At 44.5% G+C, this 248,373-nt stretch overlaps 2 protein-coding genes across 5 annotated transcripts in view; one reads left to right on the top strand and one right to left on the bottom strand.

The window, feature by feature from the left end:
* Positions 1-19,317: 19,317 nt before the first annotated feature.
* Positions 19,318-190,530, bottom strand: CDK19 (cyclin dependent kinase 19). 4 transcript variants are annotated; one of them, XM_058658650.1, is made up of 14 exons: positions 190,219-190,353; positions 150,127-150,188; positions 129,716-129,791; positions 67,500-67,610; positions 64,413-64,553; positions 44,602-44,659; positions 37,966-38,097; positions 34,197-34,340; positions 34,009-34,078; positions 27,435-27,507; positions 26,713-26,810; positions 25,612-25,690; positions 24,707-24,970; positions 19,318-19,593 (listed from the first exon to the last, which is right to left on the bottom strand). In XM_058658650.1, the coding sequence occupies exons 3-14, from the start codon at positions 129,737-129,739 to the stop codon at positions 19,462-19,464; spliced, it is 1,326 nt and encodes a 441-aa protein (XP_058514633.1). In that variant the 5' UTR covers positions 129,740-129,791; positions 150,127-150,188; positions 190,219-190,353; the 3' UTR covers positions 19,318-19,461. The 4 variants fall into 4 exon arrangements, with proteins under 4 accessions (XP_058514633.1, XP_004580380.1, XP_058514680.1 ...); XM_004580323.2 differs by lacking the exon at positions 150,127-150,188 and having other exon boundaries at positions 190,219-190,530; XM_058658697.1 differs by lacking the exons at positions 150,127-150,188; positions 190,219-190,353 and adding an exon at positions 131,396-131,591.
* Positions 190,531-235,857: 45,327 nt separating this feature from the next.
* The window catches only part of AMD1 (adenosylmethionine decarboxylase 1), a 17,573-nt gene continuing 5,057 nt past the window's right edge, over positions 235,858-248,373 (top strand). Inside the window, exon 1 of the mRNA XM_004580320.3 lies at positions 235,858-236,312. Coding sequence (XP_004580377.1) covers positions 236,203-236,312 — 110 coding nt within the window. The 5' untranslated portion in view covers positions 235,858-236,202. The remainder of the gene's footprint in view (positions 236,313-248,373) is intronic.

Below are 248,373 nucleotides of genomic sequence, written 5' to 3'. Positions count from 1 at the left end.
CTTCAGGCTCCCTGGTTTTTGACAAGAAGTTGATCGCTAGTCTTGTGGTAGACAACAAGTTGGTTTCTCTCCTGTTAGTTTCAAGATGTTCTCTTGGCTGTGGCCCCTGTGATTCAACAATGACTTACTGATCTTGAAAACTTCTACTTAAAACTTGCTTCTACTTGAAACTTACTAAGCTTTATTTTTTCAAGATTTTTTTTTGAATTGGAAAGTTAGATTTACAGAGAAAAGGAGAGACAAAGAGAAGGATCTTTCATTCATTGGTTCACTCCCCAAGTGAATATAATGGCCGGAGCTGAGCCAATCCAAAGCCAGGAGCCAGGAGCTTCTTCTAGGTTTTCCATTCAGGTGCAGGGTCACAAGGCTTTGGGCCATCCTCTACTGCCTTTCCAGGCCTCTATCAGGGAGCTGGATGAGAAGTGGGGCCGCCAGGATTAGAACCGGCACCCATATAGGACCCTAGTGTGTGCAAGGTGAGGACTTCAGCCACTAGGTTACTGCGCCGGGCCCAACAAATTTTTGAAGAGCAGTCACGCTGTACATCCCATCTGCTACATTGGTAAGTCAAACCCCTCTAGATGTTATTTTATATGCCCATTTGATAGCCACTTTTAATTGGTGTTTCTAGATTTTCAAAGTGAAGTCTTGGGATTACTATCTCCTATCCAGTACAATGTTAATAGGAGATCACGGCTGTGGACTGAGCTCCTGCAGTAGGCCCCAGCAGAACAAACCAAGTAGAGGCCTTTACACTCAAGTTCCATTTCATCAAATGAAACTGAGTTGTGTGGGTGACCTGACAATCCAGAGAGAGGCTCCATTAATAGCCAACTGGCCAGTTTTAGATGTTACTGGGGATCAGTTGCTCTGGGGTTCTTGTCTTCGTGCAAGGAAGAAGGCAGCTCTGAGACAGAGCACGGGAAGCCTGCTAGGAGCACATCTGACAGAGAGCACATGCCTCTCTGGGAAGAACTGAGAGCCCTGTCTGCACTCTGACTGCGGCTTGGATGGGTGTTGGCTGTGGGCTCTCTTTCTCCCGCCCCTGCACAGTGTCTGGGAGATCGCTGGGACATTAGAACAGCCCAGCAGATGAGCTTCCCCTAGGCCGCCCTGCCTGGAAGAAAGGGCAGCGACCCAGGTGATCCAACCACGGCAAGACTTCGGATGGGTAAGTGCTCTTTTGCTTCCAAGTCCTGTCACACAGAGAAGCCCCTGCTCTGTCTGCCCCCTGCACACCCACAGGCTCATGTCCGGCTAGCTGTCCCAGCTCAGTGGACATGATGGGGAAGGCCCTCGCTTCCACTCTAACCAAGGACTGGGATTTGGAAATGACCATTTGCTTCCTGTGCTCGGTTTCTGCTTCCTCTAGCCATGCGCTGTCCTTGAATATGCCCTGGCCAACCTCGCAGAGTTTTCTCAACTTTCTACCTCCCAAAAATCATTTTGCACAAATACACCCTGCTTAGTTGTTTGTCCAATGTGTCCCCTCATTTGAAATGGAATCTGGTTTTGAGCTTGAAGAAATCCTGGAGCAATCCTGGGCCCAGTGCAATGGCTCAGTGGCTAAATCCTCACCTTGTGATTGCCGGGGTCCCAGATGGGTGCTGATTCATGTCCCAGATGCTCCGTTTCCCATCCAGCTCCCTGTTTGTGAGCTGGCAAAGAAGTACAGGATGGGCCAAGTTCTTGGGACCCTGCCCCCATTTGAGAGACCCAGAAGAAGCTCCTGGTTTCAGATCAGTTTCAGATCGGTTTCAGATTGACTCAGCTCTGGCTGTTTCTGCTACTTGGGGAGTGAATCAGAGAACGGAACATCTTTCTCTCTCTATCTCTCCTTTTTGTGAATCTGCCTTTCCAAAAAAGATAAAATAAATCTTTAAAAAAGAAAAAATACATATGGAGCAATATTATAGTCAGAGGGCTCCTGACTCGGGACCTGTGAGGACGCTGGGGACAGCGACAAGGACGTGGGAAGTGATGGTTATTTCCAATGCCTGGAAATCGCACAATGAACAGAGGTGAGGCTGCTGCTCTCCGCACCAGCTCCTTTGTCCAAGATTAGCCAGAATGACTTCAACTGCTTATGAGAATTCTCATTGTCTTATGCTGGCCAGAGGTTTTGGCCAGTAATATAAATAACCCCCATTAACAAACGTGGGAGGGCAAGCCAATCATTACCTAATAAAGCAGTTCATTTTAAACATGGGTGTGGGTCCAAGAGAACAAAGCAACAATCACAGAGAACCTTGGAGATAAACCTCAGATGGGAACCCCTGATGTGACTCAGCCTGGGACAGAGGAGGCGACGTGAGGTAGACCAGGTCTGGGCAACTTCACATTCCCTGTCACCGGAAGTGATAGAAGATCATAGGAAGTGATAGAAAGCTACGTCTAAGCTATCCAACCCACCCTGTTGCAGGATATTACCCCTGTCACAGGAAAAGATGGACTGAGCTTGGAGAAGACGTCAAGGAGTGTGAGTAGTGAGCAACAGAGCCAACTGGGAAGCAGAATAGGTGGAAGCTGGCTACTACACCAAGCAGCACAGGGAGGCAGAGGGCAAAAGATGTGTAGGCTACAAGCTAAAAGATGTTCCTGTCACTGGAGTATCTTCACAATGAGGGTGAATTGCTCTTCCCAAGATCCCACAGGTTTTCTCCTTCAGGTAGGCAATTTGCATTTCTGGGCAGAACTGTGCAGTCTGTATCACCCCTAACTTTAAGACTTACCCACTATGCTGGGGGAGGGCCTGGTGGCGTGGCCTAGCGGCTAAAGTCCTCGCCTTGAACGCCCCGGGATCCCATATGGGCGCCGGTTCTAATCCCAGCAGCTCTACTTCCCATCCAGCTCCCTGTTTGTGGCCTGGGAAAGCAGTGGAGGACGGCCCAAAGCTTTGGGACCCTGCACCCGCGTGGGAGACCCGGAAGAGGTTCCAGGTTCCTGGCATTGGATCGGCGCGTACCGGCCCGTTGCGGCTCACCTGGGGAGTGAAACATCGGATGGAAGATCTTCCTCTCTGTCTCTCCTCCTCTCTGTATATCCGGCTTTCCAATAAAAAGGAATAAATCTTTAAAAAAAAAAAAACTTCACGTGGCAAAGTGTCCAAAATGGTAGCCACTTCGCCACAGAGCCCTTGAAATATGATTGGTATGACTGAGGGTCAGAACTGAATGTCAGTACTGCACCTGGTGTTTGGGCTGACTTGGACACTGCTCGGCATCCATCTAGGTTCCACAACTGTCACTCCCAGTGGAAGTAGTGACAGAGTGAGAGAGAACCCTGTGGTGTGCCTGATAAAAAGTGTGTGGTCCACAGGCATGCTTCAGACTGCGTGGGCCTTTGCAACAAATTCTTCCAAAAGGTTGCTCGGTGGGGACTGAGTCAGGGAGGCGGAGCTTAGGCAGGATTTGGGGGCTGTGGGTGGGGAGGGCCTGGAGGAGAGGAACGCGTCCACCTACACACACAGCAGTAAGACTCAACACCAAGTGACTGCCAAGTGGAAAGCCACCTTGGTGCAGCCACTGGGCACATCATGCAGAGCCTGTGGGGAGGGCTGGGACTGCTGTGAGCTGGCACTCCGCCTCATTCATTGGGCAGTTACTTGTGAGTTCCACCCTTACAGGCTTTTGATGATTGCTCTCCTAGCCTGTCCCTGCAGCTGAGGGATACATGCAGGATTTTCCAACTTAGAGACATTGAAAATGGTAATGTTAGAGTTATTCATCTCAATGTAGAGTGCAGATCCCAGGAATGATGGGAGGACCCGTTCAGTGCTTTTAGCAATAGACATTTCTGTCTCCATTTCAAATGCATTTGTAAATTGCTATTACTGTTTTCCATAATACAGTTTTTTTAGGTATAGGGATTCCCCCATCCCCTTCTTCTTCCTTCCCCTCCATTCTTTCTCCCTCACCCCTAACCACCACCATTTTGCTCCATATTGTTACAATAGCATAGTCCTTTAGTAACAGTTACAAGTTTAACATTCTGCCTTTAAGTGTGTCACGGCAGGGCTAACCCAATGCCTCAACAGGCTTCACCTCCTAGTGCAGCATCCCCTATGGGTGCTGGTTCATGTCCCAGATGCTCCACTTCCAATCCAGCTGCCTGCTTATGGCCCGGGAAAGCAAGAAGAATGACCTAAGTTCTTGGGACCCTATACCTGTGTAGGAGACTAGGAGGAAGCTTCTGGTTCCTGGCTTCAGATCAGTTCAGACCATTGCAACTATTCGGGAAATGAATCATCAGATGGAAGATCCATCTCTCTTTCTTTCTGTAAATTTGCCTTTCCAATGAAAATCTTCAAAATAATTTAAAAAATAAGCATATCATGGCATTGTAGGTATAAGCAATGGTAGAAAATCTAGTATTAAATTTTCCAGGTATATTTAACAGTTTCATTGGGAGTAGAGGTGCATCTGCAATGTATCTTCACTTGCTGCTGTGCTAGTCTCCATTATATAGTTAATCTATGAGAATATATGTATATGCTTGTCTACCTATATAGCTATTTATTTTGTATTTTCCATGAAGGTTGCCTTATATCAGAGAGAACATATGGTATTTGTCTTTTTGGGACTGGCTAACTTCACTGAGCATAGTGGTCTCCAGTTTGGGACCATTTTGTGGCAAAGAGTATAATTTCATTCATTCTTTTTCATAAATATGTAGTTTTCCATGGAGTAGACATACCACGGGCTTTTTTTTTTTTTTTATCTATTTCTCTTTTGATGGGCATCTGGGTTGTTTCCACGTCTTCACTATTACGAATTGTGCTGTGTGTGATTAATATAGAGAAGCAGGTCACTTTCTTGTATGTAAATTTCACCTCATTTGGATGTATTTCCAGGAGTGGGATAGCTGGGTTAAACAGTAGATGAATTTTCAATGGCGGGCCTGGCGGCGTGGCCTAGCGGCTAAAGTCCTCGCCTTGAAAGCCCCGGGATCCCATATGGGCGCCGGTTCTAATCCCAGCAGCTCCACTTCCCATCCAGCTCCCTGCTTGTGGCCTGAGAAAGCAGTTGAGCACGGCCCAATGCATTGGGACACTGCACCCGCATGGGAAACCCGGAAGAGGTTCCAGGTTCCCGGCTTCGGATCGGAGCGCACCGGCCCGTTGCAGCTCACTTGGGGAGTGAATCATTGGATGGAAGATCTTCCTCTCTGTCTCTCCTCCTCTCTGTATATCTGGCTGTAATAAAATGAATAAATTTTTAAAAAATTTTTTTCAATGGCCTTAGAACTCTCCATACTGACTTCCATAGTGGCTGCACTAGTCCACACACTCCCACAAAGCACAGTAGGGTACCTTTTCCCCCACATCCACAACAGTAGGTATTGTTGTAGATTTCTGAATGTAGGCCAATCTCATTGGAGTTAGGTAGAATTTCAGTGTGGTTTTTATTTCCCTAGTAACTGGGGCGCTTGAGCAGTTTTTCATAGGTCTACTAGCCATTTGAATTTGTTGTTTTGAAATGTCTACTCATTGTGGCCTAGAAGGGAAATAGTGGGCACCTCCTTCAGGGCTACCACTCTCATTGGACAGCACGAACACCGGGACAGGGGCAGGGGTGGCTGTACAGAAAGGCACCTGCCAGTAGATGTGTGGGCTGGATAGTAGGTTGGTTGGGTTGAGCTGGGCTTCAATGCCCATCGACACATGCGAGAGCTAAACAGGATGTGGGACAGACTTGACAAGCCTGCAGTGCGTACTGGCAAGCATGGGAACCAGGGTAGGGGGCAGAACTGGTGGGGGTTATGGGGAGTCGCCCCAACCAGGCTGCAGCTCCAACTGGTTTGTGTGAGGACCGAGTATGAAGTGGGCAGGATCGAACTGGACTATAACACCCATTGGTTCACGAGGAAGACAGGGCTGGAAACAGAACGAACCCAGCAATCCCAACGACCAGCATGAGCATAAGCTGATTGGTGTGACGGATGGTGTCGGACTCTGTACTAGCAAACTTGCACAAGAATCAGGCCTGGGATCATCTCAGATGAAGTTTCTTTGGAGATCCCTCCAATTGAACTGCTGATCTTAGAACCCCAACCATGAAGAGACTGTCATCCAGTGGATTCTGAATAGGATTCATTGCGATTGGAACTGAGAGATTGGCAGCAATTCAGAACTGAGGAACTATCAAAACTGCATGAGCAGGACCCTCAGAGCGCGCCTCCCGTTGGGGATTTGGGATGGGTGGGAGGTTGGGTGGGGCTTTTCCCTTTGCTTTTCTCCCTGACCCCAGATACAGGGTAAAATGATATTGGTGTGGAAACAATGGTATTACCCACTTTCACCCTGTACCCTTGACACTTTGTTCCCTAATCAACTAAGTAAGATTATTAAAAAATAAGTAAAAAAAAAAAAAAAAGAAATGTCTACTCATATCCTTTGCCCATTCTTAATAGGGTTGTTTGTTTTGTGGCCGTTGAGTTTCTGAAGCTCTTTGAAATCCTGGATATTAGTCTCCTTTCTGATGTGTAGCGTACAAAGATTTTTCTCCCATTCTGTTGGTTGCCTCTTCACTTTGTTGATCATTTCCTTGCCATAGAGAAGCTTCTTAGTTTGATTTCCAAACCACACTCTGAATGTCATGCCCATAGCTTTAGGAAGACTCCAATAGCAGCTCCCCTGTCCCTCCACACCCAACAGCTGGATGTTAAACTCCTAATATAAGAAAATTCAGGGGCCAGTGTTGTATCTTATCAGGTTAAGCCTCCACCTGTGATTGGCTTCCCATATGGGTGCTGGTTTGAGTCCTAACTTCTCCACTTCTGATCCAGCTCCCTGAGAAAGCACCTGGGAAGGCAGTAGAGGATGTCCCACATCCTTGGGCTCCTGCACCCACATGAGAGAACCTGTCTTTGGACCAGCCCAGCCTCCCCATGCATGACTTCCCAGGGCTGGTGGGATCTCTTGCTGGGTGCTGTTCTTTAGGACGGAGCCCTTTGTACCTACTCCTGAGTCCCTGGCATGTCAGCTGTCCCGTGCAGAACCCTCACACAGCTGCTGTGGTGCTCAGCTCAGCTCCAGAGTCCAGAAGAAGACAGGCAGATGTCACTGCCTTGGCTGTCTTTGAGCTTATTTGAGTTTTTATTTATTTGTTTATTTCATTTATCTCAAAAGAAGACACACAGAGAGAGAAACAGGCAGGGGCAGATAGACAAACCTCTTACATCCTCTAAATGTCTAAAACAGCTGGGGCTGGACAGGGCCAAAGCCAGCAGCCTAGAACTCAGCCTGGGTCTCCATGTGGGCAGCAGAGGCCCGACGTCCTGAACCTGCCATCTCCTGGGGGTGGGTGTCAGCAGGAGCTGGAGCTGGAAGCGAAGCTGGGACTTCAACCCAAGTACTCAGGTATGGTGTACAGGAGCCCCAAGTAGCATCTTTTACAAAATATTTCTTTTGGTCCTTGCATGATGGCTCAGTGGCTAAATCTTCTTACAAACATCAGGATCCCCTTTGGGTGCCAGTTCGTGTCCTGGCTGCTTCACTTCCCCTCCAGCTCCCTTCTGTGGCCTGGGAAAGCAGTCAAGGACGGCCCATAGCCTTGGGACCCTGCACCTGTGTGGAAGACTTGGAAGAAGCTCTTGGCTTCAGATCCATTCAGCTCTGTGAAGCCAGTTGAGAAGTGAACCAACCCCTTGAGAAGTGAACCAGCAGATGGAAGATATTTCTCTCTCTAAATCTCCTTCCCTCTATAAATCTGCCTTTCTAGTAAAAAATAAATCTTTAAAAAAATATTTTATTTTTATCACAAAGGTAGCGATACAGAGAGAGAGAGATCTTTAATCTACTATTTCATTCCCCAAATGACTACAATGACCAGAGCTGAGTCGAAGCCAGGAACCAAGAGCTTCTTCTGGGTCTCCCATGTGGGTACAGGAGTCTAGGGATTTGAGCCATATTTCCTAGCTTCCCCAGGTTATTGACAGGGAGCTGGATCAGAAGTGGAGCACCTGGGACTCAAACCATGGAATGCAGGTGTGGCAGGTGGAGCATTAGCCTACTATGCCACAGTACCAGCCCTGTCTGTATGTCCTTAAGCTTGAAATAAATCTTCCTAGAGAACTTGCCAGAAGATTGTCCTCTCAGGCTTTGTTGGCCAGCATTACATTGCACACCAATGCTTCAGTTGGTCACTTGGCAAAGGGAATAAGACCAGGTTATGTGGTTTGGTCCAACCACTGTTCATTCTTGGGAGCTGAGATGGCATTTCCACTCTGGGACAAAACATGGTACCCCCCCTCCCCGCCCAACGGCCCCATGCAGAGGGAACAAAGCAAGAGATTGTTACGAAGAACAAACAACATTGCCCATCACAAGCAGAAATTTCCAAATTGCATACACAGAGCATTCTTTGGCGATGCAGGAAAAAGGAGTTTTCAATCAAATAAACTTGCTTAAACAAGGTGCACTGAGTCAGCTTGCTGGAAATTCACAATGTCATCAGCATGTTCAAGGTTCTGATGAGTCCTGCATTTTAATTGGGTTTAACCCCAAATTTTCCAGATGTATGTGACTGTGTAAAGTTTTTTTTTCTTTTAAGGAGATTTATTCATTTGAAAGGCAGAGAAATAGAGAGAGACACATCAACAGAAAGAGCAAGGAGAGAGTCTTCCATCTGCATTCCAAATGGTTGCAATAGCTGGAGCTAGGCCAAGCTGAAGCCAGAAGCCCATTGAGGCCTTCCACATGTTTTGCAGGAGCCCAAGTCCTTGGGCCATATTCCACTGCTTTTCAAGTGCATCAGTAGGAGGCTGGCTCAAAGTGGAGCAGGCAGGATTCAAATCAATGCCCGTTTGGGATGCTAATGTCTCAGGCAGCAGTTTAATCCACTGTGCCACAATGCTAGCTATGGTTTGTGAAAATCTATGAACAAGTCAATAAGAATCTGTGAGATACAGGGTTGGATATTACAGATTTGCTTGGCTTCCCCCATTAAGTTAAGTCAGAGTTAAGTATTCAAGCTATGTTACAGTTACATGTAAAAGGAGAATTTTACTGTGGACTGTTTTGCTTTTTTTTTTTTCTTTTTTGTTGTTTATTTTTATTTGAAAGGCAGGGTTACAGAGAGAAGGAGAGACAGAAAGAGAGAAATCTTCCATCCATTGGTTCACTCCCCAAATGGCGACAATGGCCAGAGCTAGGTCAATCTGAAATCAGGAACCAGGAGCCTCCTCCAAGTCGCCCATGTGGTTGAAGGGACCCAAGCACTTGGGTCACCCTCTGCTTCCTCAGGCTATAAGCAGTGAGCTAGATCTGGTGCCCAAATGAGATGCCAGTGCCACAGGTAGAGACTTGGGTTGCTATACCACGGTGTGGACCCCAAGTTTTTCAAACAGTATCAAAATGGTGCCAAGTTCATGTGACCCTATCTCAGAATTAGAAAGGGTGTGGTAGCTGAGGCAGGGTGGAGATTAGCTTTGGCTGAAAATAGAACAAGTGCAAAGATCTCCATAGTCTAGACGCATTGTTTTTAGTTCCCTATCCTTAAAGCAAACAAAAGTTCATTCTGTTGGCTTGATGGGTTCCAAATAAGACGTGAAGCCTTTCCAATGATTTGTTTTGCCAAAGAACACAAGGACAACAATAATGCAGAGAAACTACCCAAGGCTTGGTAGGGTGTAAACCACTCCCGGGGCAACTGCATGGCTTATGGCGCTCAAGGTGGCCTTGCTTCACGCAGAAACGAGTAGAAAACATTTCAGCCTGGGAAGTTATTCTGCTTGCCCATTCTAAATCTCGTACAGCACACTTAGCCAAAAGGTGACTAGAAGCACACATAGGCTCCCAGCTCTACCAAGGGCACTTCCAAGTTGATGTTCAGATCAAAGCCTGCATGTTAACACAACCGCCAAAGAATATGAGTGATTTTACAAGAGAAATCAGCATTAAGGCTACATGAGATATGTATGGAATTTCTTCTCTTCCCCCCCTTTTTAAAAAGACTTATTTATTATTGCAAAGGCAGATACAGGGAGGAGAGACAGAAAGATCTTCCTTCCACTGGTTCACTCCCCAAGTGGCCATAACAGCCAGAGCTCAGCTAATCCGAAACCAGAAACCAGAAGCCAGGAGCTTCTTTTGGGTCTCCCACAGGCGTGCCGGGTCCCAAAGCTTTGGGCCGTCCTCTACTGCTTTCCCATGCCACAAGCAGGGAGCTGGATGGGAAGTGGAGCAGTCGGGATATGAACTGGTGCCCATATGGGATAATGGCACATGCAAAGCAAAAGGACTTTAGCCACTAGAATACCACGCTGGGCCTTTCTTTCTCATTCACGCTCTTGTTATTTATTTGTTTAAAAATCAGAGTAAAAGAGAAAGAGAAACACTTTCCATCCTCTGGGTCACTTCCCAAATGGTCATAGCAGGCAGGGCTTGGCAGGGCAAAAGCCAGGACCAGGACCTCCAACCAGTCTTCCACATGAATGGCAGGAGCCCATGTGCTTGGGCCATCTTCCACTGCTTTTTCAGGCATATCGGCAGGGAGATGGAGTGGAAGCAGAGCAGCTGGGACTCAAAGCAGCATACTCCAATATGGAGCGCCTGCATTGCCAGTGTAACCTGCTGCCCTGTAGCACTAGCTACTGTACTCTGAGTTTCTTTTGTCTATAGTTCTTGCTAGAAACAAAGAATATGTCACAAATTTACAAGAACTTTTTGTATTCTTGTAGGAACCTCCACTTAACCTATAGTTCTCTTTTAGTTTGTCTTCTTCACTTGAAAGTTCCCATTGGAGCTGATACTGTGGTTTTAGCTGCATAACCCATTGCCAGCAGCTCCAGTATCCCACATGATATCCCACTTGATATCCCACTTCCAGTCCGGCTCCCAGTCATGCATCTGGGAAAACAGCAAAGGATGTCCCAGGTGCTTGGGCCCTGTACCCACACAGGGGACCCAGAAGAAACTCCTGGCTCCTGGCTTCGGGCTGGCCCAGTTCTGGCCATTATGGAAATTTGGGGAGTAAGCCAGCAAATGGAAGATCTCTCTCTTTTTCATATTAAAATTTTTTAAAATTTTATTTATTTATTTGAAAGTCAAAGTTACACACACATACACACACACAAGAATGGTAACTTAACTCTATTTCATTTCAAGAATGATCATAAATTAGATGTGAAGCTAAAATCCTGTGGTCTTGGCATAGGACAAACAACAATTTTAAGTGGAACAGGAGGAGGAGTCCAGAAGTAGATGCAGACGTGTGAAGCCAACGGGTTTTTCAACAACACCATGAGGAGAGCAAATGTGTTTTTATCAAATGATACTTGGGTAACTGCACACTTAGAAAACAAGCTCTCCTTGACATGTCCTTTATAAGGTATTCAAAAATTATGTCAAGAGGGATTAAGGATGTAAATAAAAATTTTAAAGCATTAAATCTTAAGGAAAACAAAGATGAATATTTTCATACCATAGGATAGTGAAGGGTCTTGTAAGACATGTATACGTTGCTTAGAAAGGATAAATTGTGCCCCATCAAAATTAGAATAGAATAGTCTCCTGGTTTCCTATTGGCTCAGCTCTGGCCACTGCCACCATTTAGGGAGTAAACCAGCTGATGAAAGACCTCTCTTTCTGTCTCTCCTTCTCTCTATGTAAAATTGAATTAAAAAAAAGAAATGGATCTTGAATATTCTGATTATTGAGACCATTCAAACAATAAAAAATACTTGTAATGCATACAACTGAAAAAGGACTTAGCATTAAGAACGTAAAGAATGATTGCAAATCAGCCAAAAATATTTTTAAGTGGAAAAAAGCCTTGAACATCCTGTAGAGATGTAGACAGAAATTATGGGAGTAGGAATTGTGGCACAGTGGGTTAAACCACCACTTGGGATGCATGTACCCAAGCACACAGTGCATAGGATCGAGTCTCACCTCCATTTCTGACTCAGCTTCTTAGTAGGCACAGATGGTGACCTAAGTATCTTGGTTCCTGCTACCCACAGGGGAAAACCACGTGAAGCGCCTAGCTCCCAGTTTGAGCCTGGCTCTACCCCAAGTGTTGCAGCATTTGGGAATGTTCCAGTATACGAAAGATCTCTCTCTCTCTTTTCCTGTACCCCACTCTCAGTCACCGTGCTTTTCAAACAAATAGGACTTCTATAAAAAGGTACCATGGGTCAGGCACTGTGGTACAGTGAGTAAAGCTACTGCCAGTGACATCAGCATCCCAAATGGGTTCCACTTTCGATCCAGCTCCCTGGGGGTCGGGGGAGAAAAGCAGTGGAAGATGGCCCAAGTGTTGGAGACCCTGCCATCCATGTGGGAGACCAGGATAAACTCCCTGGGCTTCAGGGTCAACCCAGGTCATTCTGACCATCTGGGAAGTGAATCAGTAGCTAGATCTGTCTTTGTCCCTCTGATCCTTTCAAATAAATACATGAATCTTTAAAAAAGAGAGAGAAATACGTACCATAAGCACGTTGGAAGGTTCTGGCAGTTTTTTTTTTAATTCTATGACCCACCTCTAAGCATAATCAAAAGAAATAAGAACAAATGCCAACAAAATTTATGCAGAAATGTTCACAGCAGCGTCCTTCACAACAGCCAGCAATAGATGAATGAGTCATCATATTGAGGCATATTCACATTTCACATTACGGAGTCTAACTCCACAGTAAGAAACACCTCATTGATACGGCCAGCTGGGGTGACTGCTACACTGTTTTACAAAATCCAGACATAAGAGGAAATAAACAGTATGACCCACTTATATGACATTTTAAAAAGGCAACACCGATGTGAGAAAACAGAAACAGAAGAGTGGCTTCTAAGGGCATGGAGGGACTTAGCAAAAAAGAGAATGAGGATATTCAGGGTGATGGAAATGCTGTTTCTTGACCTAAATTGTAGTTACATGAATGGAGGCCATGTGTCAGAACCCTTTCAACCTGACACTTTGGATCAGTGTGTTCGCTGCTTACAATTTATGTCAGCAAAAAGGAAAATTTTAATCAAGTATAACCACACATAGCACCTGGACTAGAGTTCCATCTAATCTTGCACAATCATGTGTATTAGCTTGGAGCACCTGGATCTTGTAAAAGGGGTTCTGCCGGGACCAACAAATGCATAGAAGACATCTAAGGCAGAGGATGAGGCCAGGCAGTTTTGAGTCCAAATGCTGGGAGCTGGTCATCCCTGTCTCCAGCTGGCCTTTCCGATGTGCTTTCTGTGAATTGCACCTGTTCAGTCCACCCTCCCCACTGAAAGCCTCAGAACATGAAAATCTGGAACTGCTGAGACCTCTTCAGATTCATTTCCACCCTCTTTATTACATACATATATATATGTGTAACCATATATATATGTATATAAGATTTTTTTTTAACAAGTTCTATTTATTTGAAAGCAGAGTTAGACACAGAGAGAGAAGGGAAGATCTATTTTTTCACTTCCCAAATGTCCTCAACAGCCAGGGAGTTGGCCAGGCCAAAGCCAGCAGCCATAAGCCTCTTCCGGGTCTCCCACCTGGGTGCAGGGGCCCAAGCGCTTGAGCCATCTTCTGCTGCTTTCCTAGGCCCAGTAGCAGGGAGAGGGATCTGGATTGGAAGTGGAACCGCTGGGACTCGAATCGGAGCCCATGTGGAATGCCAGTGTCACAGGCTGCAAGCTTCCCAGCAGCGACCCAGCCTTTCCCCCTGTTCCATCTCCAGCATTCACACATGCAAACATAGTTCTCAAGTTCTTGTGTTCACAGACATGCCACTTTCACGCACATTGTTCTGGCTGGATTCCTTCCCCACCTCCTGCTCACCCTGTCACACCACCAGCTGTGACCCTCAGGCAGTCCCCCTCCCGCAGGCCCTCTCATGGTCTATTCCCCATGCATAGGTTTGCTGCCCCTGTTCAATTCCTGTGCACATCAACCACACTGGCAGTATAATTGCCCAGTGTGGTGCGTGATGCACAGAGGTTACCTACCAAATACGTGAGACAAAGAATGGCACTCCAGGCCTGTAGGTGGGGCAGGGTGTGGGTAAGATCACAGGTAACAGTCACCCCTCCCAGGACCACCAGCCGTTTTTCTGAGGATAAAGGATAGCCTGAAGATATGAGTAGCGCATGCCCAACTTCAAGTGTGAAGCTTGTCTTTGGGGACTAATCTTTCAGGGGCCTTTGAACTTAAACTAGAAAGGCAAGAGGGAGGGGCCAGCACCTTGGTGTAGTCGGCCGTGTACCTCTGCCTAAGGTGCCAGTATCCCATACGGGTTCTAGATCATGTCCCAGCTGTTCCACTTCCTATCCAGTTCCCTGCTTATGGCCTGAGAGAGCAGCAGAGGATGGCTCAAGGTCTTGAACCACTATACCCACGTGGGAGACCCAGAAGAGGCTCTTGGATCCTACTCCTGACTCAGTTCTGGCTGTTGCAGCCATCTGTGGATTGAAGCAGCAGATGAAAGACCTCTCTGCTTCTCTGTTACTCTGCCTTTCAAGTAATAGTAAATAAATCTTTTTTTGTTTTAAAGGGGGGGGGGTGGGGAGAATCCAGAATTCAGTTAAAATTAACCTTGGTAAAAGGAAAAAAAAGTTGGAGAAGACAAGCAAACTGAAATAAATTGTGTCTTAGTGGTTCAAAGACAATTGTTCTGTGTGGAGGATGGAGTCAAGAGAACAGGCAAGCGTTTTGTTAGCCACAAAGGTGAGGTGAGCCTATTACTCAGGTTTGCTTCCATAACAGAGTACCACACACAAGTGCCTTTAGCTTCACACATTTGTTTTTTTCAGAGTTCTGCAGACTGGTTGTATCAGACAGGATCTGGTCAGACCAGTGCCTGCCTGGTGGGGCTTCCTCCCTGCTTGTCCACAGACACCTGCTTTGTTACAGTATCCTGGAGGGGAGGAGGAACAGGCAGCAAGCTCCCTGGTGTGTCTTGTTAAGGGCAGCCATCCTGTGACATCACGCTGCAACCTCACTACCCTTCCTTACTTCCATGAAGGCCCCCACTGAGGATGCAGTTACCTTGGGGGTGAGGACTGATCATAGGAACGCATGCATGTCCAGCTAATGGCCACTTCTGCGTGTGAGAAAACTCAGCAGGGCTGTTCGATGGCATCTGAGCAGTCATGAAGGAATGTGCTGAAGAGACACGTTGATGTCTGAGGTCAATACTAGATTTCCATTTCCCCGTACTGTGCTCTCGTTCAGATACACACACACACACACACACACACACACAATTTTCCTTTCAGGTGTTGTGTTGCTTCTCCTGCTTACCAGGGCAAATAATGATACATAAGGATTTAAAGTGCCTGCCTGTAGGTGTCCAGAAAAAAGATGGCATGGCATTGTAGCATAATGTGTTAAGCTGCTGTCAGAGTCCTCAGTATCCCATATGAGCACTGGTTCTAGTCCCAGCTGCTCCACTTCTGATCCGGCTCCCTGTAATACACCTGGGAAAGCAGCAGAGGATGGATGGTTTAAGTGCTTGGGTCCCTGCATCCACATAGGAGACCTGGAAGAAGCTCCTGGCTCCTCAGTCCCAGCTTCCTGCTGATGCAGAGCCCAGCTTCCTGCTGATGGCAGCAAGTGATAATTCAGTTCTAAGGTTTTCTGCCACAAACATGGGAGACCCCGAAAGTGTTTCCTGGCTTCTGGCTTTGGCCTCACCCAGTCCTGGCCACTGCAGGTGTTTGGGGAGTGAACCTGTAGATGGAAGATCTCTGCCTCTCAAAGAAACAAAACAAAACAAAACAAAACAAAACAAAAAAAGAAATCCACAGACAAACAAAGTCAATTAAATTTTATTTCAACCAAGAATATAAAATAAATGCAATGTAATTTATTTTTAGTTTTAACAGTCATTTTAAGAAGAGAGGACAACTCAAAAGGTGGGAGCCACTCAGCTCCACAGTGGCAGCTCGCCCTGAGCCCCACGGGGTGGACCTCATGGGGCTGCAGTCGGCTCCATGCCGAGCGGGGAAAGTTACCATCCACTCCATTACCATATAAAGGGGCAGGCGTGCAGAAAATGACTGAAAAAAGAGCCAAGGACAGATACACTTCACAAACAGGAATTATAGGAAATACAAACTAGGCCGTTTAGAAAGGATACACTACATAACATATATAAAAAGTACTTTAAATTGTTGTTAAAAAGGACATCTTCAGTCCATTTTGTGTAATACTTTTAGTGTCTACACAGACAAATCTTTAAAAAAATTAAATAGTATTAATTTACTAAATATTTAGGAGATAACAGTGCATTAAGGATTTTTTTTTTCATATAATACATATAGCACTCCTTCACAGGGATAGCATAGAAGAGTAAGTTATGGCCTTAGATACGACACATTGCTCTTTAAGTCCTAAAACAATGAGATTTGAGTCTCTGTGTGTGTGATTTGTGACTATTCCTCAGTATTAGGGGAAACTAAACTGCTAGGCTTCATATAAAAGATGAGCTGTAGTTGAACCTTTCCAACCTCAGTCTAACTGCCATTTCGCCGCCTTTCTCCATTTCCTGGGAAGACACCATTGGAGCATTTAGGATCTGCAATTTACACAGAATTCTTCCTTAATTGTGTAGCTTCTGCTAACACAAATGTATGCCAACTGTCTGTGTTAGTTTCAGAGGCCTGGAGAAGAAAGAGTAAGTGCTTCACCAGGAAGGAGGCAGTGAAGCCATAGCAGATCCCGTCCCTTTCCGTCCTTAACTGCAAATCATGTCTGCTAACAGCAAAAAAGTAGTGCAGGTCAACCATTCTAAGTACTAAAGTCCCCAACCCACAGGTATAAAAATAGACACATTCTTGCTTGCTGCCTGTCACTGTGTGAGCTACTTCATGGCAAGGACTGTTTCTACCTTGTAGAGTAAGCCCAGTGCCAAGCTACCTTATCTTGGGCTCATCTGTCCTATAACCCTCGACTGCTTTGCCCTAAGATGTGCCCCACCAGCAAGCTGCCCCTCTACCAGATTTGGTAGCTTGCGAAGCAGAGCATTCCCTTGGGTCTGTAGCTTTCCCTGGCTCTGTTGTGCCCACGGGCTAAGTGGTGGACCCCTACAGCCCCAGGAGGCTTCATAGGCTCCGCCACGTTTTCAAAGACGGAACCAAAGAAAAGGTAAATTTCCTCCTCCTCAAACAAACAAACAAAACAAGCATTGCAGTTTTGTCTCCCATTACGGAGTGGGAAAAAGTACGAAACGAGACTACTTCAAAGGCCTGTGAGCACCAGTGGGCACTGTCAACCCTGAGGGGAGAAGAGGAGGGCCGGCCCAGCGTGGTGATGAGACCCTCACTCGCATGCAGAATGGGGGTTCTGCCTCTGTCAGCAAGAGGTCCATGACCCGTGAGGGAAGCACAGCATGGACTAGAACAATCTACAGACTCGGGGCTGCCTTCTATCTTTCCTACAGCCAGAAGCTATGCACCCCTCCCAGTCATGGCTGCCACGAATGTCTGAAGTAGTATGTCACGATGGACACTACTTTAACCCTGCTGACTGCAGAACAGAACTTGGGAGAGCTACTACCCAAGTGGGCTTAGGATTAAACAAAGGGGCCCTCATATTCTACTTTCATGTTGTCATTGGTCATTCAGGACAGCTAGCTGCCATGGGACTGGACCAGAAGTGTGTCCTCACTCAGGGTGGGCTTGCAGTGGGGGTACAGTGAGCACCCCACGAGCAGCAGCTCAGATCAAGATGTCCTTAGGCAGTGACATCATGTGGTGAGCTGTTCATCTCTTATTTTGGAAAGTGGAAGGGGTTAGAAAGAGCCTGAAGATGACTGGGAATTCCTTCTGTCTTGATGAGTGCCTTTATACAGTCTCTATGATGATAACCAATATTATGCTGAGATCAGTAAGGTTCCGGCTGGCTACAGTATCACAGCAATAGTGCAAAATGTATCCTGGCTTCTGCCTAAAATCCTAACTTTACTTGTGTGTGGACCCAGAGTATCGTAACCAGGTAGATAAGTTCACAAAGAATAGTTTAAAAAAATGCATATCATTTGCATATACCACCATCAGCTATTTCTTCTAGCTCAGAGAGGACACGTACAACAAGGCGGGTGCTGCCAGGGGCACTGAGAACACCCATGTCTTGCCCCTTACATTACAGCGGGAGCTCTAAGTCTTCCTAATTCTCCTAAGACACAACTCATAGATCATGGAAATGCAGTCACCTTATCTAGCATAGTTGTATAGGATAGCTTTATACTATCTGCCCGTAGTTTTTAGGCACAATGATTAAGTTTTCTCCTAGGGGCAAAAGAAAGCATTCAGTGCAATGGAAAGTTTCTCGATAGAATTCAGTTGCAGAAACAACAGCAAAATTATGCATACATGATACATATTTTAAACATGAATAAAACCTAAAAGTTTAACATGCTTTAAAAATAGTCACTCTATGTCTAAATGCAAGTACAAATGGAGAATGTTGCTCTTCATCTGAAAAGCAGATTCACTTGTAGGCTTCTAATCAAGTCCCCCTGATTCCATAAGGAAGTTTCTCAGACCCGGGGGTGCGGAGACCCACGGTTCTTCAGAGAAGCCGGCTTCACGTTCAATGCACATGGAGAGACTTCCTCCAGGAGGAGGGATGTGTCCTTCATGCAACGTGACTCCTCGCAGAAATCCTAGCGCAGGCCGCCTCCTCTTCGGCTTCCAGTGTGGATTGCCAGGGGCCTGGATTTCACCGACGCTCTCAAAAACCTTTTTAAAGTAGACTTGGCTACGTGAAGGTTAAAAATGATAATTCTTCATCACTGAGTATTATCCAAAATAAAGGAGATTCTGGGAACTTAGTTCCAGATGAATGATTATATAAAAAAGTTACCACATCCTTCAACTCCTCCTAGCACAAAGCATAGTCGGGCAAAGATCCGCGCTGGGTTTGGTTGCTCATCCTTCTGTGTCGCACTGCTTGTCTCTTTAGCAGACCTTCCCTGAAACTAGATAAATAAGAACACCACAGAACAGTGCTTTGGGACAGTAACAGCTTCTTTAAGACTTCCATGAGCAAAACACTGAAGTCTGAAAACAACGTGGCACATTCACAGGGACGTTTTTCACCTGTGTTGCTCAGCCAGTTCATGAAGTACAAAACTATACACCGCTGGACGCTTGTTCCTGAAACATTAAAATCCTATTAAAAGGACTATGAAAAGACAACTCATAGTGATTGCTAGAGCAGGAGAAAGGTGCACCAGGAAATCCTTCAAAAACAGTGTCCACGGGTACACAAGTGCTGGGATCCCATCAGCTGCTTCATCAAAGAAGTCACAACGGGTCACATGCGGGAGAGGGGTGTCGGGGGTGTCGGGGGTGGGGAGCGTCATGGTGGGACAGGGGAGCTGCAAAATGCTCAGAGTTCAATGTTTTCTTCCCGAGGGTGAGAGTATCAGATGACGAAAGGGTTTACATCAGGGGGCTCCTTTTCAACGCAGACATTGTATTGCTGTGGCCTGTGCTCAGGCTGGGCCGGGCCAGGGGTGGCTTCAGTACCGGTGGGCCTGATGAGAGGAGTGATACTGCGTGCTCTGCTGAGACGAGGAGGAGTAACCCAGGGTGCTCTGCGCCTGGGAGGATCCCTGAACGTTGCTTTGGTAATTCAGGCGGGAACTGGAGTGCTGGGAGAAGGAAACAAGGACAGGGAATCAGTGGTAGAAGGAGAGGATGGGTCACGATGTAACACAGGACGGACACGGAAGCTGTCTTCGCTCACACTGCTGCTCAAGTACACAGTGGCTGAGAGCTGACTTCACTCGCTAACACCTTGTGCTTCTTTAAAGCACAGCGTGTAACCGCACACTCTGGGCAGGTACCAAGTCAACCGGCAGAGTGGGGAGGGAGCACATGCCGCCCCACTCTTCAGCACTGGCTGATCCTGGGGTGCAGTTTAACAGCAGTGACAGGCGTAGCATATAGAACTCAGCGGGATTCGTGATGGATACCAGCATGCTGCTATTGTTCTCCATGTTATGATTAAAAAACCGCTTATCTCAGAGCAAAACATTTTCAGGGGCAGAAGTTCAGGGCATCTGCAGCCCCATCGACAAGATGAGGCAGGTAATTGAGTCCCTGCCCCCCACGGAGAAGACCTGGATTGAGTTCCAGGTTCCTGGTTACAGCCTGGGCTAGGCCTGGACGTGAAGGGCACCTGGGGAGAGAACTAGCAAATCAAAGCCTCTCTGTCTCTGCCTTCCAAATAAATGAAGAAATAACGTAAATAAGACACAAGTAAGGCTGAGGTATCACGAGGGTTTGAGAAAGGAGAAAACTACAATTTCCTACCCGCTCAGCAGGCAAGGGCTGCTGAGCCTTGCAATGCGTGGTCCCAGACAGCGACGCAGTAAGACAGTCGAGGGTGAGCACAGCTCAGCTGCGTGCCTTTCTAAGCTGTGTAACTGGCTCTGTGAGAGGCCTTCAAAATTATGAACCTAACTACATGTTCTATTTTGAAGTTCATTACGAATAGAAAATATCTTCCTACTCACAAATCTCTAGTGGCAATGTCATTAGCTAATGTCCTTAGCAGCTCAAAAGCCTTTATCATGACTCCAAAGCACTTCGGATTTTTTTTTTTTTGGTAATGTATTTTATTTTATTTTATTTTATTTTAAAGATTTATTCATTTTATTACAGCCAGATATACACAGAGGAGGAGAGACAGAGAGGAAAATCTTCCGTCTGATGAGTCACTCCCCAAGTGAGCCGCAACGGGCCAGTGCGCGCCTATCTGAAGCCAGGAACCTGGAACCTCTTCCAGGTCTCCCACGCGGGTGCAGGGTCCCAATGCATTGGGCCGTCCTCAACTGCTTTCCCAGGCCACAAGCAGGGAGCTAGATGGAAAGTGGAGCTGCCGGGATTAGAACCGGCGCCCATATGGGATCCCGGGGCTTTCAAGGCGAGGACTTTAGCCGCTAGGCCACGCTGCCGGGCCCTTGGTAATGTATTTTAAAAGGATTACAGAGAGAGGGAAGGAGAGACAGAAAGAGAGAGAGCACTTCCTCTGCTGGTTCACTCCCTAGATGGTCACAATGGCCAGAGCTGGGCCTAGGCGCCAAGAACTTCATCCAGGTATCTCATGTGGGTGGTAGGAGACCAAGCACTTGGGCCATCTGCTGCTGCTTTTCTCTAGCAGTTAGCAGGGTGCTGGATTGGAAGTGGAGCATCCTGGAAACAAACCAGCGCCCATAAGGGATAGAATATTTTCCATAAGCTGGCTCTCTACCCAAACAGCCAAAACAAAGAGTTTGGCCAGGCCAAAGTCAGGAGCTTCTTTCTGGTGTTCCACATGGGCCAGCTTCCGCTGGTTTTTCCAAGCCATTAACACAGAGCTGAGTCAGAAGTGGACCAGCTGGGTCTTGAAATGGCAGTCATACACGATGACATACAGAGACTAAGCCTGCTATGCTACAATGGTGGTCCCATAAGTTTTCTTTTCTTTTTTTTTTTTTTTTTTAGATTTATTTATTTTTTATTGCAAAGTCAGATATACAGAGAGGAGGAGAAACAGAGAGGAAGATCTTCCGTCCGGTGATTCACTCCTGAAGTGATCTCAATGGCAAGTGCTGAGCTGATCCGAAGCCAGGAGCCAGGAACTTTCTCCAGGTCTCCCATGCAGGTGGCAGGGTCCCAAGGCTTTGAGCCATCCTCAACTGCTTTCCCAGGCCACAAGTAGGAAGCTGGATGGGAAGTAGAGCTGCCAGGATTAGAACCGACACCCATATGGGATCCCGGTGCATTCAAGGAGAGGACTTTAGCCACTAAACCACTGCACTGGGTACAGGTTTTCATTTTTAAGAATGTTCCTGGGGGATGGTACAATGGCTTTATTGACTAATCCTCTGCCTGCAAGCACCAGCATCCCCTGTGAGTGCCAGTTCTAGTCCTGGTTGCTCTAATTCCCATCCAGTTCCCTGCTTGTGGCTTGGGAAAGCAGTAGAGGATGGCCCAAGGCTTTGGGACTCTATACCCTCATGGGAGAATCAAAGAAGCTCCTGGCTTCTGGTTTTGGATTAGTTTAGCTCTAGCCACTGTGGTCATCCAGGGAGTGAACCAGCAGATGGAAGGTCTTTTCCTTTGTCTCTCCTTCTTTCTATAAATTCCCCTTTCAAATAAAAATAAATCTTTTTAAAAGTGTGTTCAGAGCCCAGCGCAGTAGCCTAGTAGCTAAAGTCTTCGCCTTGCACACACTGGGATCCGATTTGGATGCCAGTTCTAGTCCCAGCAGCCCCGCTTCCCATCTAGCTCCCTGCTTGCGGCCTGGGAAAGCAGTTGAGGACGGCCCAAAGCCTTGGGACCCTGCACCTGCTTGGGAGACCTGGAAGAGGCTCCTGGCTCCTGGTTTCGGATCAGTGCAGCTCTGGCTATTGCAGCCGCCTGGGGAGTAAATCACCAAACAGAAGATCTTCCTCTCTGTCTCTCTTCCTCTCTGTATATCTGACTTTCCAATAAAAATAAAATAAATCTTAAAAAAAAAGAGTATTCATGGGGCCTGGCATGGTAGCCTAGTGGCTAAGTCCTTGCCTTGCATGTGCCAGAATCCCATATGGGTGCCTGTTCGTGTCCTTACTGTTCTACTCCCCATCCAGCTCCCTGCTTGTGGCCTGGGAGAGTAGTCGAGGATGGCCCAAAGCTTTGGGACCCTGCGCCCATGTGGGAGACCCAGAAGAAGCTCCTGGCCTCAAATCAGCTTAGCTCTTGTCATCGTGACCACTTAGGGAATGAACCAGTGGATGGATGATCTTTTTTTCTGTCTCTTTCTCTCTGTAATCTTTCCAATAAAAAATAAATAAATCTTTTTAAAGAAAGGTGTGTTCATGAAGACATCAAAATTAAATATAAAAATGTGTTATTTCTGAGAAGTTCCAGGACTGGCATATGTAAGGAGAAAGGGAAGCAAATGCCAAGCCTAGTGCCTAACAGGGTAGACCTGCTATGAGCGCTCCCGCATTAGCAGAGGAGACTCAGCGCGACAGCTCTGGGTACTGAAGAAAGAACAAACACGTTATGTAAGAGTTGCAAATTACAGGCTGTGGGCTCCCTGGCTCCGCCTCATGCTAGTCTCTCCAACTGCACAGCTCAGACAGCTATTCATTTCATAGGTACATGATGTAAGGCTTGTTTTTTTCTTAGCAAGATAGAACAATGTAGACACAGAAGAGCATTTTGAACGGTTTTTGAACCTGATAAATCCAGGGAGGAAATACAGTCAACTGTCTCTCCTTGATTGTAATCAGATGACAAAGGCGCTTTCCTTTGACCACAGCCTTAACCAGGCTCCTCCGAGTCCTCTGCTTGACCCTTGATATCTTAGTGCCTAGGCCTGCCTTCAGTGACAGTTTTATCAAGTCAATTCAGTCAAAATAATTTTACCTCTGATGCTGCTGCTTCGTAATTTTCCACCCACTAACCCCACCCTGCCCCTGGCTATCCATTTCCAGTGGGCCCTGCTGGTCTTGTGGTTGAGTCCAGGGGGAGGTTCTGTTGCCGTGGTCTCTGTACCCATCACCATGCCTCCCCTACTTCCTGACCCACCCGCCCACACAGTGCTCTGTGTACCACCTTCAACACAGAACATGGGTTTTTGCATAAACTGGTTTCTTTAACGCAGGGTAACGTAGTACAGTTAGAGTTACAAATATGAACCAGTGTGCAGCATGATCAACTTAAAGATAACCTACTGAGTTTGTGGGGGAAGGGGGAAGGAACTAAATTTATAACAAAACTCAAGTGCATTCATGACTGCTACCCAAATAGCAAGCAGATTATAGTGAGGCCTTGATGAGCTCAATCAGATCCAAATGGGAGTGTTACATCTTCTCTGCTTGTGGGAAATCTTGGAAAAGAAAACATTTCCAGCCAAATGATTTTGTGAAAACTCATTAGTTTGCTGAAATGTTCAAGATGTAGAGCCAGTTTAGGCGGCTACTGATCATGTTTTCCTGGTTAATGGCTGTCTCTACTCCAGTTCCTTATCAGTGAGTTTATGGCTCCCATACCAGTGGCTGTGTTTTCTATTATCTCTATCCTCCAAGCTCCTCTTTTGTGAGTTCCCTAGGGGACCGTGATTGTGAACAGTTTTTTTTTTTTTTTTTTTTTAAATCTTTCAAGTTTTCCTTTTCCTTTTGGGCTTTTTCTTGACTTGTTGCTACCCTGAAAATGTCTGTTGGTCTGCATTATTTCCTAAAGTTACCACGGAGTATATTTTTATCACTCCAAAGAAACTTTTTTTGGTAGGGTTTATAGAGGCATTTTAGACTTCAGACTTAATCCCTTTCTCTTCTGTATCTCTGTGACTACTTAACTGGTTATTTTCTTTTGGTGGGAACCAATCTTTCTGAAGAATGCTAGAAACTCAGCCAGCTTTGTCTAGAGTTAGCGGCCACCCACCTCTCCTGCTAACGCTCATCTAGGTGTCCTGGTCTGAGCCAAGGCTGACTCACAGCTGTAAGGGTAAACGGACCAGGCTTCCTTTAAGGAAAGGGGTGTCTGCCTCCTACCTGCACTACTCCTTGATGGAGGTGCTCAGGGTGAAGGAGGCAGGAGACAAGCTTTCTTGCAATGACATGAAATCTGACTTTTAGAAAAATTTCACCTTATAGTGTCTGAGAAACAGGGTCATGCAGTTTAAACAGTCAAATGCTAACAGCTGAAAACTGCTCAACTCTAAAAGGATCTATTTTAAATCAAGGTCTTGATGTACAAGACATAAGGGTGTTCGTGAAGACAAATTACCTGATAATCGGCAGGCAGGCCGGGCCCGCCTGAGCTCGTCCCAGAGGGCCCCAGTCTGGGCTTCTTGCTCGGAGGCACCTGGCTCAGAGTGGAGTCCTGGCTGTGCTGCAGCCCGGTCCCGGCCCCGCCGACCCCGGCCACGGCGCCAGCCCCTCCTGCGGTCCCGTTGGTCTGGGTGCTGTTCTGCTGGGCTGGGGGTGCCTGTGGGGCGGCAGCTGCCTGCTGTGGAGGGGCCGTGGGCTGCTGCTGCTGCTGCTGCTGATTCTTCAAAGGAAGCAAAGCAAGCCTGGCATGAAACCAGATGAATGCATGCCCTACCTCACCTGATGAGTACATGTGACTGCAGACTGGCCAGGGTGCAGCTACAGATGGGAGCAGCTGGCGAGTCCAGCCTGCCCGAAGGCTCCAAACCAACTAGACTGTGCTGTAAGCCACCATATCAGCTGCAGACAGCTCACTGGAGGCCGTAAGACACACAGAAACACTTGTGCACTCAACTGGACCAGCTGCACCAAGTGTATTCGATTGTGATTTTGTGTAAGTAGAGCAGTGTGGAGTGGTGGTGAACACATCTAGTCAAAGTGAGAATGTGGCGACGTTGCAGATGCCAGCCCGCACCATGTCGGATTAACGAAAGTGAATGAACAAGCAAGAATCAGGAATCCGGGGCTACAGCAGGCTGTGGACAAGCCAGCAGGCTTCTTTATCTGCCAGCTTGCTATTTCAGCCTTCAAGGTCCATGTACAATCCTCATACCAACAACCTCCTACAGAAAGCACGCTAAATCCATTCTTAATGCAATAAAAGGCAGTGAAATATCTAGAAACAATTCAATTACACCTCCCTGAATTATCATCGTTCTGCCCCCAAGGCTCTGAAGCAAAAGCATGCCACACGATTCATACCTTGTCACCTTTTTCTTCTGGCTCATCTTCATTGAGGAATTCCCGTTTGGGGTATGGGATCTGGCAGCCAGCAAACACACTAAAAACCATGAAAAAAAAAAAAAAAAGAATCATGACATGCCACAGCCTAAACTACACAATCTCCTTATCTCATTCACCTAAAATTCCATTTTTAATTCCTTAATTTATTCCCTACTTGATGTGCCTGGCATTTGCTTAATCCCTAGGCCTCCGTTCCACTTAACTGAAACAAGAAAAGTTCAGTTGTATGAAGGTTGACCCTTGCCGCCACTTTCAATTTCCGATCTTTCTTGCTCTTAGCTGGCATGTGTATAGCACAGAAGCTCCCCCACATTAACTTCATTCCGCACCAAAAGTTCAAGTCCTGAATTTATATTCGCTTCAATAAGAAAAAAAAAAAATTAACTGCACCTCTATTAACGAGCACAAAATATACACCTGGGAGTAATAAGGGGTGCGGCATAGAGGAGTTAGGCAGCACACAAGGCACAATATGGGCTATAAACCTGAAAGCGCTTGGTCTCCTGCTCAGCTCTCCTTGGGTGATTTTTCAAAAGTAAAACAGGGGCCCGGTGGCGTGGCCTAGCAGCTAAAGTCCTCGCCTTGAACGCACCCGGGATCCCATATGGGCGCCGGTTCTAATCCCGGCAGCTCCACTTCCCATCCAGCTCCCTGCCTGTGGCCTGGGAAAGCAGTCAAGGACGGCCCAAAGCTTTGGGACCCTGCACCCGCGTGGGAGACCCGGAAGAGTTTCCTGGTTCCCGGCATCGGATCGGTGCGCACCGGCCCGTTGCAGCTCACTTGGGGAGTGAAACATCGGATGGAAGATCTTCCTCTCTGTCTCTCCTCTCTGTATATCCGGCTTTCCAATAATAATAAAATCTTTAAAAAAAAAAAAAAAGTAAAACAGGTTAGTGGTCCTCCCTGAAGTAACCATTTTCACTGACACCTCTCTATGACTTCGCCCCGATTCACAAGTACAATCTTCCTTGTCATCAGTTTTTTTCTGGGTTCAAAGGAATGGCAGAAGGAACAGGGTTCCGTGCCAGAGCCGGGGCCAGGGAGGGGTGGGCTACATACTCCAATGTTGGCAACGGGTCCTCCTGAAAATAGGGATCCTGCAGCGCCTGCTCGGACGTGATCCTCTTGGTTGGGTCCATGGTGAGCAATTTCTGGAGCTACAGAACAGAGAACACATGAAAAGCTTATTTTACGGGCAACCAGCTGACTTCACGCAAGGGCTTGACAAGATGGAGCTGATGTGGTGATCCGAAACCCAAATGGTACTTTTCATGACATGCATTGTCCACTGTTGCATGCTACGAAAAACACTGCTCGCACCAACACAAGCCCAGGCTTTGAAACTGCTTCCCCACCCCCAGATTTTTGAAGTACCCCAATATTAACGTCTGACAGGGTTAACACCTAACACATTTTGTGTAGCCTACTGCATAATTAGTACACACATACAGAAACTTCAAAAAGTTGATGGAAATGGAATAAAAGGCAGGTTAATTTGGGTGCCAAAAAAAAAAAAACCAACCTGAAACTCATGCACAGTTTCCTCATAATAAGCATTTTCTATGAACTTTGAATTTATTTGAAATTGGCAGAAAGGATCAGCACTAAAGCTCTTTTCAGATTTTTTTTTCCACTGTAATAAGTCATTGGGGGAAAAAAGCCACAAGAACTAAGGTCACAAGTTCAAATGTGATATCGCAACAGGAACATGATTTTGCCCCAGCATCTCAAGCACACGAGGCGTGGCAGGGCAAGGGGCAGCGCACGAGGGGGGCACCCACCAACAGGAAGACTTTGCTGTCTGGCTTGACCTTGTGTTTCTCCATGTACTTGATGAGGCTGCTGTTGGCGTACCTGTAAGAACACAGACAAGCCCACGTCACTGCCAACCCCTAAATATGATTTATATTTGTTCATGGAAAGCCTTGAGATTAGCTTTCTGATAAGGTTATATGTTTAAGCCTTTGTTTGGTCCTGATTACAAAGGAAAACATTACCAAATACTGGCAAATGTGCATAGCAACAGGAATCAGAGGGGCTCATATTGTTATCATTTCTTTGGAAAATAATTTGCGTTAAAAAAAACAACTCAAAGGGATGCTTTTGTGCATGTCTATCAGGATAAGAATGTTCTCAGCAGCAATTTTCTAACAGTAGTAAACTGTAAACAGATCTATCAGCTGAGAAACCAGTAAACCACAGTGAATTCTCAACACTGAATGCTAGGGTTAAAAAGGAACGCAAGTGGGGCCAGTGCTGTGGCACAGCAAGCTAGCTGTCGCACATGATGTCAGTATCCCTTATGGGCGCCGAGGAGTGTCTCAGATGCTCTACTGCTGGTCCTGCTCCCTGTTAATGGCCTAAAAAAAAAAAAAAAAAAACAGTGGAAGATGGCCCAAGTTCTTGGACCCCTGCCAACCACTTGGTAGACACAGATAATCTCCTGGCTTCAGTATAGCCCAGCCCTGGTTGTTGTGGCTACGTAGAAATGAACCAGTGGATGGAAAATCTTCATGTCTCTCTCCCCTCCTCTCTCTATAACTGTGACTTTTAAATAAGCACATCTCAAATATAAAAAAGATGAATACAGGAGGCTAAGGGGGAAGAAACGCAAGTTGTGGAAGGAAACACTTAGCATGATACCACTCACACTAAGTGCCAAAACACAGAATAGTCATATTTACAGATATGCATATGTGAAATAAAACTGCAATGGAAAAGGTGGGAGGATAAACACAAATCAGGAAACTCAGAGCCTGTCCTCTGGGAGGAAGGGTACACAAACCACTTAGTAATCTTAGTAAATATAAACATACTATTTGTTGAGGTGAAAGGTAAGGTTATGGGAACCTATTTATTATTCCAAGTATACTACATGTCATACTTCCATCATATGTATTCCTTCCTGTTAATTTGAAAGGTCTAAAACCAATAATATTTTTATAGTAACAAAAAAAATTACAGAATGTAGGTGCTTGGCATGGTAGCATAGCAAGCTAATCCTCTCGATGTAGTGTTGGCACTCCACATGAGCACCAGTTTGAGTCCTGACTGCTCAACTTTCAATCTAGCTCCCTGCTAGTGGCTTGGGAAAGCAGCGGAGGATGGCCCATGGAAGGCCCTGGGCCCTTCACCCATTTGAGAAATCCAGAAGAAGCTTCTGACCTCCAGCTCTGAACTAGCCTAGCTCTGACCACTGCAGCCAGTTGGAGAGTGAGCCAATCAATGAATATCTCTGTCTTCCTCTACCCTCTAACTCAAGTAAAATAAATAAATCTTGTTTTTTTGAAGATTTATCTATTTTTATTACAAAGTCAGATATACAGAGAGGAGGAGAGACAGAGAGGAAGATCCTCCGTCCAATGATTCACTCCCCAAGTGAGCCGCAACGGCCAGTGCTGCGCCGATCCGAAGCCAGGAGCCAGGAACCTCTTCTGGGGCTCCCATGCGGGTGCAGGGTCCCAAAGCCTTGGTTCATCCTCGACTGCTTTCCCAGGCCACAAGCAGGGAGCTGGATGGGAAGTGGACCCTGGCGCGTTCAAGGTGAGGACTGTAGCCGCTAGGCCATGCTGCCGGGCCCTAAATAAATCTTTAAAAAATTATAGCATGGGCCCGGCGGCGTGGCCTAGCGGCTAAAGTCCTCGCCTTGAAAGCCCCGGGATCCCATATGGGCGCCGGTTCTAATCCCGGCAGCTCCACTTCCCATCCAGCTCCCTGCTTGTGGCCTGGGAAAGCAGTCGAGGACGGCCCAATGCATTGGGACACTGCACCCGCGTGGGAGACCTGGAAGAGGTTCCAGGTTCCCGGCATCGGATCGGTGCGCATCGGCCCGTTGCGGCTCACTTGGGGAGTGAATCATCGGACGGAAGATCTTCCTCTCTGTCTCTCCTCCTCTCTGTATATCTGGCTGTAATAAAATGAATAAATCTTTAAAAAAAAAAAAGAAAGAAAAATTATAGCATATAGAAAAACATAAAGAAAATGAGTATACTCACTCATCCATTCAGTGATAATCACTGTGAAAGTTTTGAGAATGTCCCTTGGCTGGTATTTTTTCTACACAGTCATATATATGACACAAACAGTTGGATTCTGTGTGTTTTTAAAACTGCAATCCTATCATTATGGGCATAACTCTTTTCTCCTAGTACTGTTTTATCAACATTTTCCCTGAACGGTGTATGTACCTCCTGCTGTGGATACAGTTTGTTCTCTAACCCTGAAACGTATGTCTCTGCAGGGAAATCTGGAGATAGACAGTACTGAATATATATACAGGCAGATATACAGTACTGAACCGCAGGAGGCAATCACAGACTTACTCTGGATCCTGACCTGGTCACCTGCCGGTCACGTCACTTTAGACAAGTTAGTTAACCTCTATGATAGCCTTTAGTTCCTTATTTGAAAGCAGAAATTATGACTACCCTATGGATTAACTTAACACTATCTTGGCACACAGTCACTTGTTTCTATAGGACAAATTCCCAGGATGACCAGGTCAGGGGACACATTTCAACTCCTTTATAGAATCTCACTACACAAAGAAGGCATTCATGGCTAGCTAAATCACCTCACCAGGAATGCAGAACTTCAGGCTACACCTTCAGACCCTGACTCAGAACTTACATTTTCATAAACAACTATATTTATTTTAGAGTTTATTTAAACAGTATAGAGAGAGCACCCCCTGACACAAACACACACAAACACACAATTTTCCACCTGATGGTTCACTCCCTAGATGCTCATAAACACCCAGAAATGGAGAAGTCTGAAGGTAGGAATGGGGAGAAAGAACCTAGGTATTTGGGCCATCACCGCCGCCTGCCAGGACACAGCAGCAGCAAGCTAGAACAGGACACAGGCAGGACTTGAACCTAGGCACTCTGATATGTGATGCCAAGTGCAAGGCTGCAGCAAATCCCAGCCCCAGAATCCACATCTTTAACAAGGAGTCAGGGACATACATAAGCACACTCAAGTCTGAGAAGAAAGCTCTCATGTTCACTAGTGGCATACAAACACGAATGTCCATACAATCATTCTCTTGCCAGCTAACCAAAAAATCTGTCCCATTTGTGTGTGTTTCGGTATGTATTTTAAATCAACCAACATCATAGCATTTTTTTCTGGGCAAGGTAGCCACTGAGTTTGATAAAGTTTATATACAAATGAAGTCTTTCCACATGCCTTTGGTCTTATTTTGTTTAAATTTATGTATTTGAAAGGCAGAGACTAATACAGAGAGAGAGAGAGAGAGAGAAGAGAGAGATTTTCTATCTCCTGGTTCACTTCCCAAATGCTCAAATACCCAGGCTAGGTGAGGCCAAAGGCAGGAGCCAGGAACGCTAGGTCTTCCATGCCGATGACAGGAATTCCAGTACCTAGGCATCATTCACTACTTCCCAAGCACATTAGCTGAGAGCCAGAATGCTTGGCATTTTAGGAGTTATCCTCTTCCAGGTTTGCTACAATGCAGGAGCTGAACAGTTCTCAAAATAATCCACTCTCTTTCTATATTTTGTAAACATTTTCTCAGTCCGTATTTACTTGAACATTCAATTTATAAAGTCCACTTAATGATGCTTTTTAATTCTATTTTCACATTGCAAATTAGCTAATTAGAGGTGATTCTTGAGAAAGGCTACAGAAATTTCTATTATTCTTCCCAATTGTTTTTTGTTTCTTTTTTTTTGAGGTTTATTTACTTATTTGAAAGGCAGAGTTATAGAAAGAGAAGGAGAGGGAGGGATAAGAGGACAAAGTGAGAGACAGACAGACAGACAGACTTACTTGGGACTGGTGTTATCCCATACCAAGTAAAGCTATTGCCCGTAACCCCAGTATGCTGTAGGGTGCCAGTTCAAGCCCCAGCTACTCCACTTCCTATCCAGCTTCCAGCTAATGAACATGGGAAAACCAGCAGAGAATGACCCAAGTGCTTGGGCCCCAGTGAAGCTCCGGCTTCAGCCAGGCCCAATCACGGCTGTTGTATACATTTGTAGAACGAAATCAACAGACAGGAGATCTCTCTCCCTCTCTCAAATAAAAATAAATCTTGAGAGAGGGAAGACAGAGAGAGAGAGAGAGGAGAAAGAAAGACAAATAACTTCCACCCATGGTTCACTCCCAAAATGGCTGCAATTGAAACCAAGAGCCAAGAACTTCAACTGGGTCTCCAATGTAGGTGCAGGGGCCTACTATTTGGGCCATCTTCTGTTGCTTTACCCGAGTGTATTAGCAGGGAGCTGGATCAGAAGCAGAACAGCCACAACATGAACTGGCAACCATATAAGACGCCAGTATTCGAGGCAGTGCGGCTTGATCTACTGCACCACAACCCCGCCCCCTTCACTGTCCCAAGCAGAGGGACAGAGATGGATAGGGAAAGGTATTTTGAAGAGCATGTTTTTGTTTGTTTTGGCTTTTCTTTAATCAAAACAAGTTTGATTAAAAACAATTTCCCTTTTTGTCATTTGAAAAACACCTGTTGGAATACTTTTCTTCACATACTGTACTTGACTAGTCTTAGGTACTATGGTAGATTTAGCTAACTTTCAGTGAACCCTCCGTGGTCTATGTCTTAGCAACTTGCTTCTGTGTGGGTAGACCTGTGTTTGCTTAAGAAGGATGGCCTTTTACCTTTGGACTTTTCTTACTACCTTCCTAACTAAATTACATTTTATTTTGGTTACTGCAAACACCATTGTTTTGCACGTAAAAGCTCTCATTCAGTCTCTAAATATTAAGTTAAATATCAAGTGTCTTCATTCACTTTTTTTTATATTATTAGAATGTCTTCTGTTCACTGAACCATTTTCCTTCAGTATCTATTTGATAAGTAATTAATGAGCATCACACATCAAGGTGGAGTAAGGGGTGTATACACCTCAAATCCAGAAGGTTGAGGGGAGACAAAAGCTAGAGAGTGAATAGAAAGGAAAGGGAAGGCTGGTCCTACTGCAGGAGCAGCTGATGTAAAAATGCAGAGGGCAAAGAAAGCTCAGGGCTTCCGAAGTCCCTGAGTGCCTGGCACAGTGGTTAGGCCACCAGCTGGAAAGCCTGGCTTCAGTCTCCATGCAGCTTCCAATCCGGTTTCTGTTAATGAGCACCCTGGGAGGCAGTAGGAGATGCATAGAGTACATGGGTCCCTGCCACCTACATGGGAGACCTGGACTGAGATCAGCCTGGCCCAGCCCTGTGACAGGGCTATTGCAGGCATTTGGAAAGTGAATCCAGTAGATGGAAGATCAATCAGTGCTGTTTTCAAAGGTGGACAGGGGCAAAGTTCCCTACCAGGGACAGTGACAGTGAGGGGACAGCAGGGGATTGTTGCCAGTCTTGACTTCACGATACCAGTCTGTGTGTTCACATGATCCATCCTGTCCTGACACTTCCCTGGCAAGTCTGTGCAGGAGATGTCCCTCTGCATTGCCCTGCGCCTTTGCGGCTACCACCTTCCCTCTTATCTCTCTCCCAAGTCACGTGCTCCACCTTCTGGTTTCCCAGGTCACCAGTTTATCTTTTACTCAAAGACACACCAAAGATATGGCCTTAAACTGAGGTCAGGATAAAAGCAAAATAGACACTGGAATGACCCTCAAATTCTCAAAACTTGTTAACTACTACAACCTGAACCTGGCAATTATATTAACCACCTGGAATCTTGAAATCACAGGCATAACTAACACTACTAAAATCTAAGTTTCTGGTTTAAATGACATCTATATCTTCTTTTTAAAATTTTATTTGTTTGAGATCCCACTTGTTAATGGTTCTTTCCACAGATGTCCATGACAGTCAAGGCTTGGCAAGGCCAAAGGTCTGTCCAGGTCTTCCGTGTGGGTGGCAGGGATCCAGCTACTTGAGCCACCGCCCATTGTCTCTGCAGAAAGCTGCAGTCAGGAGCCAGGGACAGCCACTGGACAGATACTTGGATGTGAGTGATAACCAGTGTCCTTCAAATGTCCACCTCTACATTTCATCTGTAAAAAGACTGAAATGTTCCCGGGGAAATCACTACCTATAACTCATTCCTGCCATGGTTTGTTTGTGTCCCTTCCAAAAACCAATGCGAAACTTAACCACCAGTGTAACCATATTAAGAGACAATCAAGTCACAGGGGCTCTGCCCTCCAGCCTGCATACAGGGTCCACCCCTTTGCCTTTCTGCCTGTTCCGTGTGAGAACGAGGTGACAACTTGGAAGCAGACAGCAGCCCTCACCACACACTGAATCTGCTGGTGCGTTGATCTGGGGTTTCCCAGTCTCTGGAACTGCGAGAATGTTCAGTTACCCTAGCAAAATTTCTACAGTAGCACATAGAGATTCAGACAATATGGAATTACTTACGTTGTTCTTCTAAAGTCCTTTTGAAGTGTAGGGTATTCTGGCATCTTCCTAATATCTTCCCAGTCTTTATCTTCCCAAAAAGATATTGAATATTGTTATAGAAAACTAGTTGTTTTAGTTTTTAAATGCACTTAAAATGTTTTCAAAATAGGACCCGAAACGGGATTTTGAAAAGGAAAGTAAGTTACCTGCTGGAAACCCCATGACACTGAATATCCGATCCAGCTGATCATGATGAAAGGGATTGCTTGTTTTTATATCTTCCTGGCGACAGTGAAAAATGGGTTCTGAAGTCAACAATTCCGCAAATATGCAGCCTATTGCCCAGATGTCTATAAAGGAAGAAAAACAAATTTTTATACACATTTCTGCTATACTTCCAATCCAGCTCCCTGCTAATGGCCTTGGAAAGCAGCAGAGAATGCTTCGAGCCTTTGGGTCCCTGCACCCACATGGGAGACTGGGAAGAAGCTCCTGGTTCCCAGCTTTGATCAGCTCACCATTATCCATTGTGGCCACCTGGGAAGTGAACTGGCAGATGGAATATTTCTCCCCCTCTAACTCACCCTTTCAACCAAATAAATACATCTTTAAGAAAAGAAAGAAACACTCATTTCCAACATGGCCCAGATCTGGAAGAGGGTTAGGATGAGTGAATATGTTATCATCTTCTATATGACTACAATGATTCTATTTCAAGTTCAAAGATCATTGATTTAGGGATTAATGCTTTTCTCTGTCTTGTCTTCTAGCTCCTATTTAGAGCGGATAATTGAGGCTTGATTAAAATTTAAAATTGGTGAGTATGCTTTTAAAGTCTAACAGGGTAACTCTCATTTGGTGAGCAGGTTAGTTGCAAACTGGGTAAAATTCAATTGCAGTGCTCCTTCCCCAGAGGAAATGAGATATGGTTGGCTTTTAAACCCATGCCCAATCAGCATTACTTCCAAAAAATTTCATCCATCTTCATTTAGCAACAGAAAAATTGATCCGAAAATATTCATTAAAGTCTTCACACAATAGAAACACAGAGTATACGTTAGAAAAGGGCCTTGAAAAGTCACACAGACTTTGGGGACAGTCATGCCACTTAGCATAAAGGTTGGGCCAAATATGCCTTTTCTTCATGGAAACAGCTGTACTAGTGGCCAGTGACAGTCCATGGCACACAGATTTCTTTTTTCTTAATTTTAATTTAACTTTTCACAAGTCATTGTTTGAGAAACACAGAGAGACAACAAACGGACATATTGAATCTTCTGTTTCATTCCTCAAATGCCCACAACAGCTGGGACTAGTCTTGGCTAAAGCTGGGAACCAGGAGCACAGCCCAGGTCCCCATGTGGGTGCAGGAGCATGCGGGAACCCAATTACTTGAGCCGTCACTGTCGCCTCTCAGGATCTGATTAACAGGAATGCTGGAGTCAGAAGCCAGAGGTAGGAATGGAACCCAGGTCCCTTGAGAGGGGAGGCAGCCATCTGAACTTAGGCACTAGATGCCCACTCCCCAGCACATGGATTCCACTATGATGCAGCTTCCCCTCCTTGTCCTCAAGCCCTGAGTCCCCCACTTCTTAACCTGTTCGCTCCCCATCAGCGTTCCAACATACCCTAGCTTGTACTCTCTAAGCCTCTGCTGCTTTCTTACACCACCTCACAGATGACGGGTCACAGTTCCGAGTCAGGACGCCCAAGTAAACAGAAGAAGCCAAATGACAATTCTAAAAGTCTCAATAACACCCCACTCCACCATAAGTTTCACTTGTTGGGGTGTCCACATGGGCAGGCTGATGAGAGTTCCTCTCTTAGGCACCTCCTTTCTGCACCCTTCAATGGGAGCTGTCCCTGGTCACAGTGCTCCATTGCTAGGGGTTCAACTGCCTGAATGAAGCTCTGATGTCAGTGGCACATTCCTCAACCGCCCAACACATACTGGGCTTTCACACAGTCTTGAGACCACCAGTGCTTTTTTGCCCATCTAACAATGCCATTCAGCAGCATTAATGAAATATTTACAACAATGCAGCACTGTGCTGGAATCTCAGAACCTGGGAAAAATACAAGTTCCAGAGAAATCAGACCTCCTCATGCCTGAGGGCTTTATTCTATTTTTTGTTTCCTTTTTCAATCCAAAAAAGACTGTTCATCTTTCCAAATGTGATATCATTGTGGGTCTATAGATGCAATCTGATTTTTCCTAAGTTTATTTAAGAGAGAAAGAAAGAAAGAGATCCAGGGCCCGGTGCCGTGGCCTAGCAGCTAAAGTCCTCGCCTTGAATACGCCAGCATCCCATATGGGTGCAGGTTCTAGTCCCAGCTGCTCCACTTCCCATCCAGCTCCCTGCTTGTGGACTGGGAAAGCAGTGGAGGACGGCCCAGAGCCTTGGGACCCTGCACCCGTGTGGAAGACCCGGAGGAGGTTCCTGGCTCCTGGCTTCAGAGCAGCAAAGCACTGGCCGTTGCAGCTCACTTGGGGAGTAAATCATTGGACGGAAGATCTTCCTCTCTGTCTCTCCTCCTTTCTGTATATCTGACTTTCCAATAAAAATAAATAAAATCTTTTTTAAAAAGACAAAGAAAGAGATCCAGATACATCTTCCAACAGTTAGTTCACTTTCTAAATGCCTGAAATAGCCTTGGATGAATCAGGTCGAAGCCAGGAGCACTTGGGTCATCATCTGATGTGGTCTCCCAGGATCCAGTAGTAGGAAGCTGGTTGAGAAACAGAGTAGTTGGAACTGAAACCAACACTCTGCTTCCCAAAGAGCAGCTTCACCCACTGTGCCACAATACCAGCTCTGTACTTGTCTCTTTTTAGTTTTAATTTTACACTGTTGGTGTTTTTGCTAAGTATAACCAACAAAGATGGCTAAAGGTAGTAAAAATTATTATTTGCTGAGAAACAGTAAATAAAATATTCAACACAACAAAAATGAAAGAAATATGTTTGGGAAACTCATGCACCTTAGAGAACTAGCCCCTATTCTGCTGAGTAGCACACACTCGTCCCACACTTTTTTTGTTTCCTTTAGAGAAGCCCGAGGCTGGCACAGTGTCTCACATGGACTCCCTTGCCTGTAGCAGAACCGCAGACCTGTTCTGCAGCCGACTTTCCATCCTGCAGAGAAGGTGTATACCACAGGCTGACTCAGTCCCCTCACCGGAGAGAAAGTGGGGTGCTGAGCACAGCTGAGTTACCCAGACTCTGCCTGCTTCCTACCCTGACCGAGAGACTGCTCTTCTGACAACTGTGATGGTGTGAAAGATCAGTCCCATGGCTCCTTTGTTTCTTGCTTGGGTAAGGATATGACTAACCTTTTCCCAAATGGAAAAGCATGTTCTCCAATACCATACTACTCTCTCTCTCTTATTTATTTATGTGTTTGTTTGTATTGGAAAGGCAGATATACAAAGAGGAGGAGAGACAGAGAGGAAGATCTTCCATCTGCTGATTCACTCCCCAAGTTGCCGCAACAATCAGAGCTTAATCGGTCCGAAGCCGGGAACCAGGAACTTCCCCCAGGTCTCCCACGCGGGTGCAGGGCCCCAAGGCCTTGGGCCGTCCTTGACTGCTTTCCCAGGCCAAAAGCAGGGAGCTGGATGGGAAGTGGAGCAGCCAGAACATGAACCAGTGCTCATATGGGATCCCAGCACACGTAAGGTGAAGATCTTAACCACTAGGCTACTGTGCTGGGCCCAACACTACTCTTATTTTTCTGCTTTTTTTTTTAATGAGAGAAAACTCTAAATCTCTCCAATTTTTCTAATCAATATGTAGGTAAACAAAAGAAAGAGATTTGAATGTTATTTCTTCCACAGCAATTTAACAGGATCAAATGCCTCTATTTTCTGCAAGGAAAAATATTTTTTTTTCTTTCCAAGGAGCTTCATTATTGTACCACATGCTATTTATGACCCTTCAATGCCAAGAGAGTACATCATTTTAGATGAACTTACCAATGGCTTTTGTGTAATGCCTTGCACCAAGCAAAAGTTCTGGAGCGCGATACCAAAATGTCACAACCACGGGGTCCAAATCTGCTAGTGGCTTCAGTGGAGAATTGAATAATCTTGCAAAACCCATATCAGCTGAAAAGCATAACACATGAATATGAAACTCAGTTTGACACGCAACTGGTCCCATGCAAAGTGGACAATGGTCACTGACCTTATAACACAGTCCCTTTTCTGCTTTCTAACCAGAGCTCCACACCAGGCACTGGATCTAAATTACCTCATTCACCTTTAGTATCCCTAATCTGTGGTAGTTACTATTGTTGTGCCCATTTTATTTTGAACTTTTAAATGGTTTTCCTCATATATTTTTATTTATAGGAAAGGCAGACACATACACACATACAGGGAAAGAGAGAAAGACAAAGATGCATCTTATCTGCTTCCCAATGCCTGCAGCAGCCAGGTCTGAGCTGGGCTGAAGCCATGGGCCAGGATGCTGATCCAGGGACCCAAGTACTCGGTGTTTTATCTGCTGCCTTCTAAGGTACGCATTAGCAGGGTGTTAGAATCAGCAAACAGGGTTCTTGTGCCCAGACACTCTAACATGGGATGAGAACGTTGTCTTAACTGCTGTAGTGAATGTATATCCCTGGTTTTCCTGCTGTGCTGATGAAGAAATTGAGGCTTAAAGAAATCCTGACTTGGGCCCGGCGCCGTGGCCTAGTGGCTAAAGTCCTCTCCTTGAATGCCCCGGGATCCCATATGGGCGCCGGTTCTAATCCCAGCAGCTCCACTTCCCGTCCAGCTCCCTGCTTGTGGCCTGGGAAAGCAGTCGAGGACGGCCCAATGCATTGGGACCCCACACCCGTGTGGGAGACCCGGAAGAAGTTCCTGGTTCCCGGCTTCTGATCGGCACAGCACCAGCCGTTGCAGCTCACTTGGGGAGTGAATCATCGGACGGAAGATCTTCATCTCTGTCTCTCCTCCTCTCTGTATATCTGACTTTGTAATAAAGTAAAATAAATCTTAAAAAAAAAAAAAAAAGGAAATCCTGACTTATCTAAGATCAAAGAGGTAGTAAGGAGAGAATGAGAATTAGAACCCAGTTCTGACTTCAGATTTCTTGGGTCTTAGACACTTAGGATTACATTTTTAAATGTTTATAAAATCTAACCTGGTCCAAAAGTCTTTCTCCATTAATTATGACTTCTGTATGCCTATCCAGCTGAAGCTTAACTCCATCTTACAGTTCCTACAAATGATGAAGTGTTTGTATACATCTCTTCCCTGCTCTATGTTCAGTGACATGAGATCAGTGACATCACTGACCTTGGCTAAGATGGGAGCGCTAACATCATGGAATGAGGCCTTTTCCCTCCCAAAGACAGGCATTTATTGAATGAATAATAACCAGATACATGTTTATAAGAACACAAGACTGCATAAGAGATAATTTGTTATAATCCAGCACTGAACCAAGGTCTAAACCAACACTAACCTATTTAAATGTTAAGGCTACACAAAAACAGTAAAAAGAATATCTATCACTATAATATGGTCTTAGACACTAATTTTCTTGATATTTTACAAACTACCTTGTATTTATAAAACACGTTACAGTTTACAAATGCTATTCACATAAATCATGTATCACTGCATTTGATCCTCATCTGATAAGCTGCTGCTCTGGTTTCCTGCATCCCACACAGCAGTGTTGGTTCGAGTCCTGCCTACCCTGCCTCTCCTCCAGTTCCCTGCTGAAGAGCCTGAAAAGTAGCAGAGGATGGCTCAAGTTCCCGTGGGAGAGCCAGATGCAAGTCCTGGCTCCTGGTGGCAGTTTGGCCTTAACACAATTGTGGTGATGATTTGGGGAATGAACAAGAGTATGGAAAAACACACAAATTCTGGTATCTGTGTGTATATATCACTCTACCTTTAAAATAAATAAATCTTAAAAAAAATGTAAGTATTTTGCTCCCTCTTTTGAAATGAAGAGTCTTAACCCAAAATAACCAAATAAACACAAAAGCGGTTAATGATGACTTGTGTTCATAGGGACAGTAAGTACAGATGCCAGTACCCAAACCAAAATCGGGTTACAATTTAGGAGCTACATTCTTCTTTTTAAAGAGTTTTAAATTTTTTATTGGAAATGTAGAGTTACAGAGAGAAAGAGAGGAGAGACAGAGAAATATCTTCCATCTGCTGTTTCACTTCCCAGATGGCTGTAATCGCCAGGGCTGAGCTTCCAAAGCTGGCAGCCAGGAACTTCTTCCAAGTCTCCCACATAGGTGTGGGGACCCAAGGATCTGAGCCAGCCTCTGCTGCTTTCCACTGGCAGAGACCTACATCAGAAGTGAAGCAGCTGGGGCTCAAACTGGCACCCAAATGGGAAGCCAGCATTGCAGGTAAGCTACATTCTTAATCATTGACCTGACATCCAACAAATTAAACATATGATAATTACAAGTCATAAAGTCATAAGAATGATAAACCTCTATAACTTGAAATATATAAAATACATAGTAGGTACTGATTGTATAAAGGGGCCCCAAAGTAATAAAATGCAAAAGCACTCCTAAGTTACAACCACAGAGTTATCACTTAATCTGAAACTAATATGTTATCATTTACATAAAGTAAAATTTTTGGTTTATAATGGTTTTGTTTCTTTATACAGTTTAAGTAATTGTACAAGACTTTCTGAAAATGCTTTGGAGTATCTCAGTCTGAAAAAATCAAGGCTACCCAAAGATGCCTGTGTGCTGATGCCTACTTTTTTAAACTAAACCTTCCCATGACAAAGAAAATTATTCAAAATCACCCTACAAATAGCATATCTATCTACTGTTCTATAATATTACATGATATTTAAAACACTATTTTGTACATTTATTAGGTGTTGATTGCAAAGTACGCATAAGATGAAAATGACTGGGCGTGATGAATATAAGTGAAGAGTCAGATACTGACTGTGGAAGGCAACATACAATGGGGTGTCGCTCTGGCCACTGCAAATCACTTTGCAGGAAAGGCTAATGCCAGTAGCTCTCCCCTATTCCTTACCTCTTTAGTTTTAGCTAACTTTCTTTTAAAAAAAATTTATTACAAAGTCAGATATACACAGAGAGACAGAGAGGAAGATCTTCCGTCCGATGATTCCCTCCCCAAGTGAGCTGCAACGGGCCGGTGCTGTGCCGATCCAAAGCTGGGAACCAGGAACTTCTTCCGGGTCTCCCACATGGGTGCAGGATCCCAAAGCTTTGGGCCATCCTTGACTGCTTTCCCAGGCCACAAGCAGGGAGCTGGATGGGAAGTGGAGCTGTCGGGACCAGAACTGGCGCCCACATGGGATCCCGGGGCATTCAAGGCGAGGACTTTAGCCACTAGGCCACGGTGCCGGGCCCTTTTTAAAAATTTTTTACTGGAAAGGCAGATATACAGAGAGAAGGAGAGACAGAAAGCAAGATCTTCTGTCCACTGATTCACTCCTCAGGTGGCCACAGCGGCCAGAGCTGAGTCAATCCAAAGCCAGGAGCCAGGAGCTTCTTCCCAGTCTCCCATGTGGGTGCAGGGTTTTAAAGCTTTGGGCCATCCTTGGCTGCTTTTTCAGGTCATAAGCAGGTAGTTGGATGGGAAGTGGGGTGGCCAGGACATGAACTGTTGCCCCTATGGGATCCTGCAACATGCAAGGTGAGGACTTTGCCACTAGGCTATCGTGCTGAGCCCTAATTCTCATCTTTTCACCATCAGATGGAGTAAAGGCCAGAAAGAAACAATGAATATTCTTTAAAAACAATTTCTGTGTATTGCATAACTTCAAAGAGCCTCAAATAATTATTTTTTTTAACTTCGTTGTATGACACACTTTCATAGGCTCTGGAATTCCCCCAACTCAAATAATTATTAACATAGAGAAAAGGTAACTAGCCTAAGTATTCTGACCACTTTGCTTTCATAACATTAGATATGGGTGAAACTGGTGGAAAGTGGGGGAATCCTGGTATGGGTGCTAACAATGGCAGAAACAAGTGACAGAAAGACAACCACACCACCAGGATGCACACACAAGATGTACAGAGCAGACAAAAGGAACAAAGGGGAAGCTGTGTGACAGTGCCGCAGGCTGCTTGTGGTGTGCCCAGGCCCTTGTGGGGAGCACCTGCATGTCCGGTGTGACCTGGGATGATGTCTGCTATACAGTTATAAAAGTGAAATAATCTGAAAGTTCAAGCCTGGAGATTGAAGGGTAAATCGTTCTGAACAAATTAAGCATTTTACGGAAGGCTTGGGAAGGGAAAGGCTCATGGTTTCCCATTCAGCTAGGTTTTTCTTCCAAATCCAAACAAAACTGTATTAAACTGGCAAGCACAGACATTACTAACTTTCAAAAAGCCGTGCAACACCAAAAACAAAATCTAAAAGAATGTAACCAACTAGACTGTTCTCTAGACCTTAACTGTTTACCATTACTTACTTCCACAATCTTGGTTTGATCCCTAATCTGGGGTAGAATTACCATTCTAAAACTCCTAACAGGGATGTAACTAACTGGCCCAGGAGGCATACAGATTCCTCTGTGGTGAGAGTTAGGGGAGGACATTAGACGTGGGTGGCTGGGACAGAGGTAACACAGTGAATTAGCCTGGGGACAAGTGCGTAGAGGCTGCCGGCAGGACACACACACACTTCAGCTTGGGTGACAGAATGGCACCTGAGGTCCAGATTTCAGACTCATTCTTTAAGAGAATACAAGATTTTGAGGCTACAACTTATCCATCCTCTACACTAACTGCAGAAGGAGGCCCAGCCCAGCGCTTAGGCTTTCCTGAAGCAATGGTTATGGCAGTAAGAGGCAAAAGTGAACAAAACACAAGCTGCCTAAGTGGAGGGTGGAAAGTCAAAATTACATGACACCATATAGAAAAGGGAGCAGACTGCCTCGGGGCCAGAACAAATGGTTTGTTGCAGTTAAGATGACCAGTTCCTAATACAGGCCCCTAGGTCAGAGGTCACAGGTCACCAGTGGTCTTTTAGGGAAGAGTTTTAATAATAGAGTGATGGAATTTGAGGCCAGATTACAGAACAAATTTGGCTAAGTGGAACCGAAGGGTGAATATCTTGTGTTTCAGAGGTAGAGAAATAAGAAAAGGAAAAGCAGAGCAAATGCTAAGGACAGATGGGTGTGTAGGGGTTATTTTAAAACTGCAGAAGGCTGTCAACATTTAAAGATGCAAGGGAAAACAGCGATCCTGTAACACACTGAGCTGAAGTGTGACGGGAGTGGGAACCGGCTCTAGCAGATTGGATATAGGACAGGAAGGAGGATCCTTCTTCCCCAGAGGCTGTTGCACAGGTCCAGCTATGTTGATGAAACAGGAGGGCAGGAGTCTGAGGACTCAGAATGCAAGCACCACCTCTGAAAGGCTGAGCAAAGTACAGCTGCTTCACAACTCTGCTTATCTGAGATATCTCCCTTTTGAGGGTAGTTGTGTAGACCACCTCTCCCTCCACAGTCCACTGTCTCTCAACGGAGTGGCCATCCTTTACCCTCCTTCCCACCTGTGCCTGCCAAAAACTGGGGACTCAGTTCATGTTTAAAAGAAAGAGAGAATTAAAACAGCAAAAGAAATAGCAAGGAGTGGCGGAAAGGGCCGGGGAGGGAAGAGAGGAGCGCAGTTACTCAGACTTCATTAACATCAATAAATCTGTGAGTGATTCTGAATCTCCGCCAACTCTGAGCGCAAGTTTTAAGAAAGGGAAGTTAGTTCAGAGCAGCTGCCTCAGGAGCTGGGTTAGCGGAACGAATCAGAGAAAACAGAAAACCAAGCAGATGCAAAAGGGCAGCGTGGATTCATGGAAGGCTGGCTTAGCAGAATGTTGCAGCACCTCCAGCAAGGTCTATTTCAAAATGCAGAGAAAGCAGGCCGTGAAGCAAGATGCATGGAAACCCCTTCTAAAAAGCACTGACCATGCATTAAATATAATTTTTGGTTAAAAAAAAAACCAGAATACAGCATTCTTAGTTCCTTTTTGTTCCAGATATGTTCCAAGTATAAAGGTTGCTGCATTCTTAGCGAGCCTTCGAGGTTCCAAAGGAAATGTGAGGACACAGACGAGACTCCTGCCAGCACAAGTAAGAGGCTGCAGACACGCACATTTATCTAGGGTGGATCTGTGAGTGCTTGGCACAGGAACTGCACAGTGGAAGATGGAGGGGGCGGGGACCGGCAAGGATATGTATGTAGCAGGTAGGGGTGGGAGTGTGTTCAGGAAGAGAAAAAAATATGGCAAGACAGAAATCAGAGTTAAGATCTGGGGATTATGCTCAGGGTGATGGTGCAAGACAGTGCTAGCAATCCAAACTCATGTGTGAAAATGGCTGTTTGTGGGGTTTTTTTTTCCTGACTTTGCTGATCTGTTAATTCCCAGGGCTGCTGCCAGCTCTTCCAAGATCTTAACCATGGAAAAAATCCTATGCATTTTATAGCCTAGCTATCTACAGTTTCGACGTCTCTTCCAAAACTACTATGAGGAAGTAGTTACATACGAGTTAGGCATGAAATACTAAAAAAGCAACCCACGTTTGCCGTCACTTTAGTTTCTTAGTTAATTATTTCAGGAATAATTACCTACCTATTTTGACTCTCCCCCTCTCAGGACCTTCTCCCATTACTAGGATATTTGCTGGTTTCTAGAAATAAAAATAGAGCACTCAAATTACTGTGTTTTATTCTTTTGATAGGCTCTAAAAAGGAGCAACTTCTTATACAAAATGACCATTTTTATATTTTCATCAAAACTATAACCAAATATGAAGCATTCCTACAAAAAGCATGAAACATTAAGTTAATGCTAATTTTATAAAAAACATCCTTGCTATTAAAGCATACCTTACTTTCAAAATATCATAACAAATAACTGCAAAGTAATTAAAGCTATCATTTCTATTTATCAAGTAGAAAACAAACTTAATAAGAATTTTAAAATCTTCACAAATAATTAACTGCCAACTGGCCACAGCAGAGTTTATGTGGTTGAAAAAATTTTATATGAAATTTCAACCTACAACTTCATTTAAGTAAATCAGATGGAACAGTCCTTGCTAAAAACCTTTAAACTGCTGAAGGAAAACACAATTAATATTCAACAGACTCTATGAAAATGTATAGTAAGCTATGGCACATGCAAAGGTGAAGAATTCTGAATCCAACTTTAAAATGTAGGAAAATCAAAACCAAGACTAATGCGGAGACACACAAAGAAAAAATGTGGCTGCAAAGGGATCCTCATCTACAAAGACAGAGCAACAGAAACCGGGGAGACAGGCTTGCAGGGGGGACAGTAAGCTTCCTTTGCAAATTCTTTGGAGAGAAACTTTAAATTTTTAACTTACTAGATTCAATTAACCAGTGACTATTTTTAGTGTGTTTTAGGGCCTATTGGGAGGCCACATCTAGCATCAAGAGAAAAAAATGAAAGCATATGAAACCAAGTCCCTAGCCTCCAGGTGCTCACCTATTATCAGTAAAAACAATAACCAGAGGCTTTGTACCAAGTTAGAGATCCCTTCCAATGTCCTGATCTTTTTTTATTTTATTTTTATAAAGATTTATTTATTTTTTATTAGAAAGGCAAATATACAGAGAGAAGGAGAGACAGAGAGGTAGATCTTCTGTCCACTGATTCACTCCCCAAGTGGCCACAGCAGCCGGAGTTGAGCCATCCAAAGCTAGGAGCCAGGAGCCAGGAGCCAGGAGCTTCTTCCAGGTCCCCCATGCGGGTGCAGGGTTCCAAGGCTTTGGGCTGTTCTCTACTGCTTTTCCAGGCCACAATAAGGGAGTTGGATGGGAAATAGGGCTGCTGGGACATGAACTGGTGCCGATATGGGATCCCAGCATGTGCAAAGTGAGAAATTTGGCTGCAAGGTTACCACACTGGGCCCTGTCCTAATCTTTTCAAAGGTGCAATGAAAACAGTTCGATGAACTACTAAGAAAGTAGTTCAAAGGATGAAGTGACTAAGCAGAGATTTGCTAAGGGAAATGTTCACTGGGACTGGGGGGGTCAGGAGAGCATCCATTAGCCCAATCCTGAAACATGGACAAGGAAGTAGCAGTTCAGAGTGGAAAGGGCTAGAACAGGTAAGCTTGGGGACAGCCAAAAATGTGGCTTGACAGAAATGAGAGGACTCGTGGCTGGCATGGGAGAATGATCCCAAACTCTGGCTCCTTCAGCCCCAGGAAAGTGACATGGCCCCAAGACTGCAGACGGTGAGAGGACAGGAAAGGGAGGTGGAACTGTGTGTGAGGGAAGGAGGGCCCTGCAGCTGACACAGAGAGGGCGGTAGGGAGTTGGGAAACCATTTAGAGGAGAAAAATGTACAGGAGTCTGTGTCTGGCTGAGGTCAAAAGACAAAGAGTGACTCAAATTTCACCAAGGTTTGGAGTACATGTGACCAGAAGAATGAGGAATCATTCCTCGGAAACAGAAGAGGTAGGGAAGAGGTACCGGTTCCGTAAGAGGAGCAAGACAGGACGGGAAATGACATCCTGAGTTTGAGGAATGTGAGGTACCTATGTCACACTAGCCAGGGAAGCGGGAATAGAAGTTCTGGACTTGAAAACTGCTTTCACAAGAGTATGATGACTGAAAACAGGAGATAGGATTAGTTCACCACAGCAAAAAAATCAGAAAAACAGCATCACAGAAAAAGTGAACTTTCAAAATTCAAATCTGACGAGAACTTATCAAAGAGCTATTATGTATAAAATGTCATACTGCACACTGTCAGGAAATGAAGAAAAACAAAACATGAAGACTCTGACTTCAGGGAGCTTGAATCTAACAAGAAGAGATGAATAGCCTTTTAGAACACAGGCAGACTGTGAACAGTACCAAAGTGGGGGAGAGAGGGAGGAACGGATGCGAGGAATGACTGGTTCCCGTAAGTAAACATTGACAGTCTTAAATAAGAATGACCAGGATTTTGATGAATAGAAATAAACAAAAAAGGAATGTGCAGGCTCCTGGAACACAAAGCACATTCACACAGAAACACACATCTGGCATGATGAGAGCCTGTAAGTATCTTGATATAACTACAGCATAAAATGTTCAATGCACACAAAACCAGAAAACTATGTCAGGAATAAAATGTGACAGTAAAGAAACCAGAATTCATTTTATAGGCACATTCATTCTACAGGCAAAGCCAGACAGGACAGTGAGGTCATCACAGCTATGTTTTGGAAGAACATCAGATAGCAATGTGAGGTTTAGACTAGAATGGATGGAGGAACCCCAAAGTGGAAGCAGAGAGACCAGAAGAAACTGGGCTACCAATGGTCGAGAGAAAAGCCAGGGCACACTAACCTATGGCATGAATCATGGAAGAACCTCACAGCATTTATCAAAGTCCTATAATTGGCACCACTTCCATGCACCACACTCTCCTCCTTTATTCCTGCTACAACTACTGAGGGACATATGCACAAATCAGCTGTAGTTTAGATACCAGAGACACAGAAGTGAGAAAAAAAAAAACAGGAAAAACCTTATCTTCAAGGAGCTCACATTCTGATGGGAAGAGAAAGACAAGAAATACATTAGTATGCAGTGTCCCGCATGCTAATAAGTCTATGAAAAAACAAGGAAACTATAGAATACTGCAGCTGATATTATGAGGGACCCTGCCCTCCCAGAACTACCATAGGCTGCAAAGAAACATGAAACATTGCTGCCTTCACAAGGCACAGCGACAGAAACCTTCAATCCTGCTCCAAATGGATGCATCCCCATGGCTAGAGAGTGAAGATAAGGCCACAGGTGCCTGGAAACAGATGTCCAACTTGGTTACCGCAGGTCAAGGAAGCTAAGCCGGACACCCTACAAACAACATCCTTCCACTTGCAGCAGAAGCAAATTTTTTTATGAAGCAAAAACCTCTAAATTTGGGCCTGAGGAATTGAACAAACACACACACATACATACACACACATTTTCCAGCTAAAAGTCAGCATTTTTGTATTGAGTTCAAGAATAAAATCTATTCATATGTTGTTGGCAAGAAAATGTAAGAATATAAAGAAAGAAAGCAAAAGAATATTTGAGAATAAATCAGGCAAACCACTAAAAGAAAGCTGGGTTAAGTACAGTAACATTGGACTGAAAAGTTTATAGACCAAAGGCATCACTGGGACCAGAGGTGATCACTATGTAATGAGGCAAGACTTAACTCAGGGAGAGGCAATATTCCTAAACTTGTCACACACACACACACACACACACACTCCTTTAATATAACTTCAGAAAGCAAAGAGACCAATGACTGCATGATTTCCCTAATTACAGACATACCAAGCAAACAAAAGAAGAAAACATAGACTACTCAAAAGGCAAGACTAACAAGGGCAATCTAGTGGGCATATACACAAGTTTTCACCCAATAATTAGAAGATATAAAAAGATATATAAAAATGTACTTTTTAAGATTTACTGAATTTTATTGGAAACTCAGATTTACAGAGCGAAAGTGACAGAAAGATCTTCCATCAGCGAGTTCACACCCCAAGTAGCTACAATGGCTAGCCAAGAGCCAGAAGCCTCTTCTGGGTTTCCCACATTTGTACAGGGTCCCAAGGCTTTGGGCCATCCTCTACTGCCTTCCCAGGCCAGAAGCAGGGAGCTGGATGGAAGCGGAGCAGCCAAGGCATGAACTGGCATACATATGGAATGCTGGCTGTCCCACAAACTACTAACAATAGTAAAAGGGTCTAGATAATTGAATAATATTTTAAAAATCATTGTACTTCTATATCTGAGTAAAAACCCTAGGAAATAAAAAATTTTAAAGGCAACACTTCTACAGCAACAAAAACCATATAGTACTTATAACTAAATATATCAAAGGATGTGCATGATTTGTAATAACATGAAACCTTATCTTAATGATTAAGAAGTCCCAAGTAAATTAGGATCGCATATTTATAAAGAAGACTCAATGAAGTAAAGATACTGCATGTTTCTTGGCAGCCTATGGTAGTTCTGGGAGGGCAGGGTCCCTCATAATATCAGCTGCAGTATTCTATAGTTTCTCCATAAATTCAACATAATCTTGATCAAAATTTCATCACAGTTATACATGCATGTGTGTGTGTGTTTGTGTATGTGCGCTTGAGTTCCTGCCACCTACATAGGAGACCGACATGGAGTGTCTGGGCAGCACTGGGTATTGTGGATATCTCTGGAGTAAAGTAATAGGAGACTGTTCCTCTCTTTCTCTTCTCAGTCTGTAAGAAAGAAAGAAAGAAAGAAAGAAAGAAAGAAAGAAAGAAAGAAAGAAAGAAAGAAAGAAAGAAAGAAAGAAAGAAAGAAAGAAAGAAAGAAAGAAAGAAAGAAAGAAAGAAAGAAAGAAAGAAAGAAAGAAAGAAAGAAAGAAAGAAAGAAAGAAAGAAGGAAGGAAGGAAGGAAGGAAGGAAGGAACAAAGAAAGAAAGAAACAAAGAAAAGGAAGGAAGGAAAGAAAGAAAAAGAAAGAAAGGAAGGAAGGACGGTAGGTTTTTTTAAAGAATTACTCTAAGTTAATATGAAAAACAATCAAGTAGCAAAAATGTCCAACTGACATTTAACTAAAACAGAGAAGTATTTACTCAAGATACATACAAAAAGTTGTTCAACCTCACAGTGAACTGCTACGTTATACCTACTAGAATGGTTAAATACTAGAAATTGCCGTTTCCTTGGTTTTAAGAACTTGGCACAATGGTTAGGGTGCTGACTGGAAAGCCTGTATCCCATAGTGGAGTGCCTGGGTTCAAATCCTGGCTCTGTTTCCAATTGCAGCTTCCTGCTAAGGAGTATCTTGGGAGGAAGCAGGTGATGGCTCAAGTAAGTTTTGTCCCTAGTCACTCACACGGAAGACCTGGACTGAGCTCAGGGATCCTAACTATGACTTGGCCCAGCCCTGGTCATTACAGGCAACTGGGGAGTAAACCAGTGGATGGGAAGATCTCTCAAATGAAAAAAAATTTTTTTCTTTCTTTCCTAAGTAAAGAACTGTTGAATGGGGAAACTTTGATACATTGCTGGTGGGAGAACACCAGACAACTTGTTTAGAAAAAAATTTGGCACCATTAAAACACTGAACAATTTGTCCAACAATGCTGTTCAGCAGATTAAGTTAACACTTCCAACACCAGTATCTCATATGAGAGTGCCAGCTCAAGCCTGAGCTGCTCCACTTCAGATTCGGCATTCTGCTAACGTGACTGGGACAGGAGGAAGATGTCCCAAGTACTCGAGGCCCCGTCATCCACGAGGAAGACCAGGATGGGTTCCTGGCTCCTGGCTGCAGCCTTGCCTAGCCCTGGCTGCTGGAAAGTGAACCTGCAGATAGAAGATCACACATTCTCTCTTTGACTACATCTTTCAAATAAGGAAATAAATCTTTAAAAAGAAAAACTGGACAAAGGCATGCCCTTTGATTCAGTAATGCTATTTTTACATATACTGAAGAGAATGTAGTACACTCATAATTTCTTTCAAAAATTGTTAGAGTCATACAATGATTTTTAAAACAGCAGGGGAAAAATTACTGAATAACAGGTATGTGTAAAAGCAAACAATACATAAAAATACATGTTCAAATCTTAGAAGCATTATGTTGAGTAAAAAAACCAGGTTTTAGGAGACTGCACACAACAGAATGTGACTTTTGTGAAGCTGCAAGCCAACCAGAGCTAAAGAGAGTATTGTTGAGACATTCATAGAAATGTGATAAATCTATTTTCACACAGAAGAGAATACATATTCAAAGCCCCAAGTCCTTGCTACCTCTGGAGAGGACCGGAGGAAGGTATTGGGATGTGTGAGGGGGAAAGAGGAGGAGACAGAAATAGAAACAGGCTTTCCTGAGCTTCCAGGTATGGAGCTAAGCATAGGTTCCTAACAGCTCACAGCACTGTGATGCTCCGGAAATGTACCAAAAATGTCTCCAATGTTCTTTAGCATTTTTCACATATTAAAAAGAAAGTAAAAATAAAACAAGAAGTAGGGAAGGCCTTATTCTGGACTCTTCCACAAACCTGCTTGAGAAGCTTGCATGTAGCAAGTGATCTAATGGTAGTGCAGGGGGAGCACACTGGGCAGTCAATGAGGGTGGCACAGCCCGGCCAGAGACAACAGCAAACTGCAAGGCCTGATGCAAGTGTGCCTGGTGAGTGCTCAGCGATGACTAACTGTCTGAAAGAAGCCCAAGAGGCCTGCTGGCCATTCTGAGCGAGTGTGTTTGAAGCACCAGTCTGGTTTATCGCCTATGCTTGTTCAGAGGGCAAGATCAAGGTAATTGCAGCACTAGAGAGAAACCTTTGCAGCCAGCTAACAAAAATGTGCAAAAGCTTAGATACAGGTCTAGAGCCTTCACTGTGAGAGTCGAGTTACTGAATTTAAGAAATTCAGAAAGATGGGCCCGGCGCCGTGGCTTAGCAGCTAAAGTCCTCGCCTTGAACGCACCCGGGATCCCATATGGGAGCCGGTTCTAATCCTGGCAGCTCCACTTCCCATCCAGCTCCCTGCTTGTGGCCTGGGAAAGCAGTTGAGGATGGCCCAAGGCTTTGGGACCCTGCACCCATGTGGGAGCCCCGGAAAAAGGTTCCTGGTTCCCGGCATCGGATCGGCACAGCACCCCAAGTGAATCATCGGATGGAAGATCTTCCTCTCTGTCTCTCCTCCTCTCTGTATATCTGACTTTGCAATAAAATAAATTAATCTTAAACAAAAAAAGAAATTCAGAAAGATGCTTCTAGATCACTTAGTTTACGCTTGTTAGAGTCCTACTACATTGAAACAGAAAGTATAGCAGGATGATGGGCTTAGGCTAGTACAGTAAGACATTAATGGAGATGCCTCAGACATAACGCACCTGAAACTGCAGAGGAATGGACTTAGAGTGGAAGGGGCCTGGGAGTTTTTCTGTATGCTCTCTGAAAGAGGCCCCGGGAGCCCAGGCAGCAGCCACAGAGCACGGCTCCTGCAGCCAAGCTCAGACCTAGACTCCCAGATGCGGGCTGCTTTCAAAGGTGCAGCTCTTCACAGGGGTTACCTGTCCCTTTTAGAACAAGTCAGTACATGTTAAGGATATAGATAAGTGAATTTAAACATAACAGAATAAATGACATCATCAACACTAAAACGTGTAATTTTTCAATGTGATGTATTTTCACACAATTTATTTGAAAGGCAGAATTACAGAGAGGGAGTACAAGCAGAGAGAGCGAAAAAGAAAAATGTTCCATGAGCTGGTTCTCTCCCCTAGATGGCTGCAAACAAGAGGGTTGGGTCAGACCAAAGCCAGAAGCCAGAAACCCCATCTGGGCCTTTCATGTGGGTGCATGGGCCCAAGGACTATTTTCCATATACGCAAGAAGCTGGACTGGAAGTGGAGCATCAGGGAAATGAATTGGTGCTGATATGCGATGCCAGTGCTGCAGGCAATGCCTTAACCCATTGCACCATAGCACCAGCCCCTATTTTTTCTTTCTTCTTCTTTTTTTTTTTTTTTAAAGATTTATTCATTTTATTACAGCCAGATACACACAGAGGAGGAGAGACAGAGAGGAAGATCTTCCGTCCGATGATTCACTCCCCAAGTGAGCCACAACGGGCCGGTGCGCACCGATCCGAAGCCGGGAACCAGGAACCTCTTCCGGGTCTCCCACGTGGGTGCAGGGTCCCAATGCATTGGGCCATCCTCGACTGCTTTCCCAGGCCATAAGCAGGGAGCTGGATGGGAAGTGGAGCTGCCGGGATTAGAACCGGTGCCCATATGGGATCCCGGGGCTTTCAAGGCGAGGACTTTAGCCGCTAGGCCACGCCGCCGGGCCCTCTTTCTTCTTTTTTTAATATTTTATTTTTTTATTGGAAAGTCAGATATATACAGAGGAGGAGAGACAGAGAGAAAGATCTCCTGCCCACTGATTCACTCCCCAAGTGGCTGTAATGGCTGAAGCTAAGACAATCCAAAGCCAGGAGCCTGAAGTTTTTTCCAGGTCTCCCACGTGGGTGCAGGGTCCCAAGGCTTTGGGCATCCATAACCGTTTTCTTAGGCCACAAGCAGGGAGCTGGATGTGAAGTGGGGCTGCTGGGACATGGGATCCTGGTGCATGCAAGGTGAGGACTTAGCTACTAGGCTACCATGTTGGGGGTGGGGCTATTTTTTCTTAAAAGGAAATTTTCAAAGATCTATATGGCTAAGGGCAAGTCTCTAACTGCATCCAACCCTCGAGGTTCCACACTGAACTGTGTTTCCAGGTTTTATGCCCAATTTCCTGAAGACTGCCTCAACAGTGTTAATTTCAGGACAAGTGTATGCTTGACAGAGAAAGGGAAACTGTAGTCGGCCAGCACATGCACACCCACGTCCACACATAAACCCAAATGGAGGAAGAAAGGATCCCAAAATTGTTCTGACCTAGTTACATCCCAATTAACACACACTACGCTTTACTAAAACTCCTCTTCCTACTGCGAACACAAAATGCCAGCTGTGAACGAAAGTGATACTGCTGGGTTTGCACACTTTGGTTACCATAGAAACAACACAAATGGCAGGAGTTGGATGCCTCACACTGAAGTTACCAGCAATAAAATCAGATATACAAATCAATGCCACAGGGTTCACTTAAGTTCAATTGCATTTTAAAGGCCAAGTTGGGGAAATAATGTGATTGATAGGATTATTCTGAAGCTCTTTAGGAAGTATCTCTATCTTAGTGGAATTTAGTTAATTCTTGAATTTATACTCATGATGCTTTAATATACTCCGGACTTGCTTCTTCCTTTTACAGAACCCGTTTTTTTCCTTCCACAGGGTTAAATTTATTTTGGCTAAGTGGCACATCACAAAAAGGACAGCCTGAAGGACACAATGACTCCGCCACATTTGCTTTGCACACCCCGCCCTATGATGTTTAGAAGAAAAATATGGAACTCACAATCTGCCTCTTATCAGCACCTACAAAGACAGAAAACCCAAACACAACTGTCTACAATTCTGAATAATAGGAACAGAGACAATCAGAATGTCACTCAAACAGCTTCTGAAGGAGTGAACAGCGTTCCAACGTTCATGGCTGCAACCATCTTTTCCCTAAACACTGGGGTAGAAAACTCACTCATACTCGATACGAAAGTAGATGAGAACATCCTCAGTTCTTATTCCTTTCTTTACGGTGTTCTTCTCAGCTCACCCCAAACAAGTACGATGCTGTGTGTTTTAACAAATGGAGCAAAAGCAACCTAAGAGTAAGAACCATGCCCCTCACTCCCTTTTTTAACTTATTAAGCAAACACAAAGGCCACTTGCTAACAGCATTAGCTTGTCGTAACTGTCTGTCTCTTACACCCACCCCATGGATCAGAGTGGAGGATTTAAACGTCTGAAGAGTCTGACCGTGATGACTTCATCCTCCTGGAGGACAGAGGTGGTTCTGTCATCACTTCACCTCTCTGCTGAAGTCTGGACACATAGTAGGTGTTGGATAAGCATCTGGTGAATGAGTGAACAAATCAACAGATGAACTAAGTAGCCAATGATTAGTGCTTGCAATGTATCCAGAAGTAATGGGGTATGGCAGAGCGGGATCATCTTTTGACAAACAAGCTCCCAATTTTAAAAGAAACTTGGGCCACATGAGGTCTTAATAGGTTAATCCTCCGCCTGCAAGTAACAGCACCCTATATGGGCACCGGTTCAGGTCTGGGCTGTTCCACTGCCTATCTAGTTCTCTGTGGCCTGGGAACGAAGTAGAGGAAGGACCAGGGCAGGGCGCCTTGGGTCCCTGCACCCGCGTGGGAGACCCAGAAGAAGCTCCTGGCTCCCAGCTTCTCTCTAGTTGTTGTGTACATTTGGAGAGTAAATCAGTGGATGGAAGACTCTCTCCTTATCACTGTAAAAATCTTTCTTTCAAATAAAAATAAGTGAATCTTTAAATAAAAAAGTGAAGCTGCAGGAAGTAGAGTAAGCATTTATCCTGAACTATGCCAAAGCTTACTTCTGAATACAGGTTAGTAAAATTCTGATTTTCGTTTACTACAGGGCATCAAAAGTCATCCATAAATCAATGATTCCCAAATCTAAGCCCTTTAAAGGTCTCTAACCTTTCTTGTATCTTAGAGATGTGTGAATTATAGGTTGGTCATGTCAACAACCACCACCAACTCAACTTATCCAAATTGAATTTTCACCTTTTCCTGCCAAAACTGCTTTTCTTTTTTTTCCTGGTATTTCCTCTTTGGTCAACAAAAACTGAAGTTTAAACTCCACTCCCTTCTTTAGATCTCAAATAATCAGTTCTCAGCTGAGTACCTTCAGTTGTAAGTGTTCACCTATCTCCCTTCCTCCCTATTCGGACTGCCTCTACCCTGGTTCCAGCGTTCATCATTCTAAACCAGCTAACTCCAACAAGATGATAAGGCTGCTAGCTAGCCTTGCATCCTCAGATCAACTCTCCACAATCTTGTCATCATGTCCAACTCAGGAAATTGGCCTCCCCAGCAAGCCACCCTTCCTGGCAGGATGATTAAGACCCACTGTCACCTGGTCCCTGTCTCCCTTTGATGCCTCTTTCACCACATCTTGCTGCATCCCAGGAGTCTTGGGGCTTCTTACTGTAGGCCCTTCTTTAGACTGTCTCCTCTGCCTGAATACTTTACCCACCCACCCCCTTTCAGGATTCAGCTGCACAAGAGGCCCCAGACCAACCGGATGGTTGCTTGTTTTTTGTGCTCTCAGTACCTCAAGCTTAGCTGGGCTTAGACTGTACCCTATTTCTGAACTTTCATTTTATGGTTTTTCCACTTACTGAGTCTTCACCACCATGTGTTCATTGAGAGAAAGAATTGTGCTTTATTAATCCTGTATTCTTTTCAAGACTATTCAGTTGGTACATAAGAATTCAAAATGTTTGTAAAACAAATTTCTGTCTGTAAATCAGTATTTCTCACCATACAACATCCAATTATAAACAAAAACCTAGTTAAAAACAAGAGTTAGGTTCCTTAATCTCTTTAGTGTCAAACTTCAGATAAGTTATGGGTTAAACAGACCTTTGTCTTCAGAGACCCCAACTACTGTTAAAATTATTTCTCAGTGAAAATGACTTCCTAGATGGAACTGATATATTTGCAGCTAGATACATGCTATCTGGTAAATCAGCAGCAGCTTATAATATTGAATGCTATGATTAATTTCGTATCACCTTAAGCCAGTCTAGCAATGTCTGTAATACAACACCTATGTTAATCAAACTTCGGTATTCAGAGTAAACAATGCCAGCTGACCTAGCACTGCCAACAGCTAACAATGCCCTTCTTTGTGTTTCAGAATTGGTTACAAGCCTGTACAGCAGAGATAAGGCTTTCCTTTCTCTAACAAGAACCAATAAAAAGCAACCATTATTAAAAAAAAAGAAAAAGAAAGAAAGAAGGAAAAAAAAAAAGCTCAACACAAGACAAACAGAAGCATCTGGAAGGTTATTTACCTAACTTAACTTAAGGTCACTAACAGTATAATCGAGATATATTCCACACTGACATGGCCTCCTCAGCTTGTCAGAGAATACAATCCATCCTCAGAAGAGCAGCCCTGGTGGGAAGCTGGTTTCTATTTACACTTGTGACATTTGTACTTAAAACAAATAAGCCGGTTTTGTTATGGGAAATTGGGGGAGTCAGAGAAAGACATGAACAAACTGAGCCCTCTTATTTTGTTGAGGACTATCCAGAGTGTCAACAAGTTCACTGTCCACAGACAGTGGCAGAGCCAGGTTAGAACCAAAGGCTCTCTGAGGTGTGCTCCGGGCCAGGGCTGTGACAGCAAAAGCACCTGAGAGAACCGACAGTAGTAAATGGACGCATGGCCTTCACTCCTCAGGAGACTTCTCCCCACCTGTGTGCTTAGTTGAGAAGATGATCCACAGAACAGCCACCAGAACCATTAGTCTTTGAGTGCAAGATCTTGTTCTCAATAAAGGATCCACACTGTTATCCAAACAGGATGCCTTGTGCTAGATCACCCAACAAATAATGATCAAAATCTATTACTCTGTAATTAAAATGGACACAACTTGGGGTGGGTATTTGGTCTGGTGGTTAATATACCAGTTAATACAATATCCCGCATCAGAGTGCTTGGGTTCCCACTCCCAGGTCTGGGTCCTGACTCTAGCTTCCTGCAAATGCAAACCCTGGCAGGCAGCTGTGGTAACTCAAGTAACTGGGCTCCCACAACTCACATAGGCGACAAAGACTGAGTTCCCAGCTCCCGGCTTCAACTCTCCTCCTCTGGCCACTGCAAGCATTTGGGCAGTGAAATATCTGACAGAAGCTCTTTTGTTTGTTTGCTTGAGATGAAATCCTAGGGCCAGCATGGTGGCACAGAAGATTCTTCTTCCCCTGACCGTACGAGCACCAGTATCCTATGCAGGTGCCAGTTCATGTCCTGGCTGCCCAACTTCTGATCCAGCTTTCTGTTTATAGCCTGGAAAAGCAGCAGAGGATGGCTCAGGTCATTGGCCCCTTCACCCACATGGAGACCAGGAGCTCTTGGCTCCCAGCTCCAGATCAGTTTACTTCTGGCTATTGTGGTCATTTGGGGAATGAACCAATGGATGGAAGGTCTCTTTCTCTGTCTCTCCTACTCTGTAAAAATCTGCTTTTCAAATAAAAATAAATAAATATTGGGGGCGGGGGGAGAGAGTGGGATCTCTGGGAGGTGATCAGACCAGGAGGGGTGCCCGGATGTTGATTATAAATGGGACTCCAGCTCTTTCTCGCCCTCTCTTTGCCCTCCACTTTGTCACGAGAAGATGCAGCATGAAGGCCTTACCAGATGTGGCTGTTCATTCTTGGACTTCCCAGGCTCCAGAATTGTGGGCCAAATAAACTTGTATTGTTTATAAATTACCCAATCTGTGGTGTTCTGTTTACAGCACCAGAAAAAGAGAAAAAATTGACAGCGACCTTAAAGGTATTATGACAAACTGCCTTCTAAGTCATGTGTTATTTTTATTAAATAATCAGAGATGACCAAAAGGACCCTGTGTCTGAACTAAACCTCAGAGGCCCCCTGTGGCACTGTGAGTCATACTACGTGCCCTGTAAAGCTGGCCCTCTCAGCAGTGTGATTCTTGGTGTGTATTCTCCGCCTGTGAAACAGATGGCAGAGCACTGTGCTCTAACTCAAACTGACACATGCACAGGACTTCATGGAAAGCTCCAGTTACTGAGCCATGGGTGCAGATGATGAAGAACTGCCATGATACAAAGCAAACAAAAGGAAAAAACAAATAAAACCACCTCACAGCCTGTGGTCTTTTTGATACGTAAGGTGTGGGTGTCACTGCACAGAGCACTGGAAGAAGCAGCCGGCAGGATGTTCGCCAGGCCTTCAGTGGAGGAGTACCTGTGTGCACAGGGATGGCATTACTGGTACTAAAGGCCAGGCTCTGCCTGCAGACCTGAACGCTGAGACACAGGCCACCAAGAACCCGCCCTGAGAGACTGCTTGGAAACCAAAAGTTACCACCAGGATCTGTCAGATTTCACAGCACCAGGTTTGCGGCTGTGCTCCTAAACCGCTGGAAATTTGTTTTAGAAGCAGTTGCTGGTGAGGATGCTCACATCCCACATCCTGGTGCCTGGGTTCAATTACTGGCGCTCTCTCCTGACTAGAGCTTCTTGCCAGAAAGCCAACTGGGATAGCTCATATTTGGGTCCCTGACCCAGGTGGGAAACACAGATTGAGTTCAGGGTTCTCAGCTTTAGCCTAACCCAGCCCTGGATTGCTATAAGCATTTAGAAATCTCTGTCTCTGTACCTTTCAAGTAACTGAAAATAGTGGCCTGCATTGTGGTGTAGTGAGTAAAGCTGTCGCCTGACATGCTGGCATACCACATGGACGTTGGGTCATGTCCTGGCATGTTCCACTTCCAATCCTGCTCTCTGCTAAGCGCCTAGGAAAATTTCCACAGCAAGATGACCAGAGTGTTTGAGTCCTTGTTGCCCCATGGGAGACCTGCATGAAGCTCTTGGCTATTGGCTTTGTCCTGACCCAGCTCCGGCCATTGTGGCCTTATGGGGAATAAACCAGGAGATGGAAGATATCTCCCTTTCTGTAACTCTTCCTTTCAAACAAATAAATGAAATTATTAAAAAGGGAAAATAGTTAAGAATATCTGAAAACCTTATTCAAAGAAGAATTTGAAAAATAACTGAGTTATTTTTAGAATAAAAAAGAAAAAAGTAAGAGAAGCATGAAGTACTTGTTAGTTTTGTTTCATTTGGTCAAATTTCTAAATGTCCATATTTAAAACATGAAGGGCCCAGTGGCGTGGCCTAGTGGATAAAGTCCTCGCCTTGAATGCGCCGGGATCCCATTTGGGCGCTAGTTCTAATCCCAGCAGCTCCACTTCCCATCCAGATCCCTGCTTGTGGCCTGGGAAAGCAGTCGAGGATGGCCCAGAGCCTTGGGACCCTGCACCCGTGTGGGAGACCTGGAGGAGGTTCCTGGCTCCTGGCTTCGGATCGGCACAGCACCAGCCATTGCAGTCACTTGGGGAGTGAATCACCGGACGGAAGATCTTCCTCTCTGTCTATCCTCCTTTCTGTATATCTGACTTTGTAATGAAAATAAAAATCAATCTCTAAAAAATAAATAAATAAAACATGAAGACCTGGCAATATTTAAATATAAAAAAGGATGAAACATAGCTCACTCGTTTGTTAAAACCAAAAGACACCTTCATGTATCTGTACTAGCTCTCTCCACCCTATAGAGCAGCAAAACTCGAAAAAAGGTGATCGATCAGCCACAGGAATTGTGCGCAAGAGAAACAACTTTGGACTTTTGATACCAAGAAAAGACTACACAAAGCTTCTACAAAAAGGGAAATGAGGAGGAATTCAGAGGCCTTGGAGCTGCAACTAGGGAAGTTAATCACAGTATAAATGATCTGTCACTATCCCATTTCACAGATGAGTAAACTGAGACTTGGACCTCAAGACTACCTATCTCAGGAAAAGTTATTAAAGTACAGAATGTCAAAGCTATCTAAAAACTAAGAACTAAGCAAGGCTAAAACTCTCCTCTCTTTCTCTCTCTTTTTGTTTTTTTGAGCTTTACATAAACTAAACCACTGTTTTTCAGTAAGACTACTTCTTATAATAGCATGTTTTGTAACTACAGTTTAAATAATCAGATTTCCCATTCCTCCAGAAAATATTTCAGGATTAGCCCATCACAATGGCTCAGTTGGCTAATCTTCCACCTCTGAGCACTAGAATGCCATATGAGCACTGGTTAGTGTCCTGACTGCTCCACTTCTCATCCAGCTCCCTGGCTGTGGCCTGGGAAAGTAGTCAAAGATGACCCATAGCCTCGGGACCCTGCACCCCTGTTGATCGGATCAGCTCTAGTCGTTGAAGCCATTTGGGCAGTGAACCAGCAGATGGAAGACCTTTTGCTCTCTCCCTCTCTTTATAAATCTGCCATTTCAATAAAAGTTGAGCTTCTATCACAGATATAGTAGCAATATAAAGAGACTAAGCAGCTATAAATCCATCTAATGTTACTATCATCCAGCCAGCATTTCTCTGTCTTTGCTAAAGAATAATGTGAAACTGCCAGATGCTCTGTTGAAACTAACTTCAAGTGCCTTAGAAGCACGAACAATAAGGTCAACGCTACACTACAAATACCAGGGAGGCATGAACCTTGTTCTCAAGAAGCTCATCATTTTAAAAGAGATATAAACTCTCTCTTGGCAATCCTCCAGTCTACCAGAACAGTAATCCCATAAAAATGAGTCATCCTGTATTTCATCTCCTTACTCTTGGCTATATCCTGTCGTAAAATTAAAAAACATCTTTTCTCTCATGGTGTTTACAAGTTTCAAATATTTATAGACTTATGTCTCTACTTCACTGTCTCTTAGCCAAGTTCTCCTTCCCCTTTCCTTTTAAAGCAATTCTTCAACTTCAGCCATCTTTTGGGAGTCTTTATTTAAATTCTCTATTTCTGTACTGAATTCTAGGATCCAGATGACATAATCAAAACACTATTCTAGATACAAAATCAGTCATCATGAAAACACTAATCTGGGCCTGGCGGCGTGGCCTAGTGGATAAAAGTCCTCGGTTGAACGCACCAAGATCCCATATGGTCGTCGGTTCTAATCTCAGCAGCACCATTTCCCATCTAGCTCCCTGCTTGTGGCCTGGGAAAGCAGTCAAGGACAGCCCAAAGCCTTGGGACCCTGCACCCATATGAGAGACCCAGAAGAGCTCCTGGATCCTGGCATCGGATCGGTGCAGCACCAGCCGTTACGGCTCACTTGGGGAGTGAATCATCGGACGGAAGATCTTCCTCTCTGTCTCTCCTCCTCTCTGTATATCTGACTTTGTAATAAAAATAAATAAATCTTAAAAAAAAAAAAAAAACAGAAAAACACTAATCTTTTAGATGACATAATGCTGTGTGTGAAGTCCCAAATACTGGCTTTATTTATTTATTTATTTATTATTTCTTCACTTACATTATTACTCTACAAACTTACATTCACTCTAGCACTTTTTTTTTTAAGATTTCTATTTATTTTTATTGGAAAGGCAGATTTACAGAGAGAAGGAGAAACAGAAAAAGATTTTCTGCCTGTTGGTTCACTCCCCAGCAGGGCCCAATGGCTGGAGCTGAGCTGATCTGAAGCCAGGAAACAGGAGTCAGGAACTTCATCCAGGTCTCCCACACAGGTGCTACATCCCGAGTCCTCGAGCCATCCTCTATTGCCTTCCCAGGCCACAAGCAAACAGCTCAATAGGAAGTGGAGCAGGCAGGACATGAACCAGTGCCCATATGGGATGCCGGAGCTTGCAGGTGGAGGATTAGCCATTGAGCCAATGTGCCAGCCCCCACTCCAACACTTTGAATTGTGTGAACTTGCCAGGTTTCTCCCATCAACTGAAAACAATGCTCTAGACTAACAACATAGGGGCAGATTTCTTTATTTTATTTTATTTTTTAAGATTTTAAAATTTATTTCAATGGCATAGTTACAGAGAGAAAACAAGAAAGAGCTTCCATCCACTGATTCCCTCCCCAAAAGGTGAAGCACTTGGAGCATTAGCAGGGAGGTGGCCTGTAGTGGGACTTACCAGACTGGAACGGGCACTCTTAATATAGGATGCACGCATTAACTCAACCAGCTGCACTGGAACACTGGCCCCAGGGCAGATTTCTTAGAGCAATAGGAATTTAAGTTTTAAAAAAACAAAGTATGCACTGACTAAAACAGCAATTCTAAAACTTACAAAGATTTAGGGTTTTTTTTTTTTAATTTTTGATGATGTCTACATAGTTGATTAGGGTGGAAAGGGTTAGCTTTAAATGTCTGCAGCCTCTTTTCAAGACCATATGCAGGTTACACGTGCCTTAAATTTCTCTATGTATTACAGATTACATCGGTGCAGTGAGTAGACAGTCTAAATCTGCCACCCCTGAAGATGCTTTGGAAAAGCCATGACAATATGGTTCCGACACCAGAAATCATGTCACAGACTAAATGCCCAGCAGTTCAAACATTCATATCTTTAATGAGAGTTGCCTAGCTGAGACTAGACTACATATTTGGTGAATATGTGAGTAAAACAGAGCAAGTGCTGTACTAGGTTAGAGCCACATTCAAAGCACATTTTCAACACTGTGTTCATGTGATGGGCACAATAATGATCATCAGAGGTGGCTTCTTTAACAGAGAAAAACTGATGGAGAATTGTCTCAAAGGCCCTGAGTGGGGGCTGAGTCACAGCCAGCAGCTTAATGCAAACCAGAGGGGGAAAGATCACAGATGCGAGGGACTAGTACCAGCCTGCAAGAAACCGGTGTTGAAGATCTGAACTGGGAATAGGGTGCTGGTGATGGAAATGGATGAAAGGAAGGATAGCTCAAAGGTGACACTGGGAAGAACCTCACAAGTTCTGGATGTCAAGTGCAAATAAGGTTCTGCAAAGAGGTCAGAGAGTGTCTAGGCTGGCCGGGGGAAGGTGGTACCATGACCAAGATGAAGAATATTAACACAGAGGGCAGCAAACTGCGTCCTGGCCAAATTGAATCTCATCGCTGCACATCCGGGGGCCAATGTCACAAGTAAGACACAGTAAACCGTGAAATGCAGAAAAATGAATTCAATTTTGTAAAACAAGAGCTCAAGTTAATTCATTTTCAATCAAAGAGTCTGACTGATGAGTCAGAAATGATCCTAAGTATAACTCACATGGGTTACATAAAGGTATATAGAAAATCAGAATCTAAACACTTATTTGTAGCAGAGGTCTGTAATAATCCTGGGGAGTCCAGAACCATCTGACAACATAGTGACTCATGGTCCAACAGGAAGTGGACAGGTCCAAGTGGAAAAGAAACTCATTGGTAAAAAAAAAAAAAAAAAAAAAAAAAAAAACAGAAAGAGGAATGCTCTTGTTAAACACATTTCTTAAAATAACAAATACATCTTTGTGGTCACTACTATTACATGGCCCAGTTTAATTATAACGCCACAAGAAGTGGGCCTGAACAATAAGGTACCACGGGACACTAACTGGCTCTCTCTAGGCATTTATTCTCTTCTATAGTAAACATGTCGCCTCAGTTATTGAAACTAGAATCTCGTTAGGCATGGTCCTTCATATCCCTAGAACTCTCAAAAGCCTCAAAATAAAGCAGCAAAGGGGGCAAATTAAAACTACCAGCGATAAACTCATGAGTATTGTAACTACTCAGAACTTATTTACCTACTTAAACAATAACAACAGAAATCTCAGCAACATCAACGTAAAATGGCAATATGAAGACAAATACCTAGCACTGAATATTAATAAATGTTTGTTATATGGATAGTAAATAAAAAAGCAAAATCAAACATTTAAATTGTGGCTAAATTTCCTATAAAGAATACACTATCAGATTTATTTATTCATTTATAGATTAATGTCGATAATAACATTCATACAAAATCATTATTTCATTATCATAAGAGGAAAAAAAACCAAGAACTAAGTCTTTACTTACTGATTAATGTGTTTACTAATGATGAGCCACAGAATAAAGAAAAAAATGGATGAGTATTCCATCAACATGACACACTGATCACTTATTTTAAAACCATTTTACAGCCAAACACAAAAGTAACAGAATAACTAACGTACACAACATGTTAGTAACAGTAATCTTTCAGTTGTAGATTTAAGGATGATTTTATTTCCCTCTTTTTTACTTATATGTACTTCAATACTTTTTTCTATAATTAATTTTTGTTGTAACTGTAACAAGAGGAAAAGGTATTTTTTTTTTCAAGAGAAGGGAAAAACATATTGATGAATTTATAACAAACATACTTACCAGATCTCTGTGAAGCACCCAATTTGCATGGAGGTAATGAATACCATCAAGAATCTGGTAAAGTAATGATTTAACCATAGATCTTGGCAACTGCATTGGCTTTTTATTTGCTTTTGATGCACGATGAAACTTAATAATATGCTAAAAATTAAAAAAATAAATGTTTACTAGAGTAAATAATTTTTGCTAATAACTAGGCCAATAAAACACAAACAAGGCCTACACTTTTATATTTACTCATTGTATATACCTATCTGTTTTTGGATAGGCAGAAAGACGGGGGGCTCCCACCTGCTGGTTCAACCCCCCAGCGCCAGCAATGGCTGGGACCAAGTTGGACACATTCTATGTCTCTCATACAGAGGGCAGGAACTGATTTACTTGAGCCACGCTGCTGCCCTACAAGGACTGTACTGTTCAGACGCTGGAATCAGTGGGGTCAGGAACCTGGGTGTGGAACCCAGGTACTACAATATGGGACAAGGGGATCTTAACTGCTATGCTAAAGGCTGGCTCAAAAAGGCTCCGTATGTTTAAGTCACTTATTAAAGGGCAGAATGACACAGAAGAAGAAAACTTTTAAAATGAGGTCTTTCAAAATCAATCTGTTTTGGGGGGGTCAATGTAACCATGTGATTCTGGGGTTAGAATGATTAAATGTAGTGAAACAATTACGATTTTTACCCAGGAGAACCAAAAGGTAAAAAGAAATGGTTGATACTTAAAATAATTGCCTAGGAATAGTATTAGTCTTTACTCAAAGAATGAAAGGTTTTTGCAAATAAAATTTGTGTATCTTCACATTCTATATATATTTAACAACAACACTTAGTGCTTTTTAGTAACATCACAGTGTGCATAATTGAATTTCTGGATTAATTCTCCTTTGTTTTGGTTCAAAATCAACTAGGATATATTCTAGGAGTTAATGCCAAATGTGAAAATGACTAGAACGAGGAAAGAGAGATAAATGGAGAACTTAATTCCATTGAAATATATACAATAGGATCATATTTAAACTCTTATGTACATGTTATACTGTGGTTATTAAAGAAAACAAAACACTGTAATGAAAAGAAAGAAATCCTATGAGCTTCTTGCTAATTCTCCACTTCCTCCTCCTTCCCCCACCACACTCCAACTTACCTGCTTCAAACATGTCATTTAAAACACTCCTCAGGGGTGGGCATCTGGCCACATGGTTGAGATGCCCGTGCCCTGTTACAGAGTGCCTGGGTTCAATTCCTGGCTTCTACTCCTGAGTCTAGCTTCCTCGTGCTGGAAAGTGGCAGCACTGACGGCTCAGGTCACTGGGTTCTAGCCACCCACATGGGAGACCTACACTGAATTCCCAGCTCCTGGCTTTGGTCTCTGCTAAAATCCAGCTGTTACAGACATTTGGGGAGAGAGCCAACAGATAGGAACACTCCCTCTGTTTCTGTCTCAGTTAAATAAAAAATGTTTAAAACAAAAAGTAAAGCTGTATTCAAGCATCATTTTTTTTGTTTTTTTTTTAAGATTTATTTTATTATTTTTATTACAAAGTCAGACATACTGAGAGGAGGAGAGACAGAGAGGAAGTGGAGCTGCTGGGATTAGAACCAGCGGCCATATGGGATTAAGGCGAGGACCTTAGCCACCAGGCCACACTGCCGAGCCCAAGCATGATTTATTATCAGCAAACCAAATTGTTACCAGTACTCCAACGACTTTATAAGTGACCAAATACTGTATAAAATTATTAAGTTATTTAAATATCTTCCTTAGACTGTTTAATGATATTACCTTGATTTCACAAACAAGAAAATTAGAATTTAAACCATGGTAATGATTTGCAATACAAATACAGTTGGGAGACTCACTCCCAAAAGACCTTTCAACAGCCACATTTTTTAAAACAGAAAAAAAGGTAACCGCCGCAGTAGTGCGGTTCTAGAGGACCGGAGGAGTCCTGTGCCCAGCTATCACTGATGTGCAAGGTGAAGCACATCATTACACAAGCCTTGGTAGAAACACAGGACAGGAGTCTGGACGAAACACAACTTCTGTCAGTATCCATGAAAAGAATCGAAAGGTTCTCGTCAGTATTTGCTGTAACAGCATAAACTCTCACGGTTCCTTCAACACCTACAAGCCTGCCAAAGTTTTTCCTAGATGGACTTACAATTTACACAGAAAATAGATCATACCTTTTGAATCAAAATGTAATTATCCACAATTTTAACTTTCTATCAATTTTAAAGATTTTTGTTTTTAGTACTTCCTCAAACAAAATGTTTCAATGCCACGATTCCTAATACTAAAAGCTAGGCATTCTAAATTTTTGCTTCTTTTGTGTACCAATAAAACATCCTTAGGATTTGCAAAACCATGTATTTACTTCTCTTCACGGGAGCCAGCTGTAGATGGTAAAATGATCTATTCATAAATACAGACCTGGATAAATACGGATCTCTGTCTCACAAGGAAGGCCATGTTCATTATACATGTTAATAAGCTTCCAATATTAGTCCCATAAAATTATAATCTCTCCTTCCATTACAGTTTTTTGAGGGGCTGGAGCTGTGGTCTTTAGGTTAAGCTTCGTGCTGGCATCCCTATGGGCATCAGGTCAAATTCTGGCTGTTCCACTTCCAAACTGGCTCCCTGCTAACGTGCCTGGGAAAGCAAGTCTTTGGGTCCCTGCACCCATGTGGGAGCCTACAAGAATCTCCAGGCTTCTGACTTTGAACCAAACAGCTCTAGCTGTTGTGGTTATTTGGGGAGTGAACCAGCAAATGAAAGATATTTCTCTCTCCCTTTCTCTGCCTCTTCCTTTCAAATAAAAATAAATAAATCTTTAAAAAGTGTTTTTGAAAAAAAAAGTATTTTTGACATGACATTTCTGAATATTACAAATACCATCATCTCAGTAGTTCGGCAGTTTATTGCTCAAATCCCTTACAATCAAAATTCATTGTGTATTGTCTGCCCTCTGAACTATGGTCAGCAGAGCTTTCTTTTCCACTCACTGGCAATAAGGAACAGACATGTATAAGCCCATACCCATGCAAGATGCTTCTAGGAACACAGTGAGTGTGGACTTACCCACAAGTCATGCTCTGCATAGTCAAAGAGCAGCCACACCTTCCTGTCGCTGTGTGAGAGGAACACCTTCTGCAGCGCGATCACGTTGGGGTGCTTCAGTTCCCGCAGAAGCTGAATGCAGGAGGACAAGGGTACTGATGAACTGCTTACAATGTCAAATGAGAAATACCATTCAATATACCACTCCTCACAGATCAACGTTAAGGTGCCTGTCTTTCTGATTGTTTTCCCTGTGTGTATGCTTTTATTTTGTAATATGCTTACTTTTTGAATGGACAAATGCTTCAATTTTTTTTCGTCCTATGTCCACAGTGGGGAGAGGGAGAGGAGGACCACTCCTGGCTATCAAAATATTCCATCAGCACTCAGGAATAAGGGACAGTCACTGGATGACACCTTAGACCCCCAATGTGGGGAAGGGTATTTCTAAGAGTGTCACTTGAGTAGTTTTGACAGTTCTGAGATGTTGCTGGCTTCAATGCACGAGGGTTGAGAACATCTTCCCAACGTCTATTGACTGACCAAGTTTACCTTAATGCATCCACAGGACCAGGAATATGTACATATATTTGCAGGATATTTAGATCCATGCAAATATAGTATATACTAATTATATCAAAGTAACTGGCATAACTATCACCCCAGATATGAATCACTTCTTTGTGCTGGAACATTCAAAACTGCTATCAATTTAACTGTTGTCGATTACAGTTATCCTGCTGTGCTAGAAAACATATCTATCACAATCAGCTGTACTCCTGTACCCATTATCTTCTCTCCATTCTTCCTTCTCCCACACACTCTGGGCTCTGAGAGCCACTAATCTCTACTCTTTGAGATCAACTTCTTAGCTTCCACGTTGAGAACACAGTTTTATCTTTCTCTTTTAATTTACTTAATCTAATGTAAATTCTATAGTTCCACTCATGCAGCTATAAATGGCAGAATTTTGTTCATCTTTATAGTTGAATAATATTCCGGTATGGGTATATTTTTGTGTGTGCTTTAAATATGGAACCAGAGGGTGGGCATTGTTGTACAGTGGGTTAAGTTAGAGCGTGACACACCTACATTTCATATCAGAGTGCTGGTTAAAGTCCCAGCTACTCTGCTTCCAATCCAGTTTTCAGCTACTCCAGCATCGGTGCCTGGGTGTAGGAGGACACTGTGACCCTAGAAGGTTAGCGAGCACAGGATTACAGTTGAGTGGATAATATTTGCATGAGAACAACAGAATGGCTACCTTTTGTATACCTGATTGGATATCATTTGTATAAGAACAGTTCAGTGGAAAGTATGTGTATGAGAACACTTGGTAGAACATACAAGACAAAAGGAGTTCCAAACAAAAGTATAGCAACAGTTGATGGGTTTGTTGATAAGCTCAATACTTCCTCCCTTATCCCATATGACCCTCAGTGTATAAAGTCTGATGCCACTAACAAACTTTTGACCATCAGTCAGAGTCCACGCTGCGGGACAGTGACACCTGGGAGTGGTTGTATACTTGCCACCCGTATGGGAGACCTGGTTGGAGTCCTGGGTCAGCTTTCACGGTGGTGAGCATTTGGGGAATAAACCAGCTCATGGAAGCTCTTCCTCTGTCTTTCAAACATAATGGACATAAATAAATTTTCTTTTAATTGGGGGACGATATTTAACAATCCTTGCACTTATCCAAATGGTTTTTTTTTAATCAGAATACTCAGCAAAAGGAGTGACCCTCACAGCTACTGATAAATGTCAGAGCTAAGAGGCCGTGTAAATACAAGACAGAATGGGGCCTTCCCAAAGAACAAGCTTGTTGGGCTAGACTCAAACAAGGAAGAGGAAAGACAGACCAGATCAGCAAGGGAAAACTTAGTAACTGGCACAGAACCCATAGTTCCTTGATAAAAATACTTAGCAACAATGATACTAACTGCTCAAGGTCAAAGTTTTATAAATATGTCTGCCTAACGCATCCTTAACCACGGTTCAGATTAACTAGGGAGAGGGAAGCATACTGACAAGCAATGTGATACTTTCAATTCTGTGTGTCTCTGAAATGTAAATAACCGTAGAAGATACAAAAAGTAATAAAAGAGTACTTCCATTGAAAAGTGTCTACCTGCGAGATGTTTATACACAAACGTATCCCTCTCCTTTAATCCATGTAACACCAAAGGATGTGCACAGACCCTGAGGTTCAGTGTGAAAAAGGTAACTTGATCCAAGTCCAACAGAAAGAGAGAGGTTTGGGGGCTTAAATAAGTCCACCTGATTCTAAAGTTCATTGCTCTTCACTATAGCTGAAGATCTTGCCTTTAATTCCCACAACACAGTCAGGAAGACAGATACATAACAGAGAAAGTACATAAATGGAGTACCCATTTTAAGGAGAGTCAGTGAATGTAGCAACAATCATCTGAACTTCAGCTCTGAATTTTCAGACTACTTGCCAGCTGCCATATTTCTGAACTGTTTTCTGCCATTGCACCAGCCCCTCTTAACTGTTTTCTTTTTCTTAGAGTTTTTATCTTATTCTTAATATTGTTTACATAGCTGAGAGAGATGCATGCCCAAGCAAATCTCTGATTAGGGTTGGGAGGGCTGAGGTATGGAGGAAGGTGGACTGGACAAATGTTTCCTTTTTTTTTCCTCCTGTTTCCCCAGTGGGGCAGGAAGTGGAAGCCACTCCTTGATGACAAAAAAAAAAGATATTCATCCGCAGAGATGGGGGCAGTCATTCAATGATGCCTTAGAGACTCCAATGTGGGAAAGAGTGTTTCAAGGGTGTTGCCTGAATGGTTTTGATAGTTCTGAGATGTCACTGGGTGGTTGAGAGAATCTTTCCAAGGTGGCTGACCGAGTTTACCTTAGTGCAACCACAGGCCCAGTGACATGTTGCAAAACTTGGCCAGGAGAGTGTCCAACCTGTTTTGCTTTTCATCCTCCCACAAGGCACTTGACGTCTTCTGCTGGCCTAGATGAGCTGGCTGTCATGCTCCCCGTGTGTATCTAGGCACGCTCTCCATTTGCATGGGCATCAGCAACGGAGCAGGCCCAGTCCTGGCACATGTCTTCTAAGGTTGGAACACATATTTGTGATTTTCCCCATTGCCAGGGGTTGAATCCAGGCATCTAGTTTTGGAGTCTCCTAGGGAACCTCACCTGGGGTGACCTCAGACTTGATTCCTGGTGGCTGATTTCCCAGTTTCTCAGTTTTCTTGTTGTGTCTCTGAATCTCAGCTCCCCTCTGTCACTGACACCTTGACAGCCTTGCTGAAAGTCCTCTACCACCTGTAAGTTGGACATGAGTCTTGGATATGACTCCTGGGTCAGGCGCCCTGCCCATACACCCTGGAACACAGCTAGGAAGTAAGAGCTTCGATGGGCTGGGCTCCACTTGTCCACCTGCCACTTCCTAAAGCCAGCATCAGGGTCCTACCCCATTTCCCATGAAAAGGAACTGGAAGGAAATGATCAGAGAAGACACATGGTTCTCCTGGATGAGGTGTGTGGAGGTGACCTGTGATCACTATGGATCCTAAGAAATGTCAGCTAATGACACAACCAGGGAAAGCTGCACTTTGAAGGGATGCACATCTACATCCAGAGTTGGCTGTTTTCACAGCTCAGTCTCTCTGAGCCAGCTGCACTGTTTTCAATGACCTCACTGCCACAGGCAACCTCCAAGCACCTGGTCCTTGCTCAGAGGCTTCTCCCCAGACACCAGGACTTGTCACTCTCTATTGGACTCCTTGGTATTATTGACCACAGAGAGTTTGCCTTTATTGAGGCTCTACCAAAAATATGTTCACTTTGCAGCCTGATAGAGTTGGGAGAGTGAAATTCCACTTTGGCATCTAAACCAGACCACTGGGGCACCAGTCACTAGCAGAGAGCCCCAAGATTTGGGCCTCATTTGTCTGGGGGCAGGGAAGTAATATTTAATCAATACCTTTAAAAAAATAATCAGGGCCCGGCACGGTAGCCTAGCGGATAAAGTCCTCACCTTGCACATGCCCGGGATCCTATATGGGTGCTGGTTTGTATCCCGGTGGTCCCACCTCGCTTCCCATCCAGCTCCCTGCTTGTGGCCTGGGAAAGCAGTAGAGGATGGCCCAAAGCCTTGGGACCCTGCATATAATTGGGAGACCCGAAGGAGGCTCCTGGCTTCAGATCAGCGTAGCTCTGGTTGTTGCGGCCGCTTGGGAAGTGAATCATCAGATGGAAGAGCTCCCTTTGCCTCTCCTCCTCTCTGTATATCTAACTTCACAATAAGAATAAAAACAAACCTTAAAAAAATCTACTTGCTATTGCTATGAATTGTTGATCCTTCTACAGAAATTACATTTAAAATCCCATATAAAAACATTATTCCCAATAGGTCAACATATTTACATGACTAAAATGCCAGAAGAACATCCAGGAATACATGTTGAGATGCTTCTCTATGACTCCTGCTTCTTGGAGGTGACAGCTGTTAATAGCTGCTTATTAATTGTTCCAAGGTTTCTTTATGTGTAAATAAAAACAATTAACATATTTTGTCTTCCCTTATTTACATAAAATACAGTGTAACAGACTGTACTGCAACTTACTTTTTTTCCATTTTTTCTTGAAAACCTGACAACCAGCACAGCATATCTACACAGTGTAACATACACAGAAATGTTTCTCATCCTTTTTATAGCTACATGGTATTTCTCCATCACCCTTTCGGCTGTGGCAAACCATACATAACATAAAACATAACACCCACTGGACCTTTATGCCTCTAAACATACTGTCACCACCAAGCACACTATAGCTCGGGATTGCTTACAATTCTAGAGGGCAAAGTTTTCTAGTAATTCATGTAGGAAAAAGATTTGCCCTGATAGGCAAAAATGTACTGTCAAAGGTACATCCTTTCAGTTATTTTACTCTGATCCTATGGGAGCTCTTTCTCAACACTATACATCATACATACATTTTTTTAATTGTTTAATTGAAAAGGCAGATCTGCAGAGAGAAGGAGAGACAGAAAGATCTTTTATCCCCAAATGGCTGCAACAGCTGGAGCTAAGCTAGTCTGAAGCCAAGAGCTAGGAGCGTCTACCAGGTCTCGCACATGGTACGGGGTCCCAAAGACTTGGCCCATCCTCTGTTGCTCTCCCAGGCCATAAACAAGGAGCCGGATTGGAAGTGGAACAGCCAGGACACAAACTGGTGCCCATATGGGATGCTGGTGCTTACAGGGATGATTTGAGCCATTGAGCCAACCTCACATTCTACATATTTAAGGGAGCCAGGGATCTCCCAATCACAAGTTTGCTTTCCAGATACTTGCAACAGCTGAGACAAACTGAAATCAGGAGGCCAGAACTCAATCCAGGCCTCCGACAAGAACAGCGAGAACCCAACTACTTGTGCCATCATTGCTGCCTCTTGGGAGTTACATGGTGACTTTTCACTTCAACTCACTTATTAATTTCAGCATTCCTGACTTATAAATGTATCTGATCAAAGGATTCTCCTGAGTGGACTATACTGCTGGCTCAGTTCATCCAATTAATAAGTTAAAGCACATACATAAAATGGCTCATTTTATATCTGCATGATAGCCACAATTTTACTGTTGAAAGCTATCCTTAATACTCACTGTATTAAGGTAATATTTATAATATTTCTGTACAAATATCTTACTTCTGGGGTGGCTGTTTGGCACAGAAGTTCAAATGTCACTTGAATGTGCTGGTGTTTTGCATAGCAGGTAAAGCCCTGGCCTGCAATGTTGGCATCCTATATAGGGTGCCTGTTCAGGTCCTGGCTGTTCCACTTCTGAGCCAGCTCCCTGCTGACACACCTGAGAAAACAGCAGAGCATGGTCAATGTACTTGAATCTCTGCATCCTTGTGAGAGACTCTGATAAACTTTCTGCCTCCTGACTATATTGCGACCATTTAGGGAATGTATTAATAGCATAAGGAAGATTTCTCTGTCCAAGTCTGCTTTTCTCTGTAACTCCTTCAAATAAACATCGTAAAAAAATTAAAAATAAAGATAACAACAGATATCACTTGGGATGCCAGCATCCCATGTCAGAGTGCTTGGGTTGAAGCCTCAGCTCTGGGTCCACTTCAGCTTCCAGCTACTGTGCACCCTGAGCAGCAGCAAGCAATGGCTCAAGTAGTTGGGGCCCTGTCACCCATGCACGAAACCTGGACTGTGCTGCCAGCTCCTGGCTTCCCTCCGTCTAATCCTAGGTTGCTAGTAAATGCTAGGACCTAAGTGAGTATCACACGGGACTGCGTTCGCTACCACTTCTATGGAAATATAAGCAAGGTGAACTGTGCTGTCTCAGTGTACTAAACAGAACAAGTACACAGTAACAATAACCAACCTAAGTGTTCAACAAGAACAGAAGAGAGCTTCCAGTTGGGAGCACAGAGATGCCTGGAGGAGGCAGGGAAGCTCCACAGACCTTTCTCCAAAGCCTGGCCTGAGGCATCTTCTAACGGAACAGCCTTCACAGTAAGCCAGCAAACAGGAGCTGAGCTCTGTAGGGGCTCAAGCAAATTAACTGAATCCAAGGAAGTGGTTGTGAAAATCCCAATTTATAGTTGGTTGCTCAGAAGCATGGGGGGGGGACACCCTGGGGCTGGTAACTGACACAGAAAGGCAGGGCAAGCAGGGGTGGATGCTGCGGTGCTGTGAGTTAAGTTGCCATTGTACAGCTGCATCCCTCACTGGAGTGCCTTAGGGACAGCAATGCTGGCTCAGTATTTGGGGCCCTGTCACCCATGTCAGGGATTTCAGCGGAGTTCCAGGCATTCAGAGTGAACCCAACGGACAGAAGATATATCTCTCTCTGCCTTTCAAATAAAAACAAACACTTTTTTAAAAATTTAAAGGGTAAGGTAGGGCGGCTGAGTGGGATTTGCTAGAATGGCCTGGGTTCACCAAAAACCACGTAATTAGAAAAAAAAAAAGGATAAGAGATGGGGAGATGAGGCACCTACATAGCCTAGGTGATCACGTGGTCACCCAGGGTACGGAGCAATCAGTTGCTAAAGGGACCAAACGCTACCTGTGGAATGCAGAGATGTGACTGTTTCACTGGACGCATATCAAGGAAACACAAGCTAATAAGAGTGAAAAACGAGTAAGATCCTTTGGTGAACATTATCTGCCATAGCTACAAGCAAAGCTACAAGTGAATATCGGGGTCAGGTCTTGGTTTGTGCTTGGGTATCTGCCTGAGTGCAGCCCACCAGCCCTGAAGTTGCCCCCACCCACTGGACAGACGGAAACAGAAAGTCCCTCCAGCACCTATGGTCCTCAGTCAGGTGGACAAGACAGAACAAGGGAAAACCAAGAAACTACTGAGCCCTGCGAGTCTACATGAAGGAACTCCTTCTCCTTGCAGATGAGGATCACCAAGCAAGCAAACCTTGCCAAAGAGCAAAGAGTCACTATTCAGGAGCAGTACAGCACAGAGCGGCAGGGCATATTTGGACTGATGTAGGACCCAACAGCTCACTGTGCAATGACAAATGGCTACAGGTAATGCAGACACACAGGAGGTTACTCCCGAGGGAAAGGCTAGACTGGCAGGCTGGATAAAAGCCACTGTCAGATCTGTTTACTCTGAGACTGTCCGACTCCAGCTGTAAATGCTAAGTGCAATGCTATAGATGAAAGGGCTGACTCGCTTGATATGCAAATCGTGTAGAAAGGGATTCATGATGATCAGGCTATCACTCTGTTGAACATGCTTGTTACCTGGTCATGCCAGATGTTGTGGGTGAGGAGTTTCCTTCACATGGGCAACTCATGTAACCCCAAAGCTGTAAATAAGCAGCAGCTGCCTCCTCAATTTTACTTTTTTTTTTTAAGGATTTATTTATTTTATTACAAAGTCAGATATACAGAGAGGAGAAGAGACAGAGAGGAAGATCTTCCGTCCGATGATTCACTCCCCAAGTGAGCCGCAATGGCCGGTGCTGCGCCGATCTGAAGCCAGGATCCAGGAACCTCTTCCAGGTCTCCCACATGGGTGCAGGGTCCCAATGCATTGGGCCATCCTCGACTGCTTTCCCAGGCTACAAGCAAGGAGCTGGATGGGAAGTGGAGCTGCCGAGATTAGAACCGGCGCCCATATGGGATACCGGCGTGTTCAAGGCGAGGACTTTAGCCTCTAGGCCACGGTGCTGGGCCCAATTTTACTTTTTTTTTAAAGATTTATTTATTTTTATTACAAAGTCAGATATACAGAGAGGAGGACAGATAGAGAAGAAGAGTTTCCGTCTGATGATTCACTCCTCAAGTGATCACAATGGAAGGTGCTAAACCAATCCAAAGCCAGAAGCCTCTTCCAGGTCGTACACACAGGTGCAGGGTCCCAAGGCTCTGGGCTGTCCTAGACTACTTTCCCAGGCCACAAGCAGGGAGCTGGATGGGAAGTGTGGAGCTGCCAGTATTAGAACCGGCTCCCATATGGGATCCTGGCGAGTGCAAGGCAAGGACTTTAACCACTACACTATCGCACCGAGCCCTCCCTGGTGTTTTAAATATGGCTAACTTGCTCTAACTTAATGAGTACATATGACTTCCCTAAAGGTAAACTTCAGAGGCTAGCACTACAGTATAGTGGGTTGAGCCATTGTCTGTGAAGTGGGCATCACGTAAGAGGGCCTCTTTCAAGTCCCTGCTGGTCCACTTTGGTTTTAGTACCCTGCCAATACGCCTGGGAAAAGAGAAGATGACCCAAGTGCTTAGACCCCCACCTCCAAGTGGGAGACCCAGATGAAGCTCCTGGGTCCTGGCTTTGACATGGGCCCCTGACCCATGTGGCCATTTGGGCAGTGAAGATCTCTGTCCCTCTTCCTCTCTACCTCTGCCTTTCAAATAAATAAGTAAATCGTTTTTTTTTTTTTTTTCAAGTGAACTCTATAAAACTTACAACACTGTTGATTACAGAGGCTGGCATTTGCTCACTCAGACTACCTGACTCCTGGTTTACACAATTCACTAAATTCCTTTCTGCTTACAGTTCTAACCACTGTCTTCCTATCTCCATTGGCATCCACACTAGACAAGAGCATTCAGGTCTTCTGACCAATTACACTCTCTAAATTGAGTGGACCAAAGAGAAGCTCTGCTGGATGGATCCCAATATGAAAAGGCTCCAAAGAAGTGTTACCCCCAAGGCAGAGATGACAACGAGAAATCAGATCCAAAATTGCCTGGGGGGCAATAGTCAGGCTGATTAATCAAGATAAAGCCTCCAAAAAGGGCCTGGGTCTCCTATCTCCACCCACTGCTTGTGACACAAAGCCTTTTATACAGCGAGGGCCAAAAGGTCCGGGACAGAAGTCAGGCATTCTTGCAACTAGTAGAGAAAAATTAAAGGTTGCTAGGATTGTGAAAGTTGGAATGTTTAACAGGCTTTGTGTAAAGAAGTTGTGACTCTTCCAGAAGGCATGCGGACTCAGCCTTCAAGCAATTTTAAACTGACTTGCTAACTACGATCTGTAAGACTGCCCAAGCCCACAGATCACATAGACCAAGCTGCAGCACTGGCCTGGAGACTGTCAGACGTCCCTGTGTGGCAGCTAGACTGCAGCTGGGGAAACGGCCTGTGAACCCCCACCGGAGACTACTGAAGCCGTGATGGAGAATTTAAACGGCGCACAGAAGACTTCAAGAAGTTCATGGAAAATGGAATTAAGTGTGTTCACTGGAGTGCAAAAACATTTTGAAATCCAGGGACAGTTTGTTTTTAAATTTTATTTGGCAGGCAAGCAGGCAGGCAGCCAGAGACAGAAACAGAGAATCTTCTGTCCACTGGTTCACTTCCCAAGTGCCCCTAACAACCAGGGCTGGGCTAGGCAGAAGCCGGACGCCGGGAACTCAATCTGTGTTTCCGATGTGGATGGCAGGAATCTAAGTACCACCAGTCATCATCTGATGACATGCAGGGTGCACACTAGGAGCCTGACAGCAGTGCAGCAGGGCTAAAACCAGGCTCTCAGACATGAGATGGAGGCGTCCCAAACGGTGGCTTAACTGTTGCCACCAAAGCCCACTCCTTGGTTGGCATTTTGTGCTTCAGAGGGTGTGAGGGGAACGTGTGTAGTCTCAGCCCAGCTCTGTACTTCTACAGCTTCTCCATATCCACCGTTTGCGTGGACTCAGGTGAACACATGAAGTAGCTGCTTGTCCAAATGTAGAAGGGGAATTCTTTTGATGGAAGTGATATGCTGTCCTTTAGGGCAAATTCCCCCTAAAATTATGCCCCACAGGGGTCCAGATTTCTCCACTGCCCTTTTGCCTGACCATTGTGGTCACTGTCCATGAGTCAGTAAAAAAAAAAAAAAAATCCAGGGCCCTGGCTATTGTAGCTACTTGGAGTGTGAACCAGCAGAGAGAGTAGTGTATGTGTATTGGCTTTTCAAATAACAAGAAATACAATTTTTAAAAAATGTCAATGACTGGCCCGGCATGGTAGCCTTGTGGCTAAAGCCCTTGCCTTGCACGTGCTGGGATCCCATATGGATGCCAGTTCACGCCCCTGCTGCTCCACTTCCCATCCAGCTCCCTGCTTGTGGCCTGGGAAAGTAGTTAAGGACAACCCAAAGCTCTGGGATCCTGTCCTGTGTGGGAGATCCAGAAGAAGCTCCTGGTTCCTGGCTTCAGATCAGTGCAGCTCCAGCTGTCGTGGCCACTTGGGGGGAGTGAATCAATGGGCAGAAGATCTTTCTATCTGTCTCTCTTCCTCTCTCTCTTTTTTTAAGATTTATTTATTTTTATTGGAAAGGCAGATATACAGAGAATAGGAGAGACAGAGAGGAAGATCTTCCGTCCGATGATTCACTCCCCAAGTGACTGCAGTTGCCAATGCAGCACTGATCCAAAGCCAGGAGCCGGGAATTTCCTCCAGGTCTCCCACGCAGGTGCAGGGTCCCAAGGCTTTGGGCTGTCCTCAACTGCTTTCCCAGGCCACAAGCAGGGAGCTGGATGGGAAGTGGAGCTGCCAGGACTAGAACCAGCACCCATATGGGATCCCACCACATTCAAGGTGAGGACTTCAGCCACTAGGCCACGGCGCCAGGCCCTATATTTGACTTTCTAATAAAAATAAATTAATTAAAACAAAAAGGCAGCAATGAAGACTGATCTGTTTTTCAGCAAAAGAGAAAGAGGCAGAGACCACAGATGGGTAGGTATGAGATGGGTTCTCTAATGAGAAAGCCCTGAGCATGGCCGGCTGGCATCAACCCAGACCAATTGCGACAAACAGGTCTAGACAGACCCTGCCTGGGGAGCGGGCTTTGCCGACCAGTGGGCAAGGTAAATACTCAGTCTGATGACACCCAGAACAGGAGTTGTTGCACAGATGTGGAGAGTCAACCACCAATTCTTCAGACCAGGAACAGGCAATACAGCTCTTAAATGTCCACTAACTGGCAGAGAGATCCTCCTAAGAGCAGACTGATGGCGGAGAGGGATGGCTCTCTACAACCAGCAGAGCTGAGGAGGACATAGGCATGCAAGGCTGGCTCTCACATCCTCCTGAACAAATGCAGGAGGGCAATGATGACTATTTTTTCAGTTGCAGGTCTAGGGCTGTAACTGCCACATGCTGTAAGGAAGGGGCATATTTGCAAGAACTGCAAATATGTATTTAAACCCATGCCACTACTCCCAACAGTTGGAAGGGGGTGGTTTGTGTCTGCACCCATCTGGGGAGATTAACAGAGAATGCAGCTCTGTAACCTGATGGTAAAAACACTCCCAGCTCAATCACAGCAGAAGCTGAGGGGGGTGAAGACTACTCCTGCTTTTCAAGCCTGACAAGATACACAACAGAAGCCTGTGAACCTGAGTGGACTAACCCCAGCAGGCAGTCACACAACACGCTGGATTGCAACATAATTGTAAGTGGCTACCTGCTACTCCAAATCACACAGTGGGACCTTTCCAGCTGTGTATTATTTTGCCATGAAAAAAAAAATTCATGTCCAAAAATTGATGGTGTTGCAAGAGATGTGTTTGGGTTGTCATCCACGGTCCCTTGTTCCCAACTCCCTGCCACAGGCAGGTCACACAAGTTCAGATACGCGAGGTCCTAAGACCCTCTTCACTTCAGAGGGGACACACCCATATCCAGCAAGAAAGAATACAGCTAACAGACAGGTCTTGCTGGCTGTCCCTTAGAGGGACAGTTTAGTGCATGGAGCTTCCTGCAGGGTTGACATACCCTGCTCGTGATAGCCCTTCTAATAAACTGACCAATGTAAAACAAGAAGGACGACAGGGGAATTCAGCTCTGTAGCTTCCAATCCATATAGTAAAAGTTTTTTAAGTACATGGGGAGAAATTTGCACTAAAAGTTTATGATGTAGAATATACTGTAAAATGTAAAATGGTACCTGAACCATATCAAAACAACTAACAGTAAATTTTCTGTGTAGGATTATATGATTTTTAGTTCTTGCTTTTATTTCACTATTTTACAAGTTTTCTACAATGCACATTTACTCATTATTTAAACACACACACACGCCCTAAAACACAGTTTTCTCCAGAAATCTACTTGCCAAAACAGGATGCCTCCATGCTACCTCAGCTTCTTCCTATGTGACTGAGAAGGGTCACAAAGGCAAGGGAGAGTTATGCTTTTACTATCCCCAACTATTGCAAAATCAGATTATACCACTGGACTTAAAACTCCTGATCTTGTAAATATTTGCTCAACAAGATATCATACACTACAAATATGCTGCAATCATAGTTACACAGCGGGTAAGCAGACCACGAATCTCCTGTGATCCACACATATGATCATGTCTTCTGTACCAGATACTTAGAGTCTAGAAACATGATCCCAGTGGAACCCAAGAATGTTCAGTGGGAGCCAGAGTATGGGGTGCAGCGGGTTAGGCCACCACTTGCAATGTTGTCATGCTGTATCAGGCTAAGTACTGACAGCTCTGCTTCAGATCCAGATCCGTGCTAATGGGCCGAGAAGGCACCAGAGGATGTCTCAGGTCTTACCTGGACTCCTGCCACTCAAATGGGAGACGAGGGCAGAGTTCCTGGCTCCTGGCTTCCAACCACTCTCGTCCTGGTTGTTGTGGCCATTTGGGGAGTGAACAGGCAAATAGATCTTTTCTCTGTGTCTCCCTCTAGCTTTCTGTCATTCTGCTTTGCAAATTTTGTATATTTATGTATTATGATTATTCAATGTCATGCCAGTATTTTACCTGACAGCATTCAAGGCATCTAGGACACTTGTTACTGTCCTAAACATAGTGATTTGAAGTTAGAAACCAAAACATTTCCTTTAAAGCACTACTTGGGATTCTGGCTCAATTTGGGGAATCTTATGCCAGACTAAAAATCTCAGAATCTATTTGTATTTTTATGCACACACCACCTTCCTTTTCGTTCTCCAGGTCTCTGATGGCCCCAGGGATCCCACATTTCCTTTTCATGACTGTTCTGAATGGAAAGATCCTCTTCAATAACTTCAGTAAGTCATTTATCTCAAAGTAAACCCAATCTTCTATTCATGTTCGATCGCTTTAAAGTGACAGTATGCTGCATTTGACTGTTCATGTTTCCCCTTGGTAAGAACAGTGTCGATGACTTTATTTTTAGAAAGCACTGTGTCTACCATTTTTCAAAATTTTCTCTGCCTTACCAAAGAAGCAGTATATTTAAAGGCAAATTAGGGGATAGGTCAAATTCCAAAACTTCCCTATGTTTTGGCTCAAATTGAAATTTAAGAATTGGCATCTTGAAATATGACATTTTCTCGGGGATGACTTTTGGAAGCTGGTACAGAAGATGCATTGTAACCTTCCAGCAGGTGGCACTCAAACTCTGAAAAGGGGGTCTATAAAGACAGTAACCCAGCCCTTGTTCAAAGTGCCCTTACATTTATTTATTTTCCTTTTCTGCTTTTTTTTTTTTTTTTTTTTTTGGAAAGGCAGGTATACAGAGAGGAAGATCTTCCGTCCAATGATTCACTCCCCAAGTGGCTGCAATGGCCGGTGCTATGCCAAGTCGAAGCCAGAAACCAGGAACTTCTTTCCGGGCTTCCCACGTGGGTGCAGGGTCCCAATGCTCTGGGCCATCCTCGACTGCTTTCCCAGGCCACAAGCAGGGAGCTGGATGGGAAGTGGAGCAGCCGGGATTAAAACCGGCGCCCATATGGGATCCCGGTGCGTTCAAGGCGAGTGCTGGGCCCTACAGCTTTATTTTCCTTTAGTGAAACTGTTTAGTTTAAGGTCACAGTTGCTGCTGCTGCTGCTGCTGTAAGTGAAAACAGCAAACCAGTCAGAGATACTGGCAGTCAGAGATACCTGTTAGTGAGAAACAGTCAGAGATACCTGTTAGTAAGAAACAGGCTGCATAATGTAGCACTGTGCTCCAAAGTGCTGGAAACACTCCTTTAGTAGATACTAAACGATATTTGTATATAAAAATTACTTCTCTCTCAATTTTACAGTAAACAATTTCTCTGCGTTTAAGCTTTACATATACTTAAACTGGTAGCAATATCTGGAACCAAGTGAGGCCTGTGGCGTGGGCACGTGCAGCAGCGGTGAAGCCATCAGAGACAACTGCACCCCACACCTGATCGCCTGGATTCCAGCCATAGCTCCGTTTCTGATCCAGCTCCCCGCTAATGTGCTCCTTGTGGGGCAGCAGATGATGCTTCTAGAAGGAGCCCTGCCACCCACGTGGGAGGCCTGGACTCAGTTTCAGGTGCTTGGCTTCTGGCTGTTACAGGCATCATCTGGGAAGTAAACTAGAAAATGAAAGCTCTCCCTCTTTGTCTTTCAAATTAATTGATTATCTTTTCAAAAAAGAAATTTGCATGTTCTTAACTATAACAGCATATATATTTTTAAATAACATTTAGTATTTCATGTAATATTTCATATATGAAAACTGAAAGTGTTTCTTGTCAATCATGGCACTCTGAATATAGGTTTTGTTTGTTTATTTAGTTCAGGCAAAGGGTTTTTATTGGGGAGACAGACCACTTGGCAGGAGATAGCCAGAGATCACTTCCACATGGCCGGGTAACCAAGCTAGGGAAACAGCCATCCAGTGAATATATTAAGTTTAAAGATGACAAAATGAAACAGATGTAAACCAAAACAAGAAATTTACAAAGTAAAATTTAATTACTTGGGATTCTCAAGGGTGTTCTAGCTCATTTTCTGATCCACTGAGGGGTAATTAAAAAAATCTTTTCTTGCAACCCTTTGCTGAAAACCTTTCTACCATCACAATTAAATGTATCTGACTACCATCACAAACTAAATGTGTCTGACTCCGGGCATTCATCTAGCGCCTTGGGGTTTCAGTAAATAAACTAACATGTTTATCTCATCTTGCATATCCTTTTCTCTCCTTGAAGTAGAAACATGGGAAAAAACTAACTCAAGATTCCTGATTAGATCCCAGATTTTAAAAGAGGGGGAAGGAGTGCTGTTTTATTCTCAAAATATTAGGTCCTTAGTCCTCCAATCCTCCACACTGCAGCTTTTCTTCCCCTCCAACTCATGCACCTGTACTTTCATTTCTGCCTCAATGAAGAATCTCAACTCTTAATCTGTGCCCTAACTTCACTCCTAAACTGACACAAATTTTCAACTAGGTGTATACATATCCACATCAAATTCCCACTGTTCCTCAAAAGCCTCAACTGCAAAATGCCACCTGACCAGCTGTACCTTCCTTGATTTTGTCCACAACACCAGTCTTTCCTAATCATCAAGGTAGAATCAAAAACATCAGTGTTCTGTCACCAGGTGCCACATACTCTGCCTCTTAAATATTACAAACTGCCACTATGATAATTAAACGTGCTTATCTTGCTGTCTTTAAAGAACCTCATCATCTTCCTTGCTGGATTAGGGCCCACATGCCTCACAGAAACGATTCATTTATCACTTCTAAGAAGCCTTGCTGGAGCCGGTGCTATGGCATAGCACAGAGAGCCCCTGTCTGCAACACCAGCATCTCATATGGGCGCTAGTTCAAATTCCAGGTGTAAGATCTCAGAGTGCAGGGACCATAATGCTCGTGTCTGTTGCCATTTTCTTGTCACAGCCACACACATGAGGTGTTCAACATTGTGATTCAATCAATGATGAGCATTTCCATCTCTTTTCATGTAATATACGTGCTGACGTCAAAATGCCTCTCCCACTCCAAAGTCTCAAATGTCTTCAAAACTGCAAGCTCTAAATAGAACATTCAAAACTATCCACTCCAAAAGTCAAAACTTTCCCCTGTCAAAAAAACATATATATGAAAAACTCTTCCCCCCCAAAGAACATATATATATATATATATGAATGAGTTTGTGAGACCCAAGATAAAAGGATAAAAGATAAAACCACACTATAAAGATTTTAGCAACAACAACAAAAAGGCATTATGAATAAGATCCGAACTGGAAACCAGTGGGCTTTGCTCTGCCAACGCTAAATGGATGGCCTTCCCCTTCAAGGCACTCTCTGGGCAATTAACATAAATGGCTCCCAGGTTTTCCACCACATCTCCCACAAAACCTTGCGTTTGTACCTGGAAATGGAGCAAATTCAAGATAGAAAATACCCATCACCCATCAGACAGTTCAGGATGGGCAATGCACTCTAGCGGGTAAAGCTACCACTGGCGACACCGGCATCCTGCACAGGTGCCAATTCAAGTCCAGGTGGACCCGCTTCTCCAGCTTCCCACCAACACGCCTGGGAGAGCAGTGGAAGACGGCCTGCGTGCTTTAGGTTCCTGCCATCCACATGGGAGACCCAGATGAAGCTGCTGGTTTCACCCTGACCCAACCCTGGCTGCTGCAGCAACTCAGGAAGTAAACCAATATATGGAAGATCTCGTTCTCTCTCTCTCTGTAACTATTTCAAAAAAATAAATAAATAAATAAAAATTTTTAAAAATAAGTATAAATCTAAATTCATTAGTAAACATTGGAGCACCCAATATATATGACACACACAAGAGCCTGAGGGCATTTATGGCTTAATGAGAATTGATGAGGAAACAGGCATTGAAAATAGTACATGTGAAAATTTCAAAGTACAGTCACGATACACAGTGTGCACACAATAAAGCCAATATAATCTACAAAGTCCGAGGTGTTCCTAATCAAGTATCCTTGCTAGAAAAAAGAAAACAGGGCCCGGCACAATGGCCTAGTGGCTAACATCCTCACTTTGAAAGTGCTGGGATTCCATATGGGCGCCATTCTAATACTGGTGGCCCTACTTCCCATCCAGCTCTCTGACGTGACCTGGGAAGGCAGTTGAGGACAGCCCAAAAGCCTTGGGACCCTGCACCCACATGGGAGATCCAGAAGAAGCTGCTGGCTCCTGGCTTCGGAACTGCTCAGCTACGACCATTGCGGCCACCAGAGGAGTGAACCATCAGACGGAGAATCTTCCTCTCTGTCTCTCCTCTTCTCTGTATATCTGCCTTTCCAAAAAATTAAATAACATAAATAATAAAAAAAGAAAACAATTATAGAGTATCAACCAGCAAAACCAGGCACTAGCAGGTGTTCTCATCATTTTCTCAATACACAGATACAAAGTCCTTCACAATTCACCTTCTGGGATCAAATAACAAATGAAATGTTTACTTCACTGAAAATGCGAGGGCAGATTTAACATCACCATATGATACAGTATATCTATTTTTTTTTCAATACAAATAAAACTAGCTAACACTTAGCACAATGCAGAAACCCAGCAAGTTTTGGTTAATGAATAAATGAAAGTACAGTGCAGTAACCGATTTTTCAAACATGTGTATCAGATGATTTTTATTCCATGGTAAGAAAATACTTTTTTTTTTAAGATTTATTTATTTTTATTACAAAGTCAGATGTACAGAGAGGCGGAGAGACAGAGGAAGATCTTCCGTCCGATGATTCACTCTCCTAGTGACTGCAACGGCCGGTGCTGAGCCGATCCAAAGCCGGGAACCAGGAACTTTTTTTTTTTTTTTAAATCTATTTTCTATTTTATTGTATTATTGTTGACAATCTTTACATAGTTAATTACAGTTAAAGGAAAAAGAAGAAAAAAAAGAAAAAAAAAGGTTCAGGGGGATACAGGGGGATAGGGAAGTGGGTAATACTATTATGTCCATATTGTTTCCATCATGTATCTGAGGTAAAGGGGGATATTGAGGGAGAAGCCCCACCTGGTTTCCCGCCCACCCCAAGTCCCGGATGTGGGGTATGCTCTGAGATACTTGCTCAAGTGGTTTTAATAGTTCTCCAGTTATGAATCGCTGCCAGTTTCGCTCGATGAGGTCGTCCACTGATTGATATGGTCCATCATAAAGTCTCCGTTTGCCCCATATTTCGCTGCCAACATATAGCTGAGATGAATGATTGGCCTGTTCTGTCTTCTGTCTTTTCTTGGTTAGAGTTCTGAGTCCAGCAGTTCGATTGCGGAGATCTCCAAAGATACTTTGAGGTATTCCCAGATTAGATTCTTGTATGTTCTAGCAAGCACAGGGCCCGGCACAGTCCATCACCCCGATCTGCTGGTGGTTTCAATTGCTGGGTTGGTTCTGTTTTCGGTCCCGAGTTGCACTGGAACCAATGGGTGTTGCAGTCCAGTATGGTTCGGCCCTTACATCAACCAGTGGGAGCTGCAGCCTAGTCGGGGCGACCCACAATAACCCCCACTAGGCCCGCCCCCTACCCTGGTTTGCCAGTATGTGTAGCAGAGGACCAGTCTGTCCCCAATCCCATTTGGCTCTTGTACTTGTCAATGGGTATTAAAGCTTAGTTCTATCTAACCAACTCAACCATCCAGCCCTCACGGGTGTTGTTGAGTGCCTCTCTATCTAGCCATCCCAGCCCCCGTCCTAGTTTTCATGCCCTCCCACGGGAATAGTGGCCCAAGAAGGGGGAACCCACTTTTTCCCTCCCAGGTCTCTCTGTCCCGGTTTATGCACTCTTTAGGTGGTCCTGTGATTTGACTCGACAGAATTAGTCCCCAGTGCCAGCTTCTGCCAGCTGATGCTGCGGCCCTGATCTAGTCCACATGCAGCGCATAGGTGTTGCAGCCTTGCTTAGTCGGGTCTGTCTCTATCCCAGCCCACGCTCTCCAGTGGGAGTAGCTGTCTGGCGAGGGGACCAGCCCCTTAATCCCCCTGCCAGCTCTACCCCTTCCTTCCTGGATCTCACGTGTGCTGGTTGGGTGCTGCAGTCAAATCCAGTACAGGCAACTATGCCCTGGCATTCCATAATGTGTACTGGTTTTGTCGCAACCAAACCTGGCTCATCCCACACTCTGTTCTGGTGATCAGATTTGCCAATGGATGACATGAACTGATTCAGCCTGGTCTGCTCCTGACCCATGCCAAATGTATGCCAGTGGGGAACTTTCCATGGCCTATTCTGGGCTGTTTCCTATCATGCTTCTTGCGCTTACCTGCAGGGACTGTGTCCTGCCAGGGGAACCAGGAACTTCTTCCGGGTCTCCCACGTGGGTGCAGGATCCCAGTGCTCTGGGCCATCCTCCACTGCTTTCCCAGGCCACAAGCAGGGAGCTGGATGGGAAGTGGAGCTGCCGGGATTAGAACCGGCGCCCATATGGGATCCCGGCGCATTCAAGGCGAGGACTTTAGCTGCTAGGCCATGTCGCCAGGCCCAAGAACATACTTGTTTAAAACCGTTATTATCTTACATCAAGGAAAAAGTTTCAAACAAAATCAAATGAAGATTTCTCAAGAAAATTAATCTTCAGTCTACAAAAAAAAAAGTGAGGCTGCCAAGGTGGTATAGCAAGCTAATCTTCCACCTGTGGCACTGACATCCCATGGGCACTGGTTTGAGTCTGGCTGCTCCACCTCCCAATCAGCTCCTGACCGATGGCCTGGGAAGACAGCAGAGGATGACCCAAGGCCTGAGCTTAGCATCCATGCGGGAGACCTTGAGGAGGTTCCTGGTTCCCAGCTACAGACTTGTGCGACCTTGAAAGTTGTGGCCATTTGGGCAGTGAATTAGTGGATGAACGACCTCATTGTCTCTCCCTTTCTCTCCCTGTAATTCTGACTTTCAAGCAAAATAAATAAGTCTTAACAATAAAATACTCGAAGTTGGTATTTGATTAAATAAGGTTATAATTTTATTCTACATGGTTATATACATTTTGATTTTTTAATGTTTATTTTTATTGCAAAGGCAGATTTTAAGAAAGAAGACAGAAAGATCTTCCATCTACTGGCTTGCTCCCCAAGTGGACCCAGTGGCGGAGCTGAGCCTTTCCCGATCCAGAGTCAGGAGTTCCTCTGGGTCTCCCATGTGGATGCAGGGTCCCAAGCCTTTGAACTGTCCTCTACTGCTTTCCCAGGCCACAAGAAGACAAGTGGAACAGCCAGGACACAAATTGTCATCTATATGGGATCTGTGTAAGGCAAGGATTTAACAACTGGGTCATCACACAGAGCCCATGTTACTGTATTCTAGCCAAATTTTATTTCAGTTTAATCTCAAACTAGCTGATTTTACACCTAACCTATATCTTTGTTTATACCTCCTAAACACAGAGATTGCAGTTTTTACTTTTATTAAACAGACACGAAGGTGAAATTCATCTTTCTTCTCTGCACAAATTATTTCTAATGGTTTTGATTAATAAGATTAACTGTTAATGGCTAAATTACCAGTATCAAAGAGTTAACATATTTCAGGTCAGTACATTTCTAGAGAAGATAAACACAGTTTAATCACAATTCAAAGTAACCACTTATTACTACTGAAGACCTTGCAGGAACTTTAACAGTAGTACTAAGGAAAGTATCAATTGACCCATATACAATCCAGCTAATGTCTCCTGTATTGTTTCCATTAAACAGAAATCCACTTCCTGCCCACTCTGCTAGGAGACCTTTATATGAATTGTGAGGAAGCGCAGAGAGAGTGAATACCAAAATGAAAGCAAAGATTTCTTGCATCTGAAGCACTTGCCAGATTTAATCAATAAACTCTAAAAATAATATTTCTGCTACTGCTACTTTAATGTGAATGAAAACCTAGAAATAACTAAATCATAATAAAAATAATTCATTACACTATAGCTTCCAATAATTACGTATTTAGCAGTGTAAACATATAAAAAGAATATTAAAGTAAACCTTCTTTGGGTATTTTTTTAGAAAGATTATTCATTGTAATTGGAAAGGCAGATCTGTACAGAAAAGGAAAAACAGAGAAGTCTTCAATCCACAGTTCACTCCCCAAGTGGATGCTGAGGCTGGGGCCTCGTCAATCAGAAACCAGGAGCCAGGAGCTTCTTCCTGGTCTTCCACGTGGGTGTAGGGTCCCAAGGCTTTGGGCCATCCTCCACTTCTTTCCCAGGCTACAACTACAAGAAGGGAGCTAGATGGGAGGTGTAACAGCCAGGACAGGAACCAGTGCCCATATGGGATCCCTGCACTTTCAAGGCAGAGGATTAGCCAGTTGAGGCAAAGTGCCAGCCCCTTGGTGATCTGTTCAAACCCTGATATTTAATGTCTACCCAGAGCTATTTGAAAAAATACATACACATAGAACTCTCTCTCTCTAGAGTCTCATCTTTGAAATGCTCTTCACCAGTGTAAGTTACTGTCACAACCTTCAGTACATTTCAAATAAGCCCACACCCAATACGACAAAAGCTCTTTTTAAATAAAATACACAGTTAACATGGATAAATTTGAATACAGAGCTATCATGTACAGAAAATAAATCTCAAAGATCAATGACAAAATTGGAAACATCTAATCATAAGACAGCAAAAAGTAATTTACTTGATTATAATGCTTATAAACGAAGAAAGGACAATACTTGATAGTATAGTGGGAAGAGAATATGAACAAATATTGCATGAGAATACATATAAAACAGCCAAAAACAATGTGATGATGACTACTTCATTAAGAACACAAATTAAAATACTGGAGAGTTTTTCATTGTTTTATACAGAGAAAAACTTTAAAACTCAAAGGTATCTAAATGGCAACAGTGAGAAACTGCTGGGCTTCACACAATGGCTTATTTAGCTAATTCTCCACCTCCAAGCACCAGCATCCCTAACGGCGCTGGCTCGTGCTTCACTTCTCATCCAGCTCCATGCTTGCCACCTGAGAAAGTAGTGAAGGGTGGCTCAAAGCCTTGGGACGCTGCTCCTGTGTAGGAGAACCCAGAAGAAGCTTCTGGTTAATGGTTTTAGATAGGCACAGGTCCAGCCATTGCAGACACTTAAGAGAGTGAACCAGCAGATGGAATATCTTTCTCTGTGTCCTTTTTGCTGTAACTCTGTCTTTCCAATAACAATAAATAAACCTTCTAGTTAAGAAAATTAAGGCCCAGTCCCATAATGGAATATTATATAGCCATTAAAAAGAATGTTGTAAGAATAGAGGGCCTGGCTTGATAGCCTAGTGACTAAAGTCCTCGCCTTGCATGCACCAGGATCCCTTATGTGCTCCAGTTCTAATCCCGGCAGCCCTGCTTCCCATCCAGTTCCCTGCCTGTGGCCTGGAAAAGCAGTCAAGGATGGCCCAAAGCCTTGGGATCCTGCACCCATGTGGGAGACCTGGAAACGGGGCCAGCTTCCTGGCTTCAGATCAGCTCAGCTCTGGCTGATGTGGTGGCTTGGGGAGCGAATCAACAGACGGAAGATCTTCCAGTCTCTTCTCCTCTCTGTACATCTGACTTTGTGATAAAAAAAAAAAAAAGAATAGGATACACCTGTACTATTAATATGGAAAGATCACTAAGAAAGAATAGAAAGTGATAAGGATGGGTCATAATGCATCACCGGTATTTTTTAAAGATACATATACTGTGGTACATACATAAAAAAGCTCCCCTGAGGAGAGGGAGAGTTGGGGTGAGGGAGAGAAGGCAGTACTGACATGGACACAGCAGTAAAGACAGAAAGAACAGAGATGAAGAGCGGGTAGGGCAGAATCAACAGAAGTTGCACCCAAAAAGAAATGATCAAGAGATCAAGCAAAACAATGAAGATTTAAGGTGGGGGAAACTTCTTTGGCAGCAGACACAAGTGTGAGGTGTTTGCAGAGTGCAGAGAAGCTGGGCCTCATTGTCTGGCTCTGAAGCACAAGTGCACTTTACATGCTTGGGAGCCATCAACCCCCCTGCCCCCTGCAGCAATTTGACATTGGAGGGCAGTTACTGGAGGTCTCTGGGGAAACATGGACATTGAGGCATCTGAAAAAGAACAGGGAAACAGGACCACGTCGATTTGAAGCACGTGCTCCAGGACATAGCAGCTGCCTCCACTCAGGAGGCGATGCTGCTAGGAAAATCGGGAGAAGCTTCCTTCCTCCCCCAAGGAAGGAGAGAGACCAAACATCTGCTGGATTTGCCCCCTTGCTCCGTCAGTCTGCCTTTCCAAATGCAGTATTTTAAAAAGTGAAGGAACTGTTAAGTTCCCCACAGAGAGCCAACACACCTGTCCTGCTCCTTGTTACTTGTGGCGCTAAGACCAAGGCCAGCATGTGTGGGCACTTGATGTGTTTTAAGAAGCAAAGGCCAACTACACCAGAAACTGAGCTGCCCTTGAAAGCTGATGGTAAAGAGAAGTAAACTGGCTTCTCTTCTGTATTGCCTTGTTTTGCTTTATTGTAACAATAGCAACTCAACATTCATAAATACGTAATCAGAAAAATCCATGGAGAAAAGAGAAAGCAAACACCTGCTCAGATCTCACACAGGACTCTTCCCAGAGCTAGTCACTAATTTTGGCACAAATGAATATCCGACTGAACAATTGGAATTTCTTGAAAATGACTAAGGGGAAAAAACAAGCAACACAGGATTACAACACAAAACCGGACGACCTCCTCATGTGCAAGTGAGTACAGTCAGCACTGCTAAACCACTGCCATCTTTTCCCCCAGCTTCCTCCTTTTCCTCAATCCCAAAGTCACAAATCTAAAACTATGACGAAAAGCCACTGTGGATGTCAGAAGCAGGGAAAGGTAGGGCAGCGAGGTGGGAGCAGAGCTAAGCAGCAACGTCAGTAGTTAAGGACCCTTCAAGAAAGGTTTTTCTAAATTAGTCTGCAGCGTAATTTCGGTTGTCAACATCCACATCATTAGAGAAAACAAACAAACTGGCCAGTTACACAGTGGATAAGGTGTTGCTTGGGATGCCCGAACCCCCCGGGAAAGTGTTTGTGTTTGAGTTCCAGCACCTCTGCTTCCAATCCAGCTTCCTGCTAATGCTCCCTCTAGACAGCAGGTGATAGTTCATGTGCTCAGGAACCTGCTATGCACTCAGAAGACTCAGGTGGAGGTTCCTGTTGTGAGTATGTTGGATGTGAAGCAAAGATCACACACTCTGTGTTTCCCACTAGTCCACACTCTGCCTTTCAAAGTAGACGAAAAAATAAACATAAAAAAAATTTTTTTTAAAGAAACAAACTCCCATGCTCCACAACACCTTGTTCCAAAATCCAGACAATCTTACTAATACGAGAAGTTATGTAAACGGTATGGCCAGGCCCAACAGGACTGTCTCAGCAGTATCTCTTATCCTAAAAATATTTCTCAAAGTATCAATGCTGAAACTTCTTGGCCTGCTTCTCCTGCACTTCCCTGGCCTGGCTCTGCCTGCCCCCTGGCCGCCACAGGCACCAGCTCTCCTCGTGACCAGTGCTGCAGCACTGCCAAAAAGGCCTCCCTACCTTCACCTCCGGTCCTTTGTGGGGCCTTTTTCTGATGACCCCTTTCCAAATCTCCCTGCCCACTGCACCTGTGCTCTCAAATCACAACCTTTGTGGGACATGCTGTGGGCACTGACTTCTACCACACACTTGGAACAGCCAAAGGTTTCAGCAGTAGGCTTGCTTCCCTGGTTGGCTGCATTTCAGAACTAGAGCCTCTTTACTTTCTAAAGAAGTATGTATGAATGTATATATTCATTTATTTATTTGAAAGGCAAAGTTACATACACAAAGAGAGAGATTCAGAGAGCAAGCAAGCAAAAGAGCTAGACCAAGCTGAAGCTAGAAGCCAGGAGTTTCATCTCTGTCTCCCACATGGGTGCAGGGCCCAGGCACTTGGGCCATCTTCTGCTGCTTTCCCAGGTAAACTAGCAGGGAGCTGGATGGGAAGTAGAGCAGCTGGGACTTGAACAGGAGCCCATATGGGAAGCAACTTAACCCACAATTCCACAATGACAGCCCCTGAGACCTTTTGTCATCAATCAACTTAGCCTCCAGAGCTTAGAAAGCAACACATAACATGAACTCTAAGCAATGGGAAATACAGAAGACTGTTGCCAAAAAATCTTAGAAATGCTAAACTTGGGCCTGGTGTGATAGCATAATGGTTAAGGTCCTCGCCTTAAATGCACCGGGATCCCATATGGGTGCCGGTTCTAATCCCGGAAGCTCCACTTCCCATCCAGCTCCCTGCTTGTGGCCTGGGAAAGCAGCAGAGGATGGCCCAGAGCCTTGGGACTCTGCACCTGCATGGTAGACCCGGAAAGAAGTTCCTGGCTCCTGGCTTTGGATCGGCATAGCACCGGCCATTGCAGCCACTTGGGGAGTGAATCATCGGATGGAAGATCTTCCTCTCTGTCTCTCCTCCTCTCTGTACACCTGCCTTTCAAATAAAATAAATAAATCTTTTTTAAAAATGCTAAACTCAGAACCATCTCACAAAGCAATTACTGCAGCTAAATGTCCACACTCTGTGAGCTACTGAACTACAGAACTACAGAAACACAAATCAGAACCAATTCCCAACTGCTGCTTCTTGTTCCTTTCTTTGCTTTTGCCCCCAAAGAAGCAGTATTTTGTTTCTTTAAAGGCAGCATTACAATTCTAAGCTCAGTTCAGTCTCTTCAAATACTTATACAAAAGCTACCTTATAAGGCATGGTAGCAGAAATCCCACAGGACTTCACGTTTTATCATTTCTGCCCACAAATGCATCATTTCTGTCCACAAAATGAAGGATGTAGGCTAAAACACAATTCAGTGTATCCCTTGTTCTCCCGGATGTAAACAGAATTAAAGCTGCTTATTAAAGGTATTCATATGGCAATTTTTTCAGTAAGAGTACTTTATTCCCATCAGTCTGAATTTTGCAGATTTCCTTGTATAACTCTAACAGAGAGATGAAATTGCTATTAGACAAGATAAATCTTTTATATACTTAACTATGAGTAATTTTTTTTTGTTTAACTGATATCTTATATTAATGACGTAGGCACAAAGGAAATCTTAAACACTTTTAACTTTAAAAAATGATACATGTTCAAACGAAAGACCAGAATCAGAAACACAGACAAGCACAAAGACAAAAGTATAAATCATCCATAACCCAACAAAATACAATCCGCTAATATTTTGATAAGTATATCCTAAACTTCTGATGCATACACTTGTATACAGAGGACAATAGCAATCATTATGATCACACACACACAAAATCTGTTCTTCATCATGCTTTCAGCACCATGTAAAACAACTGCTAAGCAACACTGACACATTATTTCATTTAATCTTCAAAACAACCCAATGAAGTACCTACCATTTACTAAAAATATACTCCCCACGTCCTTATCAATTTTACAACAATTATGCCAAAGAATCACACGGCATGGGCTCCGGCAGCTCAGGCACCTACCCATCAGGTCTCACAAAGTGGGCTTCTCCACATAGGTGAGCCACTCTTCAATGGGACCCAGGGGCCTTTCTCACCGGCCTGCTATTTCTGATGGTTTTCTTCATGCATTTCAGGAAGCTATCTTGGCTCTCTAAGTGCTGAATACACTCAATGCACATTAATTCTTTGGCAACAGTTGTGCCCTTGACTTGTTTACAACAATGCCAACAGCATGCTGGGCAACACTGCAGACAGACTCTTCCAGTTTTCCATGGTAACATTTGTGGGGTACTCCTTTTTGAACAGCACTTACTCCTTTGATGTCTGTAATATCACCTTTATTGTACAGTCACATGCCTTTGGCCAAAGGAACATTCTCATGTTTTCTAAAAGGCCTGGAGAAAATATAGCACGTGCCTCTTCTCTTTCCCATGTTTCTTATTTGGACAAAGTACTGGATGATGGTAGCCCTGGCCAAAGGGACTATCTTAACGTTTTTAAGTTACATATACATTTAAATTTGAAAGAAAAAGAGAGGAATTCCTTCTCCACCTCACCCTTTGGTTTACTCCCAGAATTCCCACAATAGCCAGGGCTGGGTCAGACTGAAGTCATGCGTCAAGACTACTGAACCCACCTCGCCTGCATGGAGTCCCACACAGTGACCCATCACCTGCTGCATTCCAAGGTCTGCATCTGCAGGTGGCTGGAGGTAAAAGCCTGAACCCAGGCACTCTGATATGGAACAGAGGTATTCAAGTGGAATCTTAACCATTAACCCAAACAGCTACCCCTCCCCTGCCCCCAGAAGGCATTATTTCTAAATCTTCCTTTTGTTTTTGTTGTTGTTGTTGGGGGGCGGTGTTGCTTGCTGTTTCCCCGCTTCCCTCTCTTTCTCTCACTTGCTCCTTCTCACTTTCCCTGTAGTCAGCCTCTTGCTCCCTCACTCTCCTCTCCTCTCCTAAATCTTCCTTTTCCAAGTGGAAGAACTGAGATGACTGAGAAGTAAAGTAACTTATACAAAGTCACATGGCTACAAAATGGAAAGACAGGGACTACAAGAAACAATTTGACACTTTAGTTCCAGCTATCTATGCATTTGTGTATGCCTAGGTGTTCACAACAAAGACATAACACTTTGAAATACTTTCACCTTAAAAGATGGAACTCCACCCTTTGCTTGGTTTTAAGTATGTATGGAATGTTATGATAGGACATAGTAGTAGCGGTGATCAGACGTGGAAATGGTGGGGAGACAAATATACATGTGAAATAAACTCAGTATTTTAATAAAAGAAAAAAAAAAAGAAAGAAATACTTTCACCAAGGGGCTGGTGTAATGGCTCAATTGGATAATCTTCCACCTGCAGCCCAGCATACTATATAGGCAGTAGAGGATGGCCCAATGCCTTGGAACCCTGTATCCATGTGAAAGACCTGGAGGGGATTCCTGGCTCATGGTTTCAGATTGGCTCAGCTCCAACTCAACTGGGAACTGAACCAGTGGATTGACCATCGCTATTTCTCCTCTTTGTATATCTGTCTTTCCAATAAAAAATAAATCTTTAAAAAAAAATTATACCAAAAAAAACCAGGAACAAAATGGTATATTTTTGTTGTTTTTACAGACCCAAACAACTTTTTAAAATCATGTGGTTATTTTCATCTACTTGAAAGGCAGAGCAACAGGGAGAGAGAGAGCTCTTTCATCTACTGGTTCACTTCTGGGCTGGGTCAAAACCAGCAGCCAACAACTCCATCTGGTTTTCCCACATGGATGAGAGCGACCCAAGCACTTGAATCATCCTTTGCTGCCTTCTTGGGCACATTAGCTAGAAGTTGGACTGATAGCAGAGTAGTCGGAGCACAAACCAGCATTCCATTATGGGATGTAGGTGTTTTGAGCAGTGGCTTAACCTGGTATACCATGATACATGTCCTGACCATGTGGGTTTTTTTCCCCTTTTTAATTCTTTATTTTTGACAACCTTTACATAGTTAATTAGGGCACAAAGTTTCAAGGGCTACAGGAAAGTAGGTAAGACTATCATTTCCACATTTTTTTCTATATGTGGGGTAAAGGGGGAGATAAAGGGAGAAGCCCCACCCAGTCTCCCATCAGTCCCAGGACCCTGATGTGGGGCATGTTCCAAGGGTCTTGCTCAAGTGGTTTTGATAGTTCAACAGTTATGAATTGCTGCCACTCTCGCCACTCCAAGCACGAAGAAATCGCTGCAGAATCCACTGATTGACATTGTCTATCATAGAGTCTCTGTTTGCCCAGTTTTTCACTGTCAACATAAGGCTGAGGTAGCTGATAGATAGTTCTCTGTCTTTTCATGGTTAGGGATCTGAGTCCGGCAGTTCGATTGAGGGGATCCCGAAAGAAACTTTGTCTGAGGTGAACCCAGACCAGGATCTTGTGTGTACTTGCAAGTACCGGACCCGGTACAGTCCATCGCCCCAATCAGCTGGTGGTTGCAATTGCTAGGTCGGTTCTGTTTCCAGCTCTGTCTTCCACTAGAACCAATGGGTTCTGCAGTCCAGCCTGATTCTGCCCAGCACACACTCAGCCCTCACACAAACCAGTGGGAGCTGCAGCCTAGTCAGAGTGACCCACAATAACCCCCACCAGTTCTGCCCCTACCCCGGTTTTTGTGCTTGCCAGTATGTACAGCAGACTGGTTCAGTCTGTCCCACATCCCATTCAGCTCTCATACAGGTCAATGGGCATTGAAGACTAGTTCAACCCAACCAGCTCCACTATCTAGCCCGCACACATGCTGTTGGGTGCCCTTCTGTCTAGCCACTCCTGCCCCTGTCCCGGTTTTTGTGCCCTCCAGTGAGAGTGGTAAACCAAGAGGGAGAAGCCCACTATTTCCCTTCTAGGACCATAATGACTTTTTCATTTAATGTATTGTGAACAATATTTCTGTCAACAGACATGTATTCACGCCTGCGATTTTAACAGCTTGGTATGCCACTCTCTGGATATCAGAGAGACTGCTTTAAATAGTGCGCTTATGTTACCCCAATATTATATATGGTTTTTAAAATATCATAACAACTATAATGAATAGCTTTGCACATGTGTCTACCTGATGAAAATTAAAGTAAACCAAAGAGGAAAGCCTTTGTTTTAGGCCTGTTAGTCAATTCCTAGTGCTCCAAAACCCATGTGACTAGTGGCTGCTGCAGGGACAGCACAGACCCTTCCCTGACCACAGAGTCCAGTGGGATGGCACTGCTCTGGGCTGTTGGAGATCGTACAGATCACTGCTGAGTTCCCGGCACAGCACCACCTTCCCACTCAGCCCTGGCTGGTCAGGCTACAAAGGCCCTCTCCAGCCACGTCCTTCTGGATGCCATCCTCCACGGTGACTTCTGTCCGTCCTGCAGCCCCCAGGAATTCACTAACTCCTCCTAGACTCAGGCTGGAAAATAGTCCACATACTGACACTGCCTTTCTTGTCTCCAGCCCCAGCTCCTAGCCTGAACACATTCCTAAGTTTAGATGTAGCAGCAGGTTCTCTGACCCACCTTCTAAGCAAGATTTCCTGAAAGGTGCTGCCTGGCAACTACAGACTGATACAGAGCTGCCTTCCGCTCTAACTGCAGCTGTTTCTTCACCAAAGCCAAACCCATGGTGCAGCAACTGAGTTTAGTGTTGCAAGGGGGAATACAAATCTTTACATTCTATCATTTGGGTTGTTTCAGAGGAATAATAATAATAATGATAATGTAAAAACTGAATTACTACCATTTAGAAGCTTTAACCTTTCATAAAGCTTTCAAATCTTATAGATGTTCCAATTGGCTTTAAACCACCTGGCTCCTCTGCCCTTTCCATTTGGAATCTCCTTAAGTACTTAAAAAGTAAGTACTCCCCTAAATGCCTGTCTTAACCAAGAGTAAGAACAGAAGATACAGTGTCGGCATTGTGGGACAGCACATTAACCTGCTGCCTGAAATGTTGGCATGCCACGTAAGTGCTGGTTCAAGTCCCAGAAGCTCCAATTCTGATCCAGCTCCCTGATACTACTCCTAGGAATGCAGCAGAAGATGGCACAGATACTTGGGCTCCTGCTACCCATGTGAGAGACAAGGATGGAGTTCCTGGTTACTGGCTTCAGCCTGGCCCAGCTCTGGTTGTTATGGTCATTTGGGGAGTGAATCAACAGATGGAAGCTATCTCTTTCTCTGTAGCTCCCTCTTTCTGTAATTCTGCCTTTCAAACAAATCTTAAAAAAAAAAAAAAAAAAAAAAAAAAGAACAAACGAATGAACACAGTAAATATGCCCCTGTTAAGGTATCTGGGTTCATACCCCTGGTTCCAGCTTCCTGTCACAGTCCCTAGCAGGCAGTACCTGGGTTCATACCAGCCCACGCCCCTAGTTCCAGCTTCCTGTCACAGTCTCCAGCAGGCAGCAGGATGACATAAGTAACTGAGCCCATGCTACCCACATGGGCGATTCGGACAGAGCCTGGCCTGGCTCAGTCCCGGTCCCAGATCACTTCAGACATTTGGGGAATGCACCAAACAAAGGAAGTGTTTATTCTTTTGCTCACTCTTCTCTGTCTGCCTATGATACAAATAAATCATTTTAACTAAAAAATACAAAAACAAGACTTAAAAATTTATTATATAAATAGCAGGTGGACTTAACATAGGAAAACTATTCATAGAAATACAATTCCTTTGAGGAAAAATATAATTTTCAATTTATCTACACAAGAAAACAAAGTCCAGTTGTAATTACAGAATGAAGGGGCAGAAGCTAAGAAACATAATTCCAATCTAATTTAATTCACTAGAAAACTTTAAAATGTTGCTATATTCTTGATAATTTTACATACCATCAAAATATATACAAAAAGGGTATCAGTTGACCAAAAACAATATTGAAGATAAAACTTCAACACTTAAATTATTTGCTAGTGGCATATATCTGAATATCATTATATGCCATTATTTTTCAAGCAGATAAATATGGCTTTATAATCACAAAAATTTCAAATTGCTTTTTAATTCAGTCAACAGAACACAAAGCTAGAAGTATTAGGATCTTTAACCAGTGGATCATATATAACCAGTGGATCCTAGCCACCACTTGAGAAAAATGCTTGCTACTACAAAAGCAAAAACAATAATTTCTAAACTAACAAATGAAAAATTGGCCTTGCAGCCAAATGCACCAAATAGTTCTGTTACATGAGCCTCCACTTCAGGCTCTCAGAGTCAAGACTGTCCAGGAAGAGACTTCTGCCTCACCTGGAAGAAGCTCTGAGACCAGGGCCAGCCCTGGCTGACCTGCGCAGTGTCAGGAACCCCGCCTGCAGAAGCAACTACAAACAGAACCCTGGGTCACTAGTCAGAAGAGAGAGTGAGCTGAAACTGAAATGTGACATACCCTTTGCCCCTGGTCATGGCAGCTGCCATAACAAGTCATTATAAATCAGGTATCTTATAAATAAGGAACTTATCTCTTACGGATGGCTCTGGAGGTGGGGAAGCCCGACACCAAATGCTGGCAGATCACCTGTCTACTGTTGACCCACTCTCTCTCATAACTCATGTGGTGAGAGGGATGAGGACTCTTCTCTGGGGCCTCCCCTACAGGGATACTAATCCCATTCATTAGGGCCCCCTGAGTGTCTACCTCCTAACAATTCTATTACTTTGATGGCTGGGAATCCCATGTGTGAACTGGGTGAAGACACATTCTGACCACAGCTCCTCTAAAATAGAAAACACTTGGGGAGTGAACCATCAGATGGAAGATCTTCCTCCCTTTCTCTCCTCCTCTCTGTATATCTGCCTTTCCAACAAAAATAAATTTTAAAAAAATCTCAAATACAGATCAAAAAACAAATAAATAAAACAGAAATTGTGTCCACAATGAGACAGATTTGGCTTCTCCCATCAGATCAACAACAGGAGTGGGTGGGCATGGTAGGCAATAGGCTGCTGCCTGGGAGGCCCATACCCTATACCTGATGAATGCCTGGGTTTGAGTTCCAGCTCCACTTCTTTTTTTAAGATTTATTTTACTTTTATTACAAAGTCAGATATAGAGAGGAGCAGAGATAGAGAGGAAGATCTTCCACCCAACGATTCACTCCCCAAGTGAGCCGCAACGGCCAGTGCTGTGCCAATCTGAAGCCAGGAGCCAGGAACTTCCTCCAGGGCTCCCACACGAGTGCAGGGTCCCAAGGCCTTGGGTCATCCTCGACTGCCTTCCCAGACCACAAGCAGGGAGCTGGATGGGAAGTGGAGCTGCTGGGATTAGAACCGGCGCTCATATAGAATCCAGGTGCGTTCAAGGCGAGGACTTTAGCTGCCAGGCCACGGCGCCGGGCCCTCAGCTCCACTTCTGATTGCAGCTGCCTGCAGATGCACACCCTAAGCAGTTGATGGCTTAACTTGTGGTTTGTGTTCCCAGTTCCTGGCTTATAAATGACTCAGTTTCAAATATTGCAGGCATTTGGAGAGTAGCCATAATACAGGTCCTGTCTCTAACTTTCAAACACATTTTTTTCTTTTTTGAAAAAAGAAAACAGAACTTAACTGAGGATGGCATTATAGGGAAACAGGTTAAGTTGTTGCCTGTGACACAGGCATCCCATGAGGGTACCAGTACTGGCTGTTTTGCTTCTGATCTAGCTCCCTGCTAATGTGCCTGGGAGGCAGCAGACGACAGGCCAAGTTCATAACTCCTGGTTTTGGCCTGGCCAGGTCTGAGCCTCTATAGCACAAGGCATTGGTCACATGGCTGTGGATGTTGGTATAAACAAACCTGCTAAAGGCATACAAAAATTGTGTTCCATAGAGAATACTTCATAATAGTAACAGAATAGTAGCTTAGCAACTTATGTATTTACTGAGTTCTACTTTGCATTGCTAGTTTGGAATGTATTCTACCTGTGCCTCATTATGCTGGCAGCACTGAGGTAATCTTGTGCTTACTCACTTCTTGATGGCTTTACTGCCTCATACACCTGATATAATCTCCTGCATAGCCCTGGGAGCCAAGGGTTGCAACATATAGCTTTATATACAGTACAGCATAGCAATATGACCTCTGTTTGTGTAAGGACACTCTATGACGTTTAAACGACTAACACCACCATTTCTCAGAACTTATCTCCATCATAAAGTGATGCATAGTTGTGTTTTTTTAAAGAAAGAGCTTGTCTTGACAAAAAATCTTTAGTAAATGAAAGCATTTAAAAATAAAATGTTCTCCACAGCAGCCATACTATCTTAGATTCCCATCAGCAATGTCTGAAGATTTCAGTTTTTTTTTTTTTAAAGATTTATTCATTTTATCACAGCCAGATAGACAGAGAGGAGGAGAGACAGAGAGGAAGATCTTCCGTCCGATGATTCACTCCCCAAGTGACCGCAACGGCCGGTGCTGCACCGATCCGATGCCGGGATCCAGGAGCTCTCATATGGGTGCAGTGTCCCAAGGCTTTGGGCTGTCCTTGACTGCTTTCCCAGGCCACAAGCAAGGAGCTGGATGGGAAGTGGAGCTGCTGGGATAAGAACCGGCGCCCATATGGGATCCCGGGGCTTTCAAGGTGAGGACTTTAGCCATTAGGCCACGGTGCTGGGCCCTGAAGATTTCAGTTTTAAAAAATCATTTAAACAAAAGAGATTTATTTATTTTTATTGGAAAGGTAGCTTTACAAAGAGAAGGAAAGATAGATTTTCCATCTGCTGGTTCACTCCCCAAGTGGCCACAACAGCCATAGCTGAGCCAATCTGGAAGCCAGGAGCCAGGAGCCTCCTCTGTGTCTGTCATGTAGGTGCAGGGTCCCAACGCTTTGGGCTGTTCTTGACTGCTTTCCCAATCCACAAGTAGGGAGCTGAATAGAAAGTGGAGCAGCCATGATACGAACTGGCGCCTATATGAGATCTTGTTAGCCAGTAGGCTACCACAGCGGGTCCTGAAGATTTCAGTTTTTCCACATCCTTGCAAGCATCATTCTTTTCATCATTGTTGCTATTGCTATTATTGCCACTCTGGTGAACACGAATGGGGTGTTTTCCTAGTAACTAATGGTGTTCAACATTTCAGGCTATTTAATGGCCATCTACATTTATTCCTTAGAAAAATGATTACTTACATCCTTTGTCAACTTGTTAATTACATTGTCTCATTTGTGCCTATTTACTCTTAAATCTGTTAGGCAACCATCTTTGTTCTAATTCTTCTTCAAGTTTATAGACTTGCTTTATCAATGTTCTGGTAGTATGTTTCCTGGTTTCTTTTCATATTTTCCTGCTTGTCTTACATGGCACAGCTAGTTCTGGGGGAGTAAGGGTCAGCTCATGACAGCCAACATCTAATTGCAAACCCAAACTTTCTACAGAAAAATCAGCTTAAAGAAACATTAAATAATCTTTCTCGAACAGTTACTCAAACATTATCTAGACATCTCTAGGATGGCCTCAGGCTTTGATAGATCTCTCAGGCTGAATGTGAACAGGGTCCAAGTGAGTCACTGCCCAGGGATGAGGTACGTCCCAGAACGGCACTTCATGGACCTACAATCCCACCTGGGATCCCCTGGCTCAGATGCCTGGCTCTGGCTCCTCACTCCAGCTTCTGCTAATGCAAACCCTGGGAGGGAGCAGGTGATGGCTTAAGTAAATAGGTTCCTGCCAAACCCAAGAAGACTTGGATAGTGTTCCAGGTTCCTGACACTGACTGGGCACAGCCCTGGGGTTGCAGGCACTTGAGGAAGGAATCGGAAGATGGATACAATCTTGTCCACATGTTTACTATTGTGTGCTAAGTAAAGAAAAAATAAAATATACAAAAAATAACAGGAGGCAGAGAATTGAAGAGTACTGCAGTTCTTATATTACCAATTTAAAACAAGCATGTGCAAATACAAGAGTGAATACTGAATTTTATAAGAACACAGATTATGTTCAAACCAGAAGGTAAATGGGGAAAGGAAATAAGAAAAACTCAATTAAAATTACAGAAGTCAGAATTAAAGGAAAATAAAGTAAGGTATGAGATAAACACCAGAAGATAGAAGAAATAAATCTAAATACATGAATAAATAAAAACAGATTAATCTCTCCCATCTTAAATAAGTTTTTAAAGGTGATGCACTTAACCTAGCAGTTAAGATGCTGGTTGTCTACATCCTATACTGGACTTCCTGAGTTTGATACCTGGTTCTGATTCAGCTTCCTGCTAACTAAGACCCCTGGAGACAGCAATGATGGCTCAGATAACTGGTTCTGCCACCCAAGTGGGAAACCTGAATTCAGCTTCCAGCTCCAAGATCCAGCCCCAGCACAACCGTGGCTACTGTGAGACATTCAAAGAGTGAGCCCGTGAGTGGTAGCTCACTCTTATGCTCTCTCGCTCTCTCTGCCTCTCCAATAAACAATTAAAAAAAAAAAAAGACGCATAATCTAGAAAAGATAATTTAAAAGAAAAATAAATTCCACAATTATCTGTGTCAGTTAGAAGGATTTTCTGTTTCTCTTGAATGAAGACCTGGCAGAGTAAGCAATGGTTTTTAATGTCGCAATGATTTTAACAACCCAACAGCCTACCCACCATGTTCTAAAACTTCTAATTCATGACGTTATGCAGTAGCCACTGAAACCGTAATCCCCAATGCTTTGGGACTTGTTCTTAATGGAATCAATGAGGATCTACAATAGAAAATAATCTCTTATTTCACTAAGTTCTCGACAAGGCATTGATTCAAGGCCCTGACTAGGATAAAGCATGACTTTCAAGACCCTAGACAAGACTCCTTTCACGATATTTGGCGCAGTCTTTGATGCCAGTGTAAAAGCAACGATTCACAGTGACTCACAGAGTTGCTCTCCTCACCAAAGCAGCAAAACCAGATGTGCTAACAAGCACTGGGGCTACTCAGCTGGCAAGCCGCTCTTCACTGTTTTATAGCTCAGTGGTCTTTCCCGTGTCAAAAAAGGATTCATCAAACAAAACTTCTTTGAAGGCATCCATGTCTTAAAGAACGGAGAGAGAAGCAAGCTTCACTAAGAAATACCAGTTTCATTTTGTTACACAATGAAAGGACATGGCCTACCTGCCAATTCCTTTAAAGCCTTGATTCTAAGAGACTGCAAGGGCATGAGAAGAATAATGCCTACACTGCTTTCACGCACCCAGCCACAAACCATCAGAGCAAGCTTTACCAAGGCCTCTCCACCATTTCCCTTCTTTGGCTTGAAAGATCTTGCAACATGAGGCTTTTGGAAAATTTAAAGTTCCCAGCTGTTGTGGTTTGGATAACAGTTTGAGTGTCCGCTGAAGACCCCATATATTGGGGACTTGGTTCCAAAATTTGATGTTACAAGTTAAGGGATTAAGAGTGCAGAGCTGATGTAATTGCAGTCCCTGGTGGAGAACACTAAGGGAGGTTCACAGGTCATTGTGGACTTGCCTTACAAAGGCTTGCCCTTAGGCCCAGCATGATAGCATAATGGTTAAGATCCTCGCCCTGAACACGCCAGGATCCCATATGGGCGTCAGTTCTAATCCCAGTAGCTCCACTTCCCATCCAGCTCCCTGCTTGTGGCCTGGGAAAGCAGTCGAGGACAGCCCAATGCTTTGGGATCCTGCTCCCACGTGGGAGACCTGAAAGAAGTTCCTGGCTCCTGACTCCAGATTGGCGCAGCACTGGCCGTTGTGCTCACTTGGGGAGTGAATCATCAGACGGAAGATCTTCCTCTCTGTCTCTCCTCCTCTCTGTCCATCTGCCTTTCCAATGAAATAAATAAATCTTTAAAAAAGAAAGGAAGGAACAAAGGAAGGAAAGAGAAAAGAAAAGAAAAGAAAAGAAAAGAAAAGAAAAGAAAAGAAAAGAAAAGAAAAGAAAAGAAAAGAAAAGAAAAGAAAAGAAAAGAAGAGAAAAGAAAAGAAAAGACTTGCCCTCTTGCCCTGCCTCCTGGTTCACCATGACACACTGCCCTCTGCCATCCAGCCTCTTCAGATGCCTAAATCAATGAGGTTGCCCTGTTTTGGACTGCGAAGCTCCAAATGTATAAACCATTTCTTCCTTCCTAAGAAGTTCCTCTCAGGGATTTTACAATTATGAAAACCTAATATACCAGCCTTTTCAAACTAAGCCACTTCTTATCATAAAATAACTATTACTATCCAATATGTCTACTGGATGGACATATATGAGGGTACTTCAAAAAGATCATAGAAAATGAAGCAAAAAGTTTATTTTGGTGAAAAATTGAAATCCATGCAAATGAATATAAACAGTTTCTTAAGCTCTGTTGGCTTCCTAATTGCAAAACAGAAACCTTGCCAGACAATAAGAAATGAGGCTTCTGTGTTCCACTACATTCAACTTGTAAAGCAAAATCAAAGGATGCACAATTTCTGTCCTACTTTTGTTTTCCCATGTTTCTCTGTGTGTTTGTGTGTGTGTGTGTGTTTGAGAAAGAGAGAGAGAGAGAGAATCTTCTAAAATTTTAAGTGGATCCTGCACAAATAAAGACAGCATAGCAAATTCATTAATTCCTATCAACTCTACCAACAATGAAAGCTTCACTTCGTCTGACCAGAAAAATACCTAAGCAATTTTGGCTTTTCAGAATATATACTTACTAGGGCCAATAAAGTGACGTAGCAGCTTGATCTTCCACTTGTGATGTTGGCATCACTTACGGACATCAGTTGAAGTCCAAACTGCTCTATTTCTGATCCAGTTCCCTGCTAACAATCCAGGAAAGCATCGGAAGATGGACCAAGTCCTTGGGCATCTGCACCCACATGGGAAACCCAAAGGAAACTTCAGGCTCCTGGCTTTGGACTGGCCTAGCCCCGGCCATTGCAGCCATTTGGGGAGTGAACCAGCAGATGAAAAGTCTATCTCTCTGTTGCTTCCTCTCTCTTTCTCTGTAACTCTGCTTTCAAGTAAAACAAAAATAAATCTCTAAAAAAAGTATTCTTATTTTCATTTGACTTGCAATAGAGGAAGAGATAGAAACAGAAAGGGGGTGAGGAGAGGGAGAGAGAATGAGAGAGAGAGAATTAATCTTCCATCTGCTAGTTCCCTCCTGAGATGCCCACATAGCCAGGGCTCAGACAGACAGAAGCCAGGAGCTGGGAACTCCATTCAAATCTCCAGCATGGGTGGAAACGACCCAAGTAACTGAGTCAATATCAGTAAGCCAGATAAGAAGTGGAGGAGCTGGGATTCCAATATGGGATGCAAGTATTCCAAGCAGTGTCCTAACTGCTGCAACCAACTCCTGGCCACAATTTTGACTTAGAAGAAAATTAAATTTCAAACCAAAACTTCCAAATTATAGGAAAAAATATCAAATATAAATTTTTAAAGATGTTCTCAACATTCAGTTCACAGACTCCTCCCAATGTACTAAACTGAATTTAGGGAAGAGTCTCTCATGCTTTATCACTACATAAAACATAGGCTCAAAAGGAACAATAGGCACAAGTGTTAGACTGGACTGTTGTGGCAGAAATGGATTTGCTAAAGATAAGTCACAACAGCATCTCCATCCCACATTCTGCTTCACAACTTTGCCATGTCCCATCCCATTAAAAGAGAAAAGTTTAATTTCCCTAACCAGTCTGGGTGTGCAGTGACTCACTTGTAACCAACAGAATGAAAGAAAGTGACTGCATAGATTAACAGGTTTTGTCAAAAAAGAAAAAAAAAATCATGCCTTTTTTTTTCCCCTCCCTACTTACTGTGATACTTTGACTACTATGAGATCACAATGCTGTGAAGGGGCCATGTGCAGGTTCTCTGACCAATAGCCCCAGTCCAGGTGCTAGACACACTGATGAACAAACCATCCAATTACTACAGCCGCCAGCAGTTGACTGAGTTGATCACAATTTCCATGCCTTCTCCTCTGAGATCCTAGTCATCATAGAACTAAGGAAGGGCTTCTATAAGTTTGCAACTTGCAGAATCCATGTGCATAACAGTGTTTCATGTCAAACACTTCTGGAATGGGTGATAAACCGCAATATTAACTGGGATAACAGCATTGGAGGGAAGAGGGCAAAGTGCAAGAATAGACCAAGATTGTGCTTTGAGACACCCACATCCCACATTGGAATCCCTAGAGTCAAGTTCATTTCTTCTTTCCAATCCAGTTTCCTACTAATGTGCATCCTGGAAAGCAGCACGAGATGGCACAAGTACTAGAGTTCCTACCACTATGTAGGAGACTCCAAAGGAGTTCCGGGCTCCTGACTGTGGCCTGGTAAAAGCCCAAGTGTTGTAAGCATTTGAGGAATAGATCAATGGATTAGATATCTGTCTGCCTACCTTTCAAATAAATAAGTAAAACACATTTTAAAAATTTAAGAATCAGGCAGGGAGGAGTTCCTCTCAGTCCTTAGATTTTTTTTTTTTAAGCTTAAACAATATTAAACTCCAGACCTACAAAACAATGATAAAATTACTTGTAAACTTCCTCTTGAGTCCACCACCAAAAGTTCTAAATAAATAAAACTTACATAACTGCTCCAGATTTTCTATTGTTCAGCAAGAATACTTAACAAAGCTCAATAACAGTTAATATATCTTTTATATGTAGTCTACATACAATTGCTAGCAATCATCTATTGCATAAGCTTAAAAGATTAGAACACATATATTCTAAGAAAAGTGGCTTAAAAGGGAATCATTAAAAAATTAGCCATTATAAATGTAATATAATAGAGAAAATCTTTCTAAGCTGCAATTGCTAACTTAAGTACAGAAATTAGTTCTGAAACAATCTATCACTACTGTTCAGAAACATTTTTTTTAAACTACTATAGTATGTGGGGGAAAAAAGATAAAGAAGCCATATCAACAAAGCAAGCACACAATGTGTTAAGGGGTGCAGGAGCCTGACTGGGCATATTGTCCAGCTGACCCTTAGCACAGCACCCTGTCAGGTCGCCAGCCTTATCCTTTCCCATCCTCCTCAAAGTTTCCCTCGGTGGTCTGGCCCTACCTGGCAAGGTCCTAGAGCACAAGACTGATACAATTGTGTCACTTTCTAGTTTGGGAAGATAAATCCAGTGGCTATATTTAGGGTAAGTTGGCAGACAGGAAAGGAGAACAGAACACTATTGCTATTGGGAAAGCTTAGGCATAAAGAAATGATAAGAGCCTAGAAAAGGCAATGAAAGCAAAAATGGAAAAATGTAACTTGAAAATTTTATTGTAAGAAAATCCAAGACCTACTCATCAAGCAGGGAAAATCTAGAACTATTACATAAAACATACTCCCTATATTGTTTAAAAGAGGCACTTAGATAAGGATGATCTTTCTTTGTTCCTGTGCCTAGACTGTATGTATCTAAAATTACAGCACAATATCAAGAAGCATTCACATATAACAACCTAAATAGGAAATGATGTACATACATGAAGCCACCAGAACTCTGGATGACACAGCTAGAGGAAGGGCACCAGGCAGCCTTCCAAAATGGCTCTGTGAACAGAGATGAGCCAAGGAAACAAAATCACAGAGATTTTCAAACTGATACCCACTCTGTAACCTTCAATGGGAAAGAATTACATAACTCTATGCTTTTTCCAGCATCTGGGATTAACTGAATGAGCCAATAATCAAAGTGCATTAAATTCACCCTCTGAAAAATGTGATAGTTCCAAAAGATATCTCTCGGATCCATGACTTTCAAAAAAATCATAGCCACAAAGAAAAGAATAGTGGCCAATCTGTAACACATAAAATTAGTCCTTGTGTTTAGAATGCTGAACAAAAAAACAATTCCAAAAGTCTAAGTCAATGCACATTAAGTAAATTTACTGAAGAATCAGTAAAACAACAGAGGAGAACCCAGCACAATGGCCTAGTGGCTTATTCCTTGCCTTGAGCATGCCCAGGATCCCATGTGGGAGCCAGTTCGTATCCCGGATGCTCCACTTCCCATCCAGCTCCCTGCTTGTGACCTGGGAAAGCAGTGGAGGATGACCCAAAGCCTTGGGATCCTGCACCCACACGGAAGACCTGGAGAAGGTTCCTGGCTCCTGGTTTTGGATCAGCTCAGCTCCAACCACTGCAGCCACCTGAGGAGTATATAAGTAGACAGAAAATTTTTTCTGTCTCTCCTTCTCTCTGTATATCTATCTTTCCAGTAATAATAAATAAATCTTAAAAAAAAAAAAAGCAAAGGAAACTATGGGACTAATAGTTTTAGTTATAAATACAATGTCTTCATAACACCTCTTAGAAAAATAACAAAGCAATTATCTAGATGCAACTGAATATTAAGGATAAACAGGAAAAATACAAGATGGGTAACAAATTAAGATAATTTAATGTAAAAGCTTTAAAATATCTTAACACCAATTTTATAAAATTGGTAGGTTTAAAAAAAAAGCCTCATAGGCATGGATCCTGAACAAAATCTAATTTACTTATTCAAAAGGCAAAGTAACAGACAGAGAGGAAAAGACAGTGAGATCTTCCATCTCCCATCCACTGGTTCACTCCCCAAATGGCTGCAATGGCCAGGGCTGGGCCTGGTCAAAGCCAGGAGCCAGAAGCTTCTTCCAGGTCTCCCACATGGGTGCACAAGTCCAAAAAGTTGTGCCATATTCTGATCTTCCCATGCATATTTCCAGGGAGCTGAATCAGAAGTAGAGTAGCTGGGACTTGAACTCAGGCCCAGATGGGATGATGGCATTGCAGGCAGTAGTTTTACCGGATAAACCACAACACCAACCCTGAAATCCTAAATCATTTAACCGATGTTCAGCAGGACTTAAGCTTTCTATTCAAGTGACTCAAATCTAATTATGAGAGGGAGCATGCCGAGAATTCTAGTTGGTTTTCTCCTATTTTTTTTTGGTGGAAGATAAAATTTATGTATGTATAAATGAATATATCTACCCCAAACAGCCAGGTTTGGGCCAGGTCAAAGCAGGAATAAGGAACTCCATACGGATCTCCCTCCTGGGCACATCAGCAGGAGCCTGGATTGGAAGCAGAGCAGCAGGGATGCAAATCACCATGCTGGGTCCCAAGCAGTGGCTAACTGTGTTGCACCACAAAACCCAAACCTAGGAATGCAGGTTTTGGCTAATTCAGATAGATTTTCTTCCTAAGCAAGAAACACTGAGAAGCACACTTTATATCAATATGCAAAATTTCTGTTACATTATGCTTAGCAATGCTTTAAAAAATAAACAATTAAGTTCTGGCTCGATTTTATAAATAAACTCTCTCAGAAAGCATTTCTTTTTCAATCTAACTTGTAAAAGATGCAGTGTTTGCCCTAAGAAACTAGTAAGATGTTGCTATGGGAACAACATTTTAGTATCATTTTAAAGCACCAGTAGCTTCAAAGAACAATGAGAAAACCTGCTCCCATCTGATTAGGCAGAAAGAAAAAAAACAAGATAATCCCAGCATCTCAATTCTTCTGTTATAATCACACAATAACATCCTTCGCACACTTTTTCCCCCTGTACTTGGGAGGGAAAATATTAGGAAACAGTTTAGGAGATAATAAGAGATGATTAGCAAAGGCAAAATAACAGCAGTTGTTTTGATTAAGAATAGATGCTCTCTGGACCTTCTCCCAGGAGACAGGGGAAGCACAGGGCTGAAGCAATGTCCCAGGTCAGGGGTCTGGATGCGTCCTCTGAGTCACAGAGCACCCTGAGCCCTCTTTCAGCACACACCTGGAGAAACCAAACACGGGGCACTGGGTGAGAGATGACACCAGGTCAACCTGGAAATGTTCAATGCCAACTATAAATACCTACAGTGGAGGATCAGCATGGTAGCCTAGTGGCTCAAGTCTTTGCTTTGCACGTGCCACGATCCCATATGGGCGCCAGTTATCTTTCAGCTGCTCTACTTCCCATCCAGCTCCCTGCCTGTAGCCTGGGAAAGCAGTTGGGGATGGCCCAAAGCCTTGAGACCCTGCACCCGCGTCGGAGACCCGGAAGAATCTCCTGGCTTCTGGCTCCTGGCTTCAGATTAGCTCTGCTCTTGCTGCTGTGGCCACTTGTGGAATGCATCAGCAAATGGAAGATCTTTCCCTCTCTGTCTCTCCTTCTATTTGTACATCTGCCTTTCCAATATAAATAAATAAATAAATAAAAACACCTACGGTGGGCAAGGGGAGAGTTTCAAGCCTTAAATGGATAATTTTGAATTCTGAGTTTAAGTGTATTTGATCTGTATTAGGAAATAACTATGTTTCTGTTTGTAGCAACAAGCCCACAAATGAGTGAGAAACAAAACCCATCAAGCCAAAGGAAGCATACCTAGAGAGACCCAGGATCTAGACACTGAGGATGGCAAAGCCCACTGATGGCAGTCATGGAGCAGAGAATGCCAGATCCAAAGAGGAATGTTGGACACACAGGGAGTTGACAGCAACATTCTGCACTTTCATAGTTACCCTGTAAGTCTACAAGGTGTTGCACTGCATACTATCCCTCCCGCTCGTAAGATACAAAGCTGGAAAGGAAAATTATTTTTTGGTGATATGCCTTTATAACACTGCTGGAGAACAGTATTAATAACCATACTACAGCTCAACAATATAATCATAGGTTTAAATGATAGAAACTTTTCGGTAAGTAGAAAAGGTAAGCAACATGGCATAGAATTATGATATATAATAATTTCTCATGAGGGGTATCAGAACATATTGTTAACGGGCAACTTAATAAGGACTAAAGATTGCTGGCTGATGTGTGATGAATGCTAAACTGCTCCATTTAACTAGTAACTGACCACCACTGTCACATCGCTTTTTCACTATTTTTCCCCTTTATTGATGGAGAATGTGCCCCTCTCTCTCTTCCTACTCCTTCCCTCCCATACAGCTTAACCTTTAAAGCCAATTTTAAATAGTGCTGAGATCCCAAGTCCAAGGGGTCTCACTCCCCTTACACTACTACTCTCTCAGAATGACTTCATTCATAGTGTTGTAACAGAAATCATACTTTAAAATTGTAACTCAGGGTGGGCATTTGACACTGATATGAACATGCTACTTGGGATACTGGCATCTTGCAAGTTCCAGCTCCGTTACTAATTCCAGCTTCCTGATAACATACACCCTGGGAGGCAACAGTGAGAAACAGGACACACAAAGTAAAGTTCCAACTCCAAACCAATCAAGAGCAAGCAGTATCTAGACTCTAACCATAGCATGCACACTACTGCCCTGCAAGGATGTCCCAAACTGGTACACATGCCCAGAACAGTCCAATGGGACGGATAATATGGTTTTCCTTGAGTAAAACCACTCAACATGGTCATTTTGAACATGTTGTACACAAATGAAAGAATTACATGCAAAGGGCCCAGCACGACAGCCTAGTGGCTTAAGTCTTCGCCTTGAGCATGCTGGGATCCCAAATGGGCACCAGTTCTAACCCTGGTGGCCCCGTTTCCCATCCAGCTCCCTGCTTGTGGCCTGGGAAGGTAGTCAAGGATGGCCCAAAACCCTGGGACACTGCACCCATGTGGGAAACCCAGAAGAGCTCCTGGCTCCTGGCTTCAGGTTGGCTCAGCACCAGCCATTGCAGCTGCTTGGGGAGTGAATCATCAGACGAAAGATCTTCCTCTCTGTCTCTCCTCTTCTCTGCATACCCGCCTTTCCAATAAAAATAAATAAATCTTTAAAACAAACAAAAAAAAAAGAATTACATGTAAAGCTTCCATCAGCACTGGCAGGCTTGTAGGGGCCTGGAGGTTTGAGCTGCAGGGGCTGAGACAGAGTGGGCAAACTATACCAAGTAAGAACCTAGCACCCACTGGCCCACATGAGATATGGGTCTGGGAGTAGACCTGGTGAGAGAAACTGGGTAATTCCCCTTGTGGACTATAGTTCCTGCTGGCCAGAATCAGGCCCGAAATGTCGGCAAGTGTATGGGCTGGTTCAGGGGGGCTGGGGAGGGGTCATACCAGGAAGGGCTAGGTCAAACCTTAGCACACTGGCATGTGCAGGAGCCAGGATGGAGTGCAGGCCATGCGCTAGGCTATCTCACCCACCAGTCTTCATAAAAGCCACGGATGGGGGCAGACTGAGCAAGGTTAGTCTACAGCACCCACCAGTAAGAGTTGGGACTAGGGATGGGCTGGGCTAGGCCCAGGCCAAACAGCTGTATCCGATGGCAAAGGCCAAAATGGGGGATGGCCTATGCTGAGCTGGGTCAGAACAACCACTGCCATGCACAAAATCAGTGGTTGGAAGCAGGCCTGGTAAAGGAAAAAGGGGACACGCCAGCTGGGTTGTGGTACCCTCTGTTGAGTGCAAGGGCTGGAATGGGGGCAGTGAACTGAGCTGGATATGACTGTACTGTCCCTCAGCATGGGTGTGGACTGGGTCTGGGCTGTGCCAGTGTAGGCTAGACTCAGGCACTTGGTGGTGCTCCTGAGAGCCAGGGTGGGTGTAAGAAGGGCTGGGCTAGGTCTTAGCACCTGCTGAGCCACATGAGACCTGTGTCTGGCCATGGACCAGGCATGGCTGGTAACAGCCTGAAGAGGTATGGACTGGTTGTGCAAGGCCACTGTTCCTGCCAGAATAAGAGGTAGGCCACGTCAAGCTGGGCCAAGTCAGACTGTACCAAAGACCACCACTGTGCACAAGATCTGCCACCGGGAGGAGACCTGATAGAGGAGCTTAGGGAACTCCTCTGTCAGGACACAGTCCCTACAGGTGAGCACAAAAAACGAGACTGGCAGGCCAGGTTACAGTACCCAGTACCTGCCATCATACATGAGGCTCAGGTCTGGAAGTAGGCCAGGCCAGGCCAGTTCATAAAACTCACTGGTAGGTGTGAGAACCAGGACAGAGTGCAGGACAACCTGGGTTGGGCCACAACACCAGCCAGTTCACATTAAGGCTGGGACAAGGGGCTGGGTGAGCTGGGCAAGGCTGCAGCACCCACTAGCATGAGCTGCAACTGGTAGCAGGCCGGACCAGGCCAGGCTGCAGAACCCATCAGCAAATGCTGAGGTGAAGCAGTCCATGCCAGACTGTGCTACAGCACCCACCAGCACACATAACACTCAGCTGGGAGGGGGAAGGGAGTGATCCCAGGGTACAGAGGAGGCTCCTTGCTGGTGAGCATAAGAACTGAGACGGGGAGCAGACCAGGCTGGGCAGGGATATAATATTCATTGGCCTACATGAACTGCTTTGCTGCAGCATCAACTAGCAAGTGCTGGGAGTGGAGGAAAAGTCTGTCAAGCTAGACCATAGAACCACCTGGGAAGTGCAAAATTCAGGGCTGGGAGTGGGCCTAGTAGGGAAATTGTAGGAAAACCCTCTGATGGGCTGCAGCCCATACCACCCTGAACGCGCCTGATCTCGTAAGCTAAGCAGGGTCGGGCCTGGTTAGTACTTGGATGGGAGAAGTAGGACTGGGGTGAACATGACTGAACAGGCAGTAGCACCCAACAGTATAAATGTGGGCTAGATAGTGGGGTCTGTTGAGTTGAGCTACACTGCAGCACCCACTGGTGTGTACAAAAGCCAAGAGATGTGGGACAGACTGGACTAGTCTGCTGCACCCATGGGCATGCACAGGAACTGGGGCTGGGGGCAGGCCTGGAGGGGGTTATTCGGGGCTGCTCCAACTGTGCTACAATTCCTATTGGTGTACATGAGGGCCGAGTGTGTGGTGTGCAAGGTTGGACTGGGCCGCAGCATCCACTGATTTGCATGAAAGATGGGGCTGGAGACAGAACTGACTGGACAACTGCGACCACTAGTGTGTGTGTAAGCTTATGTATGTAACAGACTAAACCAGACCCCATACTGGCTGGCACACACAGGAGTCAGTTCTGAGGTCACCTCTGGTGAAGTTTCTTTGGGAACCTTCCAGCTGGATCCCTAGACTCAGAACTGTAACCATGGGGAGAAATGCAGGTCAAACCGTGGAGTGCATGTGTCAGAGCTGGGCCTCCTCATTTGCTGAAGACAGTGCAGTGAATGGTATGGCCAAATGCACACGGGTGATGTGGCAGTTCACTGACGCCTGCAGAGGACATCTAGTACCATAACAAAGGATGGAGGGCAACAAATATTGGACAACTCTGCTGGCCAAGCATTGACAGCAAGTGTTTGGGCAAATGGAGACTTTAAAGTGGATTATGTCAACCAATGAACCTTGGAAGAATTTCCTCAATTTTGGAGCAATGAAATCACCATTTCACAACTATCGAAACCACTTGAGCTGAACCCTCAGAGCATGCTCCACATCAGGGACCCTGGGATGACATCGGGTGGTCGTCCCACATCCCCGGGTAATGACATGGTTAAAATGCTGGATGCGAGTTTTCCCCTTCCTCTCCTCTTCCCCCAGATACAGGAAGAAAAAAAAAAAAAGAAAACTGGAAACAATGGTCTTGTTCATTTTCTCCCATTCCTCAGTCTTTCCCACCCTAATACATGGTCCATATAGGCATGTACCATTCTCAACTATGCAATCATCATCAAAAATAAAATTAAAAAAACAGAGCGAGCTATGTGCAGAGCACCAGCCTAGATATAAACTGAAATGTGGTGTGCTAAAGGGGATGAATCAGAACGCCGGGCAAGTGTAGACCAAAGTATCCCAAATCCCAGAAAAACCCTTCCCTGTTTCCTTTATTGGAGCCAACCCAAGAGCTTCTTCCCACCGGACTTAAAGGGTCCCTGTACATCTAGATTGCACTCTGTCCTTCCAATATCTACTTGTAAGTGAATCAAAGGATCTGGGGTTGGTAAAACCAAGTGCTTGGGCTTCTGCCACCCACACTGGAGACCCAGGTGAAGATCCTAGCTCTTGGTTATGGCTTAGTTGCAAGTGTTGTGAGTGTCTGGGGAGGGAATCAACTGATTGGAGATTGATCCATCTATCTATCTTTTAAATTAAAACCTTCTTTCCAATGTGCCTTTTCTTCCCAGCCAGCTTTTAAGCTTTCAAAGAGGAACAACTGGTTTCGCTTTAGTAGCACATATACTAAAACTGGAATAGAGAAACAACCAAGTCATACACTGCTGCTGTGCAATTGTTTTCAGTGCCCAGGCCATCACAGTTCCCCTCCCCTTAAAGGTCTCAATGGAATTCAAAACTAAACATCTCCTTAAAAACAACTGTCCCCACTCCAAATTAGTTTCCTTACAAAGTTCTTCTCTTAGAAAGAGCCAATGCCATGTATTCAATTAACTAACAAAGCAAAAAAAACAAAAAACCCTAGAGATGTTTGCCTCTTCTCTTTCTCCCTTGCTACCCAACTCCAGTTCAATATGGCTTCAGGTATAGCTCTAAAGATTGTTCCACTTCCTTCTATTTTTCCCAGCCTTGAGTTCTGTAATGAATTTCTAATGATTTTCTCTGTATCTTCTTCTCCATCTCTATTCTTCTCCACTGATGTCACAATCCAAGTGGTAACATAAAAACTGAGTTACATCAAATAATTCCCCTGCTAAATTCCAAGATCTAAAACAACATCTATCCAGTCATCAATTATGGTCCTGCAGACAGCTCTGTCCCTCCTCCTTCCTCACCCATAGAACCCTCACACCGTCCTATGCCACATAGGCTGCCTCATGCTTTCATACAGTGTTCTGCTAGCCCTTTCCTAGTAGGCTGCTGTTCATCCTTCAGTGCCTGCACCAGTGTCACTGTCCTGGGGAAATCCTCCTTGATGCATAAGGCTAAGTGGTGTCCCTGTGACCCTGTCACGGCAACATCGTTCTCCTTAATGTTTATCACACTGTGTACATGTTCATTAAATATCCTGACAGATGCACAGGGCCTAATACACAGTCAATACACAGTGAGCGGCCAATAGTCACGCCTAATTTTTCATGAATCCTACATGCTAAGCACCAAGGTATGTCACTTCCACAGGCTAGTTCCCTTGATTTTTCCGAAAACTCTGTTAGGCAAACATTATTCTTCCTACTTCTATGGATAATAAGAAATTAGTAATTTACCTAAGGCAACAGTGCTACTAAGAGGAGCTAGGATAGGCTCTAAATCTGTCGGACACAAAACCTATGATTTTACACTTGACTGAATTTGTGTTCTCAAACCATTAGTTGCAGGACTAAATAAACATTTGTTAACTGCTTCAAATGTCTTCACATACTCAGCAGAGATACTAATACAGCTTTATACTAAGATAAACAGTAACAGCAAAAATCATTTAGTTACCTTCGATTTGGGAATTTTCCCTCTATCAACGTGGACAGGCAGCTAAGTCCCCATCTCTGCCTTCATCTGGAGTTTTAAAAGCAAATCCAAGCTCCCTTGTTGTGATTTATTATATACCCAAACTAGGTGGGGAAGGAGGGGAGGAATCACAATGAGTTTCTCAAAATATTTTTCTGCACTCGGCTTAACCAGGCTGACTTTCATCTTTTTTTTAAAAAAGATTTATTTATTTTATTACAAAGTCAGATATACAGAGAGGAGGAGAGACAGAGAGGAAGATCTTCTATCCGATGATTTACTCCCCAAGTGAGCCGCAACGGGCCGGTGCTGCGCCGATCCGATGCCAAGAACCTGGAACCTCTTCCGGGTCTCCCACGCGGGTGCAGGGTTCCAAATCTTTGGGGCGTCCTCAACTGCTTTCCCAGGCCACAAGCAGGGAGCTGGATGGGAAGTGGAGCTGCCGGGATAAGAACCGGCTAACATATGGGATCCCAGGGCGTTCAGGGCGAGGACTTTAGCCGCTAGGCTACGCCGCTGGGCCCCTGACTTTCATCTTGAAAGACAGTGACCCCAATTGTAGGCAACTGCGTAGGTTGACTCGTACCTAGGCCAAGTGTTACATTGCTGGGAGAAAAGCAGCCAACAGCTAGCGGACATTCCAGGCCTCAATGCCACATTGGTGTTAATATACTACTATTAAGCTGGCATAGTTGCCTGTTCTCTTTTTCGAAAGAATATGTGCCAAATTCTGTGTGCTGCTGTGCAGCAGAAGGTAAGGGGGGGGGAATAACAAGCTGGGACTGCCCCCAGGTCCCCAGGCATGCTTGTCCCAAACCCACTGAATGAGAACCTCCATTTCACCAGATCACCAGCGCCACAGCATCTGAGCTCCTCAATGACAGAACAATTCAAGGAGCAATGACCTTCCCAGTCTACAGAGCAGGTTCACTAGCTGTGGTGACATATGAGACATGCCAACGTAAAGAAAACACAGGTACATCAATAGAGAGTGAGTGGGTTAGTGGTTGCCAGGGGATGGGTGAGCAAGAATGGAAACAACTACTATTGTGTATTATTGAGTATAAGTTTTTTTTGTGATAATGAAAATGGTCTGGAACTAGGTAGTGGTGACAGCCATACAACTGTGTGATCAAACTAAAATATCAGGAAACATATTTCTTAAAAGCATTGAGAGCAGGCATTTAGCCGCATTAAGACACCCAAGGGGCAGCACTGTGGCACAGCACACTGGAGTCCTGACTGCTCCACTTAAAACTTCCTGCTAATGTGCTTAGGAAGGCAGCAGAAGACGGTTCAGGTGCTTGGACTCCCGCCACCCACATAGGAGTCCCAGATGGAGTCCAGACTCCTGGCTTCACTCTGGCCCAGTCCTAACTATTCTGGCCATTTGGGGAGTGAACCTGAAATTGAAGATCTCTTTATCTGTTTCCCCTCTGTCTCATTCTGTCATTCAAATAAATATTAACAAATTTCAATAACAACCACTGTCCACACTGGAATATCTATTCTCCATGGTCAGCTCCAGCTCCTGCTTCCAGTCAGCAAAGAGCCTGGTAGACAATGCTGACAGCTCATGCAGCTGGGCTCCTGCCATCCACATGGAAGAGCAGGACTGCATCCCCAGCTTTGACCCTGACTCAACACTAATCATTTTGGCCAAATGAAAAGTCAACCAACACTGGCAAACTCACACTGTCTTTCTCTCTCTATCTCTCAAATAAGTTAAACATTTTAAAAGATTAATTTTATAGGATTTGTTTTACATTACATGTCAATTTTTTAGAGCAGAATTTACTAAGCACTTAAGTCCTCTGAACTGCCCCCTTTGGAAGGGGTCTCATAGGTTATTTCAATACATGTTATAAGCTACTCACAATGAATAGGGAGGGTTATACCAAAGGCCTTCCATGAAACTCCCCTGGAGTAAAACCACAAATGTTTTCTTTCCTATTTGTGTAGATGATTCAATGTTCAACAGTTGTATTTTGTACAGACTGTGAATAACAAATTATATATCTCTTACTAGAGATAAATATTTCTTCATAGGGAGAAATGAGAAGGATAACAAAGAGCTGAAACAGAGATATAGCGATTCAGACTACATTTCTTAAAATTGTATAGCTTCTTTGACTTCTAATTATTACATTATTATTATACATTTTTTTAAAAATATATTTATTTTTATTTGAAGGGGAGTTACACTAAGAAGGGCAGACAAAAATCTTTCATTCATTGGTTGACTTCCCAAATGGCTGCAACAGCCAGAGATGGTTCCTTCTAAAGCCATGAATTGTGGCACTGACATAAGGGTGCAAGGTGGAAGGCCCCAAGGATTTGGGCTCTCTTCTGCTGCTTTCCCACACACATTAGCAAGGAGCTGGATTGTTAGTGAAGCAGCCGGACTCGAACCAGCACCCACAGAGATGATAGCATCACAGATGATGACTTGAACCTACTATGCTATGGTGCCACCCCTATTTTATGACCTTTTAAGTTTCTACCAAAACCAAGCAATCAGCTTACCATCTTTATCTAATTCTCCACATATTATCTATCCCTGCTTTATTACTCAATAAACTCCAATTAAGCTGACCAACAGTGAAACCTTAGAGCCAATCTAGCCTTCTGCTGCCTGATTCTCTCTTAACTCTGAATATTTCTCTCCAGACCTTCTGCAACACTCCAATATAAACCACCACCATTATCTCTCACTTGGGCTTCAGCAAGTTTCTTAACAGGTCTTTCATCCACTCTTGTGCATCTCCAATCCATTTGGGTAGGCAAAGACAGTTTTCAAATTCAAACTCAGTAATGTCCCTCTTAAAATCCATCAATGCGGGCCCAGTATGGTAGGTAGCCTATTGGCTCAAGTCCTCACCTTGCATGTGCCAGGATTCCATAAGCGCACCAGTTCATGTCCCAGCTGTTCTACTTCCCATCCAGCTCCTGGCTTGTACCCTGGGAAAGCAGCAGAGGATGACCCAAAGTCTTGGGACTCTGCAACCTTGTGGGAGACCCAGAAGATGCTCCTAGCTCCCAGTTTCAGATTGGCTTAGCTCCAGCTGTTACGACCATTTGGGGAGTGAATCAGCAAAGAGAAGATCTTTGTCTCTCTTTCTCTCTGTAAATGTTACTTTATAGTAAAAATAAATAAATCTTTAAAAAAAAATCCTCAATGGCTTGCTGAAGCTCTTGGGATAATCTTTAGTAGTTTACAAAGTCATTGAAGATGGCCCTAATTTGACATTTTAACCTTTCTGTCCTCAACTCTTCCTTTTAATCATATGAAACTTCTTTCCTTCCATAAAGGATCAAGCTCCCTAGTTGTTATTTCATTTTTTTTTATTACTACTTTATTGGGATAAACTTGATGTACAGGAAAATGCCCAGGTCTTAAATGACCAACCTGAACTTTGATAAACTTTGATATGGTTGTGTAAGCACCAGTGAGATCAACACTTGGAATACTTCCATCACCCTATAAAGTTCCCAAATGCCCCTTTCCCTTCCACACCAGGTACCAATTAATCTGATCTCTATCACAATAAACAGTTCTGTCTCTTTTTGAACTTCACATTTATGACATTATACCCGTATCCATTCTTTTGTGCCTGGCTTCTTTTACTCACCCAATTGTTAAAATTCATTTATTTAGTTTTTGAGATGTAGAGAGATGCACAGAACAGCTTCCATACAATGATTTACTCCTAAAATTCCCATAATGGCCAGGAGGCAGTAGTTTGGAGCTGAGAACTCTACCCACATCTCCCAGATGGGTGGTAGAAATCCATACACTTGAACCATTACTGCTACTTCAAGAAAGGTACATTAGGGCCCGGCGGCGTGGCCTAGAGGCTAAAGTCCTCGCCCTGAACACACCGGGATCCCATATGTTAGCCGGTTCTTATCCCGGCAGCTCCACTTCCCATCCAGCTCCCTGCTTGTGGCCTGGGAAAGCAGTTGAGGACGGCCCAATGCATTGGGACCCTGCACCCGCGTGGGAGACCTGGAAGAGGTTCCAGGTTCCCGGCTTTGGATCGGCTCAGCATCGGCCCGTTGCAGCTCACTTGGGGAGTGAATCATCGGACTGAAGATCTTCCTCTCTGTCTCTCCTCCTCTGTGTATATCTGGCTGTAATAAAATGAATAAATCTTTAAAAAAAAAAAAAGAAAGAAAGGTACATTAGCAGGAAGCTGGAGTCAGGAGCCAAAGCACAACATCTAACCTAAGTACTCCAATGAGGGACACAGCTGTTCTTCCCTAGCATCTTAACCCACAGGCCACATACCTCTAAGACTGGTCCACGTTACTGTGTTTATCAGTTTTCCTTGCATACAGTTAAGTGGTAATTCAGTCTATAGATATATCATAAAGTTCATCTATTCTCCTATTGGCAGGCACTTGGATTGTTTCCTATGTTAGGTAATTTCTGGACTTTCCTGCATGTCCTTTCTTTGGCCAAATTCTGCACGCTCCCTTCTTCACTCAGGGAGCTGCTATCTGTCTTTCTGATGTAGGCAGCAACGGAATTCCCAAAGAGCCTTCCCAGATAGGCAAGTAAAAAGGAGGCGCTCGTCTGGCACCATGTATAAACCATTACAGGACAGATGACACCATGTTGAAAAAACAGTTTCTTATCTGTCTCTGCCAAAGCTATACACTTTTTGAGACAAATGGGAAATTTTTGTTTCTGTACTATTAACAGCTTCAGCATTTAGCACAATACCTGGAGAATAATAGATACTCAGACATGCAATACAACGCTGGGTGCTGTCAGAGCCACATAAGCTAACAAACAAGTACAGGGTCCATTTGCTATCGGGCTCCTTGCACCTTTTCAGCTCTTGCAAGGAGAGGAAGAACGCCACAGCATGGGTCTCGTCATGCACTTGGTCCTGGGTCAACTTCCCATAACCTTCCTAAAATAACAGTGAATGCCACCCCCTAGTTCTCACAAGATTTTATTTTTAATTCTAAACGTTACCAGTGATACTATTTTACAAATGGCACTAAATATATACTGGAAAAAATATAGTACATGATAAAAACACACCGTACCCTTCAACCAGTCCTCAATCCCAAGAGTAACATTTTTAATTTGTTTTTATGAAGAATACAAGGGTCACACCAAAGAAGAGATCTGGCAAAAAGGTAGTTTCAAATTTAACCTGTTTAGAACTATTCTCCCAAAACACATGCCAAACTTCTAAATCATAATACAACATATTAAAAGTCTACTAAAAAAACTATTCTTAGCATTTTTTAAAGATTTATTTATTTTTATTGGAAAGGCAGATGTACAGAGGGGAGACAGAGAGGAAGATCTTCCAACCAATGATTCAATCCCCAAGTGAGCGCAACAGCCGGTGCTGCGCCGATTCAAAGCCAGGAGCCAGGAACCTCTTCCAGGTCTCCCATGCAGGTGCAGGATCCCAAAGCATTGGACCTTCCTCGACTACTTTCCCAGGCCACAAGCAGGGAGCTGGATGGGAAGTGGAGCTGCTGGGATTAGAACTGACGCCCATATGGGATCCTGGCGTGTTCAAGGTGAGGACCTTACCCGTTACACTATCGTGCCAGGCCCTATTAGCATTTTTTTTTTATTTTTTTTTATTTATTTTTATTTTTTTTTTATTACTAAATTTTTTATTTTTACAGATAAATTTTTTTTTTTAACTTCAGTAATTACATTGTATTATGTGACACAGTTACATAGATACTTGGGTTCTCCCCACCCCTCCCCAAACCCTCCCACCATGGTGGATTCCTACACCTTGTTGCATAACCACAGCTCAAGTTCAGTTGAGATTTCCCCATTGCAAGCATATACCAAACATAGAGCCCAGCATCTTATTGTCCCGTCAAGTTCAACGGCTTCTTAGGTATATCCTCTCTGGTCTGATGACAGAGCCAGCAGAGTATCATCCCAGTCAATTGAAAGCTCCAACATACCATCAGCAAAAATTTACATCATTATGGAATTAATTGACATAGTAATGAGTAACCAATATGTTAAAAGTAAATGCGGGTTCCCAGCCACCTTCTGTGACCACCTCACCTATACTTCAATTTTAGTTTATACACAACATATAACATTCAAAACATAACATGTTATACATAACATCATATCATCTTAAATTAAGGCAAACATGTGGTATTTAACCTTTTGGGATTGGCTCATTTCCCTTAGCATTATGGTTTCCAGTTTGGCCCATTTGGCCACAAAGAACTGCATTTTGTTTTTTTTAATAGCTGAGTAGTATTCCATGGAGTAGATGAACCATAGCTTTCTTATCCAATCCTCTGTTGATGGGCATTTTGGTTGTTTCCATGTTTTTGCAATTACTGATTGTGCTGCTATGAACATAGGAGTGCATGTTGGTTTCTCATAGAACAAGTGTTCTGGATATATTCCTAGGAGTGCTATTGCTGGATCATACGGTATGTTGAATTTGAGTTGTTGGAATATTCTCCATACTGATTTCCATAGAGGCTGTACCAGCCTGCAGCCCCACCAGCAGTGGAGTAGGGTTCCCTTTTCCCCGCAACCTCGCCAACAAGTGTCGTTGGTGCTTTTATTCATGTGGGCCAGTCTTACTGGCGTTAGGTGGTACCTCATTGATGTTTTAATTTGGATTTCCCTTATTGCCAGGGAACTTGAGCATTTTTTCATATGTTTATTTGCCATTTGGGTTTGTTCCTTTGTGAAGTGTCTGCCCATTTCCCGTGCCCATTTCTTGAGTGGCTTGTTTGTTTTGACATTTTGGTTGTTTTGTAGCTCTTTGTATATTCTGGATATTAGCCCTCTATCACCTATGTCGTGTGCGAAGATCTTCTCCCATTCTGTGGGTTGCCTTTTTACTTTGTTGATTGTTTCTCTAGCTGTACAGAAGCTTCTTAGTTTGATGAGGTCCCAATTGTTTATTTCGGTCTTGATTTCTACTGCATCTGGAGTCTTTTTTAGGAAGTGAGGGCCTACCCCTAAGTGTTCCAGTGTGTTTCCAACATTTTCTTCCAAAAGTTTGAAGGTTTCTGGATGTAGGTTTAGATCTGTTATCCATTTAGATCTGATCTTAGTGTATGGTGAGAGATGTGGATCTATTTTTTTGTTTCTGCAGGCTATCAACCAGTTGTCCCAACAGCATTTATTGAACAGACCTTCCCATTTGCCTGGATTGTCGTTTGTCTTTTTGTCAAAGATTATTTGGCTGTATCTGTGTGGGTTTCCTTCTGGCGTTTCTATTCTGCTCCATTGATCTTCCTCTCTATCTTTGTGCCAGTACCACGCTGTTTTGATAACCACTGCCCTATAGTATGTCCAGAGGTGCGGAACTGTGATTCCCCCTGCTAACTTCCTGTTCTTCAGGATAGTTCTAGCTATCCCCTATTAGCATTTTTGACAAAAACCTTACAATAGCTAATTTCCCCCTTTTTAAAAATGGTAAAATAACTATCTTCATGACACATCTTTTTCTACAAATCTCTACTTTCCTAAAGTTGAACACATCTTCAAGAAGAAACTTCCCTTGGGGAAAAAAAAAAACATGAAAACGACTAGGATGCTAGAATTAAATACTCTTAGTGAGACTAAACAGATGTGTCTCAACTTTCAACACATGAAATTTGACAAAATAGTAGTAAGGTTGACAGAAATAGAATCACAGCCTTGCTGACAGACATTTTAAGTGCTTCTCAGAGTTCTCAGCAAACATACATTCTATCCATTCCATTCCATAAGTTTAAAAGGCAAAGGCTTATTCCTTTATGCCAAAAGGGAAGCTCCAAGCATTCCACTGAAGTTGATGCAGCAGCCGGCTGTGCCACTGTGGAAGCAACAGAAGCAACAGGGCTGAAATCCTCTGCCTGCCATGTCTTTCCCCACGGGCTGCTGCATACAAGAACTGCAGGTGACAGTGGCAGTCCATGACAGTAGATTCTGCTCCTCAGCACAGGAACACCAGTGCTGGGATGCTTGAAGACATATATATACACTCAACAAACTGAGGAAAGGGGCGGGCATCTGGCCATTTGGCACAGTGGTTATGTTGCAGCTTGGGACACCTACAATTCCCCGCTGGAGTGGCTGGGGTTGAGTCCTGGTAGGCTATGAACACACCTAGGAGTCAGTGACAATGGCTCAAGGAGATCGGTCCCTGCCAAATACACGTAAAACCTGAACTGAGCTCTAGGCTCCTGACTTCAGCCTGGCCCAGCCTCAGTCACTGCAGGCATTTGAGGAGTAAACTATGCAGGGCAAGTCTCTAGCATTCCGTATTTCAAATAAACAATACTGAAAACTGAGCAAAGATGAATGACAGAGCAGAGCTTCTCAGCAACACAAGACTGACTGAGGGAAACAACAATCTAATGTCTCAGGCCTGCTCCATCTCTCTCCTCTCCAGCAACGACCTGAGTGCTAACATCCCCTCTCCCCTACTGCCTTTGTTGAAATCCCACGCCTGAGGGGCTGGGGATGAGGTACAGTAGGTTAAGCTGCCACCTGTGACACTGGCAGGCAACAATTCGAGAACTGGACACATGCTCCACTTTCAATCTTGCCCCTTGCTAATTCTTCTGGGAAGACAGGTTAACACAGTGATAAAGCACTGTTTAACCCACAAACGGCACAGTTTGTAAACTCTCAATAACAACATTAAGTCTATGAATGACTTTAAGAGTTAAGTTTCAGGACTGGTGCAATGGTTCGGTGGCAAAATCCTCACCCCGTATATGCTAGTATTCCATATGGGTGCATCTCAGCTGCTTCATTTCCCATCCAGCTCCTTGCTTCTGGCCTGGGAAAGCAGTCAAGGGCAGCCCAAAGCCTTGGGACCCTGTACCACATGGGAGAACCCAGAGGAAGTTACTGGCTCCTAGCATAATTCTTTTATTAAAAAAAAAAAAAAGTTAACTTTCTCCAGCACACTCGTAATTTATATGAAGACACCAGCACCCACAGGTTCCAGGACATCTGCTATAGGACTTTATGATTAACAAATACCTTAAAATTCTGTTATTCACACAATTACCTTACGGGAGGCAAGGCTGAAAAGTTGTGCTCTAAATCGTGGTACTCTTTTTTAACTTTTGAAAGATTTATTTTATTTTTATTGGAACGTCAAATATAGAGAGAGGAAGAGAGACAGAGAGAAAGATCTTCCGCCTGCTGAGACACTTGCCAAGTGGCCGCAACAACTAGAGCCAAGCCAATCCAAAGCTAGGAGCTTCTTCTTCCGGGTCTCCCACATGGGAACAGGGTCCCAAGCCTTTGGGCCAACCTCTACTGCTTTCTAAACCACAACCTGGGAGCTGGATGGGAAGCAGGGCTGCCAGCACACGAACAGACACCCATATGGGATCCTTGCTCATGCACAAGGTGAGGGCTTTAGCACTAGGCTACCATGACACGCCCCAATTGTAGTATTCTTAACAGAAAAACAATGCATCAATGACATTCATATTGGCTAAAGAATATATAGGAATCTGAAGATGCTACAGATCACTTATAAAATACTTACTCTAGAAGGCCACTACAAATACAACTTAATAATTAGAAAACAGGGCTCAATTCAATGGCTCAATTGACTAATTCTACCTCTTCAGGCACCAGGATCCCATATGGGTGCCAGTTCATGTCCAGGCTACTCCACTTCCTTTCATCTCCCTATTGGTGATCTGGGAAAGCAGTAGAGGACAGCCCAAAGCCTTGGGTCACTGCACCTGAATGGGAGACCCAGAAGAAGCTCCTGACTCCTGTCTCCTGGCTTTGGATCATCTCGGCTCAGATCTGGTTGTTGCAACCACTTGGGGAGTGAACCAGCAGATGGAAGATCTTTTTCTCTCTCTCTCTCCATTTGTAAATCTGACTTTCCAATGAAAATAAATATTAATCTTGTTTAAGAAAACAGTAACACCCTGAAATTTTTCAAATAATACACTTACATTTCAAAGTGAACTCAGATTCAAAAACCTCTAATATAGTATTTCTATTCTGTTCTTTGGTGCATTTACTGATGGGGCACTTGCATGTGCGTGCTGGATGAGAGAAACAAGATCTCTCTGCTCCGCAGGCACATAGAGTCCAGAGGGAGGCTCTGGTTCTAGAGCCAAAGAATTTATCACTAGAAGGGAATTTGCAGTTCCTAGCCTTCACAGATAAGGACACTACAAGTTGGCATTAACTTAACCACAGGGAGATTGATTTCTAGACCTAAGGATTCCTTTACATGAGTTTTTTCCCTATGGATGAAAGTGACAAAGTGGTATTTCCACCAGAGTGAAGCAGAAGCCTGCCTCTGTGGCTTGCTTATTCACATGACAGTTTTTAAATCACAGACAGAAATCCATACAGAAGTGGACAACATCAACAACTGTCTCATTTTTAAATAGCATTCAAATGTTTAATAACAGAGACAGAAATCCCCAAGAGATAGAATATGATAAAGCCCTAATTAACAACCTTTATTAAAGAAGGTAATAATATAATAATAAGCATTCAAAGCCATGATTATGGTTTTGTCTGTTTGTCTGTTATGTAAAATGGGCATGCACGTATTTGTTTCATAAGATTGATACAGAAATTTAACAAACGCTTCCAGTATTTAGTAAGCCTGCTACCTAGTAAAGCCTCAGTAAATGGTAGGTAGTCTTACAGACAACCACTTCTTAGATGTTTCAGTGCATCATACAAATGGGGAAAGGGGAGGAGACATTTTTCATTAAGGAATTATCCTATAATGATCATCTTGCTTTTCTGGTGACCAGTAAAATTTATCACTAAATTAAAAGTATTTAAAATACATAAGATCAGGGGCAGTAGTGTGCCAGCATCTCATATAGAAGCCCCTTTTTGGGTCCTGACCACTCTGCTTCACAGTCAGCTCCCTGCTAATGTACCTGAGGAGCCAACAGAGGATGGGCCAAATCCTTGGACTACTGCCACCCTGTGGGAGACCCAGAAGAGGTCCCAGGATCCTGGTTTCAGATGGGTTTACCTCCTGCCATTACAGTTATTTTGGGAGAGAATCAGCAAATAGAAGATCTTTCTTTCTATCTTTCCTTTTCTGTAAATCTACCCTTATGATAAAAATAAATAAATTTTAGGGCCGGGATGATAGCCTGCTGGCTAAGTCCTAGAGTCTTGCATCTGCCAATATGGGTGCCGGTTCATGTCCCAGTTGTTCCACTTTCCATCCAGCTCCCTGCTTGTAGCCTGGGAAGTCAGTAAAGGATGGCCCAAGTCCTTGGGAACCTGCATCACGTGGTGTTGGGGTCCATGCAGTGGATGTGGGGGACAGGATGGTGTGAAGAGTATTGTTCCATTGCAGGCAGAGCCACAGCGAATTTCCCACTGTACGGCAGGGCTGGGTCGGATGCCTCTACAACCACCTGAATGCAGCTCCACCTTCCTTTGCATGGATACCGGACCACCCTGCGGAAGAATTCTAATCCATCCAGGCATCATTTGCTACTGTGAGGCTGGCTTTTTACACAATGTGAGCTTGGAGGTTAATGTCAATAATAATGTCTTACAAAAGGGTCTTCTATTATTCCTACTGTCTTGGCTGTCCCCATTGACCATATGCTAATCACGGGACCTATATTTAGGGTTTCATTCTTTCCTTGATCTTTAGGTTCTCCTTTTCTTTGTGATACAAGATTAAGTTGTAGAATAAGAACAGTAGCAGGAACTTCTATTGTTTTAAGGTAAAACAAATGGCAGAATTATCCTTAGAAACACCCACTTGACCATGACGTAAAATGTCTGAGCCAGAGTTTGACTGTTTTGTATAAATAAAGCGGACAGCTTTCTCGCATTGTCCGCTATGATCAAGGAATCCTGGTGGTCCGTCTCTTTCTTTCTTCGCGCCTCATCCACTCGCCCTTCGCGAGTTCCGAACTCAGCTGGAGCTGGACTCCGGCAACGTGGGAAACCCATAGGAGGCTCCTGGCTTCAGATTGGCTCAGCTCCAGCTATTGCAGCCACTTGGGGAAAGAACCAGCACACAGAAGATCTTTCTCTCTATATCTCCTTCTCTCAGTATATCTGCCTTTCCCATAAAAAAAATAATAATTTTTAAAATTTAAGTAATTTTAAAATAAATTAAAATTATATCCTATCATAACTTTAATTAAGTCATCACTTAGTTTAGTATTCCTGTTTAACAATCCTAAATATGATTAAGAGGGTATTCAAAAATAGCTTTCCAGTAACTCAGCCTACACAGATTTCTCGTCCCACTATTTGACATCTGTAAAACAGCCATGCATTACATACATCAATGAAATTTTCACATTAAACTATCTCCAATACCGATAAAAAAAGGAATATTTGTAGCCACTTACCGCAATCTCTCTACACGCCGACATGGATATTCCTGTGCCTTCAATCTGCTTCAGTGCATACTCCTTTTCATCTTTTCTGCAAATGAACAACAAAAAGAAAGTTTCACTTTTCCATATTACCTTCAGTTTCAAAATTATAGCTGCCAAAACAAATGTAATACTTCCAGTGATATGTAAACATTCTCACTATGCTACACATTGCTTACTATTTTTTATACTATCTCAATTGTGAAAAATGAAATACCAGATTCATGTCACAGTGAAAACACCAGACAGAGCCAAGACACAAAATTCAAACTTGAAACAGGATATTAAACACTAGGCTTTTTTAAAAAGTAAATAAGCATAAATATAAATTCAAATATATTGCAAGATAATTCCACTCTTGTCCTAATTCTATGAAAGCATTAAACACCAACTACAAAAATAACTGGCAAACATGAACGCATGGATCTATTTAAAACAATTTCATGGTAAGAGAAGTGTTTACAAGAGGAAGAACCCAAAGGCACACACTGGTTCTCATCTAGCATAGCGCATTCAAAAAAGTAAAATAATGTAGCGCCAGCACGCCATCCGAGAGCCGGTTCTATTCCTGGCTGCTTCACTTCTAATCCAACTCCCTGCTGATGGTCTGGGAAAACAGTGGAGGACAGATAAAGCCTTGGGCCCCTGCACCATGTGGGAGACTTAGAAGAAGCTCCTGGCTACCACCTTTGGACTGGCCCACCTCTGGCCACTGTGATCATGTGGGAGCTGAACCAACATATCGAAGTGCACTCAATCTTCCTCTCTCTCTCTCTATCTCCCTCCCTGAGAGAGGGAGTTATTTCAAGTAAAATAAATAACTTTAATTATTTATTTTAAATATTTTAAATAATAAAAATAGGTAAATACATTTTTTAAAAAATAAAACTTTCTAACCTCCCCCCCTCCAAAAAAAAAAACCACAACCACAAAATTAACATGTCACTCAGGAACCCCAAAAGAAACTCAGCAGTTACACTGCCTTTTCCAAATGCTGGAGGCTAGCCTTAGACATTATAGAGAACTACTGAGGTTTCCAGAATGATTAACCAATAGAAGACAGCAGTTCAGTAATGGTGATGAGTAGCGAGTACGTCACAGTAAGCAAACTCAAGTAGATACCCAGAATCAACCTGATGTCCCAGATGCACACTTTAATTAGGGCTCATACTGATGATTATGGAAACAGGAGCCATGCCCTCCCAGTTTAGTCTTATGGTGATGTTAGACCCTCAGCCAGGCACCTCCAGGGTGTGAAGGTTCTGTCCAGTTACAGAGGTGACACAGGATAACCCTGGTCCGACCCAGCTAGTCCTCGTTTCCCCGTTCTGTGTTTACCAACAGACAGCAGTTTTACTAGATGAAGAATATAATATGAGAAAAAAAAAAAAGTATTTTGAAGAAATGAAACTAAAAACAAAAGACAGGATCAAATTACCACCCATTCATATTAACCCTGAATGCAAATGGATTAAACTCATCAAACGTCATAGATTAGCAGACTGGATTAAAACAAACAAAACCCATCTATTTGGTGCCTTCAGAAACATATATCACCAACAAAGATCAGCAAAAATATATCTCATGGGTTTTGATTTTTTTTTAATTTCATCTCTTCAAAACATTTTCTATTTCATTAATTTCTTCACTGACTCATAGATTATACAACAGCATCATTTTCTTCAAAAAGATTCTTGATTTTTTTTTTCATTTCTTCAGCGACACATTAGTGATTCAGTAGCATGTTATTTAACTTCATGGTGATGTAAGTTTCTATTTTTTCTTCCTGTTGTGATTTTGTTTTGTGGCTATTAATTTAAGAGGATGTATAATGGAGTAATGGAGATTATCATATCCAGATATGAGGACACAATGCAGTATGCATCTCTACATCCTCATCAAAAATGGACTATCAGTAAAACTGTTAACTATATCTTGTTCTGGATTTATTTTAGCTACTCCTCAAACAGGAGAACAAGTCAGACATACTCTAGCACATTGCTATGAATGTTTTTCCATCTTGGGAACTCCCAAAGTTATCAAAACTGATAATGGTCCTTGCTATACTAGCAGTAAGTTTTGTGATTTTGCTGCCTCCTACCATATACAACTAATTACAGGTATTCCTTATAATCCTCAAGGACAAGGTATTGTGGAACGTGCCAACCGTACTATTAGGATTACCTTATTAAAACAAAAAAGGGGGAATATAGCACTCCCCGAGATCATTTGAACCTTGTATTATTTATCTTAAATTTCCTAACATTGGATGCTGAAGGACGATCTGCTGCAGATCGTCATTGGAATCCGTCTCAGAAGCAGAAGGGTTATGTAATGTGGAAGGATCCCTTGACTGGTAAGTAGCAAGGCCCAGATCCCATCCTCATTTGGGGGCGAGGATCAGTTTGTGTTTTCCCAGAAAATGAAAATGGTCCGAGGTGGATTCCTGAGAGGCTTGTCCGGCAAGCTCCTGCTGCGGAGTCTTGTGAAAGCTCAGGTACTAGCCAAGATGATGGCATTTGAGTCGGAAGATGGACGGGACAAGCAAGTATATTAGGCCTTTATATATTACATAAGTATTTCTGTATTTTGTCGCTGTTCTGCAGCGTGTTCCCTGACTGATGGCAAAGCCGAAGTTTTCAAAACTGTTAACTATATCTTGACAATAGAATGCTGGACTCTGCCATTGTCCATGCCCACAATGACGGGCATATGACCGTTTATGAAGAACTATACTATAGTAATAATATAGGGGAATTCGGGGGGGGGGGGACTTAAAGGATGGAGGAAAGGGAAATCCCAGGGACTATGGAATTGTATTTTAATATGATAATAATTTTAAAAGAGAAGTTAAAATAAAAAACATCAAAACATGTTTGTGAAGTTTCTTTGGGAATCCCCACAATTGAACCGCTGGATTCAGAATTCCAACCATGGAGAAAATTGCAAGTTCCATGGTCTGACCATGGAGTGCATGTGTCAGAGCTTGGCTGCCTCAGTGGCTTAGACAGAGCAGTGGACAGCATATCCAGGTGCACATGGAGAATATGGCAGTACATTGGAGCCTGCAGAGGACACCTGGTACCAGAAGAGAGGACAGAGGACAGACAAACTGATCATCTACCCCAGCCAAGCGTTGGCAGTGAAAATCTGGGTGAATGGAGATTCTAAAGTGGACTATGTCAGCCAGTGGATTCTGGAGAGATTCCATCATGCTTGGAATGGCGAGGTAGGCAGCAATTCAGAACTGTTTAACTATCAAAACCACTTGAGCAGTGCCATCGGAGAATGACCCACATTGGGGACCCTGGAATGGGCGAGAGGCTGGGTGGGTCTTCTGCCCTTATCTTCCCCTTTAACCCAGATACAGAAAAAGAGAAAGTGGAAACAACGGTCTTACCCACTTTCCTGTAGCCCTTGACCCTCTGTGCCCTAATCAACTATGTAAAGATTATCAAAATAAATAATAATAAAAGAGAACATTTGTAAATATCATTTGTAGGGCAGGTTTAGAAGAGGTATATTTTTGAGTTATTCTTTATTTTGGGATAATTTTATTTCATTTTCAAAGACAAAGGAAAGTTTTGCTGGGTACATTATTCTGGGCTGACATTTTTTTGCTTTTAGAATCTGGAATATGTTGCTCCATTTTCTTCTGGCCTGAAGTTTCCAGTGAGAGATCAGCTGTGAATTTAATTGGTATTCCTCTATATGTCAGCTGATTTTTTTTCACTTACATATTTAAGGATCTTTTCTTTATGATTGAAGAGAACTTGATTATCACATGGTGAAATTGCTCTTAGTCAACCCTGTTGGGAGTTCTGTGCCCTACTAGATGTTGTTTCCCAATTCTTTTTCCAGATTAGGGAAATTTTCCTTTAATATTTCATTGAATACATTTTAAAACCTAGCTTCTCTTTCTGTGCCTTCTGGAACTCTCTTAACTCTTATATTTGGCCTTTTAATACTCTCTCTTAATTCTGGAATACTTTTTTTAGCTTGACCCAGCTCTTCTTCCACCTTTTTGATTGTTTCACCACTGTGACAGGAAATATCTTCTAATTCTAAGATTCTTTCTTCTGCCTTCTTCGTTCTATTATTGAGATTTTCCATTGAATTTTTAATTTTCTCTACAGTGTACTTCATTTCCAATAATTTGGCTTGACTTTGTTTCAGCATTGCTATCTTTTGTGTGACATACTCCTTAAATTCCTGTATGTGTTCTTATGTTAGGCTTCCACCATGGACTCCGTAGCCCCAGCTCCAGGCTCAGCACTCTACCTCCTGTGATCCTGCGCTGTTACTGCACTGTTGTATGTATAATGCTTCTCCCAATTCTGGTGGTGCAGTTACCAGAATTAGGGAGACACCAAGTGTCCTGAACAGCTAGGTTGCTGGCACTGCTGAGCTTGCTGGAACCTGCTGGTCATTACGTGTGAGGGCAAACCAGGCCTATTTTCAGTTGTAAGATGTCAAAGTCGGTATATTTTTCAATGTGGGACCAGCACAATGCAATGAGCTCAGTTTGCTTTCATCTCAGCTCATGCACAGCTCACTATTGTCCCTGCAGTCTCAAAGCCTTTGCCACACTGTACAAAATGGTGATGAGGTGCATCTCCCGAAGTTCTTGATCTGCTGGCCAGTTAGGTCTCAGGGTTCCCTGGACCTATTCTGGGTAGAACCTATAGGATGCCACATCGTTGCAATTCACTGAGCCCAAAATGAGTTCCTCCCAGTTTAGTGTATGTGCAGTACTATCCCATAAAAATGTTGCCTGATTCAGCTCTAGATGGCAGACTGAGCTGTGAAATCCACCCTGTTCCCACTCTGTGAGAGACTTGTTGCTCTGTCTCTGCTCCTGCTCAAATCAAAGAGACCAGCAGGACAGGCAGTTCTTTGTCTGGGTTCACCTCCAGAGCTCCCAGTGAACTCTCCTTCCCACCTTATTGCTGGTGGAGTTCCAGCGGCCAGCAGAGTTCAGATCACCACTGGCTGAATGCCACTGGGGTATCAGGTCACTGCAGCACCACACCGCTGTCTCCACTGCTTTCCTGTGTCAATCAATCTCCAGGTGCCCCTCTGCCATCAGATTGTCCTCTCCTGTTTCTTGGAATGTGCCCTCTGCTTCACCCTGGCTAATTATTCTATGTTTGTTTAAACGTGTCCACACCCTTTCCCACCATCTTGATTCTCTTAGCACACACTTTACAACATCACTTTACATGCCTTTGAAGCTTTTCACAATCATCTATGATTTGTGCAAATAATTATCTGCTTCCTTAATTGTTTAAAAACTATAACCACTTCTCTCCCAATACATGGCATTCAGGAAATAATCAGGTAGCATTTCAATAAATAGAAAGCACACCAAATGTGTTAACAAGACAGACTGGGTGGCAATTATTAAAATGATGATCATGGGACTAGCACAAAGGCTCAACTGGCTAATGCTCCATCTGCAAGTGTCAGCATCCCTAGGGGCTCCAGTTTGTGTCTCAACTACTCCACTTCCCATGCAACTCCCTGATTACAGGCTGGGAGGGCAGTGAAATAAGGCCCAAAGCCTTGGGATCTTGCACCAATATGCGAGACCCAGAAAAGGTTTCAGGCTTTGGACTGGCTCAGCTCCAGCCACTGCAATCATTTTGGGAGTGAACTAGCAGATGAGGGATCTTTCTGTCTCTCCTTCTCTTTATAAATCTGCCTTTCCAATGAAGAGAAATAAATCTAAAAAAAAAAAAAAAAAAGATGACTATGTGGGTCATTAGAAACTTGGAAAATGTTTATTACTGAGAAAACACACACATACTTCTACAGAAAAACATACATACATCTATACACCTGTTGAAACTTGACACAAAAAACTACAAAGAAAAAAAACCCTGTTGAAATGCAGGAAGTTACATTTATAAATCTAAATTTAATGCTAATATTGTATTGTCCTTCAAATTGTGATTAGAAAGGAAAAAAACGCCAAAATAATTTAAACTCAGGATAAATCTACTTACTAAATCAATCTTTGATATTTTCAAAGTGACAGCTAAAGCACATTTTAAAGAACAAAGCCAGAAACTGCATGATCATTTTCCCCTCTTTTTCCATGTTGCTTCCCAAACATGACACTTTTCGGACCACAGGTTACTGGACGTAACGGAAACACAGCCTCTTCACTCTGCCTTACCAGTGTGTGTGAGTGTGTGGGTGGGAGGAAGGACGGCACACACGCCTGAGAAGCTCTGACACAACGCCCACACTGAATGTTTTACACAGTTAACAGTTAACTACCCAGCATCTATTACTCAGTATTTAGGTGTAGTCCATTTTCAAAACAAAGTATAAAAGCTCTCTGATGAAATTTTCATGTGCAACCATAATTCCTTTTCAACAAAAATACTTCAATCGCCAGTTCCCCTGAATGAAGTAGCTCAGTAGCTCATGTAATTGCATAGTTTTATTTTTAATACTGTAAAGAATATAACACAATCTGGAGAGGTTATTGTTGCTATGGAAACTATAAGTTTTTTTTTCCTTTGCAGTAAGTCAAAAAGTACAAAATTAACACATCCCATTAATGGTTTTTGAATTTCACATCCAGGCTGTGAAATGGATCTGAAAGCTTCGGCAGAACAGCACAAAGGCCTCTCACTCTGAATTACATGAACAGGAACATGGAACCAACCCAGTAATTAATCTACTTAATCTGTTTAAATATAACCTCCATCTGTTGCTTTAATAAAATACTCAAAAATCTGCAATTTTAAGATTTCTTGCAGCTCTAGGTTGGTAGGGCACATATGTCATTTCCATTTCTCTTTGCATACTACCTGTCATGAGAGTTACCACATGAAGAAGGGACAAGGTCCCAAGGCGTGAGCAGGACTGCCAGGCTCACAAAATCACTGGGTCAGTGTCAACTTTTGAATGGATGCCAGAACTTCTATACGAAGGTTAACTATAGGTCCTTTACCACAATGTTCAGAAAAACTTTCAATGATTGGGACACAGGAGCAGGAGAGCTCCAATCCTCTCATTCTGCGTACCAAAGGACACCTCCCATAGCAGCAGCAACTCCTGCTCCGTCACAGCTGAGAAGCTTCAGGTGTACTTAATGTTACATGTCATGAAACCACCATTTGTTCTGTCCCATGATGAGACTACAAAGCAGGTAAAGCTAGCCCACCCTGCTGCTACAGCCAAGCTTTTAGATGCATCTGAGTTCTTCTCTTCTCATTCGTTAAGAACTCCTATTTTCAGGTAACATGAAGACAGACAAAGCAATTCCATGGCCTTCAGGGAAACCGCTTTCCACATTTTGATGTATTTCTGATAGATAGTATGACTACAGCGACAGCACATGAAAATAATCAAAGGAATTTGCTAAATACACCAAATAAAGTTAAAAAAGCATACATCTGGTTAGGGCCTTGGGTTTGGGGGCAAGTGCCACTCCTCACAGTGTGGCAGCTGTAGGGGATGCCCCTGCCGGGTCGGACCCAATGCTGGGGGCTCACACCAAAGACACTGCTGCAAGGCAGTGAACGAGTCCTCAGCCTCACCCAGGACCCAAGAGAGCTCTTTCCTCAGGGTCAGTGCACCATGAGGGAACTTGGGAACTGGGTTAAAATTCCTAGCTCCGCCCAGCTGCTAATATCTGGCAGCTGGGTGAGTTTGGGAGGGGTTTGAGCCTTGGGTTTGGGGGCAAGTGCCGCTCCTCACAGTGTGGCGGCTGTGGGGGGTGCACCTGCCGGGTCGGACCCAATGCTGGGGGCTCACGCCAAAGACACTACCGCATGGCAGTGAATGAGTCCTTGGCCTCACCCAGGGCGGCCAGTGCACCATGTGGTGCCAGGCTTTGCCTGCTGGCTGCCCGGTGGCCTGCTCTGGGATTTTTTAAGATATGTTTGCTACCTGGGGACACCAATGACTAAGTCCAACTTTAGTGTAGGTGAGTAGTGAATCTTGGGTGATTCCCACTGACAGGGTCATGGAAGTTTTAGGCATGCGTGGGGACTGAGACCTGCTGGTTTGGAGGGAAGTACCCAGGAGACAATTACGGTTAGTCAGATACACCAACCCAATTCGGAATATAGAAATGGCCTGTTTGCCTAGAACATCACTGATCATCACACACCAGCCCACACCAATACTATGGATGGGGGCCTCTTTGGCAGTGATGGGTACCATTACCCAACTGTTTGGTGGAATGGTGGAGTGGCCACATTTGGCAGGGTCAAGACTGTATTCAGCACGCGAGAGAACTTAGTCTGGGGGTAGACTCTATGGGGTTGTGTGGGCCCAACCCTGTGGAAATACAAGTTCCCCTAGTTGGACACCCTAAAAGGGTTGAGGTTCCCACCAAGGGGCGCTTGTGCTGGAATGGGGGCTGCGTTCTATCTAGGAAACAGTTGCAGTCACCCGAGGCACTAGTGTGGGCTGGGATTGGATGCACCAGGCCAGTTCAGACCCCAACACCATCTGGTGTCATGGAGAACCAGAGGGTAGATGTGGGACTGACTAAGCTAGGTCTCAACCCCCTACTACGCCATGTGTGAGCTGTATGGGTATGGACGAGCCATGGCTGGGCTGAAACATCCAACAACAAGAACCAGAATGGGGTGAAAGCCAGCCGGGAAAAGCCACTGTTCCTGCTAGGACAGGAGGTGAACTGAGTAGGGTTGGCTCAAGGACCCCCTGGTATGCACAAAATCTGGCATTGGGAGGGGTTCTGATGGAGGAGCCTGGGCAACAACTCTGGCAGGACACAGTCCCTGCAGGTAAGCGCAAGAAGCATGATAGGAAACAGCCCAGAATAGGCCATAGAAAGTTTCCCACTGGCACACATTCGGCATGGGTCAGGGGCAGACCAGGCTGAATCAGTTCATGTCATCCACTGGCAAATCCGAACACCAGAACAGAGTGTGGGATGAGCCGGGTTTGGTTGCGACAAAACCAGTACATATTATGGAATGCCAGGGTGAGGTTGCCTGTACTGGATTTGACTGCAGCACCCAACCAGCACACGTGAGATCCAGGAAGAAAGGGACAGAGCTGGCAGGGGGGATTAAGGGGTTGGTCCCCTCGCTGGACAGCTTCTCCCACTGGAGAGCGTGGGCTGGGATGGGGACAGACCAGTCTAAGCAAGGCGGCAACACCTGTGCGCTGCATGTGGACTAGATCAGGGAAAAGCCAGGCTGGGCGGATTATTCCTGTGGGTGCAAGCATAAATTAGAGCGGGTGAGGGATGTTTGGGCTTGGCCACAGCATCAGCTGGCAGAAGCTGGCACTGGGGACTAATTCTGTCAAGTCAAATCACAGAACCACATAAAGAGTGCATAAACTGGGACAGAGAGACCTGGGAGGGAAAAAGTGGGTTCCCCCTTCTTGGGCCACTAGTCCTGCGGGAGGGCATGAAAACTAGGACGGGGGCTGGGGTGGCTAGACAGAGAGGCACTCAACAACATCCGTGAGGGCTGGATGGTTGAGTTGGTTAGATGGAACTAAGCTTTAATACCCAGTGACAAGTACAAGAGCCAAATGGGATGGGGGACAGACTGGTCCTCTGCTACACATACTGGCAAACCAGGGTAGGGGGTGGGCCTGGTGGGGGTTATTGTGGGTCGCCCCGACTAGGCTGCAGCTCCCACTGGTTGATGTAAGGGCCGAACCAGACTGGACTGCAACACCCATTGGTTCCAGTGCAACTCGGGACCGAAAACAGAACCAACCCAGCAATTGAAACCACCAGCTGATCGGGGTGATGGACTGTGCCGGGCCCTGTGCTTGCTAGAACATACAGGAATCTGGTCTGGGAATACCTCAAGGTTTCTTTGGATATCTCCCCAATCGAACTGCTGGACTCAGAACTCTAACCAAGAAAAGACAGAAGACAGAACAGGCCAATCATTCATCTCAGCTATATGTTGGCAGCGAAATATGGGGCAAACGGAGACTTTATGATGGACCATATCAATCAGTGGACGACCTCATCAAGCGAAAATGGCAGCGATTCATAACTGGAGAACTATTAAAACCACTTGAGCAAGTATCTCAGAGCATACCCCACATCCGGGACTTGGGGTGGGCGGGAAACCGGGTGGGGCTTCTCCCTCAATATCCCCCTTTACCTCAGATACATGATGGAAACAATATGGACATAATAGTATTACCCACTTCCCTATACCCCCTGAACTTTTTTTTTAACCGCAATTAACTATGTAAAGATTGTCAACAACAATACAATAAAAAAAATTTTTTAAAAATGCATACATCTGTGCTGTAAACATAGATATATGTTATATGGAATTCTTTTACATAACATTTTTCCTCTATGTCTATAATGTGTGCCAACATCATGCAAATCTCACTCTCAGCAGAAATTAAACAATTAAAAAATGTTCAATGAAAATATTATGCAACACAACCAAAGATTTACCAGAAATTGTGATTCTATGAAGTTTGCATCTGAGATACTAAGTTCTGGAAAACTCATGATGCAAGCAATTCTACAAACAGTAGAAAAAGTGAAATATATATATATAGATATATCTATATATATATATTTTACAATGAGTTGAAATCCTCGGGCCCGACGGCGTGGCCTAGCGGCTAAAGTTCTTGCCTTGAACATGCCGGAATCCCATATGGGTGCCAGTTCTAATCCCGGCAGCTCCACTTCCCATCCAGCTCCTTGCTTGTGGCCTGGGAAAGCAGTCGAGGACGGCCCAAAGCTTTGGGACTCTGCACCCATGTGGGAGACCTGGAAGAAGTTCCTGGATCCTGGCTTCAGATCGCCATAGCACCAGTTGTTGCGGTCACTTGCGGAGTGAATCATTGGAAGGAAGATCTTTCTTTCTGCCTCTCCTCCTCTCTGTATATCTGACTTTGTAATAAAAATAAAATAAATCTTTTTTAAAAAAAAAAGGAAGAAATCCTCACTCTGAAATGGGATCCTAATCCTAAGCAGAAACCACCATCAGTGGTGGAATTCAATCCTAATTCATGCAATTGGCATCTGATCATTTTGGGATGCCCACTTTCTATACTGGAGTGCCTGGCTTCAAGCCCCAGCTCCACGTTCAATACCAGCTTTCTCCTAAAATGCAGTTCAGGCAGCCATGGATGATGAATCCAGCACCTGTACTGCCACTCGCATCAGAGGCCAGAATCAAGCTCACAGATCCTGGTATCAGCCTGCTGTTGGGAGAATTTTAGGAGTGAACCAGCTAAGAGAAGACCTATTCCTTTCCTGCTCCCTCCCTTCAAAGGGGAAGAAACTAGGCAAGCAGTTATAGTCAGAATTTACAGTGCAACACTCTTCATAACAGAGGAGTAACAGTAATGCAGATAAAAGAACACAGCTGACAGTCATTTTAAAAAAGGAGCTAACAGAACCGAATGAACGGATGAGTAAAGATCAACTTGGGTAGCTCAGGAGGATGAGTTAAGAACAAGGTTCAGACCAGATGTCAGGAGCTTTTTCAGCTGATACCTTACTCTGTTCCATAAAAAGAACTCCAAAGAAAATCAAAATATCTGAGAATTTGAAAAAGGGCATATCTTAAAAAATGTTGACTAGGAACCCTCCATAGTAGAGTTTCAAACCAAAGGGTTTGAGACTATAGATGTGATGATGATAGACGGCAAGAAGTAGTACAATCAGCTGAGGATGCCTTGTACCTAAACAAGTGTTACACTGTCAGAACAAGAAACCAATAGCTAGCAGGCACTCTGGGCCTGGTTCAAGGCATCTCTGTGTTAACTATACTAGTACGCCAGCACAATGGATGGAAGGCCTATCTATCTATCTATCTATCTGCTTTTCAAATAAATCATTGTTAAAACTGCACCAACACATTTAATCTTCAATACAGCCATTAAAACAAAAATGTCAGTTCCTGAATCAAAACTATAAACTTCCAAATAGAGAGCATGGAAAAAGCCCACAGACACTGCAGTTAAAATGTTCAAGAAGGAACACAGAAAAACACATTTTTTTGGTAAACAAATATCAGTAAGAATGGGACACAGAATTTGAAATTAAGATTTTTGATGGGGATAATGAGTTTTCCAAGAAAAGGTCTCATTCTTGTCTTTGCAGCCCACACAATACCTTGCAACTAGTAACCAAGTATAAGATGAACTAGTTTATTGGTTAAGGACTGACATTACTAGCTCCCTGTCTTTTCTAATAAGATGCAGATTTACATGAAGAGTCAAGAATTCAACTTTGCATTTCTTGATAGTTAAATACACGGAAGTACAAGCAGACATCACAAGGCCTGTAACCATGTTTTCTGGCACAATCACTGCCCCGTAGAACTGCACAAGAGAGTAGAACTAAGTAATGTGCACAGTTACTAAATAGAACATGTGAAAAACTGCCTGAATCCCATCACATGAAGTATTTTCATATCACTCATCAGGTCTTCTGTTTCCCACAGACGCTGAGGCAAAGGCAAGGAAGAAGCGGAGGCCCGTCATCTGCTCTGAGCAGTCCATTCCCATTTTTATATTGTTGAACCAGACACTCTGGAGAGGATCCCGCCCCACATAAAGAAGCAAGTAGCTTCCTGCTGAAATCAACACCAAGGCAAGGATGTCCACTCCCACCACTTCCAAGCAATGTCCAACTAGCAGTCCTCACTCAGGCATCAACAAGAAATGGAAACAAAAGGTATACAGATTGGTGAAGAAACACAACTGTGCAGGTATCTCTATGGAGAACACCACAAAGAACCACTGAACTCCTGAAACTGATATGGGAAATGCAGACAAGAAGTTTGTTTATACAAGCCATAACTCTTGGTCCCTAGAAAATGATGATGTCTCTATCAATTTGATAAATGCATCTCCACATGATGCAATTGTCCTATCTAAAACCAGGGCACAGGCTAAGATCCCTCCCGACTTGCAGATCTAAGTACCACCCTCCTTACAGAAAGACAGGAAGGGCAAAGAGTTCCACCAGGTGCTTTATTCATGAGAAGGTACTGATTCATCTTTGCTGCTTTCACCACAGATCACCCTGGGACATGTACCTTTACTGTACATCCTGTCGGGGAACCCTGACACTCTTTTCCACTCTCCCATCTTCCTACTCTTGGACAGACCTTTCCAACAATAGGTGCTGCTTCCAGTTTTTCCTTTCTCTTTAGCTTACAAACAATCCTTTGGCCCACTCATGCTGGGTATTTCTCTATGCAGGGCAACCCATATCCACATTTGAACATATGTGTGTACCCTAAATGCCAAATAAACTCTCTTCCTATTTGCTCATGATACCAGGCTCTACTTGGAATTTCTATCTCTGCAAGAGGCAAGAACCTAGATTAAAAACCAGTGTGTTCACAGCTTACATCAGAACTAATAGCAAGTATAGCAAGGTATCAGGATACCAGGTTAACATTAAAGTCAATTCCTTTCATATCTATCAATAATGGAAACATAAGAATTGGAAATTAAAAACACTATACCATTTGTAACTGCATTAAAAAAAAAAACACTTTAAGATTCAACATAACTGGGACCAGAGCAATGGCTCAACTGGCTAATCCTCTGATACAAGTGTCAGCATCCCATATGAGCCCAGTTTGTGTTCCAGCTCCTCCACTTCCCATCCAGCTTCCTGCTAATAGCCTAGAAACGCAGCAGAGGATGGCCCAAGTCATTGGGACATGGAACCCACATGGGAGACAAGAAGCTCCTGACTCCTAGTTTCAGATCAGATGAGATCAGCTCCCGCCACTGCAGCCATTTGGGGAGTAAACCAGCAATGGAAGATCTAAGTGTCTCAAATACTTCTCTTTGTAAATCTAACTTTCCAATCAAAAAAAAAAAAAAGATTCAATAAAATTCCTGCCAGGGAGCAGGAATTACAGTGGGTTAAGCCACTGATGAGGATGCCCAAATCCCTTATGAGAGTTCCAATTTGATTTCCAGGTCCTTCACTTTTTTATTTTTAATATTTATTTATTTTTATTGGAAAGTCAGATATCGGGAGAGAAGGAGATACAGAAAGATCTTCCATCCGCTGGTTCACTCCCCAAGTGGCCACAATGGCCAAGCTGAGCTGATCCAACGTCAGGAGCTTCTTCCAGGTCTCCCAAGCAGGTGCAGGGTACCAAGGCTTTGTGCCATCCTTGACTGTCTTCCCAGGCCACAGGCAGGGAACTGAATGGGAGGTGGAATAGTCAGGATTAGAACTGGCGCCCATATGGTATTCTGGCACACACAAAGGGTAGACTTAACCTACTAGCCTACAGTACTGGGCCCAGTCCTCCACTTTTGATTCAGCTCCCTGCTGATGTGCCTAGAAAGGCAACACATGATGGCTTGTGTACTTGGGTTCTTGCCCGACATGTGGGAGACCCAAATGGAAGTCCTGGTCCCAGCACAGTCCAGCCCTGGCTGTTGGAGGCATTGGGGGAGTAAATCAGCAGATGGAGGTCGGTCTTTCTCTTGCTCCTCATTTCTCTGCCTCTTCCCTCCTTCTGACTTTTAAATAAATGAATGAACATTTTCTAAAAAAAACCTCTGCCAGTTATTTTGTGGACAATGGCAGATGAATTTTAAAGTCTATATGGAGAGGCAAAAGACCAACATAATGCTGAAGGAAAAGAACCCAAGTTGTCTGACCCAACTTTCCATACCTGTTATAAAGCTTCAATAGTCAAGACAGTGTGATGTTGGTGAAATTCAAAAAATTTTAAAAACCCAGCAAATAAACTAAAGAAGAGAGCACAGAACTAGACCCTCATGAATATACTCCACTGATCCTTCACAAAGGAACCAAGGATAGTCTTGGAACAGGGTCCATCTCATCTTGGTTTTTAGGTTTACTTCAAAGGCAACTGACAGGAAGGGAGGGAAAAAGAGTTCTTCCATATGCAGGTTCACTCCCCCAAATGGCAACAACAGCCAGGTCTGAAACCAGGAGCCAAGGTTGGGATCTGGGTCTCCATGTGGCTGGGAGGGACCCACGTATCTGGGTTAAATTGTGCTGCTTACCGTGGGTACATCATAAAGAACGGTATCAGGAGCGAAACAGCCAGGCCCCAAATCAGCCCTCTGATCCAGGTGTCAACAACACAAGTGGCGGGCCCAGCGGCGTAGCCTAGCAGCTAAAGTCCTCACCTTGAACGTGCCTGGTATCCCATATGAGCGCCGGTTCTAATCCCGGCAGCTCCACTTCCCATCCAGCTCCCTGCTTGTGGCCTGGGAAAGCAGTTGAGAACGGCCCAAGGCTTTGGGACCCTGCACCCACGTGGAAGACCCGGAAGAGGTTCCTGGTTCCCGGCTTCGGATTGGTGTGCACCAGCCGTTGTGGCTCACTTGCGGAGTGAATCATCGGACGGAAGATCTTCCTCTCTGTCTCTCCTCCTCTCTGTATATCTGACTTTGTAATAAACTGAATAAATCTTTTTAAAAAAAAAAACACAAGTGGCAGCCTAATACTGCACCACAGCACTGGCAGCAGGGTCAATCTCATCAACAAATGTTACCAAACATCTCAGCATACACATGCTAAACAATGAAGCTAGACATGCAGCTTACAATGGAACAAATATTAAAGAAAGATGGATCACTGACGCAATGGCTTCTCGGCCTTTTGGCTAGGATCTAGTGTAGGATCACTTATGCAAAACTATGAAATTCCTACACAACAAAGGAGAAATCTAAGTGGGATTTTTGTGATGACTTTTAGATACAATACTAAGATAATCCATTGTTTTGGGGAAAGTTGGACTTGGCTAAAACTAAAAATTTCTGCTCTGTGAACAAAAGAGAAAATTAGAAATTGAGAAAACAAAGATGAGGTATACATTTGGAAAAATGTCTGTAAAACAGTATCTGATAAACACTGATACCTAAAATATACAAATTACATTTAAAATTTCACAGTAAAAAACTAAAATAGACATGAGACAGCCGAATGGCAATCTATAGCTATTTTAAGGTGTATAGAACACGGTTGAATATAAACCAAAATGGAAATGTCTATGAAGAAGTCACAGGTTGTGGTTGAGAACCTGCATTTTCCTACTAACATATTGGTTAATCAATACCATGTCAGTTAATGCCATAATGTTGTAATTGGTTGTAAATATTATGTTGGGGCTTTTAATTGGTTGGGATGATACTCTGCTGGCTCTACCTTCAGACCAGAGATGGTTTCACCATGAAACTATTGAACTTACCAGGACAATAAGATGCTGGACTATATGCTTGGTAAATACCTCCAATGAAAGAATCTCAACTGAATTTGAACTATGGAAATGCAACAAGGTGGAGCAATACACCGTGGGGGGAGGGTTTGGAGAGGGGTGGGAGGAATCCCAGAGCATATAAAAATGTGCCACATAATGCAATGTAATTAATTTAAATAAATAAATAAAATTTCACAGTAAGAAAACAACTCAACCCAACTTAAAAATTGGCCAAAGATCTGGACACCTCATCAAGGAAGACAAGTAACAGGAAGCAAGCATATGGAAAGATGCTCCTTATCATAGCAATCAGAAGGTTACAAGTTAAAATGAGATACCACTACAGATCTATTAGAATAGCTAGAATCCAAAAACTTTAACCATATTAAATATAGACGAAACAGCAAGGATTCTCATTCAGTGCTGGTGAAAATCCAAGATGGGAACTACGTTGGAAGAGACTTCTGTGGTTTTTGTTTTTCCCTCATGGAAGAACACTAAATGCACATCACCAAGAAGCCAATGTGTTAATAGAAAAGGCAATGTGTTGTTATGAATCTAACTATATGACATTCTGGAAAAACAGAACTATAACAGAAAAAAAAATCAGTGGTTGTCAGGGCCTTAGAAGAGAAAATCAGAGATGAATAGGTGGGAAAACAGGGGCTATTTAGGACAACAGCACAGAACTTCTGTATGACACTCTAAATATATACCTGTCACTTTATATTTGTCAAAATCTATAACACAGAGAATAATGCAAACTACAGACATAGGTATTAACAACTGAACAATACTGACTCAGCAATTGTAGCAAAATTGTCACAGTAATGCAAAATGTTAACAATAGGGCCTGGCAGGGTAGCCTAGTGGCTAAAGTCCTCGCCTTGCACACCCAGAATCCCAGATGGGCGCCCAGTTCATATACCGGCAGTCCCATTTCCCCATCCAGCTCCCTGTCTATGGCCTGGGAAAGCAGTAGAAGATGGTCCAAAGCTTTGGGACCTTGCACTAACATGGGAGACCTGGAAGAAGCTCCTGGTTCCTGGCTTCGGTTCAGCTCAGCTGCTATTGCGGCCACTTGGGGAGTGACTCAGCAGGTGGAAGATCTTCCTCTCTGTCTCTCCTTCTCTCTGTATATCTGACTTTCCAATAAAAATAAATAAATCTTTTTTTAAAAAGATGTTAATAATAAAGCAAAGAGGGGAGTCTGGGTGATACAGAAATTGCTCCTTCTACTCAATTCTTCCGTAAGTTTAAAGAAGTTCTTAAAAAAAAATAACAGCACTAGTTATTTTTTAAAAATACTTTTTGGGGAGGAAACTTGCACAGCAGTTACAACTCTCGAATATCAGCATCCCATACTGAAGTGCCTGGTTTTAAGCCCAGCTCTGTTCCCTATTGCAGTTTCCAGCTAATGTGCAGCCTATAAGGCAACAGATGAAAGTTTAGCACTCGGATCCCTCTCATTCACATGAAGGACAGGGTCTGAGCGCCAAGTTCCTGGCTTTGGGCCAGCCCAGTCAGTCAGTAAGTGAACCAGTAGATCGGATTGATCTCTCTCTCAAAAATTTTAAATACATAAATATTTTTACAGGGACAGACATTAAGGGAATGGTTAAGATGCCCACACTCCTTATTTAAAGTAGCTGTATTTGATACCCAGCTCCAGCTCTTAATTCCAGCTTTCTGCTAACACAGGCCCCAGGAGACAGATTATGGCTCAAGTAGTTTGGTCCTTCCACACAAGTATGAGACCTGGACTGAATTTCTGGTTCTTGGCTCTAATCTCAGGACTAGTCATCTCTCAAATAAATTAGAAAAAAATATTTAATGTTTTTACAATCATTTGTTTCATCCCTCCTTTGTCAAAGAAACTGCAGTGGGGGACTAGGTTGAAATACTTCTTATGTCTTGTCATACGCCATTCATCTACTCAGATTCTGAACAGGTAACAAAATGTACCAGTCATATTAGCTAAACCAATGCAAGAGTGTGTGAGTCCAGAGTGACAAAAACAGTCAACCAGATCAAAAATGAAGAAATCACTTCCAATTCATTAAAGGTAGATAGAAACAGCTGCTGAAAAGAAAGGCAAAAGGGTTTATGAGGTAAAATAACAGTATACCTCAATAAACAGCCTAAAGCTCAGCTATCTTCTTGTTTATAAAAAAAAAAAAAAAAAAAAACGCTTCTCTGATGAAGACAAAATGAAAAAAAAAAAATGGAACTTGATTGATTATTTTTTTTTTTTAATTTTTTTATTAATTATTATGCATTATGTGACAGTTTCATATGCTCTGGGAATCCCCCCACCCCTCCCCACACCCCTCCCCCCTGGTGGATTCCTCCACCTTGATGCAGTATTACAGTTCAAATTCCATCAAGATTCTTTCCTTGCAAACATATACCCAGCATAGAGTCCAGCTACTCATTGTCCAGATGGGTTGAACAGTTTGTTGGGGAGACCATTTCTGGTCCAAAGTCAGAGCTGGTAGAATATCATCCCAGTCAATTAAGAGTCTCAATATAACATTAACAGCAATTTGTAACATTATGGAATTGACAAGGTTTTGCGTAACCAGTATGTTAAAAAAAACAAAACAAAACAAAACAAAACAAAACAAAACAAAACAAAAAAGAAGCAAGTTCTTAACCACAACCTATGATTAGCTCATTGACATTTCAATTTTAGTTCATATACAGGACCAGCTGCTATATACCTTAAAATGGCTATAAGGTACCATTCAGCTGTCTCGTGTCTATTTCATTTTAGTATTTAGCCATTTGTTGTGTTGAAGTCTAATTTTACTGATCTTGGCAGATTTTAGGATAATCTAGACTGGCTTGTAACTCTAACAAGACATTTGTCAGCAGTTAAGGTGCAGAACATTTTTTTTTGGGGGGGGGGTGTGCAGGAAAGTCCCCAACACCATGGTAAGGAGTGACTAATCTTTGTGTCCTACCCAGCGAGGCATTAGCCAATCCATGCCAGCTCTTTCCTGTCGGATTTCAAGCTCTACTTTTTGTTGTTTGTCTATTTATTTTAGGTTTTTTGTAGTTTGTATGATTGTTTGTTTGCTGTGAGGGGTTTTCGGAGCGATCCTGATGGTCATTGCAAGGGAACTTGATTGATTATAAAATGGAATGATTGGATACATGGTAGAAGGTTTAATGAAGATAGTACCCAACTTCATATAAGATACACTTCCTGAATGCAAGGTAGAATGTATAGCTACTTCTCCAACTTAATTAAACATATAAAATTATCAGAAGACATGGAATTCCCATTTAGAATATATCTAAAGTTAGAAACACTATTAGAGTTTACATCTAAGAGTACAGTATTGTTAGCTATTATAGATCTTGAAAAATGAATTCAAGTATCATCTGAAAGAAGTTCATAAGTAGTTGCTAGCAAAAATTTATATATAAGTAGTGTATCTTCAATACCTGACCCATAAGTGGCATGTTTCAATTTTGAAAAAAAGAAGCAGCATTACCCAACACAGGTATGCTTGAATTCTTGATCTGTAATCACATTATTTTCCTAAAAGTTAATTCAGAATGGCTCTATAAAGCCTATTTCACAAGTGCGTGGGTTGTGTTTGTCTACTGAAACAAGAAGTAACTCGAGGGTACGGTGTATTAACAAGCTCTGAAGAGAGAGCTAATTGGCATATTGGAAACCACCGTTTCTGGCACTTGGAACCCGCAGCAGGAATAACTATCCTCCAGTCATAGGTCCCAGATCCGGCAGCCAGTACTGTGAAGCAATCTTTCAATTAAAAGAGCAGTAAGGAAGGATACAACACATGAAAAATGACTTGGATGAGTTCCCAGTAAGAGATCACAGCAAAGCTGGATCTCAGAAAGTTACACAGCACATACTACACATTACACTAATGCTCTTTTCCCTTAATCACACCTAGTCTTTCTAAAATGGCAGAAAAGGCAGAATCTACAGTCTGTGGTCCTACCTAAAACTTTCAACTTTCTATGCAGTTTAGTAAAACACTCAAATGAATTGTACAGATTTTTCACTAGGTTTTAAATTTTGTGAAAGTGACTCATCACTATAAATTATGCTGTGATGACACCTACAAAAAGCTCTCACCTATCACACACCCTCCCCAGCACACACACACAATGACACCAGAAGGCAACACTTTGCTTTACCTTCTGCTGAAAAGTCTGCTACCTCCAACGCTTGAGGTCCATACACGAAGCCCTCCTGGAATCTATGAACACAGCAGGGGCAAAAGGCAGAGAGGTTTATGCAGATTGACAGTTGCACTGCCCAACACATAAAATGCCAAATGCCTAGCGTTAAGTCTACATATTCACCAAGGAAATCTAATTTCAGAAATGACAATGAGCAAATCAACAGCAGCACATCAGTCATATTCACACTTCATTACAAAATATGCAGCTAATTATATCAACAGATTCAAGGTTGAATCTTCACTAATGTATAGTCTGACCAAAAGAGTGAATTACACTACAAGAAAAAGTAAAAAGGATAAAAGTATGAATTCATGCATTCTGAAAGTAGCAATTTTTCTCTTAAAACTATGGGATATGACCAATACATACAAGATGAGTATAAAAGAAATTGAAGATGAAACCTCAAACAATGGAGTATATTAGGCCTTATAGCTTAGGATCAGAATTTGTTGGGATCAGAGAAGACAAATAATTAAAAAACAGATCCAGAAGAGGAAAAAGACAGAAAGGGAAAAGTAGCACTGTAAAGCTTTTCCAAAGACAAGATTTAATTAAATCTGACAGCAATGTTGAAATGATCAAGGTCCTACAAACACTAGGCAGCATGGGGAAGTCTACATTGTTCTACTACCATAACACAAAAACAAGCATGGAACATGGAAAGATGTTCCAGAAAACAGGTTCACGTAAAAAATAAATAACTCGTGTAAAGAACTTAGGTCTCACATTTTACTCCAGCCTTTTCTGGTAAGAGAGATAAAAGATCACAAAAGTAGCTGGTTATAAGAAAAAGGGATAAAATAAAGCTTTAAAAAGCAAGACATGTTATCTTCATGTAATACTTATAAATCTTTTAAAGTGTCATCAAAGAATTAGAAGCAACAAAGTATTGCCTAAATGCAGAGTGGTGTGGGTCTGGCCTGGTAGCCTAGCAATTAGGGTCCTCACCTTGTACGTGCAGAGATCCTATACGGGCGCCAGTTCTAATCCCAGCAGTTCCAGTTCCCTGCTTGAGGCCTGGGAAAGCAGACAAGGGTTGCCCAAATCCTTGGGACCCTGCACCCATATGGGAGACCCGGGCAGGCTCCTGGCTCCTGTTTTCAGATCTGCTCAGCTACGACCATTGCAGCTGCTTGGGGAGTGAATCAACAAATGGAGGATCTTCCCTCTGTCTACTGTTCTTCTCTGTATGCCTGACTTTCAATCTCAAATGAAAAAACTTAAATTGTGCCATGACATCAGATACTCCTTCTGTCACCATAAACAGGGTATTCAACCAAGATGCCTTCACTCTGCCTCACATTTACGTTGAATGACAAAAGAAATGATGGTAAAAATGCTTTAAATATTAGAACTACATATTTAGCAAAAATCTAAATCAGTGTATCGGATTTAAATTAGCAACTTAATAAAATGTATTATGTTCAGTACTCAGCTAAGAAAGATGGGAGTGGGGAGCTGTGTGAGAAACATCAAAAAAATCAAAAAGGCTTACTTCACCATACAAGCTGTGATAGCTGTTAAGGCTAAATGAGAGGCAGAAGGGCACAGCCCCCAAATGATGACTGTACCACATCGTCATCTTAACAATCTGCCAGCGCAACCTGTCTTAGAAGGGTCTTTTCCCAAAAACCTTACAGACAAGATCCTCCTATACAGGCAGTGCCTGGGACATACAGTGTTTGAGACACAGAAACTACCTGCATACTACATGGATTTCTAAAAACCAAAGAGAAAACTCTCAGCCAACAAAACAAGAGCAACAAAAGCTTATTATTTTTCATGTGCCAAGTACAACGCAAAGGGCTCTATAGGTATTAACACCTTGAGCCTCACAACTAGGAGGCAGGCCTCCTACTGCAAGAACTAGTGTGTTCGGAAGTGGCCGTTCCCTCCCACACCACTTCCAGAGCCAAGTTCTCAGACTGTGCAATTAAATTCACACCAACCAGATATCTATCTGCATGTAAGAAACTGGCATCCAGAATGTCTTTAAGTATACCAACATGCAGTGGTGGGGATCATCTGGCCCACAGGACATAGAAAGTCCGCAAAACCATTTGGTCTGGCCCTACCACAGCAACTACATGTGGAACTTGAAAATTAGTAAATCTGCAGCAGGGCAATTTTTAAGCTTATGATTTTGTACAGCCTACAAATGATCTTATAAACATTCAAACAGCCCCTGGCAAAGAAGTAGCTCATCTCCACCCTGCAATCCACCCAGCACTTGAAATGCTTTGCTGGAATATTAAAACCAAAATGATTATTGAACACAATGTTATAAAATGGGAAATGTTTATAAGGCAAAAATAATGTTTTTTAATTTTAAAAATATACCCGCAAAAGTAAACAGCATGCATCCAAATAACAGTCCAGGAGCATTAGAGATTGGGAGTAGCAGGCATTTGGCCAAGGACATGAGAGGACATTACACAAGTGGAAGGTATAGTGTCCCATAGTTACAAACATCACTCTGCACTCTTATTAAAAAGGCATCGATCAATGCATTCTTTTCAAGATATTTATTTTGGAAATCAGCTATAAAGAGGATGACAGAGAGGAAGATCATCTGTCCATTGGTTCACTCCTCAAGCGGCCACAATGAACAGAGCTGAGCTGATCCAAAGCCAGGAGTCAGGAGCCTCTTCTGGGTCTCCATGTGAGTGCAGGGTACCAAGCCTTTGGGCCATTCTCTACTGTTTTCCCAGACCACATGCAGGGAGCTGGATGGGAAAAGTTGCTCCAGGTTACAAACTGGCGCCAACATGGGATCCCGTTCTCGGCAAGATGAGGACTTTAGCTGCTAGGCCACCACCAAGGCCCAATCAATACCATTCTTACAAGTTAACTATCTTGTGGAGCTGAAACATTTAATTTTACTAAAAGAGCAATGGGAAGCTTTCGTAAAAAAAAAAAAAAGTATAATTTTGGTTTCACACATTTAAATAGCTATGGTGTCAAAATAATAACTTTCAGTCCTCTACTTGTCCCAAACAACACCAACAGCTCAAGGCTGTCAATCAAATCTCTTTATATAAGAAACTGTACATGAAGAGAATCAAGATGGCAGAAAAGGATAAGAACACATTTAAACAGAGAATCATTAGCCAGTGTGAAGCACAGAGGGCACATTCCAGGAAACAGAACAGAACGACAGCAGAGAAGTACCTGGAGACTGACAGACACAGAAAAGCAGTGAGCATAATCGTATGGTGTTGCAGTGACCAATACCCCAGCAGCATTCAGCAAGCTTCAATCTGAATTGCACCATCAGCCAGAACTCCACCAGCAACAAGGTGGGCAAGGGCGTTCACCAGGAGCTCAGGAGGTAAAACCAGACAAAGTACTGCTTGTCCTGCTGGTCTGTTTGATTTGACCAGGAACACAGAGCAACAGGTCCCAGACGGGCAGTACAGGAACAGGGTAGATTTCACAGTCCAGTCCAACTCCTACAGCCAAATCGGGTGCCATTTTGTCTAGAGAGACAAAAGCTATGGGACAGTCCTGTACATGTACTGAGCTGGGAGTGAACTCATTTCTGGCTCAGTGTACTGCAACAAAGTGGCATCCTGCAGGTTCCACCCAAGATAGGTCCAGGCAGCCATGAGAACTGATGGCCAGCAGATCAAAAACTCTAGTAGTGGCATGTCAGGCACCATTTTGTGCAGTATGGAAAAGGCGTTAAGACTTCAGGGACAACAGTGAGCTGTGCATGAACTGCACTGGTAGAGAGCTCACTGAACCCAGTGCAATGCACTGGTTCCGGGGGGCGGGGGGGAGGAAATACCGACTTTGGCATCGTTGGGGTCAAAATATGTCCATGTGGCACTCAGACCTAACAGCCAACAGGTTCCAGCAAGAACACCACAAACAACAACCTAGCTATACAGGACTCCTGCCGTCTCCTTAATCCTAAAAAATGATCCAACCGGAAGTGGGAGAAAAGTTATACACACAACGGTGCAGCCTCAGCCTGGTATCACAGGTGGTGCAGAGTACTGAGCCAGGAGCTGGAGCTTCAGAGTCCTTGGTGGAAGTCTAACAGACCCAGACCTGGAATTTGCTGGAGGGAGTGGCACAAGTGGCTACAAACAAAGAGCCATGTCCCAACCACAATAAGAAAAATCAAATTGTAGACCTAGACAGCTACAGCACAGCTTAGAAACCTGCCCCAAGGAGAACCATCTGATAACCACAAGTACAACGACCAAGAGCAAAAGAACAGACAGAGGCACAATGAAGATTTCTGAAGACTCCCTGCAAAAGAGCAAAAGCCTTTGCCATCCTCAGGGTTCACTGAGGAAGACATCAAGAAAATGGGAATACAGAATTCAAAACACTTGTTATAAAGCTTCTTATCAACTAGAAACACACAAAGCAGGCATTCAACAAATTGAAGGAACATGTCACACAGGAAATGAATCAAATGAAAGCTAATATATACAAATGAAAAATACAGTGGAGCAAATTAAAAGTACAGTGGACAGTCTCCAAAACAGAATGAATGAAACAGAAGAAAGAATCTCAGGAAGACACTATTAAAAGGCCAAATATAAGAGTTATGGGAGTCCCAAAAGGTGCAGAAAGAAAGACAAGATGGGTTTAAAAATGTATGCAATGTGAACTCCTGGCGATTGCCAGTGATAGGGGCATGTAACTTTGTGCTTACACCTGCAGGTCTACTTTAGTTAGGGATGCGGGGCCACAGTGTTTTGGGCAGAGGCCAGGACAGGTGTGGGAATGAGACAGGCTGAGTCAGAGCAGCCACTATAAGACGCATGATCTGCAGTTAGGAACAGGCCAAGTTGGGGAGCTGGGGGGACACCCTAAATGGGATGAGGTTCCCACTAAAGAGCAAGCGTGCTGGAATGGGGGCTGCGTTCTGGCTAGGAAACAGTTGTACTCTTCCGTGGCACTAGTGTGGCTGGGATTGGTTGCGCCGGGCCGGGCCAAACACCAACACCACTGAACCCATTTGAAAGCTGTGTCTGCATGCGGACCAGGTATCATTGGGCTGCAACACGCAACAGCAAAAATTAGAATGGATATGGGCCAGTTGAGCAAGGCCACTATTCTTGCCAGGACAGGAGGTGGAAAAAGTCAACCCACCAGAGCGCGTGAGAACTGCCACTGGGAGGAGACATGATAGAGGAGCTTGGAAAACTCCTTCTTGGGGACAGTCCCTGCAGGTGAGCACAAGAAGCAAGGAAAGGAGCAGCCTAGACCACACCAGGTTACAGCACCCTCAGGCATACATGTGGGACAAGTCTGGGGTCAGACCAGTCTGGGCCAGTTTATAACACCCACTGGCAGATTGGAGAACCAGGACAGGGGGCAGGAGAAGCCAGATTGGGCCACAACACCAGCCAGTTCACATCAGGGCTAAGACAGCAATCAGGCTGGGTTGGGATAGACTGCAGCACCCACCAGCACGAGCAGGAACAGGGAGCAGGCTAGATCAGGTCAGGCTGCACAATAAGATTTTGGACGCTGAGGTAAGGCGAGTCATGCCAGCTTGGGCCCAGCGGGGGCCAGGTTTCTGAGTCCCAGGGATGGGGGAATCTGACAGGACACAGGTAGCTTGGCTCGGGTCCTGGGACCCACCTGCATGGTGGGGGCCAGGTTCGTGAGCCCCAGTGACAGGGCATCCAGTAGAGTTTGGGTCATCTGCCCAGGTCCTGGGCCTCCTTCTAGGTAGGTGCTAAGGGTTCTTGAGTCCCAGGGGTGGGGGATCCAGCAGGACTTGGGTCGCCTAGCCCGGGTTCTGGGACATGCCCATGAGGTGGGTGCCAGGTTTATGAGCCTCAGTGGCAGGGGATCCGGCGGGGCTCAGGTCGCCTGGCCTGGGTTCTGGGGCCTGCTTGCAAGGTTGGTACCAGGTTTGTGAGCCCCAGGAGTGGGGGAACCTGGCAAAGTTCAGATCACTTGCCTGAGGTCCTTGGGCCAACCTATGAGAGGGGTGCTGGGATTGTGAGCCCCAGGGATGAGGGATCTGGCAGGGTTCAGGCTGCCTGCCTCAGGTCCTTGGGCCCACCTATGAGGGGAGTGCCGGATTTATGAGCCCCAGGGGAGGGGGATCCTGTGAGGCTTGGTTCACCTGGCCTGGGTCCTTAAGCTCAACTGCAAGTACATGTCCTACTTAGTGAAAAGGGCAGAGCAGTAGACACAGGCCCTAAAGTAGAAGGAAAATATAACAGCTCATTTGATACCATAGTAGATACAATTTCTTTCTCATCCATGGAATTATTTGCGTACACTAGTGCCATCGATTTGTGTTCATTAATTTTGTATCCTGTTACTCTGCCAAAGTCTCTTACCATAGTAAAAGAAGGAGAACAGAACTAACTGGAAAACTACCCCAAATGATAACAGCAAAAAATCTCAGTGATTGGAGACTTGAGGCTTACTATGCCAGCCAATGGACATTGGGAAGGTGGCATCACCCTTGGATCGGTGAAATCGGCGGCATTTCAGGACTATCCAAACCGCTTGGACAGAACCCTCGGAATATGTGCACATGGAGACTCTGGGTTTGGTTCCTCGTCCCTGGATAATAGGCATTTGCAAAGTCACATGCAGCTTCCACCTGTGTCTCTCCCCTTGCCCCAGAAACAAGAAGAAACAGTTCACCCAATTTTCCCTAACCCTTGATCCTTCCCACCCTGACCAACCATGTAATGATTATAAAAAAAAAAAAATTAAAATTAAAAAGAAGAAATACATAATATGTGGAAGTAAAACACCTAGGATCTGTACTCAGAAAACTCTGCATCTCCAGATACTGCCCCCACAACATGCTAGATTTTCCATTCTGCAGATTAGGGGATCCATTGGGTAAAAGATTTCTTTCTGTTACTCTTCCTTTCAAATAAACAAATCTTTTTTTGGAAATAAAATTTCAGGACTGGCACAGTGGCACAGCACACTAATCCTCCACGTGCAGCACTGGCATTCCATATAAGCATTCCTTGTGTTCCATTTGCTCCACTGCCCACAGAGCTCCCTGCTTATGGCCCTGCTTATGGAAGAAGGCTCAAGTCCTTGCGTTTTTGCACCCACATGGGAGACCAGGAAGAAGCTCCTGGCTCCTGGCTTCAGATCAGCTCAGCTCTAACTGTTGCTGTAATTCAGGGAGTGAAACAGCAGATGGATGACCTCTCTCTCTCTCTCTCTCTCTCTCTCTCTCTCTCTCTCTCTCTGTTTCTCCTTCTCTCTCTCTGCAAAATCCACCTTTCAAATAAATATAATTTTTTTAACAACTAACAATAAGAGGTAAAACCTGAATTTCAAGACTAGAAACTGATAGAGCTGAAATTCAACTTTCGTAAAATAAATTTTAAAAAATAAATAAAAACTTTGGGGTTTATCTTCTTCATGATGCTTTTTTTAAATTCTCTCCAGTAGAAGAAGCAGAAGAAAGTGAGGAGGGTACTTGGTCTGGCACTTAGGATACGCACATCCCATCCTGGCGCACCCGGGGCTTCAATCCTGCCTCCAGCTCCCACAGCAGTGATGACTCTAGGAACTGGAATCCTGCCTGACATGGAAAACCTGGACTGAGTTCCTGGCTTCCAGCTTCAGCCCAGGACCAGCCATTGCCAGCACTGGGTAGTGAGCTAGAAAATAAAAACTTGCCTCTCTTCTTCTCAAATAAATAAATAAATAAATAAAATGGTAGAACACAGCTTGGGACCACTCACCTTCCTAAATTCTGTATATCTGCTTATACAGGTGCAATTAGTAAGCCTAAAAACAGCCAGTTTGTCACTACAAAATATTTAGAATAACACCTCAGATGAGTAATTACATCCACAAAAATCCCAGTAAAAAACAGTTAACGGGCCCGGCGGCGTGGCCTAGGGGCTAAAGTCCTCGCCTTGAACACGCCCCGGGATCCCATATGGGCGCCGGTTCTAATCCCGGCAGCTCCACTTCCCATCCAGCTCCCTGCTTGTGGCCTGGGAAAGCAGTCGAGGACGGCCCAATGCATTGGGACACTGCACCCGCGTGGGAGACCCGGAAGAGGTTCCTGGTTCCCTGCTTCAGATTGGCGCGCACCGGCCCGTTGCGACTCATTTGGGGAGTGAATCATCGGATGGAAGATCTTCCTCTCTGTCTCTCCTCCTCTCTGTATATCTGACTTTGTAATAAAATGAATAAATCTTTAAAAAAATAAAAAAAAAACAGTTAACAATGAGTCTGTTAACAAGAGCTGGGAGAAAAACTAATGTAATGTAAATCTTTATGTGAGTTCATGAAAGGACATAATTCAAGTCAACAAAAAATGACCTGAAACAGTAATATCAGCTATTTCAATTAGAGTAATAATTTTTAAAAAGCCAGCACGGATTGTGCAACGCAAAGATAAACAGGCAAAAAAAGAGAACAAAATTCCATTCTGTGAGAATGTTTTTAAATTCAGAAATTTTTATTTGTAGGAAAGTTTATGTTCAAACCTATTTGAAAACAGGAGGCTGGCACTAGCTATCCTAAAAGCCCCTCTTGCCCAGGAACCAACACCTTATTCCACCAGTCCCCAGCCATCACCCAACCTTCCTCTTTTAGTCAGCTCACACCAACCCTTCACTGACCCCAAACTCACAGCGCATGCCAAGACCGTGAAACAATGAAGATAGCAGAACACATATTTTATGAGGCAAATTCTACAGTCTGTTCCCAGTGGTGAGAAAAACACCCAAACCTGGTCACCGCCAAGAACGTACTTGGAGATCCATTCACCTTTCAATTTGCAGTCAAGTCTCTTCCCAGACAGGCCTGCAGCACAGCAGCTAAGAATCACCCAGTATACCTGGCACCCCATATCTAAGTGTCTGCTCTGAGTTCCAGTTCTGCTTCTAGTTCCAACTTCCTTGTAATCTGCAGCCTGAAAGGGAGCAGGTACGTGGTGATGCCTTGGAGTCCCTACTTCCCATCTGAGAGTCCTAGATCAAGTCCCATTCTCCAGGCTTTAGCCTCACCCAGCCCTGACTACTGCAAGCATTCAGGTAGTGAGCCAGCACATGTTTCTTTGTGCTTTTGCAAATAAATAAAAGGGAAAGAACCCCCATCAATAGCTTGTGGCTCCCTCACTCTAACCCCAAATGCTGAGAATACAATGTACAGGTTCCAACAGGAACTCTGTGAAGCATAAAAGCTAGTGGAACAGTTTACACACCAAAACAGAAGCAGTTGCTATCCATAACTAACACAAGTGAGAAACATAATTAGTAAAAGAAAAGGGCATAATATAATAGCTCTCATCTACTGAAACAGAACTGAATTCTTACTTTCACCACACACCCTTGTAAATAGGCCTGGAAACACAGTGGGGAAACAAGAACAAAAGCAGAGACTTCCACCTTGGGATTACATCGTTGGTCCAAACTGCTGCAGCTCTGCTTTATGTCTGCATACATAATTTTCCCCCAGGGGAAGTGTAATTATGTACTGGGTCAGGCCACTTGCCTGTCTTGTACCCGATGCATCCAACTGACCAGTGACTCTCACCTCCTAAATATCCTTTGAACTTCTCCCCAGTCCTGTCCCTTCCTCACTCCACAGCCTCCACCAAAGAACAGGTCCCTCCTCTGGACCTCTTCAACCTCCTGCTTACCACCTTATCCCCCATGCTCTCCCACCACCAACAATACTGGAAAGCTGCAAAACTGACCGTGAAATTCCACTATGTGAAGCTATACAGTGCACCACGATGCCAGCCAAAGACACACTTAATTGAAAGGCAGAGTTACAGAGACAAGGAAAGACAGAAAATATATACAATAAACTGTTAGGCAGCAGTTTCCTCTAACTGGGATAATAAGGGACTTTTCAATTTATTTTTAAATTACTTGTTTGCATTTTGAAAAAAAAAAAAAAAAACAGATTTCTTTCACAAGGAAAAAAAACTCTGACTTAAGCCATCCTGAAAGACTTGCTGTTGGTGCTTCTTTCCTTCCTTTGTAAGGTTAGACCTTTGACTTCTGTGTATACTCATTATCCTAAAACGAATCAGGTCCTCTATGTCTCATCACACAACACTATTTCTATGGTCTATTGTTAATAACGACACACTGGCCTAATCACGGCATCTGACATGTCTTATGCGATCAAGTGAAATGACATTGTGCATCCAGAGCCTAAGAGATGTTCGGGGAGAAGGAGGCATCACACAGACTGCTGCATTTTGGAGCCGGGTTGCAGGGGGAGAAAGAATACAGAAAAACAGGGTCCAGGTCCTCTCTAGAAAAGCACAACTTCTCATGTAGTTGGAATATCCTGAAATGTCAAAAATTTAAAAGCACAACAGCTAAATTTGAAAACAGCCTGGATATCTTTATTACCTCCCCTCTCCTTTTTTTATTTTCTCTAATTATTTGAAAGGTCGAGAGAGAGAGAAATCTATCTGCTGGTTCATTTAACATATGTCTTAACAGTCTGAGCTGGCCCAAGCAACATCCAGGAACACAGAACTCAATCTCATTATTCTATGATGCCAGGGTCCCCAAGGTGCTTGAGCCATCACCTGCAGCCACCCAAAGTACACATCAGCATGAAGTGGAATCAGAAGCACAGCCAGATATTAACTCAGGGCTTCCTATATGGGATGTGGGCATCTCAGCCACTAGGCCACACATCTGCTACCCCCTAACCTTAGCAAAGCTGGTCATTGTTTAGGGAGAAGCATTTGGCTTTTCGGAGTACCTGGATTGGATACCTACTTCCAGCTCCGGACACCTCTTTCTGCCAGTGGACACTCTAGGAGGCAGCAGTGATGCCTCAAACAGCTAGGTTCCTGTCACCCACAGGGGAGACCTGGACTGAGTTGTGGGCTCCCAGCTTCAGCCCCACCCTGCTCCACCACCCACTGTGCACACCTGGAGATGGAATCAGTGAGCAGGAATTCAGTGTCTCTTCCTGATTCTCAAATAAATGAAGTTTAAAAACAAACTAGGCCATTTTAAAAAGTACTTAACTGGGGGAGTCACTGTTAGGTCTTACCAGGTTAAGTCACTGCCTGCAACCTCACATCCTATATCAGAGTGCCAGTTCAAGCCCTACTTCCCAACCAGCTCCTTGCCTGCAAAGGCAGGCAATGATGGCCAAGGAGCTGGACCCACACCACCACATGGGAAAGTCCAATGGAGTTCCTGGCTCAGCCAGTGCAGCCACTGGGGAGTGAACATGCAAGTGGAAGACCTCTCTCACTCCCTGCCTCTAAATTCACCATCACTATGCCTTTCAAATAAATAACAAATCTTAAAAAAACAAAAAAAAAACAAAAAAAAAAACACTCACAGAATTGGTTTTACCTAACCTCAGTTTCTCCAACTACTAAACACAATCAAATGAAACTAAAGAAACCATATGTAACGTGAGCATTTATCACCTTTTGATAGTGAGTTACAGGGCCCGGCGGCGTGGCCTAGCGGCTACGGTCCTCGCCTTGAACGCCCCGGGATCCCATGTGGCCGCTGGTTCTGATCCCAGCAGCTCCGCTTCCCATCCAGCTCCCTGCTTGTGGCCTGGGAGGGCAGTCGAGGACGGCCCAAGGCTTTGGGACCCTGCACCCGGAAGAGGTTCCTGGTTCCCGGCTTTGGATCGGCATAGCACCGGCCTGTTGCGGCTCACTTGGGGAGTGAATCATCGGACGGAGGATCTTCCTCTCTGTCTCTCCTCCTCTCTGTATATCTGACTTTGTAATAAAAACAAATAAATCTTAAAAAAAAAAAAAAAGATAGTGAGTTACACATTTTTCTCTATTTGAAGTCATATCACATACAGGAACAAAATATAAATAACACAGAAAAAATTAAAATATCTCTTCCATGATTATGAAGATGGATCAAATGAAATCAGTGATTGAATTTACCTCCCCCCCACAAAATATCAGAAATATAAAACAGATAGGAATAAAGACACATCAACAGGTTAATAGTTCAAGAGTATATCCACAACTTTTTTTTACTCAGTATTACATGATATAATCTTAATCTATTAAAAATAACAAACATATAATGTTCTTGGTTGTCATAATGGAATCGTGGTTATGCAGGAGAATGTGCTTATTTTTAGGAGATACATGCTGAGATACTGAAGGGTATAGTGCTATGGTAATTACAACTTATTTTCTAGTGGTTCAGAAAAATACATTGCGTACATATAAACACATTTACCGAGAAAGTAAATATAGCAGCCTGCTGTTTAATCTGGATCAGGAGAGAGCAAACCACAGGCAAGGCCAAATGCAGCTGCTGCTGTTCTTGTAAATATATTGCCATTCCCATTCATTAACCTACTGCCTAGAGTTGCTTCCCCACAACTGCAGATCCCGCAGCAGTGAGAGGCTACTGAGCCTCCTAACCAAAACGCCTACTGACTCTTCACAGACATACAGAAAAGGCCTGACAACAGGAAAGAAAAAAAAAAAAAAAACTTGCCCAGATCAGTGGACCCACAGGCTGGATGTAAGGAGATCATGAGGATGAATCTTTAAATGCTTTTGGATGTTTGAAAATGCTCAGAATCAAAAGGTAGTGATAAACAATTTTATATAGGAATCTCTCGATTTCTGAAAAACACAGAAACAGATCTTGAACATGATCATAACAGTATGATGATATGAAATAGAGTTCTGTCATTTTAATTGTAAAAGGAATAATTTCTTTAGACATTCAGTAATATCTATTTTATTTTAATATTTACTACAAAGGTGACGGGGTTGCAGATCTATGTGGGCCTCTACTGACGATGAAGAGGGTCGGGATGAGGGGGCAGGAAGGTGAGTGTGACAAACGTTTCAATTTGCCCTGCTGTGTCTCCTGTGCAGCATGGGAGACACTGTTCCTTGCTGTCACACTACAGTGTGTTATTTATTTTTAAGCACTCCCACTTTTATGGGAATTTATCCTAAAAGAACACATAACTGCGAAACAATTAATAACAGTAGCAGCGTACATTATCTTTCACTGTTCCAACCACATCATTTGTTTATCTCACATAATCCTCACAAACTCTGGGGCGGGGGCATTTCACACAGCAGTTAAGTGGCTGTGTGGCACGTCCACAGAGCATGTGGGAGTGCCTGACTGGAGTTGCGGCTCCTCCACTTCTGATAGTTTTAGACTAATGCACATCCCAGCAAGCAGATTATGCAGGGGCAAGAAGCCGATTCCCTGCCATTGACATGGGAAACCCAGGTGACATTTCAGGCTGTTGGCTTGCACCCAGCCCAACCCTCGCTGCTGGAGTCAAACAGGGAGTAAACCATCAAATGAATGTGTGCGTGTGTGTGTCTGTCTATCTGCCTTAAAATCAAAACAACTTTTCAGGGCCTGGCGAGGTGGCCTAGTGGTTAAACTTTTCACCTTGAATACCCCAGAATCCCATATGGGTGCTGGTTCTAATCCCAGCAGCCCCGTTTCCCATCCAGCTCCCTGCTTATGGCCTGGGAAAGCAGTTGAGGATAGACCAAAGCCTTGGGACCCTGCACCCACATGGGAGACCGGGAGGAAGTTCCTGGCTCCTGGCTCCTGGCTCCAGATCAGTGCAGCACTGGCCATTGCAGTCACTTGGGGAGTGAAGCATTGGATGGAAGATCTTCCTCTCTGTCTCTCCTCCTCTCTGTCTCTCCTCCTCTGTATATCTTGCTTTGCAATAAAAATAAATAAATCTTAATCAGGCTGGACTGCAAAACCCACTTGTTCCACTGGAAGACAAGGCTGGAAACAGAACCAACCCAGCAATTGCAACCACCAACTGATTGGGGCGATGGACTGTATGGGGCCCCATACTTGCAACTACACACAAGAATCTGGTCTGGGAACACCTCAGACAAAGTTTCTTTGAAGATCTCCCCAATCGAACTGCAGGACTCAGAACCTATAGTCTGCCATGGAGTGCAAGCGCCAAAGCTGAGCCTCCTCAGAAGTTCAGACACAGCAGTGGAGAGCATAACCAGCTGTACATGGAAGATATGGCAGTCTATCAGAACCTGCAGAGGATACCTGGCATCACAACAGAGGACAGAACAAATCAATCAGCTACCCCACCCATATGTTGGCAGTGAAAAAATGGGCAAACGGAGACTCTAAGGTGGACTATGTCAATCAGTGGATTCTGCAGCAACTTCATTGTGCTTGGAATGGCAAGATTGGCAGCAATTCATAACTGTTGAACTATCAAAACCACTTGAGCAAGACCCTTAGAGCATGCCCCACATCAGGGACTTGGGGTGGGTGGGAGACTGGGTGGGGCTTCTCTCCCTTTACCCTAGATTCAGGAAAAAAGCAATGTGGAAATAATAGTCTTAACCCCTTTCCTGTAGCCCCTGAAACTTTTTGCCCTAATTAACTAAGTAAACATTGTCAAAAATAAAGAAAAAAAAAGATTTGGTTAAAAACTAAATAAATAAATCTTTTAAAAAAAAAACTTTTTAGAGAACATATGAGGGGCTGGCAAAGTGTCTCAACTAGCAAATCCTCTGCCTGAAAGCAAGAGCATCCACATGGGCACCGGTCCATGTCCTGGTTGTTCTTCCCATCCACCTCTCTACTAACGCCCTGGGAAAGCAGCCAACAATGACCTAAATCCTTACTGGCCTGGACCCATGGGTGGGCCTGGAAATCTCCTGACTCCTGGCTTCAGATCAGCTCAGCTCCACTGTGCCCACCTGAGGACTGAACCAGCAGATGGAAGATCTTGCTCTCTGTCTCTCATCCTCTCTGTCTCTCATCCTCTCTGTATATCTGACTTTCCAATAAAAATAAGATAAATCTTACTCCATGGAATATTATTCAGCTATTAAGAAGAATGAAATTACACTATTTGCAACCAGGTGGTCCCAACTAGAGACCATTATGCTCAGTGAAATTAGTCAATCACAAAAGAACAAATACCATATGTTCTCTCTTACATAACAAAATCAACATGGAAAGTGTTAACTTCAATAATCCGATCCATACTGTTTTTTGTTTGTTTTCTTTTTTGGCTGTATCCCATGTATTTTACTGTTTTTTATTTCAGTTTTGTTTATTTCAAATAATTTCTTTTCTCCTTTTGAATTCATCACTGGCTCTTGGATTACACGGTGACATCATTTTCCCAAGAGACTTTTGTGTTTTCTTTTTGTCACTCATGTGCTGGTTACTCCGTGGCGCATTTTTTCATGGTGCTGTAATTTGTTTTTGATGTTGTTGTTGTTGTTGTGGATGTTCTAACTCATACCAGTTGTTGACATGGTTTCATGGCTTCTCAATTATGGAAATGAATAGTGATGGTTACTGGGGTCTATCATATACAAGTGTGGGGGAACAATGGAACATGCATCCCTGCTTTCAGACGAAAGATGGATTCCCAACGAAACTGTTGGACATGTGTAGACAATGTCTGTACCAACAATGATTCCATATGAAGGACTACACCATTGTAGTATAATGGGAAAAAACTGACGGAGGGGTGGGAGTTTGGGGGGGAATCCCAGCCTATACGAAATTGCACCACATAATTCAAAATGCAAAATAAATACATATCTTGAAAAATAAAATAAAATAAATCTTAAAAAAAAACAAAAAAAAGACTTCAGGGACAACAGTGAGCTTTGCATGAACTGCACTGGTAGAGAGCTCACTGAACCCAATGCAATACACTTGTCCCACAAGAGGGAAAAATACCAACTTTGGCATTGTTGGGGTCAAGACCTAACAGCCAACAGGTTCCAGCAAGAACACCAACAACAACAACCTAGCTATACAGGACTCCTGCCGTCTCCCTAATCCTAAAAAATGATCCAACCGGAAGTGGGAGAAAAGTTATACACACAACGGTGCAGCCTCAGCCTGGTATCACAGGTGGTGCAGAGTACTGAGCCAGGAGCTGGAGCTTCAGAGTCCTTGGTGGAAGTCTAACAGACCCAGACCTGGAATTTGCTGGAGGGAGTGGCACAAGTAGCTACAAACAAAGAGCCATGTCCCAACCACAATAAGAAAAATCAAATTGTAGACCTAGACAGCTACAGCACAGCTTAGAAACCTGCCCCAAGGAGAACCATCTGATAACCACAAGTACAACGACCAAGAGCAAAAGAACAGACAGAGGCACAATGAAGATTTCTGAAGACTCCCTGCAAAAGAGCAAAAGCCTTTGCCATCCTCAGGGTTCACTGAGGAAGACATCAAGAAAATGGGAATACAGAATTCAAAACACTTGTTATAAAGCTTCTTATCAACTAGAAACACACAAAGCAGGCATTCAACAAATTGAAGGAACATGTCACACAGGAAATGAATCAAATGAAAGCTAATATATACAAATGAAAAATACAGTGGAGCAAATTAAAAATACAGTGGACAGTCTCCAAAACAGAATGAATGAAACAGAAGAAAGAATCAATCTCAGAAAGATACTTCCTGTCATCGGTCGGGGGGGTGGGGTGGGGGGGACGGGGGACAAACAAAACGCTGGAAGAGGAGCTGGGTGAAGCTAAGAAAAAAAGTATTCAAGAACTGAAAGACACTATTAAAAGGCCAAATATAAGAGTTATGGGAGTCCCAGAAGGTGCAGAAAAAAAGACAAGCTGGTTTTAAAAATGTATGCAATGAAACATTAAAGGAAAATTTCTCTAATCTGGAAAAAGAACTGGGAAACAACATCCAGGAGGGACACAGCACTCCCAACAGGGTTGACCAAAACCCATCTTCACCACGACACATGACAATCAAGTTCTCTTCAAACTAGCACATAGAAAAGATCCTTAAATGTGCACTTGAAAAAAATCAGTTGACATAAAGGAATGCCAATCATTTCACAGGAGACTTGTCACAGGAAACTCTACAGGCCACAAGACAATGGAACAACATATTCCACATTCTTTCTTTTTTTATATATATTCCACATTCTAAAAGCAAAAAATTGTCGGCCCCAAATAAAGTATTCAGCAAAACTTTCCTTTGTCTTTGAAAATGAAATAAAATTCTTCCAAAGTAAAGAATAACTCAAAGATTATGCCTCTTCGAAACCTGCCCTACAAAGGATACTTAGAGAACATCTTTAAGGAACAGTGCCCACCAAAGCCAAAGGCAAAGGTGAACAACATCCCAGTAAAATAACAACAGAAGACGAAATCAATCAACAGCCCATTGCTAAAATGACAGAACCAAATTACCACCCATTCATATTAACCCTGTTTGTAAATGACTTAAACTCATCAATCAAACCACTTGAGTAAGAGAACCAGTCAATTTCAATTTAACATCTTTCTCTTTGGTCTCTCCTGCTCTCTGTAAATCTGCCTTTCAATAAAAATAAATAAATCCTTTTTTAAAATTTCAAGTTATACTAATTTCATCATTTTTACTGTCTTATTAAATGTTCCAGAAACAAAGCCACAAACACACCCCTCTCCGTATTAGGAGGATAAACAGGGTAATACTGCACTGCATAATTTTTTGTGATTAATATTTATTGGAAAGGCAGATTTACACGAGAAGGAAAGACAGAGGGAAAGAACATTCAACCACTAGTTCACTCCCAAAAACAGCCACAAAAACCGGAGCTGAAGCCAGGAGTCAGGAGCCTCTCCTGGGTCTTTCACGCAGGTGCAGAGTCCCAAGGCTTTGGGCCATTCTCTACTGCTTTCCCAGGCCACAAGCAGAGAACTGGATGGAAAGTGGAGCAGCAGGAACACGAGTCAGCACCCACTTGCGATTCTGGCTCTTGCTAAAGCAGAATTAGCCATTTCAGCCATCGCACTGGCCCCTAGGTAATTTCATACATTACCTTGAATGACTCCTTACAGCAATCACCAAATTTTTTCATTACACAAATTTTAAAGACACACAAACTGAAACACAGAGATTACTTCACTACCAACGTCAGCCCAAATTTGAAGTAAGTGTCCCCAGTATTTCCCTAAATCACACTTTATCTAAGAAAACACACAAAGCGCTGTAGCCAACAGTAAATTCATCATTTAGACCCAGAAGTACTTTGTTTACTGAAACGCTGAGACAGAAAATGTCTGTGATAAGAAAAATTGAATGTACAACCTCAGTAAACAAAGGACCTTATTGAGACAGTGCAGTACAAAGGTCACACATAAAATTCAACCACATTCTGTTCTCTATCATAAACGCCAAAAACTCGTGCTCACTCCGGCAGCACATACACTACCACTACAACCATGAAAACCAAAATGTCTAAGCAGAGGTTCCTGACCATTTGTGCAAAAGTGTAAGAATTCCCATAGTGTCAAATGGTGTTGCTTAGTTGTCTGAAATCCCGACATTCATATTTATATGACTATGTCGGTCAAAAAACGTGTTTGGGTTAACTCTGGATTCTTTCCCAGTGTGGGAGACACTGAGTAGTTTATCCTTAAGCATCTCGGGCTGGACTGCCTGCAATTGCCTTACGCATTTCGTCCTCCTTCCCCACGTCACTGATGCCTTTGTTGCACACTGTGGCAGAGTTTTCTGGACTGGCTTCCCAAAACCATTCACAGTCTGCTCCTCCCTTTCCTTTTCTAACCCACAGAAGGCACCTGCCTACAATGTGGTCGGCAAAGCCTCTTCTGCCTTACAGCCAGTACCTCTTCCCAGTTGGAAGCAATACCTGAAGATACAATTACCTGGGAATACCTACACTGAAACCCCCAGCAATGAAGTGGACACTGGATGTCCTTGGACAGCCTGACCAGACCAGCAGAGTCTAGCTTACTTAAAAATAATAAATCTCGGGCCCAGCGGCGTGGCCTAGCAGCTAAAGTCCTCACCTTGAACGCACCAGGAACCCATATGGGCGCCGGTACTAACCCCGGCAGCTCCACTTCCCATCCAGCTCCCTGCTTGCGGCCTGGGAAAGCAGCTGAGGACCACCCACGGCCTTGGGACCCTGCACCTGCACGGGAGACCCAGAGAAGGCTCCTGGCTTTGGATTGGCTCAGCTCCAGCCATTGCAGCCACTTGGGGAGTGAACCATCGGACAGAAGATCTTCCTCTGTCTCTCCTCCTCTCTGTATATTCGCCTTTCCAATAAAAATAAGTAAATCTTAAAACAAAAACATACACACAAAAATAATAAATCACTTACTTAAAAATAACAAATTGGGTCTTACTCTGTGGCATAGCACTTAAAGCGACTGGCTGCAGCACAAGCATACCATATGTCTCGCTGCCCCACTTCTGAACTACCCCTCTAAGTGATGGCGGTCTGGAAAGCAGTGGGAGTCCTTGGGCCCCTTCAACCACATGGGAGATCCAGAAGAACCTCCTGATTGCAAAGAGCTATTTACCAAGTGCACAACTACATCTCTGTTCCTCCCTCCCTCCCTCTCTCTATAACTCTGCCATTCACATAAATAAGTAATTTTTTAATAATATGGATTGAGCCTGGCATGGTACCCTAGTGGCTAGAATCCTCACCTTGCATGTACTGGGATCCCATATGGGTGCCAGTTCATAATCTGACTGATCTACTTCCCTTACAGCTCCCTGCTTGTGACATGGAAAGCAGTAGAAATAGGCCCAAAGTTTTGGATCCCTGCACCTGCGTGAGAGACTCAGAACAAGGTCCTGACTCCTGGCTCAGCTCCAGCCTTTGCAGCCATTTGGGGAGTGAACCAACAGATGGATCTTTCTGTCTCTCCTCCTCTCTGTAAATCAGACTTACCAATAAAAAATAACCAGTGATTAGAAGATATTTCTCTGTCTCTCCTTCTATCTGTAAACTACTTTTTTCAATAAAAACAAATCCCTTTTCAAAAATGCAGAAATACTGGGCCCGGCAGTGTGGCCTAGCAGCTAAAGTCCTCGCCTTGAACGCACCGGGATCCCATATGGGCGCCAGTTCTAATCCCGGCAGCTCCACTTCCCATCTAGCTCCCTGCTTGTAGCCTGGGAAAACATTCGAGGACGGTCCAAAGCTTTGGGACCCTGCACCCACGTGGGAGACCTGGAAGAGGTTCCAGGTTCCTGACTTCGGATTGGCGCAGCACCAGCCATTGCAGTCACTTGGGGAGTGAATCATCGGACGGAAGATCTTTCTCTCTGTCTCTCCTCTCTGTATATCTGACTTTGTAATAAAATAAATAAATCTTAAAAAAATTGGAGAAATGGGCCCGGTGGCGTGGCCTAGCAGCTAAAGTCCTCGCCTTGAACGCACCAGGATCCCAAAAGGGCACCAGTTCTAATCCCAGCAGCTCCACTTCCCATCCAGCTCCCTGCTTGTGGCCTGGGAAAGCAGTTGAGGATGGCCCTAGGATTTGGAACACTGCACCTGTGTGGGAGACCTGGAAGAGGTTCTTGGTTCCCGGCATCGGATCGGCGCAGCACTGGCTGTTGCGGCTCACTTGGGGAGTGAATCATCGGACGGAAGATCTTCTTCTCTGTCTCTCCTCCTCTCTGTATATCTGACTTTGTAATAAAATAAATAAATCTTTAAAAAAAAAATTGGAGAAATACATGTGATATAACAGGTAAGCTGATGGTTGGGAGATGGACATATCATTGCCAACTTACAGTTCCAGGCTCCAGCGCCATGCTAACACAGGAAGCAGAAGTAAACTGTTCTGGAACCTGGTAGTGATAATAGTTGCAGAATGCTATGAATACACCAAAGCTTACTAAGTTGAACACTTTAATATGGTGAATTCTAAGTGATGTGAATGTTACCTTATTAAAAAATTATGAATAACAGGGCCCGGCAGCGTGGCCTAGCGGCTAAAGTCCTCGCCTTGAAAGCCCCGGGATCCCATATGGGCGCCAGTTCTAATCCCGGCAGCTCCACTTCCCATCCAGCTCCCTGCTTGTGGCCTGGGAAAGCAGTTGAGGACGGCCCAATGCATTGGGACCCTGCACCCGCGTGGGAGACCCGGAAGGAAGTTCCAGGTCTGGCTTCGGATCGGCGTGTACCGGCCCGTTGCGGCTCACTTGGGGAGTGAACCATCGGACGGAATATCTTCCTCTCTGTCTCTCCTCCTCTGTGTATATCTGGCTGTAATAAAATGAATAAATCTTTAAAAAAAAAAAATTATGAATAACATCCAAAATATGGGAAAATAGATCAAAACATGATCAGAGATCATCTCTGAGTGGCCTGATTCCAAGTGATTTTTATTTCTTCTTCATATTTCTTTAAATAATTCCTACTTTCCTGAATGAATACATTTTGGATTTTTCTTACATACGGCATTATAAGACAAAAGTAAAATTCTTGTATTTACAAAAAAAGACTTGTCTCCAGTAATGAAAATTATATACATTGAACTTTCAGATGACTTTTTTTTCTTAAAGCAGCTAATATACACATAATAAAATAAATAACTTTTTTCCAATTAATACAAACAATATGCAGGGTTGCATTTTTTTAAGATTTATTTTATATTTATTGGAAAGTCATATATACGGAGAGGAGGAGAAGAAGTTCTTCCATCCAAATCATTCATTCCCCAAGTGGCTGCAGCAGCCGATGCTGCACCAATCCAAGGCCAGAAGCCCCCTCCAGGTCTCCCACGTGGGTGCAGGGTCCCAAGACTTTCGGCCATTCTCAACTGTTTTCCCAGGCCACAAGCAGGGAGCTAGATGGGAAGCAGGGTCACTGGGACTAGAACTGGTGCCCATATGGGATCCAGGCATGTGCAAAGCAAGGACTTTAGCACCAGGCTACCATGCCAGGCCCAAAGATTGATCTATTTATTTTATTTGAAATGCAGATTTTAACAGAAGGCAATACAGAGAGAGAGAGCGACGGACAGAAACAGAGATTGATTGAGATCTGTAGGTTCACTTCCCAAATGGCTATTAACAGCCAAAACTGAGCCAATCCAAAGCCAGGAGCCTCCTTGGAGTCTCAAACGTGGATTCAGGGGCCCAAGTCATCCGCTGTTTCTTTCCCAGGCCATAAGCAGGGAGCTGCATTGAAAGCAGAGCCTCTTGGACAAGAACCAGAATTCATATGGGATGCCGACTCTACAAGGTGGAGGATTAGCCTGTGACCGACCATGCGAACCCCTATTTTAGCTTTATTAAAGTTGATTTCTGAGGCCTGTGCTGTGGCATAATGGTGTAAGCAGCTGCCTACGATGCTGGCATTCTATATGGACACTGGTTTGAGCTTTAGCTGCTCCACTTCTGGTCCAGCTCCCTGTTGATACGCCTGGCAAAGCAGCGGAGAATAGCCCAAATGCCTGAATGCTATACCCCAAATGGTGACCTAGTTCCTGGCTCTGGCTTCAGACCAGCCCGATTCCAGCGACTGCAATCATTTGAGAAGCCAAGCAGCTGATGTAAGACCTCTTTCTTTTATAATTTTTTTTTTATATTTAAAGATTTTTTTTTTTCATTACAAAGTCAGATATACAGAGAGGAGGAGAGACAGAGAGGGAGATATTCCGTCTGATGATTCACTCCCCAAGTGACCACAACGGCCAGTGCTATGCCGATCCAAAGCCAGGAGCCAGGAAATTCCCCCGGGTCTCCTACGTGAGTGCAGGGTCCCAAAGGCTTTGGGCCATCCTCTACTGCCTTCCCAGGCAACAAGCATGGAGCTAGATGGGAAGTGGAGCAGCTGGGACTAGAACTGGTACCCATATGGGATCTTGGTGCGTTCAAGGCGAGGACTTTAGCCGCTAGGCCACGCTGCCAGGCCCCAAGATCTCTTTCTTATTTCTCACTAACTATGCCTTTGAAATAAACAAATTTTGGTGCCAGAGTATTAGCTCAACAGGCTAATTCTCCACCTCCAAGTGCAGGCATCTCATATAGTGATGGTTCACATATCAGCTTGCTCCACTTCAGTCCTGCTCTCTGTTTGTGGCCTGAAAAGCAGTCAAGGACGGCCCACAGACTTGGGACCCTGCATCCGCATGGGAGACCTGGAAGAAGTTCTTGGTTCCTGGCTTCTGTTCTGCTCAGCTCTGGTTGTTACAGCCACTTAGTGAGTGAGTCAGCAGATGGAAAATCTTTATCTCTGTCTCTCCTTCTGTCTGCAAGTCACCCTTTCCAATGAAAATAAGAAAATCTTAAAAAAAAAAAAAAAAAAAGTAAATAGGACCCAGTGTGATCATTCAGTGGTTAAATCCTCACATTGCTAGTGCTAGGATCCCATATGAGCACCAATTCATGTCCCAGCTGTTCCACTTCCCATCCAGCTCCCTGCTTGTGGCCTGGAAAACCAGTGGAAGATGGCCCAAAGCCAGGGGACTCTGCACCCAGTTGTGAGTCCCGGGAAGAATCTTTTGGCTCCCAGCTTCAGATCACCTCAGCTCTGACCATTGCGGCCCCTTGGGGAGTAAGCCAGCAGGATGGAAGATCTTTCTGTCTCCCCATAAATCTGATCTGCTTTTGAAACAAAAATACATCTTTAAAATAAATATTTTTTAAAGTACCAATGACTAATGCCAATGACCTAAGACATAGTACCATAGCTAACAAAAAAACTGCAGCTAAACACACACACATTCTTAAAAAAAAAAAAAAAAAAAGGAAAGTCATTTTCCTTCCCACAATCAATGCTAAGAGTGTGTATAGTATGTGTGCGCTGGTAACATTTGCAGTTGTAACTTTCGCAGAGAGTATGTCTCATTTGTACTTGTATCCTCATTACTTAGAGCATGATAGTTTGGCTCACAGAAAGGAATCAAACCACAAATAGGAAAGCACTAATTAAGTGGATGGACAGCTAGACAAACCGAAATGAAAGGATGTGTTGTATGCACCGAAGTCAGGCAGAGGGCCCGGCAGTGTGGCCTAGCAGCTAAAGTCCTAGCCTTGAACGCACCAGGATCCCATATGGGTGCTGGTTCTAATTCCGGCAGCTCCACTTCCCATCCAGCTCCCTGCTTGTGGCCTGGGAAAGCAGTCGAGGACGGCCCAAAGCCTTGGGACCCTGTACCCGTGTGGGAGACCCGGAAGAGCTCCTGGCTCCTGGCTTTGAATTGGTACAGCACCAGCCGTTGCGGCTCACTTGGGGAGTGAATCATCGGATGGAAGATTTTCCTCTCTGTCTCTCCTCGTCTCTGTACATCTGCCTTTTTAGTTAAAAAAATAAATAAATCTTTAAAAAAGAAAGAAAGAAAGAAAATGAAAGCAACAGGGAAAAAAGAAGAAATAATCAAATAATTAACAGAAAACACAAATTTCCCCAAAGGGCAGTTGCAGTGCAGCAGTCTAAGCCACCACTTGGAGTGCCAGAGTGCCAGAGTGCCAGGATGAGCTCCGGATCCTCCTCTTCCGATTCCCCTTCCTGCTAATGCACTGAGGAGGTAGGTACAGGTACCCACCGCTCACAAGGGTAGTGAACACGCACACACAGCCCCTCTCTTCATCAGTACGATATGTAAATCTGCCTTTCAAAGAAACAAACAGTAATTTCCTAAATTTCCCTACATTAAAGACTACAGAAAGAGCCTATCAAAAGAAGCAGGTAGCAGGACCAAAAATTCACGGGGAGGTTTGGGGTGCAAGCAGAGACTAAAGCTACTGACTATCTGTCTTTAACTTTTGAAGTTCAAATCATATACAAAGGTTATCTATTGAAATTGAAAAACTGTGAAAAACAAAGAAAACAAAGATTAATATTTTAAAAAACAGATATGTAGACGTATTCATGTGAAATCTTAGAACACATGGATACGATAAAAATTTTCAAAAACAAGATATACTACAATACATGAAGTGAGTCCTCAGTTTTGAGGTAAAAAAAAAAAACTTTATTATAGTAAATTCAGGGAAGACAATCATTTTACACGCTACTGTACCTAAGCTTATGTTCCTTTTTCTAACCACACACAACTAAACCATAGTCAACAATGGATTGCATATATGAAGGTGATCAAATAAAATGGAAATGGAGCTAAAACGCCTATCCGCTAAGTGATGTCACAGTCACCTGACAATGCTCACGTACACAAACCTGCTGCACTGCCATTCTTATAAAAGCATATAGCAAGGCAATCACACAGTACCTGGTGCTGATAATAAAATGAATGTGAAACCAGTGTTGCGCCTGCAGTGCAGAAATCCCACGTGGGTGCTGGCTCAAGTCCCGGCTACAACACTTCACAGCCAGCTCCGTGTGCCTGGGAAAGCAGCAGACGACAGCCCAAGGTCCTTGGGACCAGACCCTGCACCCACATGAGACTACCAAAAGATGCTCCTGTCTCCAGACAGGCCCAGCCAGAGCCATTACAGGCATCTGGGGAATTAACCAACAGGCAGAAGATTTCTCTCCCCTCCCCAACCCCCATAACTCTGCCTTTCAAACAAAAACAAAAAAACACTTTTTTTCATTTCTGTTACTGGCTTATCCATTTACTATACATAAAAGTACACGTTTTTAAACTTTTTAAAAAGATTTATCTGAAAAGCAGAGTCACAGAGAATTGGGTCACTATCCAAACGGTTGCTACAACCAAGGCTTGGCTAGGCCAAAGTCAGAAATTTCCTGTGGGTCTCCCACAGGGGTGCAGGGGCCCAGGGACTTAGACCATCTCAAGCTACTTTCATCAGGTACATTAGTAGGAAGCTAGATCGGAAGTGGGCAGCCAGAATACGATGCGACATCCATACAGGATGCCGACGTCACAGGCAGTAATGATTTTACCCACTATGGCACAATGCCAGCCCCTCTTTTAGTAGAGTTCACTCCTTCTTTTTTTTTTTTTTTAAGATTTATTCATTATTCATTTTATTACAGCCAGATATACACAGAGGAGGAGAGACAGAGAGGAAGATCTTCCGTCCAATGACTCACTCCCCAAGTAAGCCGCAACGGGCCGATCCGAAGCCGGGAACCTGGAACCTCTTCCGGGTCTCCCACATGGGTGCAGGGTCCCAGTGCATTGGGCCGTCCTCAACTGCTTTCCCAGGCCACAACCGGGATTAGAACCGGCGCCCATATGGGAAGACCAGCTTTCAAGGCGAGGACTTTAGCCGCTAGGCCACGCTGCCGGGCCTGAGTTCACGCTTTCTGAATTTCCAGTAAAACAGTAAGCCTGGTTACAGCAGCAGCAGCCACAGGTGTCTCCTGTTTACTGGGACTCCTGATAGCATCAAGAGGCCACCCTGAGTGACTGATCTACAGCAATCCAGGTTTGTGTAAGTGCACTCTACGACGTTCACACAAGGAGGTAATTGCTTGCTGATGCATTTCCCCATCGTTAAGTAATGCATAACTGTACATAAAACATTTCAAAATTTTTTTCTTTAATTTGTATCTATTTCTAAAATAACAGGGGTTACTCAGAATTTAAGTCACTCTTAAAATACAGTTGCAAGAATTACACTGAAAAGAGAGAAAGAAAACAAAGCTAGCTTTTAGGAAAAGCTACAAAAGCTATAGCCTGTGTCTCAAATTGCTTGGCATCTTAAACAACTATAACAAAAATACCTCTCCTACAGAAAACAGCAACTCACGCACCTGGAAGGCAGTAATTTCCCTTGGTTTGTTAGCAACCACGGAATATTTTTCAGTCCAAATGGAAATATGCACAAATATCTGTAAAACGTTCACCACACTGGGTTTTAGCCTGTGGTCTCAGAACAAAGTCAACCACCCTACTCAGTAATTAAATCCATTCCCTAATCACATTCAGCTTAGTAACGGAGACCATCCACCACAAAGCCTATTGAAATAATGTTTTTAAAACAGAATATACTCAACAAGCTTAAAGCCTCTACAAGGAGGTTTTGTTTTGCCTTAACAAGACACTACATTTGGATTTTAAAATATTTTCTAAGGCCACTAATTAGTTGAGGACTTCATAGATTTTTATTTCTCTTTGATCCATCATTCACTTCTGGACAAGAACTCAAACCCAATAAAAAAAACTCCTGCTGCACTCTTGTATCCTAAATTACATCCTGTCGACTCTCTTGAGACTCTTTTATCCTGCACAGAGCACGCTCAGAACAGCTATTACAGGAAGTGTTGGACCATCAGCTATTTATAAATGGACAAAAATCTTTAAATAGCTGTGTTGGCTATCTCTTTGCAGTTCTAGACCTAAGACACTTATCTGATCTCAAAGAAATGGCCATGTCAGCTATTAAAAATATTAAAATATACGCAAAAAAAAGTGCCATGCTTTTGTTGTGAAATCCAAAAGCAGTACTAAGTTACAACACTACATGGTAACAAGCACGTTGATCTTTAGAAGCTGTGTTCTAAATATTCTTATTTTAATAGTGTACCAACAAGAAAATTTCAAAAACAATTAGACAATTTTTTAATTTTAATTAAATAAAAAAAAATTTCAAACTATAACATGTTGCCTTAAAATCTTCTACTTGATGCCCTACCCCTCATGGTACTACAGGGGCATTTTCCAAATTATAATTTAATGCATGTATTAACTGACTTGCTTGCATATCAATTTCAAAAATAATAAAGTATCCAAAAGTTAAAATACTTTTGTAAAAATACTCATCAACACTGTTGTAAAAATCTTTTCAGGTAGGACCCAGTGCAATGACTCAATTCACTATTCCTACCCTGCAAGCACTGAGATCCCATATGGGCACCAGTTCGTATCCAGGCTGCTCCACTTCCCATCCAGCTCCCTGACTGTAGCCTGGGAAAGCGGCAGAGGACAACCCAAAGCCTTGGAACCCTGCACCACATGGGGGACCTAGAAGAAGCTCTGGCTTCTGGCTTTGGATTGGCTCAGCTTTGGCCATTGCAGCCATTTGGGGAGTGATTCAGCAGAGGGACTATCTTTCTCTCTTTCTCTCCTCTCTGTAAATCCGTTAAAACAATAACATGGTTAAGTAACTTTCACTTCTACCGTAAACACATGATTAATAACTCCTTTTTATATGCTAATCACTATTTCTTTAAGTCTTAACATTTAGTTCCTGGCCATCCCCCATCTCCAATTTTTAGATAGTTTTATCAACTGCATCGCCCATTAGCAATTCATTTCAAGTCATTACTTTCAAAAGTTAAAGTGTCTAGGATCTTTACAGGTGCATTAATACCTGTACTCTGTAGGAAATGCATTGCAGTCTTAGTACCAACAAAAGACTATAAAGGTCCTCACATGACACAGAAGAGTTAAATCAATCTAAGTCAACATAACTGGGTAGGCACTGTGCCATAACAAGTTAAGCCACAGCCTCTCATACCAGCATATCACGTGGGCACCAGTTCAAGTCCCAGTTGCTCCACTTTCAACCCAGTTCCCTGTTAGTATGCCTGGAAAAGCAGCAGAAGATGACCCAAACACTTGGGTGCTTGCATCCGCATGGGAGACCCAAAAGTAGCTCCTGGCTTCCACACGGCCCAGCCTCAGCCACTGCAGCCCTTGGGGAGTAAACCAGCATATCTCCCTCTCTCTCCCTCCCTCTCCCTCTGCTGTTCCCTATTCCCTTCCATCTTTCCATCCCTCTTTCTGTAACTCCATCTTTCAAATAAAACAAATCCTTAAAATGAATACATGTAAGTATATAGAGACAGAAACACTCAAACTATTAAGAGCACCTCCGTACTAAGATACATAATGAACTTCGAGTTATATCTAAGGTTAAAAACATAGAAATATACAGTATGTTAACATTTGTCACATTTAATGGCACATTTAATAGACACCTAGAAAAAAAAATCTCTCTAAGAACAAGAATAGCTACATTAAGAAAGGGAAGAGAATGCTGTACCTCTTCTCACTTTACATTCTCTTACTACTTAACACACTTCTAACAAAATACTTTTTCAAGCCATCAAGGAACCAGTGCTGTGGCATAAAGGGTTAAGCCACCACCCACACCAGTCTGGAGGTCTGACTTGTGATCCAGCTCCCTGCTTAAGTGCTTGGGAAAGCCAGTGAAGAATGGTCCAAGTACTTCAGCCCATTATCTATAAAGGAGCCTGATGCAGTTCCAGACTCCAGTCTTTGGCCTGCCCGGCTCTTGCGGCCAGTTAAATACTGAACCGGAAAATGAAAGATCTATGGATCTAACTCCACCTCTCAAATAAATATTTTAAAAATAAAAGAAAAATCCATGAAGTATAATTGATTTCTTCACAAACTGACAGCTGAAGAGCTCAGGCACTGGTTTGTATTATTAAGTTGAAGCGCTTGAGTCCCTGACACCCACACAGACAGCCAGCTGGAGTTAAGGACTCCTCTCTTTGACCTGGTCACTCATGACTATTGCAGGAATCTGGGGAACAAATCAGTTTATGGAAATCTTGCCCTGCTTTCTGCCTTTCAAACAATAAAAGTTATTTCATATTCAAAATTTCTCCTACACCTTGAAAGAGACAAGACTTTCTTTATTTCATGTGTCTACCTATTCATTTATACATTTTTATCCAAAGGTCACTTCAGGAGCCGGTGTCCCAACAGAATAGCTAAAGCCACAGACTGTGGCACCGATTTGAGGACCAGCTGCTACACTGCTGATCCAGCTCCCTGCTAATGTGCCTGAGAAAGCAGCAGCAGATGGCCCAAAGGCTTGGGCTCCTGTATCCACATGGGAGACCTGGAAGAGGTCCAGACTCCTGGCTTTGGCCTGTCCCAGCCTGGGGAAGGTGTGCGTAGTATTTTCACTCTGCTTTTCCAATGAACAAATCTTGAAACCACAAGTTGGCAAACTAAAGCCTGAAGAATGAATCCAGCCAGCCAACTGTGTGTGTTTCTCTTTAAGATACATTTCTTTGGGCCCGGCGACATGGCCTAGTGGCTAAAGTCCCCGCCTTGAATGCCTGGGATCCCATATGGGCGCCAGTTCTAATCCCGGCAGCTCCACTTCCCATCCAGCTCCCTGCTTGTGGCCTGGGAAAGCAGTCGAGGACTGCACCCGCGTGGGAGACCTGGAAGAGGTTCCTAGTTCCCGGCATCGGATCGGCACGCATCGGCCTGTTGCGGCTCACTTGGGGAGTGAATCGTTGGATGGAAGATCTTCCTCTCTGTCTCTCCTCCTCTCTCTGTATATCTGACTTTGTAATAAAAATAAATCTTTAAAAAAAAAAAAGATACATTTCTTTATTTGAAACAGTGACAGACAAGGGAAGCAGGGAAAGATCTTCCATCTGCTGGTTCACTCCCCGGATGGTTGCAATGGCCTGGGATACTGCAGGACGAAGCCAGAGAGACAAGAACTCCATCTCTGTCTCCCATGTGGGTAGCAAGGGCCCAAGGATCTGAGCCGGCACCTGGTTCTACCAGGCCCATTAGCAGGGATCTAGAAGGGAAGCAGAGTAGCTACACCTGCAGGGCTCAGTGGCTAAAATCTCAACTTGCATGTGCCTGGGATCCCATATGTGCACCAGTTCATGTCCTAGCTGCTCCACTTCCCATCCAGCTCCCTGCCTGTGGCCTGAGAAAGCAGTAGAGGGCAGTCCAAAGCCTTGGGACCCCACACCAGAGACACAGAGCAGGCTCCTGGCTCCTTACTGGCACAGCTTCGACAGTTGTGGTCACTTGGGGAGTGATTTAGTGAATGGAATATCTTTCTCTGTGTCTCTCTTTGTAAATCTGCCTTTCCAATCAAAATAAATAAATATTAAAAAATAATAATAAAAAAGAAGAGTAGCTGACAATCAAACCAGCATTCTAATATTGGCCACAGGCCTCCAAATCGGCAGCTTAACCTCTATGACACAACTCTGGACCCAATCATTAGCCTTCATAAATATTAATTCTATTGGAACACAGTCACCCTAATTAGTACTTGTATACATTCTGTCTATAGATGTATTGGCACTACAACAGAGTTGAATAATTGACACAAGGATTTTATGCCCTGAAAAGTCAAATATTTAGTATCTGCCAACTTAAAGAAAAGTTTCCCGGTCATCACTCTTTAGAATATCAAATTTCAAAGGAAAAAAAATTTGTTTACTTTACATACACCTCAAAAATGGCTTAAATTCCAAAAATGGCAAGACAATTACACATAAACCAGTATCCACTTCATTTGCTCAACTCTGAATTTATATTTTAAAATAAGTTTATATGAACAAATTCCAAAAAATATATTTTCTGAGTACCTATGTAAAATAGGCACTATGTAAAGGAACAAAGGAGGGACTGGCATTATGGCATAACAAGTAAAGCTGTTGCCTGAGATGCCAGAATTTCTCAGGGCACTGGTTCATGTCCTAACTACTACACTTTTTTTTTCATTGCAAAGGCAGATACACAGAGAGGAGGAGAGACAGAGAGGAAGGTCTTCCATTTGATGATTATGATTCACTCCCCAAGCTGCTGCATCGGTCGGAGCTCAGCTGATCCAACGCCAGGAACCAGAACCTTCTTCTAGGTCTCACACATGGGTGCAGGGTCCTAAGCCTTTGGGCCATCCTCCACTGCTTTCTGAGACCACAAGCAGTGAGCTGGATGGGAAGCAGGGTTGCTGGGATTAGAACCAACGCCCATATGGGATCCCGGTGTGTGCATGGCAAGGACTTTAGCTGCTAGGCTACTGCACCAGGTTCTTTTTTGTTTGTTTTGTTTTGTTTGTTTGTTTTAAGATTTACGTATTTTGCTGGAAAGGCAAGTTAACAGAGATTAGAAGAGACAGAATTTCACCCACTGTTAACCCCCCAATTGGCTTCAACAGCCGGAGCTGTCCTGATCCAAAGCCAGGAGCCAGGAGCTTCTTCTGGGTCTTCCACATAGGTGCAGGGTCCCAAGGACTTGGGCCATCCTCTACTGCTTTCCCAGACCACAAGCAGAGAGTAGGACTGAAGTGGAGCAGCCTGGACAAACACTAGTTAGTACCCATTTAGGATACCAGTGCTTGAAAGTGGAGCATTAGCCCATTGAGCTATTGGTACTACACTCCCCCGACTCCACTTCTGATTCAGCGCCCTGGTAATGGCCTGGAAAAGCAGCACAAGATGGCCCACATGGGAGACCCAGATGAAGCTCCTGGCTCTTGGCTTCAACCTAGCCCAGCCCAGCTGCTGCAACCATCTGGGAAAATGAACCAACAGATGGAAGATATCTGTCTCTTCCTTTCAATAAAATAAATCTTTTAAAAACAAAACCAAAAGATAGGAAGAGGAGGACGTTGGCTCAGCATGTAAGATGCTTACATCCCATACAGAGTCCTGGATTCCAGAGCCACCTCTGGCTGATCCTAGCTTTCTGCTAGTACCGATGGCTGACGTAACTGGGTTCCTGTCAGGCACCTCATCTCCAGGCCTGGCCACTGTGGGCACTGGAGCAGAGAACCAGTGGGCGGGAGCTTATTCAGTCTCCCTTTCCGTCTATCAAATACATAAATAACACTTTTAAAGGTTTCTTAATTGATCTGAAAAACAAAGCAAAGAAAGTTGCAGAGACAGGCAGAGAGAAATCTTCCATTCACTATTCACTCCCCAAATGGCTACAACAGCCAGGCCCAAGACAAAGCTAGGAATCAAAAATTCCACCCAGCCAGGTCTCCCCTGAGCGTGGCAGGGGCCAAGTACAAATGCTGCCTCCATTGCTTTTCTAGGCCCATTATCAGTGAGCCAGATCAGAAGTGGAGCAGCTGAGACTGGAACCAGCACCCATATGGGATGCCAAGCACTGCAAGCAGCTGCTGCACCACACAATTTTTAGAACTGTTAAAAAAAAAAAAGCACAGGAAAAAATTACTACAAAGTTTGCAATTCTGTAAGAGCTAGTCTAAAAGATGCTTACTATTTCAATAAAATAACCTATTTTTCTTATCTATTAAGATACTGTTGTCAACTACGTTAAAAAGCAGCACAGCACACAACTTCTTACAAAAAATACACCAGGCTTAGTTAGCCCTATTGTAATACTTACATCCAACCACTGATCTAATGTTTATAGGCATTCAAAGCAATCTAAAAGTAATGCTATTTAAGAAAAGAAATTTATTTAAAAAAAAAAAAAACATTTTTAAAAGAGTTGAGAGGCAGAGGTACAGAAAGAGATCTTCCATCTGCTGATTTATTCCGTGAATGACAACAGTCAGGGCTGTGCCAGATAGAAGCCAGGAGCTTCTTCCACATCTCCCATATGAGTGCACGGGCGGAAGCACTTGGCCATCTGCTGCCGCTGTTCCCAGGCACGCTAATAGGGAGCTAGATCATAAGCGGCACAGACAGGCACAAACCAGTACCCATAGGGGATGCTGGCGTTCCTGGGGGTGCCTTTAAAGAGGAATGTGATCTGTTTCTAAGATCAGTGAAACATGTTTGTCAATTTGGAGTTGATTTTGAAACTCAATCCGGTTTCTAACTGTGCCTTATAATGTCTAATCCTGTACAAGGCACAGAAAATACACTGCTGGCCCTTTCATGGGTAGTAGTTTGAGACACACTCGTATCACTTAAAGTCACATTGCACACCTAAGACCAAACAGGACTGGCAGCATGAGGAATGCAGAGAGTGAGGCAGGAAAGGCTTCCAGGAGCAAAGCTGAGTTAGGTATTGAAACAGGATCAGGAAAGTACCAGGTCTGCGGGGATAAGCATGGAGAGACGGGTGGACTAGCAAGGCAACACCCTCTAGTGTGAATATAGAACAAAGAAAAGGAGACAAGGACTTGATTAAGCTCTAGAAATTATGAGTGATTCCACACTACAGAAGTATATGGTGGGGCTGGCACTGCAGCATAGTCGTTAAGCCGCACATGCAACACCAGTATCCCATATGAGCATCAGTTTCAGTCCTGACTGCTCCACTTCCAACTCAACTCCCTGATAACACACCTGGGAAAGCAGTAGAGGACGATCCAAGTGCCTGGAGCCCTGCACCCATGTGTAAACCTAGATGGAAACCCAGGCTCCGGGGTTTGGTATGACTCAGCCCAGGCTGCTGCAACGATGGGGATTGAATTAACAGATACAAGTTTTCTCTCCCTCTCTCTCCCTTGTTCTCTCTTTCAGATAAACAAATTTTTATTTTAAGATTTATTTTTATTGAAAAGGCAGATCAGAGTTAATCAGAGAAGGAGAGACAGAAAGCTCTTCCATCTGCTGGTTCACTCCCCAAATGGCCGCAAGGGCCAGTGCTGAGCCAATCTGAAGCCAGGAGCCAGGACCTTCTGGGTCTCCCACACAGATACAGGGACCCAAGGCTGTTGGCCATCCTCGACTGCTCTCCCAGACCACAGGCAGGGAGCTGGGTGGGGAGTAGCCAGGACATGAACCAATGCCCACATGGGATCCCACTGCTTGCAAGGTGAGGATTTAGCCACTGAGCTTTCACACCAGGCCCACTCGTTGGGGGGATTTTGGTTCGGTTTTTTTTTGTTGTTGTTGTTGTGGTCGTGGTGGTCTGCAGACAGTTTATTTGCAAAGGGAACAGGTGAGCAGGGAAAGAGGAGGGAAGGGGAAAGCGTCTCCCAAGAAAAAGCCCAGCACTGGTATGTCCCTTGAAAGCAGAGAGAGAGACACCAAAGATATGAGGAAGGGTCTTAGGGTTTTAAGTCTTCCCTGACCCCTCCTTCTTGGGTTGGAACCTGCAGGTAAAACGTTCCCCATTGGTGCTCTCTTAACCAGTTAGGAAATGGATGGGCAAGGCTTGTGCCACCCAGTGGGAGGTATACCCAAGATTTCAGCAGGTTTGGACTGTCTCAGACATCACTGTTAGAATCCCACATCCTACTTCTGTAGGGGTAAAGGGCAACAATGTCTTCTAGCTACTTCCTGTTGAAACAGAGTACTGTTCCGGTAAAAGGGCCCCCTGGAGGTGTGGGATCCACAGAACGATGAGCTGAGTCATCCAAGTTGTTGTGACAGAACTTGGTCGTCACACAGGGTTGCATGTTCGGGTCTACAAATCCCTTCTGAAGTCTTCTCTCGGTTGAGCTGGCCCATGTGGCTCCAGTCTAAGTCTCCTTTAAATGCCCCACGTTGGGTATCAGGGAAAATAACACTACCAGAAGACCTCAGTGGGTTCTTTCAAAAGCTTAAAATAGAAATAAAAAGCCAGGAATCAGTTGCTTACCGAGAAGTTTACCTACAAAGGGACCAGGTGAGCGGGTAAAGGAGTGGGAAGGGGAAAGCACCTCCCGAGACAGCGCCAGAAGGTGGGGTGCCTCTCGAAAGGAGAGAGGCAGACACACCCAAAAAACTTTTAACAAACAAGAAAGCATGCAGTTTGAATGCACTGGAGAAAAGAGGTACCCAATAGCAGGTGTTACTGGCTGTAATCTACAGGATCACAATGCCGATGTCTTTACAGGGGAAAGCAAGGAATTAAAACTGGATCTGAGTGTACAGGAAATGTATAGCTTTTCATAAAGTGCTACAACATGACTGACTTTATTATGTGGGAAAATGACACTGGCAATAAGCTGAATGAGGAGAAGTCCAGTATCAGACTATTTCAGCTACTATACAGAGATAACAGCCAATGCACTGACAGGAAGACTGATGTGAAACCAAATGGCATTTCTTTTAAAAGTATCACCCAATGGGTCTGGCGTGGTAGCCTAGCAGCTAAAGTCCTTGTCTTGCATGCCTGGGATCCCATATGGGCAACAGTTCTAATACTGGCAGCCCTGCTTCCCATCCGGCTCCCTGCTTGTGGCCTGGGAAAGCAGTTGAAGACGGCCCAATGCATTGGGACACTGCACCCGCGTGGGAGACCTGGAAGAGTTTCCTGGTTCCTGGCATCGGATTGGCACAGCACCAGCCGTTGTGGTCACTTGGGGAGTGAATCGTTGGATGGAGGATCTTCCTCTCTGTCTCTCCTCCTCTCTGTATATCTGACTTTGTAATAAAAATAAATAAATCTTTAAAAAAAAAACTGGATTCAAGATATTTCAAAAACTTCACAGAAAAATGGAATGAATGCAAATTTCCATGGCCTTTTTGAACTATCTTTATATGATCATGTGTTTTAACTAGAAACTGTGATATCAATCAAAAAGGCAAACCCTGTTGCACCTACATTTACTTAGCCAAATCTACAAGTACTCACATCTGTCTGGGAACGATGTGACACAGTGAGACATATCAACAACTACTTATCTGAAACCTGAAGACAATACTGACACTTTGAAGGTATCTTAGTCATTTCACTCAGTCACTAAATAGCTCTCAAAAACACACACCAAGAAAGAAGCATTATTTCACCAAAGCAACTCAAAAGCTAAATGAACATGTTTGCAAAGTTTAAGAGAAATGAAGAGTACTGCTGAGTATTTGGTGGTCAGATATACTTACATTAAACTATAGAATCACATCTGTCTCAACCTTGTTGACAAAAGCATATTTTAACAACATTTCTCTAACAATCCAAATTAAAATGTTTCCAACTGAAGAAATATGGCCTTAAGATTTTTAAATTACGTGTGATTTTTCAATACTAAAGTTTCTACAAATTCTTGTTCTCACTAAAAAGCTTGAAAATATTCCGAACTTGTTCCTCAAGAATAACTTCAAAGCCTAACTTTATTTTTAAAGATTTATTTTATTTTTATTGGAAAGTCAGATATACAGAGAGGAGGAAAGGCAGAGAGGAAGATGTTCTGTCTGCTGATTCACTCCCCAAGTGGCCACAACGGCTGGAGCTGAGCCGATCCAAAGCCAGGAGCCAGGAGCCTCTTCTGGGTCTCCCATGTGGGTGCAGGATCCCAAGGCCTTGGGCCGTCCTCAACTGCCTTCCCAGGCCACAATCAAGTAGCTGGATGAGAGGCAGGGCCACTGGGATTAGAACCGGCACCCATATGGGATCCAGGGCATGGTCAAGGCGAGGACTTTAGCTGCTAGGCCAACGCGCCAGGCCCTTCAAAGTCTAATTTTTTTTTAAAGATTTATTTACTTTTATTAGAGAGTCAGATATACATAGAGGAGGAAATACAGAAAGAAAGAACTTCCATCTGATGATTCACTCCCCAAGTGGTTGCAATGGCTGGAGATGAGCCAGTCTGAAGCCAGGAGCCAGGAACCCCCTCCAGGTCTCCCATGCTGCTAAGCCACTGCACCAGGCCCCAAATCCCAATTTTTTTTTTAAAGATTTATTTTTATTACAAAGTCAGATATACAGAGAGGAGGAGAGACAGAGAGGAAGATATTCCGTCCGATGATTCACTCCCCAAGTGAGCGCAACAGGCCGGTGCTGTGCCGATCCGAAGCCGGGAACCAGGAACCTCTTCCAGGTCTCCCACGCGGGTGCAGGGTCCCAATGCATTGGGCCGTCCTCAACTGCTTTCCCAGGCCACAGGCAGGGAGCTGGATGGGAAGTGGAGCTGCAGGGATTAGAACCAGCGCCCATATGGGATCCCGGGGTGTTCAAGGCGAGGACTTGAGTCGCTAGGCCATGCCGCCGGGCCCTCAAATCCCAATTTTTAAAAAGATACTTTAAAGCCAAAAGGTGAGAATTTGTAGTACAAGTGAAAATTTCAGATTTATATCTTGTTTTCCAACCTATTACAAATGTATACAATATAGCCTAAATTGAGTATTTCAGCGGAAATAATCTTAAATTTTTGTAAACTGTAAAACTTTGCAGAGGCTTTAATGACACCATTATGTTAATTTTCCCAAATGTTTCCATGAAAGACCTCAACTTTTTGGTTACACACAGGATGTAAACCAGACATTCTGTTATTTATTTGAAAGGCAGAGGACAGATTTCACCCCCACACACACTGTCTCACTCCCGTGGTGCCCGCCACAGCCAGGGAAGGCTGGGTCAGGCGTCCTGAGTTCACACTGGGCCTCTCACATGCAGACCCTGCTTCTCCAGCCATCACCTGTTGCCTGCAGGGCGCTGAAACAGAGTGCAGTCATGCCTCCAAAGCCAGCGCTCCAACCAAATCAGGGACGTCCTCTCAAGGAGCCAGCCCTACAATAGTTTTTATTCATTGTATCCATGTAATCTTTACCTCCTACTCCCAAAAATACTTCTTACAGAGTTTTTTTCTTAATAGAGTTGAAATATTTACCAGGATCACAGTATAAAAATCCCTTACAAGGTAAATTTGTGTCGCTGCTTAGGACTAACACTAAAAACTTGGTATTCTGTCAGTTCACTGATAGAAACATAACTAACCCAACAGAGGATATGTTCATCCTCTTAAAGTTGAAATTCTCAGCCAGAACTATATTTGTAACATGGTGATTTAAGTTAGTGCTTTCAGATTTTACCAATATGTGTATGTATATACATATATCCTGAACATATACAAATTGATCTTACTCTACTAACGGAAGCCTTATGAATTCTAATTAACAAATTGCACTCAAAAAGGGAGTGTATGTCAATCAAGAACTTTATTAAAGAGACAAATACTCTAAAAGAACAAAGAGCAGGAATTAGTTTTTGTTGTAAGCCTATACTACTCAAACACAATTCAGAAAGACAATGTTCTAACTTTTCAAAAAAGTTGTCTGCTCAAAGAATGCTTTTATCCAAAAATAAAATACATTTTAAAAATCCTGAGGTATATTACAAAGTTTGCATGTGCAATGCAGAAAAAAAAATTGTAACAACGTCCAAACAGGAAAGTTCCATGTGCTTTCCCCAAATACACATACCAGTATAACAGGTAGAGTGGACATTCCACAAACAAGATACAAGTTAATTATAGTGCTTCACATACCACGGTGTGCATCCAAGGACACCTGGTAATTAACTGAAATAATTGAGAAACTTTGTACCAAAAGAGCTGTTCATGAGCTGTTCCATGATTATAAGGGGGGGAAGCTACCTGCAACAATAAGCCTTCAAATTTGCGGAGAACTTTGTTAATTTTCACGACACTTTATGATTTAAAAAAAATTACTTAATAACACTGCGCTTTGTTGTTCCTCTTAGGAAATTAGCTCACAAGAACAACAATCTACCTACTTGAATCTAGAACCCATAAAACCAACCACCCAGATGACAAGAGCGTGCAGGAAAACTACGCAGCACTTCCAGTCACACTAACGTCGCGCGGACAGGGGATGAGCAGGTTCACTCAGAATCCTCCGTTACAATTCTCAAAACTCTTTTCTAGGTAGACTTTTGAGTGGCGTCCTGACCTGGGAGGAGGGGAGGGGACGAGAAGGGAGGACTGGCTCAAACCTCCTCCTGGCAGGCAGAGAGCTGGTTCCACCTGTCCTGCGGTAAGAAGTTCATCTGCCCTCCAGCAGGGACGCCCAGGCTTCAACAGCAGTCAGCTTCCCAAGGGGCTCCGACGGTTCTCCCTCAGCTCCCAGCACAACAAAGCTTGAGGCCCAGCCTAGTCACCCCATGTTCCACTCTGGCCAACCTGGATGCTCTGTGAGCCCCAGCGCGCAACCTGGTAGCACCCGAAGTGGAGAGCACAAGAATGTCCGAAACCCATCGGGAGCGGAATACAGAAAACTGAGCAAACTCTCAAGTTACCGCCAGCAAAACACAGTTCCTGTCAAGGAAGTGGTGGTCCCACCTTCCCGAGGGGCGGGGGCTTCCCGGGAAGAGGTGTGGAATTTCAGAAAGTAAGAACCCGAAATCGTAGGCGCGGGAAGAAAAAAAGGGGGTCTCAGAATTGCCAGGAATTCGACAGGACCGGAGGGTCAGCGCTGAAGGGGCCAATGGGTTGCCCGGTCCCAGGGGCGCATATCAGGCTGAGGGTGGCGGCGCCCAACTGGGGGTCCCCGTGCAAGGCTGCGAAGATTCCCCCACCAGCGTCCGCCCGCCTGCCAGGCTCCCCTGCGAGGTTTCAAACGGCCGCCCCCGTGAGGCGCTCAGCCGATTGGAAGTTCCACGGCGACCGTCACCAGTCCAGGGCCCGAGAGCGGCAACTCCGCTTCTCCCCCGAGACAGACCCCACACACACCAACTCTCCCAATCTCCAGCCCAGGTCCCAGCTGGAGTGCCGGCGCCAGCTCCCTGGCACGCGGAGGGCGCACTCCGGATCCGGACCGACCCCGACCCCCCAACCCCCCGATGGGGGCTGCGCCACGGGAGTTCGAAGGGGCCGCGCCAGGGGAGCGGTCAGAGCGGGTGAGCCCGAAGAGTCCGCCCCGGGACGCCAACCGGGCGACCCCCTCCGCCTCGCCCGCGGGGGGGGAGCACGACGCGACCGGGCTCCGACCCACCCCATCCCGCGCGGGGTCGCGGGCAGGGCGAGGACCGGAGAGAGCTGACTCTCCCGCCCCTGCTCTTACCCATCTTTCCGCCTCGCCTTGTAGACGTGCCCGTAGGTGCCGCGTCCCACTTTGCACCCTTCGTACTCAAACAGATCCTCCACCCGCTCCCGCTCGGCCGCCAGCTTCGCCTTGAAATCATAATCCATTGTCTGCTTCCCCCATAGAGGCACCGGGACGCGGGGGCTGCCGCCGCTCAGTCCCTCCTCCTCCTCCTCCACCTCCTCCTCCTCCCCCCGCGACCGCCGCTCCACTTCTCCAACAGCCGCCTCTCGGGCGCGCGCGCGCCGCCCGCCGCTCCGCGTCCCGCCTTCAGCAAGGGACTCCTCGGCGGCCACGACAACCACCCCCCTCCACCACCTCCTCCACCTCCTCCTCCTCCTCCTTCGCGGCGGCGGCGGCGGCGGCGGCGGCGGCTCCCGCAGGCACCCCCAGTCCCGCCTCCCCCCTTCATTTCCTTGTTTTGGAACCCGGTGGGCCGCGCCAAGGCTTCCTCCAGCTCATTAACAAGGCAGCCCGCCCGCCCCACCAGGACCGCGGGAGCTCCTGGGACATGTAGTTCCTCAAAACCTAGGGGCCGCATAAGTTTGGCCCGCGCAAGAACTACAGCTCCCAGACGACCTTGGGACGCCACAGCCTCGCCTCCCTGCTTCCCACCCCCTCCTCGGCCAAGCGCGCACGCGTGCGCCCTGCGGCCCCCCCTCCTCCTCCTCCTCCTCAGGTAGTGCAGGCTCCCAGTTGCTGTGAAGGTAGCGCAAAGTTAACTGGGTGTTTGGGGAGTCTGTGGGAGCTGGTGTGAAGGCGGCCCTGGCTGTGCTAAGATGAGGTATTCTCCTGTAGTGTCCCCGCACGAGGAGGAGCGCGGGAAGCGTATCACCCGCGTTGGCCCGAGTGCACGTGCCGGAGGGGCCCCGGAGGGAGGAACTGGTCTGGACAGTTGTAACGCAGATTGTTGTTTGTTTTCTGCGGTCGGCGGTCCGCCCCGTCCCGCCCCCGACCCACTGCTCATTGGCGAAGACGGGAGAATGACACCCGCTCGGGTGCGTGGGGTCCCCGGACTCTGGCTGGCTGCTTTCCCGCTCCGGATTGGTAATTGCCATAGGCTCGGTTCTTCCTGATAGGTTCGCCGTTTTTCTTTACGATGCAGAAACCGCATTTCAAAACCAGTGGAGTCAGCGGTTTCCTGGTTGTTACGTTACTAAGAGGAGGACTGAGTACTGGCAGCCAATCATGCTTTTCTTGGCGCCCTTGTCGGTTTCCTCAGAGCATGTGCGGCTCCCGTGAGCCAGGCTTTGGCCATCTGTCTTAAGGACAAAGTGCCCGGAAGATGCAGCGTTTTTACAAGCAATCACTGGGGTGCCCTCTTACGGGATTCTTTTTAGGGCGGGGCGTTCCTAAAAAGGGCTGTTTAATCGGGTGAACATTGGTTGATTATTTCCTTCAGTGTTGAGGCTCAGGATACACCACCCAGAAGTATGATTGCTGGGGTTCAGAAAACGTCCCCCGAAATATATGACACTCAACATTATCGATTCAGCCGAGGTAAAAGAAATGAACCAGTTAACACAAGAAAAGCCCATCACCCACAACAGGCACAGGCTGAAAATAAAATGTAAAAATGTTTTAAATATTTTTATTAATTTTTAAAGCCAGATTTACAGAAAGATGTTCCATCTTCATGTTCACTCCCCAGATGGCTGCAACAGCCAGAGCTGAACTGATCTGGACCCAGGAACTTCTTCCAGGTCTCCCACATGGGTGCAGGGTCCCAAGGCTTTGGGCCATCATTCTCTACTGCTTTCCCAAGCCACAAGCTGGATGGGAAGTGGGGCAGCAGGGTCACAAACTGGCACCCATTTGGGATGCCAGTGCTTACAGGTGGAGATTAGCCAATGGAGCCATCCCAGGTACAGCTTTTGCCTGCCTAATGACTCAACCCCTCACCCTCTCCTGGGTTGTCTCCACCATCCCACCAGAAGCTCCAAACCCTCATTCCTTCCTGTCAATCAGGAAGTGATCCTCCCTTGTGCTCTACTTTGTGGATCTGCTGTACATAGATACATCTCGAACACAGTACTTCTCCTGCTTATCTGATTTATGTCCATTTTGTGGGTAGACCAGTCAAAGAAAGGGAAAGGGAACCCATTCCACCCCCTTCCTAACCTAGCATGGCAGGCCTACTGACCCCAGTGGTGCATCCCAAAATGATTTGACCTAGAGTAGGATTTAACACACTTCAAAGAGCCCCAAGGAGGGACAGGTCAGTACTACCTGAAGAGATAGGGAATGTTAATGGTAAACTGCTAAGGAAGTTAGAAGCAACAGGGAGGATTGTTTACAGATCATCTCATTCCTGGAAAATTTTTGGAAATTTTGAAGGTATCTTCAATCAAGTTGAGTGTGAGTTGCCCTTGCAGAAAGGCACAATGATGAGCGCCGGAAATACCAGAATAAACTGGTCTTTTCCATTTAGGGAACTAAGCGTACTGAGTAAACAAGCATGTAAGCAAATTAAAAATAAACTGTGTGGGTACAAAGAACAGTGGTTGACTAGGCAGAGTTCTGGCAACTTGGGGCAAACTTCCTAACAGAGGTAGAATTGAGCCAAAATCTAAAGAATGAGTAAAAAAAAATGAGTGTACAGTCCAGCAGAGTATCTTAGTCAACTTCCCAGCTTGCCACGTCTGGCTCCAGTCTCCAGCTTTTACAGACACTGGAGAAGCTGTGTCCAGGCCTGGTGGACACTGGGCAGTAAACCACCAATTGTTTGAATGTGCTCTCTTTAACTCTCAAAAATGTTTATTGAGGACCTGGCATAGTGGCTCAGTTGGCTAAATCCTCACCTTCCAAGCGCCAGGATCCCACGTGGGCAACAGATTGTGTCCCAGCTGCTCCTTTTCCCTTCCAGCTCTCTGCTTGTGGCCTGGAATGGCAGTAGAGAATGGAATAAGGCCTTGGGACACTGCACCTGAATGGGAGACCCAGAAGAAACTCCCAGATCCCAGCTTCAAATTGGCTCAGTTCCGGACATTGTGGCCGTTTGGGGAGTGATCCAGAGCATGAAGGATCTTTCTCTGTCTCTCCTTCTCTCCATTTTCTGATCTTCCTTTCCAATCAAAATAAATACGTTTTTGAACTGTATATTGAGAGACAGAAAATGAGTAGGCCCTCACCTGAAGGGTAGAGGGAATAGAGAGACAGGAAATGTTTCAGGCAGGGCAAAATGCACACATGTCACAAGAACTTGATGTATTTTGAGAAATGTAACTAAATTAGGTGGGACAGATTAAGGCTCAGAAAGGGAATAGATAAGAAGAGGCTGGACAGATAAGCAGAGGTCATGTAACAAAGCTGTATATGCCAATATAGTCTGTAGGCAACGGAAAGCCATTACAGACTTTTGAGAAATAGAATTAAGGAGAAACATAAGCAGTTTGGGATAAAGATACCCCAAGGTCATGGACAATGAAATTCAAAGATAAGTATATGGATACTTGCACCATGGTTCAGCTGGGATGCCCATATTCCATATTAGAGTCCCAATTCAAGTCCCAGCTGCTCAGATTCCAGTGCAACTATCTGTCTAATGCACCTAGGAAAGCAGCAAATAATGGCGCAAATGCTTGAGTCCCTAAAACCAACATGGAGGACTCAGGTGGAGTTCTGTATCCTGGCTGGCTGTTGTGATGATTTGTAGGAGTGTACCAGCAATTAGATATGTTACTATCCTATCACCGTGCTTCTAAGTGAAATAAATAAATAAACTTTTAAAAATATGTTTGTTATGGGCCCGACTGGAATCCATCATGCTAAGAGAAATGAACCAATCCCAAAAGGTTAAATACCACATGTTCGCCTTAATCTGAGATGAAAAGATGACAACTTGAAAGATAGTACCTGTATATTGTAATATTCGTGCAATCTCTAACAACCTGTATCCAATGCAATAAGATAACGCGATATAATCTATAAAACAACAATTAATGTCAGAATATTTAAGATCTACATCGTAAAACTGTTAAACCCACTATACCCTCAATACGCTATGTTAACCGGTAATGGGGAGGGAGTGCAGGGAAATCTTTCAGGACCATAAAAAGAGAGGAAAAAGTACAATATACCCTATAAAGATCAAATCTGGTAATTCATAGACAACAGACTCAAAGCGGCACTAAACAACCATAAAACTACTATACCAAGGCATGAGGGGGGAATCGGGTGCGATCCTGACAACCTCTTAACAGGAGGTCATGTGCGTGGAGCAGGGGGGGCACTCCAGAGTGGAGCAGGTGGTAAGGAGGAAGCTTGGATCCCAACCACGAAGACTCCCAGACCTTCACCACAAACTATTAATACGAGCAACGAGGACTATACCCCAACTGCCAAGGAGGCCACAGGGAATTGGATGCCCTCGGAGGCTGAGTACTCTGAGGTCACCCACCCTCAACCGGAGCTTCCCCAGGGGATGGAAGAAGTCCAAACACTACCGCGCAGAAACCAACGTCATCCGGAAGACAACCAGAAGCCCTGAGCGGTCCGCAGACACAGAAGAACAATAAATGTCCTTCAGGACCAGGGAGGAGAGCTTTCTCTGGTCCAAGCCTGGCTCCACCTCTGGACCCCCGCCCTCCCTCACAGTGACCATCGGGATCGCTTTGAAAACCCCTCACAGCAAACAATCATACAAACTAAAAAAAAAAAAACCTAAAACAAATAGACAAACAACAGAAAGTAGAGCTTGAAATCTGACAGGAAAGAGCTGGCGTGCATTGGCTCATGCCTTGCTGGGTGGGACACAAAGATTAGTCACTCCTCACCATGGTGTTGAGGATTTTCCTGCACACCCTGCCCCCCCCCAAAAAAAATGTTCTGCACCTTAAATGTCGACAAATATCTTGTTAGAGTTATAAGCCAGTCTAGATTATCCCAAAATCTGCCAAGATCAACAAAATTATACTTCAACACAACAAATGGCTAAATACTAAAATGAAATAGACACGAGACAGCTGAATGGTGCCCTATAGCCATTTTAAGGTATATAGCAGCCGTCCTGTATATAAACTAAAATTGAGATGTCAATGAGCTAATCATAGGTTGTGGTTAGGACTTTTTTTTTTTTTTTAACATACTGGTTACTCAAAACCATGTCAATTCCATAATATTGCAAATTGCTGTTGATGTTATATTGGGACTCTTAATTGACTGTGATGATATTTTTTTTAATTATTTATTATTTAACTTCAGTAATTACATTGTATTATGTGACACAGTTACATAGATACTTGGGTTCTCCCCACCCCTCCCCAAACCCTCCCACCATGGTGGATTCCTCCACCTTGTTGCATAACCACAGCTCAAGTTCAGTTGAGATTTCCCCATTGCAAGCGTATACCAAACATAGAGTCCAACATCTTATTGTCCCGTCAAGTTCAACGGCTTCTTAGGTATACCCTCGACTGTGATGATATTATACCAGCTCTGACTTCGGACCAGAAATGGTCTCCCCAAGAAACTGTTCAACCCATCTGGACAATAAGTAGCTGGACTCCATGCTTGGTATATGTTTGCAAGGAAAGAATCTTGATTGAATTTGAACTGTAATGCTGCATCAAGGTGGAGGAATCCACCAGGGGGGAGGGGAGGGGTAGGGGTGGGGGGATTCCCAGAGCCTATGAAAATGTCACATAATGCAAAATATTAATAAAAATATTAAAAAAATGTTTGTTGTAGTGAAGGACTTTTTTTTAAAGATTTATTTAATTTTACTACAAAGTCAGATATACAGAGAGCAGGAGAGAGAGGAAGATCTTTCATCCAACGATTCACTCCCCAAGTGACCACAACGGCCGGTGCTGTGCTGACCAGAAGCCAGGAGCCAGGAACTTCCTCCAGGTCTCCTACGTGGGTGCAGGGTCCCAAGGCTTTGGGCTGCCTCAACTGCTTTCCCACGCCACAAACTGGATGGCAGCTGGATGGGAAGTGGAGCTGCCAGGATTAGAACCAGCGCCCATATGGGATCCCTGCACGTTCAAGGCAAGGATTTTAGCTGCTAGACCATGGCACCAAGCCCAGGACGTTTTTTTAATGATGATGTTACACTTAGTTGATTAGGTTGGGAAGGGTTAAGAGTTGGGGGAAGTGGTTGAGGCCATTGTTTCCACATTTTCTTTTTTCTTCTTACTGTATCAGGAGAAATGGAGGGGGGCGGGGTTTGGGGAGAAGGAGAGAATCCACACCCAGTCTCCCAACCGCCTCAGCTCCCAGAATTGGGGAATGACCACCTGATATTATCCCAGAGGTCCTTATGTGGAGCATACTCCAAAGGTCCTGATCAAATGTTTTTGCTAGTTCAATAGTTCTGAAATGTGGTGAGTCTCACAACTCCAAAGATGAAAAAAATCACTCCAAGGTCCCATGGCTGACTTAGTCCACCTTAGAGTCTCCATTTGCCCAGATTTTCCCTACGAACACTTGGCTGGGGTAGTTGACCAATTTCTTCTGCCCTCCTTCCTCTATTAAGGTACCAAGTGTCCTCTGTAGGCTCCAATGGACTGCCATATCCTCCATGTACATCTGGGTATGCAGTCCATTGTTCCATCTTAGTCACTGAGGATGCCCAGCTCTGACACATACATTCCATGGTCAAACCACAGAACCTGAAATTCAACCCGTGGTTGGAGTTCTGAGTCCAGCAGTTCAGCTGGGGGAATCCCCAAAGAAACAAAGAAACCTCATCTGAGGTGTTCCCAGACCTAAGTCTTGTGTGTACCTGCCAGTATGGGATCCGGCTGTGTCCATCACCCACATCAGCCTACACACATTGCTAGTTGCAATTGCTCAGTCAGTTCTGTCTCCAGCCCCATCTCCTATGTAAACCACTGGGTGCTGCAACCCAGCCCAGCCCTGCCCAACACACTCGGCCCTCACCTATACTGGAGGGAGCTGCAGCCTAGTGGAAGGAATCCCCAGTAACCCCCACTAGACCTGCCCCAGCCCTGGTTCCTGTGCCTGCCAGATGTGCAGCAGACCGGTCCAGTCTGCCCCACACCTACACAGCTCTCATAAAGATCAATCAATGAGCGTTGAAGCCTAGCTCAACCCAACCAGCCCCACTATCCAGCCCACACTTGTACAGGTGGGGTATCATCACCTGTCTAGCTAGGCCCACCCCCAGCGCTAGTTCTCATGCTCACCCCTACTGGGTCCACTCTCAGTCCTGGATCTCACACTCTCCAGGTGGTTCTGCAAGCTGGCTTGACAGGATTTCCCCCAATCCCAGGGCTTGCCAGCTGATGCTGCAACACAGCCTAACAAACCCACACCCACTCTGGCTTATGCATGCAACAGTGCATACAGTTGGTTAGCCCAACCTGGCGCTTACCCTAACCAGCTCACATGCAGGTCAAAGAGCTCTTGTGTGGTTAAGGGGATGGGGGACAGCAGAAACCTAGCCCAGCCAGTCCTACACCTACCTGGTTGTCATGAGCACCAGTGGGTGCTAGAGTCAAACCCAGTCTGGCACACCCCAGACTTACTCCACAGCTGTGCCAAGGAACATTGCAGTCATGTCCAGCCCAGATCTCCACCCACATTCCAGCTCTCACCCTCACCAGTGTAAGGGCCTAGCATCCACAACCTTTAGCAGCTCCCCAACCACAACCCTTAGCAGCTCCCCAGCCAGCCCTGTTCCCAGTCATAGATCTTGCACATGCCAATGGTTGCTCTGACCCACCTCAGCATAGCCCATCCCCTGTCTGAGCTTTTGCCATAGAATGCCACAGCCTGACCTGTGCCTGCCCACAACCATATCTAACTGTCACTGGTGGGTGCTGCAGCCTGGTCCTGCCCAGTCTGTTCCCATTACTGGCTCATGCAACCAGTAGGTGTTGATAGCCTAGCCCGATATGACCTGCATTCCAGCCTGGTTCCTGCTCATGCCAGTGGGTAAGTTTGGCCTGACCCCACCCGGTCCACCCCATTCTGAACCAATCCACACACTTGAGCACTAGTGAAGCTGCCTTGCCTAACCTGACCAACACCCAGATCTGAACCACATGCTCACCAGTGGGAGCTACAGCCCATCAGGGTTCTTTCCCAAGTTCCCACACCAGTTCTATCCCAGACCCAGATCTCACATGCCAGTGGATGCTAGACCCTTACCTGGTAGTCTACCTACTCTGATGTTTACATGAGCTGATGGATGTTGTGGCCCAGCCTGTCCCCAACCCTCTTCTTGGGTGCAGCTTCGGGTGCTGCTTTCTGGACCTGGTCATGCCTAGTTCAGCCCATCATCACCCCCAGCTTTTAAGCTAAGCAGCGGGAATTGAAGTTACACAGGGGTGGGCCCACATATCCCCCCACAGAATCTGTCCCCAGACCTGGTTCTCTTGCGTGATGGTTAGTGTCATAACCCGCCTAAGTGACCCGTCCCCTGTTCCAACTCTCACTAGCAGGTACTGTGATCAAGCACTGCCAGACAGGACTCCAGCCTTACCTTTAGTGCGGGCCAGTGCTTGGTGGTCATTGGTATTCCATGCTAACTAGTCCAGCTAGGGTGCATTGGTCTGACCCATAAAGGTCCTCCAGCCTCTCCCCTCTAAACCACTCAGTCTCAGCTCCCTCACTTAGATGCAAATACAATGGCCTAGTCATTGAGAGTCCCTCAGAAGTCATTCCTCACCTGCAACACAGTCCCTCACTGGCCCTCCTCCCACACCCTCCTGTCCCTTCCACTGATCCATCCAAAATTCTCACATGCAGGAGCTCATGGGTTCCCTAGCCCAGTCTTCTGAAGCCGGTGGATGGTGTGCTGGTCTTGAGCTCTGCCTACTCACAAGGGTCCCTAGCTCCTGGAACATGTGGTGGTTTGGGACCTTACCCCTCCACACGCCCAAGATCCAGGCCCATTCAAAGTTCTCCAGGCATAATCAACCAACACACCAGGCCAGCATGTTAATCTGGGGTTCTCTCTTCTTCTTCCCCAAACCTGCCCCGGACCAAGTACCTGGGGAAGTCCCCAAGCTCGCTCTGCCTCCCTGGACATGAGTCTCCAGGACCCCTGCAAGCCTGCACCCCAGGCACTCATGAGTCTGCCCAGGGATGCCAGCAGCGCAGGAATAAGAATTTTTTTTATTCATCTAAGGGGGTCTGACGCGATTGCCTAGTTGCTGAAGTCATTGACATGCATACGCCAGGATCCCATATCAGAGTCAGTTTGTTTCCTGGTTGTTCCACCTCCCTTCCAGCTCCCTGCCTTGTGACCTGGGAAAGCACTGGAGGATTACCCAAAAACCTTGGGAACCTACACTCATGTGGAAGACCTGGAGGAGGTTCCTGGCTCCTGGCTTCAGATCAGCTCAGTTCCAGCCATTACAACCAGTTGGGGAGTGAGTCAGCAGATGGAAGATTTTCCTCTCTGTATCTCCTTATCTCTACATATCTACCTTGCCAATTAAAAGAAATTATAAATAAATAAATAAATACATACATACTAGGAGTCTTCAAAAAGTTCATGGAAATTGTGTATTTTTTTAAAGCTTCTGGATTTCAAAGATTTTTGCAGCAATATAAGTTTCTATTTTTAATTCAAATTTTTCATAAATTTTGTTTTTAATTTGAGAGGGATAAAGTCTGAGCTCCCATGCACTGGCTCATTCCCCAAATGCCCGCAACAGCAAGGGCTATGCCTTGGATACACCTTGAACCAACAGCTCAGGCCAGACCTGACTTGTGGGTGGCAGGGACTGACTCCTTGAGCCATCACCTGAAGCCAGGGAACACATCAGCAAGAAGCGGAGATTGGGAGCCGGAGCCAGACATGAAAGCGTGAAAAACAGGATGTGCTCCCCATTCCTACCAAAGAGAGTCATTTTGGAGAGAAGAAGTGTGTTTTTTTTTTAAAGTACAATTCCATTTGTTTTGTGAAATGTGAAAATAAGATGTCCAGCTCTTTTTAAATATTTCCTGTAACACTTTTAGGGATAGAGAATATACTTTAAGATTTATTTTAACCATTTGAAAGTTAGAATTACAGAAAGAGAGGAAAAGACAGACAGCAAGATAATCTTCATCCACTGGTTTACTCCCTCAAATGGGCACAATATGAGATATGACAATATGACATAATGAGAGTTCTCCAGGAAAAAAAAAAAAAGCAAAAAAGTAATCTTGGATCTTATCCCACTTGGTGAGAGTAGGAGGCAATCTTTGGGATCCCTAAACTTGATTTCCTTACTCATGTTTCCTTTCCAGAAACGAGAATCTAACAGTGTTATCAAAACATGCCTTCAGGACCACTGCTAGGTATAGTAAGCCTTCACCAATGTCCTGAATGCTCCACTTCTGAACCAGCTTCCTGCTTATGACCTGAGAAAGCAGCAGAAGCAGACACAAGTTGTTGGCTACTGCTCTCATGTGGGAGACCCAACTGGCTTTGCATTAGCTCAGCTGTGGCCATTGCGGCCATTTGGGGAGTGAAGCAGCAGATGGAGGATCTCTCTCTCACTCTCTCTTTCTTTCTCCCTCTCTCTCTCTCTCTCTCCCCTTTTCTCTCTACAAATCTACCTTTCAAATAAAAAGAAATCTTTAAAAAAAAAAACTAAAAATAAAGGGCCCAGCACGGTAGTTTAGCGACTGAAGTCCTAGCCTTGCATGCACCAGGATCTCATACGGGCGCCAGTTCTAATCCCGGTGGCCGCCCTTCCCATCCAGCTCCCTGCTTGTGGCCTGGGAAAGCAGTCAAGAACGGCCCAAAGCCTTGGGTCCCTGCACCAACGTGGAAGACCTAGAAGAAGCTCCTGGCCTCAAATCAGCTTCGGATCATCGCAGCTCCGGCTGTTGCAGCTGCTTGGGGAGTAAATCAATGGACAAAGATTTTCCTCTCTGTCTTACCTCCTCTCTGTATATCTGACTTTCCAATAAAAAAAAAATAAAATCTTTTAAAAGATTAAAAATAAAGCATGCCCTCATCATCTTTTAGAGATATAACTGTAATATCATGACAAAAACATCACATTGGACAAATCTGATTCTTAAACATCAGGCTAGTACTTTATGTACACACAAGACCTTTTCATTCTAATTTTTATTGTTATCTTTTTAGTAGCTTTTATATAGGGGAACATCGAATGTCTTCAAAATCATAAATAATGTGCTATGAGGCAACAGTAAGATGTGGGTATTTGGTTTAGCAGTTAAGTTGCTGCTTGGAAAACCCACATCCCATATCAGAGTGCCTGATTCAAGTGCTTCCAATCCAGCTTCTTGCTGCTGAACATCCTGGGAAGGCAGCAGGTAATGACACAAGTACTCGGATCCCTGCCACCCACTGGGGAGACCCAAATAGAGTTCTGGGCTCCTTGCTTCCTACTGACCAGTCCTGGCTGCTGTGGGCATTTGGAGAGTAAATTAGTACATGGAAGATCTCTTTCTGACTCTCTGCCTTTCAAGTAAAGTTACAAATTAAAAAGAAAACAATAAAGTAAGTTCATCAGCTCTACTGTCTGGTTAATGGACATCCACAGAACTGAAAAGTGCTTTTTCTTTTAATCATTCAGAAAAAAAAAAAAAAGCAAGACTACATAGGAATTTTATCTGTTCAGCTTAGGATGTTTCTAGGGAAATCAAGAAAAAGCCTGCAAATACTGCATGGTAAGCCACCCTTACATTCTAAACCTTTCAGCCACAACTATTAAAAATTTTAGTTGAAACACAGCAAGAAACTGTTCGCTGACACTGAAGTGCAGCCTTCCTTAATAAATAACAAGTAAAGAAAACAACGAAATGATAATCCCACAAATTAGTAATAAGGTCTAGTCATATCCTAGCAAGGAATTTGAGAAGATTAGTCTAAACATGAAAAAGTTGAGTCCATTTGGCACAGGTAGGAAACCTGTAATCAAAGAAAAAAAGTGATGGTGTCAACCAGGTGGATTAGTCATAAGGAGAATGGAGCTGTAAATCTTGCAGGTCAGGTTCCCTCCATATGTGATGGAAGTGGTAAGCAAAATTAAAGCTGTTTTTTTTAATGCTCAAACCCTTAGTCATGAGCAGTTGATGAGTTATGTGGAAGTCAAATTTTGATCATGGAGATAGAATTTCTTTTGCCACAGTATGATCTAGGTGAGGGAAATTGACGGCTTAGATTATCTAATAGTTTCCTTATTGTTGAAGATTCAACTCAGAATCACCTCAGGAAATCTTCCCTCTCCTCTCCCAAATGGGGTTGGAGTGGGACTGCAATTTCCTGTGCTGTAAACACCCATAAAGACTTCCTTATGTTTTCCTTATCTTCTGCCTGGCATGTTTATATGTTTTTCTTCAGCCAGGCTTTGAACTCATCAAGAAGCAAAGATTAAACTGATAGGTTTTCAAGATTTTACATTTTAGTTTATTTAAAATTTTTGGGAAAAAATGGAGGGGAGAAAAGAGTGGGTGCAGATACAGTTCTAAGTTTAAAAATGAGTTATTCGAATATTTCTAAAATTAGCAATCCAGATTTATGTTTAATACCTTTCGATTTTAAAAATCATTGGGCCGGGCGACGCTGTGGCCTAGCAGCTAAAGTCCTCGCCTTGAACGCGCCGGGATCCCATGTGGGCGCCGGTTCTAATCCTGGCAGCTCCATTTCCCATCCAGCTCCCTGCTTGTGGCCTGGGAAAGCAGTAGAGGACGGTCCAAAGTTCTGGGACCCTGCACCTGTGAGAGAGACCTAGAAGAGGTTCCTGGTTCCCGGCTTTGGATCAGTTGCAGCACCAGCCGTTGCGGCTCACTTGGGGAGTGAATCACCGGACAGATCTTCCTCTCTGTCTCTCCTCCTCTCTGTACATCTGACTTTGTAATAAATAAATAAATCTTTAAAAAAAAATTTAAATCATTTGTTTTTTATTTATTTGAAAGGCAGAGACACATCGCCTATTCACTCCTCAAATAGGCTGAAGTAGAAGACTGGACTCAGTCCAGTCTCTCCAACTGTCAGAGTGTTGGTATAATGTTAGTATGTTAGAATGTTAGAATATTAGTGTTAGGCGATATTAGGCCCTTTGTGGCAAGGAGCTGCTACTTCGCTAGGTCAGGAGGCACCTGAACTGTGGGAAAACTCCACTTTAGCAATAAATCTGTCCTTTGGTCCTCTGTCACCTTTCTATCAATTAACCTGGGTGCAGGAAGGCAGGGATGCAGTTCCCCGGTCCCAGGAACTGGAGGAGCCATAAAGATAAGGGTGCCAGGATGGGATGAGCAGTAAACAATAAGTGTGGGAATGTAAATAATGAGTGTGAGAATGGAATAGACTGCTTGGACCCGGGAGCCACATAAATCTAAATTTGTTACTTTTGAGTTGACTCTGATATATGCTACAGCCAAAACGGGGTATATAATCTCCAGCCTTATGTTAGGTCAGGGTCCGATCCGCTTGGCTGGCCTGTGTGCCCCAAGTATGATCTGACCCCAGCATGCTGGCACAATAAACTCTGTTTGCTTTTTGCATTACCAGCGAGGCTGGTTTTCTGGGGGTTGACTAGCTCGCACCCTAACGTCCGGGGGAGCTCTGGGCTGTACTCTAACACAACTACCTGAGTTAACCTGCTGCCCTCCTTGGTTTGCCTTCGCAGGAAGCTGAAAATAGAACAGAACCAAGACACTAACTCAGACAGCCAGGTTGGGGGACAGGCATCCCAAGGGGGGTCTTAACCACTATACCAAATGCCTGCCCCTGTTTGCAATCCTCTGATGTATCTTGTTCTTTAGAAGAGATTTAGTCTGTTGTTTTCTCTGAGGTGTCCTTTCCTCTTCTCCACCATCATCCCCTCTCTCCATCTTGTAACCCCCTGGAGGACTCGGACCACTCTTCTCTCTAACTTGTTTTTTTCATGGTCTGCTCTGAGGATCAGAGTGTAGCAACCAGGAAATAGAAAATGGCACCAGTCAAGCTGGACCCCCTAAGATATTCTGATGTGCCACGACCTCAAGTTCTAGGGGAGTCCTTTGTAAGGGTAAGAGTGTATATCTCAAGAAAATATCTCATTCTGAGATGGGATCTTACTTTTCTTTGGCAGAGCCTCTGAAAATCACATTCTGTTTGACATAGGTCTCTAAAAACCAGAAAGATTACAGAGAAGCAGTAACATAATTAACAGTCTTATTTCTCCTAGTGGTGCCTTGCAGCTGGTTCACTTTAGTGGACTTTCCCCTTATCCTAATTAGCATGTAGCTACAAAGTTTCCCCTGACAGGCCAGGCCAAAAGACAGGTCTTGCGTGCATTTATCACCTCCATTACCAGCCAGTTGGGTTTTCCCATGCATCTAAGACTCCAAGAATAACCCTGGGATGAAAGAGTGCAGTTCCCCTTTCCTCACACTGTGCCAATGTTGTCTTAGTTGATTGGATAGTCTTTTGTGTCCACACCAATGTTAACTTTGTTGATTGGATGGTTTTTACTGCCAGTGTGAACCTAAAAACCCCCTACAGCATTCATTCAGAGCTGGTGCTCTCTTCCACTTGCAGCAGTAACAGGATTGTCTGCCAGCCAGTGAATGAAGACTCTTACGCTTCTAGTTTTGGGATAAAATCAGTCAACTTGCAACATGCATATTTGTATTAGGTGCTTGGGACAATGGCTCAGTAGCTAAATCCTCACCTTGCAACTGCTAACATCCCATATGGGCACCGATTCGTGTCCTGGCTGCTCCACTTCCCATCCAGCTCCCTATTTATGGCCTGGAAAAAGCAGTAGAAGCTAACCCAAGTCTTTGCATCTGCACCTGTGTGAAAGACCCAGAGAAACTCCTGCTCCTGGCTTCAAACCAGCCCAGCTCTTACCCTTGCAGCCATCAGGAGAGGAAAACCAGTGAATGGAACATCTCTGTTTCTGTCTCTTTTTCTCTCTGTGTGAGTCTGCCTTTCCAATAATAAATGAATAGATAAATACATCTTAAAAACAAAAAAAGAATCTATAGGGGGGGACATTGTACACAGCAGATGAAGCTCACGCTTGAGATGCCTACATCCCCATACGTGATTGCTTGAGTCCTGCTTCCTCTTCCCATCCAACCTGCTGCCTTCCTCTTCCCATCCACCTTGTTGCAAGGCAGCAAGTGGCAGCTTCATATCTGACTTCCCAGCTGCTCACATGGGATACTCAGAGTTCCTGATTCATGACTTTGGCCTGGCCTAGCCATGGCTGTCGCCAGCATTTAGAAAGTGAACCAGCAGATGCAAGAGCTCTCTCTGTTGCTCTGCCTTTCAAATACATTTTTTGATTACAGAAAACAGGAGAAAAAGAAAAAGCTATACTAGCCAAGAGAATGTGACAATAGAGTTGGAATATAGCACTAATTTTGATCATGCAAATGCATCAGATTATTTTTTACCCTGGAGACAGAGGAAGAATTCTACGTAGCCTAAATTCAAGAACCAATTAATCTGAAATTGAATTAGTGAGCCACTGTCAGTAATCAATCTCAACAGAAAAAGGCAATATGACAATGTAATAGGAAAAGTTTAGTTTAATATTCTTTTCTTATACCAATATGGACCAATTGAGTAGTACCTAATCTGTATTCCTATGTACTCTTTTTTTTTTAAAAGATTTTATTGTTATTGGAAAGCTGGATATACAGAGAGGAGGAGAGACAGAGAGGAAGATCTTCCATCCGATGTTTCACTCCGCAAGTGAGCCACAACAGGCCGGTGCGCGCTGATCCGAAGCCGGGAACCAGGAACCTCTTCCGGGTCTCCCACGCGGGTGCAGGGTGCCAAAGCATTGGGCCATCCTTGACTGCTTTCCCAGGCCACAAGCAGGGAGCTGGATGGGAAGTGGAGCTGCCGGGATTAGAAACGGCGCCCATATGGGATCCCGGGGTGTTCAAGGCGAGGACTTTAGCCACTAGGCCACGCCGCCGGGCCCTCCTATGCACTCTTACAAAGATTCACTTGATTGGGTCTGGCACTATGGCTCAGTGGCTAAATCCTTGTGTTGCATGCACTGGCATCCCATGGAGGCACCAGTTCATGTCCTGGCTGCTCCACTTCCCATCCAGCTCCCTACTTGTGACCTGGGAAAGCAGTCGAGGATAGCCCAAGGCCTTGGGAACCTGTGCTTGCGTGGGAGGATCCTCACTCATGACTTCGGATGGTCTCAGCTCCAGCCATTGCAGCCACTTGGGAAGTGAACCAGCATTTAAATGGAAGATCTTTCTTTCTGTCTGTCCTTTTCTCTGTAAATCTGCCTTTCAAATAAAGAATAAATATTTTAAAAAGATTAATTTGATTGATTAAGGGTTTTTATTTTTATCTGTTTGAAAGGCAGAGAAAGATTGCATGTACCCTCCCATCTGCTGCTTCTCCCTTCAAATGCCTTCAAAGCCCCTCTCTCCAAGCCAAGATGGAAGCTGGGGGCTGAGAGCTCAGTCTAGGTGTCCCATGTGGTGGCAGAGACACAACACTGGAGCCAAATGCCTGCTCCGATGTTGTGTTTTAAAAAAATGTTCACAAATTCTTTGGACTTTGTACTCTCTTGAGGAAAAAAAAACAACAAGATTTTTTTTTTAAGGAACAATGATTTTTATCAAAAGGCACATTTACACAGAGGAGAGACAGAAAGATCTGGTTCACTCCCCAAATGAGCACAATAGCTGGGACTAAGCTAATCCAAATCTAGGAGCCAGGAGTTTCTTCCAGGTCTCCCACAAGGGTGCAGGGCCCCAGGATTTGGGCTGTTTTCTGCTACTTTCCCAGGCCATGAAGAGGGAGCTGGATCAGAAGTAGAGTAACTAGGACATTTAGGGTAACCTAGGTATTTGCAAGGGCAAGATTATCGCTTCTCAGCCTTTTGGCTGAAATGAAGTGCAAGGGCAAGATTAGTCAATTTAGCCATTGTGCCAGCCCCAGAACTTCAATTATATTTACTGTATTCAATAAGCAATTGATAATTTAAATACTTAATTATTCAAAAAAATGCTAACATATTTATATGAAAATAACCATGATTTCAAGATCAGAAATAGTGGAAGAGCGTCTTTATTTTACATGTTTGTAAGTCTCTGTAATGTCTGAATTAATAATGATGACTAGGGCCCGGCGGCGTGGCCTAGCGGCTAAAGTCCTCGCCTTGAACACGCCAGGATCCCATATGGGCGCCGTTTCTAATCCCGGCAGCTCCACTTCCCATCCAGCTCCCTGCTTGTGGCCTGGGAAAGCAGTCGAGGACGGCCCAATGCTTTGGGACCCTGTACCACACAAGTGGGAGACCCGGAAGAGGTTCCTGGTTCCCGGCTTCGGATCGGCACAGCACCGGCTGTTGTGGCTCACTTGCGGAGTGAAACATCGGACAGAGGATCTTCCTCTCTGTCTCTACTTCTCTCTGTATATCTGACTTTGTAATGAAAATAAATAAATCTTAAAAAAAATAAATAATAATAATGATGGCTACCCAGGGTATTGGCCTCAGACCCAGTCTGTCTCCTAGGCTTCAGCCAGGAACAGGAGGGACCACAGGAGCCAGTTATGTCACTGGCCTGGTGGGATTCCAGCCAACCAATGGCACATCTGAACGGACATGCCTTACATAATTGGGTCATAGACCACCCCTTTAGGCCAGCCCATGTGTCTAGAAGAGGATAAAACTCCTGGACCCGTGTCTCAGCTACCCTTTTTGTCTCTTTCTTCCTTCCCCTCTGTGCGAAAGGGACCCTGGAGCGGATTTTCCAATAAAACTTTCGTTGCAACTATGGACAACTTGCTGACATTATTCCACCAGCGGGCGGGTGGTCATCATCTAACAATAATATAGAAGTGAATCTCCTAATCTGCTTCTGCTTTCGCTGTATTGTCATACACTCATTCATTCTATTGAAATATATTGGTTAAGTCATGAAAAAAAATCTGGCATTTCATAGCTAGGTGGTTAGAAAAAGGAGGAGTATTTTAAGAGCCTTTTGATATAATCATGTGTATATTGTTTATGATACTATCAAAATTCAGTAAGTGGGTAACTCTAGTTAAAGTCAGCTAAAATGTGGAATCTAAAATGATAGTTAAATGTTTGTATTTTTTTTATCTTGCACCATTTTTGACCTCTTTCATAGTCAAATGGACCATGTTCTCACACATTAATTTGCAGCATCATGCATGAGTCATTTAGAAAATATTGCCTGACTATATTATTAAGTTCTTCCAAATGCTGACATATTCTATTATCAAAAATTCTCCCATATTTATTAATATCACCACTGATCTCATCAGAAAAATCTTTAACCATTGGGAAGACACGAAGCTCATGTCAAGTAAAAGTTTATTCGACATACTAATTTTTGTTTGGAAACTGAATTGTCATTGGCAACAAACACCTCAACTCTTTTCCTTAAAGTCTTAGTGCTATTTCACTCAAGTCTGTGAAAATATCAAACACTCAAATCTAAATGATAATGAGTTTTCAGTCTTTTAAAAGTTTTATTATTTTTGTTTGAAAAGCAGATTTCCAGAGAGAAGGGGAGACAGAGAAGAGACAGGTCTGCCACCCACTGTTTTACTCCCCGAACACCCTCATAAGCCAGAGGTGATCCAATCCGAAGCCAGGAGCCAGGAGCTTTCTCCAAATCTCCCACATGAGTGCAGCGGCCCAATGCCTTGAGCCATCCTCATCTGCTTTCCCAGGTAATAAACAGGGAACTAGATTGGACAAGAACTGGCACCCATATGGGATGCTGGTACCACAGGCGGAAGATTACCTAGCTATACCACTGGGCCAAGTCCTTCAGTCATTCTTTTTATTATTATTAAAAATGATTGCCAGGTCCACTGCGATAGCCTAGTGGCTAAATCCTCACCTCGCATGCACTGGCGTCCCATATGGGCACCAGTTGTGTCCCGGCTGCTCTACTTCTTTCCAGCTTCCTGCTTGTGGCCTGAGAAAGCAGGAGAGGACGGCCCAACGACTTGGGACCCTGCTCCAAATGGGAGACCCAGAAGCTCTTAGCTGCTGGCTCCTGGCTTCAGATTGGCTCAGCTCTAACCATTGTGTCCACTTGGGGAGTGAACCAGCAGATGGATAGAAGATCTTTCTCTGTCTCTCCTTCGATCTGTAAATCTGCCTTTCCAATAAAAATAAACAAATCTTTAAGAACAAGTTTAAAAGAATGCCATGGGCCCGGAATGATAGCTCAATGGCTAAATCCTTGCCTGGCCAGCACCAACATGCCATATGCATGCCAGTTTGTGTCCACTTCCCATCCAGCTCCCTTCTTGTGGCCTGAAAAGACAGTGGAGAAGTATTACAGAGTCGTTTTTTTCTTTTTTTTTTTTTTTTAACAGCCATTATATGCAACAGAAGGGTGTTAGGCTTACTTCCAATTTTATCACACAAAATAGTAAAAAGTTACATATTCTAGGGTCAAGATTTAATTAAGTTAATACTTTTCTGCTTCATCAAGGCCATTCCTATGTGAAAGTGGGACTTTTCTTCATGGGGGGGCAGTAAAGAATACAGTTACTTACACAGTTGGTACAGTACCGTAATGCTTGCTGAGATGCCAGCAGTTTTATCCACCGAGGGTTGCTTGTGCACCATTAGCACCATTGTCCACAACATTATTGTGAAAACAAATTCTGTAGATCACCAGGAAAGGTGTTAAGGATTCCACATACCTAGGAGTCCACCATCTTTTAAGAACTGCTGTGGCAGCTGCCAGTGCCCTATTTGATTCTTTTTCTGAGGCTGCTTTAATACTGTACTTTGTCCTTGTGGACTTCAAACAGAAATTTATTGAATAGTAGTTCTGGAACATAGATGCCCAAAGTCAAGGTGTCGGTAAGGTCATGTTCCCTCAGATGGTTCTAGGGAGGAATCCTTTTTTACCCTAGGTCAAGAACAGGAAGCAGGTATTGAATCCAGACACTCTGATGTGAGACACAAGCATCCTAGCCGGCATCTGAGCCACTGGGCTAACAAAGAGCTTATGGGGCTGGCATTGTGACCCTGCACATTAAGCCACCACCTACAGTGCTGGCATCCTATATGAGCCCTGATATGAATCCCTGCTGCTCCACCTCAAATCCAGCTCCCTGCTAATGTGCCTGGGAAAGCAGTGGAAGATGCCTCTTCCACCTTGGCCCTTGCCAGCTCTGGGAGAGATGGACAGAGTTCCAGGCTCCTGGCTTCTGTCTGGTCCAGCCCTGGCTGTTGCAGCCATTTAGGGAGTGAACCAGTAGGTGGAAGATGTGTCTTTCTCTCCCTCTCCATAGCTTTACTTTTTTTTAAAATTTTTTTTAAACATTTATTATTTTTATTACAAAGTGAGATACACAGAGGGGAGGAGAGACAGAGAGGAAGATCCTCCGTCCAATGATTCACCCCCCAAGTGAGCCACAACGGCTGGTGCTGCACTGATCCAATGCCGGGAACCAGGAACCTCCTCCAGGTCTTCCACGTGGGTGCAGGGTGCCAAAGCCTTGGGCCGTCCTCGACTGCTTTTCCAGGCCACAAGCAGGGAGCTGGATAGGAAGTGGAGCTGCCGGGAACCAGAACCAGCGCCCACATTGGATCCCGGGGCACGTTCAGGGCGAGGACCCCAGCCTCTAGGCCACGCCGCCGGGCCCACCATAGCTTTACTTTTAAAATAAATACCTTCTTCATTTTTTAAAAGGAAGTGGGTGGCTTTTTCCCCTGTTTCTGCAGCACCAGAAGTCCTTTTTCCTTGGACAGTCCAGTACCCCTCTATTCCTCCATGTGTATCTATATGGCCTTTGCTTTGCAAGAGTACTAATAACTGAATTTAGGGCCCACTGTAATCTAGTATTACCTCCTCTTAACTAATCACATTTGCAAGACTCTGTCTTCATCCAAGGTTACATTCTGAGGTGGTAGCTGGCTGTGAGTCTGACGGGACAATACTCAACCCAGTGAACCTAACGATGTTCCCTACATGAGGGTACACTTACCCCTAAGCTGAGTTGCTGCTATCAAACGCTCACAGCTGCCCTTCCTCTAGAGTCTAGAGAATTTTCTTTTACAAATGGCAGAAGGTTGTTCCCTCCAATTTTTATATATTTCATTATTTCAAAGACAGCATTCCCACCTAATGGTTAACTGCCATCAAAACATCTAGGACTAGGTTGGGCTGATGCCAGGAGCCAGGAATCCAAATCGGGTCTGCCATGTAGATGGCAGGGACCAAATGGGTTAAACAATCACTCCTGCTTCCCAGGCAACACATTAGCAGCATACAAGAGTAAAGAACCTGGGCTGGGAATTGAACTCAGGTACTCAAATGTGGGGCACAGGCACCTTGGCTGCTGTCTGCACCACTAGGCTCAATGCCTGCCTCAAAGGGCAGCTTTTTTCGTCCAAAAGTTACTCCTGCCAGAAGCAGCTCATAGCAAGCTCACAGCAAGTTACTCCTCATAGCAGCTCATAGCAAGTTACTCCTGCCAGAAGCAGCTCATAGCAAGCTTACCCCCTGGCCTCAAGGTAGCACCCTTTGAAGAAAGTCATATACCAGGGCCCAGAGCGATAGCCTACTGGCTAAATCTTCAATTTTTTGTCTTTTTTTAAAGATTTATTCATTTTTATTGGAAAGGCAGAAAAACAGAGAAGAGAGACAGAGAGGAAGATCTTCTAAACACTGATTAACTTTTGATGTACCGGGATCCCAAATGGGTACCAGTTCATATCCCAGCTGCTTTACTTCCCCATCCAGCTCCTTGCTTGCAGCCTAGGAAAGCAGTGGAGAATGGCCCAAGGCCTTGAGATCCTGCACCTGTGTGGGAGAGCCAGAAGAGGCTCTGGGTTCCTGGCTTTGGATCAGCTCAGCTCTGGCCATTGCAGCTGCTTGGGGAATGAATCTCTCTTCCTTTCTATATATCCGACTTTTCGATAAAATTAAAATAAATCTTTAAAAAACTTATGATCCCTTACATATAATGAAGCTCACGGCCTGCAGAAACGGCACATCGCTGCCTCTGAACTGCCCTTTGTAAATGGGGAGTTGGGAACCGGCAGGAATGCTGACAGTCTCACAACTACTGTTTCTTTGAAAAATACGCCATCTTTTGTCTCTGAACCAAGACTACCATATCTTCTGCTGATACCCGCGCCACTGTGGTAGTCTAACTATAATAGAGTAAAACAGCACATCCTTCATATTTCTTAATGCCCATGTGGCCCCACGTACCTAATGCTGAGTATTGAAATTCCATGTTATGTGGTAGCACCCCTAGACAGTTAGTGGAAGGAAAGGAAAACCCTTTTGGAAGAACACCCATGGCCCATAGTTCCTACAGACATACCAAAGAACCAGGAGCTTTTAGTAAAACACCAGAAAATACACAATGACAATGAGGTGCCATGAATTAGAGCAGTGGCCCAAACATAGCAGACACTAGAATTATTAGATCTAGAATAGAAATATGTTTTAAATATTTAAAGAAATAAAAGATAAAATTTGAAGAAAAAGCAAGACACTGTTTTTTAAAAATTACCAGTTAGGAGTAGGTATTTAGTTTATCAGTTTAAGATACCTGCATCCCATATCAGACTGTGTAGGTTCAGGTCCTGGCTCTGGCTCCTGACTGGAGAGTCCGACTATTGCAAACCCAAGAAAGCATCAGCGATGGCTCAAAACATCCCATTCCTGTTGTCCAGGTGAGAGACGGGGCTGAGTTCCCAGTTCCTGGCAAGGGGAGGGGGACTGCTCTGTGTCTGCCTTTCTCCCTCCCTCTCAGTCTGTCTTTCTGCTTCTTAACAAATCACATATTACTTATTATATATTATATATTTTTTAAAGATTTATTTATTTTTATTACAAAGTCAAATATACAGAGAGGAGGAGAGACAGAGAGGAAGATCTGTCCGATGATTCACTCCCCAAGTGCGCCGGTCCAAAGCTGGGAACCTGGCGCTGGGCCCTATATATTATTTGTTTTTACACCCAGAGATTCTCATCATTCTAAAGTGTAATCAGTAGGCTAAAAAAAATACAGGGGAGGACCAGGCGCGGTGGCTTAGCAGCTAAAGTCCTCGCCTTGAATGCGCTGAGATCCCAAATGGGCGCCGGTTCTAATACTGGCAGATCCACTTTCCATCCAGCTCCCTGCTTGTGGCCTGGGAAAGCAGTGGAGGATGGCCAAAGCCTTGGGACCCTGCACCCATGTAGGAATCCTGGAGGAAGTTCCTGGCTCCTGGCTTCGGATCGGCACCGGCTGTTACAGTCACTTGGGGAGAAAATCATCGGACGAAGGATCGTTCTCTCTGTCTGTCCTCCTCTCTGTATATCTGACTTTGCAATAACAATAAATAAATCTTTTAAAAAGTATATAGGGGAAGTGGGTGGTTGGACATTGTGTGGCTCAGGACACCCACATCCCATATAATGTGCTATATGTATATGTATGTATGTATATTTGTGTGTGTGAATATGTATATTACCAATCACATACACAAAGCAACCTGGTGATGAGGATACTGCTTGAGACACCCATAGCCTGTATAAGTGCCCGTTCTTAAGTCCCAGCTCCATTCCCAGTTCCAGCTCCAGGTGCATATAGTCGAGGCTGTGGAGGATGGCTTACGTTGCTCTTGTATACAGGGGAGACCTGGATCATGCTCCTAGTTCCCACCTACCACCTTCAACTTGGCTCTGTCATTTTGGGCATTTGGGGAGGGAACTAGTAGATAGGAGATTCTTTCTCTGACTCTTTATTGTTTTGTTTGTTTGTTGTTTTGTTGGTTTTTTTTCTAACTCATTTTATTTGGAAAGGCAGATTTACAGAAAAATCTTCTATCTGCTGGCTCACATCAAATGACTGCAATGACTGGAGCAGAGCCCATCTGAAGTAGGACACAAATTGATGCCCAAATGGGATGCTGTTGCTTACAGGCAGAGGATTAGCCAGTTGAGTCATTGTGCTGGCCGCTCTGTCTTTCTTTTTCAAATGAACAGAGCTTTATGAAGTCAGAAGATAGAAACATAGTGCCTTCATTCTGCTAAGGAAAACACACACACACACATTTACCCAAAAATTGTGTTTCAAGAAACAGAGATTGGGCCAGGTGCGATAGCATAGCAGTTAAAGTTCTTGCCTTGGACGTGCTGGGATCCCATGTGGGCACCAGTTCTAATCCCAATGGCCCCATTTCCTATCCAGCTCCCTGCTTGTGGCCTGGGAGGGAAGTTGAGGAAGGCCCAAAGCCTTGGGCCCAAAAGCCCAAAGCCTGCACCCACGTGGGAGACCTGGAGGAAGTTCCTGGCTCCCGGCTTCGGAGTGGCACAGAACCGGCCGCTGCGGCTCACTTGGGGAGTGAATCATCGGACGGAAGATCTTCTTCTCTGTCTCTCCTCCTCTCTGTATATCTGACTTTGTAATAAAAAATAAATAAATCTTTTTAAAAAAGAAACAGTGATTAAGTATAAACTCAGGGAATTGCTGCCCAAATAGTAAAAAATATACAAATATCCATATATATATATATATATATATATATATATATATAAAGTGGGGACATTGTGACACAGTGTCACAGCCAGATGACACCATATAGGACACCCACATTCCATACTGATGTGCCAGTTTGAGTTCTGACCACTCCACTTCTGACCCAGCTTCATAGTAATCTGCCTGGGAAGTCCTTGGGTCGCTGCCACCTTGTGGGAGACACAGTTGGAGCTCATGGCTTCAATCTGGCCTATCTCCACCTGTTGCAGGCATTTGGGGGAAAGAACCAGTAGACAAGAGATGTCTCTCTCTCTCTCTTTCTTCTTTCAAGTTAAATAAATAATTTTTTTGAAGTCAGTCTTGATGTGAGAGTTACAGGGAGAGAAAGAGATCTCCCGTCTTCTGGTTCATTCCCCAGATGGCCATAATGCCCATAGCTGATCTGATCTGAAGCTGGGAGCCAGGAGCTTCTTCTGGGTCTCCCATATGTTTACAGGGACCCAAAGAGTTGACCTGTCCTCCACTGTTTGTTTATTTTATTTCTATTGTAAACTCAGATATAGAGAGAGAGGAAGAGAGGATCTTCAGTCCAATGATTCACTCCCCAAGTGGCCGCAATGGCCAAAGCTGCGTGATCTGAAGCCAGGAGCCAGGGGCCTCTTCCGGGTCTCCCACGTGAGTGCAGGATCCCAAGACTCTGAGCCATCCTCGATTGCTTTCCCTGGCCACAAACAGGGTATTGCATGGGAAGCAGGGCTGCTGGGATTAGAACCGATACCCATATGGGATCCCGCTGCGTTCAAGGTGAGGGCTTTAGCCACTAGACCACAGCGCCCGGCCCTGTCCTCTACTGCTTTACCAAGCCATAGCAGGAAGCTGGACTGAAAGTGGAGCAACTCTGACTTGAGCCCATATGGGGGATGCTGCCACTGCAGGAAGAGGCTTAGCCTGATATGCCACTACAATGGCCCCAATAAATAAAACTTTTAAAGAGAAAAAAATACAAATACGTGTGAGAGGCAAGAAGGAAATTGATGGCTACCCAGAGCACTGGAGGCAAGGGGCTGGGTCTGCTCCAGACCCAGCATGTCGCCTAGACTTCAGCCTAGAACAGGAGGAGCAACAGGAGCCAGTTACATCACCGGCCTAGCGGGATTCCAGCCGGGATTCCAGCCAACCAATGACATACCTGAACGGACATTTCGTACCTAATTGGGGCATAGACAGCCCCTTTGCCAGCCCACGTGTCTAGCGGTACTCCTCAATACATATCATAGGCCCTTTTCTTCCTCCTCCGCTCTGCAAGAAGGGGGCCCAGGAGCAGATTTTCCAATAAAGCTTCCATTACAACTTTGGGCAACTTGCTGATATAGTCTAACTCCTCTCACAGTATTATTCCACAAGCAGGCGGTGGGTGGTCAGCATCTAACAGAAAGGTAGACAAAAAAAGTGCAAAAGACACATCCGTCAGACTTTAATACAATACACCACATAATAAACTATGCCAACAACTCAGAGATTTGCCTCTAGCATTTGTCTCAAGCTTGCTCCCTGCAGGTTCCCTGTGGTTCAGCCCTTCTAGCTTCAGGCTCCATCTGCAGCTAGCCTTAGGCTGTGGGTGGGGCTTGGGGCTGCACCTCCCTGGGGTAGAAGGACTGAAGTGGACTTCAGCACTGTTTACTGCTGCGGAGAATAGAGAGGAGCACACATTATTCACTGCTACTTCATGGGAATGTAAGAAAATTATTGCTAAGGAAATACATAAGTCAACCATAATGTACATTTGTAATTTCCCAAAAGACCAGTGAGTTTCAGGCACTTAGTAAAAATTTACTGTTTTTAATCACACAAAGGGAGAGAAAGAAGGAGGTGGGAGGGACGAGAAATGGGAGGGAGAGGGTGAATCAAACTTGATAAATTGTTAAAGTAAGTGTGTCTAAAACAAACTGCACTTACTAAACTTTGCAATTCACTTGGCATTTGAATAACAGAATAATTGTGTATTGTTGTCATGGCCTTGTAAAATAGCTCTCCAAAACACAAAGAAGCTTTTTAGATCCATGTTATTCATCTGCTTTGTTATCAAAACTAAAAAATGATTCTGAAATTTTTCATGAGAAGCCTTGACATTACATTTGGCAGATTGACTTTAAAATTAAATGTAACAATGCCTTAGAGTTGTTTTATTTTGTCTTATTTTTTTTAAGACTTGCTTATTTTCTAAAAATTTATTTGGAAAGGCAGATTTAGAGAGAGAAGGAGAGACAGAGAGAAAAATCTTCCAACCACGTTTCACTCCCCACATGACCTTAACAGCTGGAACTGAGCCGATCTGAAACCAGGATCTTCTTCCAGGTCTCCCACGTGAGTGCAGAGTCCCAAGGACTTGGGCCGTCCTCCACAACTTTCTTAGGCCACAAGCAGTGAGCAGAATGGGAAGTGAAGCAGTCAGCACAGAAACTGGTGCCCATTTGGGATTCCGGTGTGCAAGCCAAGGAATTAGCCAGTGAGCCATCACACCGGGACTCAGATTTAGTTTCAGTGCTCTGCATTTCTACCTTGAGATTCTATCTCTGAGCAAGTGTCTTCTAAGTGAAGTCTGATGCACCACCTAAACCTGAAAGTGAGCAACAGAGATACCCAGCATGGGTGGTCACCCAAACTCAGAATGCTGGCCATCCCTGGGATCGGGGTCTTAGCAATTGGTGCAGCATCCCAACACAAATGCCTGGTCCCAGGACACGTTCTGGGTCTATATTGATCTTTGTGTTAGGAGCAACCTGAGCAGAAGCTGCAGAGGATCAGACTATGGTGAGGAGTGGAGATTAGCTTCTGGACAACGTTGGGACAACAAGAATGGGAGAGCAGCCTCCAAAAAAAAGTCAGTCATCTTCAAAACCCATCCCAACAGCATCTAACAAATACTGTCTCTCGCTTTAATACCTGGAAAGGAACTGTCCATCCTGTCAACAGACACTGTCACTAAATCACTACAAAATAGCAATGTGTGCGTGGAAAGCAGTTATAATTCCATCAGCCTGTTATTTAAGTGTGCCCTGACATTGCTGGTACAGGCAATGTCAGACACTCCAGCATTCCATTGTCTAAATATGTCCAACACTTTTATTGGGAGTCCATCTTTGATTTGGAAGTAGGGATGCATACTGCCTTGTATCTTCACATCCGAATATGATAATACCTATTATGCCATTACTATACATCCCAATAAATTAGAAGCCATGCAACAAAATCAACAACAAACTTAAAACAAAAACTTTACAGCATCATTGTAAGGAGTTATTCCAATATCCTTCCCTGGACCCAGCGTGCCATTCCTTCTTCCTCACAGCTCATGAAGTTCGGGCCGGCCTAGCTATCCACCAATCGGATGTAACCTGGCATTCCACCTGAATCCCAACTCCGCCCACTCGCCAATCATCCCTAGGCATTCACCTGCAGGCACCAATCCCCTGGGGGCCTGCCTTCAATCCCTCCCAATCCCCACCCCCTACACCTGGCAGACAAAAGGCCCCCCCCCAGGTGTGGCTCGCTCTCTTATCCCTCTCCTCCCTCCTCTGGTCTCTGTCTCTCTGCTCTCTATCTTATCCCTCCCTCTCTTACCCCGCTCTTATCCTGCTCTTACCTCTCTCTTATCCCTCCTTCTCTGGTCTCTGTCTCTCTGCTCTCTCTCCTCTCCCCCCTTTTTCTCCTCCTGATTTTCACCACCTCTACCCATTCCTGCCCCGTTGGAATAAACCTCCTAAGATACCTTGTTGCATCTGGTGTTTCAGCTCACGGTAAAGAACCAGGTTGTGGGAATTAGCTGCGCATAATAATATCGTAATATCGTATGGACTAGAACTCTACCAATCTTTTTAAATAACTAACAATCATGGACTCAAAAAATGCGCCACTGAATAACCAACCAATGCATGGGTGAGGAAAAGAAAACACAAAAGTCTCTTGGATAAAAGAATGCCACTGTGCGATCCAGGAGCCAGCAATGAATTCGACAAAAGAAAAGAAACTATATGGAAGAAATAAAAATAAAAACAAAAACATCAAAACACCTGGGATGCAGCAAAAACAGTATGGAAAGGGATTTCTTAAAATTCTACACTAGGGGGGCCCGGCGGCTTGGCCTAGCGGCTGAAGTCCTCGCCTTGAAAGCCCCGGGATCCCATATGAGCGCCGGTTCTAATCCCGGCAGCTCCACTTCCCATCCAGCTCCCTGCTTGTGGCCTGGGAAAGCAGTTGAGGACGGCCCAAAGCTTTGGGACCCTGCACCTGCGTGGGAGACCTGGAAGAGGTTCCAGGTTCCCGGCTTCGGACCAGTGCAGTATCGGCCCGTTGTGGCTCACTTGGGGAGTGAAACATCGGACAGAGGATCTTCCTCTCTGTCTCTCCTCCTCTGTGTATATCTGGCTGTAATAAAATGAATAAATCTTTAAAAAAAAAAATTCTACACTAGGGGGCCTGGCTCAGTAGCCTAGTGGCTAAATCCTCACCTTGCAACCACCAGGATCCCATCCAGCTCCCTGCTTGTGGCCTTGGAGGGCAGTAGAGCACAGTGAAGAACCTCAGTTTCAAAATCCCAACCATTTGTTCATGGCTCACTGCTACTAAGAAACTGTGTGAGTCTGCAGCCTCATAACAGAAACTAGGTGAGCTTTAGCAGCCTTTGTGACCTTTAGTATTGATGGGTCCCAATTCTTATGAATCAAGGCCCACCTAAGTCTGGTTATCTCACAGGTGGCTCCAAGAAATTAAGTGGGTGCGTCCCTTATTTGCTGGAGGCATGGGCTGTCCCGCCAAGATAGGTGGGGAATGATTGCTATTTCCCCTCACCTTGCAGGCTGTTGTGAATTTCTCCTTTTCAAGCTATTGTGGACTACCCTATACAAACCCTATGAATGTGCTGTTCGGGGCTTCCTCTCAGCCAAGAAGCCAGACTTGGATGTGCTGAGCTTCAATAAACCATCCTTGTGCACTTGGATCGACTTCAGACTCCTGGTGACTTCTGGGGATCTCAAAATCTGGGCTCAACAGTACATATTGCTTTTGTACTATTTTCAAATAAAAAAATTCATATGTCAAATTGTCCTAAGTCAGGGACCATCACGTACACACACACACTGGGCAGACTATTTCCTGGATGGATAAAGATGGTATAGGTTCAGTGCTACATGCATATTGTACACTGCTAGTGCAAAATGAAAATGTGGGCAACCTTGTTTAAAAAGCAGGGAAAGATATGGGCAGGTAGCCTCAAAGTCGAGATACCCGCATCCCAGACCTGGATTACCATTCTGGCTTCTGGTTTTGGCTCAGCCTAGCCTTGACTGTTGTAGACTTCTGAAAATTGAATCAGTGATGGCAGCTCTGTCTGTGCCATTGTCTATATGACTTTCTGTTTTTCTGCCTCTCAAACTTTTTTTTTAAAGATTTATTTTATTTTCATTATAAAGTCAAAGATACAGAGAGGAGGAGAGACAGAGAGGAAGATCTGTCCGAAGATTCACTCCTTAAGTGACTGCAACAACCAGTGCTGCGCCGATCCAAACCCAGGAGCCAGGAACTTCCTCCAGGTCTCCCACATGGGTGCAGGGTCCCAAGGCTTTGGGCAGTCCTCGACTGTTTTCCAGGCCACAAGCAAGCAGCTGGATGCGAAGTGGGGCCACTGGAATTAGAACCGGCGCTCATATGGGATCCCAGTGCGTTCAAGGCGAGGACTTTAGTCGCTAGGCCAAGCCGCAGGGCCCTCAAACTATTTTTTATTTTAATATCTGTTTGAGCCATAATATATACATTAGGAGGAACCTGGAATACGGTACCCAGAACATGGCTTCAACCCACACACTCCAATATGGGACCTGGAGTTCCCCAAGTGGCAGGCTAGCAGCTAGGTCAAAGGACTGCCCCAACTCTTTGGTTTAAAAAGATTCTATAAAAAAATATACTATTAGATGGGCCCAGCATGGTAGCCTAGTGGCTAAAGTCCTCGCCTTACACATGCCGGGATGCCATATGGATACCAGTGCAAATCCTGTTGGCCCTGCTTCTCATACAGCTCTCTGCTTGTGGCCTGGGAAAGCAGTCAAGGAGGGCCAAAACCTTGGGACTCTGCACCCACATGGGAGACTTGGAAGAGGCTCCATGTTCCAGGCTTCTGATTAGCGTAGCTCTGGCCATTGTGGCTTTGACTGATTATAAGATTTTTATGCTTTGCTTTTCTGTAAATTCATTCATTAGGTGATAGCAATTTATACTCTTAGCAATTTTATTTAATTTTTTTAATAATAATTTTTTCCTTTATTTTTGACAATCTTTACATAGTTAATTAGGGCACAAAAGTTCAAGGGCGACAGGAAAGTAAGACTATTATTTCCACATTGTTTTTTTTTCTGTATATAGGGTGAAGGGGGAGTTAAAGGGGAGAAGTCCAACCCAGTCTCCCACCCACCCCAGGTCCCTGATGTGGGGCAAGCTTCGAGGATCTTGCTCAAGTGGTTTTGATAGTTCAACAGTTATGAATTGCTGCCAATCTTACCATTCCAAGCACAATGAAGTAGCTGCAGAATCCACTGATTGACATAGTCTACCTTAGAGTCTCCGTTTGCCCATTTTTTCACTGCCAACATATGGGTGGGGTAGCTGATTGATTTGTTCTGTCCTCTGTTGTGATGCCAGGTATCCTCTGCAGGTTCTGATATACCTAGCAATTTTATTTTCAAGCAATGTAACTGTATATGTACTGCCGAAGCAAGCACATATTTTCAATCAATGTAATTGAAAGCAACCTCAATTCTTGGCAAATGCAAGAATACAAATAATTTTTGATGATTTTTAATTACATGAAGGGTATTTCTGCTAATGAAATTGCTTCTGAAACTATGAAGAATAAATAAATCTCTATTTTTCTGTTTTTTTTTTTTTTTTTTTTTAACTCTGGGCAAGGCAGATTTATAGAGACAAAGAGATATAGAGAGAAGCATCTTCCATATACTGCTTCTTTCCCCAAGTGACCACAACAGCTGGAACTGAGCCAATCTGAAGCCAGGGAACCAGGAACCTCTTCCGGGTCTCCCACTTGTGTGGTACAGGGTCCCAAATCCTTGGGCCATCCTCGACTGCTTTCCCAGGCCACAAGCAGGGAACTGGAAGGGAGGTGGAGCAGCTGGGACATGAACCAGTGCCCATATGGGATCCTGGCACATTCAAGGTGAGGATTTAGCCACTGAGCCATCATGCCAGGCCTCTCAATGTTATTCTTGAAATGTATGCTTTAGTCAGACAATTTTTCTTAAAAAATTTAATTCATGTAAGTTTCATATAAATCTAAAGATTTAAAGATTTATTTATTTTTATTACAAAATCAGAGATACAGAGAGGAGGAGAGACAGAGAGGAAGATCTTCCGTCCAATGATTCACTCCCCTAGTGACTGCAATGTTCGGTGCTGTGCCGATCCAAAGCCAGGAGCCAGAAACCTCTTCCGGGTCTCCTACGTGGGTGCAGGGTCCCAAGGCTTTGGGCCGTCCTTGACTGCTTTCCCAGGCCACAAGCAGGGAGCTGGATGGGAAGTGGAGCTTCCGGGATTAGAGCCGTGAACAAATGGTTGGGATTTTGAAACTGAGGCTCTTCAGTACTTCTTAATTTGAACTTTTCCTGAGCAGGGTACTCTGTCCTAATGCTGGGCAGTAGCAGTATCAAGCCTCCTGTCGGCCACACAACCATAGGATAAACAACTGAAAGACCACAGTATGCCTTGTTGCTGAGCTACAGTGTTCAGTAGGTTAGGTGGATCTCATTCGTTGTACTGCCAACTTAAAAAGAGTTCACCGGGGTTGTGAGATGGAAGGCAACCTGTGATGCTGCCATCCCATATGGGCAATGGATTCAGTCTTAGATGTTCCTCTTCCAATCCAGCTACTTGCTAATACACATGGGAAAACAGTAGAAGATGGCCCAAGTATTTTAGTCTCAAGAAATTCCAGCTTCCAGGCTTTGGCCTGGTCAGTCCCTGGCCATTATGGCCATCTGGGGAATGAGCCAACTGATGGGGGAATCTCTGTTTCTGTCTCTGTCTCCCTCCCTTGGTAACACTTCCTTTCAAATAAACCAAGGACATCTATTTATATTTGAAACATAAAATATATACGTACATACATATATCTGTATATTCCTTCAAAGTAAATCTATCAAGGAATTGCTATATTACTTTGGGAACTCACTGGGCAAGTTTGAAATCCAAGGGCAGGACCTCAGACTGGAAACTCATATAGAAACCAACAGTGGCCCACCTGTAGCCTCTCTCCCCTCAGAAAGTTTCTATTTTGCTCTAAAGGCCATTAAACTAATGAACAATCAATAGATGACCCTTGGACCCCCTGGTATGCATGAAATCTGGCACTGGGTGAGGTTCTGATGGAGGAGCCTGGGCAACTCCTCTGGTAGGACACAGACCCTGCAGGTAAGTACAAGAAGCATGAAAGCAAACAACACAGAACAGGCCATGGAAAGTTTCCCACTGGCGTACATTTGGCAAGGGGCAGGGGCAGACCAGGCTGAATCAGTTCACATCATCCACTGGCGAATCCGAGCACCAGAACAGAGCTGAATGGGAAGCAGGGCTGCCGGGATTAGAACCGGCACCTATATGGGATCCTGGCACATGCAAGGCGAGGACTTTAGCCACTAGGCTACTGCACTGGGCACCCAACCTTTTTTTTTTTTTTTTTAATAGACAGCTGTGAACCCAAGGCCCAGTTATTTAAGCTACTTGTTAAGACCTCAGCATCCTATATGAGTGTCTGGTTCTACACTCAGCTCCTAACTCCAGATTCCTCCCAATGCAGACCTTAAGAGATAGTGGTATGCTGGTGCAGGCTGCTACATCCTTTTAGCCGGAATGGGCGGCAGACTTGTGGGTGCCTGGAGGTGCAAACTTGCAGAGGATCTGGGGGATGGCGCCAGCAAGTGTATACAGAGATCTGGGGGCTTGTGCCCAGGCTGCCAGAGCAAGCCTGAGGATTTCCCCACTTGTTTGGTCCTGGGCAAGTTAGGGGGAGAGGAGGGAAGAGCTCTAAGTTAGCATGCTGACCTGGTGTGCTGGTGGACTGGACCTGGGGAATCTTGAATGGGCTTGGATCTTGGCTATGTGGAGGGGTAGGGTCCCAGGCCAGCACATGTGCCGGGATCTTGGGACTCTAGTGGGCAGACAGAGCTCTGAGCCAGCACCACCAACACACTGGAAGATAGGGATTTCGAAGACTGGGGTAGGGAACACATGAGCTCCCAAGTGCAGGGAATGTGGATTGATCAGTGAAGGGGGTGAGGAGATATGCAGGAGGGAGGATCAATGAGGGATTATATTGCAGATGAGGAATGATATTTGAGGACTTCCATCAACAAGGCCATTGTACTTGCGGGTAAGCAAGGGGGCTGATTCTGCTCGGTTTGGAGGGTGTGAAGCTGGAGGACCATTTTGGGTTGGACCGAAGCATCCACCAATGTGGGAGACCTGAGCTGGGTTAGCTAGCATGGAACACCACCAACCACCACACACTGGAATACACTAAAGCTAGGGCTGAGGGGCTGCCTGGCAGGGCTAGATCACAACACCCACCACAGGTACTAATAAGGAACAGGTACTGATGGGGTTGAAATGTTGGCTCTGGCTGCTCCCTTTCTCTCTCCCCTCCCATTAGATGCAGGAAGAAGAAAAAGAAAATGTGGAAACAATGGTCTTACCCACGTTCCCCTAGCCCTTGACCCTTCCTACCTTAATCAGTAGGCCATATGGGCATGCATCCTTCTCAATTATGTAAACATCATTTAGAAATTCAAATTTTAAATAAATAAATAAGTAATTTTTTAAAAAGACATGGCGGTGAATCAAGTAATTAGATTTCTGCAACTCCTCAGGCATACTTATATTGAGTTCCTGGGTCCCAGCTCTAGTCCCAGCTCTAGCCCCGGCCAGGGCCAGTTGTGGGCATGCAAGAATTGAACCTGTGGCTGGGAAGCTCTGTATGTCTGCCTTTCCAATAAATAATTTTTTCTGAGCAGACATATCTGCTTTGTCATAGGCTGGAAAACCTGGTAAGAATAGGTCTCTTCTCCTGGGACGCTGCCAGTTCTCAGAAGGAGAGAATTGAGTGGGATGTACAAACCCATCCCCAGCCCTCCAGACTCACTAGTCACATTTGTGACCTTTTCTGGGAGGCCTCACACAGGGGAGCTGGGATTAGTAGGAGAGTTCGGACTCCTCCACAGAAAAGGAAATGTTTCACATTCACAAGAGACACATGCTAGTTCATTTACTTTAAGTTTATTATGTAAATGGAAGAAAAAGCATAGTTGATTAATTTAATGAAATATTAGCATATTTTCACTTTTAGAGTATGATGTGCATACAATTAAATTGACATATTAAAGCCATAGGAACTGTGCCAGTCCCTGAACACTCTCACAAGCAACTACATGGTCAGATTCTTTTTCTGGTTTTTTTTTTTTTTTTTTTTAAAGACACAGAAGTTTTATTTGTGAAGTAAGAAGATGAAAAGGGCCTGGCGCGATAGCGTAGCACTTAAGGTCCTCGCCTTGAACGCCCGGGATCCCATATGGGCGCCGGTTCTAATTCCGGGGGCCCGCTTCCCATCCAGCTCTCTGCCTGTGGCCTGGGAAAGCAGTGGAGGACGGAGTGGGAGACCCAGAGGAGGCTCCTGGCTTCGGATTGGCTCAGCTCCAGCCATTGCGGCTGCTTGGGGTGTGAACCATCGGATGGAAGATCTTCCTCTCTGTCTCTCCTCTCTGTATATCTGCCTTTCCAATTAAAAATAAATAAATCTTTAAAAAAAAAAGATGAAAAGGGAAAGCATCTCCTGGGAGAGGGCCTGGAAGTGGGTGTCTCTGGAAAGCAGAGAGCGAGAAACACCACAGCCCTAACTCTTAACTACTCCCAACACCAACTCCAAAGTCTAGAGTTTCATCTCAATCAGAAACAGGTGGTACTGAAGACTTGTTTATCCCAAGGCAAATTCCTCTCCAACTGTGAGCCTCTGAACTTAAAAAAGTGACCTACCTTCAAATTGCAGTGGTGGGGACAGGAATAGGGTGAACATGCACATTCAAAAGGGAGAAACAGAAAAGAACAGAGTAATAGATTCCAATCACGTCCAAAACCAAAAAGGGAGACTAACACTGAGATAAAAAGCTTAAAAGTAGCCTTTTTTTTTTTTTTTTAAAGATTTACTTATTTTGGGCCCAGCACGGTGGCCTAGCGGCTAAAGTCTTCGCCTTGCACATGCCGGGATCCCATATGGTCCCCAGTTCTAATCCTGGTGGCTCTGCTTCTCATCCAGCTCTTTTCTTGTGGCCCGGGAAAGCAGTAGAGGACGGCCCAAAGCCTTGGGACCCTGCACCTACGTTGGAGACCTGGAAGAGCTCCTGACTCCTGGCTTTGGATTGGTGCAGCACTAGCTATTGTGGTCCCTTGGGGAGTGAATCAATGGATGGAAGATCTTCCTCTCTGTCTCTCCTCCTCTCTGTATATCTGACTTTGTAATAAAAATAAATAAATCCTTTTTTTAAAAAAATATTAAAAATTCAGATATCAATTTAAAAAAGATTTACTTATTTTTATTTAAAAGACAAACTTACAGAAAATAGAGATAGAGAAGGTCTTCCATCGGCTGGTTCACTCCCCAAATCTCTGCAATAGCTATAGCTGAGCTGATCGTAAGCTGGGAGCCAGAAGCCTCTTCAGGGTCTCCCACATGTGTGTAGTGTCCCAAGGACTTGGGCCATCCTCTATTGCTTTTCCAGGCCATAAACAGGGAGCTGGATGGGAAATGGAGCAGCTGGGACAAGAACCAGTGCCCATATAGGATGCTGCTGCCATAGAATGAAGGATTAGCCTATTGAGAGCTACATCACGGGCCCCCAAATCACATTTTGTTTTAATTTCCAAAACATGTATTTATTTGTAGGGTGCTGTGACAGGGAGAAGGAGCTCTTCCATTCTCTGGTTCACTTTCCCAAATATCTGCAACAGCTAGGTCTAGGTTGGTAGAAGGCAGGAGCGTGGAACTCAATCCAGGTCTGCAATGTAGGTGTCAGGGACCCAGTCACCAGGGCCAATCCCTGTTGCTTCCCAGAATGCTTATTAACTGGAAACTGGAATGGAAATGGAGTTGCTTGCAATGCCAGGCTGTTCTATCAGAGTGTCGATGCAAGTCATCAACTGCTCCACCTCCTATCCAGCCATCAAATGTGCTGGGAAAAGCAGAAGATGGCCCAAATATTTGGATTCCTGCCACCCATATAGGAGACCAGGATGGAGTTGCTGGCTCCTACCTCCTGCCTCCACCTAGTCCCAGGAGCTATTTGGAGAGTGGATCAGTGGATGGGAGATGTCCCACTCCCTGTGTCTGCCATGTCTGTCTCTGTCACTCTGCCTTTCAAATAATACACATTTAAAAAAACAAAGATCCAAAGAAACTGATTTTCATATCTATACTTTTTCATTTTACAACAAACTCCTCCAAAAGTTTCCATTTTGATATTTTGTACCCAGCACAGTGCTATATAGTACTCAATGAATATTTGTTGATGAAAGATCGAATTAATTAGTTGGCTAATTAACTATCAAAGTTAACTAGGAGTTCGGCTGCGGGACTTGGGTGGAGGGAACTTCCACCAGCATACCTGCTGCTGGAGGTACCTAAACCAGATCAGACTCAATGCTTGGGACCCTGGCCACGGCCACCGCTGCCATGTGGTGAACCAAGTGACATCAGGCTCTGCCCTCTGGCCACCCAGAGGCAAACTCTAGGGTCTTTGGGGTATGTAACTGCAGCCTAGGGACATCCATGGATAAGGTCAATGTGCATATAGGTGAGAAATAAATCCTGTGTGACTTCCAGTGATAGTGGCATTGAACGTGCAGGCAAATGAGGGTACTGAGACCTGGTGGTTTGATGGGAGAGGCCGGGCGATCTGTTTGGGTCAGACTGATTCACCAGGCAACATGGGAGTCCTAAGATGGGTTGTTAGCGTGGAACATCACTGACTGCCACACGCCAACCCACACGAAAGCTATGGCTGAGGGCCTGTTTGGCAGGGCTAGATCCCAGTACCTGACTGTCAGAACAGGGAACAGGTCACATTAGGCAGGGCCATGACATTAACCAGCACGTGAGAGAATCAGGTCTGGGGGTAGATTCTGCGGGGGATAAGTGGGCCCAACCCTGTGGAAACACAAGTCTCGCTGGTTAGCTCAAGAGTTGGAGTGGTGATGGGTTGGGCTAGGAGGGACCATTGAACCCACTGACACTTTCAGGTGCTGGGGCCGGAAACAGGCTGGGCAGGTCCAGACTGCAGCACCCGCATGTGTATCCTAAAACAGGGTGTGAGGTAGATCAGGCTGCAACATCCTCCAGCTCATACAAAGGCCAAGACAGAGTGGCAGGCTATGCTGGGCAAGGGCCTAGCACTTGCTGGAGCATGTGACATCTGAGTCAGGGAGTAGGCCAAGTGGGGGAACCTAGAAAACTCCCTTGTTGGGTCATAGCTCCCTCTGGTGAGCACATGTTCCAGGTCTGGGTGTTGAGCAGCCTGGGCAGGGCAACTCCAATCATTGGCTAATGTGTAGGTTGGTTTTGAAGGAGGTTGGATAGGGTAGGGCTGAGCAAACCTTAGCTCACCAGCAAAAACAGAAATCAGGCTGGAGTACAGGTAATGCTGAGTTAGGCTCTTATACCTACTGGTTTGCATGGGCCAAAGATGGGAGTAGACCAAACAGGGTTAGGTTCCATCACCCACCAGTGAGAATCAGGACTGGGGGAAAGCAAGATCAGGCCAAGCTATAGCATCTAAGGTAAAGGACAAGACAGGTGAGGGGCTATCCCAAGCTGGGCAGAGCAACCACTGGCACATGCATGATCTACAGCTGGGAATAGACCTGGTTCGGGAGCTAAGGGGACACCCTGGCTGGGTTGGGATTCCCACTGGGGAGTATGGGGGACAGAGTGAGGGCTGTGTTATGGTCTGTATATGGCTGTAGTGTCCCTCGACACAAGTGTGGACTGGGACAAAGCACACCAAGCCAGGCTAGACTCCAGCACAAACTGGTGCTCTGGAGGACCAAGGTAGGTGTAGGATGGGCTAGGCTAGGTCTCTGCCCTTACTGAGCCATATGTGAGTTGTGTTTGGGTGTGGATTAGGCTTGGCTGGGCTGAAACATCCAACAGTAAGAACCAGAATGGGTTGAAGGCCAGCCAGGAAAGGCCACTGTTCCTGCTAGGACAGAAGGTGGACTAAGTAGGGCTGGCCCATGGACCCACATGTGTGCATGGAATCTGGCATTGGGAGAGGTTCTGGTGGAAGAGCTTGGGAAACTCCTCTGTTGGGACACAGTCCCTGCAGGTAAGCACAGGAACCATGACAGGGAGCAGCCCAGACCAGGCCAGGGAACAGTACCCACTGGCATACATCTGGCACAGGTCAGGGGCAGACCAAGCTGAACAAGTTCACATCACCCGCTGGTGAATCCAAGCACCATTATAGAGTGTGGATCGGCCCGGGTTCAGTCGCAACACACACCAGTACACATAAGGGCTGGGACTGGGAGCAGGCTGGGCTAGGCTATAACCCTCACCAGCCTGAGCTGGACCTGGGGGTGCGCTGAGCCAGGCCAGGATAATGCACCCACTGGCAAATGCTGAAGTGGGCCATGCCAGATTGGGCCACAGCACCCAACCAGTACACATAAGAACCAGGTGTGGCACGGACAAAGCTGGTAGGGGGAATGTGGAGGGCTCCCTTGCTGGACAGCCACTCCCACCCACTGGAGAGTGTGAGTTGGGATGAGGGCAGACCAGACCGGGCAGGGCTACAACACTTGCGGGCCTCATGTGAGCTGAACCAGGGAAAAGCCAGGCTGGGCTGACTGTTCCTAAGGGGCAAGCATATATCAGAGTGGGCGAGGGTTGGTTGGACTTTGTTGCAGCATCAGCTGGCAGATGCTGGCACGGGGGGGCAAAATCTGTCAAGAGTGCATCATACAGGAGTGGGAGAGGGCCCGTAGGGAAATAGTGGAGACCTCCCATTTGAGTTACCACCCCTACTGGAGAACCTGAAAGCCAGGACTGGGGTAGGAGTGGCTAGAGAATGGCACCCGCCAGCATGTGTGGGCTGGATAGTGGAGCTGATTGGGTTGAACTAGGTTTCAATGCCCATTGATGTGTTTGAGAGCTGAATGTGATGTGGGACAGACTGAACCAGTCTGTTGTACATACTGGCAAGCACAAAAACCAGGGCATGGAGCAGAACTGGTGGGGGTTGTTGCGGATCATTCTGAATAGGCTGCGACCTGGTTTGCGTGAGGGCCAAGTGTGTAGTGGGCAGGATCGGACTGGACTGCAACACCCTTTCGTTCCTGTGGAAGACAGGGCTGGAAACAGATCCAGGCGTGTTCAAGGCAAGGACTTTGGCCGCTAGGTTACGCCACCGGGCGTAACTTTTTAAAAAGTTTCTTATTGGGTCTGGCATGATAGCGTAGTGGTTGAGGTCCTTGCCTTGAATGTGCTGGGATCCCATATGGGCACTGGTTCTAATCCCGGCAGCTCCACTTCCCATCCAGCTCCTTGCTTGTGGCCTGGAAAAGCAGTGGAGGACAGTCCAAAGCCTTGGGACCCTGCACCCGCGTGGGAAACCCAGAAGAATTCCTGGCTCCTGGCTACAGATTTATTATTATTGGAAACAGATTTATTATTATTGGAAAGCCAGATATACAGAGAGGAGGAGAGACAGAGAGGAAGATCTTCCATCCGATGTTTCACTCCCCAAGTGAGCCGCAACGGGCTGGTGCTGCGCCGATCCGATGCCAGGAACCTGGAACCTCTTCCGGGTCTCCCACGCGGGTGCAGGGTTCCAAATCTTTGGGCCGTCCTCAACTGCTTTCCCAGGCCACAAGCAGGGAGCTGGATGGGAAGTGGAGCTGCTGGGATTAGAACCGGCGCCCATATAGGATCCCGGGACGTTCAAGGTGAGGACTTTAGCCGCTAGGCCACATTGCCGGGCCCTAAATCTTTTTTTTTTTTTTTTAAGTTTCTTATCTTTGGGAACTCACAATTGTGGTTTTGCCATTCTATATCCTTGACAGTATCCTGCACAAACCTGCATTATGTACATGCTATTGCAATCCTTTCATTATATCTTGCCAATGACTATGAATAAGGATAAGCAAGGCTCAATGTCAAGTGCCAAGGAACAGGGCCACCATGCAACTGTTACCTGTGTCACTTAGCAACATCTCCCTATGCTGCTCTCAGGTCCGATTAGGAAGCTTACCATGATGCCGAGGAACTTGGCATGGCTGAAGGAAAATCCAGTGACCTTATGTCCAAGAACTTTTAGAAGCTATCAATGACTTTTGGTTTGGAGCAGGGCATTTTGTTTTCCTTTCTTGCTTTTTTCTTTATGTAAGGATTACTACTTGAATGTGAGAGAGCTTACTGCACAATGGAAGGTGCAAACCAGAAACATGTTGGGCTGGAATAGTGTCCCTCAGCAGTGGTGAGGCCACACCTTATTGCTAAAGATGTGACTCTTGGGAAACCCTGACACTCCCCGGTTCACACTTGGGGTGACAGATCTGCAGTTAAGCAACGCAGTACTTCTCACTGGAGAACTGCACTTAAATGAGTTACAGCTAGCTTCCATGTAGGTCAGCAAGGGGCATGTAAAGGAAAACGGAGGAATGCAAAGGAGAAAAAAAATCACATATTTATAACTTCGTGGATATAATTCAAATTTTGAATGGATAAAGTACTCATGCCAGCCTATATGGACCAAGCTAAGCTAACATCACTGCAGCATCTTGTTCATATAATTCCTTGATTTTTTTTTCTTTCTAAAGGTTTGTTGTACTTATTTGAAAGGCAGGGAGACAGAGAAGGAGATCTTCCATTGGCAGGTTTATTCACCAGATAGCCATGATGGCCGCAGTTGACCCAGGCCGAGGAAGCCAGGAGCCTAGAACTCCATTTACGTCTTCCACATGGTTGACAGGGGCCCAGGTACTTCAGCCATCCTCCCCTGCTTTCCCAGGCACATTAATAGGCAGCTGGCTAAGCAGTGGGACATCCAGGACTGGAATCGATGCTCAGATGCGGAATTTCACCACAGGCAGTGGCTTAATACACTTGGCCACCCGTCAGCTCCTTTTTATTTGTTTCCTTAAATTAACTTTAAAATATCGATCGTTAAGTAATTGAAGTGATACCTAAATAAATTTAAGTGAACACTTTGTTGAAGATTGTTTTTCTGGGGCCAGTTCTGTAGTGTATCAGATTAAGCTACTACCTACAGTGCCTCTTCTCACATGAGCACTGGTTCAAGTCCTACCTGCTCCACTTCTAGTACAGCTCCCTGCTAATGAATGGCAAGCCTGGGGAAAGTAGCAAAAGATGGTCCAAGTTTTTAAGCCCTGGCAACCCATGTAGGAGATGCAGAGAAATTTCTGGCTTCAGCCTGATCCAGTCCTGGCCACTGTGGACTTTTAGGGAAGTGAACTAGGGGAAAGATCTCAGTCTTTCTCTCTCTGGCTCTTTCTCTCTCTCTCAATCTCCTCTGTGTGTATAAATGCCTTTCAAACAATAAATAAAAACCTTTTGAAAAATCTTTTCCTTAGGAAAAGCTTACATCCTTTTTTAAGGGTGAAAGTAATGTTAAATATGAAGTAGGTTAAAGAACTATCAAAAAGAATGGAAACAGGGGCCAGCATTGTAGCACAGTGAGGAAAGCTGCTGCCTTCAGTGCTGCCAACCCATTACTGGTTTGAGTTCCACTGGTTCCATTTCCAAGCCAGGTCCCTGCTAATGCACTTTGGAAAGCATGGAGGAAGACCCAGGTACTTGCGCTCCTGCCACCTATGCGGGAGACCAGGGTTGAGCTCCTAGCTCCTGGTTTGAGTGTAGCACAGTTCTGGATACTGGAGTCATTTAGGAAATGAACCAACAGAGGAGCTCTCTCTCCTCTTTTTTAAAAAGATTTATTTTATTTTTATTGGAATGTTAGATATACAGAGAGGAGGAGAGATAGAGAGGAAGATCTTCCATCCAATGATTCACTCCCCAAGTGAGCCGCATTGGCTGGAGCTGCGCCAGTCTATAGCCAGGACCCAGGAACTTTTTCCTGGTCTCCCACATGGATGCAGGGTCCCAAGGCTTTGGGTCATCCTCCACTGCTTTCCCAGGTCAGAAGCAGGGAGCTGGATAGGAAGCGGGGCTGCTAGGATTAGAACCAGTGCCCATATGGGATCCCGGTGTATGCAAGGCGAGGACTTTAGCCGCTAGGCTACTGTGCCAGGCCCATAACTCCACCATTCAAATAAATAACATAATCTTTTAAAAAATTGTACAAATGATTTCAGTATTCAAACTAGATAATTAAAAATCATACATAATCAATCTCACAAAAATAGTCTAATTTTTAACTATAATTTTTTATGGATTTGAGAGAGAGGTAGAAAGAGAGACAGATATCCTGCTCCCTACTAAATAAAGCATTTAGGGAAGCAATGGAAGATGGCCCAAGTACTTGGGCCCCTCCACCCACGTGGAAGTCCTGGACAAAGCTCCTGGCTCCTGATTTTGGCCTGGATTGTAGCCTCAGCTGTTGTGGTTATTTGAGGAATAAACCAGTGGACAGATCTCTTTCTTCCTCTGTCACTCTGCCTTTCCAAAAACAAAAAAACAAAACAACAACAAAACCCCACCATGGCATAATAGACTAAGCTTCCTCCTGTGACACCAGCATCCTATTTGAATGCCGGTTTCAGTCCCAGCTGCTCCACTTCCCAGCCAGATCCTTGTTTATGGCCTGAAAGAAGCAAAGAATGGCTCAAGTCCTTGAGCCACTGCATCCCTGCTGTGGGCCATCCTGGACTGCTCTGCCAGGCCACAGGCAAAGAGCTGGATGGGAAGCCGGGCTGCTGGGACTAGAACCGGCACCCATATGGGATCCTGGCATGCGCAAGGTGAGGACTTTAGCTGCTAAACTACTGTGCCAGACCCTCAGGTTAACATTTTTTTTAAAAATATTATTTATTTTTTATTGGAAAGGCAGATGTACAGAGACAAGGAGAGACAGAGAGGAAGATCTTCCATCCGCTGATTGATTCACTCCCCAAGTGGCCACAATGGCCAGAGCCTGCCATTCTAAGGCCAGGAGCCCAGAGCCTCTTCCCGGTCTCCCATGCAAGTGCAGGGTCCCAAGTCTTTGGGACATCCTTGACTGCTTTCCTAGGTCACAGGAACATGGAAGGCAAGTAGGGCTTCCAGGATTAGAAACAGAACCCATATGGGATCCCAGCATGTGCAATGCAAGGACTTTAGCCATTAGGCTACTGTGCAGGACCCTCAGGGAAACATTTAAGAAATGATTAACTGACCTATTTACAAGGACAAGGTTTTTAAGCTTGAAGATAATAATGATGCTTAGGAAAAAAATAATGATTTTTTTTTTACAAAGGACCAATCTGGTTCACAGATATTATCATGTACCAACCTTGCCAACATTCTTGGCACTTTCATATTAACTTAAATTGCATGGAGGGGCATAATAGTAATTGAAAAGCAACTAATTATAAGCAATTATAAGGCAAATTATGTTTATACCACAATTAGTGTTTGAGGTGGTTTAGTGGGCGCATTCTTCCTTTCAATAAGCAATCATCAAATAGTTGAATGGCTTGTAAAACACTAAAATACTTCTTTTATCTTCATTCCAAGTGTAACAACCATATTCTTTCAATTATTAAAATAATAAAGTCATTTATTATCTTTTGTCCCAATCCCCAGTTAAAGTTGGATGCTTAAAAAAAAAACATGGCAAGAGTCTCTTCTTTGAACAGGTTTCATGGAGAAGGCTCTTTGTAAGACAAGACAGGGTAGTTAGCTGCAAAAACCCACCAGCGGATTTTTCATGCTGACACAATCTTATTTCACTTTAAGGAATGTTTTTGTCTAAGGCGGGGGGGGGGGAGTCTTTATTCTTATTATTTTTTTTGTCTTGTAACATTGGTAATGTTTATATGCGGCTGCATTTCCCTACCCCTAACCTCCCCTTATGTCCAAGTGTTAACTTTGTTAACTACCACCATCTTGCTGCCTCATGTCCAACTGACTTGGGACTTGACTATGTTAATACCTTAGTGTGCCATCAGTGAATGTAATGACCTGTTAGATCGATGGTTCTCTAAATGAGCACTGATAGCTCAGGAACTCCCCGTTCACAATTAATTCCCACACAAATCCTTCTTGAAACACTTCAGTTCATCAGCGTCACAACATGCAAAGAAAACTATGATCACACAGCTTCTGATGCTGTCTAGCCTATCTGGTGGCTTCCAGTTCCGAGTTTGTCCATCCCCAGCCGTTGACCACCCCACCCCGTGGGAGCACGGAGCGGCCAGCCACGCTCGGCCCGCCCAGGGGCTTTACGACCCACAGGGTGGGAGGTAGGCAGAGATGGAGCCCTCAAGCTTGGGCGCCACGTCGCTTTCTTCTTTTTTTCCCCCCCCCTTTTGAAACGGGAGACGCCGCTCCCTGCTATTGTGTAACCCGGCCGAGGTCGGCGTTCGCCGGCACTTGCGTACCTCTAAGGCGTGAGCAAGCACTAACAGCGTCTTCTAGTCCGACCTCCGAGACAAGGTGTGCGTTGCGGGCCAACGCTATTTTCAGCGCCTGGCGGCGTCCATCTGAGAGAAACACATACTTCTAGAAAAACGCCCCAGTGCCTCGGCAGGCGCGGGGAACTGCTCTCGAAGAAAACCTCAGCACGCCGACCCTGCGCCGGCCACCGCCCGCGCCCACCCCCGACAAGGACCCACCCACGATCCACGCCAACCAGTTGCGCGGGGCGCTCCACAGCCTTTCCCCGCTCCGTCTGCTCCTCGCCCCACCACCTCCGCGTTCGACCCCCAGGTTCCCAGTCGCCCCTACTCCTCGGCTGGACTGGGCCCCCCACCCGCCAACTCGGCGGACAGCGAGACCAGAGCCGTGCGGGGCAGCGTCCCTTACCCGCCCGCCGCCAACCAGCCGCCGCTCGGCCGCCCGCGATTGACAGCCGGCTGCAGCCAATGAACGTTGGGGGGACGGGGGATACGTCACTTCCTGGCCTTTCAGGGGAGAGGGGCGGTATATAAGGCCCGCGCTCCCGCAACGCCTCGCTTACACAGTATGGCCGGCGACATTAGCTAGCGCTCGCTCAAACTCTCTCTAACGGGGAAGCAGCGGACTACAAGAGACTGGACTGTATCTGCCTCTTTTTTTTTTTCCTACAGACTCTCGTTCAACTTTCGCTCAAACACACACACACAAAAGCCGGGGAAATTTTATTAATCTCTTTTTTAAAAAAAAGTTAATATAAAATACAGCAAAAAAAAAAAAAAAAAAAAAACCCTGAACTTTAGTAACACAGCTGGAACAATCCGCGGCGGCGGCGGCGGGAGAAGAGATTTAATTTAGTTGATTTTCTGTGGTTGTTGGTTGTTCGCTAAGTCTCACGGTGATGGAAGCTGCACATTTTTTCGAAGGGACCGAGAAGCTGCTGGAGGTTTGGTTCTCCCGGCAGCAACCCGACGCCAACCAAGGATCTGGAGATCTTCGTACCATCCCAAGGTGGGTGCCCGTGCGGGGGGCTCCCCATTCAGCGCCGACCCTCAGGGATCTTCCCTCGCCTGGGGAAGGCGACGGGCGCGGGCGGGCACCGGGTCGCCGGCAGCCTGCTTCAGGTGGGCCAGGTCCTCGGACCGGGGGGACAAGGGGGTCGCTGGGGCGGCCGGGCCAGCCCCGACGGCGGCCACGAGGAGGGCAGAGCCGGCTTGGGCCGCCGTTGCCGGGCCCCGCACTGCCCTGGGGGAGGGGAGGAGCCGGCCGCGTGCTCAGGTAACGTCCCCGGGCCGGGCGTGCGGGGCCGGTGTCCCCTCCCGGGGCCCTGCGCGGGTAAGTGGGCGGGCGGGGGGTGTGGGTGGGTGGTGGTAGAGGGGTGATGCTGCTGCTGGGGTGCGGGGAGCCCTCGCGCGGTCCGCGCCCGGCAGGTGTGGCCCTGCGGGCTTAGTCAGGCGCGAATTCGGGCGTGCCGGCTCTGGGAATGGAGGGGCGGGAGGGAGCTGGTGTGGAGCGGGGCTCGTTCTGACCCGGGGCGTTCCCGGGCTGGGCCGCGCGGGGTTGGCGGGGGAGGCTGGTGAGCAGGCCGCGGGTCCCCGCGAAGCGAGCGTGTGTGGTCGGGGCGGCGGGGATTGGGCGGGAGCCGGCGTGTCGCAGTGGCTGGGCCACAGCGCCGCCCTAACGTGCTCTGCACCAAAGCCTTTTGGGGGCGGCCCTGGGTCGAGAGGGAACGGCCGCCGCTGGACGTTGGCTTCCGAGCGTCTTGACCTTGGGTTGTGTAACCTATTCCCGAGTGCGGGCTGAGGGGAGGCTGGCCTGGGTTTACGGGATCCAGGCCCGATGGCCCCGGGATCTAATAATTACGCCGCTAATGCTTGGGGCTTGGGCAGCGGACCGGGCGTCCCCCGCCTCACCCCACTCCCAACCGTGAGCAGACTGGCGCGCGTGAGAAGAGCAAGCTTTAAGGGGTCTCGCCCTGGGAAATGCCCCACGACACCAGGGATGCTCAGGCCGGGTCTCCGGGGCCTCGGCGCCCTTCTTAGGCCTTTCGCACGGCAGGCGGGGGAACCGGCGTGGCCCGCTTCATTGAGAGGCGGCGGCCAATGAGCTAGCAGGCCGGGTCCGGAGCCTGGCCCCGGGGTGTGGGCCAATGGGCGTTTTAGGAATGTTGGCTGCGCCCGCTGCCGTCCCCTGACAAAAAGCAACTGGAGGAGAATCCCGGCAGACACGTGCTGCGGAGACTTGCTCGTCTCTAGTGCTGCAGTTGACGAATCCGGGGCAGTGGGGGCAGCTGCCCCGCCACAAGTCCGGTGCTGGAGGTTGGTGTGCCCCTAACCATGTGTCAGGCTGGCTTCCGAAGGCTTCAGTGTGTGTGGACGCTGTCGGAAGTGGCTTGCTCTTCTCGTGACGACCGGGCGAAGCTCACTGTTGCCTCCATTTCGTAGATGAAGAAGCTGCCGTTTGTGCTGGGCGTTTGAAAAAGTGGTTGCTACCAGAATTAGTTGCTTTAGATAACACTCTGGGTCAGGAAGAACGGAAGAACAGCCCTACAAATAAAGAACAAAAATTGTGCTGCTCTGATCTGTGAAGCCTTAATATTTTCTCAGTACTCCTTTTAAATAAAGGCCAAGGTGCCAAAACTTGGAGTGGGGTTTTCTGGCTGATGAGTTTCCCGAGTGAGGGAGGCAGGGGTGGAAAGGCTTTTTTCAAGTGTTGAAGAACCACTTTCACTTTGTACTTTCCTCAGCTCAAATCGTTTGCCTGCTTCAGGGTGGTTCAAAACGATCTTTTAAAAGGCCTTCCGAGTTCTGCAACTTCTGCTTTTTCTGTTTGTTTTTTTGTGTGGCTTGTAATTTAGGGCCATACATTTTGTGGACGTTGAACATTTAAAAAGCCACTGTTGGGACTCGGGACTCTATACCACCATATCATAACCAAGTTAAGTCAAAGTTTCCTATCATTCTGGGTTTAACTAAGAAACATGTGGGTAGTCTCGTGAGGAACACTTGTGGTGATAGTGAATAAAGGCTGCAGAGGCTATTTATGGGACAGAAGAAGCCTGAAAAGTATGCTCGATAAATGATCTAAAATAAGCGTCCAGCAAGAGGGAGTCACTGGAAGAGGTCTGTGAGAAGAGGAGGGAGCTGCAGGCAAGGCCATGGTGCCTTTGCCCTGGAGCCTGTCTGGCAAGCTAGGTATCAGGTATGTACCCCAAGGGCGGCACCTCAGCGGGTGCCCTGACAAGTTGACATACAGTAACCATTTTTTAATTATTGTTATTTGAGGAGAAGAAATAGTGTTGCTGCAAAGTTTTAGACTCCTGGACTCCATTCATCCTTTTGCAAGGTCTTTACTAGCTTTGTTATTTGTTAAATAAGAAAAGGCCAGAAAATCCTTTCATGTCATCCTACTTTTAGTATTCCAATTAAATGTGAATGAAGATTGTAGTTACAGGGTACTAATGAACTGTTTTAAAACTGTATAGAGCATAGTAAACATAAAAGATAAAGACTTCAGGGTGCGGCCAACACCACAGAACACACTAAGCCTCTGCCTGTGGCACCAGCACCGCATACGGGCACTGGTTCAAGTCCTGGCAGTTCTACTTCCAACCTAGATCCATGCTAATTGCCTGAGAAGGTAAGGGAAGACTTGGCCCTGTACCCACATGAGAGACCAAAAAAAGAAGCTCCTGTCTCCCAGCTTCAGACCATCCCAGCTCTGGACTTTGTAATTGCAGATCCATAACTTAGCCTTTCTTAAAAAAAAAAATTATTTTAAAAAAAGTAAGGAAGCTCAGTTGTCCAAAGAGACTTACTGCAGATGTAAAAGACAGTTTTTAAAAAATGCAGAATGAGGTAGAAACTCTAAAATAGTCATAACAGGTAATTTTTTTTTAAAAGCTAAGTTATTCCTACCTTTTCTGCATATTCCTTCAAGAAATGGAAGAAGCATGCTTCCAAGCTCCTTTGGGGATTAGTGTGATTTTGATACCAAAGCCTGGCAAAAGGGACTGGCCCAAGGCCTTGCACACAAGGGAGAGCCAGATTGAGTTCCTGCCTCCAGGTTTCCCGTGTGGGTACAGTGGCCCAGACACTTGGGCTGTCCTCCACAGCTTGCCCAAGCACACTGGCAAAGAGCAAAGTCAGAAGTAAAGCATTTGGGACTCGAACCAGTAACCATATGGGTTCCCATATGGCACTTGCTGTGCTAGCTTAACCTATTGTGCCACAGCACCAGACCCTTGCAAACAGATATTAACAGGCAAAGCTTGAGTGGTCAGTAGTAATGCTAAGTGAAAGAAGCCAGACTGTCACTGTCTTAGCCCTCAGCAAAATGATGTTAGTGCTATTCTGTAGAGGATGTAACTGGATCCGCCAGTGGTTGACTTTTTAAAGCTTCATTTACATGTTATTCGAAGGTGAAATATTAGGGCTGGCACTGGTTTCCATGTGGGAGACCCAGAAAAAACTCTTACTTCGATTTGGCCCAGCATCACTGGGAGTGAACCAGTGGATGGTATATAGAGTTGAAATATTGAAAAGAGAGCCAGTTTCTTAAGATTAACTTTTGGTTTCTTCTACTTTTTTAGATATTGGGAGGATATTGGATAAAGTCAGTGACTAGAACATGGCTTGGAATTATGGGACTAAAATGCTCTACCTCACAGCCTCTGTATGAGGAAAGAACAGCTTGGAGGAGATGGGAGATGTGAAGAGGCTACTTGAAAATAAGAGATACTGGTGGACTCAGTGTGATAGCTCAGTGGCTAAGTCCTCACCATGTGAGCACCAGGATCCCATTTGGATGCCAGTTTGTGTCCCAGTTGGTCCATTTCCCATCCAGCTCCCTGCTTGTGGCCTGGGAAAGCAGTTGAGGATGGCCCAAAGCTTTGGGACCCTGAACCTGTGTGGGGGACCCGGAAGAGGTTCCTGGTTCCCAGTTTCAGAACGGCGCAGTACCGGCCGTTGCGGTCACTTGGGGAGTGAATCATCAGATGGAAGATCTTCCTCTCTGTCTCTCCTCTTCTATGTATATCTGACTTTGTAATAAAAATAAATAAATTTTAAAAATAAATATTGGAAAGGCAGATCAAATTTACAGAGAGGAGAGTCAGAGAAAGATCTTCCACCTGCTGGTTCACTTCCCAAGTAGTCCCAATGGCAGGAATGGAGCCAATCCAAAGCCAGGAGCCAGAATCTTCCTCTGCGTCTCCCATGTGGGAGCAGGGTCCCAAGGCTTTGTTTGGGCCATCTTCTACTGCTTTCCCAGGTCATAAGCAGGGAGCTGGATGGGGAAGTGGAGCTGCCGGGATTAGAACCGGCGCCCATATGGGATTCCAGCGCATTCAAGGTGAGGACTTTAGCCTCTAGGCCACGCCACTGGGCCCAAGATTTATTTATTTTTATTGGAAAGGCAGATATACAGAGAGGAGGAGAGACTGGAAGATCTTCCGTCTGATGATTCACTGCCCAAGCAGCTGCAACGGATAGAGCTGCGCCAATCCGAAGCCAGGAGCCTCTTCCAGGTCTCCCACATGGGTACAGGGTCCCAACGCTTTGGACCGTCCTTGACTGCTTTCCCAGGCCAGAAGCAGGGAGCTGGATGGGAAGTAGAGCTGCCGGTGCCCATATGGGATCCCGGGGGTGCAAGGTGAAAACTTTAACCACTACCCTATAGCCCCGGCCAAAAAAGGAATAAATCTTTTAAAGGGGGTGTAATTTAACCTGATTTTAGGGCAAAATGGGTGAGATGTTCTGCTATTCTTTACTCAGTTGTATACTAAAGCACTGGGACAAAGTTTTCAGTAAAGGATTTGAAGCAGTAAATCACACCTCAGCACTAACTTTCCCCGAACTCACACCTTATTTGACTGTGTCATTACACATTATCAGTCATTTACATGGAAGGAATTTACAACCCATTGCCAAAAACACTTTCACTGTGTGGGAATAGAGAAACTTTCTGTTAAAGAATTAAGCTTCCTTATTACATTTCTCAAAGTAGTTTGAAAGTTTTGTTTTTTCCAAACCAGCTATACTTTAGGAAGTACAGTAGACGGTGACAAGCTGAGAGCCTTGGGAGTAACTGTGCTGGTAAGCTTGAAAGTAGAGGATTAAAACTAAGACAGGGAAACAGCTTACTACAAGTTGTGTGTTCATGAGTAGCTGTGTTACTGCATTTTAGGTGGTTGTTTTGCAGGGATGCTTAATTGTAGCAAGTCTCTGAGTTAACTATCCTGTGAAGGCATCCTCAGAATCTAGTTTACGTTTTTTGGAAGGATTAGATAGGATTAGAACCCATATGGGATCCCGTCGGTCAGTCACATGCAAGGTAAGGACTTTAGCCACCAAAAGTTTGTACCTTAAAAAATTCCTGAGTGGAGGGTGTGTTGTGGCACACCACTGAAGTCACTGCTTCAGTTTGTGCATCCCATGTCTGACTGCCAAGGGCTCAAGTCTTGTCTCTGCTCCTCATTCCAGCTTCTGATGTGCACTTGGCAGGTAGCAGGCACTGGCTCTAAGTACTTGGCTCACCCGAGAATGGTGCCCAGGTGCCCGTTTAGGATTCCTGCACTCAAAAGTGGAGGATTGGTCAGTTGAGTAATCCACGTTAACCTCTTAAAGAGTATAGTTTTATGTGCTGATAATTATATTCATTGTTGTATAGCAGATTACTGGTACTTTTTTTTTTCTAACTAAAGCTGGATAGAGTCATCCCTTGGTATCCATGGGAATTTTGTTCCATGACACTGCATATGCTCAAGTCCCTTATATAGATGGCATAGTATTCACTTGCACATCCTGTCTGCATACTTGAAATGTCTCCACATTGCTTATGATAAATAATGTATTGAAAGTGCTACATGATTGTACTATATTCTGATGTGGGGACAGTTTGTCACATTCAGTAGACATTGTTTTCCAGATTCCTTTAGTCCACACTTGATGGAATCTGCAGGTACTGAGTATGGCTGCATAGCCAATTGTACCCGTTAAACATGGACCTTTTCCCTGACTAGTGCAAATACTTTCTATTTGATTGGAATGATGATGTAATTTTCTTTTATGACTGGCTTCCATTAGCATAATATCTGGTTTGTCCTTCCACCTTGTAGCATGTGACAGGGTTTCTTTTTTTAGGGTTGCATAATCTGTTGTATAATGTGCCAGTTTTGGTCATTTGGGTTGCTCTCACTTCTTGACATGGGAGTACAGATATCACTTGGAGATTCAAATTTGTTTGAGAGCCAGAGACATAACACAAAGAATTGGCATATATTCCATCTGCTGGTTTACTCTACACATACTCTCTTGTGGGTGACAGGAACCAACATTGCTGTCTCCCAGGGTCTGCATTAGCAGGAAGCTGGGACACTATCAGTCCCCTGCTCCCTTTGCTTTTGGCTAAATGCCCAGAAGTAGGATTATTAACTACAGAGAAGAGGGGGTATGGACCCAGGTGGCGGTGGTGCAAGCTAATGCTCAGCCTATAGCACCAGCTGGCTGCCCCACTTCTAATCTAGCTCCTGGCAGATGGCCTGGGAAAACAGCGAAGGATGGCCCAGTCCTTGGGCCGATGCACCCACGTGGCTGCAACCAATTGACTGCTAGCTGTAACCCTTATGGCCATTTGGGGAATGAACTAGTAAATGGAAGATTGTCTCTCCCTCTCCTCCCTCTCTCCCTCTCCCGCTCCGCTCCCTCTCTTTCTCTCTCTCTCTCTCTCTTCACTCCTCCTCCTCTCTATAACTCTTTCAAGTTAGTGAATATAGTGAAGATATTTTTTAACTTTTTGAGGGGCCAACATTTAACATTTCCATCAGTAATGTGGGAAGCCCCTGGCTTGCCCTCTCAAAAAGTCTAACTGCCTTTCAAATAAAGATAAATAAAAAAGATTAGATTATGGTTTCAATTGCTCCATTTTCTCAACAGTTTTTCTGTTCTTTTGATAGTGCCATCCTAAGAGGGTTGACATGATGTCATTGTGGTTCTCTGTGCTTTTTCACTAATGATATTGACCACCCTTTAATTGACCACCTTGGTGGCCCAGAGAATCATCTTAGTCTCATTTTTTAAGGCATGTCAGCTTACTTATACTCTGATAGTTTCCTTAGATGTATTGAAGATTTTAAGTTTGTAGTCTCATTTGACTTTTGTTTTTGTTGCCTGTTGTGTGTTTTTTTTTTTTTTTTAAGATTTATGGATTTTTTTCATTTGAAAGTCAGGTGGGGGAATAGAGCGTGGGTCAAGCCAGGTTTGGACATGGCAAAAGCCAGTGCACAATATGGAAGGCCAAGGTGAGGTTACCTGTACCGGATGTGACCACAGCGCCCACCCAGCATGCGTGAGAACCAGGAAGGGAGGGGGCAGAACCGGTAGAGGGAATATAGGGGGGTTTCCTTGCTGGACAGCTACTCCCACTGGAGAGCGTGATCTGGGATGGGGGCAAACCAGACTAAGCAGGGCTGCAACACCTGTAGGCCTAATGTGGACTAGATCAGGGAAAAGCCAGGCTGGGCTGATTGTTCCTACTGGTGCAAACAAAATTAGAGTGGATGAGCGTTGTTTGGGCTTAGCCGCAGCAGAAGCTGGCACTGGGGGCTAATTGTCAAATTAAGCCATAGAACCACCTGGAGAATGCATAATCCAGGAGTGAGAGTGGCCTGGGAGGGAAATAGTGGGCTCCTCCCTCTTGAATTACCACTCCCACGGGAGAACAAGAAAACCAGGACAGGGGCTGTGGAGGCTAGACAGAGAGGCACCCAACAACATCCATGAGGGCTGGATAGTGGAGCTGGTTAGATGGAACTAAGCCTTAATACCCATTGATGTGTACGAAAGCCGAATGAGATGTGGGACAGACTGGACTAGTCTGCTACACATACTGGCAAACCAGGGTAGGGGGTGGGCCTGGTGAGGGTTATTGTGGGTTGCTCTGACTAGGCTGCAGCTTCCACTGGTTGATGTGAGGGCTGAGTATGTGCTGGGCAGAACCAGGCTGGACTGCAACACCCACTGGTTCCAGTGGAAGTCAGGGATGGAAACAACCAACCCAGCAATTGCAACCACCAGCTGATCCGGGCAATGGACTGTGCCGGGCCCTGTACTTGCTTGAGCACACAAGAATCTGGTCTGGGAACACCTCACACAAAGTTTCTTTGGAGATCTCCCCAGTCGAAATGCCGTACTCAGAACCCTAACCAAGAAAAGACAGAAGACAGAACAAGTCAATCAACCACCTCAGCTATATGTTGGCAGCGAAATACTGGGCAAACAGAGACTATGATGGACTGTGTCGATCAGTGGATTCTTCAATGACCTCATTGTGCTTGGAGTGGCAAGATTGGCAGCAATTCATAGCTGGTGAACTATGTAAAACCACTTGAGCAAGATCCTTGGAGCTTGTCCCACATCAGGGACTTGGGGTGGGTGGGAGGCTGGGTGGGGCTTCTCCCCTTTATCTCCCCCTTTACCCCATATACAGAAAAAAACCAATGTGAAAATAATAGTCTTACCCACTTTCCTATAGCCCTTGAACCTTTTTATCCTAATTAACTATGTAAAGATTGTCAAAAATATAAAAAAAAATAAACTCTTTCTGAACAAAAAAAAAAATCAGGTGGGAAGAGATAATTCTGTCTTCTGGTTCACTCCCCAAATGGCTGCGATGCCCAGAACTGAGCTAATCAGGGGCTTATTCCAGGTCCCTCACAGTGGTGCAGGAGTCCAATGACTTGAGCCACCTGCTGCTGCTGTCTCAGGCTTTAAACAGGGAGTTGGATCAACAGTAGAGCTGCCAGAGGCAGCTTGCAGACAGGATTAGCCTGTGAGCCACCATGTTGGCCCTGCCTGTACTTTTGGTGTTAGGCCAAAAATTGTTGTCAAGTTTACTTTTCTGATGCTTTTATCCTACTGATTCCTGGAGTTCTATAGTTCTGACTTGTACATTCAGGTTTGTGGTCTATTTTGAATTTTTGCATATAATCTAAATGTATCAATTTATTCAGTTGTGTGTGGATCCTTTTTCCCAGCACTATTTGTTGAAGAAACTGTCCTCTCCCTCTCATTGTGTAGTCTTGGCACTGTTGCTAGTCGACCTTATTTTTTTTTTTTTTTCAAGTACAGATAATTGGGCCTTTATGTCTGTGTTGCCCTCACGCAGATTGAACCAAGCAAGGGTGAAAAGATGTTCTGGGAGAGAGGAGCCTTGTGCAGTTAAGGCTCCATTACTGGGAAGTCCCAGCTACTGTCTTTAATCCAGCTGCCTGAGAGGTAGAAGATAATGGTGCAAGTGCTTGGGATCCTGTGTTTCTGGCTATTGTGAGCTCCTGACTGACTCTTGGCTTTTCAAGTACATTAACATAAATAAATATTTGGAAAGAAAACTCGGCATTGTGTATGTCAATACCTAGCCTAGACCATTACAGGAACTCAGATATTTGTTGTATCTAGCAATAATTCAGGGCAGGTGTGCTTGGTTGGTTTTGCTTGTTTGACAGCTCTCCCATCTACTGGCTCTTTCTCCCAAATACAACAGCTGGGGCTAGGTCAGGCTGAAGTCATGTGGGTAGCTGGTGCATGTGAACTGGAGCCAGTTTAAACCCAGCCACTTGGATATGGGTCTCCTAACGATATCTTAACCAATAGGTCCAACACTTCCCTCAAAGAAAGGCCAGGGTTTTGTTGTTGTTGTTGTTTTGTGTGTGTGTGTGTGTGTGTGACACACAGAGAGAGAGAGTTATGTTGTGGTCCCAGTGTCCATTTACCTGTGAAAGCCTCTATCATGGTATTCAAATCTGCCTTCACTTGTGTATTAACTGGTGATACATAGAGCTAGATCATGTGTGAGCAGTTCAGAAGTGTTTATATATAAAATGTTAGGGAATCACTGTTCAACTCACCACATTTTCCCTGTCTGGCACCCAAGGGCAACCTGGTCCCCTTGCTCATAAAGAGCCAAAGTCCTCAACTTGAATGCGCCAGGATCCCATATGGTCGCCAATTCCGGCAGCTCTACTTCCCATCCAGCTCCTTGCTTGTGGCCTGGGAAAGCAGTGGAGGATGGCCCAAAGCTTTGGCACCCTGCACCTGTATGGGAGACCTGGAAGAGGTTCCTGGCTCCTGGCTTCAGATCAGCGCCATTGCAGTCACTTAGGGAGTGAATCATCAGACAGAAGACCTTCCTCTCAGTCTCTCTTCCTCTCTGTATATCTGACTTTGCAATAAAAGTAAATCTTTAAAAGATAAGTGTTTGTTTATTTGAAAGGTAGAATTACAGAGATCTTGTGTGCATTGGTTCACTCCCCAAATGATGGCCATGGCCAGAGCTGAGTCAGGGTGAAGCCAGGAAACAAGAGCTTTATCCCATTCTCCCACTTGGTAGAGTCCCAGGACTTGCGCATTCTGCTGCGTTCTCATGTGTGTTAGCAGCTCTTCAAATACAAATGTGGTTTGACTGGAATTCAGCCACATCTATTCATTTATATATTATGTATTATTATTTTCTCTCTGTTAGGCCAAGGAATAGCAGTTGCAACAGACTGTCTTTGCTTAGAAAATTTTATATTTGTTCTATAGCCATTCACAGAAAGTTTGATGACTCCTATTTCAGTGCCCTTATTTCTGTCTAAATTAGTGGTGAGGACAGAAGAATTTTAAAGGATCTTATACAGTTTGCCAGGGTACTTTGTAAGTTTATTTTGTGAGTTGTGTAGTATCGAGTTAGGCTGACACATCGGGCTTAGTAATGATAGTGGGACTGATCCATGCTTTATTCCAAACAGCACACTGACTGGAGCTGAGTCCTTGGTCTTTGTTGTTAACTACAAAGGTTGGGCTATGTGGTGATCATATGTGGTATGACTCTTCAAATACCAAATCAAGCTGAACTAAAGACAAATAAGGGGTGGCTTTCCTAGGATTGCGACATTGACTTATTATTGACTTATTTAGTTATTTGTTTGAATTATTTTCTGTAATCCTAAATGCTTCATTCTTATTACTGTCAGCTGAAGCCAGGAGGCAGTAGTTTCTTCCAGGTTTCCGATAGGATGCAGAGTCCCAGGGCTTTGGGTGCTCCTTTCCCAGGTCATAAGCAGGGATTTGTTTTGGAAGTGGAGCAGCTAAGACACAAAGCAATGCTTGTGGGTAGAGGATTAGCCTTTGAGCCATGGTGGGGGGAAGAGCACAGATTATCTTAATGATATTGTGTGTCCCATAGGATTTGGGATTACCTCCAAGGTCACCTAGGGTGTGGCCTGAGTTGAACTGAATGGCTACGAATACATATCTATATAATGCAGATTGATTTGTATGTCAATTGTGATAAGAGATAATGAAATATGATAAGAGATTAGTATGCACTTAAGAGGAGGGTGAATTCTTTATCTAGTAATTGTTTTCTTAATACTAATAATGAAGTGCAATAATTGTGACAGTGATCTGTAATAAGTTTTATGCATGTGATCTTTCTCAGTATCTTCAAATGAATTTATCCCCCCTGCCTGTGGTGATGTCACAGTGTGCATATGGATGAGTTAAATGAGGTGTACAATGCAGGCACTATGCTAGCTCCAAATTGGGAGCATGTGCACTGGCTGGTTCTGGATTATTAAATCGTGATGATGTCCACTGTTGGGTGTGATGCTGCAGTTGGCCTTGGTAGCCGAAAGTATGGATTGGGAGTATTAGTATGCACTTAAGAGGAAGGCGAATTCTTTATATCTAGTAATTGTTTTCTTAATCAAATTATGTCCATACTCATGGCCAGGAACAGTTTGTTCTACCAAATTGATGAAATGGGCACAGCATTCTAATGAGGCTCTTTGTTATGCTTGCTTTTTAATACAGAACACTAAGACAAATGTCATACTGAACATGCTATTTCGTTTCCTTTACAAGATATGCGTAAGAAATGAAGGGTCACCTCCATGCATGGAAAAGCCTGGCCAGCCAAATGTTAAGGACCTTAGAATATTTGTAGACTTTAATCTAAAAATCTGAAGATGTGCCTTGAAACTCTTAAAATTTGCCTGTTTGAATTGGGCATACAAAAAAAAAAGTACTTGCTT

Source organism: Ochotona princeps, chromosome 1 (assembly GCF_030435755.1).
Source record: "Ochotona princeps isolate mOchPri1 chromosome 1, mOchPri1.hap1, whole genome shotgun sequence".
In the NCBI taxonomy this organism is placed as follows: Eukaryota; Metazoa; Chordata; class Mammalia; order Lagomorpha; family Ochotonidae; genus Ochotona; species Ochotona princeps.
This window is presented reverse-complemented; position numbering and strand designations above follow the sequence as displayed.

Bases quoted from the DNA above. Each gene is read 5' to 3' on its own strand.
- CDK19 (XM_004580323.2), bottom strand. From the start codon at position 190,346: ATGGATTATGATTTCAAGGCGAAGCTGGCGGCCGAGCGGGAGCGGGTG. The intron at 129,792-190,218 runs GTAAGAGCAGGG...GTTCATTTGCAG, and splicing joins AAGGCGAGGCGGAAAGATGG to AAAAGATGAAAAGGAGTATG. The intron at 34,341-37,965 runs GTAAGTTCATCT...CTTCCTTTATAG, and splicing joins GCATTACACAAAAGCCATTG to ACATCTGGGCAATAGGCTGC.